The sequence below is a fragment of the Seriola aureovittata genome, chromosome 9 (assembly GCF_021018895.1).
Source record: "Seriola aureovittata isolate HTS-2021-v1 ecotype China chromosome 9, ASM2101889v1, whole genome shotgun sequence".
Lineage (NCBI taxonomy): Eukaryota > Metazoa > Chordata > Actinopteri > Carangiformes > Carangidae > Seriola > Seriola aureovittata.
Window position 1 is genome coordinate 27138193 of NC_079372.1, and position 288358 is coordinate 27426550.

A 288358-nucleotide genomic window follows, 5' to 3' on the forward strand; every position below is an offset into this window, starting at 1 on the left:
CTTGACTAAAAAGAACATATAAAGTTGGGAATGATTGCATGTTGAAGAGTGTATTAACTGTTTCAGTCATACCACTACAGCTGACACAGCAATGACCTCCATGACATGCATGATGAGTGACTGCGGTGTCGAAGCATAAATGTTGCCATGTCTCCCTGCGCAACAACAATCTCCTTCTTAGCGACCTTTGCACTTGTTATGACATGCTCTCCGAGTGCTGCTACGCTCTTGCCTTGTGTGTACGTTGTGAACTCTGGCCCTGGCAAACATTAAAGGCCAAGCCCAGTGTGCTGCTATCATATGTCCATGTGTAAGAGGAAAAGAGAAGGCTCAGAGGGGATGGGGGCAGGGGTGGGTTGAGAATACTTTGGCATAGGGGTTTAGTTTCTTAAAAAAGAGCATCAGTTCTGTTGCCACTGGCCACATAATCCTGTGTGTCGATTGTGTCGATGGTATTGAGCTGCTCTGCTAGTTGCTTCATCGGAGTGTAGCACAGAATGGAGGTTCCCCAGCTGGAACATATGAGGCTTCGCAGGTGTGACAGCGCAGGTGAGATCACTGATGAACTGCTTTTGCAGAGGGCACGCCAAACAACACATTGAAGACTCCTTGCAGCAAGGTTTCTACTAACACATGAGACATGCAATCACACTGACTGATAGAGTAAAAATAGACTGCATGTGTTGTCATATAAAGTCATGCTATATGCAGTAATGAAGTAAGTTCCATGTCTAGAGCAGCAATTGTGACATGTAGCTGATATAAATAAGAAATAAGAAATGGGAAGTTAAGAGAGTAGCTTGGTTTGCTTGTTATTTGATGGACTACTACTATACTGCTCAGTTACTTTGTTTACAGGTAAATGCTTTGCAGGACACACTTATAGATAGAGATGTCTTGTCTGAGAGACATGCTAGCTTTGTAGTAGAATATGCTGATGCGCTATTTCATACTTCCTGAAAAACTCCTCTAACACTGGTGTGTGTGTGTGTGTGTGGGGCGGGGGTGGGAGGGGGGCGGGTGGGTGTGTGTGTGTGTAGTAGAGGGGAATTAAACGGGGAAGTAGTAAAAGGAACGACACCTCCCATACGAACTGTAATCCTGCATGCGTGTTGTTTGGGGGAGAACGTGCTGAACTCCTGCCATGGCAAATGTTCAACAGAATAGCTTGTTCATTCTCTTAATGGTTGAGCTTATCACAAAACAGGAAGAACTGCCCATCATAGGTTATCAGTGCCCTGGTAATCACTGCCCAGGAAAAACTGCTTGTTAGACTTTGAACATAGGCCAAAGCTTGGTAAATGATGTTGCCTGTTTAAAGTTAATGGAATCAGTGACATAAAGGTTTGAATACTGGGAGTTGATCATTTGATACAAACTGCCCTGCAGCATTGTGTCATGAGTCACCCTTTTTTTAGGGTCAAGTTTTAATTAAAACAGATTTTTTTTCCCCCACTTTTTATTTCTTATACACAAAAAGTTCGTCTGTTTTTTAGTATTTTGTTGCTGACAAGTGATAATTATATAAATATAATTGTGTGTTCTCTTTCTGTCATTAGAGTTTTATGAGACAATTAATACAACTTAACGTTATTATCTTTGAGCAAACAACACACAGACAAAGGTATATAAAACATGGTACAACCAACCCAATCCAACAGTAAAATACATCATCACAGCCCCAATAGTTGTATCTGACTGTATGTTGCAACCTATTCTTGCCACCTATTGAGAAGCCAAACCAAGTATAGAAAGAGATGACAGACTCTAGCATCATGAGTTTATCACGCACCACTAGAGTTAAAGGGGGAAGTACAGTGGTTACATTCGGTTTTCAAAAGTCAGTCAATCAAATGTGAAGCTACAACCAGCTGCTGGTAAGATTGACTTAGTAAAAAAAAAAAAAAAAAAGAAAACAAAGTGACCTTTAGAGGTTCTGGTATTGTTCCCTTTGGACAGAGTCAGGCCGACTGTTTCCCACTGTTTCCAGTCTTTGTGCACATTTCCCAAAATGTCAACCTATTCCTTAAACAACAGTTCTGAGGTACTTGTTTTTTGTTTGTTTTTTTATTTAACATTTCCATTTTATTCTACTTCATAATTCTACTCAGGATGTCAGATGATAGTACTTAGTATATTTTTTTTATATTTTTATATTTTTGTATGACAAGTTTTTGAATATCATGTATTTTCATAAACTACCCAACAGTATGTTACATAGTTAAAATGATCTTTGCCCTATGGCTCTTCCTCAACCAACTACATTTAAATGCTGTTTATATCAGTGATAATGAGACAATATATACACTGACTTTTGATGCTCAAGAGCATTTGCTGTTAATGCTGCATAAAATTTTGAATTCAGTAATTTTATTTGTAATCATTTGTAAAATTATCTTTGCAGTATAGCGACTTAGTAAAGGATCCCAATACTTGTTTCATACCTCAGCATATTCTGCAGTAACAACACATTGATACATATATGATGTTAATTTCAGTGTTTGACGGTAACAAAGAAAATGTACTCAAGTACTGTGTGTAAGTACAACTTTATGGTACTTTAGCTTTCCTGTAGTATTTCAATTTTCTGCTACTCCACTACAATTCAAATGTTGTACTTTTTACTGCATTGACAGTTTGAGTTAGTTACTTTTCAGATCCAGATTTCCACTTTCCAGTGCCAACTTCTCCATCCATAGAGAAAAAATTTGCACTGGTGCTGAACACACAAGAAGCCTCTCTGCTAATGACCTGCTTTAATGAATGGCAGCAATACCAGAGAGGTGAGTTAGTTGTTTAGCTGAATTTATGGAAACCCAGATTCTAACTGCACACATTTCGACATGGTGTTTTTATAGTCTGGGCAAATGAAAGGTGCAGTGAACAGTAACTGTAAATTCCCTGGAGTAGGACTAAAGTTAAGGTTTAAGCTGCCCTCTAGTGGTAAGAAATAAGAATAACCGTTCAACACCTAATTGGTAAACAGCTTGTGCAGAACCGACTGTGCTCATCTGAATTCATGAGAGGTTCCCACAGCTGTTACACTTGTCTCACATGACTCTGTTGCTCTTCCTCTGACTGAGAAACCAGCTGTGTCACCACAGCAGATGAACGGTGCGGTGGATTTGGATGCTTCCCTGCTGTCTGACATCACCACACAGATTTTGGCAGCAGCTGCCCTTAGGCCTTTTTACATCATGAAACAGACGGAGAGGCAGGCAAGCAGCGTGGCCTCAGGTCCTCCCCCTCCTGCCTACCAAGTACTTCTCCTTAGCAACAGTCAGCTGACCTGCAGTAGGTAGTGTTCAGTGAAGCATACACATGCACACAGATCGCAGAGCTGTGCGCCTTTGTCATCCACTCCTCCGCCTGCCACACAGGCCTCATGGCTCTCACCATTAATGCGTCAGCAGAGCAGAAAAAACTCACACAGACTCCTTTGCTCAAGATCTGGGTGCCATGGATGGGCTGCAACTTGAACCGCAGGAGGGGATGTAAGTGCAGGGACACCCTGTCTCAGATTAAAATACATCACCTGTTCTGTCTTGCCGCTGCTGTACTTTAACTCAGTTGTGGTTTCAGCAGATGAAGGTAGTGTTTGCAGCAGGTGTGTTTTTGTTTTGTGGTGACCGTGCTGGGCCTTCAGCTCGGACCCATCTCCTCCTGTTGCTTCAGGACTGAGCTCAGGGGATGCAGGTAGGCAGGCAGTGGTCTGAGAGACACAGAGGAGTCAGCCATGGGACGACAGCCAAGCTGGACCAAATCAGGTCTGGGTTGGCCCTCTGTTCAGTGTCTGACGTGGTCCTTTGAGCATTTTGCTGACGCAGCATATTCCATTCATAATCGAACAGCCTGGAGGCCAACACTCCCCCTGTCCCTGCATAGACACATACGGGTCATCCGGGTACTTTTTGTCCAGCTTACTGGCAAGCAATCCTGCAGTCTGCTTTATAAATTACTGGCATTTTTCTGAGCCTAGACACAGACAAGCATGCAACAACTGGGTCATGACTGGGTAAGAAACACACAATGGGCTTGAGATTCTGAACTGTGTGTGGAAATTTATGAGCCGGGGACATTCAGTGGCTCCTCATCTCTCTAGTCAGATCAAGATTCAGGGTTTTCTCACTTGTGAGCAGTGACACAGTCTGAACCAAGGCCTTTGATTTATCCAGTAAGACTGATAGTGTTGTAATGGGAACATTGTTGTGCATAGCTGAGCTGATTTATAACAATCTGTAGGGAAGACTGACATTTTGACAGACCTGGAATTTAGGAGTGTTCTGTTCTCCTGATTGTCAGACATATTGTTCAGTGCACTGTGCTGCTCTGGTTGTTTCTATGTGACTACTTGAGGAGGAGGAGCATCTGGTTTTCTTCTCACTTCTTTAAGGGTGTATTTTGTAATTTGTAATTTCTGCAACTTCTTTCTGTGTCAGTTTGTTTGATTTTGTTTGTGGTCGGTTGGACAGTTTTCTGTGTCAAGGCACGCTGCCAAACGACAGAGGCAGGCAGATAAGCCGAGTGACTCGCTGCACAGACATTTGAGCTGCACCTCGGCGCTCTTATTCTCTCTCTTAATGAAGATTACCTTGGCAGCGACACACACCTGACACAACACATGTCCTGCAGCGCGGAGCCTCAGGGAGTTGTCTGTGACTCTGGGTTGTGTTTGATCATTTGAACATGAGGCTGATGACGACGTATCACATGTGCACTAACACTAACAACCTAAATTCCAACATCTACATTATTCAGTAACTTTTGCTTTATGTCACTGTGTCTGTTTTCATCTCAGCCTCGGTGCCTCAGTTCTGTAACTCTCCTACGATGATTGTGATGGTGGGTCTGCCAGCCAGAGGGAAGACGTACATCTCCAAGAAGCTCACTCGCTACCTGAACTGGATTGGAGTTCCTACAAAAAGCAAGTTTTCAAAGTGAATTGTGATTTTATAAGTGAATCAAAGGGACAGTTAATTGAATATGTGTCTATTTTCACCTCTGTTTTTCAATCCCACCAGTGTTTAATGTGGGCCAGTACCGAAGGGAGGCTGTCAAGATCTATAAGAACTTTGAGTTCTTCAAACCTGATAATGAGGAGGCCATGAGAATCCGCAAGTAAGCACAACACAGATGAGTCATTGTGGAGCCTTTTTCATGTCACATTCATGATGTGTAACGTCTCTTTCAGGGCCTGTGCATCAGCCGCTCTCAAAGACGTCACTACCTACTTCACAAAGGAGCAGGGACAAGTAGCCGTGAGTAAGAGGACAACTGAAACTGTCCCTCTATTCATAATAGAAACACACCGATTCATTTTGTGTGTGTCTGTGTGTGTTGTATTTATTCCTTTGATCAGTCAGGTCTGACTGAGACACTCCACTGATTTTACACAAAGACAGTTGGGCTTTTAAAAGAACTAGTATAAAATCGTCTGCAACTCTCGGGGTGTTTTTTTAAGTCTGAAAAAAACATGATGTTGACGTCAGTTATCTGAGTTTGGGCTTGGAGGCTACAGATTTCTAATTGAAAGCCTGTGTTACAAATTGGCGTGGGGAGTTTTAAAGACGTGGGCATTTATCAGGCAGATCTGATGAAAGACACTATAGAGTTGCATTATGGGAATTGTAGGGTCCAGGGTTTGACCCAATCTGGGGATTTAAGGCCAGAATATCTCAGCCTCCGAGGGACAGATTTTAATAATCTTTTTCCCCCTAACTATATTAAATCGTTGGAATACCTCTTCAGGGGTGATTTAGATAGGAGCATTTTTCCAACTCTGTTTCTGAGGAATAGAGTGTATATTGCCACGTAAGTGCAACTTTGTGTTGTTAAAGATGTAAAAGGAACTTATATTAGGAAATAAACATGAGGAGGTGCATCAGTAGCTTACCTGCTTAGATGCGTATCACTGAGGCTGCTCCTTTCCCGTCTTTCTCCGCTGACTGTCAAATAAATGTCTCAGAAGTTGGGAACAATAGTTAGAAAGTGAAGAAAAAAATATGAATTATGGCTGAGAAGAATTTTGTTCTGTGTTCATTAACTATCCAGGTATTTGATGCTACCAACACCACCAGGGAGAGGAGGACAGTTATTATGGCTTTTGCAAAGGAGAAAGGCTACAAGGTAAGTACAGGTGTGGAAATGTTTAAAGGAAAAACTCTGGGAAATACGCTTGTTCACTTTCTTACCAAGAGGTAGATGAGAAGATTGATACTGCTCCAATGACTGTCCATATGAAGCTACAGCCAGCAGTCAGTAGCTTAGCTTAGCAAACACACTGGAAGCAATTTGAAACAGCTTAACTGGCTCTGTCCAAAGTTTAGAAAATCCACCTCTAAACCTCACTAGCTAACATTGTTTAATCCATACAAAAACCAAAGTGTAAAAACAACAGTTTATGCTTTTATGGGGGGGTCATGTGGCGGACCATGTCTTATCTGGAAGCAGTGATCTGGTTCTTGTTGTTTTGAAACCTCAAAGTGACATCAAAACAGAGGGGGGTTAGAAGTTTTCAGTCTTTATGCTAAGCTAAGCTAACTGCAGCTGGGAGACACACAAAGATATGAGACTGTCATGATGTGCCCTCTGAGCGTCTCTTTATCTTTGACTTGTATTTACTATTTACTGTATTATTTTGAATTTACTATTCTTGTTGTGCCTGTCTTCCTGGGTTGTGCCTTCGTGTCTTGGGTTATTTTTTTCCGCCCATGTGATTGCTTGCCCCGCCCTAATTAGTTTCACCTATGTTCTAGTGTCTTCACCTCACAAGAGTATTTAAGTCTCTGAATTCCCTTCTCTCGTTGTCAGTTTGTCTTTGTTCGTCCGCCTGCCCATGAGCCAGTTTTTATTCACTTATTAAAGGACCTTCACTGCGTCTCCTGCCTTTTCTGTGCATCTGCATTTGGGTCTTCCTTTGCTAATCGTGACATAACCAAATCGTCAGATACTGCTTTAATGGATGACATTAAACAAACACATGGTTAAAAGAAAGAATATATTTCACAGTCATTTAATACATTTTTGAACTATTTCTAATGCAGGTGTTCTTTGTGGAATCAATCTGCGATGACCCAGAGATCGTTGCAGAGAATATCAAGGTGAGATGCACCTTCATATCATCTGACAGGGATGTGCTTTTTTAATGTAAATCTTTAGAAAGGGTGGGATGTGGTGTCCTCGGATAAATTCCATAACTTTCCTTCCCAGCAAGTCAAGTTTGGGAGTCCAGATTATGTGGATCATGACATCAATGAAGCCATGGAAGACTTTGTCCAGCGCATCGAGTGTTACAAGGCCAGTTACATGCCTATAGATGATGAAAGAGACAGGTAGTGACCTACAATGTTTTTCCATCATTTGATATTAAAGGGGGCAGTGGGTGATACAAAATAGCATTTCCCCCCTTCATTTCTGACAAATGCATTTTTAAAGTCAGTTTTCCTAAATACTGTGACTTTGGACAGGAAGCTCTCCTACATCAAGATCTTTGACGTGGGGAGTAGATACCTGGTCAACCGGGTCCAAGACCACATTCAGAGCAGGATAGTATACTACCTCATGAACATCCACGTCACACCAAGATCAATCTATCTGAGCCGCCACGGAGAGAGTGAACTCAACCTTTTAGGTCGCATCGGTGGAGATTCAGGCCTCTCCCCTAGAGGACAGAAGGTGAGCAAGCTGAACCAAGACAAGAGCTAGAGTTCAATGGGTTCAAACCTGCTATGCAAATTGTAAGCATAAAAAAAGACATAAGAAATAAACAGGGAACCTATGTGACTAAATTTTAAAATTCACCCTCATTCTCTCCAGTATGCTAATGCCTTGGCAGCCTTCATCAAGGGTCAGAATATTAAAGACCTGAAGGTGTGGACCAGCCACATGAAGAGGACCATCCAGACGGCAGAGGCTCTGGGAGTCCAGTATGAACAGTGGAAGGCTCTCAATGAGATAGATGCTGTGAGTTTCTTAAAACATAATTCAATCCCTCAGACAAAACAGCATAAAGGCTAGTTTTATGATTTCATATAGTGCATTCAGGGTTGAATGTATTCCAGGTTGTGTATTACGGATTGTGTATTTACACTCCAAATGATGTGATGATGCAATGTGGCTTTTACTCACTAAGGGTGTATGTGAGGAGCTTTCCTATGAGGAGATTCAGGAGAATTTCCCAGAGGAGTTTGCACTGAGAGACCAGGACAAGTATCGTTATCGTTACCCCAAGGGTGAGGTAAGCAGTACTCTGAATATACTGTGACACTATTTTTTTTCTTTAACAAGGAACAGTGTGAGGTCACTATGTTTCACTCACTTTTTAATGAGGAAGTGAACTCCTCTTCACTTTCTGATCGATCAGGGAAATCCCTGCATTCTGATGTGTAAACCCACCACATGGTTTACCGTGTGAATTAGTGATTACTTATTGCCTACAAATTGCTCTGGCAAGTCTCAGTCAGGTTGTTTATCCTGTGCCACAGTTTAATCAAACCAAACCAAACAGGTTAGGTGTGTCAGCAAGTTTAAAGATCACAAATTCACAAATAAGCATAGTTCCTTTAAGGACCTTTGTCATCCTGCGAGACACAAAGTCAGGTAAGGACAGTTGATAGCGTTTGCCCTTACCAAATGGGCTGAGAAGGTAAGATAAAATAGGTATTGTTGTATAAATAATGAACTCTTCTTTTCCAGTCCTATGAGGACCTCGTCCATCGTCTAGAGCCAGTCATCATGGAGCTGGAACGACAGGAAAATATTCTGGTCGTCTGCCATCAAGCTATAATGCGCTGCCTGCTTGCCTACTTCTTAGACAAACCTGCAGGTACACAGAATCTGACTCAACCTCTGCATAGACTGGCTTCTTTTCTACTTATAATACCTCGACACAGTGTGTGACGTTGTTAACCTTCTTATTTTCCTCCCTCTGAAGATGCATTGCCTTATCTAAGATGCCCCCTTCACACGGTGCTAAAACTCACTCCAATAGCCTACGGTAGGTTGTGGGTTCTTGAGTGTATGACTTCTCCAATCACTGTAAATCTTTCCCTGACAGCCTGGATTTTTCCTCCAATTGTAGGGTGTAAGATTGAGTCATTTTTCCTCAATATTGAAGCAGTCAACACTCACAGAGAGAGGCCAGAGGTAAGTTTCCACAAGCTCACATTTTTCATAATAGATACTTAGATTTGCCAACTATTGGTCTGCGGTACATTTCATATGTGTGATGGCAGGCAGTAATGTTTCATAATTTGTATGTATTGATGAAATGAATATGTACAGTTGAAGAAAGAAGTTTACATACACTTAAGTTTAAGTAATTAAAACTCATTTTTTAACCACTCCTCAAATTTCATGTTAGCAAACTATAGTTTTGGCAAGTCAGTAAGGGCATCTATTTTGTGCAAGACATAAGTAATTTTTCCAACACTTGTTTCAAGGCTGATTGTTTCGCTTTTAATTCACCATATAATGATTCCAGTGGGTCAGAAGTTTACATACACTGAGTTGACAGTGCCTTTAAACAGCTTGGAAAATTCCAGCAAATAATGTCACAATTTCCAAGTCACCACAATAATCTTTACAAACAATAGTACGAAAGTGTGAACATGCTTACAATGGCAAATATATTAGCTAAAGTTCAGCTAAAGCTAACTTAAAAGTTGATGCTGTGTAAGTGTCATCAGTGATTAGGTTTGCTGACTTTTTAGCACTTATGCTACTCATACGCTTCATTTTAGCATGTCACTAAAGGAGTAATGCCATATTATCCTGTAACTGCTACTTATGGCCCCAGTGCTCCCTGTTGAGCAAAAGTTACATAGTCTTGCCTTAAATGGCCTTTCAGTGTTTGTGTTACTGTCATTGCAGAATGTCGACATCAACAGAAACCCGGACGAAGCTCTGCAGACTGTTCCTGACCACATATAAATTATGTTTTGTGAGAAAAGGACTGATTAGCTTCACTAAAAAAAACAGAGATACAGTCCAGTTAGAGGTTGATTGTGTGACAGCAGAAATCAGGGGTACCTCAAAGCAGAAGGAAGACGGGACGATAGAAATGGGATTCAACCCTGCAGTGACTGAAAGGGACATCATAATCTATAACTGGTACTGGAGATTCTGTTTTCAACATGTCTGTGAAATGTTTCTGTCTTATCTGACTAGAATTTGCTTTTCTCAGTATTTTCAAAGTGTCACATTGTTTACAAATGAGGTTGGGAGAAGTAGTGCACTGTGTACTGAGACTGAGAGAAAAACAAGTAAAAAGATGTAGGGAGTTTGACATTATAACTTTGGACTTAATGCACATATAACTGTTTTACAGATAACATCATTTGTTGTTGACAATCTAATTATTTGGGTGGGGATCAGCACCATGGACAGCACCCAGACAAACAAAACCGTTTTGTTGAAGATTTGGACTGTATTGTTTGTAATGTAGAAAAGACGCCGAAATTCAGGAGGTGTGAATGACAAAATGTAAATAAACTGTGTAAAGAAGGAGTCACTGTTTTCTGTTATTGCTCAGAAAATAGACCCACATTACAAGTCCTGTTTGTGTTGGTTTGGCAGCTCAGTTGTTTCTTCACTCTCCCACAGTGAAGCTAAGATAAATTTAACAAATGATTCCGCAACAGACCAACGTACTGTTCCTCTCAGTCAATAATGGGCCTTTGTGAAGGAGAATATTCAAGGGAAACTCGCACTCGGGAACAATTTCTGGAATATAACTCAGACTGGAGAATTTCTCAGAGCACTCCTACAGAGTTCAGAGAAGGAGGAGGTGTTTTGGTAGCGGGGTGCTTTTTCTCAAATAGTCGAGCAGGGGTTAATAATCCCTCATTTCTCGTGGACCTCGGTGGCAGCAGTCCGCGAAATTTCCAGTATGCATGAACACAAGCTGGGAGCTGCTTTCTCTCCCTCAGCGGGACTGACGCAACTTTCTCACTGAACTTTTTTTTTGTCATCTTTGGCGGCGGATGTTTACTTCTTATCACGACATCTTTCTTTGTTATTATTGCCGCAGTGGAGCAGTTTAAACTAACCCGAGGTGAGGGAGGGGAAAGACTGCCCCTTGGAAAAAACATAAGGTGTAAAATGTGAAGTGTGTGCACAGCGTCCTGCTGTAAACGAGCTGCTACAGACCCGCTGATAAACCTGAGACCACTGAGCAATTCAACTTCATCTTGGAGCCTTATATCTGAATCACTATGGACATGATGAACTTAAAAATTCACTGCTTTCTAGTTTTCTTCACTTTCTATGTGCAAGAGGGATTGTCAGGGGATTATGAAGCTCGTCTTGGAGCAAATATTCTTTTACAGGTGAGGATTTCTTTTTATTTTGTGAGTCAAAACTCAAACACACCCCTTTAGGTAAGAGAACAGAGTGGGTCTTAATGTTATTCTCGATTTAGTCTTAAGAAATGACCAGTGCATTTGCCTCTTCTTTATTGATGAAATCATTTACATGCTCAAGTTATTAATTCTCCAGTTTCAATTGTTTGTTTTCTACTTTTATTCAATTAATTTATCTCGTCCAGTAAACTCCTCTCCATCAAATATTTGTTTTATGTCTCCATGACCCCATCTAAATGTCATGTTCTTTCAATTTAACACATTTAAATGACCCCTAGATGATATGTGGGTCAGATGAATTATCATTATTTAAAAAGAAAAAAACTTTTAACATTTTTTTTTTCAATAAACAGGGTCATTTAACAGAGAGGTTGTGTGAGGAAGTGGATTGATTCAAAGCTGACCAACAAGTCCCTGTTTCCTAAAGTGAGCTTCTGCAGCTCTAATACAAACCAGTGCAAATGGCTCACACAGGCAGAACTTTCCACATACTCCTGTTTTTAATGTAAATGATATGATTTGTATGTCCCATATAAAGGGTTTCCACTCTTAAAGTTATTTGTTTATGTTAAATTCCCAGCAATGACTAGGATATGTGGTAATGTATTGACACAGCAGTGACTTGTGTGCAAAATTAACATTTGAGACCAAACCATGCACCTTCACTGGCCCTGTGTACAGTGAAAGCATTTATTTCCAGTTCCACTTCCCCTCCATTCATGAATGGCTTTGATTCAGACTACTTTGACACAAAATCTTGACCCAACCCTCACGTAGTCAGATTGTGGGGATTACTTCAAAAAGGAGGCATTTTGACCAAATCGTGGTATTTTTAAGCACCTTATCATTACAATGTGACATTGGCCTCTCTTATTAAACATTTTACATTTTGATTGACTTGTTTTCTTGTTTCTTTTCCAGAGAATAAAACGTCTAAGCAAACCAACGAAACCAGTGGTAAGTTTGTGCAGTTTGTATATTAGTGCTTTACATAAAATGCTAAATATTCATCAGCTTTAAATTACAGCCCCAAAATTACTGTGTATTTATTTGGTGTTTAAAGGTTATCAGTAAAATAATTATATATATATATACGTGTATATACGCAACAAGAAGATGAATGGTTATAGGGAATAAGTGGGTAACAACTTAGTGTTCAAAATAGAAATAAATTACACCCTTAAACTTTTTTGAATCACTGAGTACCTATTTAATAATTACAGGGTACAGTAGTGAACAATACAAGAACAATGGGATAATAGTTTTGATATTGAAATGAAATGATTTACATCACATCGATTAAAAAATATGTAAGATATTTACAGAAATTACTTTGGAAATTGCAATGTATTATTATTTTTTTTTTGATGGTGTTTCTTACAATTATTTTAATGTTTTAAATTTATTTTTTATATTATTGTTGCTGTGGAACAAAACAGGCTTGGCTTGGGAAGAAGAACGTTCCTCTATGGCTATAATTATGAAATAGATTATATTTTTATAAGTTATGTTTATGATTTTAAAACGCTGATTAAATACTGGGCTCTAAAATAAAGTGTTCCATTGTCCACCCACTTTTAACTGTAATTATAGTGTATCTTATTATAGGCATGAAGGAGCTATTCGTAAGTTTTGCCATAGCTACATAGTTAGCGTTAGCAATAACAGCTGTTTACTTACCAGTCTAGTTTACCTTATAAACTTTATTCCTTTACTCACTGAGAGCTGTGTCCAGAGGTGGAAAGCAACAGCATGTTAACTCTGGTCTCCATCAGGTTTTCTTCTTCTGATGTTAGCTTGCTAACCAGCTAGCCCTGGCCTGACTTGTCTCGTCACTTCCCAATAGCAACTCCCTGTAACCTTCGATCTGCCCTGAAGACGTAGAGCTGCTCAGAGGGCGTATAATACCCTCTCGTATTATAAAGACAATGATAGCCAAAGCTCTTCTCAGGTGACAATCACCACCACCTGCTCCCAGCAAGAAACCACATTCAGCAGCAGAGAAAACTTACATATAGTTCCTTTAAACTAAGATTAAATGCCACATGTAGTTTGACTCCTTCTCTTAAAGTAGCTGTAGTCAAAGGAAAGATAGGATATGTGCACTGGTCCCTGTTTTTACCTTAATAATTCAATAATTATGTGACATGTACAGCTAATTGAAAAATTAGGTAATTAGGTCCCCCTAATAGTACATTATTACCCCCTTGCCTCCTGTGCTTCTTCACTTCTACCTGTTGGTATCACTATTATTTCCTTGCTACTCCATATTTACACATTTTCTTGCCGGCTATAATCTAAAGCATTACTCTTCTTATCAAATCTGTGAATGGGTTAGTCATCATATAAATATGGAATCACTAGCTACACATACAAAAATAACAGAACTAAAGCTGTGTACTTTGGTCCTGGTCTTGCCCTCCGTTATACACAGTGAACTACAAAACAAACTTCACAAACAGGGAAGGAGCCACCATCACCTCTCAGGGAATCATCAGTAGCTCCACTGTGGTTTCCCCTCAGTTTGCTTCTGTGTCAACTGTGAAGCGGCTCCTTTAGAACATACAGTAATTCAGTCTGTATAGCACAAACCACAGCTTTCCTAAATACCAGCATGCTGGAGGGCTGATGTGGCTCTCTTCCTCCTGCCTGTCGCCTCATCCTGCAGTCATGTGGCAAGCACTGACCAGATTGGTCTCAGCAGGCGCCAGCAGTACCCGAGTAAACAAGAGGAGGGCAGAGACACCATGCAGGGAATTGTTGTGTGTTGTTTCACTGACTCATCAGAGCAACGCAGGACAGACTGAGATGGGGGGGAAAAGCAAAACAGTTACGTGTGAGGTTTATTTTTCCTATGTGGGTTTAAGTAAACATCCATGACTATCAGTTATGTGTCACAGCAGTATATATATTTGGCATGAACCCACAATTGTAATCTGTGGAGATGACTCCACACTTTTCTGGATCCAAATAAGTTTAATTCAGATGCCTATGGGATGAAGAATTTCCCATGAATCCTCAACGTAACTGCTTTCTCCTCCAACCTAAAGTGATTTAATCATGTATTTGTTGTGTTACCAGCTGAAGGTGACAGACTACCATGTGAGGTGCTCAGTGGTGTCCCGCTATGCTGTTACAACAGTCCAGAGTTCAGTATGGAACCAGCTCCCCGTCATCAAGGAAGCTGCCTTTGAGGTGGACCTGCCCTCCTCTGCTTTCATCTCCAACTTCACCATGTAAGTCCGTCCTACATTGTCTTTCACCATTTCTGACTGTTACCTACAGTATTTACACATCACATACTTTCTCCATTTATTTATCAGGGTCTTTGTGTATATTCCTTCCATTTTCTGTACTTCCTATCTCTCCAACATCACTGTAAAAGTCAGGAAACGTAACCAATCATCTCTCTCACTTGTGTTTGGATGAAGTTGATGACTTTTGACAGTTCAAGTACCCACACCTACTGTGCACTGAAGTTGGCAGGGAAGTATTATATCTCTCCTGCAGAAATAATATTTCCCTGCTATAAGCTGAGAAGCTGAAATAAGGAAAAGTAATATTCTTGTTGATGGTCAGAATCCAGAAATAAAACTTCAGAGGAATTATGTAAGGAACTAGAATTCCGGTCCGGAGTAAGATGCATAATTTGATTACTAAGAGGGTTGGAAACCGCTCTCCTTTAAAAATGCTAAATATAAACAAAACAAATAAGTCAACATTGCAGGCCAAACAGCGAGCCTGGAGCTGGATTTGGGAGCGGAAGCAGGTCAGGAGGAGGGGGAACCTGAGGGCAGATGAATGCCAGGCTTTGTAAATGCGAGTCAGAAATTTAATAGAGAAAATAACAGGAGTTTGCCCAGTCCCCCTTTTTCTCCCCCACACAGTTTACTAAGGCACCGTGCCAGTTTAGATATGTTACATACACACACGCCTACATCTACTGTACGTGCAAGGATATGGATGCAGACTTAGATTTTTAAAGTACGTGTGAGCCTGAAGCTTTTTACAACCATAATCTGTCACATCTCACACACACACTCACACATACATATTTTCACCCATACGGCTGTCTGCACATCACCAAATACCCAGAGGGGAAAAAAAGCTGTGGCAAGTTCTTTGGCATATCTGTGTTTGAAACTAAGAACTCTGTGTTCTGTGTGTAGGTCACTGATGTACAGCCTTCCTTTACCCCCTCAGCCAGCCACACATATAAATACAAGCGCCTCCATTTTCCACTCTGCTCTCTCATGCCATTCTGCTCTGTCTCAAACAAGAGCTGGCTTCAAGTCTGTGGGTTTATTTTAGTTAGCCCTTGATGTTTTTTCTCTTTGGATATATTTGTTCAAAGGACCTGACCTTAATTTAGCACCTTGTCAAATGACATCAGTGGTCACCAAAGCCTGGGACGTGCACTATGTGAACTGGGTCCCATTTTGAGCATTGGTTTTGGTTGGGATTTTGGTGGGTGCAGCACGGAGCGGCACTCCCTTGGAGCATCGCTGGCATGCAAGCACTTGCTTCATTAACGCTGTTTTTAGAGGGAAATTACTCTTTTCCACTCAACCTGTTTATGACCCCCTCGTCCCCCTTCACGTGGTATGAACTCCGTCTGTAAACAAGCATGATGCGTGTTTGTGAAGAGGCTTTGTGATAGCTGTGGAAATACAAGGAGCAAAAATAAAGTCATCATGCTTAACAACTCAATGCAGGCCAGGCGTGTTTCTGACTGAAATATAATCTGGCCACTGTGAGTCACACAGAGAGCTATGTCTTTCCTGTATCCCATCAGCACCTCTAATGGCAAGGTGTATGTGGCCCAGGTGAAGGAAAGAGCTGCTGCCAGGAAAATATACGACGCTGCTAAGAAGCAAGGAAAAACAGCTGGACTTGTCGCAACCAAGTCAGTCACATGCAAAACTTTTTTTTTTTTCTAACCTTTAGTTTCATTTTAGTTATGTTTCATTTGAAACGTTATACTCTATGTTTTTCTTCCCTTTTACACGCCAATGTTCCAGAGAGAGGGAGATTGAGAAGTTTCGTGTGGCAGTGAGCGTACCATCAGGAGCTCGGATGTCCTTCTCTCTGACCTACGAAGAGCTGTTACCGCGGAGACTCGGCCGCTACGAGCTCAGTTTGGGTCTGAGGCCTGGCCAGGCCGTGCAGAACATGACATTGGACGTAGGTATAACAGAGCGGACGGGCCTCAGTTTCATCAAAGTCCTTCCTCTCAAGACAACGCGACTGCTCTCTAACACTGCAAAAGGTAAAATCTAACAATACAAGACGGTTTATTAGAATAAAGAGCTTTCAAAATAGAAAATCAACCTTGAATTCTGTTACAATATTGTGAAGTGTAGCTGTACAACCAGGTACCCACCATTCAGAGCTTTAAGATTAGAAGCTCTCAGGAAGACTCAGGAATCACTTCCTGACTGAATAAATGGCAATGTGATGAGTTTTACATGAGATACGGCTGTCATGTCTGTTGGGTAAATACATAGCTACAGCCAGGGGTGAGTTAACTTAACTGACAATAAAGACAGGAAGCAGCCTGGGTCTATCCAAAGGTACAAAGTCTTGAAGTCGCTTTGAGGATGCCAGACAATCCATGAAGACTATAAGACTATAAGACCAGAAGTCAGTCCAAGAAATTGTCTGGCATGTAGCTGCCCTTGTTGTTTTTACGCTTTGGATTTTGCCTGGGTTGCTAATTATTGAGCTTTAAGGTGCTGGAAGGCAGATTTAGTTACCAGGCTAGCTGTTTCCCACTGTTTCAGACTCAAAGCTAAGTTAAGCTAACTGGCTGCTGGCTATGACATACAGACACGAAAGAGGTATCAATCTCCTCATCATCCAACTCCTCTTGGCGATAAGGCAAATAAGCTTATTTCCCAAACTATTCCTTTAATGGAAATGTTTCAGAACCATTTGTTTAATTGCTACTGCATTGATTGATTTGACTCATGTATTAACCAACTTGTACTGCAGGTGATGCAGACCCCCCTCCCTCCACTCATGTTGAGCAGAGTGCTGGCTGTGCTCGAGTTCGCTACAGTCCCACTGTGCAGCAGCAGAGCAGCGTCTCCTCCAAGGGTCTTGATGCAGACTTCATCATTCAGTATGATGTGAACCTCAGAGACCTTATCGGTGATGTCCAGGTCAGCAGCGTTTTTCATTTCTGGCTTTTGAAATACATGAGTGTGCATGTTTTATACAGATACAGAATTGTGCTTTTGGTTTGCCTTTTACCACCCTCTCTCGTCTCTACTCTTGCTCTCTCTCAGGTGTATGATGGCTACTTTGTGCATTACTTTGCACCTAGGGGGCTTCCTGTGGTTCCTAAGGATGTTATATTTGTCATTGATGTCAGCGGCTCAATGATAGGCACCAAGATAAAACAGGTAAAGTGGACAAGCACACTTTTACAAAACCTTGTGCACCCCCCCACCCCTAAAGATAATGTGGGTTCTCTGTCATTAATTGTAATCATTTCTGTCAGTAGACCAAACAGGCCATGAGCACCATTCTCGGGGACCTTAGAGAAGGCGACCACTTCAACATCATCACCTTCTCAGACAAGGTTCACACTTGGAAGAAAGGCCGAACGGTGCGGGCGACTCGGCAGAATGTACGAGACGCCAAAGACTTTGTGAAGAGGATAATTGCAGAAGGATGTGAGTCGAAATGTGATACTGTCTGAGCTGTGGCACTGTAGTGAGCTGATCATTAACTTCCTTATTCTGCGGTTGCTCTCCACCTTCAACACTCATTGTCCCCATTGTTCCACTCTTGTCTTAGGGACCAATATCAATGCAGCTCTGCTTTCAGCTGCCCAGCTCGTCAACCCTCCGACCCCGGGCTCTTCCAAACACCTCTCATCTCGTCGTGTCCCCCTGGTAATTTTCCTTACTGATGGGGAAGCCACCATCGGGGTAACAGCTGGTGACACCATCCTCAGTAATGCCAAGAAGGCCTTAGGCTCCGCCTCTCTATTTGGTCTTGCCTTTGGCGATGATGCGGACTTCCTCCTCCTGAAACGCCTGGCTCTGGATAACCGAGGCGTAGCCCGGATGGTGTACGAGGATGCGGATGCGGCCTTGCAGCTGAAGGGCTTCTATGATGAAGTAGCCAGCCCTCTGCTATCAGACATCCAGCTGTCATACCTGGATGATCAGGCATTTGACATAACCCGCTCCCTGTTTCCGAACTACTTCCAAGGCTCGGAGTTGGTTGTGGCTGGGAGGATTAAAGCAGGGGTCAAAGATTTAAAGGTGTCAATGTCTGCCACTGATTCAAAGCAACGTGTCAAGATGGAGAATGATGTGATGCTTTCCCATGCAAAGGGGAATGATACTGCAGATTCATTAGACTGTTCGGGTGGTTTAGAAGGTATCTCCAGCTTTGTGCATCGTCTCTGGGCGTATTTCACCATCAAAGAGCTGCTACTGGCCAAACTGAACGCTACTGACCCCGCAACTCAGAGGTTACTGGCAGAAAAGGCCACAAATCTCTCCCTCAAATACAACTTTGTAACACCAGTGACTTCTTTAGTTGTAGTTAAGCCAGAAACAGATGAAGCAGCTCAGACTCCAACCACTGCAAAACCCACCACAGCAGCCACTATAACCACAACAACAACAACTACTGCTACCACCAAAATACCAGCTGCTAGTGCTGCAAAGAAGCCCAGCACACCTTCCAACCCTAGGCCTAACAAAACAAAACCAGACCCTCCTCAGCCGCCTCCAAATACACCACAAACTAAAAAAGGCTCATCATCAACTTCCATGGGAAAAACAGTGGTTTCACCATCCAAGAAAACTACAACTACAACCACAAGTCCCAGCTCCATCAAAACTGCTCCAGCACCATTATCTGGTAAAAAGCCCACTCCTTCCCATAATGATTCCAAACCTGCCTCTCCTCCTCCTGCTGGAAAGATATCCACATCTGTGCTCAATGCTCTAAAAACAGCACCACCACCTGCACCTGGAAAAGTCTCCACACCCCAGGCCGGTGCCATGAAAACAACCACTCCCTCGATGCTAACATTCACTACAACGCCTCCCCTCAGCTCAGTCAGAACTGACCCTGCGCCCCTGCCCGGCAGACACCTTACCCCACAGCCCAGCACAGTGAGGACAGCTCACCCTCCTGTCAAAGTGACTGAGGCAGACAACAGCAGCACATCTGCTCCAGATGTTCCTCAGTCTGGAATCACCACCGCTCTGCCTCAAGAGCTGTCGTCTCCACTCACTTCCCCTACCCCGGCACCAGCACCGGCTGCGGAAGTCAACAACACAAATGCAGGTGTTGACACAGACCTCAGCATTGCTACCCTGGTGTCAGCCACCTTCGCTCCTATGCCTGGTGTAACAGATGGGCCACGACTGTGGGAGGCAGCAGGGCTTCTGGGTATGTTCTGTTTCTAATTTGCAATCATAGCCTTTCTGTGCCCTGAGGAGTGACAAACTTAATATTATGCATGCAGACTTTGTTTATTTATCCCTAACTGAATGTTTTTTTCTCTCTCCACTAGATGTCTCTACTTCCATTCAGATTCAGAGGAAAGGTAAAACTTGACTTCCTCCCTACATTAACAAATCAATTTTAAATTGCATTATATCTGGTATGCATTTAAATGCAGTGAAGGAAGAGGGACTCAGATCCTTTACTAGTAAAAGTAGGTAAAAAATACAATTACAATTAAAAGTCCTTTAATTTAAAATCTTGTGGAAGTGAAAAGAAATAATTAAACAGCAAAATCTGCTTAAAGAGGTCATGCTGAAGCATCAATGCATAACATTGTACTGTTGTAGCTGGTTGAGGTGTGGCTATGTTTCAGGTATTTTACTGTATACACAGTTAGCTTAGTCGTGCGGTTCCCAACCTAGGGTCAGCGCTCCTCAAAAGGGTTTCATGATAAATCTGAGGGATCATGAGATGATTACTGCAGTATGACCGAAGAAACACCTGAATTCTGCCACACAAATTTGTATTCTTGTTTTTGATCACCTAAATAATGTTTACCTCTTTGTGCCTCAAATAGTTATTGCTCATCATTTATCTTATAAAATGTACAGTCTTAATCTGAACAGTAACTAATATCTATAGCTGTCAAATTAATGAAGCAAACTGAAATAATGGAATGGAAATACCAGTACCTCAGAACTGTACTTAAAAGAGCTATTTTTTAAGTTTTGCTATCGCTACATAGCTAATGTTAGCATTAACAGCTGTTTCCTTACTTAAAGAAACATTGTGAGTTCAGCATCAAACTTCATTCCTTTATTCACCAACAGCATTTCCAGAGGTGGAAATCAACTCCAATATTAACTCGGCCCCGGCCGGTCTTGTCATCTTCCGATAGCGACTCACTGTAGCCTCCAATCTGCCCTGAAGACGTAGCGCTGCTCAGTGGGAGAATTATCACTTCTTATATTATGAGGACAATGATGGCTGAAGTTCTTGTCAAGTGACAATCACCACCAACTGCTTCCAGCAAGAAACCACGTTTGATAGCAGAGAAAACTTACAAATAGCCCCTTTAAGTGCAGTATTGAGTTAATGTATTGTACGTCTGTTTAAATGTAATAAATACTCTGACAGCAATTTAATTATGTCATAGCAGATAATCAATTAAATTACAGCATTGGACCCAACTAGTCAGTAATATATTGTTTTATTTCTTTTCTGTTAAATAGATATTGACCTTGTGAAAGGTGAGTATAACCATTGACACTTCATATCCTGTTGTTGCCCCTAAGATTAAAATTCCTTGTTGAGAATCAAAATGTATCCTAAACTCCATTTCCCAGATTACGACGCTACTTATGACTACGACTACGATCTCAGCTATGATGCCTGTAAGTTTTAAATGTTTATCAGAAGCAGCTCTGTACTCTAGCTGCTTTTCAAGCCTGAAAATAAAAAAAATAAAAAAATAAAAACTCACAACATATTTCTGATATATTTTCAGGGGATGATACTGCAGACACCGGATCATTTGGTAAGTATTTAGTGGCTGCTGATTAGAGTTGCCTTATGTCCTATGTCTAAAATAATATGTGATTTATTGTAGAAACCACACAACACTTGCAATACATGAGTAGTCCTGTCATTGGTTTCAGTGCTTGGGAGTGAGGAGGACTGTCCTTTAGTTGAATGTCTTGTGCTTTTAGAGCCTCCATCTAGACTGAGCACCGTGAGGGTCTTCTCCTCTTCAGGTCAAGAGCTTACGCTTTCTTTATCTGTTTTTAATTACACCCTAAAAGTCATTTCTTATTTTTTGGGCATTTACATATTAATGCTCAGTGTTGTCTGTTGTAGTTGATGGAGATCCACATTTTGTGGTCCAGCTGCCAAAGCTGCATCAGAACCTGTGTTTCACAGTAGACGGCAGGGCTAAAGATGTTCTCAGACTGTTAGAGGACCCAGACAGAGGTATGCATTGTAACAATATGTCGTAATAATATACATATTTTGGGTGCCCGCATTACTTTTTGGGTGCATTATCAATTGTATACATGGGTTTCCTTCCTCCTCAAGGGATCATTGTGGATGGCCAACTGATAGGAGCTCCCTCCAAGCATGGCGTTGAAGACCGCCCCCGAACCTACTTCAATCGCCTCACCATCTCCACAGCCACTGGTGGCTCTGGTGGCATCATGATCACAATCTCATTGGACACTGTAGTAGTGGAAGGGGAAGGGCGTGATACCCTTCCCATCAATCAGCAGGGATTGGTGATGAGGCAAGGTGTGACGGTTATTGTGGACAACCATCGGAGCTGCTGGATTGAACTGGCCAAGGATGTGCGGTTCCTGGTCCTGTTCCACCACTATAAACAACCCAGTTACCTACAAATGGCTCACCTGGGTTTCTACATCACAGATGGACGGGGGCTGTCTGCCTCAACCCAAGGCCTGCTGGGTATGTACACCACTGAGGGAAGAAGTATTCAGATCCTTTACTTTAGTAAAAGTTCCAATACAACAATGTAAAAATACTCCATTACAAGTAAAAGTCCTGGATGCAAAATACTACTTAAAAAATGTAAAAATACATAAGCATTATCAGCTAAATATACTTATAGAAGAAGATTTTTATGTAAATAAGTATCTTTTAAGTCACTATCTATGGCCGAATGAGGTAAGACAAAGGTGATTGGGCCTATGAGTCACTGATTAAATTATATAGAAGTTCTTGCATTTTACAGTTTTATAAACTGAGTGTCTGGTATGAATCACCGACAAAATCACCCAGCAGTTCTGCCAGAACTGTGCCAGAAGGTGATGTTCTGGCTTGCAGGTTCAAAAACAAACCTGCAATTACCGTATGTGGCCATAGGTGTCGCCAAAGTTAATGAAACACAGATCTTCGAGATTGCTTCTTGTAAAGTATCAAAAGTAATTCTGTAAGAGCTAAATGATCATTTAGATCATAAAATATTAAAGCAGAAATTACAGGTTAGTCCAAAACAAAAGAATATAAACTCGAGGCAAATTCTTTTCTTTTGCACCCCATAAATCAGCTCCACCTCAACCAACTAAAACCCTACTTACACACTGTTGCAGAAATGTCAAGAATCTAATATAATAATATACAGTATTAGAATCATTTAAGTAAAAAATACTTGTTATATACAAGTATTTTTACTTTTAATTCTTGAAACACATTTTGCTGATGTACTTTTACTTGTGTATGATTTTATATGCTGGACTCTTACTTGTAATTGAGTATTTTCACATTTGTATTTTTAGCTTATCACTACAAGTCAAACAGGTTGGGGTACACTGGACTTCATTTTTACCATTGCATTGTATTTTCTAAGTTTAGTATGTTTATTTTAAATAAAATCTCTGAAAAGTAACTGTCAAATAAAAGTAGATTAGTAGAAAGTACAGCATTTCCCTAGAAATACTATAAAGTGCCATAAATTGAAACACAAGTAAAGTACAAGTACGTTAAATTTATACTTAAGTAAATATTCTTAATTATGTTCCACCATTTATCTGCTTACAGGCCAGTTTCAACACACTGACATGAGTGTGACGGTGGTGAAGGATCATGTGGGTGGAGGCGCTCACCGAGCCAGCAAAGAGGGAGTTTTAGCCAGGGGGATCCTGAGGTGGGGATCAGACCACATGCCAGTCACCCTGCAAGATAAGACGCTGAAAGACTCGGTGCGGAAACGCCACATGGGCAAGTGTTGGGTGGTGCCTAAGGCAGAGATACAGAGACTTCTGGGTCATCCCTATGACAGCTACGTGGTGGATCGTGTGTAATTCTAGCTGAGTCAGCTCCACATTGGTGCCTCCCTGCAGGTCACAGCAATTATGACGGTGTGGTTACTGGACAAAGGACGAAAAAGAACTGGGACTCCACGAGGCTAAAATGACATGTTGCCACAGTCTCTGAATGAGGCTGTCAGATATCCTGTAAGGCGCAGTGAAACACAGGTGTGGTTGCTGAAGAGGAAAAGAGGGGGTGACAGGTTAGACTGCAGTGAAGAAAAAACAAGCTGCAAATGAAGGAATAATGGGGACGTATAGTTCAACAAGTATAATGAAGGACTGAATGATTCTTTTGTGCCTTTTCCTGATTTTGAATTGGAATCAAGCTCTGTGTTCTGACAGAGACACAATGTTCTGCTGGTCGCATGGCAACCACATCATGTCCATTTGTGCTGCAGCAGTTTTGCGCTCGCTCCGAAATGTCATGCACCACCAACTCAACTTCAAAGATATCTATTCAGATTATTCTTATATCTCATCATTGGATGATTATTAGGCGAAGCCAGAATCTTCTACTTCAGAATAATGTGTAATTATTAAAATTCTATCATTCTGTAAGTTGTATTTTTAGCACAAGTGTATATAAAATACTATTGTATGTATGTATAGACAATCTCACTCACGCAAAAGAACCACAGAACAAAATCAGGGTCTTTTCCAGGTTTGCCATGTGCTTTTTATTTTTCTATCATTTCATTCATAGTTTAATTCGTTTTATTTGTTACACAAGACATTAGGCATTGTTCACATACTAGTGATCAAACAAGGACAGTAAGTTTTCTACTACTCAGCCTGAACTATTTCTTTTGTCAATTTCAAGGGATGTTGTCAATAGTGGTTTTTCAAAGGCCAAACTGGATGGAAAGTAAAACAGTACGACCACACATTAGGCTTTTGTTTTCAATAAATTAAAAAAAAAAGAGAGAGGACAGTATTTGATGCTGAGGAAAGGTCAGGGGAAGGGAGGGCTTCAAATATATCTATGTTCAAGGAGTAAACAGTGTTCCAGTTTTAATCCAATAACATGTTTCCAGGATGAAGACCACACACAATTCTGAACGACGCACGGTTGTGAAACTGTTGTGAGTACACAGCTGTTTAGATTTTGATTTCAGCTCCATGTCAGACTGTTATCCTTCCATCAAAACCTGTTTCTTAGGAATGCTCAATAATCATATTAAATCATGATACCACACTGGAATGATTAAGGTAATTAAGGTAAACATAACACATGAACACAGCAAATAACAAACGAAAAACAGGTAAATTTCGGTGTGCATCACTTTTAAAATCCATTTCGTCGTCGGATCATAAACTAACAGCGTAGTATATGCGTCTGACATAAAAACCTTTTTCAATACATCAGTGAAATTCAAATAAATAGAGCATAACAATAAGACACGTCAACACCCCAAACGAGTTGTTAAGGGACTGGTCCTGGTGGGTAAAGTGAAATGCTTTTTTAAAGGAAATGATCAGAGCGTCTCATCTATTTGTTTATTGATGTGTAACAAGCTGAGCCACAGATCAGTGCGTGCACTGTGTAGAGATATATGAGGAGCTGCCTCCACTCAGGTGTAGAAAACAATATCCCCCTCCATAGTATTCAGACAGATCTGCACAGCAACAAGCGCGACCAAACTGAACTTTTAACATTGCCAGCAAGTTTTGCCAATAACAGCGACACCATTTTTGGCACAAGACTGACCTGCCACTAACTGTTAGTTAAAACAAAGCAGTCAAATTTTTTTGAAAGGGCCCAAACATTTGAATCAGACCCCAAAATTAAGGCTGCAACCAAATAAAAGCATCTTGGTTCATTCTCGTGGGGCGGCACTTGTAACTGTGGCTTCATACTTTTGCTACAAAGTCTTTTAAAAGGATGGGAGATTCCAGCTTTTCCCTCTATTTTAACAACTACAGTTCTTCATAAGATTGAGTTTTTCAAGGGGAATTACTTATCTCAATGACACACACACACACAAGGGTTGAAACAACCAAGACACAATCCGGTGCTTTCACTATGAGCTGAAATTTCAGTCTTCGCCTTCTTTTCACTCAAAGGTGAAACTCCGCAAACGTCAGATCAACAACATTCTCCGCATACATTCTTTTTCCCCCAACCATGGTGCACTTCCTCGCAATCTCAGCCGTGTATCATTTACCACAATCAGCTTTGTTTTCATCACTCGTTTCAAATCAGAATACTTTACCCAGAACCAGACAAATCCCCTCCATTCCTCTATAGCTCCCGACATTCCCTTTTTTTATGTTCAGCTTGAAGACCACAGTTTCAACCTCAGCGCTGTAAACTTCATAACTTCAGCCAGTGAAATGTGCACCAAATATATAGAAATAAAACTCTTCAATAATTTAAAATGTTAGAAACTATTGAAATTCAAAACTGACATCACAAAACAGAGAAAAACAAAGCAACAGTTGTTTTTTTTTTTGAGGGGGTGACAATTAATAGCCACTGGTTAGCTTGCCTGCTAGCACAGGGAAACACAACAGCATTGCAAAGTGAGCACTATCAGTTGACAGAACAGCCCATTTATAAGTAACTTTTCATCACATTTTTTTTTCTTTGCCCGATCAACAGATTTTGCCAAAAGGAGCGGCGTCTATTGAATTAACACAGGTAAAAGACCAAGTAAGAGAAAAGTGAAAGCAGGGTTGACAGGAGCGATGCGTGGAATGGTCCAGCCTTCATACCGCAGTGTCATTTGAGTCTATGTACAATACTACTGTGTGTAAAAGATGCATGCATGTCAACTGGAGGTGACCCTCCCAGAGGATTCTACACTAAGCCGTTACAGGGTCTCTCATGTCAGAGCTCGCGGTCTGCACCTCTCAATGCCATCAAAACTTCCCATCCACGCCAACCTCTGATATGAGGAGAGAGACATTACAGAAAGAATGAAATGCTTTGAAAATCGCCAACAACAAGTAATAAATTCACCTCTAAAGATAATAGTTAAGACATGATTATACTGTAAAGTCTACAATGGAATGAAAGACCATATCAACCCTGCTTTTCAGTGACAGAGATAGGGAGTGTGAGTATTGGAACAGCGTGTATGTGTGTGTGTGTGTGTTTGTGAGCATTTATGTGTTTGAACGCGTGTCAAAGAGAGAGGGAGTAAGGAAAAGGAGGCAAACGGCTCAGGGCGGGCAGAGCCCAGAAACAATACCCCCCTTCTTCTTCTTCTACGCCACGCTCTTGCATGTTTTAATTTGACCCCCAACCCCATTTGTTTTATTTTTTAAAGCACTGCTCAGGCAGCCCCCCCACACACCCCCCGGCCCCTCTGCCGCAGGCTCTGCCGCCTGTTTTGCCCCGTTTTCGCCCCGTCTCCTTTCCCAGCCCCGCCCTCTCTCTCGGGAAACCCCACACTACCCGCTCACTGCTCATCCTCCCCAAACACATCGTTCTGTTTGCGTTTCATGTTCTCAAAGTCAAAGTCGCTCCCGGTCATACGTTTGTAGATGTCCTTGATGTCGTTGCAAGTGGTCTCAAAGTGAGTGGTGGCATCGTAGGACCTTGAGGCGAAGACCTGGGGAGGATAAAGTAATAAGACTGAGAATCTACAGCTCAGCTAGTGGCTCTGTGTGACTGTATTTAGTAACAGCGAGGCTTTAAGCTAACTGTTAACATCAGCAAGCTAATATGCCCACAGTGGCAATGCAAACATGCTGATGTTTAGCAGGTTTAGATGGCAATCTACCTAATAGCTGTTGAGACATTTCAGATATTTCATAGAACGACACCACTAAAATATTGGCCATGAGAATCATTTTGTTTTTTCTCAGGAAATAGGTTTTTATCTTGCAATTTTGTTGGCGAAAACAGTCTTACCTGACTCTCAGTACCATCGTCTGTGGGCTCATAAAGGTCACTAATAGCCACAAACCTGGAAAAAAAGAACTCCCTTAAATATATACAGTTATGAATCACAAGAATTCTTAAATATTTTTATATCATGTCAATCTGCTTGTTTGTTAAAAACGAGTTGCATGAAATTTTGAATGAAAGAAATCAGTAGAAGTAATAGTGCGACTGACTTTTGGTCAATGGGCTCCAGCAGCTCCAGGGCCGGTTCGATCTCAGCCTCGGGCTCGCTGGTTTCCACTGTGGTGCTGACTATGGCAATGTACTTCCCCTGGGCCGCCACATTGTGAGCATAGGAGATCATGCACACGTAGATGTCTGGAGAATTGAGAAAAGGGTTAAAAGGAGGAGAAAGGTTCAGCAGAGGAGAGTTTTTCGGCCATTTGGGGGCAGAAGAAATAAACTCTAAACACACCAGTGACATATTATGAAGCTGTTATGGTGAACTTATTAGCAAACACCTGCCTAGATACAGTACAACTCCAGGATATATCATTAATTTGGAGTCATTTTATATTAAGACACTGCAGGTCCAGCTGCAAGCTGCATCTGGAAACGCTGAGCCATGAGAATGAACCAAAACAGTGAAGTTACAGATCAGAAAATCAACTCAATGAGCTGAAAGACACTAAACTGTTTTGTCGAGCTGAGGAGCACTGCAGAGCTGGAGGATAATTCTCTGTGTGTTAGAGCGACCTGTTTCACATACAAGTAGTCATATGATGTTGTTATTAATATATGATAACTGATAACAGCAGTTTTAAGAGTTAAAAATAATGCTTGTATGTAACCATTCGACATGGAATCAAATTTTTTAGTGCTTAAGGAGAATCAGCTCATTTGGACATGGACACTAAAACTGACTTGTTTCTCTGAAAGGGTGAAAGACTGAAATATGCATGATGTCATGTGTCTCCATAAGTGAGCTCCATAGCTCCAGGGCTTAAAATCAAATCAATTACATTTGTAAACTGTGTCATTGCTCCAATTTCTAAGAACTTCACTCTGTGACACTGCGTCTAAACATTTAGAGTATTCGCTGAAAAGTGACAATGACCCTCACCTGAGTTGCGGTTAACCTGATTCTGAGGAATGATGATCTGGCAGGAGTTGGCGTCATTAGTGTTTTTGATGGGGTGGCTGAGGATGCAGATAACGCGGATCACCTGACCTGCCTTACGAACACGGTCCGGGATGTAGCTGGGGTCACAGATGAGCTGCTTACAACGAGCCACCTGCAGCACGAAGGAGACAGCGACATGCATGCAACATCTTACAGGGCTCATGTTCTTATCTCCTCTGAGCGAATGTATCAGGGTGAATAAACTCACTGTGCATCCACTCTAGTGCTTGTTATTATTAAATTGTTAAATTTGCATAATAATTAAGAACAACTCTGCTGTACCTCGCCCTCAGACTTCACTCCGATCACATGTCCACCCTCCATCACTATCTCATCCACTGGTTTGTTCAGCATGTAGGTTCCTCCATAGATTGCACTCAACCTATAGTGAATAAAAGTGAATAAGACTTGTTAAATCATGGAGTGATATTGTACTTCTGTATTTAATATTAAAGACAAATCTATACATAATGATCAATAACTATTAAAATACCTGGCAAATCCCTGCGGCAGCTCCCCCAGTCCATACAGGGGGTAGAGGTAGGGGCTCTTCCCGTACCGTGCCAGTGATTCACTGTACAGTTTGATACGATTGACGGTGTCCAAACAGGGAACATCAAGGTAGCTGACAGAGAAGAAAAACAAGAGGAAGTTGATCCTGACCTACATAAATGTTTGTTTAAAAAAATCCTACTCATTGTGTGTGTGTGTGTGTGTGTGTGTGTGTGTGTGTGTGTGTGAGTGGCTTATTTAAAAAATGAAGTGTATCAGAAATGAGGTGGTCAGTTACTAATTCAAGCTTTGTTACATCTTCATTAGAGCATCTATGGCCCAATAAAGAAGTGTTGAAATTATAAAGGCACCTGTTAAATTAAGGTATTAAGGATTGTTAACAGGTTGTGAAGAGGTTTGTTGTTCTTACTCATCTGTCCTGTAGAGGGCCAGGGCGTGGCCGGTGAAGTCAATGACATCCTGGCCGAGGTCAAACTTCTTGTAAACATCCCTCATCGTTGTGGTTTTGGGGTCCACGCCCTCGAAGGTCTTGGGGTCATTCTCATCGAAATTGGCCACAAAGACTAAGAACTTGCGAAACCTTCGCTTCTCGAACATGCCCATCAGATCTGGAATTATCACAAAAGGCCTTAATGTTGATGATTTAATTGTGATTTAAACACTCTTCTCTTTGTATCATACAAATTGTGACGATACATATTCAAGCGACTTACTTGAAGCTAGCGCCTCAGTCTCGGTTGACGGCACCTTGTAGATCTTTCCTCCTTTGTAGACAAAGCTTCCCTCCACCACTTTAAAGTCAAGGTACCGTGTCACTTCTGTGTATAGCAGCATCTTCACAAGCTGACCTGCAACCACACACAGACATATGTTACATTTTAGCATCTACATGTAGTCTGATTAGTTAATTCCTTATTTCTGTATTAAATTTCTTATCTCAGTAACAAATGATGAGAGCTTGATGGTTATATATTCCCTCTATACAGACTCAGTGATGGGGGACTGACCATTGGCCATGAGAAACTTGGGGATGAGGTCGACGTTCCAGTCTCTTCCTCTACCCATTGACTCAGGCGGGCTATCTGGGAGACTGAAGCGCTTGTACAGCTGTGGAAGAGAAGAAGAAAGAGAGACATGAGCAACATCCTGTGCAACAGAAATCTATGAAGCTCACAGAATCTGAGACATTACGGAGGATAAATGGAGACAGTAAAACAGCAGCTGATGACACTGGAAGCAAAATGAGATGTACTGAGGGACATGAAAATATATTGATTGGTTTTATAGATCCCAGGAGCCCTTTACCTCCTCCAGGGGGGTGATGGAAGAGCTCTCGCCACCATAGTAGGGGTTCCTGTCCATGTGCAGAACCTTTTTCCCATTCACAGACATGATCCCAGACAGAATGCATTCCTGCATAAAACAAGATTTAATACCCAGCATTATCTTCTGTAAAGTAGCATCAATTTGAAAATGAAAAGACACCAAATAAAAATCACTTGAAAAGGAGGTCCCTCGGGACTCACTCAATACAATGCAATACAATCCAAGATCACAACGAACTGCATCCTCCAAAATGATCATAAAGTTGAATCAACACCTCTCTAAAACAGGTGCAACAAAATTGAACATTATAACCTTCATGAAGAGGGGATTTGTTGCAGGACTGTGGTGTTAGACTGCATTAGTTTTATCTAGGTGTTCCTAACAAACTGGTAAATGAGTGTAAATGCAAGTTGAGAGGGTTTGACAGACGGCTGCAGGGGAGGACAGGAGGCACGCTGTGCGCATGCGCGACTGGATTGTTTCACCCATGTATCCACTGAACTAATAATAAAAAAAGAATGATAAAAAAATAATAATAATTGCTAGTATTCTTAATAATGATGTCCGAATGACATTGTTACATCATAAATAAGTTATTGTGACATCGAGGTGACAAAAGGATATTTGATACCTTTCAAAAAAACTACCAAAATGTCGACTTTTACGCACGTGAAACCCTCGATTATTATTGCACAAAATGTGTCAGACATGTTTGTGATAGGTGGGTGTGATAAGTGAAGGGAACTGCGGCGAGAGTGGCAGCAGTGAAAGGCTCAGTCATTAAATAAACCCGTGCTCAGGCCTGCGCCAACCTCAGGATGGAGGCCTGTCTATGCAACGGGGACCATGACACACTGTGGGGTTACGCCTAAGAGATGCTACAGGGTGTAACACAACACTGAAGCCGGCCGGGAGAATGAAAAAAATATATAACTCCCGGAGCTTTGTTTCCTCCCTGTGATGCACAAGCAGGTCGAGTGCTTCATTTAAAGATTTTTTTTTTTTTTCTGAAGCGCATCTCTTATCAGGATTTTCTAATGTCACAAGCACACAGGGATGCGGGAGGCTTTCACTCCTGGGCTAAGGAAGAGAGGACAGCGGGCCCGTAGTCTGGATAAAGTCATCTTGTGGAAAGCTCCCACAATCAATCTGCTCTGTTTTCTGTGCGGAACAAATGAAGCTTTACCACTTACTGTGAGTCCGGTGCCCAGAACGATCACATCATATTCCTCATCCATGTTGTATCACCGCCTCTCCCGTCTCGCCCTCTTTTTGCCTTGAGAAATGAAGGGTATTGAAGGAAAGAATGCCAGTGAGTCCACCAACCGGGAAACTGGCTCTCTGTCTCTGCCCGACTGCTTTCAAACGGCTCGTTCAAAGTTAGATATTATTTATTAATCATTAGGCATTAATGACCAATGCAATATACTGTCCACACTGTCACCGGCGAGGACGACCAAAGATGGCCCTGATCGTGGAGCACTCTAGAACAATGTCACTGCGCGTCGGGAAATAGTGCGCATCCTCCTTCTCTCTTCCCATGTTGCCACACAATGGACTCAAACCGAAAAGCTGTGTGTAATAGGAAGCCCGGCTCTGAGCTGGCTTTATCGAGCGATTGTGCACATGTTCAGTTTCGGTTTAGAGTTTGGCTTGGTGTTTTACAATTTTTTTTTCTTTTTTAATACATTTTGTATAAGTCTGTGTGTTCTCTATTTTCTTTTCTGTCCTTCCTTTCCAGTTGTAGGCGCAGCGTTGCGTGGATGATGCAGGCAGCGGTATCCCTCCGCCACCACAGCTGTGTGGATGGGAGTAGCTTTCACTGACTGAACGCACGCAGACCTTTTCAATACAAAAAATGTTAAAAGTTTACTTTACTTTTTTTTGCGTATTTGTTTCCATTTCACTGTGTTTATTAATGTCATACATGGGTGGTGGGTTATAATGGTGCAAATAGTGAAATTAGTCAAATTTTAAATGTGTCAGCACCATGGACAGTTGCCAGGTGTACCTGTCATTGATTCACATTCACAAGAGCAGAGTTCAGCTGCATTATACACACTACATGTCTGTTAACGGCACAGTCAGTATTATGAAAGCCACTGTTATTGGTATGACTGTCTGAAAAGCATCATTGATAAAGGGGTTTATAAGGATGTAATTCATGGATTTATTAATGGTAATGATACATCATTTACTAATGCCTTATAGATATCTTATAATCCAGCAATAAGAACAACTTTTGGGTTGTCAGACTGTGGAAAATCCTCCTCCAGTATGACACTTTGTCTGTATTTTTAGCTCTTTTATTCATTAGGGAGACCTCACCAATGGGCTGTTTGACTACTTCTGGAAAGGTGCTGCAGAACATATGGGCCAAAATCCATTTATAAACTGCTTATTAACACTTAGAGTTGCAAATGTAATGGGTTGTAGAACCTTTTATTAACTGCAAACCTGATCATCTATCAGAAAGTGAAAGCCTATGTGTGTATGGTTTACCAACATTTATGGCTGTATTATTATTGAACAAAAACACACAGCAATGCTATTGCGTTTTTGTGTTTTGCCAACAATTATTTTCATTATCAATACATCTGACAATATTTTCTTTAATAAAATGCAAAGATGTTGACTTTAGAGCTGCAGTAATAGTTGATCTGCCAAAAAAATAATTGGCAACTATTTTGATAATTAAATAATTGTTTTGGTCATTTCTTAAGCAGTAAGGCTATTTGCTGGTTAATTTGCTTTTCTGAGTCATAAACAATTGTAAACTGAATAGTTTTGGGTTTGGCCTGTTGATTGGACAAAACATTTGAATATGTCACCTCTAGGACATCAGGCACTGGGTAATTGACCCTGACATATTTCAGTTTTTAGACATTGCATATACAAAATGATAAATCAAGAAAAATCAAATGATTAATCGATAATGAAAACAATCACTGGTTGCAGCCCTAGTTCAGTTTACTTTCATAGAAAACTGGGAAAATAGCAACAACAACAAAAAAGGGCACTTTTCCTTTAAAAAAGACTTTGATCAGTTATCAAAAATATTGCCAATTAATTTTATTACAATCAACTAATCAATTAATCAAATGGAAGAGTATTGGTTGGTTTCTGGGAGACTATGGAAATAATGCAACTGCACAGTTGGAGTCAACAGGGGCCCAGTTATAAAATCTCTGCCCAGAGGTCAGTTAGGAGGCCATGAGTATAAGTGCTTTAGATTTGTACTTTCAAGCACAAATACTTGAGTAAATTTACTGTGTTTACATTCCAGCAGTGGTGATTGATTGATTGATTGACTGTGTCCAGGCTGGGAGAAGTTTAAACCATTGCTAAGTTTGAGCAGAACAAGGTGTACAAGGATGCAGCCTGTCGTGGTGCAGGGTTACATTAGTTGTGGGCAGGGCGAGCTGAATGGAAGCAGCAGGAAGTGCCGTCTTTTCTTTAGCACGACCGCACATGACCGTCAGCTGGTTTGTGTCACGTGACCACAGATTTGCGGAAAACGAAAAATGGCAGGATCGAGGTGCTCGAGAAAAGTGCGACTAACGGCTTTTATTGCCATTTTCTTCGCATTTTTCGCCACAGGGAGCTCCACCGCTCAAGTGCCACTTCTGATGTGGTCCAGTGACGGGTAATTTTTTATATCTCCCTTCTTTATTTGTCAAGTAAGACTCACTCATAATTAGCACTGCCCGGCTGCTAATGCTAACCATTGTAGCTAACTCGGTCTGTACTTCTGTACTGTTTAATGTTTTTTTTTTTGTGTCATAAAAACAGCCGATATCATGTATATCTTAAATTACTCAAAGCTTAAGTTCAATTATTAACATGTTCAGCCTCAGACCGAAGCGTAAATGATCACATTGTCAAACTTAGTTCAGAAGTGCAACTTATGCTCTGCCATTTCTCTTCCACATTTACCACGTAGGTGGTAAATTTGGCTTTTACGGTGGTACTGAGGGGCAGACTGACATTAGGCAGAGACAACATGGCGCTCTAAAAAGGGGAAATGTAGGAAATGTATAATATACTACTGTGTGTGGTGGTTTGGGGTCACAGGGAGGACACAGACATCAGAACTAATCCAGGGTTTCGTAGTGCCAAAATATCGTCATGTATTATAAGGAAATATCTGATATGTTGAAGCCATACAACAGTTTCCAGTGTGGTTACACTAGAGGTACAACGTGCACAGTGATGGTTAGAAAAACCTGTGGTAGGATTTTGTTGAAAGTAGTGTTTGTTTGGTGCAACATATGTTATATCATCATCCAAACACATTCACTCCCATTTAGAGCAGACATCAGAAAGACAGCAGCCTGCTCATGTAAAGGGAAAATGTTAAAACCCAACTGTCACAGATTTGCTGTATGGAGACATTTGTCTTTACTGAACAATTAGCTGTTACTCTAAATCAGGTCACAGGACATTTTAACTTTAGCTGTACCCCTTGTCCACACTGATGGGAAAACTGGTTTCAAACATTACACTGCGTACAAGTAGAATGAGCTCTGAAAAAAGAAAAGAAAAACTGCATAATTGTGTATGTATGTCTGTATATAATGTATGTATGTGACTTATCTGTGTGTGTCCACTGTAAGACTTTTGAATGTATGTGTCTGTCTATGTATAAACTTTATATGTTTATCTTTTTGTACACAGGTCTCTCTTGAAAAAGAGATCCCGATCTCAATGAGACCACCTGTATTAATAACAAATTTAATAATAAATGTGACTTCAATATGAATAGAAGGTGCATACTAACAGTTAAAACACTTCTGTCTGCATGACATGGGCTCTGATGGATATCATTCAGTTTTCTGTAGCGAATGTTTGACTTCTTGGGTTACCGTAACTAAGTCTGATGACAAATGAAATATAAAAACAGTTTCAGTATTCTCTGGTATATTGATTCCTTAGATGTTTCACTGTCTTGACTTAAAACAGTGATAAATAGTAATGATATTTAGGTGGCAGTGATGTGCTGGTTGATGAATTATTTGCTGGTGATTGTACTAAATGTTTTTAGATCTACAATTGTGTTATAGAAATATTTTAAGGCAACTGAGAAAAATGTGTAAAAGACATCACAATTTGTCCTTATCTTCCCTGTATGTTCAGCTTACCACCACTGGCCTTGCCTGCAGCTGGTCACATCATATCCAATGACCAGTTGACTGCCTACCTCACCACTGCCTTAGGCTCGGGCCCCCACACTGTGCTGCTGTTTCTCCAGGACAAGGTCAGCCCCCGAGACATGAAAACTATATTCCTCCTCTGTAGTAAAAACAGTTGCAGTATGTCACTAGACAGATTGGAGCTAACGGTGAAAGGTTTTGAGGAGACTTCAGCCTTATGAAAGATTCTCTCAGATTTTCATCTATTAGAGCGCGTGTCCTTGGATATATAAGTTGTGTAAAACAGGGCAGTAATGAGTCATTTGTAGCTGCACTGCAGTCCCACGAGACACTGTGTAACAGTCTTTTCATTCTGCTTTGACAATGATGTTTGGCCTTACTTCCCATATCGCAGTTCCTCTATTACACATTCATCACTCCAGTTTGCTCTCTGTGTTTTATGTTCCTGCTCCTGACACATTAATATACTGGATTTATGTTTAAGTGTATGCAATTTTCACAGTCTCTGCTGATATAGGGGGACTGTCATATGTTGTTGTCTTTATCTGTGTTCAGTTAAGCAAAGATGACTTCACAGTCTTTGGTGGAGTGTTTGGAAACAAACAGGATAGTGCCTTTCAAAACCTTGAGGTAGGTTTTTACAACTTATACATTAGTCCTAAATGAAGATGATTTTTCCAGACTCATAAGACGGATAATTATTTCCACTCACTTCTTTTCAGGCTGCAGTTCAGACTTCTTCGTCATCAGTCACACTTCCAGCCTTAGAGTGGTCGGGCTCCTCTGCCATCCTGGCTCTGCTGCAGGAGAAGCTTGGTGTCTCTCCTCTGCTTGTAGACGCAGACACTCTGTCACATCTGAGCATCAACACATCTGTCAGCAATCTGTTGCTCATCAATCTTCCTTATTGTACTGGGTGAGGCTTTTGTTCTCTGCTGTATATCAATGAATGGAAGTATTGTTTTCTTTTTTAACAAAGCATGAGGAAAATTAACATTTTTTATCATTTAATAGCCTGCACAAGTCTTGCAAAGAAGTCCTGCATAACAATGGTAAGTGTTAACTGTGATGGAATTTCATAGTGTCAAATTATAAGCACCAATTTTTGACACATACATTGTGTAACACAAGTGTATTTTGCTTTCAACAGATGAGATAATTGGGGAAGTTCTTGGAATCATGAAAGCAAAAAATGTCCCATACACTGCGATATACACAGGACTCCAGCCATCTCGAGTAAGATATTCTCACTACCACACGAAAACAGTTGGCCCATCATGTACCAGAATTATAGTATAAGCAAGGTATATTTTTGTAATTGTAATGTAATGGTTTTCCAGGTAATTTCAGAGACGTCTGTGTCTGACCAGTCTGTGGGCCGCTCCTTGCTCCAAGCAATTGGGCCTGATGTCAGACCCATCATGTTTAATGTATCCGGTAGTCCTTGCATTATGCTCTGGGCTCAGAATCTCAACATCAGCCTCTCAAGCTCTTCAGCGTGGATCGACCTCGCTACAGAAACACCTTCCTTGACAGGATCCATGTGTAACAGCAGTAACTCAGTGTAAGACGGCCTTTCATTATTTCATAAAAACAATACCCAGCACGAGAGCATTTCTTCTGTGATTATTGACAAGAGAACTTCAATTTAGAGTTATTTATTATAAGAAGTAATTTTAAATGTATTCCTCTCTTTTTAGGCTTGTCCTCAATTATTCATCGGGCTATATACTAAGGTAAGGCAATAAATTATCACCAGTCAGTTAAAATCCTACACACAGGAGTGTCATTTATTGAACAAATAAGCCAGAACGACCATAAGCATTTAGTACAATTCTCACAACGGATACTAATTCTATACAATGACGTGCTGTTGTTAAGATACTCGGCGTTATTTTGTTGATCCCCCAGTTTTGCCATGAGTCAGCGGTTCTATCCCGTGTCTGCACGGAACTGGTTCACCCTGGACTCTGTGCAGCTGCAGTTCAACGGTCTAACTGCATCTTTCATTGGGAGGCGCGGCATCTACGCCCCTGCAGAGTATTCCTTCCACTGCCAGTCGGTTAACAGCTTCCAAGATGCTCTGCTAGTGCCAAACAACACCAACCAAAACACAACTCAGTGGAGGCTCAAATTTAATGACTTCCAGGTACAACAATTATGCTGCGTTTTTTGTTCTGCAACTAAACAATCCCACAGCAATACCTCAAGTACTGTTTTGTAGAGTCTTGTTTTAAATAATTAGGTATCATTTTTGGCTTTCTGTTGTTAATTGAATGTTTCACACATTTTCTGTTTTTTGCAATACAGATTCAGGGCTTCGGTTTGGCAAACGGGACAAATTTCTCCTATGCCAATGACTGTGCAGGGTTCTTCACCCCAGGGATTTGGATGGGGCTGCTGACCTCACTGCTCATGCTGTTAATTTTTGTGTACGGTCTGCACATGATCATGCAGCTAAACACCATGGATCGATTTGATGACCCCAAAGGTCCATCGATTTCAGTGCCTCAGTCGGAGTGAAGCATTCTTCACACACACACACTCCTCAGTCTTTCAGTGCCTCCTGGTAGATGGGCCTTGGAGGGTCCCTCTTTGCCATATAGCTTTTGTATGTTTGGGCCTTTTTCTTTGAAAATATTCGTCAGACAGATTGCCTTTTCTTCTGAAATTCTCACCTATAGTTTTCCTCCCTGAATCCTTCCAAAGCTGTATTTGGGATACTATTATCATGAAAGGCGCATTCCATTTCATCTCCCCACATTTGCAAGTGCCAAAATGGATGCACCTTTATCTTCATACAAGTTGATTTTGAGTGCCTGTGCTAAAAGGTGTTTTTTGTGCCACTATTGGCCAGACACAGTTGATATTTTCCCAAAAATAATTTGCACTCTTACCAGAGAATGCCTTCTGTGCCAACATGAATGTCATTACTGGATGCTGTCAGACCTTTACAGACCTCAATTCCTACTTTTTTTTATGTTTCCAACTCAACTGTAATTTAAAGACTACTGGTAATGAAAGAAGTGCCTGTATATAAAATGCGATTGTTTGTGATGTGTGTGAAATTTCTGAAATGTTTGCTGTTTTTAATTTGCCTTACAGAAGTATGCTAATGCTTCCTCTTGGGCTTAGTTCTGTTTTCACTAATGGTTAAATCACAGATGTACACCACTGCAAAGCTTTGTTTTCTCGACGGATAATTTATTTAATTTGCTTCAGGTTAATTAACAAATTTACTTACAGTGCATCAGTTCTGCTTTTGTCAAACTTATTGATGTGCAATTGCCATGACATGTGCAGTACATTGCCTTTAATTGCAAATAAAGATATAAATTAATTGTGAATTTGATTAGTTTTACAGGTGATATTTTATTATTTTCATTATTGAATAATCTGTTATTTAATTGAATAATCAATTTGTTGATAAAATGTCAAAACAAAGGGGGAAAAAACAAAAAACTAAACTAAACTAAAGCAGCCAGCAGCTACTCAAATTGTGTGCTTATGCAAACTGTCCCAAAGATATTCAGTTACAGGATGGGGTGAATGTTTGGCATTTTCATTGAAAAATTAATGACTGAAAGATCTAATTATTGTCAATATGGTTGATGTTTATTGTCTTTCAACATATCAATTGTTTCATCATTATATAACTTTATTTTACTTTTTATTTTATCTTATTTCAAAACACAAATATGGGTAGCTGACGTAACCAAGGAAGTGCCAATTAATTTGCATAATTTATGCACCAACTCCGTTGCCTTAGTTACAAGTCGAAACACGAACACTGTTATGGCCGGTCGAAACGACGTTAACCGTGTGCTAGCGTAACATCTCTTCCGTTTAGTTACCGTTACGTATTCGCCGCTAGTTGTTTTTCCAAAATGTCAACAGCTCCTGTTCAGAGAGTATTTTTTGGCAGCTCTCAGGAGAGGAAACTCTTCCCCTTCCATTATGCACCAGACCGGCTGGGAAACCAAATGTCACGACAGGAAACGCCGAATGTCGGTCCTGGCTGCTATGACAACCATGAGGTTAGTGTCTCAGTGTCAACGCTGATCTGGAGATTTTGCAGAATGATTTGTTTTTGTCACATTTGTGAGACTGAAGTCAATGTAGTTCAAAACGCCATTTTACCGGTCATTTGCTTTATGATGTTAGGTTTTCATTATATGAAAAAAAAAAGACTAATTCTTTCCGTTTTCCTCACAGTTCGGCACCATAGTTTATGACTTACAGACGACACCACAGAGTAAGAAAGGATATGGTCTCTCTGCGAGGACTGCAGCACGCTTTCCACCTTGTAGCAAGGTACATTTAACAAATTTTGTTTAAAGGGGTACACTGATTTTACACATGAAGTTCAACTTTGAGAGCATTTTCAAAGTTTCAAAATATAGCTCTGATGATGTCATTGGACTGGATCCAGTGTTTTTGAAAGTCAACCATACTTGGGATCATAGTTTGTTTTAATAGTCCCCCAACGTCATGCGAGTTCAATACAAAGTTGCTGAAATACCACTTTAACATGTCAGGTGTAATCTAAAAATATCTTTATAATCTCTATCACCAGACAGTGACCCCTTCACCACAGCAGTACCAGCAGGATCAAAGCCAGTCCAGAATCTCCCCTCCTGGAAAAACACCTTTCAACTCAGCTACACAGAGGTTCAAAATGACATCACGCACCGCTGAGGAAAGTCCAGGGTAAGACACATCAACACAGGCACATCGTAACAGTGCTATACTGAGCTGACAGATGCTATTTTGTGATGCAGCCCTGGGACCTACACCCATGATGCAGTAACAAACAGGAAAGTGAGCTGGCCGATGTGCTTTGGGAGCCCAGACTGGACCAGACTACCTCAGCTGGAGAAGAAGTCACTCAGGGTGAAGGTGGGTGTAGCAAGCTCCATTCTGTGAAGATGGCCAAATGCCCTTTGTTTTGACTCCCAAATGTAAAACTGAAAACTGAAAGGCAGCCAGTTCAAAGATGCAAACCCATATCCCCTTTCAAGCTAAAACAAAGGATACAAAACTTGAAAGGGATGTTTTTTGTCCAGTCAATGCTGAGAAAACCACAGTTAAAACCCTTGAATGGAGGCTGGTTCCATGACTTGATCAGAAGGTTAATGTTGGTAGCAACATAAGTATATTATGAAATATGGTTATTTGCTTTGTTGCACAGAGGTAGATGAGAAGATAGACACTGCTGTCATATCTGTCTGTTTAATATGAAGCTACAGCCAGCAGCCAGTTAGGTGAGCTTAGCATTAAGACTGGAAGCAGGGGGAATCAGCTGGTCTGTCAATTTAAAGGTAAAAAATTCACCTACCAGCACCTCTAAAACATTCTAATTAATACTTTATATGTTGTTTGTTTTATCCATATAAAAACCAAAGAGTAAAAATGACAACTTCTTGTTTTACAGAGGATTGTGTGCAGTGTAGAAGAAAATAAGTGTCTGTCTTTCTAGCTCTATGTTGTGGCCAACTAATTTACATTGATCATGGGAAACTGTTTGATTTACTCCAGGAAGATGGCCTTTGAGAAACTTTCTTTAACTTAGATGTAAATTCAATCTATTGGACGTGTCCCAGTACAGACAGATATATCACAATTGCAGAGGTGTTGAAGAGATTAGCCAAATGGGGGCACTGGCAGATTCCTATTCATCCTTGTTGTCACTCAGACCTCTTGATTAACCCAGCTCACAACCTGCAGACTTTGCTGTGATCGTCTGGCTCCACTGTGCAATGAATAAAACTAATCTGAACCAGCAACTGAATTTGGACCTGAGAGAATATTATTCTTCAACAGCGCGACATATCTTAGCCGGGAGAAGTGACTTCCTGGAGTCATTGTGAGGTTGCCAGACAACCAGCGGAGATTCCTGGAAGTCACTGTGCTCAGCCAAGAAACAGTCCACATGTATAACATCCCAAATATTGTTTGTACAGATTAAACAAACAAGATATAATCTGTTAATTAAAAAGCTTTGGCAGTGCTCAAGCCAACGTAAATCCAGGGTAAAAACAGGCAAGAGCTGTGGTCACCACAGTGACACAGTGCAATACATTAAAGCATGACCATCAAGGTGAATCAACAACTCTGTTTCAAAAAATTAACATTACAACCTTCATGAAGAGAGGATTTGTTACAGGACTACAGCATTAGACAGCAACACTTTTAGTGCTAGATGTTCTTAATAAACTGTCTGAAACAACATGCTGCTTTTGTTGGGCAGTTTTGGCCTCAATGGCCATTAGATTGTTGAACAGAGCCAGGCTTATTGTATCCCTAGATATAAGATAAGAGTGGTATTGATCACTCGTCTAATGCTGGGCAAGAAATGGGAATGATTGAATGGTTCTAATAGGATTTCAATTTGGTGGGATAAATTCACCATGTGTGTTGTTACATTATCTAATTTTCTAATCATTATCTTATCATCATTAATATTATCTAATGCATTTGTTTTTTTCTTCTTCAGCTAAACAGTGAAAAGGAGTTCCTCAAGCAAAGGAGCAGAGTGGCCTACCTGAGTTTGTACTATTAACTCTCTGATGGATGAAAAACCGTCATGAAACGGACACAGGAATGTGTCCGTTTCACTTTCCTAAACTTACTGTCAACAAAACAGTGACAAACAGTTTATATGCCAGACACGTTGTATATCTCAGAGTTTAAAAAAGAAACTTATTTTTCTTTATTCACAAAATGACTGGATTCTTGTTTTTGTATATTACACTATGATGTTGCTTACAAAATCATATCACACAAAATTTAAACAAAGTGAGGGCCTCCTGAAAATAATGACTTTCAACACAAAAAAAGGCAATAGAAGTCAGTCAGCCTGCCAAAGTCAACAGCAGTACTGGTCCCAGCGTTGAGGAAAAGCAGCCGCTGATCCCGGCTAACACAGCAGGCTTCAACACCGGGCCGCTCCTCTCTGGGGGGAAATCACTGACTGGACTGCTGAAAGCACCAACCACTGGCCAAATGTGAGTCTATTGGTTCAGGTAGGCCCTGACTCATTTCTTCCTCCTCACTTTGGGTTTCTTGACAGGCCTGAGGTACGGGTTGTCGATCACATTGTCCTCACTGGCCTTTGTAGAGGGAACAACGCCACTGGGAGGGAGCATGGAGTTCTCTTTGTCAGCTCCTGGATCATCCTGAATGAGGGAAACAGAAAGTGTCGTTACAGTGCACTCTTCCCTACCCACGAATCACCTTTAAAGCAATATTTCAACATTTAGGTAAATATGCTTATTCGATTGATACCACTCTCTGTGTGATAAATATGGAGCTAGAGCCAGCAGATGACTAGCTTAGGTTAGCATAGCATGGCATAAAGACTGGAAGCATGTGGACAGCTAGCCTGGCACTGCCCAAAGTTAAAAAATGTGCATACCAACACATGGAGGTCACTGCTCCCTACTAAGAATTAGTTAAAGAATGTAACTCCATAGTTTGTTGTTTTTAAATTTTACATGTTTTTGTACGAATTAAACAAATGACATATAACATTACTCCTCATGTAGGTGCTGGTAGCCTTAATGTTTGTTTTTTTCCCACCTTGGAAAAAGACAGGCTACTTGTTTCCCTGTTTCCAGTCTTTATGCTAAGCTAAGCTAACTATCCCCTGGCTCTAGTTCCATAGTTAAACAGATAATAGTGTGGCATCAATCTTTTTGTTTAACTCTGTAAGTGAATCAGCGTTATTGCCAAAAATGTGAAACTACTCAAATTCAACTGAGTCTCAATGAACACAAACAAGTAACTTATAACATAGAAATAAGTGACCTTGTGCTTGTAAAAGTACATTATTTGAAAAAGCAAATTGTATTGAAACTCAGATTTACTTACTAGTACCAAGTAACAAACCTACCCCTTCAATATCATGAAGGCCCACAAAAGCACTAATTAGATAGGATTTGGTTGGAAAATCCCATGTAAAACACACAAAAGCCCTATTATGAGCATCTACAGCAGGGCCCAGTGCCAGGAATTTGGATACCAGTATTTCCCAGGAACTCACCAAACACTGCTGCTGATTCCTGGGAAAACTATCCATGCAAACCAGGGATTTTTAGCACGAGTGCATTTGTATGTTTATGCACATTTTTGTGCTCCTGTACTGAAGACTGACAAAAATTCCTTCTCCAAACCTCAGTGGCACTATTATGCAACTGGTGTACCTTAATAAAACTGGGTGAGCCTTTCAGCTGGAGCAATTTCTGCTAATCTGATTTAAGAGAAATTTTTGTTTTGCTTAAAAATATTACCACATAATCTAATATGTATGAAAAAATTACATTGTAAAGTGTGAATAACTGGCATTTTATGGTTATTTATATCCAGTTCTGTGTATGAAATTAAATTTATGGTTAGAAACCACAGGATATATTCCTGACAAGTAATAATTTTGGAATGAAAGGAAACCCAGGAACTCATGGGGACATTCTGATGGAACGGAAACTCTGAATAGATCAGATAATGGGCAAGTTCCAGCCACAAGAACTTACAGTGATGATGTTTCCTGTTGTGTTCTCGCTGTCTGTCTGGTCGTCCTGCTCAGAGGAATCCGTCTCCTCCAGAGTTTGCAGTTCCAGCTCAGATGGTAGGAGGGCACTGAGATATGGGATTGTGCTCGGCCGTGCTGCGATCACTGATTACATAGTCAACAGCGTTAGAACTCATGTTAAAAACAACATGCTTGAAGTAGCATAACAGAAATGCAAACATTAAGGATTACAGCCAGTCTTTGACATACAGGCCACCTTGGTAAGAATTACTCACATGGGAAGGCAGTGATGTCGTCTTTGAAGAGGCTCTGAGTTTCTCCGGTCTTGGCCATGAAGCGTGTGAGTGCTCGCTCCACGTCTCTCCTTTGAGTTGCTGCCTTCTCTCTCACCACTTGGTAGTCTGAAACAGGCTCTCTGAATGTCTGCACAAAGAAAAAACACGCAGAAAAAGCTAGTAATTGAACCGTCAAACTTGCAATTAGTGGACGAGCCACTGTAACTCCTGAGCCACAGCCGTCCCACAATAAGGAATACTGAGAGAAGTTCAGACTCACTGGTGTTTTGATATAGGTGTGAGGGTCAGGGAACTCTGGGAAGTGGCTCGGAATGTGAGACGGATGTGTGCGTTTCTGACCGGCTGACAGAGCTTTGGGAGTCACGGGTGGGTTTGTCACTGGAGCTGAAAATCATAAAATCCAAACTTTTGTCACATTTGAAATCAATAAAGAAAAGAGCAGTTCATCACAATATGTATAAGTTAATTTTGCTGTTACATTTGCTCATCAACTTTCAGTAACAACTGTGGAGGGTAGAGCGCGTACTTACGGGCAGTTATAACCATTCTCTGTGATCTTTTTGCATACACAGGCAGTGTGTCAACATTGAAACCTGCAGTGACACAAACGGATTTAATTAAGTCATTGGTATGACGCTGTGTTAGCAATGTATAATTCATCTGTGTCCTCCAAGACTTACCCATTTCGATGAGTGTGACCACTGTATCTGACAGGGTTGGAATGCTCCTGGCTGTGTGTTCACAATAAGATTTAGCGCATCGACCTATTTCAGTAATATCTGGAAAAAAAAAGGGAACAAACACTGTGTTTTGTCTCTTCTTATGAACACTAAACACTTTGCTGATATATCCAATGGATGGGTCATAATGGATGATATTTAAATGCTGTTTGCAATCATCAGACATCACTGAAATAACATGTGGTACTACACAATGTTGATACCAGGTTATAATTGCAGCTGTAGGCAAAGTTTATGCATGTTGTACAGCAACTCAATAGGAGAAAAGATGTGCGACGTATGTATGAGGGCTTCATTTTAGGATTCATACATACAGCTCTGCATCATCTCAGTGAGCGTTTCCACTGCTGCCTTCTCTGCACTCTCGAAGCCACACTCCGTCAGTAAGGCACTGACAACAACCTGCAAGGTGCGACGTCTGGCCAGGTGGTAGTTCTCTGCAGGGCTAGAAGCTGCTTTACCACCACTCCCACGCTGAATAAACATGTGATATGACAGGGACAGTGCATGAGAAGATACATCAGAAAAGTCACATGGAAATTGGCTCATCACAGCATGAAACTTTGAGTACAATCTATCTATGTTGGTCTATTCTGTACACAGGATGTCTATTGCAAGCCGGACTCTCCTGAGGTTCTTTCCCTCTCCATATTTTTCCTGTTACATGTGTTTGTTTTTTTTGTTTTCCTCATCTGAATCAAGTGTCCAAGGATTGAGGGTGTTGTATGCTGTACATATTTTAAGGTCAATGATGATCAGATCAGGGGATTGTGAGGGCCATTGCAAAAGGTTGTGTTTCTCTAAGTGGTCCCTGGTGCATTAAGAGATCTGCTTTGGATAAGTGTCCTGTTGTATCCAGCCTCTTCAAAGTTTCACTTTCTTGACTGACTGCAGGGCGTTTGCGTCTAGAATTTTCAAATATCCAAGTACTGACTTTGTGCATATATCAGATTTCTGTTCAATTTTGTTATATTTTTTCGGTTCATGAAATAGCAAGTAATAGTGCCTTAACATGAAAGCTCTTTTAAAATGTCTGCATGTTGCAATTGTTACTTCACAACAAATGTGTGATTACTCACACTTTTTGCGTACAACTGCGTCTGACAGGACTGAATTACAGGTTTGCAGCACATGTGCACATAAAGTGTAATTTTAAGAATAGCACATAGATGGAAATGAGCCCACACTTGCACATTGACAGAACCGACTGTAACATCCGCGCGTACACGTAAACCTTTATTCATTAGCATTCAAAGACAAATTAGCCACATAAACTGTGGCGTAGCTGACCTTATAGTCTGTAACGAATTACAGCACACTGATACTGGATTCGACAGTAGTTATTTTAACTCATTAATCCATGCTAAAAACATTTCAGCACAGATGGGTCTGACTGCTAGCTAAACACGGGTACACTCTGCTCTTGACGGTGATTATAAAAGCCTGTCTTACCCCTCCTGCGTTCAGTGAACCTCCCGATGCCACCGCAGGATCCGCCATCCTTAATTATCTGGGCTCTGCTCGTTGGATTAAATTGATTTGTAGTTACAACAACTTTATTTCTCCGACGACCATTTAGCCGCCGTTAGTAAACACGGTGCGACTGTATGACGTCGTTTCCGTTCCAAGGCCGGAAGTTGAAATTACTGCACTGTCTTTACTGTTGCCCTCTAGTGTTTGCATGTAAAGTTACACTCGCTGAATTTTCAACGCGTCATTCTACGTTTCTCGCCACATAAAGACTTGGGAAATGCTGGAGCTGAAATACAGCATACACACAGCAATAGCAATAAATGAATATTGCACAGATCTTGAATGTGCAAATGCCCCCCCTCTCATTCGTAACGTGTATGGAAAAGAATGTAACTTAAGCATAAAGTGGTCACACAAGTTAAAATTAATCAGATGTGCTAGAGGTTAAATGTAGTTTAAATGGCTACTAAAACGTTATCTTCATGTCAACATCATCCTTCATGGTGTGGAATGCAGAATTCCTTTGAAATTGCAACAGTTTATCGATTGATTACACAATTAACAGAACTGCCACCAATATTGATAATCAGATTAAGTCATTTTTGAAACATTAGTTCCATGACAATGATACTGACAATGATCATCTGTGAGAATATTTTTCTAAAAGTTTTCCTCAGTTTTATATCACTGTAAACTGAATATTTTGGGTTTGGGACTGTTGGTCAGACAAAACAGGTAATTCAAGGTTTCACCATGGAAGTACTGTGATAGACATTTTCATTTTTTTCTATCATCTTATAGGCTAAATAATCAAGAACATAATCATGAGATGAATCAGTAAAGAAAGTTATTGTTAGTTGCGACCCTAATTCTCTTAAATTTAAATACATCTTTTTGAGAGATCTTCTAATATGAACAACTTACTAAAATCATGACCTGAATCAGTTGCTAGCTGAAAAATAGGTTTATTCAGTTGCAAAATGAGTTCTCAACTCATACATTCCATTTTTTTCAACACATTCATCACATCACATCCGCAAGTATCTGCTGCCCAGCAGCCAGACTTTACTGTACCCTGCAGTTTTCAGTGTATTCACACTTCTCATTTTGTGCCACTTAACAGGGTAGAAATTGCATGTTTCACCAAATCTGAAATAAAAGAATGAGTACAAATGGACCAGTTTAACATGGTGATTTAATTTACCACCATTGCCATCAACATTGTAACTGCAGTGTCCATTTACATCGGGAGAGGAGATATTTCTTTAAGAAGCATATAAGCGGTTGGCTGAGCTTCTCTGCCCAGCGGTCACCAGATGTTTAGCCTTGGCCTCGATCACTACCGTCTCAACCACATCTATGACTTCAGGGCAAATCACGGTTGTGTGTGACTTCAGCACCTGCTTCCTTTTCTTCCTCTTCTCCATGCTCAGCTCTACCAGTGTGTCCTCCACAGGCTCCTGCTCCACAAAAGGAAGGAGAATCGTTTCCACCAGTCCGCCAATCATTCCGAGCATTGCCAGAGTAGAGCCAAGCATGTAGATCTTCACCATGCCCCGGTTTGGCCTCTGGTTCAGCATTTCCTTAGCGAATGGGATGATCTCGCCAATAGTTTCCATATTTGTGTTATTTGCTTAGTCTGTTGATGGAAAAACAGAAATTGCACACAAATGTTTTGTTAGACAGAATTGCCCAAGAACTGTTGTTTTACTTTAAAAGAAAGTGGTATGGATTAACTGAAATCAGTCTCTACACTCTACTACAAAATACTGATAGTGATAGACAGATACTCACTTCGTTGCACACCCCAAATTCTGACTTTTTCTCAGTGTTCGGCCCAGTCAAGCATTTGCAGGCAGAGAGACAAGAGGCAGCTCCTGCAATTTAAACATGAGTGGAGTCAGGTTAACTCCCACAGTGGCGACAAAATGCATATTCATGAGGCCACTTGTACTGGAATTGCTTTTTGGACATGAGAACTTGTTTGGGTGAAAGGGCATGGGTTTCCAGGACAAGAAGTGAAGCAAATATTCAATGTAGGTGAAACTGTGCATGTGTCATCTCTTGAGTTAGATATATCTGTCTAAGAACTCCAAACATGTAGTGATCCTAAGTGTGGAATAAAGATAAACTGGAGACCATTTTGCGATGACATCATACGAGCTGCAACACCAATCAACATGTTAACATTCTGACCCATGAGTACTACTCAGTAGTAATTAATACATCATTCTATGAGTACTGAGTACCCATTGGTACCACAACTGTTTTCTAACTTGACCTTCATTTTGATCTCAAATACAAAATCTGTCCACAGACATATAAACACCTGCCAAAGAACTCGAAACCACCTATGTGATAGTTCCTGCCAAGATCACATTTTGCCACGACGCACTCACAAGGTGAAAACACTAGCAGCCATGCTGTCACAGCTGGTAATAAATCATATAAGCATTCAAACTCTGCATGCACGTTTCTGAACATTGAACAACATGAGTGGTTGGTTTGTGTTGCGTTGCTTGTTACCATACACATTGATCCTCATCAGGAGAGCTTGAATAGTGTCCAATCACAGTATGTGAAACTCTGGAAAGCCAATCCTATTTATTGGTTGACAGACACTGTTTGACAACTGTATGGTTACACATGGAATACCCCTTATTGAACGCCGAAAGATAAGGTTCATTAGAAGATAAGGTTCAAGAGAATCCCCCTAATCATGCAGTCCTGAGCTGCTCTGGCTCATGTACACTGTCTGACAATGGAGCTGACAATGAAGCAGCGAGAGATTGCAGGGGTTAATGTGTGTGTGTGTGTGTGTGTGTGTGTGTGTGTGTGTCTTCATCTGGAACTATCTGCCCTTTGACCTCATTCTGTCGCTGCAGGAGAGGAGTGAGTCAAGTCAGGCAAGTGAGTTGTGCAATGCGTCTGATCTTTGACACAGAGAGACATGTGTCATAAGCGCTCAATGAAAATGACAACTGGCCAATGCCAAGACATTTGCATGCTGGTTTAACGTGTGCACACTCAATTATAAATTCTTTGCACCATAGCATAATTACATAATTTAGTTTGATTGTTAGTCATGCTAGTGGCTTTAGGGATGGTGCTGTCGGTTGGATCACCACTTCTGAGAAACCACTGAATGGACTACAGTTTTTACAGACATTCATGGTCCTCAGAGGATGAAACCTACTGACTGTGTTGATGCCCTGACTTTTTCTCAAGCATCACCAGCAGGTCAAGGTTTTTACTTATTATTAAAATATCTCAACAGCTACTGACGGATATGGCGCACAATTTTGAACAGACATTCATGGTCTCCAGAGGATAAAATCCACTGACTGTGGTGATCTCATGACTTTTTCTCTAACACCACCAGAAGCTCAAAGGTTTCACTTATTATTAAAATATCAACAGCTACTGGATGGATATGGCACAAAATTTAGACATTCATTGTTCCCAGATAATGAATAATCCTTTAGGGCCACCATGAGACTGACATTTTGCTTTTTATTGATATATCTAAAAAATTATTACATGTAATCTGTTATGAAATTTGGTACACACATTCATGGTCCCCTCAGGAAGAATTGCAGTAACTTCGGTGATCTCCTTACTTTTCACTGAGGTCAGAATTTTCATTTATACAGTATTTTGGTTTATGACCAAATCACTGCAAAACCAACAACATTTGTCTCAGCTGAACTTTGCGTTTTGCCTGTTAAGCCCAAAGATGCTGGGGGGTATGTCTCGCCTACACAGACATACCCAAAATTGATTAAGAATAGCTCCACAACTATCAGGTCCATATGCAAAAGCTTGGTCATTATGGATAGGTAAGACCTCAGATAATTTATTCTGTGTCAGTAACATTGCCATCTTTACTTTAGCTGGATTAATTGTAATAAACCAAAGGAAAAATTTATTTTTTTTTTCCTCGCCTAGAACTTGTTTTAAATTAGACAGTGGACAACACAATGATAACAATGATCCCATGCTCTGAGATCACAGTCACTGATTCCAATAAGCAACTCATGACTACAACTGGACCAATATAGGTAGAAATACCACGGAGCACACAAATTCTACAAAGGTTTTAGTAGGGATTAGGCCAGGTGGACTCTCCATTTGGAGACTTGGATAGCCAAAGAGGTTTTTTACCTGTTGAAAGGAAATCTGGCTACAACATACTAATGATGTCCACTACAAGAGGCTATATGCTCACAATGCAACCCTTGGCCATTTCATTTACCCTGTGCATCAAAATTTTATAATTTTGTCTCCACTTTGCCTCTGAATCTCTTCCAGAGCATCTAAATTGCTATATTATGTTGATAGTACTTCGTAGATGTTGTTTTCTTGCACTTATGCACAGGTGTAGTATTGCAATGTGTTTTAAAATGGCAGTACCACCAAACATGCTAGATCACAACAAAAGACTGTGTATGAAATTCAGGTTTGGGGCTCAGTCTCTGCTATCCAGGCCCCCATCTCGGCCAATTTGACTGGAAAATCGTATGGATAGACTCAGAATGACCACAGAAGGGTGAGGAAACAATATCTGTTGCTTTTGATTAAAACTGCGTTGGGATTTGATGCAATATTTAATCATAAACCCAAAATTTGACATTTGGACTGTATAATGAAAATTTTGGCCTCCTGTTTGCTTTGGAGCTGACATTCTCGCTATCAGTGGAAAGAGTATCTTCTCCAGTTTCATACGACACCCAGCATGGTGGGATTGAGCGAGTGGATTACATGTACTATCACATTTCATTTCGACTGTTTAATTGATAGGGGTCTTATTTTGATACAGAAATATTGAAATTATTGCCAAACAAATATTCTTTGGACTAAATACACTTGGACTGTTGTTTTGGTAGTGTTAAAGCCTCGTCTTTTAGAAGCATTAAAAAAAGAGACCACCACTACCTATCAACTTTTTACAGGCAATTATGTATTGCACTGTTCTGCGGGACCCGGTACCGGGTCCATCGGGCTTAAGAGGCTTTTAGGGATAGTTAGCAAATGTTAGCATGCTATCACACTGAACTAACCAGGTGAACATGGTAAACATTATACCTGCTAAGCATGCAAGAATGGTCACTGTCAGCATGTTAGTATATTAGTAGTAAATTTAGCTCAGCCTCACAGAACCGATAGCATGGCTGTAGACTTAATAAGTGTTTGTTTTACCAATGGACAGCCAACTCATATAACAAAATATCCATGGTTGCAAAATATGCAAAAAAAAAGCAAGCTTTCAAAATACAGGGAGAATCAAAAAACTGAAAAATACTCTCCCACATCACTTATGGTGCAATTACTTTTGGTGGTTGTTGATCAACATTTGAACTTTTGTTCTGAAATGTGGCTAAATTCAAGAACAACCTTTCCCCCCGTAGATCAATTTTGGACCACAGACACCACAGAAGCGTTCCTCCTAATATCACTAATTACTCTGTCAATAACATTCCACTGTGAGCAACTCTGTTTAGATTCTGGGCATATATGTTTGTCACTACTGGGAAGAAGTTGAGACTGTTTGGAGACCTTTGCCCCAAATTTCTGGGTTCTCTTGCTTGAATGGACAGTCTGTCTCTGTACTAGACTTCACCAAGTTGACCATGTTGTGTTTTAGGGGGAGTTGCGGAGGGTTTATGATGTGAAAACTCTTTTAACAGGAGCTCAGGGGAGAAAAGGGGTAAGTATAACACAGGGTTTTTAATTACGATTACAGAATAAGAAGTGTAAAAATCAAAAGGAATGACACACATGATAATTTTTCTGTCATTTCTTACATTTCTTTCTTATAGTCATTTATTTTTTTAAACTTATCCTGTTGTTTTCATCTTAGCAGAGACTGTTGATCCAAGGCTTACAGTAAAATGCAGAACACTTAATATGATCCTAAAACATAACGCCATTGTGGCAACATAAAGTTCAAAACTTTAGGAAGGATTTGCAGCTTCTGATCCTGATTCATATGTTTTGATAAAAGCTGAAACTTTCAGTTTGAACTTGGTTGCTGGGAAGTGTTTTTTACTCTGTCTGAAACCTGCTGCTTTAAATACACTGCTCTTGGTAATCCTGGCTGTGTTTGAAGACCTGATGTGTCACTTAATCTGCTGAAGAAGAAAAGCCTGGTAATTGGTTTTAGAGCAAGGGCCTAAATTTGCATATGGATGGCATGCCCTTACCAATATTTTGAGAGGAAAGCATTGTCCCTGCCATTAGTAGGTATGTTAGCATTTGATTGACTGAAAGGATGGGGGCTATCTGAAGGCTCACTTAGTAAGAGAATATCATAGTGGTACCTAACGTCACCAGAAAAATGTCAACTGATAATATTCAATCATATTAGCTAGCTTTAACTAGCAAGCTAACCCTGGCTTCTGGGTTGGGGGTTGCATGGTGGTGCAGTGGCTAGGACTGCTGCATCACAGTGAGAAGGTTCTGGGTTTGAACTGCGGGCCTTTGACCTTTCTGTGTTGCATGTTGCATGTTCTCCCTGTGCCTGCGTGGGTTCTCTCGGAGTACTGTGCAAATGATGTGAAAATGTCCAAAGACATGCACATTAGGTTTATTACTTTAGGTTTATTACGCTAATGCCTAACTATACTATGAATATTTATGCCATAGTATACGATGATGTTTTTATGCCTTACTATACTATGACTTTTTGTTCCATATACTATGACATTCTCATGCCTTACTACACTATGACGTTTTTATGTCATAACATACTATGACTTTTTTATGCTTTACTAAACATAACATTTTATGCTTTATTAGACTATGACTTTTTTATGCCTGACTATATTATGACATTTTTATGCCTTAGTATAGGTGTACTTTTTATTCCTTAATACACTATAAAGTTTTTATGGCTTGCTACACTATGACGTTTTTGTGCCTTACTACACTATGACTTTTTTACACCATACTATACTATGACGTTTTTATGAATTACTATATTATGACTTTTTTATGCCTTACTATACTATGATATATTTTATGCCAAACTATACTATGACGTTTTTCGACATTTTTATGCCATACTTTACTATGATGTTTTTTGACCATTTTATGCCTTACTATACTATGCAGTTTTTATCATTTTTATGCCTTATTAAACCATGCCATTTTTTTGTCATTTATCTGCCTTACTATACTATGACATTTTTATGCCATACTATACTATGACTTTTTGACATTTTTATGACGTACTATACCATGCCGTTTTTTTTTTGTCATTTTTATGCCTTACTATAGTATGAGTTTTTATAACATTTTGATGCCATACTATAGTATGACATTTTTTCACATTTTATGCCTTCTCATACTATGACGTTTGTTTTTTTTTTTTTACATTCTTATCCCTTACTATGATGTATTTTCACATTTTTATGCCTTACCATACTATGCAGTTTTTTTGGGCATTTTTATGTCTTACTATACTATGAATTTTTTGGTCATTTTTATGACATACTATACCATAAAATTTTCGTGCCATACTATACTATGATGTTTTTTGATGATTTTATGCCTTACTATACAATGCTTTTTTTTAATCATTTTGATGTTATATTATACTGTGCAGTTTTTTTCTGTCCTTACCATACTATGACCTTTTTATGACCTTTTATGCCTTAATATAAAATGTTGTTTTTTTGACGTTTTATGCCTTACCATACTATGCCGCTTTTTGTCATTTTTATGCATTACTATGACATTTTTATGCCATTGAATACTGTTACCTTTTTTAACTGTTTATTCCATACTATACCATGATATTTTTGATGTACTTATGCCATACTATACTATGACAAATTTTATGACATTTATGACTATGACATTATTTTGATGTTCTTATACCTCAAACTAACTTCACTCCTTCAAGAGGTGGAGCAGTGCTTAGAGTTGTTGCCTTACAATCATAAGGTCATGAGTTTGAATCCCATCTCTGGGACCATTGTGTGTGGACTTTGCATGTTCTCGCTGTGCTTGCTGTTACTATGTTGTTTATTTCACTTTTAAGGCCTTGTTATAGTATGACATCTTTATACCTTAATATAGTATGACGTTTTTTTTATGTTTTTATGCCTTATTATACTCTGTTGCTTTTTCATTTTTTTTGCCATACTATATTATGTTGTGTTTTCACTTTTTATTCCATACTATACTGTGGGTTTTTTTTTTTCACTTTTAAGGCTAGCTATACTATGAAGTTTTTATACATTACTATAGTATGAGGTTTTTTGATGTTTTTATGCCTTACTACACCATATATTTTAACTTTTTTTGCAAAACCACTGCATTTCGATTTTTTGCTTATTTTGCCATACTGTTCTACATCGTTTTTTTTCACTTTTAAGGCCTTACTATACTTTGCCGTTTTTTTTATGTTATAAGGCCTTAATATATTATGACGTCTTTATACCTTACTACTTACTATACTATGACGTTTTTAATGTTTTTATGCCTTATTATACTATGTTGTTTTTTCACTTTTTTTACCATACTATACTATGTCCCTTTTTTCAGTTTTTAGGCCTTACTATATAACGACGTCTTTATACCTCATGCTGGATTTAGATGTTTTTCTGCCTTATTGTAATATGTTGTTTTTTCACTTTTTTGCCATGCTATACTCTGTTGTTTTCATTTCACTCTTAAGGCCTACATTTACTATGAAGTCTTTATACATTACTATACTATGAGGTTTTTTTTGATGTTTTCATTCCTTATTATACTATGCCTTGTTGTTGAAATGTGCTATATAAATAAATTTGCTTTGCCTTGCCTTACCTATGTTGTTCTTTCACGTTTTTCACCATACTATACTATACTATGTTGTTTTTTGTGCACTTTATAGGCCTAACTATACTATGACATGTTTATTCTTTATTATACTATGACATTTTGTGATGTTTTTCTGCCTTATTACTCTATGTCGTTTTTTCATTTTTTTGCCATACTATACTATGTTGTTTTTTTCACTTTATAGGACTAACTATGCTATGACATGTTTATCCCTCATTATACTATGACGTTTTTTGATGTTTTTCTGCCTCATTACTCTATGTCATTTTTTTACTTTTTTGCCATACTATACTATGTCGTTTTTTCATTTTTTTTGTCATACTATACTATGTCGTTTTTTCATTTTTTTGTCATACTATACTATGTTGTTTTTTTCACTTTTAAGGCTTTGCTATACTATGATGGCTTCATAAACTAATATAGTATGACGTTTTTTGATGTTTTTCTGGCTTTTGTTTTTTTTCTGGTTTTTCTGGCTTATTACTATGTCATTTTTTGACTTTTTTGCCATACTATACTATGTGATTTTTTTTTTTTGCCATACTATACTATGTTGTTTTTTTCACTTTATAGGACTAACTATGCTATGACATGTTTATCCCTCATTATACTATGACGTTTTTTGATGTTTTTCTGCCTCATTACTCTATGTCATTTTTTGACTTTTTTGCCATACTATACTATGTCGTTTTTTCATTTTTTTGCCAAACTATACTATGTAATTTTTTCATTTTTTTGTCAAACTATACTATGTTGTTTTTTTTCACTTAATAGGCCTTGCTATACTATGACGTTTTTTGATGTTTTTCTGCCTGATTACTCTATGTTATTTTTTGACTCTTTTGCCATACTATACTATGTTGTTTTTTTCGACTTTTTTGCCATACTAAACTATGTCGTTTTTTCACTTTATAGGCCTTGCTATACTATGACATGTTTATCCCTTATTATACTATGACGTTTTTTGATGTTTTTCTGCCTCATTACTCTATGTAATTTTTTGACTTTTTTGCCAGACTATACTATGTCGTTTTTTTCATTTTTTTTGCCATACTATACTATGTTGTTTTTTTCACTTTTAAGGCCTTGCTATACTATGACGTCTTCGTAACCTAATGTAGTATGACGTTTTCTGATGTTTTCCTGCCTTATTACTCTATGTTATTTTTTTACTTTTTTGCCATACTATACTATTTTGTTTTTTTTTCGTTTTTTGCCATACTATACTATATTGTATTTTTCACTTTATAGGCCTTGCTATACTATGACATGTTCATTCTTTATTATACTATGATGTTTTGCGATGTTTTTCTGCCTCATTACTCTATGTAGTTTTTTTTTTTTTTTTTGCCATACTATACTATGTCTTTGTTTGATTTTTTTGCCATGCTATACTATGTTGTTTTTTTCACTTTATGGGACTAAATGTAGTATGACAGGTTTATACCTTATTATTCTATGACTTTTTTAAAATGTTTTTTTGGCTTATTACTCTATGTCATTTTTGGACTTTTTTGCCATACTATACTATGTTGTTTTTTTCACTTCTAAAGCCTTGCTATACTATGACATGTTCATTCTTTATTATACTCGACGTTTTGTGACGTTTTTCTGCCTTATTACTCTGTTATTTTTTGACTCTTTTGCAATACTATACTATTTTGTTTTTTTCAACTTTTTTTCCATACTATACTATGTTGTTTTTTTCACTTTATGTGACTAACTATACTATGACATGTTTATACCTTATTATTCTATGACCTTTTTTGATGTTTTTATGCCTTATTACTGTTATTTTTTTACTTTTTTGCCATACTATACTATGTCATTTTTAAATTTTTTTCCCCATGCTATACTATATTATTTTTTTCACTTAATAGTCCTTGCTATACTATGACGTTTTTTGATGTTTTTCTGCCATATTACTCTATGTCGATTTTTCATTATTTTGCCATACTATACTATGTTGTTTTTTTCACTTTATATGACTAATTTTACGATGACATGTTTATCCCATATTATACTATGACGTTTTTTTATGTTTTTCTGCCTTATTACTCTATGTTATTTTTTTGACTTTTATGCCATACTATACTATGTCGTTTTTTCATTTTTGTGCCATACTATACTATATTGTTTTTTTCACTTCATAGGCCTTGCTATACTATGACATGTTCATTCTTCATTATACTATGACGTTTTTAGATGATTTTCTGCCTCATTATTCTTTGTCATTTTTAAAAAAAGATTTCCACACTATACTATGTCGTTTTTTCACTTTTTTGCCATACTATACTATGTAATTTTTCACTTTTATAGCCTTACTATGCAATATTGTCTTTGCACCTTATTGTATTATGATGTTTTTAAATGTTTTCATTCCTTATTATACTATGCCTTGTTGTTGAAATGTGATATATAAATAAATTTTCTTTGCCTTGCCTTGCCTGTGTTGTTCTTTCACCTTTTTCACCACACTATACTATACTATATTGCTTTTTTCACTTAATAAGCCTTTCTATACTATGACATATTCATTCTTTATTATACTATGACGTTTTTTGATGTTTTTCTGCCTTATTACTCTATGTTATTTTTTGACTTTTTTGCCATACTATACTATGTCGTTTATTTCATATTTGTGCCATACTATACTCTATTGTTTTTTTCACTTCATAGGCCTTGCTATACTATGACTTGTTCATTCTTTATTATACTATGGCGTTTTTTGATGTTTTTATGCCTTATTATACTATGTCGTTTTTTCATCTTTTTGCCAAACTATACTATGTCGTTTTTTTTTTCACTTTTAATGCCTTGCTATACTATCACATCTTCACACCTTATTATACTATGATGTGTCTTGATGTTTTTCTGCCTTATTACTCTGTCATTTTTTGACTTTTTTGCCATAATATACTATGTCATTTTTTTCAATTTTAAGGCCTTGCTATACTATGACGTCTTTATAACTTATCATACGATGACTTTGTCTAATGTTTTCATGCCTTATTATACAATGCCTCGTTTTTGAAAGATTGTATACAAATAAACTTGCCTTGCCTATGTTGTTCTCTAACTTTTTTTGCCATACCATACATTGTTGTTTTTTTCGCTTTTACTGCCTTACTATACTATGACGCCTTTATACCTTATTATGCTATGACGTTTTTTGATGTTTTTCTGCCTCATTATTCTTTGTCATTTTTAAAAAAAAAATTCCACACTATACTATTTCGTTTTTTCACTTTTTTGCCATACTATACTATGTAATTTTTCACTTTTAAAGCCTTACTATGCAATATTGTCTTTGCACCTTATTGTATTATGATGTTTTTAGATGTTTTCATTCCTGATTATACTATGCCTTGTTGTTGAAATGTGATATATAAATAAATTTTCTTTGCCTTACCTTGCCTGTGTTGTTCTTTCACCTTTTTCACAACACTATACCATACTACATATTTTTTTTCACTTTTAAAGCCTTGCTATACTATGACATGTTCATTCTTTATTAAACTATGACGTTTTGTGATGTTTTTCTGCCTGATTACTCTATGTTAATTTTTGATTTTTTTTGCCATACTATACTATGTCGTTTTTTCATTTTTTTGCCATACTATACTATGTTGTTTTTTTCACTTTTAAGGCCTTGCTATACTATGACGTCTTCATAACCTAATATAATATGACGTTTTTTGATGTTTTTCTGCCTTATTACTCTATGTCATTTTTGACTTTTTTGCCATACTATACTATGTCGTTTTTTCATTTTTTTTCCATACTATACTATGTTGTTTTTTTCACTTTATATGACTAATTATACTATGACATGTTTATCCCTTATTATACTATGATGTTTTTTGATGTTTTTCTGACTTATTACTCTATGTTATTTTTTGACTTTTTTGCCATACTATACTATGTTGTTTTTTTCACTTTATATGACTAATTATACTATGACATGTTTATCCCTTATTATACTATGACGTTTTTTGATGTTTTTCTGACTTATTACTCTATGTTATTTTTTGACTTTTTTGCCATGTCGTTTTTTCATTTTTTTGCCAAACTATACCATGTTGTTTTTTTCACTTTTAAAGCCTTGCTATACAATGACATGTTCATTCTTTATTATGGTATGACGTTTTGTGACGTTTTTCTGCCTTATTACTCTATGTTATTTTTTGACTTTTTTGCCATACAATACTATGTCGATTTTTCATTTTTTTTGCTATACTTTAGTATATTGCTTTTTTCACTTAATAGGCTTTGCTGTACTATGACATGTTTATCCCTTATTATACTATGACTTTTTTTTATGTTTTTCTGCCTCATTACTCTATGTAATTTTTTGACTTTTTTTGCCATACTATACTATGTCGATTTTTCGTTTTTTTTGCCATACTATACTATGTTGTTTTTTTCACTTTATAGGACTAACTATACAATGACATGTTTATACCTTATTATACTATGACGTTTTTTGATGTTTTTATGCCTTATTACACTTTGTCATTTTTTGACTTTTTTGCCATACTATACTATGTCGATTTTTCATTTCTTTGCTATACTTTACTATATTCCTTTTTTCACTTAATAAGCCTTGCTATACTATGACATTTTCATTCTTTATTATACTATGACGTTTTGTGATGTTTTTCTGCGTTATTACTCTATGTCGTTTTTTTGACTTTTTTGCCATACTATACTATGTTGTTTTTTTCACTTTATATGACTAATTATACTATGACCTGTTTATCCCTTATTATACTATGACGTTTTTTGACGTTTTTCTGCCTTATTACACTTTGTCATTTTTTGACTTTTTTGCCATACTATACTATGTCGATTTTTCATTTTTTTGCTATACTTTACTATATTCCTTTTTTCACTTAATAAGCCTTGCTATACTATGACATTTTCATTCTTTATTATACTATGACGTTTTGTGATGTTTTTCTGCGTTATTACTCTATGTCGTTTTTTTGACTTATTTGCCATACTATACTATGTTGTTTTTTTCACTTTATATGACTAATTATACTATGACATGTTTATCCCTTATTATACTATGACGTTTTTTGATGTTTTTCTGACTTATTATTCTATGTTATTTTTTGACTTTTTTGCCATACTATACTATGTCGATTTTTCATTTTATTGCCATACTATACTATGTTGTTTTTTTCACTTTATAGGACTAACTATACAATGACATGTTTATACCTTATTATACTATGACGTTTTATGATGTTTTTATGCCTTATTACACTTTGTCATTTTTTGACTTTTTTGCCATACTATACTATGTCGATTTTTCATTTCTTTGCTATACTTTACTATATTCCTTTTTTCACTTAATAAGCCTTGCTATACTATGACATTTTCATTCTTTATTATACTATGACGTTTTGTGATGTTTTTCTGCGTTATTACTCTATGTCGTTTTTTTGACTTTTTTGCCATACTATACTATGTTGTTTTTTTCACTTTATATGACTAATTATACTATGACCTGTTTATCCCTTATTATACTATGACGTTTTTTGACGTTTTTCTGCCTTATTACTCTATGTAATTTTTTTACTTTTTTGCCATACTATACTATGTTGATTTTTCATTTTTTTGCTATACTTTACAATATTGCTTTTTTCACTTAATAAGCCTTGCGATACTGACATTTTCATTCTTTATTATACTATGACGTTTTGTGATGTTTTTCTGCGTTATTACTCTATGTCGTTTTTTTGACTTTTTTGCCATACTATACTATGTCGATTTTTCATTTTATTGCCATGCTATACTATGTTGTTTTTTTTCACTTTATAGGACTAACTATACAATGACATGTTTATACCTTATTATACTATGACGTTTTATGATGTTTTTATGCCTTATTACACTTTGTCATTTTTTGACTTTTTTGCCATACTATACTATGTCGATTTTTCATTTTTTTGCTATACTTTACTATATTCCTTTTTTCACTTAATAAGCCTTGCTATACTATGACATTTTCATTCTTTATTATACTATGACGTTTTGTGATGTTTTTCTGCGTTATTACTCTATGTCGTTTTTTTGACTTATTTGCCATACTATACTATGTTGTTTTTTTCACTTTATATGACTAATTATACTATGACCTGTTTATCCCTTATTATACTATGACATTTTTTGACGTTTTTCTGCCTTATTACTCTATGTAATTTTTTTACTTTTTTGCCATACTATACTATGTCGATTTTTCATTTTTTTGCTATACTTTACTATATTGCTTTTTTCACTTAATAGGCCTTGCTATACTATGACATTTTCATTCTTTATTATACTATGACGTTTTGTTATGTTTTTCTGCATTATTACTCTATGTCGTTTTTTTGACTTTTTTGCCATACTATACTATGTCCATTTTTCATTTTATTGCCATGCTATACTATGTTGTTTTTTTCACTTTATAGGACTAACTATACAATGACATGTTTATACCTTATTATACTATGACGTTTTATGATGTTTTTATGCCTTATTACACTTTGTCATTTTTTGACTTTTTTGCCATACTATACTATGTCGATTTTTCATTTTTTTGCTATACTTTACTATATTCCTTTTTTCACTTAATAGGCCTTGCTATACTATGACATTTTCATTCTTTATTATACTATGACGTTTTGTGATGTTTTTCTGCGTTATTACTCTATGTCGTTTTTTTGACTTTTTTGCCATACTATACTATGTCCATTTTTCATTTTATTGCCATGCTATACTATGTTGTTTTTTTCACTTTATATGACTAATTATACTATGACATGTTTATCCCTTATTATACTATGACGTTTTTTGATGTTTTTCTGCCTTATTACTCTATGTTATTTTTTGACTTTTTTGCCATACTGTACTATGTCATTTTTTCATTTTTGTGCCATACTATACTATGTTGTTTTTTTCACTTTATATGACTAATTATACTATGACATGTTCATCCCTTATTATACTATAACGTTTTTTGATGTTTTTCTGACTTATTACTCTGTTATTTTTTGACTTTTTTGCCATACTGTACTATGTCGTTTTTTTGACTTTTTTGCCATACTATACTATGTTGTTTTTTTCACTTTATATGACTAATTATACTATGACCTGTTTATCCCTTATTAGACTATGACGTTTTTAGACGTTTTTCTGCCTTATTACTCTATGTAATTTTTTTACTTTTTTGCCATACTATACTATGTCGATTTTTCATTTTTTTGCTATACTTTACTATATTCCTTTTTTCACTTAATAGGCCTTGCTATACTATGACATTTTCATTCTTTATTATACTATGACGTTTTGTGATGTTTTTCTGCGTTATTACTCTATGTCGTTTTTTTGACTTTTTTGCCATACTATACTATGTCCATTTTTCATTTTATTGCCATGCTATACTATGTTGTTTTTTTCACTTTATAGGACTAACTATACAATGACATGTTTATACCTTATTATACTATGACGTTTTATGATGTTTTTATGCCTTATTACACTTTGTCATTTTTTGACTTTTTTGCCATACTATACTATGTCGATTTTTCATTTTTTTGCTATACTTTACTATATTCCTTTTTTCACTTAATAAGCCTTGCTATACTATGACATTTTCATTCTTTATTATACTATGACGTTTTGTGATGTTTTTCTGCGTTATTACTCTATGTCGTTTTTTTGACTTTTTTGCCATACTATACTATGTTGTTTTTTTCACTTTATATGACTAATTATACTATGACATGTTTATCCCTTATTATACTATGACGTTTTTTGATGTTTTTCTGACTTATTACTCTATGTTATTTTTTGACTTTTTTGCCATACTATACTATGTCGATTTTTCATTTTATTGCCATACTATACTATGTTGTTTTTTTCACTTTATAGGACTAACTATACAATGACATGTTTATACCTTATTGTATTATGACGTTTTTTTGATGTTTTTATGCCTTATTACACTTTGTCATTTTTTGACTTTTTTGCCATACTATACTATGTCGATTTTTCATTTTTTTGCTATACTTTACTATATTGCTTTTTTCACTTAATAAGCCTTTCTATACTATGACATTTTCATTCTCTATTATACTATGACATTTTGTGATGTTTTTCTGCGTTATTACTCTATGTCGTTTTTTTGACTTTTTTGCCAAACTATACTATGTTGTTTTTTAAACTTTTAAAGCCTTGCTATACTATGACATGTTCATTCTTTATTATACTATGACGTTTTTTGATGTTTTTCTGCCTTATTACTCTATGTTATTTTTTGACTTTTTTGCCATACTATATTATGTCGTTTATTTCATATTTGTGCCATACTATACTATATTGTTTTTTTCACTTCATAGGCCTTGCCATACTATGACTTGTTCATTCTTTATTATACTATGACGTTTTGTGACGTTTTTCTGCCTTATTACTCTATGTAATTTTTTTACTTTTTTGCCATACTATACTATGTCGTTTTTTTTTACTTTTTTGCCATACTATACTATGTCGATTTTTCATTTTATTGCCATACTATACTATGTTGTTTTTTTCACTTTATATGACTAACTATACTATGACATGTCTATCCCGTATTATACTATGACGTTTTGTGATGTTTTTCTTCCTGACTACGCTATGTTATTTTCTGACTCTTTTCGCCATACTATACTATGTCGATTTTTCATTTTTTTACCAAACTATACCATGTTGTTTTTTTCACTTTTAAAGCTTTGCTATACTATGACATGTTCATTCTTTATTATGGTATGACGTTTTGTGACGTTTTTCTGCCTTATTACTCTAATTTATTCTTTGACTCTTTTCGCCATACTATACTATGTCGTTTTTTTGACTTTTTTGCCATACTATACTATGTCGTTTATTTCATATTTGTGCCATACTATACTATATTGTTTTTTTCACTTCATAGGCCTTGCCATACTATGACTTGTTCATTCTTTATTATACTATGGCGTTTTTTGATGTTTTTATGCCTTATTATACTATGTCGTTTTTTTTTACTTTTTTGCCATACTATACTATGTCGATTTTTCATTTTATTGCCATACTATACTATGTTGTTTTTTTCACTTTATATGACTAACTATACTATGACATGTCTATCCCGTATTATACTATGACGTTTTGTGATTTTTTTCTTCCTGACTACGCTTTGTTATTTTCTGACTCTTTTCGCCATACTATACTATGTCGTTTTTTCATTTTTTTGCCAAACTATACAATGTTGTTTTTTTCACTTTTAAAGCTTTGCTATACTATGACATGTTCATTCTTTATTATGGTATGACGTTTTGTGACGTTTTTCTGCCTTATTACTCTATGTTATTCTTTGACTCTTTTCGCCATACTATACTATGTCGTTTTTTTGACTTTTTTGCCATACTATACTATGTCGTTTATTTCATATTTGTGCCATACTATACTATATTGTTTTTTTCACTTCATAGGCCTTGCTATACTATGACATGTTTATACCTTATTATACTATGACGTTTTTTTGATGTTTTTCTGCCTCATTACTCTGTCATTTTTTGACTTTTTTGCCATACTATACTATGTCGATTTTTCGTTTTTTGCCATACTGTACAATGTTCTTTTTTTCACTTTATAGCACTGACTATACTATGACATGTTTATAGCTTATTATTCCATGACTTTTTTTGATGTTTTTCTTCCTTATTCTTTTATGTCAATTTTTTGACTTTTTTGCCATACTATACTATGTTGTTTTTTTCACTTTATAGGCCTTGTTATACTATGACATGTTTATACCTTATTATACTATGACGTTTTTTGATGTTTTTCTGCCTCATTACTCTGTTATTTTTTTTACTTTTTTGCCATACTATACTTTGTCGATTTTTCATTTTTTGCTATACTTTACTATATTGTTTTTTTCACTTTATAGGGCTTGCTATACTATGACATGTTCATTCTTTATTATACTATGATGTTTTGTGATGTTTTTTTGCCTTATTACTATGTCGATATTTCATTTTTTTGCCATCCTATACTATGTTGTTTTTTTCACCTAATAGGCCTTGCTATGCTATGACGTCTTCACACCTTAATATAGTATCATCTTTTTTGATGTTTTTCTGCCTTATTTCTCTTTGTCATTTTTTGACTTTTTTGCCATACTATACTGTCGATTTTTCATTTTATTGCCATACTATACTATGTTGTTTTTTTCACTTTATATGACTAATTATACTATGACATGTTTATCCCTTATTATACTATGACGTTTTTTGATGTTTTTCTGACTTATTTCTCTTTGTCATTTTTTGACTTTTTTGCCATACTATACTGTCGATTTTTCATTTTATTGCCATACTTTACTATATTGTTTTTTTCACTTTATATGACTAATTATACTATGACATGTTTATCCCTTATTATACTATGACGTTTTTTGATGTTTTTCTGACTTATTACTCTATGTTATTTTTTGACTTTTTTGCCATACTATACTATGTTGTTTTTTCATTTTTGTGCCATACTTTACTATATTGTTTTTTTCACTTAATAGGCCTTGATATAATATGACGTCTTCATACCTTAATATATATTTTTTGCCATACTATACTTTGTCTTTCTCACTTTTAAGGCCTTGCTATACTATGATGTCTTCATACCCTTTCACATCATCATACCTTGACGTCTTGATGTTTTTATGCCTTATTATAGTATGCTGTTTTTCCAAATCTCTGAAGCATTGTTTATGAAATGTGTCATTTTCAACATGTTTCCCAAACCCATATTCTGATTTATTTTTTTATTTAAATATTACTGCCTTGTGTTCATTAAACCTCTGTGTATCAATTAGATATTGTAAATGGGTGCTATTTTTCCAGGAAAAGTGCAACAGAGTCAAGACAAATAATAATAATAATAATAAAATGACATCAAAACACCACACGCAAATTCTGCACAGGCTTTATTTATGAGCATACAGGAATCAATATCTGTTGGACGCATCAATACAAAGCCACAGAGAGCAGTAGACACAAGAAGCACACTGTCCCGAATGAAACACTTACAGTAAGTGAAGAAACATCTATTACAATGCCATTTTATATCATAGTAGGCTGATGGCATGTGAGAGCTACGAGTTGGCAAGTTAGGGATATATATACTTGTGGCATTTACACTGTTAATGATTTGTCAATTTCAACATATATTATGTTTTTTTTTTGTTTATTTAAAAAAAAGGAAGCAAATACTTTAGAAAAATAAAACAGAACACAACTTTACAAGAATAAATTTTACCAGTATGGCTTATATGAAGCAGTAAGCATGCAGATTTTCTATGTATTCTACTGTGCTTACAAATGCAGGTTGGCTATAGGATGGTGCTTTGCACATGATGAAATACAATAATTTTTCTTATTGCATTGTGAATATTTTGTTTAATAACATGTAACCACGGTTCTATAAATCTGGACACTAATTGCTCCTGATGAATCAAACATCTTCATCACATGGGAGGTCAGGGACTGCGTCACCATGTACAGTATGGAGCCCAGTCAGCCCATCATACCCTTTTCTCTCTGTGAGACATCCCTCTGAATACTGTTTGAAATATCCTCTTTAACTGAAGTCTACCCTGTGTGTTTGAATCAAAGTGAGTCTTGTGCATCTGAATATGTGAGTATGTGTGTGTACGTGTGTGTACTGTTGTGTGTTTCTATGTGGTTGTCGGGAAGCTTCATATAGGCACTCTTTCCAAAATAAAATGTCCCACAGCCTGTGTGGACCTCACAGACCTATTCAGGTCTATCAGAGGATCATCAGCCACTTCTCTTTCTTGGTACTCGGGGGAGCTGCTGACACAAAACAGCTGCATGCCGAGTCACTGACCTGCAGGGGTTGGAAACACACTCAGAGTGAGACATAAAGTAATGAGCTGAAAATTGAGTAATGTATGAACAACGAGATCTAGATGTTTTCTTTAGTTGTCCCTTAATTGTGTCCAGTCTAAACTAAACTAAAACACAAAAGGTCTTTTTTTAATGGAAGACATGTTGACATGTCACAGTAGGAAAAGCACAGATGTAAATAATAAAACGAATGCAGGCTAAATTCTATTTAAAAGCTCCAGTTTTAGGGTCCTGATATTGTGCATGCTGGTTCACTGTCACACTGTCATAGCTTACTGTGACACTGAGCAGTGAAGAGTCAAAATGTCTGTTATGAAGAAGGCCTTTCATAGAGCAGAGCGAGGGAGCAACACAAACACTGCTAAGAGGAGGTCTGATCAGTTGAATTAAGTGAAACAACTGTGTGTGTTGACCATAGGTCTGTAGTCGTATTAATATATTTAAAAGACTAAGATGCAAAACCACCAACCACAAGTCAGAGTAGGTGCAGAGACTGAAGCAGGTCTATATAATGGAACAAATGACTGCAATTGCACAACTGAAAATGGACGCTTTTATACAACGTTGGACATGTGTTACACAACACCCTGGTGTTTAACTAAGTCAGATGGGTTTGTTTTAACAAAATTGTGTTGTCATAATGGAGTGTTACTGAAAATGCATTGTTATATTCCTCTTTAACTGTTATGCTGCAATGCCTGTCTTTGTCTGTTGCTCTACTTATTTATTTATTAATACTTCCTTTAATTATTATTTTTATTTTTTTATTTAATTTTTTAGGGTATGTGGTTTGTTTGTATTGTTCTGTAAAATAACAAACATTTTTATCATATATATATATATAAAATTGCAAATATTTAATTAGGATATGTGGTAACACTTTATTACATGTTCATATTAACTAGGGGGACTTAAAGTAGAGTGATACCATCCAAAAACACTTGTTTAATAAAGGTGTAATTCAAATACAATTATGCTATACTGTATTTGATTATAATATGTATGCAAATGCTTTACTTGAACCTACCAAGTAAAATGCTTTTTTCCATGTAAACTTCATGCAGCCTTCACATGACTGAGCAAACTCCAGTCTGCGTAGTCTTGCCATTACAGTTCTTACCGTACCTGCAAGCAAAACAGACACGTTCAGTCCTCAGTCAGTGCTGCTGTTTTCACCAAGTCAGAACTCATCATACATCAGGTGAAGCTGATACTCACCCATTAAGGTTGGCGGGCTCTGAGTGGTACACATGCTTGCCCTGCTCAGCTATAGTCGGTGCGTGGTGTGCCCCGCACTGGCTCTGACTTGCTTTCAGTGGGTGATAATGGCTCTTCAACTCAGTGTGGCTTGTGGGCAGTGACATGTGATTTGTCCCTTGCACGTTCCCTTCGACCTCCGCCACCTTGGGGTCAAGCTTGCCTGGATCGAGATGTTTGCGGTTTTTTATTGGGGAGGACAAGTCGATCACCTTGATGTCTGGGATGCTGGACCGTCTCAGGACCAGCTCTGAGTGAGCCAACTGCAGCTTCTTCATGTGGTTGATGGCCACAGCGGCATTGATAGCTTGCTGTAAAGTGAACAGGGATAAGAGGTTGGAAGAGACATTGACAATATTTTCTACATTAAATGTGCGCTTCAACAGCTTCATGTTTTTGACTAATTTTTACCGCTGAACACTCAAGTGCACCCTGGTTGCCCTGACAGTAATAGCACTACATCGACACTCAGTGGCCTTGATTACAGAGCACTATCTTATTAAACTGTCCTTAATCAGGAAGGATTTAGGAAAGCACCTGTTTAATCTAGTATAAACAGCAGGTCCTTAATGAGCTTACCACTTAAAAGCCAAGAAATCAATGATGACTGACCTTCCACTTGGACTTGGCAAAGTTCTTTTGGATCTGAACACTGACAGAATAATAGATGTCCTGGCTCCGGGCCGTCTTTCCAATAATCCTGGTGAAGAGATGACGGAACAGAATGCTTCAATTTATTTTGAGGTACAATTAATCCCATATCCATCTGTGTGACCGGACACTGTGTGGATAAACGCCTATCTCCTGTACTTCACATGTATCTTGAATGTCACCAGGAGTCTATAGTCTCAAAATACTATAATAAATCTAAGACTCATGAGCTACATGCTGAAAAGCAATACTCACTAACTATTCAAAGTTTTGAATTTATATAACTTTAAAGAGATGAAAGAATCTTGAATTTCTACATGTAATTTTAACTATGGTACAGAAGCCTAAATGGACATTTTTACTGCAAAAACAGATCAAGCACGATCAAGAAATGTGACTTTATTGCAGGAAATCCTCATATCATAAAACTAGTTTAAAGCTAAAAGGACGAGACAATTGGATACTTTGAGAGTTTAGTTTAGTGCACTGGTTCCCAACCTTTTCCAACTCAGTGATGTGAACCCATGTGAACATCTCAAAAATGTTGGCAGCCGACATCTGACCCCATAACTGACAGCACTTTGTATTCTAAAGATAACACTCGAACATTCAGGATTGACTGAAAGCAGGGGAAGCTCAATTTTATTTTTTGTTTGATGAGGAGGAAGAAAAAAGACAAAATTCAATATTTTTAATGTTTTTAAAGATCATTTCGTTTTAAAATAATTAAAAACCTTATTTATATTTATACTTTTTTATAATTACATCTTTTCACCAAAATTGTTCTGTTTTGTTGGCCCACTTGCAATTCCTGGCCCACAGGTTGGGAACCACTGGTTTAGTGCATTACAATGTGATACAAGGCTGATGAGTGCCACTCACCAGGGATGTCTGAGCGCTTGGTCAGTGCTGTAGCGCATGCTGGGATTCTTCTGCATCATGTTACGGATGAAATCTTTAGCTGCAGATAGAAAGGTGACAGACATTAGGGCAAAGAGAGCTCTCTGTATTGAGGAATGAAGCAGCTGCAGCAGGTTATTCAACATGTCTGGGCTATTATTCTGTGTCTTTTACCAGATTCAGATATGTCATCCCAGAAGGGCGAGTCAAACTCATACTGCGCCTTCATGATCTTGGAGAAGAGTCGTGTCTCACTTTCTTCATAAAAAGGGGGATATCCACAGAGTCTGCAGTGACAAAATTTATCAATGTTGGAAAAAACCATCTCTAAAGAAATATTCCACATTTCCACAATATGGTGCATGTCTATTTATTATGCCTGCAGGCAAACAGTATGAACATTTTGCATGTCTAGTAGGTGCTCAGTAGGTGGTGCTATGGCTCAGTCACTGCAGGATTATTCTGTATGTAGGTAACTGTGTCATGCTAAACACAGACACAACCAGCAGTGGCTTTTAATCTGAAAATCCTGCCACTTAAGAAAATCTTGGAGGAGATTTACAATCTTCGCAGCGGAAGTTTTAGATAAACTTCTTCTGTCTAGTTTCTACTGATGTGTGCAGTCATTCACCATGGTTTATACTTACAAGATGTAGGTGATAACTCCAATAGACCAGCAGTCCACTGCCTTGCTGTAGGGCTTCTGAGCCAAAACTTCAGGAGCTGAAAGAGGGAAAAACAAGTAGGCCAATGAGTACTCTAATTAAAGAAAGTACATATTGTCTGTACTGTCTCACCTGTGTGTCTTATATTCCTCTGACCTATTTTGAACACCCCCACTAAGTGTCCATACACAATTCATTAGACACACATCCATACCTACGTATCCTGGAGTGCCACAGGCTGTCGACATGATGCCGTTGTCCACCATCTTTGAAAGGCCAAAGTCACTGATCATGATCTTGGAGTTTTCGTCCTGGCTGTAGTACAGGATGTTCTCCGGCTGCACAGGGACAAACAGACAGGAGAGCGGTTCACACACTGATGTCGTCACTGAAGAAGAGTTACTTCCCCTGCGGTGAAATAAATTCTTTAATATTTCACTTTATATAAAAGCATCGGTGCTGTAAATGGAGCTGTGCCTGCCATTAGAAGTATAAGTTTGGACACTCTTATCTGCTTTCTTGCCAAGATGTAGATTAGAAGATTGTTACCATGATTGATACCAAAAATGAAGCTACAGCCGGCAGATGGTAAGCTTAGCTTTGAATTAAGACTGGAACCAAGATGAAACAGCTGGCCTGGCTTTGACCAAAGGGAACAAAATCCAGAAAATTACTGCCAAGAAATAATCTGGCACATAACCCGCTGTTAAATTGAAAATGTATCATTTTTACAACTTGGTAAACCAACAAGAAATGTGTTAAATAGTGAGCTTTAGAAATGCTAATAGGTGAGTTTTGTTGCCTTTGGTAAAAGCCAGATTAGCTGTTTCCAGTCGTTATGTTACAATAAGATAACTGTCTGCTGGCTGTAGCATCCTGAATGAACATATATAATCTTTAAACATTAAAAGTAGTGTTAACTCTGAAGAATGGTCATGTATACAGTGTTTCAATGTAAGTGCTTAAATAGCCTCTGTGATCCTGCAAAGGAGAAGCAGGTATAGATTGATGGATGAAGTTGTAATAGATGGTTTCTGGGAGGTCAGGGGTCTCCTTAAATTAGTATCAAATTTTGCCATATTATTCTTACTTAGCACCAAGTGAAGCATACAATACAAAATAAATAATGTGATTAAATGTAATGTTATGAGTGTCTCTATTGAGAAAAAAAAATCGTAATATTTAATAAAAGATTCAGTAATTTGGCAAATCTCAAAAACGTACTTGGTGTCGGGTTCATACCTTGAGATCTCGATGCACTATGCCGCTCTCATGCAGATAGCTGACGGCCTGCAGCACCTGCTGGATCACCCTGCTGGCATCCTTCTCTGAGTAAACCCCCCGGTCCAGAATACGGTCAAAGAGTTCACCGCCTGCAACACTGGTGAGAACAAATCACTACCATTACAATCTGAAATCTTAAATTAGCTAACCTGATCATTAAGTAATAAGATAATAACTGGAAAACTCACAGCTGCATGACAAGGTAGTAATGGGTCCGACTCTCGTAGAAATCCTCCATCCCCACAACATTGTCGTGTTTGATTCTGTGAGAGAAAATAACAGAATTCACATATCTTCAACAGTAACCGCAGCTAAAAGAGAGCAGATCAATGGGATTACTCCCCACTCTGACTACTGAGAGAATATGAAATGAAAGTTGAAGTCACGTATTGAATCACCTTCTCAACACGGCTATCTCATTCTCCAGATTGAGGTCCCTCTTCTGCTTCTTCTTCACACACTTCATGGCAAACATCTTTCCCGTTTTCTTCTCCTTCACCATGTAGACCTCTGAGAACGCCCCCCTGTTCATCAACACACAAACACACAGCACTCATGAGTTATTGGTGATGCCGTGGTTAACTGCTTTGAAACAGCACAGGAAGATATTGCAGATCTCACAGAAAGAAGAAATTAGTTTTACCTTTGAGATTATTAAAATAGGTTGTTAAACTACAGGGACCTTAACAATAAAGAGTATTGGCCTCTTGATGGGTCTACTTTCCATTAGTCTCAGGTAATCAGGAGTAGCTTTCTCTTACTTCCATTTCTCAGTAATATAGTAGGTCAAATGTGATTCTTACTGTTTTTCAGCATTTATTTGCAGGACTTTAGTTTCAAACGTATGTGAAGTCATTATTTAGAATATAATAGAAGGTAATAGTCATTACCTAATTGCATCACACTGGGTATCGGGTATTTAATAAACACACAGCAGAAATAGCAATATCAGGGGGTTCAATTAAGATCTACCAAAGATCTCTGTGGCTTAACTATTCACATGTCAGAGGCTCATTATTCTCCGTGCTGTTCCATGTCCATGCTTTCTTCAGCGCTGTCTGGGAATAGTTGTTCTACCGGGTGGATTAGGCCCTTTATCCCTGACGCAATGGAAACAGCAGCGGGTCCAGGGCCTTATGTGCACAGGTCAGAAACTGAGCATGTGCGGCAGGGATCCTTGGGAACAACAAGCTCTTACATACAGTACAGTACAGTACAGGTCAGTACAGGTCAGTACAGGTCAGTACAGGTCAGTACAGGTCAGTACAGGTCAGGTCACAGACAGGTGTCAGAGGCTGTGGGAACACCCTTCCCTGCCTTCTGTCTGTGAAGTGATGACACTGACCCTGAAGGATGAAGGAATGCGCACTAATGAAGATCAGCGCACACAGCTGCAGGAGTATGAGAGCAACTTTAATCCTGTTTATTTAAAAGCAACATGGGAAATAAAAGCTTTTATTTCCCATGTTGCATATTGGATTTGCTAGTAAGTGTACTGTGTCACATTTAGATGGCGTTGTTGCAACTGCCTGACACACACACTCATACACACTATATAATGCTCAGGGAGGCAGACAGCATCATCACAGTGCTTCACATCCCATTGCTCGACTGATTTGTCCCTGGTTAACAAAGCTCATTTTCTTCCTAGCATCTCCTTGAAGCTTATTGTGACTCTTAAGGGAAATCATCAATCAAGGCCTGAGCATGAAAGCCAGACAGCATCCTTTCAAAAAAGAAAGAAAAAAAAGAAGGGCAATCAGAAATCACTGACGCACTGAGCTGAGTACATTTGCAAGTTTAAAATCCAAAGACGTTGGAAATCTCTTCGTATTTCATGAGACATTCTGGGGCTCAATCTTGCGCCTGAAGAGACCGCGTCCTGATTGCTAAGAAACCACAAGGATGTTGTTTACGCTATGTGTGATGAGGCCCAATGGGAAAGGCTGTATTCAGTGTTCTACGCAGTCTCCTGTCCCCTTTGGATTCTCTTTCTTTTATCGGTGTCAGAAGACAGGAAGACAAAAAAAAACAAAAAAAAACACTTAACAATACATCTGAGAAAGGGCAGAACAGCTGTCTGTTTGTCCTCTGTGTTGACATACTCACAGACAATAAAGCAAAATCAGAGGCTCAGACTGAAGCAGAAAGCATTCAACATCCTGTTTGTGTCTCATCGTGTTATCTTCAGATTGTTTGGGGAACTCAATATAATTGCTTCAGACTAATTGCACCACATATTAGATCATATTAGATCGCACTGCCTCCTTCACCCAGTCCAATCACAGCTGACAAAAACCTCTCGGCCCTCAGCAGCACGGAGCCGGTCTGCTTTTTTCCAACAACACACTGATGTCATTCCGGCAGCGCTCGCTTCCTTGCACCTTTATTTACTGTTGTTCTCCAGCCACTCACTAATTACTCGACAGCGCCTGGAGACCTGCTGATCATTGATGCTGACTTCACAAAAAAAAAAAAATAGGCCAGAACAAGGGACTGTAAACAGAGTGTGTGCACCAGTATACAGTGATGTATACAGTAACATGAACCATCGGCTGGAGTTGCAGGTGAACTTAAAACAGTGCAGACCAACTGGTATCCAATTAGTTTCCTTGCTTTTAGGGCTGCAACTAAAAGTTAATTTCATTATTGATTAATGAATTAGTTACTTTCTTGATTCACTCATAATTGTTGTTAGAAAATAGTGAAAAATGCCCATCGTAGTTTCCTAAAGCCAAAAGGTGGTGACCAAATATCTTGTCTGATAACAATCAAAAATCCAAGGACAATCTGTTTATTATCACATAAAGAGAAGCAACAAATACTTCAGCTGGGAAGGTGGCAGCAGAACATTTAGCTAAAAATGACCTTAATTATGAAAAAATAGGTGCTGATTATTTTCCTGTCAATCAACTAATAGAAGAATTGTCTAATTTTCTCAGCTCTTGCTTTCTAAACAGATTTTTTACATTTTCTTCTCTTTTTTGTGAGGAGAAATATCACAACATAAAGGTCCCATATGTTACACTTTTCCTTGTTTTATTTTATGTTTTGATATCCGTAAGAAAATTAATTTGTTACCAAAATACAGGCTGTGTGCATTTCTCTGAGCAACCTAGACTTGATTTATAATCAAAAAGACATGGAAATCTCATTTTATACAATATCGGACAATGTAAGATAAAAAAAAGTAATAATTTAAAGTGTAAATGTTTTTGTGAATGAACTGCTGGGCTGACTTCACAGCCAGGCGCCATCAGGAAAGTCAGACTAACCCTCTAACAGCCTGAGCATCTTGTTGTCTAAGACTGCAGTAAAGTAGGCTTCCTCGTGTTAATCCAATCAAACCAGTAATCTGTTCTGTAACTCTAACAGCAGGTTGAGAGTCTATAAACAGGCCATGTCCGTAGCATTTCTGGATAAAATAAGTTTTACTGCAGCTCCTCTCAATATCACTCAAGCAAAACATCCAGATATTCACAAGGGTTCTAAGAAAAACAGGAAGAAATTGTGCAGTGGACTCAAAAACTGAACAGGAAATTAAAACCAGCCAGCTCAATAAATATTAAGATTTCTTGAATAAATCAATACTTTTAATGTAAATAGATGCTGCTGTCTCACACTGAGATAAAATGTACTCACGATCCCAACTCTTCCATGATGTCAAACACCTCCTGGATATTTTCTGTGTCCTTCTTCCACACGTAGTCAGCCTCCTGACGACCCATGTCTGCAGATGCTTCTACGGGGATTTCTTTCAGAAGCAAGGAGAAAGAAAAGGCATAAGAACAGATGTCACTAAACAGAGAAGTTCCACAGTCCTCCTGTTTCCTTAGAGGGTTCGAAACTTCTGCGTGCAGTTGCATCAAGGCGGCAATAATCCTCTCCACTTAATGTCCAGACACCTCCATCATCATAAAGACAAAGTCCTGTGGGATTATTGAAGAGTCATGAGAAAGCAGGTGTGAAGGTTGGTTTGTCTGCTGCGCTGCTCAGACTGTCTGCAGGAGGACGCAGCCGATGACACAGACATGAGCCTTTGTCTGGCAGACAAAAGGTTAGCGCACTAATCCATGCTCTTAACGAGCACACAGGAAGGTGTGGAGCAGTGCCAGTCCCGGCCCACACCGGGGCCAGATGACACTGTATGACTCTGCTGAATAAGGCTGAGCAATAATCTGTCAGAGATGTCAAACAAGAGGAAGACTAAGAGGAACCTGTTGCCTTGATTTTTTTCTGCATTGGTTAGACGATGTGTTTTTGAAAATGCTCTCAAATAAAATTAATAATAAACTACTGAAATACTTCCCGCACAACTCTTATGATCACATCATGATACTCTGCTCTTATGTTAAGCAAAATAGCTGTCTCTGCTAAAATAATGAAAATCTATGAGGATAAGAAAGTTGGAGAGAATTACTTATCCAATAAAACTTAAGGTACTGAGGAGGATTAGGAGCACTTTAAATGAACAGGTTACCCAGTTTGCTTTCCTGCCCTCTTTTCTCTTATATAAGGGATTAGTTAACTCTTCATCTGGAGACCTGACCTTGTCACGGGTATCAACACTGGAGAAGACCCTCAAACAAATATCTTTTGATGCAGCTACCACAAAAAGGTACTTGTTGATCCTACAGCACAAGTATATAGAAATCTATGAATAACAGATAAGGAAAACAAAACATGTTGTCCAGTCCTTGCATATTCACATTGACTCAAACATTACAGTGCAATGAATCTTACTGCAAGATATGACATTTATATATTAATGCATCTCTGAACTCATTTCCAGGGACCACGCTGATTGAAACAGTGTCTGTTCACAGAGAGATGAGCTCTGAGGACCTGATGTCTCTCGCATACAGAAAAGGGTCTCAGACCTTTTACTTCCCTGTTGTTCACTCTGCAGTGTTTCTTTCTTACACAGAGGCTTTAAGGTCAGAACATGGGAGGAGAGGATCAGCTGTAGCCTACCTGACACGGACTCTCATGCAGACACACTGAATGATGGAGAAATTGAAAATGTGTCCAAAACCAAAAAAAAAAAAAACACGCAAAACTAGTTTGCACAGTCAAAACCTGCAGCAGTGATCCACATTTGAAAATACATCTTTTAAAAATAATTTCTTAACAGAGCAGATCACACTATCATCCTTTACCTGCAGGTTTACAGTCGGGCTACACGTTTTCACACTGACGCTAAACCACCTGTAAAAGGATAAGACAGAAACAAAGAGACGTGCTGCTCTGCCCCTTTCCTCTACTCTCATACAACATGCGGGACCAAGTTGGCTGCGGCACCAGCGGAAAGATCACTCTGCGGCAAAAAGGCGAGCGATCAGACATTCAGATCAAGCTCCAGCCACACCGCTCTCACAGAATCAGATACAAGCAGGTTTAGATTCAGAAAATGACTCATGATGCCGGAACTCAACACACTCACATTACTGGCAGAATACAAATGAGGAAACACTGACGCTCTGCTCTGCCTGATTCTTGGCTACAACACGAAGTCCCCAGGCTGCAGCTCTACTAATTAAAAACAATGTAGTTTGAGTCGCTCAGATCCAAGTGTTTCACCTGATGAAGAAGCACATTGACTGAGACTCACCTCGAGACTGTGCGCTGCAGGAGCTCTGCTCTGACTCTTCTGCCAATAGCTCGCCGCGGTCTGGACAGATTACTTCGTCTGGGACCTCGCAAATACCTGTTGGCAAATCGGAGATTACATCCATGGAGAGAGGCGAGGGGAGGGGCTGACGGTGTCACAGGTGCTCATTGAGACTTAAGGCGCAGGCTTCAGATCAGGGTGCTGCTGCTGCTGCTGCTGCTGCTGCTGCTGCATCATTCATCTCTCCACACCGCTGCTGTTTTTACACAGAAAAACGGCGCGTCTGACGCAGAGAGGAGCAGCTTTACCCAAAACAGCGCGATTCATTCACAACAGCCCACTCCATGTGCGTGTGCACGCACAGGTACGCGCACGCGCACACACCAGTCTGGGCAGGTCTTCTCAGCACTGATAGAAGTGAACTACCATTTTGAAATGCATGGTCAGAATAACATCAGTGAATATCGCCATGACAACAGGGAATCACTTTCTAATAGGGCTGATAAACAATAAAGCGTTTCTTGGTTGTAACTAATGGATTCATTAATTGTTGTTACAGACAACTCTTATAAAAAGTATTCATTTTACTTTTATTGTTTTATATTTAATGTGGCGTCTTTGAAACTGATCAACAGAAACAGAACATTTAGTGCCAAAGTAAAAAGAGACCTAATTAATTATTAACGGTCCCATATAGTATAAAGGTATATTTCCATGTCTTTTTTGATTATAGATCAGGTCTAGGTTCTATATTAGTAAAGTGAAAGTGTCAATAGAGAAATGCACACAGCCTGTATTCAGAAACTGAGCCTTAAAATGAGCCGTCAGGACTTCTGTAACTTTGTGATGTGACTGCTCTCAGCCTAGCCCCAAGACCAGCCCACCAGTGTTTGCCTGAAATCTGCTATATTTTTATTTGATCACTCAGAAAACAGTCAGCTGATTAGAAGAGAGGCTCATTGTGTCTCTTCTGATTGGCTCACCGACCTGTTGTTACTAGAGCTCTAGAGAGAAGCCTGAGAGAGGAGATGTAAAACTACGTTAAAACCACAAATAAATCTTCTTATGGTCATCAGCACATCAAATAAAACATAGAAAAATATTTAATATAAAATACAAAATACTTGGCAGCACATTTACCTCCTCACTATAGTACATGTGCTTTTGGCAGCAATTACAGCCTTGACCAAGGTCTAATTATATGATTTCTGAAACCCAAGGGAGAGAATAGTTTGCAGCAAGGTCTAAAAAAGACATGGACACTTCCAAGAATGACTGAATACTTACTAGTGATGTTATCACTGTACTAGTCAAGTTATTAATGCAATGCATTAATAGGGTTTTTATTTATTTATATATATTTTTTTTTTTCCATCAAACCTGCAGTTGAAAGGTCAAATGGCCCAGTGGAGTGGTTTACCCATTACATCCCATTACATCCTATAAACCATTAGTAAAGGTGCCATAAGATAAAGTGGTGCCTACAACAAACAGGAAATGTGTTTGGAAACTTGTGTTCACATCACTTCAGTAGAAACGTTGTATCTGGGTTACACACTGTGACTGCAGCATTAGGCTCTGAGCATGCTGCAGCATGCACTGTGGTCTTCAGAGGCAACCTTTAACAGGCTTATGTATTAATCTGCAACAGGTGTTTATTTCACCTGCCACATGCGGAGCCACACAGTACACAGAAACAAAGGACAGGTCACGTTTATAGCGCTGTCGGCCGTCTCTGTTCGTTTATTTACTGCAAACAAACCAATTCTGCTTGTGCCATGCAAAATAAATTATCCATAAATATTTCAAATCAAAAGGCACGACTCAGCTAGAGCGATGCAGGTAGGTGTTGAAGGTCAGCAAAAACTTGTTTTAATGATTTCTATCTATCACAGGCTGCAGTGATGAACCAGCGTGACTCCGTCTGCCTGGATGAGGTTCATGGCTTTAAAAGCAGCCTACCTGAGTTTTAGGGCATGTGCTGCAAACAGAGAGTGAAAATATCAATAGCTGGACCGGCTCATCATGTTGTCATGGATACTGGTTCAAAAGGTTGTCATGGTCATCTTCCATTTCAGGTGGGGGGTTTTTTTTTCCAGGAGAAGAATGAGCTGAAGTCTTTTCCAATCAGGAGAGGAGGCCTCAGGCCGCAGGAGACAACAGCTCCTGTAATGAGTGTCAGCTTTGATGACGGATGTTAAACTGCAGGAAAGCCGCACAGTCACTGGGTCTGAGTAAGTACCAGCTGCTGTTAGAGTGTTTGAGCAGTTTTAAATACCAGGAAATATTTGTTCAAAAGATAGTACATGACTTAATCTGTCATAATCTGTACTATCATGCTAATTATTAAAACATATACACAGTTCTATATTTTTGCATAAAATAATCTATCAGTAAATTGTCTGTAATTTTATACTGGGATATAAATGATTATTGTGGTATTGGAAAATTTCAAAAAAATAAATTGGGGAACATCTAATGGATAAAATAAGATATAATATATATATATATGTGTCTTCCACTTAAAACACAATAAAAATAGGGTTTAAAAATCAGACCATTCCATGAAGTAGTTCTGCTGAGTGATTCACAACAGTGCTCACAATGGCCTCACACACACACTGATATAATATTACAGGAAGAGATACCACAGTATAATCAGTAGTGAGAAGTTAAAGAGTATATTTGCTTCTCAATATTCAGGTACTTCGCTAGTTTGTACTTCTACTCCTATATTGTACTTTTTACTCCACTATCTGACAGCTGGAGCTCTTACTTTGCATTTTAACATTTTACTTATGAAACACAAAATTATTTTCTAAAATATGCTGCATTGTTGTGTAAAAATATCAAGCTATTTTAGTCAGTAATTAAGTCCTTTTCTTTTTTTTTCAAAAGCAGTGAAAACTAAATCTGACAGAACTGTAAGAATATTCCAATATTGTATTCACAGCAAATTTACTTGTTAACATCTTTTAGTCTTTTGTTCAGAAACCTGTTATTTCTTGTTTCAAGATATAAAAACTAATATCCAAAACATGTTTAAGCAAGTTGATTTGATTTCAAAGTTAGGATTTTAAGACTTAAATTAAAATAGAAATGTCTGTATACGATGACAGAATAAACTGCACAACAGTATTTAAAGCAGTTAAAATAAGCTCCACCAACTATAACAATTAAATGTAACTTACACATTAAAGCATCAATAATAGTCTCACAGCAGAATAAAAAAGAGCCATTTTACATAATTAATACTTTTACTTTTGATACTTTAAGTAGGTTTTTCTGTTGCTTTTGCTGAAATAAATTTCAGAATGAAGGACTTTTACTTTTATAAGGGAATTGATCATTTTACTGAAGGATCAGAGAACTTCTTCCACCGCTGTACACGACAGAATTGCACCACACACTCATGTGAACCTTACATCATCTACAAGCTTAGAAGAGAAACAACAGGATCAGTTTGAACTTTCTGACCTTTATAAGTGGGATTATCCTGGACGGCAGCTTCAGTTATGTCATTAAAGTGATGTAAAAACAAAGTTGTCCATTCTCCACAGAGGACAACAATTAACACCGCCTCAGGCTGTTAAGATCTTTGGCGAGTTAATTAATGGTCAATAGGATTACACTAAAGGGATCAAGTAAACGTTCAATACTTTATATAACCTGAGTCAAAGAAGAACATTTATACTCATCACACCTTCAGATCTTCAACAAACAATTCAGTGACGTTAATCACGATTCAGATCCATCAAACAAATATCTATTTTGGCCTATAAAGTGTTATATAAGGTGATTTAATTGTTACAAAAAGTGTCCACTGCTCACATAACCTGAGATTAAATGTAAGTCGGTGAATGAAACTACTGACTCATGTGAGACATTACAACACCATAAACATATAACAAAAAAAGTTATATAAAGTAATTAACCACTATTCAAGTGTGTTAAAAGTCTCTTAGAATAAACATTATAAGTGTGTGGGCTGTAATCATCTACTGTAATTATTCACCTTTATGCTCCATTTCAGAACATCCAGAAATAGTGGTGCTCATCCTCCACATGGGCTTCCTCCGAACGGTCAGAAGGGCTGATAAATGCTTACAGCTAGTCAACAAACATGCTTTTCTGAGGTTAAAACGATTACCTCTGTTCAGTTTGGCTCCTCTTAATGGTGCCCACTCTTTGAGCTTTTTGTGTTTTGCATTTGAAGGGTTACTTTCCAAAATAGCCCTCTCAAAAAAAGTTATTCACTGAAGTATATCATCCAATATCTGAACATTTTGAGGATTTAATCTGTAAAAGGCTTTAATACATAATACATTTCTTCTCAATCTGTACATATGTACTTCTTCTTTTTGGATGTTCTTTGTCAGACTTATTCTTCTAAATGAATTATCCTGTCTGATTCAAAAGAATGGACGTCTTCAGCCTAACTGAAGAGCTGACAGGTGAATGAGAGGCTGACGTGGCTGTGTGAGCATGAGTAGCATCTGACCTCAGCTTTCTTTTTGAAATGTTGATTTTTAAAATTGCCAGATTTAGTTTTTCCGTTTTATTTATTTACCAACACCCTTAGAAGAGAAAAAAGATCAAATCTGGACCCAACAAACCTGCATTCAAATCATTTAATTTTGCAGGATTTAAGATGCAAGTGCATTTACTTAACGAATATACTTTAGTTCTACTTTACTAGTATAGTTTAGAGGTACTTGTACTTTATTTGAGTATTTCTATTTTTTGCTTTTTTCTATTTTGTATATGCATGTCAGAGGGAACTATTGTAGTTTTTTAATGCAGATTAAGATTTTAAATATAAAACATATAATCTAATTAAAGAAGATAAAAGATGTGTTTTTATAGAACAAACAACCCTCTAGTACGTAGAGTTGTTTACATTAGCTCCATCTCGACCAGCTACAATATTAAAAATTCTGCTTATACATTAATACAGAGGTTATCGAAGTGGGAGGTGGTCCTCACCAGGGGGGCTCCAAGGGGAGGCTCAGTGAATGGAAGGGAAAAAATATTACAAGTTAGTATGTTAGTTATGAAAAAGAAAAGAGATCAAGTAAATTAGACTAAATGTTAAAGAGATAGTTCAGAGATACAGAGGCTTTGGGGAATTTTACATTTTTTCCCACTTTCCCAGAGTCAGAAACTAATAAAAACCTTAGGACAGCCCTTTTTTTTTTTTAATGTATTTGGTTTTGTCTCAAGTTATGTCAAACAGCAGTAGTTGGCCACCTCAGCTCAATTGTTGAGTGTCTGTGGGATCAAATAACAATCACGATCCCACAGGCATCCAGGAATTGAGCAAAACAAAGCACGTAAACTACCGTGGGGTGAGGTTTGTCTGAGGGGAGGTCCACAGTCTCAGACTTTGAAAACAACTGCATTAGTACATCAATAATAATAATGATCCAATATTAATGAATTCATATAGTGCTGTTATCCAAAGTACTTTACAATTTGCCCCCCCCCCCCCCGAAGGAGATATTAGTAAGTTTTCTCTTACCACCGAATGTGGTTTCCTTTTTTCCACCTCTGTACCTCTTAGACTGGTGAGTAAACAGCTGTTAATGCTCTGTTATATTTTGCTAACATTACTTCTCTACTTTTACATAAAGTAAAATTATGAATGAATGTTACTTGTAGTGGGATATTATTATATTGTGGTTTTGCTACTCTGTTTCTCCCACCTTTTATGAGCTCAGGAGTTTCTCCAGTGTTCATGTCTTATTGTTTACGGGCAATCTAGAGGGACAACTGTGCACCCTAGATGTTGGAAGTTAGAACAGCAGGGGCAGTCAAACCCTTTATACAACTATAGTCTACTGTACTGCATGACCAAGTTTATGGCTACACAGACACTCACTAAACATACAAAACACTTAGCAATAACAGGCACCTCTGAGGAGTTCATTGTATTATCAGAAACATCAAAACTAAAACACCAAAGTGCATGATCTTTATTTGATATACTGTGAAGTTCTGCCCAGGTGGCACAAAATGGCAGCAGAACAATGAATATATAAGGCTCCTTTTCTCTAACAACATACTGGTCTTTGTCTTGATTTTGGCTAATCTGCCAGCACATGAATAGGAACACCTGCGAATGATAAATGATAGCGGTTTATAAATAGATGAACCTAGTTAGGTCTCTTTTTCCATTCACCCCCAGAATCCCACATGTTCATATATTACACCAGCACTTAAAAAGCAGCCGACTGTTGAAGGCCATCAGTGAAAAGCCTAACTCTGATCCTAGAGGACTGAACTAGCAACCCCTGAGATTAACTATCCAACGTGCTGTCAGGAGAGGACGTGGTGAACAGCAGGAAGTGCTACAAAATTCATCGACATTCAAAACGGAAAACTGGATAAGAAACAAAAGTAATGAATACTTGAATTTTACTGTATATAATAATACTAATATTTTAACTACCTCTTATTTTTTTTAACCTTCATCATATTTCTATTCAGTATATAAATACCAAACATAGAATTATGATATGTAATATTATGTCTTTGTGTACAATAGTACCTATTCATGATGACAAGTAAAATCATGAACATCAAACCTAGATCTATCTGTAAGGCTCCAAAGCCACGACTGCATTTTCCCACTGCTGTAATTTAATGCTGCTTTGCACTCAAGTCACATGTCATGACCAAACCAGGCCAAGTCCAAGAGTGGGTAACGATTACCCGCTGTGTGGTGGTTGTTCAATAGTGCAACTGACACTACAGATCCTTTTTTCGTGTGGGGTTTGTTGCTGTGACTCCACTTTCACAGCAGGCAGGGCTTAGTCAGAGAGTTGTTGGACACTTCAACTCAAAGTCTCAGATCTCAAGGTTTATGTCTCCCTCTAGGGGCTGGTTTTGCAAGTGATATTCATTCAACCTCCAGCCCGTAAGCCTGAACTCTTAATCCTAATCGCTGAGGGACCGCTCGTGGTGGGTCACCCTCCACAACGATGCCGTATCATCTTTGGCTTTGCAAAAGTTTCAGGTTCCAAGTCTGAAAGCAGCAAATCTCACACACAGTAGATGTGCGAGCATCTACCGTGCAGTACATACAGGTTCATGCTGAGCGTGTGTGTGTGTGTGTGTGTGTGTGTGTGTGTGTGTGTGTGTGTGTGTGTGTGTGTGTGTGTGTGTGTGTGTGTGTGTGTGAGTGTAAGCTTTATGCCCAGTGAACCTGAGCTCCTGCCTTCGAGTGCCGTTTGGCCTCCTTAATGGAGAAGGCCTCTTGCTCCTCGCTGATCTCCTTCAGCCTCTTCTCCTCCAGAAATGACACCAGAGAATCCCTCATGTCCACCACCTCGATCATCTGGTGCAGGACTCGCTCCTCTTCTGCCTGCTGCTCTGCTGTCTTGTCTGCCAGACAAACACATGTGCACACTTTAAAGCAGATATAATCAATATATTTACAAAAACAACGTATCCATGACAATGTGAGAGGGGTCGCTCCTGAATCTGAATCTGAATCTGCAGCTGCTCACAGTTTTAGAAAGTTTCAGCTCATTGTTTATCTGTCCTGCAACTTCACTGATTTGGTTAACTCTCACTGCTTTCATTCATTTTCAGCCACAGCAAACAGCAGCTGCTTTCAGCTAAACAGCTCTAAAAAAACCCACTGTACACGACCTGCTCAGACAGTTATTGACCTGCTGGAGCATTTAGCGGCTGAAGAGCCACATGTTTCCCTCAGGAATTGGTAGAGACCAAAAAACAGAGCTAAAAGACACTCTAAATTAATGCTGATGTTACTCCATAACAGCTGGAATTGTAGATAAGTAACTATTTTCTAATAAGTTTGTCATACCATCTTAAAAAGATGATGATAAAGTATTCTGTTGTGTTCACAACTTGTTTTCTGCTACCCCCAAGTGGCCAAAATAATTAGTTACTGCAGGTTTGAATTAAAAATGAAATTAAGCCTGACTATAAGATGACCCAGCCTTTTCTAACACCTGGAAGATACAAAGCAATTTAAGATTAGTCCTGATGGGAACGTTTCCCAGAGATACTTGTTTTTACTTGTCAGGAACTTATTTCCTCCAAAGCAGCAAAACCCCTTGAAAGAAGCCATCAGAAGACTCAGGAGGTGAAACAGGGCCTCCTACACATTTTAAAGGATGGATTAACAAGCCTCTTTTAAACACAATACTCATATGCACATACGTACACTGAAAACACTGGTGGTCACTTTAATCGCTCCTCCTGGCCATAAAGAAATCACAAAGTGTGCAGAAATATATGTCAACATCTTTTGAAAATACCCATTTTTTTCGACTGCTAAGTCTCCAATTAGCTTTACAATGGGGTTTTGAGGATTGAGGCGTTTATGTGGACACATGATCATGTGAGTATTGTTTTAAGACAGACCTGAGAAAATGTGAACCTGTCCTTTAAGGGATGACCAACGCTAAATGACAAGAAATTCACTTGCCTTGCAACATTTACACAAACAACAAACATCCCATAATGCAACACTCTCTCTAGGAGCCAGTTCAAAAAGAATATCTGATGTTGAGAATGAACAATTGTCTAGTCTTTGAATATAATACACCCCCCTTTGAATCTAATTTCCATAAACAGATACTGTTTCATATTCATGGAAATACAGTGTGTTTTTAAAATGCACTGATTATATTCAGTTGGGCTGCTAGCTTGAGCTGCATCAAAATCAATAGGCCAGTTCAAGTCAACAACAACGTCAACAACAAATGTTTCCATGTGTGCACACCATTCAGCTCCATGTATTTCCTGAGCTCCAACTCCAACATGCTCTGCTTGTCTTCCAGTTCCAGCTGTCGAGACCTAAGAGAAAAAACAAACATCAGCTGAGCCATGTCAACATTGCATCTTGCTTTAGCTGCAGGTCACTACGAGGCCATATGACAAATAGAGCCTGACTGTAAGGAAGACGACTGGTTGGTACCATGGTGGGAACAAGCAGCGCAGTGTTTCGATGTGGAAGTCTGATGTTATGGACATTCTGACTACTGTGTATGTTCTCCTATCCATAAAAGCTGTGTTGTATTCCCAGTGTGACTACATGGGATTTTACTATGTATCTTTGAATTTACAAGCGAGCCAATGTAAGGTGCACACTTACGCCACCATGAGGTCAGACTCCTCAGAGACCAGTGCGTTCTTCTCGTGCACGAGTTGGATCCAATGCTCGATCATGTCAGGAGAACCGCTACTGTCTGGAAGAGGAAGAATTCAGTGTTGGGGTGTCTGTGAGTGATGTTATATTTGTATGTAAATATTTAAAAAGAGAAAGAGGAAGAGAGGCTTGTATGGAAATTCTGTATCAGTGTATGGGAACAGGATATTGTTGTATGTGCTGCATGTGACATAACATCCAGTGTCTGCAGAGAAACTGGGTGCCCTTAGGCTGATATGTATATATTAGTGATTGCTGGAAGCTGTTCAAATTCAGCTAACTTACAAGATTCAGAGTTTACCATTTTAACCACATTAAACCACATACATGTACTGTATTTTTTAGTTAAAGTATTTCTAGTACTCTCCCTCTAAAATCAGCAGCAGGTGATTTGGACCCTTGTACATTGTTCTCTTGATTTTCTATTAGCCAGGAGAGAGAGGACCTCATTTACTACCAACTACAGTAGTTAGCAATAGTCTTCTGGCAGTAGGACATCCATTAACATGGGGTACAAAATCTGTGTGAAAATCAGTTTAAGCTGATCTGCTCTTAAAAACATGAGGGTATTTTTTAATTAAAAATAAAATAAAATGAAAACAAGGAGCTTTTATTATGTCGGGAATTAGAAAATGTGGGTCTGTTGTTAATATTATTTATATGGATATATAAACTTACCATCTTCTCCTCGCAGACTTTGCTCCAGAACTACACCTTTCACTTCCAGCTCCTTGAAGGTCACCTCGATCTCCTCCAGTCTCCTCTGGATTGACTTTAACCCACAAAAACAAGGAGTTAGAAAGGCACTCGAGCAAACACACACTTAAATTATAATCTGTGAAATTTATATGAAATCAAACCCCATTTGGATACTATTTATGGTCTGTATTTGTTCTGCAGTATCAGTTGAATGTATTTACATTCAATAATTACCTCTCTATATAGTACTTAACAGTGTATTAGCGCTGGATTCTGCCATTCCCACACAGAATTAAAATTGCCTTCACACACAAGAGGTTAACAGAAAATGATGCAGCATGTAATCCAGCGTTACTGTTTGTGAATTTATCATCATTGATATCAGCCTCACAATTCACTCTCTTTACACCATATCAAACCGAACTTTTCCTGCTGCTGCTTCACATTAAAATCATCACATGAAATCAGGCCATGGTTGTTCCATGATGGGAAAAGGCTGATTATTGATCAACTCGAGTTTGTTTGTTTGTTTGTGCTGTGAACTGATTCACCAGCTTCTCTCCTGTTGTATTTCTGACAAACTAGCTGCTCAAGGAGAGTTTGCTGCGCCCTGAGTGCTGGGGCTTGAAGTATTAGACCAAAGTTGTTGTTACCATGGTAACATCAGGTGTCTTCAAGTCAACGCGGAGAGAAATCATAAGGATTATAACTTTCAAAATATGCAAAAATTCTAAAAATAGAAGAAGCCGGGACATTTAACCTCAATGTTCACAAATCTAAGAGCTATTGAGTGAAGCTGAAGAAGCCACTGACCAAAAAACATGACACTGTAATTCTGTGAGAGAGACACTGACCTGTGCGTTGCGCAATCGCTGTAGTTCGCTCATCTTGGCTCGTCGTTCCAGCGTCCTCATCTTCATCAGCTCCAGCTTCTCAGCCTCCACAGGGTCTGATGGCACAGTCTGAAACTACAGTTGATGCATCATCAGTGGGAGTGCAATGCAGGTAAATATGTAGCTGCTCTTCATCATGTAAAATGAAAACATCAGATCCATTCCTCTCCTTACTTTCTCATCATATAAGTCAATATCATCTCGTTCAAACATCTCATCGTCATCGTCGTCGTCGTCGTCGTCATCATCATCGTCGTCTCCATCAGCTCCCTCTTCTGAGGTGCTGTGAACATGTCTGAATGTTGTTTCTGTACATAAAAAAAATAGGTTGTAATAAGCATCACAATGAACCCAGACTGACTCAGAAACACCACAGCAAACATTTTCTTCCCTGGAAGTTTTTTTTTTTTTTCCTCGAGATCAAAGAGAAGACGAGTCCTTACCCACTCTCCCTGGATGATTAATGAGGACACTGAGCCGGGTGTCTCTGCTGATCCTCGGGGAAGAGAGATTCCAGGGGGAAAACTTGGATCGTACTCTGGTCTGTCCGCTTGGCATTTCTTTCCTCCTGAAGCAGCGTCGATTCCTCTTCTCCCTGATGTGACTAGCAGTGCTGCCGCTCCAGTAGCCTTCCTCTTCTTGCCCATCCAGGCCCTCTGGTTTGGGAGGGCTCGGACCTCCTGCTGTTGCTGAGGAAGACGAGCAGGATGAGGACCCACCGGGAGTCTCAGAGTCCGAGTCGGCGCTGAAACTCTGAAGATTCACCAGCTGGCTTTTCTCCTCGTCAGTCAGCTGGAGCTTCCGCAGCGACTGCTTAGGACGGGAGTCTGGAGCCACTTTAGAGATCTCGTTCGGAGCGGTCGGAGATGAGTGATCTTCTAGAGTCGAGGGGTTAAAAAGGTGGACCATGCGAGGTTTTGCTATTGGAGGGGAGGGCTGAGGGCTGGGTGTAGTCTGCCGAGAGAGGCGTGGCTTGGGGACAGGGTAGGGAATTATGGATGGAAGCTCCTGTAACTCCCCCTCAGCGGGAGCTGCTACATCCGTCTTAGATGGAGGATCTGAGGAAGTTTCTGGTTCTTGGGACTCTTCTGTGGATTCAAGTATGCGCTGGTCCTGTCCATCGGGGGAGTGTGACTTTGTGTGCGAAGAGGGAACACAGTCCAAAGTGTGCTCATACTCCTCGTCCGATGGAGACAGTGTAAAATCATCACTGGAAACCCCATTCTCTTCTTTGTGAATTTCTTTACTATCCTGAATACAGAAAAAGCATTGAAAAAATATTTAAAAAACGAAAAGAAAAAAAATAGATCACTGTTTAATATGAACTCATCCACAGCTTGCATATGTTTTTAAACAAACACTCTCGTTAGTGGTGTCTAACTGCTGCCATCGTGCCGGCTGCTGACATCGGACCAGGCACCAGAAGGATGATGCATCATGCAACAGAAGATTGTGTAACACAAGGAACACAAGGACTCAACATGGAGTCTGGAGCAGGAAGCAACAGAATGCTTTAGATCTGTTCTGTTCAGTGACCCACCTTACAAGATGTCTCAGCCCCGTTTCCCAGCTCCAGCTCTTCAGAGTGCAGCTCACAGTAAAATCTCCCTGAGGGGACGTCACAGATGAAAACAATAAAAAGGGGTTGAAATTTCAGAAAGTAGTGAGTGTCGATGATAAGAAGAAGGAGAAGAAGAAGGAGAAGAAGAAGAAGAAGCAGAAGAAGAAGAAGAAGAAGAAGCAGAAGAAGAAAAAAACCCTGCTGTTTTCTTAAATGATTAATCTCCTCTTGGTCTAAATGGGAACTCCTTTAAAAAGGGTCCCGGTGCAAATTATTAACTGCACAAATAAATAAATAAACACTGGTGCTTCATGTATTGCAGTATATCTTATCCTGGCTTTGAAAGAGCACCTTATCCCACAGGTGTGATAGCTGTTGAAATCAGAAATACAGGTGCTTCTGAGTACGGCTAGATTAGCAAAGGATATATTATATGAAAGTGCTCACCTGTGGTCTGGTCAAAGGTGTATCCCACCAGTCTGAGCGTGATGCCGCACTGGTGGCAGGTGAAGCAGCTCCGATGGAAGAACTTGCCCTCAGCACTGATGCGCTCCAACACGTAGACCCTCTGACCGCAAAAGTAGCACTCCTCACTGTTTGTCATTGACCCACCAGCACCAGGTTCAGGTTCAGGTTCAGGCTCAGGCTCAGGTTCAGGCTCTTGAGCAGAATCAGGTCTAAGACTGACCTCAGGGGACACAGAAGGCGGCGGCATCTAAGGGAAAAGGTCACAAGGCAGAATTATAGTCAGTAAAACAACAACAAAATTAAATGAGCAGAATTAGTAGAAAACACAACTCACACTGTCCTCATCTCCCATCCTCGTCTCTCTTACTCTTGCTTGTTTCTCTGCTGCCAACTTTTCCTGCAAAAAAAATCATGAAAACTATTAACTATCATGTGACCTGATTATGTTTATTATGTGGAGAACAGTCACAAACAAACCTGATTAGACCGTTTTAACGTCTAGCTAGAAGCCCGTCTAACATTTTGACCCGAAAGAGAGAAATAACAGACGAAAAAGACACGCGAGTCACCGACAGCACAAGAATCACAGACTGAAGGCCCAGACATGAGCTCCAGCCAACATGCCAGTGTGTTTGAAAATATCTTTATCAAACATTTCTCGGTGCTGTGTAAACAGTGAACTCTAGTCACAGTGGGCGTACCTTGCGCCTTTGCAGAGAGTTGTGCTTCAGCTTGTTCAGGAAGAAGACAGCTGACTGTGTCTGGGAGAGAGTCAGAGGCTTGGACGACGGCAGGAAGCCTGCAGGGTCTGCAGCCAATAGAAAAATGTCACACACACCAAATTCAGTTTATCTTAACATGACACTGGACAGAAAACCTAAAGACATCTGAACGTTGGCCTGCTTGCAGCTTTCTACACAGCTGCTTAAAATATTCTAATTGCAACTTTTTTAATATCTCCTAGGTATATTTACATTCAATACTCAGTCAGACATATGAATAATCCCTCTTACTTGTATATTCTGTAGTGTCACAGCAGCAGAAGCTGAATTTAACCTGTCAATCCACATAAAAACTCTTCAGATCCTTCTCTGACTACCACTCCCACTCTTTCATCATTCAGATAAGGTTAGCGGAGAGTGACAGCTCCCTCCTGCTGCCTGCACATCAGTCAGCGGATCCCCAAGCTGAGCAGCAGCACAGCATCACAGACACGGAGAGCGTATAGATCACACCCACTACAGCTCATTCAGTGCCTCCTGGGCTCACATCTACGCTGCACAAACTCCTCATGCCACAAAGACAGTAAAAATACCTCTGCCGCAAACAGCCACGAGAAAATCCTCCTTCGGAGCAGGAATAGTAGATCCTCTTCAAGAGACTAGAGCTAGTCCCATCAGACCCTGATAAGCCTGCTCCACACCGTGTCTGTTAGCTCCGCCTGCTGCTGCTGCTGCTGCTGCTGCTGCTGGGCTGGTTTAGTGCAGGAGAGCAGTTCGACCAGTAGAGGCTGGCTCTGAACAACAGCACTAGCCACTTAAGCCCAATGAATTCTGGGTAACATGCTCTTAAAGAGACAGCAGTGATTTGATCACCTCTCAACACCAAATACATTTCAGTGGGAGGACACCTGACCCTTTTAAGGTGATGCTAATGCTTTGCAGTGTCTAAGCAACCGAGTTATGTAAGTTTGATGCTGCTGTCTGTAATAGAAATATATCAGAACATAAATAGCTTTAAAGTGACATAATTAATGAAACCATTAACTGTGGAGTGCTGTAAAGTGCTTTTTTGGCTTTTCAATTTTGCTTTTGTACTTTTTTAACCCAAACAAATAACACAGGCCCAAATTTTACCTTTTGTCGGCACAGCAAAGGCTTTCTGGACCTGGGTGAGGTAGGAAACCATGGACAACTTGTCTATCTGACCACTGTTGGCCAAGTCACTGGCAGACATGACGGGTGGGATGCCCAGCTCCTTCTCCAAGATGCTGAAGGCCAGTTGGTTGTTGTGAACAGCGCTGGACTCATCCAGGGAGGACATGTCACTGAGGAGGAATTAGAAAGGAGGGATTGTTCTACAGCAGGGGTTTTCACAGTCTGAGACTGTGGGACTCCCCTCAGACAAACCTTGAAAAAGGCCCCCTAACCCCACCTTAGTTTACTTACTTTGTTTCACTCAATTCCTGGATGCCAGTGGGATCTTGATTATGTTATTTGATCCCATAAACACGCAATAATTCAGCCAAGATAGCCTAAAACTGCTGTTTGACTAACTTGACTAAACCAAATATATAAAAAAGGTCTGCCCTAAAGATTTTATTAATATCTGACTCTGGGAAAAACAGTAAAATTCCCTAAAACTACTGTATCATTTTAACCAAACCACAAACCTATAGGCTAATTAACACAATCTCCTTCTGATAACTAATGCAATAACCTCTGTTCTACAGTATTAATTAGAGAGGTGATCATTATATTAGCTTTTGGTTACTGTTTGCTTCACTAGGTTTTAACTAGATTTTACTAGGCAAAATGAGTAAAATGCAAATATGTGATGCATATTTCTTTCCAAGAACTGGGTCAAATTAACAGCACTACATAATTATTCAGCATCCTGTCTCATTAGTGTATGTTGTCAGTTGAATACCAAGCTACCGTCAACGCAGCCACTCACATGAGCTTAGGCCTGAAGTGGTGGATCAGGGCGCACAGAGCCAGCCCGGACCTCCAGGACTGGGTGAAATCTTTTACATTCACATTCGTATAATCTGCGGTGTGGTTCTGGCACCATTTCAACAGCTCTTCAAATCCACCAATCGAATCTGAGAGGGCAAACACAGTTTATCAGACAATTCTCTACAACCTTTTTGTGGTTTCACACTCACAAAAACTTCCATCTGTGATATGTAAATATTTATATTGTTTTTAGTGTTGGCCACAAAGTGCTTTATACTTTACTGAACACAGCAGAATCTAAAGTGAAAGAATAACCCCAGTAACCACCACACAGACCCGACGGCCTGCACAGTGAAGACCAGCTGACCTTGACGCATGTGAGACCACTTGTCCCTCTGTTTCTTGCTCGATGGGCGGGATTTATCAACATCATACAGGTGCTGCACCTAATTAAGTGACAGGTAGATTAGTCAATACATCACAGACTAAACAAATTAACCCTTTCAATAACTGTTATACTGTGTGTGGAAATCACTGTCAAGGCCCAGAACTGATCAATATAGGTTGTTTTTTTTCTTTGCTGTAAAAAATATTTATTTCCTTACAACAGAGGCCAGTCAACTCGAGTGTTATCTCCGTCCCTGAACGACCTTTGTGATGATTAAAAAGACTCTGATTTAAATTCTCTGTTGAGTAAATAAAGGATAACAGTCCTGACCTGGTTGCTATGGATGGATGAGAGGTTGACCCTCTGATACCGTGTTTTGGGGTCGATGCTGTAACCAGCGTAGTTTTTGCTGGTGTTTTCTGGTGTGGTCTGAGACAGGAGCTGGTACACACTTTCTCTGTACATTTGTGAAGAAATGAGAGCAGAGTGTTTCAGAGGAAAAACCAGAGCCAAGTTGTTCCACACATTGAAACACAGAGGTGCACTGAAACGTAAAACAATACTGAAAAGGAAACTGACACCGATAAGGAAAGTGATGTTACTCGGTGAGTTTTGAGATTACTCAACAAGTCATCTTTTTGACTTCAGATTATATGAATATTATGATTGAAAATAACAAGATAGGCTCCCAACATTGTACTCTGTACAGTTGTCAGGTTTCCCATAATAAGTTTATCTGATCAAATTCTTGAAACTTTTCAGTAAAGTCTTGTTTAGTAAATATCAAAAGCTCAGAATCATCATGTTTTTATGGGTAAAAAATAAAAAAATTTTCCAAACACCAGAAGAACCATTGTTTTATTCTTTTTTTCAAAGATTATTATTTAACATTTCTGCTTTATTTTATAGCAACAGTAGAGATAGACAGGAAGGTCAGGGGAGAGAGGGAATGACATGCAGCCAAGGGCCCAAGCTGGACTCAAACCCAGGCCGCTGCAGTAAGGACTCAGCATTGGTACATGGTACGCACTCTACCAGGTGAGATACTGGGGCGCCCCATAGTTTTATTCTTGTCACATAAAGGAATCATGTTGAAATAATTAACATCTATGCAATCAAAACAACTATTTATGATATTAATTATCTCAGGGTGGGAGGTGTTGCCGATGAGGAGATCCGCAGGCATACTGATCTGTTTTGGCAGTTTATTTTAATACTTTATTTTGTGCTTTCAAGGCAAACCATAAACAATTCTAAATGTCTAAATCCTTATTTTAGTTTAACTAAAAACAAATATTGTACTAGCGATAGAACCTGTGGTTTATACTGTCAGTCCAGGCAGGTGGGAAGAGAAATAAAGCAGTTAAAGAAAGATGAAAAAGCTCCATCTTGAAACCTGGTTTGTTTCTCATGATATTGCTTGTAATGAAAACATGAAATTTGCTTGTCAGTATCGTGTACTGCTTAGTAAGTGTATGAAGCCTGCTCACCTCTCAGCCACGACCTTGAGATGTGGGACCCCCATGCCCCAGCTTCTAACCATCCACGCTGTGTCAAAAGCAGCTAGAAACCCGCGGGCTATGCCTGTTCCCAGAGGCCAGAACGGCTGCAGAGAACGGAGCATAAGAACTCATTGTAGCACATTAAGATAATCTCGCAATTAAATGGAGCAGACACATTTCATACAACGAGTGATTATCACACTAGGATGCACCTCATTTATTAATACTTACAGGACTGAAAAAGAAACAGCTGCCTGGCTCTCCCCACAAACTCTACGCTTATCCAGTTTCTAAACAGCATTATCTTTACGTCAACAGAGCAAAAGGTCTGTGAGCTGCTCTTTGATGTGGAGCTTTGAGCTGAATGCTAATAATATTTCCAATGTTTTCCATGTTCCCCGTCTTAGTTTAGTGTGTTAGCATGCCAGCATTTGCTAATTAGCACTAAACAAAGCTCAACTGAGGCCGATGGGAATGTTATTAGCTGTGCAGATGTTTATTCATCAAGTATTGAACAAATTAATATTTAGACCGAATGATGTTGCAAGTAATTATGGTTCCTCTTGAGGGGAACATGAATGTCTATACCTGACCAAATGTCCTGACAATTTATTAGAAAAGTTGTCAAGAGATTTCACTGAAAATCACAAACGTCAACGCCATGGTTTCAGAAAAGAAAACAAAGTCGGGGGATCATCAAATTCATAGGATACTTTATCTGGGAACCATGAATCCACAACAGTTTGTGCCATTTATCTTGTAGATGCTGGAATATTTCACTGGATACATGAAATAACCAGCTAGCTGGTTGTGCTACATGAAAACTCAGGGAATCATTAGAAGTCAAGGTTTTAGATTAATTTTCTCTGGGGACAATGAATATCTGGACTAAACTTAATGGCAATCCATCCAGTAAATGTTGAGCTATTTCAGTCTGGACCAAGCAACGTTGCCATCCCTGGAGCCACAGCGTTAGCTTGGCTTTATGTGAACTAGATGAAAAGCATTGTTCCCTACCTCCACCAGGCAATCTCCAACAAGAGCCATCAACAATTTCTTCCCCCTCCTCTCCCTGACAAGCGAGGCGTTCTCAGCACGGTGCATGCAGGTGAAGTCGAACATGGCCGCGTCTGGCCGGCCAGGTTGGTTCTCAACAAACTGGAGGTCAGGCAGTTTTCCGCCTGTGGAGAAGTAGGCAGCATCATGGGCGAAGCTGTACAAAGCCTCATAGTCTACATTTGCTGGAGCCAGTAGCTTCTCTGCATCACTGTAGTCCTGTAGAGACACAAGGAGAAGGTTCGTCTGATGAGTCATGGCACCTTTTCTGATGCTGAGTGACATGTCATATACTCATATACTGCTGCATTAGCTATTTCGCCAGGCTGCAGAAGAAAAGCAGATGACTGACAGTTTATCTCGTCACACTGGAGCACCTGCATGGCCGTCTCATCCATCCAGTTTGTTTCTTTTCCTTTACTGGCTGGGAACGTAGCCAGTGCCAATAAGAATCAAACTTTTCCGCTGTAATGGATGTGTTGCTCTCACCTGTTTAATGACCCCCTTCTTCAGCAAGCTCTTCTTCTTGGCAGTCATGACAAAGTAGTGGGTGGCGTCCTTATAGTAGACAATGTTCTCCAAATCAATACCTGGAATAGAAAAAGGGAAAGAGAGCTTGGTGGGCATACATACAGAGAGTGAGAGAGACCAGTGTAGGAGAGTGGGAGAATCAGGAAAGCTGACAGTAAGTGTGATATTTTCCTATATTATCAGCTTGTTTGCTTTTATGTTTCTACTGGTTTTAGGATGGGGAAGTAGATGAGGTCTTGGACAATGGGAGGTGAGTGAAATATGATCATGAGAATGAGTGTGAACAGGGATGTAAAGGTGGCTCTTAATAGTAAGGTTTGTTCAAAACAAAGGTGCAGTAGATGTAGAGTCCATCAGAGAGGAAGGGCGGATCATCAGTTAATGCTGTCACAGGAAATGAACTAAGGATTGGAAAACAAATTAACAGCAAGGTTGCGTTTTTTTCACGTTTCACGTTGCACCCAATCTGACAGTGTGAAAGTTCATTTTAAAGCCTTGAGGGTTGTGTTCACCAAGAAAAAAAAAAAAAAACAGAATTAAAAATGTTACGATTCATGGTGACTTTACTTCATAATACATTTTCTCACTTCAAGCTCATCTGAAGCAACTGATTTCCTCTTGCTTCATGTTTTAAACAGTATACTGAAATACAGAAAAACAGCTGCATCACTGCAAACCAACATGTCCTCCTACATTCAGATGAACGTGACTGTAGATTCCTACCGGTCTCAGTGAGCAGATCTTGGAAGAACTTCTGGTTGTAGATGCGTGCGACACCGCTGATCTCTGCTACTTGGGCCTCGGCAGCCGTGTTTCTGTTGATGAAGTTGGCTGTGATGCCGATGGCAAGCTTGCCTCTCAGCTCCTTGTGCTTAAAACCTGAGAGTTTTAGAAAGAAGCAAAAGAGGAAACTGGGCTGAACAAGGCGCACACATTGAATAAGACTGCTACAGGAAGTTTGTGCTTCTGTGACTGTCATGTGTAAGCCAGGCCTTGCAAAATGTGTAACTACAGCTGAATGTGCCACCTATTGCAACAGTGGGAGCAGAAGCTACTGAAGCACGCATGTGTGTGTTTGTCTCACCATCAGGGACAAACCTGCCTCCTCCAGCAGAGATGAAGACATCAAACTGGAAGGTTGAAGCAGGATGAGACCCGGGCTGCAGCTTGGCCATCCAACCTGCCAGAAACGTATCAAACTTTTATGTGCAGCTGATTTCATAACAACTTTTACTGCTTTACATACTTCTGGTTCGTACAAACAACATATGATGATGAGCAGATCTAGTATGGAGAGGGATGTAAATGTAAGTACCGTTGTCTCCTGAGGGCTCGATCAGGCCCTGGAACTCCACTCCAGTGTGAACCTCTACCCCGAGGAGAAGAGACACTTTCAATAAAACCAGCTGCAGCTGACGAATGCCTGCAAACACACATGTATATTTCATTGGAAATGTGTGTGAGAAAACCAAGATCCCAGACATGCAGTCAGTTGTGCAAACAGGGAGGGCTGCTACTATTTTTTTCATAGTTTATTAATCTGTCGTTTATTTTTTGAGTAATCTAATTACAGCTGAGGCTTTAAAACTTTATCCACAGAGGTCTCCTCCTCTCCAAAACATGTCAAGCCAATGATTAAAGCCAGTAAAACACTGAATAAAGTAGTTTCACATTAAAAAAACTGTGTTTCTCTGACAACTTTGATGCCTCTGGCAGACAACCACAACACTAAGGCTTGCGCATAGGGGACATGACGCCATTGACAGGAAACCAAATGAAAAAGATATTACCTTGATTTAAATCACTTATTTCTCTGGGTTTGAAATTTGCTGTGTGTTGTAAATATTTATGAAATGTTAATATACTGCTTATAAATGCTAAATAGGGAGACCTATATTAAAGAGTTACCCAAAATGGCAGAAAATAGAGGGACAAAACCATCACAATTTCCCAGAGCCCAGTGTGATGTCTTCAGTTTGCTTGTTTTGTCAACAACAACAGTCCAAACCAGAATAGAAGTATAAAGAGAAAGTGTTACATTTGAGAAAATATTGTGCTTGATAATAAACTATTAATCAATTAAAAATGTTGTTGATTCTGCTCATGTCCAAAGTTCAGTAATGTTTGGAGGGACGATGTTTGATGCCAGATGATAGAGGTGTTTCCCATGATATTCTCGCAGTAGTCCTTGTGTAATTGCAAAAGGCCTTGAGGGAAGGGTTAAAGTTTATGTGTTACAAACCACACCAGGGCCCACGAGGTGAATCACAATGAGGTGGTTGAAACCTTAGTCTCCGTCATACAACATATCACATATGTTGTAAGGCTCCAAAAGACCAAATTCATAAAGGAGGGTGGGGTCCTGTAACGGCCCTGTTAATGCAATAAGGTTATTCAATCCTTTTCATATTTTCTCAAACTATTTGACATGTCATATATCTCTCACTCTCTAATAACTGACCCCCACACCTCGCCCAGATCAGACACTTACATGCTGACATTAGAATAAAACATAAGTTGCAGAGAAGTTGTGTTTTCTGCTGATCTACTGGTGGATTTAATCAACTAATAATTTCACTGATGGGAGCTGTGAAAAACACCAGAGCTGGCTGACGTAAAGGACACCATCATTAGTCACTCACTGATGTGATCCAGAGAGCCTGTACAGAATTTGCCATAGAACTTCTTGGCTCCGAGCCCACGAAGGTCGCAGATGGTGTAGGGCCACAGGTGGAGGACGTTGTTCCTGGTAAAAGCCTCTCTCTTCTCCAACACCACCACCTGAGCTCCCAGCAGGGACAGCTCGATGGCCGTTCTCAGCCCACATGGTCCAGCACCCAACACAAGACACTGAGAGAGAGAGAGAGAGGAGGAGGAAATTAGAAATACAGCCAGCGTGGATGATACGATGCCAATCAAAGAATGAAGACATCTACTACATGTTTTCACAGTATATCCTCCTGTAGGGCAAATTAGTGTGACGTTAAAATTGAGCCATGTGTTGATTTAGACTTCAAAAAAGTCCTCAAGGTCAAATCTTTGTCTGACAATAAAACAGGTACTGAGGTATCCTTTAAAAATGCTGGAAATGAACATGAATCTGATCAGCAGCGAATCCCCCAAAAAATCCTCATCAAAAAATAAAAATGCATTATGAACAGACAAAAATGGATCCATAGACCTTTCACAATTAAAGCTCATGTTTTAATGAGATTGTCTCGATTGAAACTGCAACAAAAATTTTTTAGACTTTTAAAGTTGATGTTTAGAGTTGTTGGCGGCTGCTATTTGTACCAATACTTATTATATTTATATCGGATCAACTTTCCAAATAATTCAGATGTATTCAGTTTTATTGTTTTCCACTGTTCCTGTTTAGAAGTAGCTGAACATTGTGGCACATTGTCATTGTAAAAAAAAATTTAAAAAAATGCAAATAAATTCACATAAATGAAAACTTCTCTGTTGATGAAGGTCATGTGATATGATTGGAACTTCCAGCTACTAAAAGGAACTTGTTCTGAGTTTAATGTACCTGTGATCAACTGTCTCACTGACTTAACTTAATCAAAGGCTAATTCTCTGTATGTCTAACTATCATGGCAATAACAAGAATTATGTCAAATATTTTAAAACTAAAAAGGCAGCAATAAACAGTCCAAACTTACTGTCCACATCCTTTGAAAATACATAAAAAGCAGAGAATCACTGGTTGCCAGTACCTTGTTTTTCGTGCAGGCTTTTCCTTGCTGGTAATCTGCGTGAGACGCTCTTTTGTCCAGCTTTGTCCACAGCGCTTTGGCCTTCCAGTAGTTCAGTCTCTCCTTTAACTTGATGTAAAAGGTTCTGAAATCTTCAGGGTTGATGTCTAGTTGCATGCAGAGCTCAGCAAAGTGGTGCTTCACCTCCTTACAGCTCTGGGCATGGACAAAGAGGTCGAACGTAGCATGTGAAGGACTGACAGGGTCCTGGCTCGCCATAGTGGAGGATGACGGGGGAACTCCTGTCCTGTGGTCGCTGGGTTTGATAGGTAACTGTGAAAGAGGAGGTTATATCATGGTATTAGCACTTCCTATCTGGAAACGACTGGGCTGTGGGGATAGGTTTACTGTAAATGATCAAAGGGTTACAAAGTCGTTGTTGCTCTTGTCGTTTTCATTTATAGCCACGGTCCAGTCTTCTACCTACTGTGCTGTTGTCATGCTTTCTAATTATAGTCCAGATGTTTAAATACTGAAGACTATTTTTGTCAACTGGTTAGCTGAGTCATTACTAACTTCCTCACAGTTGTTTCTGTAGCTTTCCATATCTTGTGTTTTTTACGACTGCTTCACAGTGAACAATCCGCCCACAGCTGATGTGTCATTCTCACACACGGCCTCAGGATGTGTGCATGTCATTAGTCTCAGTAGTTTTTCAATACGTTTGAACTGAAATAACTGTTGTGTATCACCTCAAAGGAACATAAAAAAATGCATACTACCTAGGGCTGATTGAAATGAATATCCAATATTACTAAAATATCATACAATATTCATAAGAGTCGTAATATGGCAAATATAAGCAGAGAGACATTGGTCTACACAACATGATGCCTGTCAAAATTCACCGTGGTCCCAGGTGAAGGCTTCAAATGTTGTGCTTTGTCCAAAGATTCTCACATTTGAGAACCTGGATCCAACTACAAAGTGATACTAAAACAGCTGCAGCTGACTTCATTTCCTGGCATATGCACTAATCACCACAGCTCTAAACACAAGTGCAGGATAAAGTCTTCATTAACTAATTTTGTTAGTTTTTAAGCAGAATTTGCCTGAAATGACAAAGTTAGAACTTGGGCTGCAACAAATGATTATTTTTATTATTGATTAATCTGCTGATTATTTTCTGAGTTCATCATTTAGGCTAAAACCTGTTATAATTTCACAAAGCCAAGATGATGTATTCATAGCTTTATCATACCAAGATGGAAAAAGGGAATTGATTTGGGATTTTTGGAAAAAAAAAAAAGACTAAATAGATTCATCAACTCACGCACATATGCGTGAGTTTTCTCCAGGTCCTCCAGCTTCCTCTCACAGTCCAAAGACATACAGGTTTAGGTTAACTGGTGACTCTCAATTTTCCCCTAGGTTTGTCTCTGTATGTCAGCCTTGTGATAGACTGGCGCCCTGTCCTGGGTGTACCCCACTCTTGCCCAATGTCATTTTCTGTCAATCAGATAATCAATTAATCAACAAATTGTTGCAGCCCTAGTTAGAGCAAGAAATATTTGTAAAACAACAGTGAAAGCTGATGAACACCTATCTTTTACGTCAATTGTATTAGCATTCAATGTGAGCTCACAACTCAAAATCTATTTGTATCATTTACTTTAGGTGGTTAATTTCAAAAACTACAGGCACCACAGGTAAGACGCTAATCATTTAAGTCAATATCATGTTCAAACAATAAAAGCACCTTCTTAAAGCACTGTTCACACAATATACACATTTACCACATAACACTTAGCACCGTGAAATGCACAAACTTGCACACACAGTAAAGTTTCACAGTTCACCGAGTGTGAAGGAGATGTAGCTGACATTTCCTGTAGCAAATACTCATGCATCACTTCCTGACATTAACCTCAAAGTGATTCTTCCCCCCTGCTACCGATTCTGCAGCTTTAACCCTCCACCTGAGACGCAAAGTCTATAATTACAGTCACAGACCACTGCAACATGTGTGCATGACTCAGCTTGTGTGTGTCTGTGTGTGTGTGTGTGTGTGTGTGTGTCTCTGTGTGTGTGTGTGTGAACCTGATGGTTAATGTTATTAAGACTGATATCCCTCCTTCATTTTTTACCACTGACTGTCTATCTATATATTCACTGAAAAAGAACATCATGGTGACAAAGCCTTTGGAAACAACATGACAAAAAACTAAAAACCTTCCCTCTCTGCCTGTGTGCATTGCTGCTTTCCACCCTGTTGTATATGTTGTATACCCAATACGAGACCCAAATGATTCTTACTTAACACAATGGCTTCAACATGAAATCTACAGCTCAGATGAACATAAACCAGGATAATTATATATAAAATGATTTAAGTCCCACTTTTGTCCCAAATAAGCCTCCTGACATGCTGAGTTACCTTTGGTTTGAAATGATTAATCAAACTTGCATCAAGGTAAAAGTCCACAGGCTGTAAATGGAGCCATGGTGCCCATGAAAAAAAAAAAAATAATAAAAAAAATAGGCCTGTGAAGACAAGACAGCTTGTCAAAACTAAAAATAACTCAGACGATCGTCTTGACACTTTTATCTAATTCTCAAGGAGGTTGCTGTATTTTTACTCTGCTGTATTTATACTCTGTGCTATTTTTTATGTGCTAACCAGCTTGAAAGATGTAGCATTACAAAAGAAAAACACAGAAGCACAAACTTGTTTCCCATGGTTTGTGACACTTTTAGATATATTTGAAGATAGTCATGCTGAATTAAGGGCCATCTGTGGCAAAGGTAAACACACAAACACATACAAACAGTGAGCGAGTCATGATCATCTGATCATCTGACTTGTGTTAAGCAATTCTAAGGAAGATGCGAGTTTAAGCAGGAATGCATTGGACAGGATGGGACAGAAACAAGCAGGATTTAAAGGTGAATTGACCTGATTTTCCTCAGAGCTGGTGGATTGGATTGGATTGACCCACCTTATTACATGTGTAAGCTCTGCGGAGTGTGCCTGGCAACGCTGTGTGTATCAGGATGTTGGATCAAACACTGATCTCCAGCCTGGCAGGTTTTGGACCGAGACAGAGAGAGAGAGAGAGAGGAGAAAATGAGGGGAAGAGAAAGAGAGGCGAGGGGGGAAAAAAAGAAATACATGTCATTTCCTGAACTTATCTGCCCTAACAGGCATCCATGGTTTGTACTGAGGCATTAAACCAGAGCCTCAGAGCTCACAATGATAGGAAGCTGATGCATGAAGAGGAAGGTGTGGTACTGAGTGAGCTGCAGTGCCAAAGTAGGCTGTGCTAGCATCCAGATTTAAAACACACAAATGCTACAGGAGAGAAAACACAGAGCCGCAGAACACAAACAAATGAATTCACTCATTCATGTCTTTTACATTGGAAGTGAACTATATAGAAAAACACACACACTCAATGTTACCAGAGAGCAGCAACACATCTTTAGGCTACACAAACTTTAAGACACACAAAATAACAAGAGTGTCGCTGCACAGTAAAAAACAAAAAAACAAAAGACACGACACACAAAAATCTTTCCTTACAAGTCAAATATGAGCGAACTTACCGGCTTTGAACTAATGTTGGGAGCTGGTATCTGGGAAACTGTATCCCGGGTTTCGTTTCCATGTGTGTCTCTTTCTTCTCCTTTGTTTACAGGTAAAGCGCTAGCTCACCTGTGCCCTGCGCGCACACAGCAAGAGTAGTAGAGAGCCTCTTCCGGGACTTTCTCTAACGTTACAGACAGAGCGAGAACACCGCACGTGACCAGGGGGTAGGTGGCTGTGTTATGTGGTGGTAGCTCTCTGAGGGCATCATGGGTGTGGCACAATCACAAATACATACTAATGAGCATATTGCTTCTCCAAATATACTGATATTTACAATACTTCTACTACTACTACTACTAATAATAATAATAATCACAACAATAATATTAATCATGATCATCATCAGCATCATAAGACTAACGGTGGAAAGTGACTTAGTACATTTACTCACCTTTACTCATTCACAGTAGTATTATCAACAAAATGAACTTAGAGTATCAAAGTAAAAGTATTCATTCAGCGGTAAAATGTCCCCTGTGACTGACATATTGTTATATATTACACTATTAGCTTGTTAATACTAATGCATCAATGCATTTTACTGTTGTAGTTTGGTTGAGGAGGAGCTAGTTTAACCACTAGCCTACTACTCTTTATAGTAGTCCAGTGGTTTCCCACAGAGGGGTAAGCAGTCATAAAATAAATCTAAGTGGTCATGAGATTATTAGTCAGTTTGAAAAGAAAAGAAACAAAAATGTATCTATTGATTTATTTATTTATTTTGACTATTCTCTAATCTATGCGTTTTCAGGTGAAATATTGGATCGTTTTATCACAGTTATTCAACTGGAACCATTGAGAGGTTTAGAAAGGAAATGTCTCTTTGGTAGAACTGCAACAACTCAAAGACATCTGATATGTGACCCAGGGCGTCGACCAGACACTGTTTTTTGGGGAGAAGTGACTCTGTTTATTTAATCTTTAACAACTCACTGTATTTTCTTCTTAAACGTGGTGGAATAGAAATATAAAGCAGGAGAAAATGAACATACTCAGTAAAGTACAAGTGCTTCACAATTACATCATAATGTCACCTGGGGACTCTATGACTGGCATTTCTTTTCTGACACTTTGTAGACTGAATGATGAATTGATTATGATTACTTCAAAAGATCATTTGCTGCCTGAATAATGATTGTGAAATCAACTTCCTATAACTGTAACCTAACTGTTACCAACCTCCAACAAACTCAGGATATGGGAGGAGTGAGCTGAGTCAAAAGTCCTGTCGGCACCAGTCACAGACACAGAGCTGAGGAACATTTACTTTATTTAACCATCTTTTACAGCTGGTGTCTCTGCAACCTCAAACAGAGCTCGTGTCTGACTGCTGAAACACGTTGTCATATAATGAATTGGTATGTTATTTTGAGCTGTTTAAGAGGAGTGGGCATCTCCACAAGTCCCCCCCCCCCCAAAAAAAAAATACAGTGTAAACAGTTTTGAGGTAACTGCACTTTACTTATGTTCTTCTGCATCTTTATACTTCTACTAGTAAATATTGTACTCTTTACTCCACTAAACTTATTTGACAGCTGTAGCTACTGGTTACTCTGCAGATTAAGATTTTACACACAGAACCTGATATCAGTTGAAAAAAATTAAATATAAGTAAGTAAAGTAAAGTTAATTTGTACAGCACATTTCACAGATATAGTTTCAGACACAGGCGACAAAAAAAGGCCAATAAAAAGCATTAAAATAAAATGCAGCAAGTATACATGAGTGACTTTCTGCTCAAATTTTCTTTCATTCTCTATACATTATAGTTCCTTCATGGTTTTGGTTGAGTTGCCTTTTTATTTTAAGATTATTGTTGATTTTGGTCCTAACATCATTGAAACTGCAGCTGAATGTGGGAAAAATCTGCTAAAAACTCTCACACTCAATGAGATTTTTTTTTCAACTGGTGTAGCAATAATGAAAGTAAAAAAGTGTGTCTAGCACTTGTATTGACCTTTGATCACAGTTTTAATGATTCACCTGAACAGCAAACACAGTGAACTCAGCTCAGTGAGTGTTTCCTGATCACCTTTCATTCAGGAAATAAACAAGACAAGAAAGAAGCTGGCAATATACAAATTTTATTCAAACAAACTTTCATATTGTAACAGTATTCAGTAGGATTTAACAGAGCTTTTTAATCTGAAAATCCCCATTGAATACAGTAGAAAAGAGTATATATAGTAAAATATCTGCATAGCCAGAAAGGAGACCCACAGAACCCCACAGGAAATGTCCTTGGCTTGTAAGCGAGGCTGCGTGCAGACAATATGACCCTTTATGTGCACTTTTTCCATACTTGCTCCTTGACATTCTCTGACACCGGTGACGATGCCAAACAACCTGACCGCCCCCTATGCAGATCAACGTGGCGTGATCCACGTCCACGGGACACGGTCGACACTATACACATATCAAGCTGCTTCCACGTCTGGCAGTCACATGATCTACTGAAGATTATTGAATCGTAATCACAAGTGCTTTTTTTTTTAAATCTAAGTTGGAGAGGCTGATCGCAATGTTGAATGATCATGGAAGTACAGAGGATGGCAGCGCGCGCACACACACACACACACACACACACACACACACGCACGCACACACACATGCAGACATACGCACACAGACAGTATGCTGGTTCAGGTGTACCCAGAAAAAAACAGACAAGAATGACACTTGATTACCTGCTCATTTCCCAGCCTCTGAAGCAGCACCAACAAGTTCTGAAGATTATCACGATGTAAACATCTGAGGTTTTGATTGCATTATGGGAAAGAGTGATGCTGGTATTTGATCAGTATCCAGCAGTTTCTTCAAACAGGTGAGTCAGGGAATATGGAGCCAGCTCACCAGTTCTTGTCAGTCATATTGAAAATGTACATCCGAGATAAGGTTTCACAGAAATACATGCACAAAAAAAAAACATACTTGTAATGTAAAAGTGTTTCTATAATATATATATTCATTTAATATCATTACTGTCAGATGTTATTTAACCCATAAAAAGTACCATAAACATTAAAGTTTGATGCTGACAGAAAAATAAACAATTGGGTTATTTTAAAAGGAATAAATTATAAAGGTGGTATATACATAAAAAATTAGGATATTTACATTTAAGTTTCAAGATGCCAATTTATTTGCTATACATGCTGTTTATGGGAAAGCTCCTAGTCTGCCCCCTACAGGCTGGAGGACGGCGTCACCACAACAGAAACAAGATCTCCAGTGTAAGATTGTGCTCACAGATGCACCAATTATTGGGGAAGTACTGAGGCTGATTAAAAAATAGATTCATATTAATGTGGAGGCATGAAAAAAATTCACCTGATTTTAATTTCAATCCTTAAAAAAAAACAAAATCGACACCTTGAAACCGCGATGGTGAGCCTGTCGGTTCTGTACACAGGTGCACGGGATCTGAAAACAGTGGATTATCCTTTGAGGAGAACAGCATATCCTCCACTTACATCTCAGAATTCATTGTAAGAAAAGTTCAGAGTAGTAAAATACACTTTTTAAGTAGAGTACAAAAAGAGATTTTTCATTGGCACAAAAATCCTTGCAGCAGAACTTGAGTTCACCTCCGTCGTGAGACGACTGTTGGTGATCAGTAGCATTTCGTTTGTAAGAAAAGTCACAATGAGAAAATAGAGAGACAAACTCTGCCTCGCCTCTTCTTTGCGTCGAGCTGTATGATGCTGTGTGAGACTACTACACACACACACAAACACACACACACGAACGCACACGAACACACACACACACACACACACACTGATGGGAATCAAGGGTGTTAGCCTCATTCAGAATCTCACAGCAGTCGACAAACTTGTTGCGGGGGGGGGGGGGGGGTGTAAAAATGTTCACCAGAACATTTTCCAGTTGATCCAGGTCTAATGGTCTAATAACAAAAAAATTCATGATTCGCAATATCCTGGAAATTTAATGTACATCCCCCAACAGTTGCTTCTCATGTGACAAAATGGAAGACAAAGTCTGAGCATGTGTTTTGAATTGGATCCCACAGAAAGTGTAGTAAAATAGAAATCCTGTAGTGGCGCTTTCAGCAGGACAGTACTTGTATCCAAAGTTACTAGTCTTTTAGTCTTTTAGTCTGGTGTCATTGAAGCTGGGAAACTACAAGATCAGTCAGTCAGTCATGAATTAATACAGGAGGAGCGTCTGGGGGATGTACTGTATATTATAAGGGCACCTTACAAACACAAAGAAGGTAGAAAAACCTGCTTGGCTGTATAGGCCGTTGATTTGATTGACAAAAAAAAGCATTGTATAACAAGTAATAGTCTCTTCCTCTGAAAATAGTCCCTCTCTGACTGGCTGACACAGTGGGGAGTGTGACAATGACTTTGGAAAGAGGCAGGAACTGAATGTCGCTGATTGTTTTGATGTCCCGCTGACGATCCCTGACGTCAGAGAGTTACTGATTGTACCCAGATTGCTGTCGGCTTTCTACTGTATACACACACACACACTGGTCCATGCACTCTAAAAGCAGATGCACATGCTCAGTTTTTGCGCATGCGTAACACATGCACATATCCACGTTCGGCCCAGTTACAGGTTCTCTCCTGGCTGGTACTGAGGCTCGGTGGAGGTGAAGTAATCCTCCAGGAAGCCCTGCAGGTACTCGAAGGTGGGCCTCTCCTCTGGCTCTTTCCTCCAGCAGGTCAGCATCAGCTCGTGCAGGGATTCGGGGCACTCTGCTGGGCACGGCATCCGGTAACCACGCTCCACCTGGTCCAACACCTCCCGGTTCACCATGCCTGGGAGGGCAAAACAAAGATAGGATGATCTCAATTTGAAACTTCTACCCGACTCTGATGATAAAAGCACTGCATGTTCTCAATCGAAAATAAACAGACTAATTCCGTGCACTGTCACAAGGCCTGAAATAAAAAATAAAACAATCCTTACCTGGATAGGGCACCCTGCCTTTGGTGGCCAGCTCAGTGAGCAGGATCCCAAACGACCAGACGTCAGATTTAATGGTGAAGCGGCCGTACAGAGCAGCCTCAGGAGCTGTCCACTTGATGGGAAACTTGGCCCCTGCAAGAGGACGGGTTTATCAGCAGGTTAAAATTAGATCACTGTAGCACAGAGTGAGACAATATCTCACATCTACTGCATAAATCATAATGCTTCCTGAGGTGTAACCCCAAATAACCACAGACGCTACATCAGTAAAATCTGGTGTGATTAAGACCAACATATTTGCTTCTTTTACACAAAATTATATATTTTTTCCAAGCTTTTTCATTTTTTTCCTGGTTTCCTTCCACCAGCAAAGTTACAGAGTTGCATGGTTGGATAATGGCAAGAAGTGTTTTGACCTTTTGAATATAAAATGTCATCACTTCCTCATTTTATCCTGTTAGACATTTCTGTTACCTTGTGTCATAATTAGCATATGAATTTAAGAGTTATGGACAAAAACGTGTCTTGTGAGGTCACAGTGACCTTTGACCTTTGACCACCAAATTTCTAATCACTTCATCTTCGAGTCCAAATGAATTTTTGTGCCAAATCTGAAGAAATTCCCTCAAGGTGTTACTGAGATATCGCGTTCAGGAGAATGGGATGGATGGACGGACAAATGGAGACGGAGAAACGATGTAAATAAAGCAGATGCTATAAGCTAACCTGCGACCCCTTCCTGTGCTCTTACCTTGCCTGGCAGTATACTCATTATCCTCAATGAGGCGAGCCAGACCAAAATCAGCCACTTTGCAAACCAGGTTATCTCCCACCAGGATGTTAGCAGCTCTGAGGTCTCTGTGAACGTAGTTCATCCTCTCCACATACGCCATCCCCGAAGCAATCTGGGAAAGAGGCAATGTTCTGTGATTGTCAACACTACAAGAAGACACTCCATATATACAGTATTTCTGAATGGATTAAAGTGATACAGTGGCAAACTATTATAATGTTTTTGCTGACCTGTGAGGCCATATCCACCAGCTGGGGGAGGCGGAGCATCTTACCCATGTCACCTTTCAGGAAATCCAGTAGGCTACCTGTTAGCAGCGACACACACAGCAGGTTAATATGACACTGTTGGAGCAGTTATGTTTTATTTAGTGGTAGTTTCCTGATGTGCAACCTCAATGTGAATTTGATTAAAGATTTTTGTTGTGTTGTTTTGATTAAATATAACTACATTTTTAAAGATAACACTAGAATCAGTCCACGCTGACCTTGCCCCATATACTCAGTGACGATGTAGATGGGCTCCTCAGACACCACCGCGTACAGCTGAACCAGCTTCTCGTGTCTCAGTTTCTTCATGACCTGAGCTTCCTGGAGGAACGCCTCAGGGGACATGGTGCCGGGCTTCAGGGTCTTGATCGCCACACGTGTTGTACCGTTCCATGTTCCTGATAAATATATCAGCATCGATTGTTACAACTCAATCAATTCATTAACTTCCAGCGTAGAGAATTAATAACATGCCTAACAAAGGAGCATTGGCTTCCCTTTAAAATTCTTAAAAACTGAATTTATTGATCACATATCACAACAGATACGTGCTGTAATTGATGGGTTCTAAATGTGAACATACTGTAAATCTGCATTGCTACTGTGTTTGTGAAGAATTAAAACAATTGCTGAAAAATCTGGCCTACTGACCAGGACCATGACGTATGTGTGATGCATTGTGATGAGGAAACAGAAAGTACAGAAAGACAGCCTGCAGAAGTCTATTTTTTTTTTTTAGTTGTAGAGTATTGGAGGTTCAAGAAATCGATCAAAACACAGCTTACCCATCCAGACCTCTCCGAAGCAGCCCTGTCCGAGCTTGAGGTCAAGACGGAGGGACTCTCTGGGGATCTCCCAAGCATCCTTAGCTAGTCCCTGTGTCTGAGGCTTCAGCACAGGACAAATTTCTGTTAGACTGTGACACAGCCCATCAGCATGCTCTGGGGAGGGGGGGGGGGGTACAAGTGAAGACAGGGAATGTGGTTAGAAAACAGGATAATCTGTATCTGACTAAATAAAGAAATATGAGAAATAGAAGCACCGCATGTGTGGTGAACTCACTGCGATAGTGATTGACGAGCTGCTGCAGGGCGCTGAACTGTGTGCGCGATGTGATGTAGAAGCCTCCGCTGTCCAGCTTCCTGATCTTGTAGTGCTTCACATTCAGCCCTTTGGTGTTATCATAGTCCAATACAGACAGACAGAAGGCACCTGGAGAGATGAACAGCAGAACAACATGATAAGGCATGATGTCAAGAAATGTCTGATTCACATTGCCTGGATGAAATTATATTATGTTTTTAATTTGACGTAAAATCACAAAAAAAAATAGGAGCAAATTGAATCCTGATAAAACCGTTGGATAAAAAGAGAGAATAATGTTGATTTTTGGGGACATTTTGCTTCTTCCGCCACCAGAGGGCAGTGTTGCTCAAGTGAAAAACCAGTGTGACTCACAGGGCAGCCCCAGGCGATGCCTCTCCCTTCTCTTGATGTTTGAACTGGGTGTTATGGCCTGTGGTTGTACAGTCCTCAGCCTCAGCTCCACGTTGACCTAATTCTGTCTGCCTCACCCACCCAGTACCTCTTCCCCTGCTCCTGCTCACCCATCTCCTTGATATCCGTCCCCCCTTACCCACCTCGTCCCTTTTCTCATGCTATGCAGAGTTTATATACATATCCCAGAATAGGAATCCAGTAATGTACATATGTACGCACATCACACACACAAGCACACAGAGCTGGAGAATCCCATAAGATCTGTGTTTGCTGCAGCAGCAGATGCCTATCAGAACTATCTCCAGACTGAGTCCCGCAGGCGTCACATCCAACCTTTTTCCATCTGCCTGATTCGTCTCTCTTCTGTACCCACACTGCCACACCAGCGACACGGTGCGTTAGGGCGAACAGAGAGCGGCAGGGTGTCCTGTCTTACTGCTAGAAAGAGTTTGCTTTATTCTCCTCGTGCATTTTTATTAAGACCTGTCACAGAATTCAAACTGCGCTTCATGGTGAGTTCAGTAAAAAGAACACGAAGAAGCCCACGAAAACACTACTATATATGAAAAATCACTTCTTTATACTAAATAATTACGTCTACTTCCTTAGGTCCTGAGGGTTTTCACCTTTACGAGCTCACTTTCTCATTCTCTGTTACAAAGAAAAATTCTACAATTTTAAGAATCACCTGGGTTTTTGTTAGAAAATGCCAAAATTGATAACCTCTTTAAAAATAGTTGCTCTGTTTTTTGTCTTTTGATAAGGGTGCAATACTGAGGTTTAGCATTATATTAAAATTATACTTTTTAAAAATCTGAATTAGAATCAGAACAAGTTATTTCTCTTAGCTTGAGGAATATTAGCGACCACACTTTAAGTGCCTTAAAGTAAGGAAAGGAAACAGGAATAATACTGTCTCTGAGCCAACTTTTGATATTCTACAATTCTCAAAACTCACTGCTATGAAGAAATTTTCTTCCAAACCAAGCAGCATCTTCTAGGGCTGAAAATTGAAGCCAACACATAACTGCAGTTCCTCAAATGCCCACTTGAGGATGAATCCCCATAGACTTCCATGTTAAAATGTACAACTTTAGCTAATGGCTAAATGGTATGTGGCGGCGGAGCAGCCCACTCTAGCTCGAGCTTTAAAACCGTCATATGTCGTCATAGCAACGATGTCCATCTTTATTTACAGTCTATGGTCGGAACTCTTCTGAGGTTTGAGAGGCAGAGTTAATGATGAGTTTGCTTCTCTGTATAAGGGTCCACACACTTACCTTTGGTGGTCTCACTCTCTCTCACCAGGAAAGTCCCTCTCCTGTTCTCTAAACTTAGCAGCAGCCTCTCAGAGTCACGGCGTGAGATTTTGCCAAAGTACCACCTGGTGATGTTGAGAGTAACAAACAACAACATGAGACACACAGCAGGTTGGTGAAGGGGAGAAGAAGATATATGTGGGTGGAAGAGAAGGAATAATGAAGCGAGGGTGAGTTTTTGCTTTTCAGTTTCAGAAAGTAATATTCTGTCTTTGCATGATGCCAATTCAGATGCATAGCAAATGAATGCCTACAGTACGACAGCTGCTTACCTGGACTCTATAGTCAGTCTGAGATGACTGGTGGAGCAGGAGGCAAAGGTGAGAAATGGAGGTGTTACAAAAAGTTAGTTTGTGAGTTCAATCGTAGAAGAAAGCAGGTTAGCATGTTAAGATTAGCAGTGCATGCCCTCCAGGAATAGAAAGCAGTAAATGTTATACAGGAATAATTATGCATTTTGGGAAATACTCTACCTAGACTTAGATGAGAAGACTGATGCTGCTCTGATTCAGTAAATATGATGCTACAGAAAAGTAGTTAGCTTATCTTAGCATAAAGACTGGAAACAGAGGGAAACAGCTTGCCTGGCTCTGTCCCAAGGAATCTGCCCACCAGCAGGAGGTTTATGTGCAGGACTATTTCTCAGCCGGGTGCAGTGACTTCCAGGAGTCTTGTTGTCACTGTGAGCTTGCCAGACATCCAGTTGAGACTCTAGGAAGTTACTGTGGCCGGCCAAAAAATAGTCTGGCACATAATGTCCGTAAAAACCACAAATTGTCATTTTTATACTTCAGGTTTTGTATTGATTAAACATCCATCCATCACCTATACCGCTTATCCTTTGAGGGCTGTGGCTGGAATGGAGCCAATCCCAGCTGACATTGGGAGAGAGGCGGGGGACATCCTGGACAGGTTGCCAGTCCATGACAGGGCTGACAAAGAGCCATTCACACTCACATTCACACCTTTGGGCAATTTACAGTTTCTAATTAGCTGAACTGAGGTTTGAAGCCAGAATCTTCTTGCTGTGAGGCGACAGCGCTAATCACTGCTCCACCGTGCCATCCAATGATTAAACAAATGAGCTATAACGTGTTATTCATTGAGCTTTAAAGGTGCTAGTAGGTGGATTTTGTTATATTTGGACAGAGCCAGGCTAATTGTTTCACCCTGTTTCAAGTCTTTATCCTAAGCTAACTGACTGCTGGCTATAGCTCCATATTTGCCAAGAATGGTGTTGATTTTCTCATCTAACTCTAATAAGTATATTTCCCAAAAATGTTAAACTATTCCTTTAAGAGCTCATTTTCAAATTCACATAGAGACAAGAAGCTAGAGAAAATCTTAAGAACCCAACATTTGAGTGTTAATTCTTCTGTGCACTTGGTGAAAAACAGATAAAAGAAACAGAGCAAGAAAAAAAAAATGGAGGGATTTACTCTTCTGCCTGGATGGAGTCAGATGGAGCCACATAATTGCTGGGGATATAACCGCTCTCTCCAGTGGTCAGGGAGCGCGCCAGCCACCAGTCCCCTTCTCTGCAACGATGAAACGGTAACACACAGCTTCACCGAGGCTCATCACACATCCAGAACACAAATAAAACACTCCTCATGACTTTTAGGGCTGGTGTTTATCAAGTGTCTCAGAGCATAGACAGAGTCATACAGACCTAACATCCACTTTGTGTTTTTGAGTGAAACTACCATAATAATTCAAATCAAGCAGTTCCTACAATAACTCACGGAGAAGCTTGATAAATATAAGCCCAAATGTCTCTACTGTTGTGAAAAAAAATAATTGGAAGTTACATAATTATATACATACATGCATTCATGTGGGTATGACAACAGGGAGGGATGGTGCTCGTATCCTAAACATTACCAGGGAGTGAGCTGCAGTAGCTTTGCAGCACTAGATTCACTTAGAAATTTAAAGGCCCCATATTGTATTGTAAGTGAGATTTCCATGTCTTTTTTGATTAAAACACAGGTCTATGTTCTATATTAATACTGTGAAAGTATCAAAGCTATCAGTCCACAGACTTCTGTGACTCTGTGATGTCACAACAAAACAGTCACCACCCTCAGCCATACCCCAAGCCCAGCCCACCTGGACTCACCATCCAAGCTCGCGGGAATTGGTTTCTCTGAGTGTTTACCTGAAATCTGCTATATCTTTTCACGAACACTCAGAAACCAGTCAGCCAATCAGAAGAGAGGCTTTGAGCCTGAACCGACCTGTTGTTACTAGAGCTCCAGAGAGAAGCCTGAGAGAGGAGATGTAAAACTATACTGAGATGGTTTTGGTTCTTAAAACCACAAATATATCTTCTTATGGATCAGCACTTCAATTAAAACATTGGAAAAATGTAACATATGGGACCTTTAAAGTAAACTCATGATTTGTGTACATGAATTGCCTCAAGCTGGCCTGCATTGATTATAGTGCTGCAAGGCTTTGCACTAACTCCCCCTACTGTACTAAGGGATCATGGGGCATGAGCAAGAGTTATGTGGTTTGTGCATTTTCTAGCGAAGTGGTATTATAGTGCAAAAGTATACGCTTTAGGTGATACAAACACACAGGCAGACAAACGGCACGGTTCAAATACAATTCCAGAGAAGCTTCAACAAACCTGCAGTTCACCTTCCTCCTGTAAAAAATACGATGGTTTGTGACGGAGAGATGGAAAAAAAGAGAGATGAAAGGGAAAGCAGTGAAAAAGAAGGAGGTTAAAGGAATACAGAGAGCATGTTATGAACAGTGGCAGAATAGCAGAGTACACAGAACCGACTCATAAAACGACCAATACAGTGCATATGATAAAGCTATGAATCTAAAATATTTAAACCATTACATAATGATGGGGGAACAAGAATGAGGTAAAAAGGGGTTTAAGAGAAAAACTTGCAGGGGACAAAATATTATTATCATAACAAAAGCCTATCAGATAACTGTGCATGGTTATAGTATTACATTTAACTGCACCAATCAGAACTGTGATAACCAGTTAACTAATCTTAGAGTTGGTTCATGGATTCTGGGTGCACTTGACCCAATAATGAAACAGGTCTTTGGCTTAAGGGGCCAGATGCAGCGATAATCCACTATTGTCCTCAGCTGCCTGCCTTCTAGGTCAGTAGTTTGTAACTAGGCAAGAGCACTGGGGGTGCAGCACTGTAGTATATGGTTCACTGCACCTCTATTGATTCATAGAGTAAGCACCCTGTTTTGGAAACAAGCATGTCTCCCGCTTAAACAGGTTAGATTTGTATTGAGTAACTAGGTCTCGCAATCTCAGGAGTTACATGTGGCAGTAAACACGGCCATGACCTTACTGAGGTGGACTGAGCAAGGAGACCTAATCAGTCTCAGTGAAGCTTTTGGTGAATGAAGCAAAGTTTGTGCAGAAACCTGTCAGCTGACACAAAAATAAAGCTTTGCTGAGGCGTTCCTTTGGTAATCGGAGGTTTCAGAGAGATGGGGTCACATTTGGAGGAGCAGAGCAGCCAGTCAGACAACTGAGCAGCAACTCAGCCGGTCTGCAGATGTGTCTATATGCAGTTACTCTTCATCGAGAGTAAAAAAAAAAAAAAGTGACTATTCTTGAGCGTATTCATGTTTAGAAATAACAGAGGAGACAGAGAGTATTCAAAAAAAGGGATGTGCGATTCTTTTCTGAGTTTTCCTTACGTGTTGTTGACTATCTGAAGACGTTCGCCTTTCCTGAAAGACAGATCTGAGGCTGTTCGAGACTCGTAGTCATACAAAGCCACGAAGGTCGTCACACCTCCTGGTAGAACAAGAAAGTTTGTCTTTTATCAAAGAGCTGCGTACTGCACATGCAGGGCAAACAGTTAAAACAGAGACTGAGTCACTGAGCTGAGGTTCTCACCTGCTAGTGTGATTCTGTTAGGAGAGGTGACGCTGTTATTGTCCACGCCTCCAAACAGGGCCAGCTCTGCGTTATTGGCCATAGACTGATTGCCACTGAGACCTCCATCCATAGTAGGGCTGCGGTTGGGTGTTAAGGACTGTTGATTGGAGTTGAGGTGGTGGCCGCCGGCCCCTCCTCCAGAGCTGAGGTTGCCATCGAGGCTGCGGGTTCGCTGGCTTGATTCCTTGGGCTTACTCTTGGATCCCCCCATGGCCAAGGCCTGTGCATGCACAGACAGAGAAAGAAGTCTATGAGACTGCAGATGAAGAAAAAACTTAATTAAAATTCCATTTCAATGCGAGATAAATTACATCATCATTTTGCATCAAGTAGACTTATGTCATTTCCGTAGAAAACATTCTCTGGAAACATTCCTCCAACTGCCACAAGGCCAGATGCAGAAACCAGAGACGGACTGCAGACCGTGGCTCTAAAGCCACAGAGACACACTGCTATGTAGACCACAAGAAGCAAAAGTCCCCACGGACAGTGGAGCAGCTGCCACTCTTCGGTTTCAACACAGACATGAGATCCACTTCACCACACTGCCACCAGCAGAGCACACACACACACACACACATCCACACACATATCCACGCCCACACCCAAACACACACACACAGCCGACATGTGGCACATGCCTGCATGCACATGTGTCTGACGCAGATGCACAGACAGATAAATGCTCCGGCATTTTGTGGTGTCATAGTCGTTCTTTTGGTTTTATTCACACTGATCATTTACAGATGAGTTCGTTTATTTATTCAGCAGAGCTCCCACCGAACCCCATTCACATCCATCTCATTTAAGTCATTACGTGGGAGCGAAACACTGCTGGCCTATTTATGTTTGTAGTAGTGCTGAAAAAAATAACTTAATCAAGTACAATTTTAGATGATCTATTATTTTTTTATTTCAGTTATCAAAGGGAAATGCCAAACATTCAATGGTTCTAGCTTCCAGTGTGAACTCTTAGGGTTGAAATCTGTGGGTTTTAGATTGCTGGTTGGACAATATAGTCAAACTGGAGATGACTGTGATGAATTTAAACATTTTATAGACTAAACAAATAATCTATCTCTGGCCATTTGGGGGCAGCAGAACAAGATGTAAACACAATATTAAAAGTTGTTGCGCTGAATGTGTTAGCATTTGCCTATTTACAGATTCAGCAGACACAGAACAACATTATTATTTATTTGGAGACATGTGTCTTTTTTTTGTCTCCACCAACTCCTGAGGGAAACATCTGGCTCTTTAGCAGCAAAATGCATGTTTACCAGCTTGTTGCTAACTCTGCCATTTGGTGCTGGGGAGGTAGTGAACATTAGTTTTATCAGAGCTTGTTTGCTGAAAACAGCTCCCTGCTGCGTCTGGAAAAACAAGGCTGGAGAGAGATGTGAGAATGAACCAAAACATTGAAGCTGATGCCAGAAAAATCAAAACAAAGCACCGAAAGATGTTAAAACGCTCCATGGAGCTGAGGAGAACTGCAGATTAACTGATAATGAATCATTAGCTGCAACTCTTTATTGCAGCTACTGATCCATAATTAACTGTAGATAGCTTGAACATGGCTTTTATTTTTTCATGCTGCTCAATGTAAAGCAGTGTCAGTGAAGTGGTTACAGACAGACTAAAAGGGAATCAGTTATAACAGTGTTCAACATCAGTGAGTTTTCAGTAATTGGCAATATTTAAGATACTGAGCCAAGACCTGATGAGAACAGGCCAAGGTCAAGAGGGCAGGTTTGGACTTTTTTTTTGTCTCTTTGTGCCTCTTCATTTCTGAAGCTTCCCCGCCCACTCAGGCTCATGAAGTAGCTCTAATCATAGCTTAGTGCAGCAAATTCATTATACTAAGCCAAGGATAATTTAGGGACTCAAGCCTGTGCTATCATGGGTAGATATAGCCGCAGGGAGTCCGCTAGGAAATGCTAATTTACAGAAAACATTAAGGTGGGGTGGCTCGGGAGATAAGCAGATAAGGGTCACAGTGGATGCGGGTGAGTGTCAGGCTATACCCGGCCCCTCTGCCGAGATCCCCTGTCTGACTGTTGCTATTTTGGAGGCCATGCATCTGTTGGACCTTGACACCGGAGTGAGCCCGGTCTCATTCACAAGCAAAGAGTCTAATCCTAAACAAGAGACAAGCTACGACGCACAGGCTAGCAGGCAGTCAGCGCAGTGCAGTGACATATGGTGGAAAATGTGTGGCACAAAGAAGAGCACAGTTCGCTAACCACACAAGGGAAATTAGTGAGGCTGTCACTGGTTCTTGTCGGTCATTTTGGATGCTTGCTCAGTCCCCACCTCGCCCAGCACTTTTCAACAGAATGACAATGAGCAGAATGAGCAAAAGCAACACAGGAGACTAGATTTTTACTGGTGTCAGTTTAGGTGAATGCTGTTGATGTACAGTGTGTGCACGTGCACATGTGAGCTCATCCATAGGAGCCGTGATGCAGCTCAGAGATAAATATTATAACAGACACAGACAGGCAGCAAGGAAATGAGATGAGGAGAGGAGCAAGGGAGGGGAGGGGAGCATAACATTGGGGTTCATTTTTGGTTGGCATCATGAATGGGCGAGCTGGGGGAGGAGGGGCGAGGAAGTGAAGAGGGGTCAATGGGGCCGGACAGTCGATATCTCCCCCCCTCAGGGCATGTCTGCATAAAGGGGGTCGCATCCCAGTAAGTGTAACAGCGCAGGCGGGCAGGTTGACACACACAGACACAAGAGAGCAGACACAAAGATGACGGCTGGCTCAGGGAGCTGCTCTTTGTGTGTTTTGTGTTCTCCCCGAGCAGACTGACTGGTTGCATGGTTAACAAGCTATTTGAGGCAGAGCGCAGCACAGACGCTACCGCTTTCATCTCCAGTCGTCGGTGGGGTAAAAGCTATCCCCCAAATCCACACAGATGATGCTTTTACTCAAGAGATGTCGCCTCAGTGAGATAACTTAAATAACTCATTATGCAGACATACCATTCCTCAATAATCTTGCCTTAAACTGAATATGCATGTAGGACAGTGGCTGTGCATGTGACACAGCATCTGATGTGGTCAACAAAGGAAAGAAAACCCATTTTACCCTCATACACATTTTAATGTTGAATAGAAATTGGTTCCTTTGCCTGATTGTGTCCCAATTCTCAGATTCAGTTTTGCACCCAGCCAAATACACTAAAAACTCCCAAAAAGGGAAGACTTGAACCCAGTAAACATGAAGCCAGGGCATTAAGAGAGTCTCTGGTCTTTCTTCACACTCAGTTTCCAACAAAGCCATCTTTTGTCAGCTCACAGCAGGCGGCACAATCAAGACACAAAATTGGCCTGTGGCTTGCAGGCTGCCAGATATCCTTGCGTGTTCTAGCTCTAACAGCCAGTAGGAAATATGGAAATGAAGGAAGTCATGAAGCCAAACAATGTCATGTTTTGCAGGAGAGTAAGTGGAATCATGTCTGTGTGTGTGTGTGTGTGTGTGTGTGTGTATCATCTGCAGTAACTAATGATAATGAGGGGCTAATAGCACTGAGGTACTGTAACAAGCACCTACTGTCTGGAGAGGCAGAGCTGCATGAAAATCCCTCTGGCGAGGTGGGGGTGTGGCTGGGTAGGTGGATGGGGGATTTGTTTAATTATGCATAAGATCTGGCAATGAATTCCAAATCCTTTAAGTCTCCTGGGCTTTTGGTATATGGGAATAGTCTTTTAATATTGCCCCCCCCCCCCCCCCCTTCTCTTCACAGGATGCTGCATATCCCTGATTTGGTTTTTCATTTCATGTGAAAAGAAAACAATTACAATCTCTGAATAGTATCCTCTTATTGAAATAATAGAAAGGAGATGGTGGCATTCACAGATGGAGTCTGTCAGGGCAGAATCATGACACTGGTCCATTTCCTCCCAAAAAACACAGGCTTTGCAATGAACTCTACTGTGCTCTGGCTCATTTAAAAAAAATCTTTTCATCTTTTGGGAAGGATCAAACAGTCATGAACATCAAAATTGAAAAAGCTTCAGATGTTCTGTATGCAGTCTTAATGAGAGATTTCCCAGTACGAAGCTGAAGCAAACTCAAAGTAATACTGAGGGAGACGGTGAAACTCTGCTATGTGAATAGGCAAGTTAGGACTTGTATTCTGTGATGACAGCTACAGTAGACCCCTCACTTCTACCTCACAGTGCCTGTTGCTATAGGACTGTGGCCTAATACATAGATTTGGCATGTCTTTAACGCCTCAGGCAACAGATTAAAGGTCACAATTCATCTTATGCTATAATGCTATCATTACAACAATGAAACTGTTGCATTAACGTTTTATATTTGTGTCACACTGTAGGAATAACCAATGTTGCTCTCTATTGACCTTTTATGATTGATCACTGGGGGAAAGCAACATGGGATTAAATAGAGTGTTTTGCATTTGTTCTTGGACGTCACCTGAGTAAGATTAAGTACCTACAGAAGACTGTGTAGCCATGAGTTTAAAAGGAAAAAAAAGATGTTTATTTAATCGTGACCATAGTATTATAAGGATACACTTTACACACTTTTTTTTTTTTTAATCATTAATGAGTTACTGACACGACATTTACACTCACTCTAGTTTGCCCTATAATTTCCTTTATCATCATGTCATTGCTCAGTACCTGAGGTTATTGAGGCAACAAAGCTAAAATGCAGCAGTACATTTGCAGTGACAGTATATTTGGTCAAGACTAAGTTATGACAATAATCTGACTTGTGCTTTACAATTTAAAAAATATTATGGCGTAAAAATATTAGCTACATTTGTAAGACCTAGAAAAAAGAGGTTAACCAAACTGCAGTGACTGCACCCTGGCTAGTTAAGGTTAGCAAGTGACACAGCCTGAGCTAAAGCTAATATACAAACCTTTTGCTTGTAATTGAAAAATCTGTTTTAGTGTTCCAACATCTTAGTGAATTGGGTTTGTCATATGACATAAACTCTAATCAGTATTCAGGGAAAGTGGCAACATAAACTACTTTCTAAAAAAGGTAACTAGCCTAGCTTAGCAGAGAAGCAGCAACTGCCTTCACTGCAGCATCTGACTAGTGGAATTCACATGGTTGAGGCAAAACTACCTAATATTTGAACATGAATTAAACTAGCTCAGACAAGAAAACCAACTGAAATCTGCATTTGTAGATATTACATTTGCCTTTACATTATCCAAACAGACAGTGCCTTTTTAGGTTTTATTAGCCTGTTAATCTGCTAGCTGCTGAACATTTTAGCGACCGGATGCTAACTCTACCATGCTAATAAGCCTTATTTTTAAATAAGAAATAAATAAATTGACTTAATAAGTCACACACCTAAATGACAGCGACTTGGACAGTGAGAGGGACACCCTGAGCTTGGCCAGGTAAAAGGTAACGGTCAAGGAGCAAAGAAACTAGATGATGTGATTCTGAATTTGCCGGACATGTCTTGCACTGTATAACAGAGACAGATTAACAGTTAGTCCTTTGCACACCCTCTTTCCCTCTAGCTGAGTGAACAACAGGTGCCAGACTGTAGGGAGATAACATTCCCTTTTTATTGCATTTGCATAAGCAGACATCAAACGTTTAAAATGTTATGTGTGTGTGTGTGTGTGTGTGTGTGTGTGTCTGGTGTGTGTTGTGTACGTGTGATGTAGAACGTGAGTGGATAAATGGACAGGCTGTACTCGTAGTCAAAATCAGAATAGTGCAAACATACTCACACTTGACCGATTACAACCTCATTCCAAAAGGGTTTTACATACAACAGCAACTGATTTAGCACAGGGGATAGGAAGTATGTGTGTGTGTGTGTGTGTGTGTGTGTGTGTGTGTGTGTGTGTGTGTCTACAGGGAATGCTTGCACGTGTCTTTGCCTGAGTGAGCGAGTGCATGTGATCCTAATGTCAGGCTGGTGGATGTATTCCTTCATCTTAATGCTCTCTATGTAATTACTATGGGGAGGGGAAAGTGGGGAGGCTTTGGCTCCTGCGTCAACAGCCACCAGTCGCAGCATAATCCAGTCCTGCTTGTTCTGTCCAGATTATCAACATCTATTCCCTAATCGTATTCGCCAAACTCTGTGATGACATTCCATCTGGGGCCTGCAAACAACACGGGTGCTGCAATGACAAGACAGGATAGACCGGTCAAACCACAACTACTGCTGCTGTTGCTACTCCTCCGAGCACTTCTCTTATCGTGTCTCAACAAATCCAACTGCTGTGGGAAAACAGCAAAAAAAAAAAATCACCTAGAACAGTTTACGAGCGTCACACAGTTTGATTGAGTTACTTAATACACACCATGTACCACAGCAGGTGGGCCGGTTCCTGGCTCTGAGCAAACATTGGTGTAGTTGAATGTCATTTTGTTTCTCTTCTCCTTCAACAAACATGAATAGAGGAAATAGGTGCTCGGATGCGTTTGCACACCATTACCTCTCCCGCGCAACTGACCAGTATTCATCCACACTTCCTATTTTGTTACCTATTAGGTCGATCATTACAAAGAGCTAAGATGAAGTGACACAGCAGAGAGCAATGTCATAAAGCTGGTGGCATTTCACCTACTTTGCATTTGACTGAATCAAACTGTGAACCTGAACGCTCCTCTGTGTTTGGAGGTCTGAAGGTAAACACACGCCCCCGATGGCAGGACTTCGCTGAGTCCTGGATAAAGCGTGTGTACCGATCCCCCTCCCGCGCTCCTGCCACGGACAGACACAGGGATGGGGAGGTGGTGAAGTCAATATTTACCGCTCCACACACACACACATGGCCCGGCCGTTACCATGGAGGCGATTCCAAGCATTCCACAAACCAACAAACTCCACAGATAGTTGCACACACATTTTCTGGGCCAAAACACTCAGAGAACACTGCATGCCTATCCGATGAAGAAACTGATGAAGAAAAGGCAAGATTAGTAGAGACTCCGTCTCTCTGAACTGTGTCTGTCACTTCCTGAAAACATTTGGGAGAAACAGAAATGGGGGAGGGTAGGGAGGGATGACACAGAGAAAGAGAGAGAAGGTGAGATCACCTGAAAAAACTCTTTCCATTATGATGTTTTTGGTTCTACCACAGGAAGATTCCCATAAAAACATCATGTTTACCCATTTCCTCAGCCTCTCAGGAGCCTGCAGTGCTTTGGCTTCTATAATAGGATCAGGGGCTATGAGCCCTTATCCCTTTCACTGCGTGCTTGCGTCTGTGTGTGCATTTCTCACCACTGGTATTTTTGCTAAAAAAGCGACCTACAGTGTGTTCACGTCACCTTTTGTTTGCCAAACGCTACAGCCAACCCAACTTTAAAATCATATGACATCTCTGGGCTCACAGAGCCGAGCAGCTGGCCGCTCCATCTTAAACCCCGTGCTTACAGAGGAATTTTTTTGTCCACTTCCAAACAACAAACACTGCTGGCACCAACTGCAGGTTCATGGATTTTCTGTTATCCCCTGCTCCTAATCTGAGTATGACATACATCAAATTATTTTGGGATTGAGGCTCAGTAAGAAAATATCTGGGCCATTTTAGATGAGGTGATCTGTGGGCCTGTCTGTTAAAGGGATAGTTCAACATTTAGAGAAATTCATTTATAAGTTTTCTTGTCAAGATTTAGATGAGAAGATTGACACCACTCTTATATCAGTCTGTTCAATATAAGGCTACATCCAGCAGCCGATTAGCTTAGTTTAGTCCAAAGGCAAGAAAATCCACCTACCAGCACCTCTAAAGCTTAGAGGGGAGCTGCAAACTATATATAACCTGTTAAATTAGTGAGTTTTAGAGGTGCTGGTAGGCAGGTTCTGTTACTTTGGACAGAGCCGGGATAGCTATTTTCCTATTTCCAATCTTTATGCTAAGCTAATTGCTAACCAGCTGCCGGTTGTAGACTTGTATTTAAGGGAAATATATGATATTTGTATCTATAACCGCGTTTCCACCGCAGGAACTTTCCCCAGGAACCAGGAACCTTTTGAGGAACTAAGCGCATTTCGACCTCAGGAACCAGGGTCTAAATATAGTTCTGGGGTGATTGATCGACCCCCTAAAAAGTCCCTTGTCGGGGGGGTAGTACTTTCCAAAGATTCAGGAACCTTGGGGTGTGGTCTGCAGTGCTGAACATTTCTGACTGGTCGAGTACTCACTGCATTTTATTTCACCCGCCATCTTTAAAACTCCGCAGCGAGCGAGCAGCGAGTGAGCAAACACATTTTCCACACCGCGAAACAAGTCCGGGAGAAGGTTTAAAAAAAAAACTGAAACAGGACTACATGAAAATAAAGGACAACAACATCCGGAGTGGCTAGGGTTACCACCCGTCATGTATAATACAGGATCGTCCCAGATTTGAAAATAAAATGCTGCATCCTGTATTGAATGAATACAGGGCACAATTTATCCCGTATTTTCGTTCATGTTATATCCTCAAAGTGCTGTGAATAATGTAATGTCAAGTAATAATCTTACATAATCTCCCCGGGACTTTAGGCCACAGACAACAATGTGCCACAGGAACCTTTTAGTTCAGGAAAAAAAGTACCTAAAACTAAAAGGTACTTTTTTGGTCAAAACCCGGCTCATCTTCTGGAAAAAGTTTACATCTCAAATTGTCAAGCCATTCCTCTGAGATCAGGAAGAGGTGCGAGACATTTTCCGCCTCATTTTAATTCATCTCCAACAGCCTAATCTCCTGCTTCTTTCCATCTTCTGTCTTCTCCTTCCTCTCATCTGGGACCAGCTCCAGCTACTCCATCCCTTACAATATGCCAAAGCCCACAAGGCAACACTCGAGCTCAACACTTTCCCAGTTCCACAGGCAGCACTGTGATTAAACCTGGAGAAGAGGCCACGTCACTGTGGGACACACCTAAACATGTAATACAAAAATCCACCTTCCACACTGACACACAGAGATTGTCTGGAGCTCAGACCTGTCAAGTCACATGACATCCGTCATACAGAGTAAGAGACTGTACCTGAGAGTGTGAGAGTGTGTGAGGTGACTTCACTCACACTGGGGATGTCTGTGTCCTACAATCATTTCTGACGAAACATCATCAAAGTTCAGCCGTAACATGTCCTGCTTTGAAACCCTTACTGCTGCGATCCTTGGTCACTGTGCTATCTTTAACTGTAGCTAACTGTAAAAATAAATAAATAAAAATAACAGTGGGTACTCACTTGCACCTAATTCAACTGAAACCTTTGACTAACCTCCCTAGACTGGGTGTGACGGGGACGGCTTAGACGAGACAGTGATACGACATTACTGTAATTTCCTCTGGTTAGCAGAGGAAACAGCAGAAACAGAAACAGCAAATAAATTCCACAACATTAAGCAAACCATTGCGCAATTAAACATTTCACAGTTTCATGTTTATAAGGAGGAGAGAGAGCATAATGTCAAACGGCACATTAACCGATTGTGAGCGAGTGAACCTCATGTCAAAACACATGCACTGTTTTATGGCCCGAGGTCTCCCAGCTGTTCCCCTGTCACTATATGCTGGATACAGACCAACAGGAGCAGTAGCGGCAGCGGCTATCTCTCCTCCTAAAAACTATGAGCTTTGAGGCATCTGTGGCATGCAACAGAGCTGTGGCTGCGGTGAATGGACCCTCAGGTATTCACAGTATTGTGTTGATAGTGTGAGAAGCGTATTGTTCCTCTCTGGTGTATTAAATACCAAGAACAGGCGGAACGGTTCACTACTGTACTGATGAAATCTGCTCCACTGTTCTTGACTTACATCCAGGTTTATGTTGCTTCTGGGCTTCGCTACAACATCGTCCTCACATCCTTTTCTCTCTGCACCTCTGCTCTGCTGCTCTCATCTAAATATGGTCATTATGTGAACTGAGACTGATGAGCTGTGGTCATGTGTTCAAACGAGAAATGGAGACGAGGGAGAGGGAGCGAGATGGAGGAAGTGAGGAGAAGAAAAAAGATAATCCTCATGGGCTTTGCGCCCCCCCCCCCCCCCCCCCAAGTCTTACTCCCTCACACTCAGTCTACCACCCCTCTCTCTTGTGCTCTCTTCCCCATTCTTTCTCCAATCCTTTCAGGAGATTTCCAGAGGGAAATGGTGGAAATAAAGGATTTCAATTCCTCTGATGTGTCAGCCGCTGTCACGTGAGGAGGAAGAACATTATTTTTCTGCTTTCCAAATATTAGTAAACTGGCAGTCAACTCAAAGAGGTGGGGAGACATTCCTGCTGAGAGAGATATCTGACACATGAAAACACAGGGATCCAAAAGTCTTTGACTGGTAATGCTATGACAAATATATTAGAGATGCAGTTTCACAAAGCCCTTCAGAAAGGACGTGTAATATCACACAGGCCTATGTTTTAATGTTTCAGAGTAGCTATATCTCGCCCACAGTTATGGCAAACCCTTAAATTCACCTCCTCTCATCACATTTCAAAGAGGAAGCATTTGATCTGCCGGAGTCTACAGAGACTCCCATGTGCCTCATGCTTTAGTAAAGCAGGGCTTTCACTGTTTAACTTCTCATCAGCACAGCCAGGCAGTAAGAGAAATCTGTGCAGCGCTGAAATCCAAGGCCTGACCCAGAGGGAATATAAACATATATATGATGTACAGAGCAGCAGCAAATTAAATAAAACACTGGATCATAGTATATTACACTGCCAATCAAAAATTTTAGAACACCTCCACTGTAAAACACTTGCTGAGTTTGATACTTGCTATATAAATAAATATGTGCCATTCAAATAATTTTTTACTAAAATTTAAGTAAGACCAAAAACTGAAAAAAAAACAATTCTTGAAACAAGTAATGATGCAGAAAACTTACAGTTTTTCTGCAGCAGTGGGAGTAAATGAAGCCTTTAAGTAATTCCTACAGGTGTCCCAGGTGGTACTTACAAACAAACCCTCTGTTCTGTAGGCGGTGTATGAACAGACAGGGTTACTACACCCTCTGAAGTATTAATTCTACATTAACATTGCTCTGCAGGAAGTACAACTGTATATTGCCGTCAAACTGACAAGAAAAAGGCAGTTAACAAAGGACAACAGGTTAGTCAGGGGTTCATCCCATACAGGAAGACAATGACCTAAAACATTAGAGGAAGAGAACAAGATGGTGGTTTCACATGATGGAAGAGCAGCACAGTCTCCCGACTTAAACCCCATGGAGCTGGTTTGGGATGATGTGGACACAAGGCAAAGCAAACTACAAGTGAACACGCGTGAACTTCTGCAACAGTGTTGGGGCGAACTTTCTGAACGATATTTGATTTCCATTACAGAAAAGACGTAAGGATTTTTTTTCAGCTGCTGACTCAAAAAAGTGATTAAATTTTTGCCTTAATTTCAGAGTATACTGAGATATCAAACTGTGTAAGTTTCAATAACAACTGTAAAAAATTGAGTGTTTTTCACCAGAAGTGTAAGACACTAAGCATAACCATGTAAACGTGTTCTAATATGAGAAAGTGGGCCAGGTGTGTATTTGTGTGTGTGTGCCGTGGCATTCCCGGGTCTGTTGCAGCAGTGCGACTGAGCCCAGTCATGGCTGAGGAATGCAGGACAAGGCAAGTTTCAACCTCTCTCCCGCTCACACAGCCCTAAGCAGGAATGTACAGGGAGCAGGTAGAGACACCGTCCGCCCAGGATGTTCAGATGCGCGGGCTGCCCCCGAGCGACGCATGCAACCCACCCCAACGCATTCCCTTTACCATCTGTCAGGGAAAGGGGAACGCAGCGTCAAGCAGCCAAGTTTCGCAGAATGTTAGAACAAGAATGCAAGTCAAGGTCGCAACACACACTCTGGCCGCTCATCCCGCCATGAAAACGCTGTGGACCTCATTGTGTTTATTGTCAACACAAAATAAATCGCACGCTGAGAGCGCCATATGCTGTGACGGATCCTCAGCTGATTCTAGTACTTTTCTGTGTCTCCAAGATCTCTACTATCATTTAAAAATATGTATCCGTACACAACGACAGAGGTTGTCTTCACTGACGAAACAGAATATTTAAGGGTGAAGAAAAAGAAAGTGTCTGCCAATGATACACAGCATTTTAAGAGCAGGGGAACAGCACGGTCTCTGTGCTTATGTGCAGATGCATAAATAAAGCCTGCTGTTTCCACATTTCTATAGCTGCTTTGGGTGAATTCAAACTGAAAACAAGACACAAAGATCCCAGTATTGGGGCCCTGCTTCCTTGGAGATAGACAAATAAGAGCAACAGAGAAGCAGAAACACCCACCAGGGTTTGCCATTAAAATTTTAAAATGTGCCCATGTCACGCTTCATCATCAAAACATAACTGCTCCCTGCCACGACATTTCCATAACAGATTGGAGGGCAAGGTCCCCAACACTGGAGTGATTTCCTCCATCTCTTTTAAACCACCCCTTTGTTCAGCAGGGCCTGATTTCAATATTCAAATGCAGCTCAGTGGGGCGGTGAGGCAGCGAAGGAGACGCTGGCTGCGAGGCAATCAGCGGAGAGCTGCCGGTTCGGTCGCAGCTTTCATGAGAAACAGAAGGGGGTGGGTTCACCAAACTGAGGAAGGTGACCCCCGCTCTGTATCTTATCCGCACTCACATCAGGACGGACGGGGATGACACCAGGGGGAAAAAAACTTCCTACAACCTCCGTCACACACATCGGCAGGTCACTGGCACAATAAGTCCTCGAACCTGAACAACCGTATAGCTCGTTGTTTTTTTCCAACTCTCTGATAAGACCCATAGGAGTGTCTCCTGAAATAGCACCCCTACGGCGACAGGCGTGCCGGACCTCGGTTATCATGGTTACAATAAAAAACACGTGGACTGTATTGAGAGCGGAGTACCTACCTTCGTCGCCATGGTTACTATAATAACAGTCATGGCTTGGTTAGGTTTAGGCACAAAAAGTACTAGGAAAAGATCGTGATTTGGGTTAAAATAAGTACTTCCTCAACACTAGATGTTGCCATGGTTACAAAAATAAAAACGTGGTTAACTTAAACTGCTTCTTTTTCCCATGGGAATCGCACACTGCTCTCCTGTCATATCCCTGTTTTGTTGAACCATCCATCCACTACAACTTCCTCCTGATGCGGACTTTGTCGCTCTTTACACTACGCCACCGTCACCTTCTCCCTTTGCTCCTGTCATAATTACTACGGCCGCTAGATGTTGCCTAACAACCAAACGTAACTATGGCTCATAACCTGCTGCACAAACGACCTATGGGCTCGTTTTTTGTTTTTTTTTTTTTTACAGGAAGACACCCTCTACTGGCAACTTAACACGAATATTCATAAAGTGACATTATCAGTTTAGAGATCAGTAAGTTCACCCCGCCGGGGCTGCTGCAAAGACGGGCGATAGCATATTAAACAATAAAGGAATAATAAACACAGTTGCTCACTGTCCAACAGTCCAGCTAAAAATACAACTACGTTTAAAGTCAGCGAAGAACCGTTGCTACAAAACAGGCTGCGAGCTGAAAAGCCAAATTTGAAAGTGAGAAATCACAGTACTTGGCAAAAGTAATGAGTGAATCATTGTTTAGTTATTGTTTAGCAACCTCCCACAGTCAGTATATCAGACGGTAAAAACATTACTTTTGGCACCTTTAATATCGATGCAAAGACCATGAGTCTCAGCTACTTGGATGTACGACTGCAACAATGATCATTCCCATTATGAATTGATCTACCAATTCATTTACCGATTAATCATATTTTTTCAGATTAATTTTAGGTTGATCGAAAAACTGTTTGTGTATCGACACAACTGTGGTAAGTACAATAATAATTAGACCCAGGCACATTTCTGTCCATTCACTCTTCATTCCGATTCTGCTTCAACGTGTGACTCAGTGGAAAAGAACTGAAATCATATTGTGTTCCCACATCTCTTCATGCAGATTCTTCTTTTCTTAGGAAATTCCACACAAGCATATTTGTGTTATCAGGTTTTGGTAAGATTATAAGATCTGCCTGGTCCAGAGGTTGAGTCTGACGGGGTTGATCATCTCTGCGAGCGCACGATCTGCATAAAAACTCCCATGTGGACGTCTACAGCAGCGATTTTCAGAGGATGGATGGAGAGCCTCACGTTTTAAGAGCTGGGAGAGCAGCATGTGCTCTTCCCAGCATCTCATCATCCTGACCGGGCTCGCACAGCTGCGCCCACACAAAGCCACACATAGAGGCATCTTTCTAAATGCCAAAGACGCTTTTCCTGTCACAAGAAATGTGCACGGAGCGATGGGAATGAGGGTGTGAGAGTGATCGCTTTTCCACAGAGGCAACAGTGGGTGGATTGAGTGGAGATGCATGGCCTGTGTCACCCTGGCCCATTCCCAGAGCAGAGGGACAGGAAGTGGCCAGGGATCCTGGGAGGATACAAGCCCTCCTCTGTTTGTCTGTATCACACTATCAGATACTTCATTCAAATGGCCGGCAAGCACAGGCCCTTCTGACATAGAGCTTGGAGAGATATGTCAGAGCGCTTCAGTTCTGCATCCTTATCATTCAACTGCCTCTACGTGGGTGCAATGGACAGCTTTGTGGCTTCATGTTTGAACAGCGTGAACTTCCACTTCTGTCCCGTGGTCACTATTTCAGGTAGTAACACAATACAGCGTGGGCTTTCAAAGTAGCACTTTTCCACGGGAGTGAAACACACAACCTTCAGGTTAATGGCGAACACTGAAAAGGAGACGACAATGACCGACACAAAACTAGGCCACTCTCACACATAAAGACTAAAACAGAGAGAGCTAGACTGATAAAAAAAAAAAGCCTGACAGGATGCTGGAGACATGAGACAGGGAGAAAGAGCGAGAGAGAACAGGTGGCACTGGCATTCCCATGCTCTACCGTATGCCCTTGAACGTCGCTGGGCACTAATTAGCACCGAATCTGGGCCAGAGCAACAGAAGTTTAGTATCTGCCACATGAAAAATTCAAAGGCGTTTGTCAGCGGGACGCCATCACAAATCTCATGCCCCCCTTTCGTTTGTACAATCCCTCTCTCTTTCTCCCCCTTCGGAGTCTATCGCACATCTCATTTGCTAACTGAAGAGGGGTTGACGCTGGCATCAGACAAATGTTTTGTTTGTTAAGTACTCCGAAGCCAAAGGGGAATCATGTGTTATTTCAACAAAGAAGTGGCACACTACTACTACAACTACAACAACTACGACTATTAGAGCCCTGACTCACTTACTGACATCCTCCATTGTGCACAATTTGACATCCCTTCTTCTAATTGTTTTTTCTTGTCTTTTTTTTTATTTTTTTTTTTTACTGCTGTTCTTATAAGCTTGCTCCTCTTTATAATATCACCAGCAATTACAATATGTCCTCCGCGCTCAATGCCAATTAATCCTCATCTGACCTAAAGGAAAGTGGGACACTCGTTAGATCAAACGATGGACTCAGCAAAGCGCCGGCTACAGTGGAGTCTGTTTAATGCAGCTGCTCGGTTCACTTCAGTGCAGCTAAGCACAGAGGCAAATGTACACGTCACTATTAAAATGCTCGATTGGCACACTTTACAGACCACCCCTAAATGCTTCTTTTCCATCTCTTCTGAGTAGGCGCACAAAAGCAATTTTTTTTTTTTTTTTTTTTTTGAAGAAAGTGGAAGCGACTTGTCTTGAAGCCGCTGATTCTCCGGAGCCGGATAGCTGCGGAAACAAGCAGTTCATTGATGCCAAGCCCAGTGTATCACCCTGACAGACAGAACACTCCAGTGTGAGGTGTGTGTGTGTGTGTGTGTGTGTGTGTGTGTGCACGGGGGTGGGGGGCAGGGGGGGTGACGACGACAAAGGAGCCAGTCCAAAGACACGTTGCCAATTAGCAGGAATTTCAGCCTCAAGAGCTGCACTTTCCACCAATCTCATTGGAGCTGACATAAACATCTACAGCTCTCACTAGAAGGCATTCATGGGATTCCAAGGAGCATTAGGTTCCCTCTGTGGAGCCTGAAATCTGGCAGTTGGGAGGGCAGCACAATGAACCATCTCGTACCACTTTGAGAAACACTCCTCACTCACTGGTTGGCTGCGTCGCCTGGTGTAGAATGAATGCTAATAGGCTGGTGAAACTGGCAACATTTGTCCTTTGGCTTTACAGTAGGTGAAAGCATAATTCCCCACCCCCCCGAGATGATGCGTGAATTGAGCATGAGAGCGTGTATGGTAAGGACGAGCAGAAATGGGCATCACGCCTGCCCTGGGGTGTTTATACGCAACCGGGCTTCATCCCCAGCATCAGCTTGCGTGTAACTGGCCCAATATTAAATTTAAGGATATTGAATCCATGGGATAATGTGTTTTTGCCTGTTTGCCACCAAACATCCTAATTCCTTCAGGAAAACAGGCAAAATCTGTGGAGGATTAGTCTAATGCACGACTGATAATCAAATGTAATAGCAATTTTATTTTCATTAAAAAACTCTCTCTCTCTCTCTCTCTCTCTCTGAAATGTGTTTCTGGAGAAATGCTTCAGATTTCACAAAGGATTACTGAGACAGAAAAAAACAACTTGTGGGTTTATACACAATATTTAGGTTTTAGGCCGATCAGAAAACTGCAACAGCACACACTGCAAATAGTGGTACAGCTGGTTTAAATGTGTGTGTGTGTGTGTGTGTGTGTGTGTGTGTGTGTGTGTGTGTGTGTGTAAGAAGAGTTTTATCTCTACTATCATCATAGGAAAAGTGTCACACAGTGCTGATCCTGAATCAGGAGACTCAGGTCTGATACCAGCCATGATGTTAAGACACAAACAATATGGATAGAGATGGACTGAGTGTGTATGTTCAAGGACGTGGCTCGCCTCAATAAATTACAGACTATACACTTACTTTGAGGTCTATGCATACCTAGTCCTTTCTATTATTAGTTTCCACCACATTAGAGTCAATATTTGGGCCTTTTAGTCATGTTGAGTGGGAGAGACTAATCCTTAACATATGACAGCCGTGTCTTTAAAGTGTGTGGGATCCTGGGCAGGAAACTGTGGCATTCAGGGTAGTAGACCCACATACAGTATAAACCTTATTCTTCTCCACTGATCTCCTCATTTACACACACACAGCAAAACTGTAAAAGTGCAGCAGGTAGCCAATAAAACAAACTCATGACTGCAGAGCCGCTCCAGCTGCCAAGTTTCAGTTTGTCTGGTGAGGGCTTCCTCCCAGGGAGCCATTTCTCTTCACATCGAGGATGTGCACAGTGAGAAGTGCTGTGTGATTAAGCTCTACGTGTTCCCAGAAGGATTGCAGACAAGGGACAATGTAGTACAGTGTGTAATGACTTGTAGTTTGTGTTCTTAGAAAACCTCAGACGAGTCACTGTAACTGTCACTGTTGCAACCAGTGATTTAAGTGAATTAAAAAGTACAGGGTGACCTCCACTGACAGAAGCATGTATATTAGCAGCGAGAAGTTCAGTGTAAATGTAGGTCAAACGGATGTATATGTGATACGTGTATGTGATCAAAGCACCCGTCACCAAAAAAACAAAGTAATTCATTCATCTTTAATGAAGCCCTGTCTGTCTGTCTGTCTGTCTGTCTGTCTGTCTGTCTGTCTGTCTGTCAGCAGCCTGCTCAAGTAGCTCGCACTACAATAACAAGTTGAGGCGACTCACCCTGACGCGCAGGTTACCGGAGATTTGGCGTCGTCTCTTCTCTTCAGATCAGACAGGGCGGATTTCGCGTCAAACCATCAATCAGCTGATCACAGAGACAGAAAGCTCACAGATCCTAAAAAAATCGGGGCTTTTAGAGACAAGTCGGTGCCAAGACGAGCGGCAGAGAAGCGATGAGGGATCCCATTCATCTGGAGGGGCGGCCCGGTGAGGTCATGACGGGTAAAGCCTCCGAAGCTAAGAAGACATTTTTTATCTTTCATTTACATACAGACTAAAGCAGCTACATTAAAGGAGACGGGTCCCAGTACCTGGCTGTCCTGTTACCCAGAGTACTGCGGGTTTCCGTGTGGCAGTGGCCGACAGGCAGCTACTGTGCAGGGGACAGCAAATCACGACCAAAACACTGGGATATGATAGAGGCGAGGAGGGGGCGGAGCCTCCGGCCCACTGTCAAACTCTGATTGGTGGGATTGTTTCATGCATAATTTACTTGTGATTTAGTTGAATGGCGTTTCGCGGAAGCCCCTCCCCTCCCCGAGAGCGCAGTTTCAAACGTGGCTCAGTGTGGAGTTATTTATAAGGCAGGTTATGATTCTGTTTATACACATCTACATTTTTTTTATTAATCACTAAAGGGTTGTCAGTTTTAATCTGAAAGCAAATGGTGATTCTTTGATTCGTGTATTAAATTCAGAGTCACATGAGAGCTTTCTACTGCAGCCACTATGTGGAGAAATGAAGATGAATTGAACACCTAAAATCAAAAGATACATTACTGCTTCCTAATATTCTTGTACGTGAGCGCGAGACAGTACAAAATAAACATTTTTTTTTCTATCATTTAGTGGTAAAAAAAAAAAAAAAAATCAAAGATCATGTATGATAAGCTCCCCTGTGTTCCCTTTTCTTTTTTTCTGACGCAATACTGCCACCTACTGTTCAGATGAGATAGCACATGAAACTCCAAGCAGCACCCAGGGGTGGAAGAGGTTCTCACATCCTTTACTTTAAGTGCCAGAATGTTAAACAGTGATCCAGGTAAAATTCCCGCAAGTAAAAAATAGGCCGTTATTACAAAAATATAGTAAAAGTATCAGAAGTTATTTTACATTAAAGTATAAAATACTGGAAAGAAACATGAACAGAGTAAATACCAATATAATTGATAATAAAATGCTTAATTTTATGTTCACATTGTACAAATTAAGCAGCATCCAGATGTTTGGAAGCAGCAGAACAGCAGTAAGTGCACTTATGTCCCTCTGCTCGTATAAACACTGCAGGGTGATGCTGTGTGGTGTTGTGTGTTGTTTATTGCTGTATTATTTTCTTTCTGGTGGTGTGGTATGACGCCATATATGCTGTCTGTCCCTGGTATTGTTCAATTGTGCTGACACTGCAAACCATTTTCCCTCTGGGATAATAAAGTGAAAAGTTAAAATCAGAAGCGACAATGAAACAATGATTTGCACAACAGACAGATTTCAGTTTAAATCCACTTTAAAGAGAGAAATAAATTATAAACAGCTATGCACAGCAACTGCAGTAATTACAAGCACAATAATGCAAAATGTCCAAAAGTATTTAAAAACTGCATATGGAACCACCTCAAAGAGTTGAAGAAGGACAATTAACGCGTCATAATTAATATGTGGATGCTGGCGGTGCCAGAGAGGGGGGAGTTTTAAGAGCTTTCGCAGTTATTTAGAAAATACTCAGTGGACTAAGGGTCACATTTTAGCTTAGAAAGAAATTCCATTTAACCGTTGGGACTTAACAAAAGCAGAGTGCGTCTTCCATCAAGAGACGCTGCTTAACTCCCAGGAGATACACAACATCAACAAATCCATGACAACATCTAATCAGAGGTGAGAAACAGCACTATGTTGTTGGATCATGAGGACGCCGTGTTTGTGCTCCAGAGTTATTTCTCGTGTCAGTTCATATATTTCACATCTGAATTACAATGTATCCCAATATATGACTATTATAACATAGAGCATTGTTTTAATGAGGTTATTATGAGTATTATAGTTATGATTAGTATGAGAATTATAGTTCTAATTTTGTAAATATGACATATATATTTGATATTTTGTGACCATGAAAAGAAGAAAATTCATTTTTATTTTATAAAAAAAAAATGTATGTTATTTCTCATCATCCTCTTTTTCTCCTCTGTGGATTCTTCATGTCAAATCAAAAGAACACTGCTACACAGCAAGGCTGCATTTCTGGGAAGAAAAATAAATCCCTTTTCTCTCCTGTAACTTGTTTTATGTACAGTAGGGTCCAAAAGTCTGAAAAGTGGTCTCAGACTTTTGCACCCTACTGACTCTTCACAGATTCTTTCCTTGTCAGCTTTTTTCTCCCTCTCCTCGTCACATTTTCCTTCTCTTTTGTACCCTCACTCTTCTTCTCTTTCTGTCCTCCCCCCAGTCTTTACTGTCCACTCCTGTCCAACAGCCTCAGTCGTCCATGTCTCTGGTGTCAGATGACCCTATGGGGAAGAGCATGTCGCTCTCTAAGGAGAGGTTGCTGCCCAGGCCGGCCATGCGGCTGCGCAGCAGGAAGTGTGTCCTCCTCTGCAGCAGCCTCTGCTGCTCCTGCTTCAGCTCCACGTAGGAGCGAGAGAAGGTGTGGAAGATGGAGGTGACGGGGAAGGCCATGAGAAGGATCCCGCTCAGGATGCTGCTGAGAGCCACCACCTGCCCCGGGATGCTCCTCGGCACCATGTCCCCATAGCCCACTGTCGTCATGGTGATGACAGCCCACCAGTAAGTAGCAGGGATGCTGGTGAACTCCTGGGTGGTGGCCATTTCGTTCTCAATCAAATACAGCAAGGGGGAATACAGTGCGATGGCCACGCACAGGAACAGGAGGAGCAGTCCAAACTCTCGTGTGCAGCGGCGTGCAGTCAAGCCCAGAGTCTGCAGGCCCAGCGAATGGCGAGCTAGTCGCATCACGTAGAGGATGCGCAGGGCTCTCAGGACGCGCAGCACCAAGCCCACTTTGTCCAAGTAGCTGCTGCCAGAGCCCGGCCGCTTCTCCCCTTTGGAGGTGCTGTCTACCAGCAGGGTGATGTAGTAGGGCAAGATGGCCACCACATCGATCAGGTTCAGGGGCTGTCTGAGGAAGGTCAGCTTGCTGCGATCCTGAATGAAGCGCAGGGTGAACTCCAGGGAGAACCAGGCCACGCACACCGTCTCCACAATGAAGATGTTGTAGCACATCTGGGAGCACGTACCCTTGTGAAGAAAGAGACAGAACATCTGTAAGTGCTCGTTTTGATCACTAGAGGGAGCCAGTGCAACGTGAAATCCAGGACTTTGCTGCAGAATAAACACTTCAACTTGCAGAATATTCATATGTCCTCATAAGGACAGGAAAAACAAATGTTTGCCCAGAGATCATATTTGAACCCAAATTGTGGACAGACATAAAAGTGAGTGACATATAAGAAATATCAATTATGATAAAAATCAACTGTTAATTCAAAGCCTATAAAATTACCTTGCTGTTCTTCTTGTCATATATTTTAAGATCTTTTGGAGGAGAGTTTTTTTTTTGCTTTTCTTTTCTTTTCTTTCAGTAATGATGCTGATTCAGTGCACACTGAGGAGGTTCAAAACATTTCAAAGCCCATCATATATGGCACAGCCTTTGAATAAAGCCCATACCAGGGAAAAGTATCATTATGAAACACTCCCACAGAAGAGGAAACAGTACAAGCACCTGAAAAAACTCCAGTGAACCTGTGCTCAGCCAGAGACGGGAACACTTACACACTTTTAATGCAACACTTTGTTGTCTGGCTGCAAGAAAGATTTGAGGTGGAGGAGCTGCTGAGAATGAGAATATTGACACTTTTAATGAAACAGCTTAATTCAGTCGGAGTGTGAATGCAAAGAGAGTGTGTCAGGTCAAATATAATACTGTGACTTCCTCAGATCAAGCAGTTATTTAATTTCTTTTTTTTTCCTTTTTCAATACCCTTTCCCTCCCAGAACACAGATTGTGTTTGATCTAGCACTGTAAAGGAGAACATGTTCAACTCATTAATGTACTGAAGAAGCCACACAACTAAATGAGACATACATTAGTTAGAGTAAGAACTGGACTGAAACTTTAGTCAGCAGCATGAAATGTGGTTTGCAGTTACTTTGAACTAAAAACTGTTTTTGGTTTCCCTATCCACCCACTACCACACATACAGTATCTGTACTTGATTACCTGAAGCTCCAGTAAATGTAGATAATGTGAAAACCACTACAACAATGTTTCTAAAGTCTACTCAAATATGGAAAGTAAAGTGGTTGCACTTACTCTCCATTTCCACCAAAGGGGAATTTTTTCATCTAAATGAATAAATTCATTAAAAACCTGTTTGCATTTTACTCCGCAAGAAAACCATGTGTGTGGCTGAAATATTCCATTTTCCTTTGATTTGACTTAAGAGGCCAGGGTGCTAATTATGGTTGTGATTGAAGTCAGACATAATAATGAAAGCATTTCACGAAAGCAGACTGAGACTTCAAATATTTTTTTCTAATCCGGCAAAACAACTGGTTAATACTGTGGCTCTCTCAGCAGTCTCCTTCTAACAGACATGACGGTTGAGACGTGCCATTATTAGATTTTTAATCACTGCTTTCCCAAATAACATGTCAATTCACCTCATTTTTGCTTTTGAATACAGTTCAATTCAAATCTGCTGTGAAACACAGACAAACACAGTCTTGCCACCATGTGAGGTTCAAATGCTCATTGTTGGAGTCTCTTTATGTGGGATGACTGTAGAAAAAAAGACCAATTCCCCACAGACAATGTTGTGTTGTGTCATGTCTTCATTTTAAAGGTCCCATAGTGTATAAAGTGAGATTTCAATTTTTTTAATTTTTTTTATTATAAAGCAGGTCTAGGTTCTAAATTAATACTGTGAAAGTATCAAAGCACTGAACCACAGAGAAACGCACACAGCCTGTATTCAGAAACTGAGCCTTAAAACCAGCCGTCAGGACTTCTGGAACTTGTGATCTCACAACAAAGCAGTCAGCGCCCTTAGCCATGCCCAAAGCCCAGCCCAACATGGACCCACCACCCAACCTTGCAGGATTTGGTCTCCTGACCAAAGATCTGCTATATTTTATTTATTAGATCACTCAGAGCCTCTCTTCTGATTGGCTCACCGACCTGTTGTTGCTACAGCTCCAGAGAGAAGCCTGAAAAAGGAGATGTAAAACTACATTAAGATGGATTTTGGTTCTTAAAATCACAAATATATCTTCTTGTGGATCAACACTTCAAATAAAACACAGGAAAAGTATAAAATATGGGACCTTTAAATTTTCCTCACTGACATGAACACATTTATATGCTTCATTGCATCGTGGCAACATGTTTTTGTAGGCAGCGACTTTTTCACCTCTCTCTGATATGTTAAATGTCATTATACTCACCGCCTCCTCCTCCTCCCTCATGGCAGGCATGGTGCTGATGGATAGGTTGATGGCAGTGATGGTGACAAACAACACTGACAAACAAGCAAAGATCTTCCCTGGGAGGCCGGAGTGAGGCCTCTCCACCATGTCTCTTAGCTTGCTCATGCATCGGCTGACTCTGGACTCGTCCTCATGCTCCCTGTCGCCGCTGTCTGTATCCAACAGATCCTCCATGAGTTCCTCCTCCTCCTCTGCCCTTTCCATTGCTTCAAACTCCTCCACGCGCTGCAGCAGACGCCGGCGACAGCACCACTCCAGGTTCTCCTCGGGGACCCCCCAGTAGAGCAGCTCCTCCCTGAAGGAGAGGGCGCACATCTCCCTGAGCGACCGCAGCTTACCTGCCCGCAGGAAGGTCAGGATGGTCCGGAAGGCACAGGGGCTGCGGTCGAAGAAGAACTCATTGTGTGTAACATCATAGTCATCACAGATACGCATGATCTCATCAAAGCTGCTGCAGAGGTGCAGCTGGCCCAGACGAGACAGGGGGAAGTCTTCTAAGGTGGTCCAAGGCAGCTGGTAACGCAGGCCGCCCACATTGATGATGGCGTGGAGTTTGCGGGCGCTGGAGAGTGAGGAGTCGTCATGGATGGCACCGAGCTCAGGAGCACGCTGCGCCCTCTTGTAGAAAGCCCCCTTTCGAGCCTCCTCCTCTTGTATGGGAGGTGGGTTGAGGGAGGTGTCAGAGGCACAGCTCAGGGCACTGTAGTCATAGTCGGAGCCATCACCCGCCAACAGGGTCATCTTTACTGGTCCGCTCACATTCCTGTGCTCAATCTCGCACCAGCACACTGTCACCTTCAGAGAGAAAATACAGAATGAACAGATCAGTCTTTTTTATATAATATTTTCCAAAGTTAACTCTTTAAAAGGAAGTTAATGGTTTTGATTGATTGAACAAGTGGAGTAATGCTGAAACCGCTTCTTTAACAATGTGCCACTTTGCTTAGACATAAGCAACATAGAGCAGTTACCCAGGAGTGGGTAATACCACAATGCAGCCTTATTGCAGCAGGAGGCACTTAGAGATTATTTGCATTTTAATTCTAATGGCCCCTTGTCATTATGAGAAAGCCTAGCCCTATGTAAACAACCCACCCACTGAGGAAATGTAATGAAAGCATGAGAGCTGCTGGAAATATTCCACCACAAAGACAGTTTCTGATATTGTTACAGCACAGATACTCAAATAAGCTAGATATTAATATGAGAACTAAAGTAATGTGAAAACTAACATCAAAGTCTTCATTAAAAGTGTTACACTGGCTCATGCTTTCTTAAGCCTTGAAAATAAAGTGGTTTGGGACTTGATATGAATAATTTTGTATTGTAAATGATGACGACTGATTGGGTGGATGATTCAGTCCAATCCAATCGCGGTTATCAAACTTGCTGGTTATCTGGCTCTGAATAACTAACGAACACAAAGACAAACTGTCTTCATTTATTTTTCCTTGTATTATTAGAATAAGACTTTTATGTCAATGTTTTTATAGAGTTTTCCATGTTACTATTTACTATATAGCCAATTACTTTGGTTTGCATTAAGCCAAACTAAATTATAGCAGGACATGCAAAATCATCATAAATGACAGTTTTTATCTGACTTGAATACTTTTGAAATAAAATGTCTTTTTGACCTTTGACCTTATGGCCTTTCTTGCATGTATGAGTGATGGGTTTACTTAATGCCTGCAGGTTAATGGGTCAATGCTAGTCCAACACTTTGATTAAGAGTGAATGACATATACCTTAACAAGAATATGTGTTGCTATGAAATGCGTAATTTGCTGATACCGGCTGGAACATCCATCTTCGTTCTATCTCTGTCTGTCGATATAAAAGCAAGTAGATAGCTGACCATCAGTGCCAAATGTTACCATTCACCTGTTACTGCACAATTCCTACATTGTGTGAATAATGTCCCAAGGTACACATGGGAAACCATTAAGTTCAAGCTGCATTAATCAGTTGTTGGCCACTGTTGGGGCAGAAAGACTCATAAATCTGATATATATCCTTTGTATTAGCTCTTGATGTAGTTAGTTATTCATGTTGTTTACTTTTACAAACTACAGCCCAAGATAGTTCTTTAAAATGTCAAACTATTCCTTTATTCTTGACAAACCTCACAAGGAGGACCACCGGCTGACAGAGGAGATAACGCTGCTAAGTGTAAACAAGAAGGTTGTAAATATTGAAAAAGAGAGAACATGCTTCTTGTGATTGAGAAAGCAGATCAGTATTATCTGTCCAACAATTCCCATGACAGCACCAAGAGAAAATTAAATTAAGCTTCTTTAAGCTTCTTCGTTGCAATGTAAAAACAGCATGTCTGTGTCGTTATCGTAGCAGTATGAATATGTCATTTATGCATCATTAAACATGGCGACTGATCTACATACATCGGGCAGTGAGGGATAGCAGTTTCACTCCCCACAGTGTGCATGAACATCTGTTATCCACAGCAGCCTGGGAATTATAAATAATGGCCTGATGTTACACTGGCTGTTGTTAGATAATTCACTGATGTAATTGTTTTGTGCTATATTTAAATATAGAGAAATATGTGTTTTTTTATTTCACTCAACTGTTAGATTGGCTTTAAAATGCAATAATTTCGGTTATGTGTTGGTTGAGGTGTGCGCACTGACTTGCAGTCACACTGTTAGAGCAAACACACACTGACACTACTGTTTGTTCTCAACATCTTTTTCAAGCAAAAACTACATGGATGGATCAGTAGAAGGTGAGAAAGAAGAACATCAATAAATAAGAAAGGAAAGAGAAAATGTTTACTGTATGTCACCAGTGCAGTGAGGACCTCGTGGCCCGTGTCCAAACTAATTTAATCAATTACAGTAATTTAGGGGGCGGCAGGTTAGGCAGTCAGGAATTAAAATGTCAGTGCCTGGATTCGCTGCACCACCAATTCTGGGTGAGGAAGGAGGCCTCGGCTTCTAAAACGGGGATGTGAATGTGTCAGTGAATGGTTATTAGGCACCTGCACTGTCAGCCTCTGTGAGACACTGATTACAGTCAGCACCATCCTCCACCCATGAAATTAGAGCAAACCCACCCTGAGCTCTGCTCTCTAACACTCTGCCTGGTTGTGTTAACCTATACACTACTTCCTGATGGTGTTTCAATTTAGGCATTATTGGATAATTGACATGTGGACTAGCCTTGGAGGTATCACTTGTGATATGATCAGTTTGATCACTAAAGGAAAAAGGGGGGAAAAAAGGCATCCAGAAAAATAATTTTCCATGCTTTTAGTGCAAACACTGTCTATCAAATCAACAATTGTGCCATTTAACAGAACCACAACACAAGAATGAAAATCATTTCTCAAAACAGTGTCAAATTCCACCTTTTTGCTGCTACGAATCCGTAAATTCTCACATTCTCCCTCTCCCATGCGGCGGAGGTTATCGATACGCCTACAATGCCTCACCAGTGTGGATGTGTACAGGCCTACACCACTCTCCTACTAGATTAAATCACACTTAACCCCTTGAGGCTGTTTGATTTCTCACTTTGCCTTTAAACCGATTGTGCTTTTGCCTTTCCACAGTCACTGGAGTGTTTTTTTAAACTCTTGTTTTTTGGGGTTTTTTTTTTTTCTTTCTTTCTCTTTTCTGCTCTGTTGTGCCTCTGATGCCTCCTCTGGGGGACGGAGTCTATCTCGGAAGGAGAGATGAAACACTGCAAAGACAGCGAAGGCTGTTCTCCCCACCAGATCGGCTGAGGTCTGGCCTCTCTCTGTGCCAGCGTTATCACAGCTAAGCCACAGGGCATGTTCTCCAGATTGCCTGGTGAGTCACTGGGTTGTGAGTCTCTGTTGCCTGACTGCATTGTGCACGCATTTCCCACTGTGCCCTCTTCAAGAGTCTTTGGAGAGCTTCAATACCACCAGTATTGATTGAGATGATTTTAATGAGCATAATAATGATAACAATCACTGCACGGTCACAACAGAGCAATTTATTCTAAAGAGGTCTGAGTCCTTTTAGAAGTTGAGAAATTACTCAATGTAATAATTCTTTTTATCAGTCTGCAGAGGAATGTCTGCAGATTTCTCACCCATATGAACGGCTCTGATTAGTGGAAATCTACTATTTAACATCTATAGGAGTAGCAACGTATCCTACAAAGAGACATGAATAGTTTGTTTATTAATGATTACTATTTATAGCTGCATTGAAGTGCTGAAAACATGGACAGATTTGTTTCCAATCTGTCACGGAATCAAAGACTTGCAATTCAAGTTGACTCAGTCTGTCAAACACAAACACATGGTAATGTAATGAGTGATCAGTATTTCTGATGGTGATTTGAACCTCTGAGACTTTAAATTAAGGTCAAACATATCGAGGGTTATACCTGCGGTCACCGGTCTTATTTTCTTGCACGTATCCTAGCTATATGTATATTGCCATAACAATATTGTATCTTTATAAATAATGCTGTTGATCAAGACATTTATGTCTGCTAGCTGTCATCCTGTTGTCTGTCTCTCAGGCTTAATAACCAGTCAGACCATATGATCTCCCTTTGTTCTCCCCCAACAACCAGTTCTCTTCCTATTCCCTTAACAGCTCACTCTCCTCTCTAATGGACTATAAGAGCCCGGTGTTTCCAGAAATGGACTTGAAGCCACAAGCGGTGCCAAGACCAACTCTCTCTCTCTCTCTCTCTCCCTCTCTCTCTCTCTCTCCCTCTGAAATCTGGTTAAATACTGAAACAGTCAGGCATGCCAGGAGCAGTTCTCCCCCAGAAGACCTTTCCTTACAGTAATTCCAGCAGGAATAGTTGTAAACAAAGCTGTTTCTTTTTTGTTAGAAGTGGGCGGTATTAATGCATACAGAAAACCCTGGAAGAAGCCGTACCTCCAGGGCAATAACTGTCTCCCTCAAACTCTTGTCTGTGGTTCACCACGATGCACTGGACTCTGTTTCTGAGGTACAGAGAAGTATGCTGTGGAATAATATGCCTCTATAATGAGCTATGTTGGAACTAATGGCTGTTTATTTCGTATCCTGTTAACCATTAGATTTCAGCTGGAATGCAAACCTCACATGCTTCAAAACATTCAACAGAAATACTGCAACTATCTGACACACAAATTGTTTATTCTTGATTAAAGGCCCCGTATTGTATAAAGGTAGATTCCCATGTCCTTTTTGATTATAAAGCAGGTCTGGGTTCTATATTGATGCAAGTACCAAAGCCTCAGTCCACAGAGAAATGCACACAGCCTGTATTCAGAAACTGAACCTTAAAATGAGTCATATGGACTTCTGTAACTTTGTGATGTCACACACTCAACACACTCATCCATTGCCCAAGCCTAGCCCACTTGCGCCCACTTTCCAACTTGCGGGAATTGGTCTCTCTGAAATCTGCTATATTTTTATTTGATCACTCAGAAAACAGTCAGCCAATGAGAGGAGAGACTTAGAGTCTCTCCTCTCATTGGCTGACCGACCTGTTGTTACTAGAGCTCCAGAGAGCAGCCTGAGAGAGGAGATGTAAAACTACACTGAGATGGTTTTTGGTACTTAAAACCACAAATAAATCTTATGGATCAAACACTGGAAAAGTGTCAAATATAGGACCTTTAAAATAACTTGGTAGTGTAGATTTTCACCACATGATTATTGTGGCCAAAAGAGTTCATGATAACAATACTATTGCAATATTTATAGAAAATGTCACTTTGTTTTTTTGTGTGTTTTTTCTCATTTTTGGCAAATAAATTATACACAAATATGTAAGGAGGTAGAGAGATAAAAAAAAAAGCACAGTTACATGATATTATTATATGTCTATTATTAACATGATAGCAATCGTTATCATCAGCATATCACTGTTACCTCACAATCATATTTTAAATGCTAAAAAGATTGTAACCTGTTGAAATGCCATTTAATTTTATTTTTTCATCTCTCCCTTTGAGTAAAATGTCTCCCTAACAAAGAGCAAATGACAAGCATCACACCTCTGTCATTTTCCGTCTACAGTTTACTTTCCAGCTCGTCCCCTGTCTGTCCTCCTCCTCTTAAAGCACTCTATCCCCCAGACAGGGTCTGAGCCGGCCCACCAAATCCCCACATTTCTGCATCGCCGCTCCACATTATGCCTCAGCACTCCTCATCCTCTGAGCCCCAAAAAACTGTGACGTACAATATTTACTAAGCCCACAATGCATCTCACCATCACCTCAACGTTCCACCTATACAAACACATTCAGCATTTAGGCAGTTTGTTTTTTTGTCATTTTCTTTTCTTCCTAAGTATTTTTCTACCTCGAGTGGATGATTGTACGCTCTCACCGTCTATGAGTGCTCAACTAACTGGATTATGTAAAGATTGCATAACATTAAGTTCTCCGCTTTGTCTGTGTGCATTAACCAATACTCACTTTTCATCTTTGATGCCCTTTTCCTGCTGAGCTGCAGTCATTTGACCACCTTACCGCTCTGGGCGATGTAAACAATGTCTTTTTCACAGGCAGATGATAAAAGTGCCAGTGCAGGCAGATACGACCTCATACTGCTGAAGACTTGACTGTCTGTCACTCCAGATGAGGAGTGTTTCAAAGGAGCTCAGGTCCCGGTGGGATGAGGTGACAGAACGTACAGACACTGACCGATCAAAGATAAGAGAATAGGGGGGGAAAAAACTCCACTCTTAAGACGGTTACACAGTGAGTGAAAAAGTACTTTAGCTGATGAGATGGAATAAATGGAGCAGACAAACAGCCACACAGGGCTTCCTTTTTGGCAAGGTTGATGGATGTGATGAGAGGTTGCACGAAGAAGTAGGAAATAAGATACATGGCCTGATGGTCAGTACAATGTCTGGTGTTGAGTGCAGAAAATGACAGCTTTCCTGTCAGAGAATATAACAGGCTGCGGCTTCCAAACAAGGTGCAAGTGACAGTGGGAATTTGGTGTATTCTTAAATGTATTTTTGCACAGCGTGGTTTGGTAATAGCTCAGTTTAGACAGGATATGAAGTAAGCAAGAGCTGCAATTTCGTTCAAACATGGACTAAATTCACAGCCTCCAAAGTCTTTCCAACAAGCTGTGACAGCAGAAAGAGAAAAAAAAAGAACTTTATCCTCCCTACACTTTCAAAGCACATCTATCACTCGATTTTTGTTGAGCCTGAGCCCTGACTGAAGATCTCTCTCAGGAATAGTGTCGCTGATGGGACTGTGACTCTTCGATCTGCTTTAATGACACTTCAGGATATCTTTCTGAGATACCTTACACATTAAGACACCTGGGAATAGCAGATTATAATTACTTTGTGGGCCCTTCTTTGTGGAGGAGAATCAGACAGCCGCTATTAGCTATTAGAACAGGAAAAAAGTCATTAGTTCATCTCATTATGGTCACAATTACCTGGAGGAGGGAGAGAGGATGATCTATTACATATCATATATCACTGATCCAAAGTCGCAGAGAGGCATTTGCATTGTGGACTCATAATCACATTATGGCCCATAATCTAACATCATCTTCAAAGTGGGACCATGTGCTGTATCGATAATGAATCTCTCATGGATTCCCTGAAACACAACATCAGCCATGAGTCACTGTTTGAGGGCTCTCAGATTCAAAAGTTTCTCTTACCTCAGTTTTCGTTTTAAAATTAGATTTTGAAAAGCAGCTGCAAACATTTCTAAGTACTGTGTAGATCTCTGCCTGTAGAGCATGACAGAGAAACCGTCTCCCTCTCCAGCACTGAACCTGGTCTCTGATGAGATATCAGTAAATGTTGACAGATCATAACACACCGTAATGTAGCTGCAGCCTTGTTACCATGGTGTACATGCAGTGTATCCATTATGCAAATCACTGTCATCTGTTAAAGACATATTGTAGCTTGGCTAATAATAAAAAATAATATAAAGTAATGGTTACTTTTAATCAAAAGCAACGTTTAATGACCTTTCAAGTTGGTTTTGAATAATGTTGCGCTGCATACTTACACAGATCTGATTATTTTTACAACATCATAGGCTGAGATCTACAGTAACACTAAGTAAACACATTATCAAACAATGCTCTTGATATCAACCCTGATATCAACCCAGCTGCAAATAAAGTCAGAGTCAGTGCTGTCATTTCCAACAAATGCATCCTGCGCTGCATGTGACAAACTCTCAAAGTGCGACTTACAACTAATAAAGTGTGTCTGCTCACTGTGCAAGAAACTTCACGTTTGAATGCATGATTATTGTAAAAGAAAAAAAAATCAAAATACTCACTGCACCTCCTGAATCACTTCCCTGGCAACTGTTAGTTGGCTGAAGGCGCAGAGAAGAACGCACATGAAGGGAAATATGAAAATGCTCCTGCTGCTGCCTCGTTTAACTCTGCTCCATCTATGCACGGGCGCAAGGCTTCTGGAGTACGAGGAGGTTATTTGATGATCATGAGCAACAGGCTGCCTCCCCTCCCCTCCCCTCCCTCCCTTGTTCCCTCCTTCCCTTCCCTTTGCCCTCCTCTCTCCCTCCCTCTCTCAACTCCTTCCTCCCCCCACCCTGTTCCTCCAGCACTGACATCAGAGGTGGGATGTGCCATTATACCAAAAGCTTTTGAGAGAAATCCATGGCAACCACCGTGTAGAAAGCCGTGCTTCCCTTCCTCCTTTAAATGGGAATAATCTCCATCTTTTGATTGTAGAGTCACAAAAAGGTTTATATTTGTCCGGTGGGTTACCCTGCTGAGGGGGAGGGAGGAGAGGAGGGGAGGGCCACTGTAGGTTGGCTCAGACTCACCAGGGTGTCCAATTTTAGACAAGTGGTGGGAAATGCTACCATGAGGTATGATGATGAGGAGGAAGGATTGGCTCATACAGAGGATGTTTATAAGCACCCAAATGCTGCTGTTCTCCTTCTTTCCTTATGCTTTTAATAATCATTCGCTCCTGATTATATAATCTTTCATTACAGTATACCACCACAAGATATTCCGTGTTTGCATTCGGAAAAGGAGGAGGTCATAAGTGACCGATAAAAAGGAAAAAAAAAACTAATTTAATATGGGTGCGTAACAAAATATGTGTTTCAGTATGCATTGCACGTCTGCATTTTGTCCACTGAGCATCACCTCAAAACTGTGTTTCCTGTGTTAGGGTCTGTTATCCTTTTATTGATCTATACCTGTGTTGAACTGAATGTAAACTGCAGAAGTAAACACTCAAGTCGATCTCAAGTGTATTATTTTCATTTCAGTGTCATAAGACGTAATGTGCATCATTTCTTTGGTGCAGGTCCAATTTTCTTCTGTAGTCGACTGTGTACCAAATTTTTTTTATTATTTTATGGCTGTTGACTGAGCACTGAGTATGCGTTTTCAAAAATAGATATATTAGGGAAAAAATAAAGCATACGATTCCTGAGAGCTATTATGTCTTCAGAGCGAAGCTGTTTTCTAGTTGGGTGACTAACAGCAGCAGAGGATAATGATACAAGGATAAGAATACCACTATCTAAATCACCATAATAACCCTGCTCAGGGGTTTAAATTCTCAAATGCTGATTCTATATTGACGGATGTGAGAGATGTGGTCTCTGTTAAATCAAACAAAGTTAAAGTATTATCATCTGCACGAACTGTTGCATCCTCCAGACTGCATGTCGATTTTGTTTTGACTGAGCTTAGACAGCACACAGCGCAGAGCCAGGCCGACATGATAAACCAGAGTACTGTATGATTTATGGCCATCCAAGAAGAGCTGAATCGAGGCCAGCTGGACTCTGGTTGTAGATACTTGAAGACGTTTCACTTCTCAGCCAAAAGGTTTCTTCAGTTCTGATTGACTGATGCGAGACACTATGCTAATGTCAGCATGCAAACATGCTCACAATGCTAATGTTAAATATAATGTTAATCATCTTAGTTTAATCCACAGCCCGACCCCCCCCCCTCGACTTCAACAAAATGCAATACTCAAAATAATATATATTTATAACCAACACAATAGTGAAAAAAAAAAACCCCACTCTATTTTCAAGTAAAGAGATGCTAAACAGTCAGACCAACTAAAGCCACCTAATGAGTGAACCAAGCATCTCTGTTGGTGCTAAATGAGTAAAGGGGATGATCCTCCACTGCTTTCCCCCCTAAAAATGTTAACTACACCTTTTGGGGAAAATAATTAAAGATACATAACCCTTCCCCTTTTCCTGCATCTGCCACGAATCATTTTCATTCAGTCCTTAGTAGCACAAGAAAAAAGTCTTCAAATTCAGCAAGATTCATCCTCCGGGGGCCGGGAATGTTTGTATAAACTTTCATTCCGTCCAATAGTTGTTGAGATATTCTTCTGCAGTCTGGACCAATCCAAACAGAACAACACAGCCATCAACAGAGCCGTGCTGCTTAGTAAGGCAAGAAATATGTGCTCGCTTTCACATTGCAGCCTCAGAACTTTGCATTTTTACTTTCATATTAAGGATGGCCTGTTCTTGTTTATGGCTAAATCTTATAAGCTAATTTTGACTTGACTTGAGTGGGCCAGTTTATGGGTGTTATGTGAGCTTCAGTTATACTGCATTGCACAAACAATGCAAATCCTAACTATTAATCACAGTACAGTGGGATTCACACATGCTGTGTCTCCTGATTCAAATCAGGGAGAATCAGTGTAAGATGTGGAATAGAAATACACTGAAAAGCTAAAAAAAAAAAGAGTGAAGTCAGCACCAGCAGTGATTGTACCTACACCCGCTGATTGTTGATTGCTAATTATATAGTTTTAACCTTTTTGTTTCAGAGTATTGACGCAGACTCTAACGTCTCTCTCCAACTCTAACACTCCTCCCCTTTCTCCATCAGTTTTTCTTTAGTGATGATTTGCTGTCTTTCCACGGCTCCTCACTGTTTAAAAAGGCCAAATGTTCAGCCTTACGTGAAGGTTCTTTGCTCCCCCGGTGCTTAACAATCAAATGCCAATTTCAAAGGCACCTTTTATCTCTAAAACTCCACAGATTATAAAAAAAGAAGGCTTGTGAAAAACGTCAGCCAGTGGGAAAACTTCCCTCCTTACACTTCTCAAGGTTACAAATGAAAGATTCAGATGCGGCTCAGTGTTTATTATTGATCATGCTAATGGAGAACAAACTGTAATCTCTTCCATGAAACATTTTCCTTTATCTGTACTAGCTAATACAATAAACATTCCAGCTGCTAATCCATTTCTTTTTGGCTTCACTGATTTGTATGTGTGGTGGAACGCAAGGCTTGATTATCATTGATTATTGTTTTTGTATAAGCTCCACTGTTAGTTTCTTTAGTCTATTAAATAAAGGAATACGTTGTCATCATGAGGAAACACTTATTCACTTTCTTGCAGAGAGTTAAATGAGAAGATTAATAACCTCTGTCATGCCTTTGTTGTAAAGTCAGTGAAGCTGCAGCCAGCAGCTGGTTAGCTTAGCTTAGCACGAAGAACAGAAACAGCTGTAAATAGCTAGCTTGGCTCGGTCCAAAGGTGCCAAAATCTGACTTTCAGCCAAGAAATAGAACAAAAACAAAAAAAAGCTTTTTACTACAACCTGTTGTTTCTATACTGTACAGACAAAGATACAGAGATATGATGTTCTGGTAGGTAGATTTTCTCACCTTTGGCTGTGTGCTAAATTAATCTAACAGTCTGCAAGAATGTGATGCAGTTCCTCATGTCATTTTATGGAGGTTTGGATACTGTTGGTATCCAAGCCCGTCGCTTGTGCAGCAGTTTATTATGACCCATAGCTGTGTTATGGCGACATCTAGTGCTTGCAGTAATTATGGCAAGAACAAAGGGGAAAGTGCGGTGGCGTGGTATATAGAGCGACAAAGGGGTGAACGGATGGGTCAACAAAACACAGGAGTATGACACAGGAGAGCGGTGTTTGATTCTCATGTGGAAGTAGCAGTTTATGTTGTTTTCTATTATCCATGACTGTTCGCCAAAGGGAACTACGTTGTTATTATTGTAACCATGACAACAAAAATAGTCTAATATTGAGGAAGTACTTATTTTAACCCAAATCACAATCTTTTTCTAAACCTAACCAAGTAGCTGTAGCGCCTAAACATAACCTAGCCATGACCGTTATTATAGTAACCAAGGCAACAAAGGTAGGTAGGTCTGGTACCCTGCTGCCTATTTCAAGAGACAGTCCTATAGGTCATCAGAAGGTTGAAGAAAACGACCTGCATGGTTGTTCCGGTTGGAGGACTTGTGGTTTAAATCTGCATATGAACTTTGAAGATCCACTCTAATGGCCTTTTGTTGACATTGGTGAGAACCTATGGCAGCCAGTGTTCTCCTGTATCTCCACTTTAGTTCATTGCACATTTCCTGGCAGTGGTGCATTAACAGCACTGGATATTGTACTACTGTTCATCCAGAGTCAGCTTCACTTTCCGTTTGTGTCCCTCTGATATCTAATTGCACAACCCACAGCCAATGAAAATGAGACTTGGGCAAAAACAGCGACTGAGCTGAAAAGCACTCGGAAGTAAATCTCGACTATAATTATTTTTGCAAAGTGCATACACTGCTCAGTGATATGAACTCAGTGGCTTGTGTTGAGACAACCCCAACAGACTACAACTTCTTTGGATTTTTTCACTGAGAGGTCTCAGGGGTTTAGGCCAATAAGGTAGGACAAAGCTGTGCTACCAGAGTCACTATTTCACTTAACGTTCGTTGATCTGGAAGACAAGATCACTCTCTCCTGTTTGAAGACACTGACTTGAAACCACAATAACAAAAGTAGCTGATAATCATTTGAATACTGTACATGCACTGACATTTTAACATTTAACCGTGATAGGCTTAGCTCTCATTAGATGCCTGTGAGTAACAAGAGTCATCCAGCCAGTGTTTAGCTCCAGTGTTTCAACCACAGATCGAAAATGAGGTAAATACTTTGTGGGAGGCATTCTCTGAACAAAAATGGACATGTGCTGTATTTCTATGCAAACAGACAAACAAGCTCTCTCACATAATAGCATGAGTTGAACAGCTGTTATTCCCTGCCATTGTCATCATAGTAACTGAAATGGCTTTGTTTGTTATTAGCAGATCCTGGTTTTGTTCATAGTTGATGCTGGTAATACAGCAGTCCTGATGACATTAATTAGAAAAAATCACCTACAGCAGGAGAAAGACAAAAGCCCTGAAGCTAATGAGAATCACACTCATTACCTGCTTGTTTTTTAGCAGAGTTTTGACTAAGTGGAAACATATTCTGGGAGTTGCTGCTCGCGGTCCTCAAAATGACATTTAGCGTGCCCTCTCCAGGCTCTGATGAATTAAGAAACGGAACGAGTGTGGGAGGAGTAAATGAGATTGATCATCTAATTTTCTCATAAGCTGACCTGTTGTGGCAGGAAAAGTATGTTACTCTGCCAGGAGCTTGACAGAGGTCGATACGACAGCAACGAGGTAATGTGCAGCCTGCAGCGATGATTACATGAGACCAGAATCACAGTGGCTTTGCTATGTTAAAAGACCAGTTCAAATCCTTACTTAGGTAATATTGGCAATATAACAATGCAAAAATACTCCATTTCATTTCATGCAGTTACTTTCAAAACCCACTACAGCAAAATATACATAAACTATAAAAAGCAAAAGTAGTCCAAATGGCCTCTGTGATTGACATATGATGGGTCTATAATGTGATTAGATTGTTTATACTGATGCAGGATTTCCAACTTAACAATTTTTTTGTGAACCACAAAGGACCCACTGGTTTAATCTTTTAACAGTTTTTTTTATTTCACAAGCTTATTACATGTATTTGGATGAAAATATTAATCTGTAACTTGTAACTCAAACTGTAAGAAAACTGCAGTGGAGTGGATTTAGTTACTGTCTACCACTGATGATGCAACCAACGATGATTTTCACAATCTGTCAAACTCCAAACCTAAATGAGGTTCAGGTGCCAAAGAGGCACAGCTGTGTCTGTGTGTCTGAGATCAGTTATAATCTCATCTTCGCCTCGCAGGCGAACAATTGAGTGGATTTGGCACTGCAAGAGTCAATATTGTAACTTCTCTGAGTGTGAGCAGATGACAAAGATAACCTTGGTGTGTGCTGGAATCAAACATGAGGAGAGTGAGTATACAGTAGAGAGAGACCTGCTATCACAGAGCAGAAGAGTAAGAACACAATGTATGACAGTGTGGAAACACGTGGGAGGTGTCTGTGACCTAAGCCTATTTCTGACAACTGCTAGCTATTAACAGTCACACATGCTATTCACATGTTGATTATAAGGTATGTGTTTATACGAGGCCCCATGCAATCAGTGCCAAACACTATTGTGAATTTTTGAAAGAAAATATGAAAGATGCATTGAATTACAAATGAAAGCTTCCTGATATTAAATGTTGAGAAAATTTGCATTATTTCTGTGGTGAAACATTATAGCAAGCAGGAATGACGTCGACCCAATTTTTCCTACCCACCTTTGGTATCATGAAATGTTTAGTCGTCCACCTGGATGCTCTAAAAATTGCATCTTCCAGAAGTAGCCCTGGGATCTCTTTCAAAACCCTTTTTGGCCTGTAATAGGGGTCCATCTGCTGCGTGAACCAGTTTGGGTAGTTTCTAAAATATGAGCTCATTGCTCCTCTTGAAATAATGTGTTATTAAGCAGCATTACAAAGACTCTAGTGAACGCACAATGGGCTCAAAAGGCTTAAAAGCAGCCGGATCACACCGGCTGAAGAGGTTGATGGTAGAACTACCAGTATTCATCTGATTCAAGTGCAGGCTTTTAAATTAGCTTGATCAGTAGTAAAGCTGTGTGTTATACTAGAAAGCACAAAAACATGGCTCCCCTCCCTCCCACTCCACACATACATACTTGCACATTCACACACACCTTTGCAGACACAGCCGTCAGGGCCACAGCTGTCATTTACACATAGGATTTAAAATATCTAAAGTAAAATCCCAGTTATCAGAGTGGAAAATTGTTCCGTTTTATCCAGTTATTTCACAGTCCAAATTCAACATTTATCATAACTTGGACAGAGCGAGTTTTTTTAAATGTAAAAGATGTGTAGAGCGAACCCGGGGAAGCAATGAACACTGTCATCTGAGAGGAAAGTGAGTGCAGTCACATTGCAGAGTGAAAGCAGGAGTCTGCTGTATTCTCTATAGTCAAAAATCACTCCCACCATACAGCTTTCCATTGAGTCATTCAACAGCTAAAGCTTTACATCATTTCAGGGTAGCACACGCAGATATCATTAAAAGACACGGTAGTGAAACTATATTTTACATGTATATTTATATATATATGTGTGTGTGTGTGTGTGTGTGTGTGTTGTGGAAAGTTTCTGTTCCTTTCATTAACATATTTCAATCGTCTCTCCTAGAATTAACATTTCTATGCAACTAAACTGCAACAGCAAATACATTTTATATTAAACGTAATCGATGCCTAATGAGGATGCTCATACAATTGCATATTTACCCCATTCTTCCCCCAATTTTACACCCCACAAACACATCAATCACACTAAAAAGATGAAAAAATACTCTTGCTATGTGTCCTGATTTTTAAATATAAACTGCACACATGACTCATGTTCATGCGAATCAAGAAACAAATCCAAATCAAAAGTGAATTTGCTTTCACTTTAGAGAGAAGAATTTACGACACAGTATCACATTGTCCACTAATTAAAAGCGTCCATCTGCCCTTCCTACTCTGCAGAGGTAAAAGTTGTGTGTAATTTAGCTGCCATATTGTACATGATGCGCTACAATCACTGCTGCGCAGTAAAGGTCTTGGTCTTTTTTTTTTCTTTTTTTTTGTGGGTGTCTCTGCAACGCCAAATAAGAGGACAGCAAAGTACAACCTGCTCGTGCTGCAGATGACAGCTTGATTGTGTTCTTCCCCATCACCTGCCACCCTCAGGCACATATTGTTCTGTGTCACGTAGGTGCAGTAAATACCGTATATGATGGGTGATTTTAATCAAAGTCGAGTTTAAGCTCAAACTTTCAAACGTTCACATTGTTTAAGTTGGCCAAGTCTGTATTAAATCTGCATCATATATTACAGCTCTCCAACTGCCATTACATAGAGAGAAAATTACAGGTTGTGAATAAGAGAGAACAAGTGCTGTGCTTGTACACAGTGGAAATTGTCAAAAGTATTGCAAATAAAATTTCCCCGTTAAAGTTAATTGATAATGAGGATTACATATTTAATCCAACCCACCACATTAATTTATGCAGTTTTTCTATACTAATTTTCAATATTTAAACTTAATTATGCCGTTTTGTTTCCATCATGTAACTAGCAACATGACGGATGGTAGCAGCTAATACCAGGTCAGGTCATATGATGTGATGTTTCAGCCTGGGATTAGTTTTTTGATATTTTAAAATGTATGTACTTCATGTAGCATCTAAATATTATTCTGTTTTGTGCCTTGGTCAGAGTGGATCTGACCTTCAGTTAATGTTATTCTTCTATTGTCATAACAGACACCTATTATTGACCATTTCTAGAATGTGGTTTGTTAGATCTGCTGGAAAAGGTGTTTACAGTCGTTGCACTAAAATGGCGTTAGCATGAATCTGCGAATTCAGGGGTTAGACTGTATTAGGACTCAAACTTTGGTCTGGCTAAAACGCAAACGTACCACACATCCATCCACCATCTTCACCTCCATTTTGCAACTTTTCAAATCACAACATAGATATCACACGTTCCTGCTTTAACATTGAATATTGGCTTTGGATGTGAACTGTGAGGTGCTGAATTGTAAAATCTGCACCGAATTCTTGGGGATCCTTGGTTGGAGTAATAGTGAGAGGTATCAGGTTAAAATAGCTCTGCTGGATACCTGCATCAATATGACTGGACAGCAGTAGTCAGCTAGTAGCCACACAACCAATTATAGTGAAAAATGAATGAAACAGCTGATAACAATCAGCTGATACACACCTGACAGTGCTCTGCCTGAAGTAACACTATGTTTCATTTGTTTACAAGCACATGGAACAGATAATATTTTGTCCTGACTGTCCTCCCAAGAAAAACAACAGCACTAGTCATGTCAGCAAAAGCATGTATTTATCTTCAACTAAGCCTTGTAGTAGTTCTGACTCTTGTCTGTCGGAAAGTAATGGAGCCACAAAGTCCACAGAAAGAGGAGGCTGGAGTGATGGATGGGTCATCATAGCACGGGTACCAACAGTCAACTTTGTGTTTTTTTTTAAACTTAATTGTTCTTTGCTTAGTAGTTATTACTGTAACCATGATGACGAAGGTTCTTTAACCTTAACGAAATGCTTATTTCAATCCAAACCACAATGCCTCCCTAACCTCAACCAAGTAGTTATTTTTACCCAAACCATGATCTTTCCCGAACCAAGATGTGTTTTTGTCGTTACCTAATGAAAACTTAACCATGAATGTGTAAGATCAGAAAACTCCTGATTGCGTCAGATCAAAAAACGCTTGTATGTCATTCTGGGAAGCAGTTGCAAATTTGGAGACGTGTGATGCCGATCCCCATAGTGGATTATAAATTCAGATTAAAAAAATATTTCCGATCAGTAAGGTTTTAACACTGTCTCCTTCCTATAGTAATGTAGAAGTAAATCCAGTGTATGAAACAAAGCTTTTCAGATTATTAAATGACTCTTTAAAAAAACAGCATATTCATCCACTGCAGCACAAACAAAAAAACAAAGAAGTGCATCTGCAGAACTTGCTAAAGCAAAACATTCAGCAAGAACAACAGAACAAAATAATGTGTTGGGTAATAATTAGCACTTCATGTATTTAATGAACAGAGAGTATAATTATACGACAATCCCATTCTGTGTGTTTCGTGCTCCTCACTACCAGAAGAATAACATGCAATTTAAATACATTGTCCAGCAAAACCCTTTGGCCGACACTACAGCATGAGAATATGTCTACGTGCACCAAGCTGGAGAGCTACAGTGGTTGATAACAGAAGGCAATTATATCACTGCCTCACAAGTAAAAAAAACACAGCTGGTATGGTAATATCATAACCTCAGTATCTGGAGTCCCAGTATCACACGTTCATATGTCAGAGGTTCATATGATTTGATACCAAAAATAGCATACGGTCTTAGTCAAGACGATGCTGCTGCAGCTGAATAATGATTTCTGTGTTCACCGCTGTGTTATTAGTTGTGTTGTTGCCATGGATTAAAATGTGTCCTTTCCCTCCGGCTTCCTCTCCAGAGACTGTATGTTCAGTTTGACCTGCATGACTTCATCCTTAATTCCCCTAGCAGTCTAATCTTAGCACTTACATTGCTGTTAAAGCACACAATACCATTAGTGGGCTGTTAGGCAGACTGAGATCTCAGACCTGCATCTACTGTATATGCCAATATTGCTCATATTGTTCATCTGACATGTTGGTTGCATTGTGAGGAAATGCTGAGGGCTCAGTCAGAGATAATGATGATAATCTGCAAGTTATGGTTGTTGAGTTGTTAGAAAAACTGTGACATATTGTAATCCTTCTTTCTACACAAACTAAGCCCTCAGCTCACAGCACTTCAAATAGAAAATACCAAAACTCTGAGAAAATTTGAAATGAATTAAACTAGGAAGACAACCTTGAAATATTATGAGGGAACCTTCAATTCAACTGAAAATGCAACTGAGATACAAAGGATTTAGGCATAAAGATGCAATCACATTTTCTCTGGTCCTGCAAGCCGCCATTCGAGACAGTTTTTTATGTAGACATTAGCTGTGTCCCAATTCAGGGGCCACATACTTCAGAGGCACGATCTATGTAGCTGTCATAGGCCGAACCGAAATGGGACTGTCTGGCCTATGGAGGATTTTCGATTTGAGTCACCAGCTGTGTCTGACCTTACCATTGCGTTGTAAATAGCCGCTACTGTCGCCTAGCAACCTTGACAACATGTAACTTTTTTCCACAAAAACTTGAGGTTTTAATGCCCATGGCTTTTTAACATTTGAACCATTAGCTGAGCTGAAACCTAATACTAACATTTTAAAGTGTAATCCTCAGGATCTCTGTTGGTGTTTTTTTGCTGCCATGTTATTTTCATTATCGACATGCAACGAATCTTGGGCCTCAAAGGATCCACCTACAGGAGCCTTTGAAACGCCGTCATGCCGTTGTGGGCAATCGGCCCAGGTGGAGCTCATAACATTAACAAAGTGCACACAGAACACAGAACTGATAGAACTAATGGGATAATTAAAGACAACCTCTGAAAAAAAATCAAGTTTTTAACCTTGTTAACATGTTTATATGTTTGTTTTTCATACAATATAAGACATATCACGAGTGAAATAGGCAGTCAACACCATGACTGCGGATTTCCACCTTTCCACCAACTGACAGTGAAGCAAAGACAGTGTCATAAAAACAAATTTGCATCGCATTAGCACTACCACTAACACTGTGTCAGCCACTTCTACAAACCAAGAAGCCAACAAACTAGATGAACAAATAATCGATGCCAACAACGCTTACAGTTCAGATGTGTCTGCTAGTCGCCAATTTTGGTCACAGCAGTATCCTCATCTGAGTTTGGGTCTGACTGAGGTTTCCTCTAATGCTAATCATCTTGATACACACAGTACCATGTACCAATTTTTTTTTTCTCTACTTTTTATGTACAAGTTACTTCAAGCTTCAACTACTTCAAGCAGATTTTGGGATATTATTGTCAGAATAAGGTCCTTTTCCATGTCGCCCTTGCAACTGTGGTATCTTGAGGTGCTGATGTGAAGAAGTAATCACCGCTGACACGTCTTTACTTGCAATCAAAAAGAAGTTTATTTATAAGAAAGAAACAGTGTCCAAAATGCCGAATCCTGGAGCATCTCTGCTGATGTGAGATCTCTCTCTTACCGTCGCACAAACTCCTCTATTTATCTGTCTCGTCCCACCTTTGGGATGTGCCCTTCTTTTAATAGAAGGGCCTTCATCCAAACGGTCGACCATATCTGGTTAACGACCTCTGGTCTCTGGCCTTTTGACCTTTTAGGCCAGAAAAAACCCCAACATCCCGAATCTCTTATATCGTAGGAGACAGAAAACCGAGGGGTAAGCAGGTTTGCCCCCTAATGCACATTCCTTAAACTTAACTTATAATGAGTGGTTCAAAGTAACCTTTGACAAAGCTTTAGTTGACACCCTTCCTTAACTTATTAATAAAACTTACATAAAAGAAGAACATACTACAATTTAGACCGTTTAAACAGGAGGGAAATGAAGTGGATAATACACTACACAACTTTCTGCTCTCATGGGACGATTCAGCTGCCGCAGGTGTATGTGATTTGGCTAATTACACTTCTCCTCACACTGGCCCACAGTTTCCTTCTATAGTCAAATGCTGGTCTGCATCAGTTTGTGTTAGTGGTTGATATTGTTACTTCACAATAAGAGTTCTTGATGTGATTTCTCATTGTGGCCACTATTGCTATATTTTGATGTAGCCCTCACCTGACACTTATTCGATTGGGAATTCTTATGTTCTTCAAAATGTATGGAAGCAACGTATTGAAGCGCAAGTGAACACACTCCAATTTCAACCGGCTTAAGGAGCAATTTGAAATTTCGACAAACTTCGACAAAAAAATATTTTGCAAAATTGTTCCAGATACTCGCATTCGGATTGTGGCACCTGTCGTATCATGATCTAAGAGAGGCAGACTGCTGGGAATCCGTTGTCACATTTAATTGAAAAACCCAGCTTTATTTGCATAACAATCAATGGAAACACAGAGCATTCATAATTGTGTTTCGTCATCTTTTCTTAAAAATAGCTTCTTTTTTCGGCAAAGCTGCGATGGAAACCCGGCTTCTGGTTTTCCTGTGTGACTTCTTTCCTGCTTTTCTCTTCACTGTGTCTCCTCCATGTTTTTGCTGCTGCAGTTTTGTTGTGTATTTGTAAATTCTAAGAGACAAGGTTAAGTGCTGATAAGTGACTAATATTCTCTAGAATCTAAACATGTTCAGCTTAGTTTGACCATTTTTGGACTAAGAGGTTTGGTGAGCTATGTCTCTAGATCATTCAGGTCATCTAATCTTGGTTGCCTGCTATTCCTTTTTTATACTTTATTACTATGATGTAAATTGTAAATGTAAATTTTATCTTAAGATGTTAAAGCTGTGTTTAGCCTGTTTTCATCAACTGTTCCTCAGGAAAAAAGACTTTCTTGTGAAAAAACTGATTTACGCAGGAAAGTGAGAAATCCAACTGTGCGGCCGGATTTTGCGGCTCTCATCCTGCTGACACCGAGCAGCTGATGACCTTTGGCTTCGCAGAGAGCAGCAGGACTCATCCCTGTGGAAATGCAGTCATCTGATCGCTGGGGGAGTTGTGAAAATAAGAAACATAAAGCATGCGTCCTGTCGAAAACGGCAAGATAGGTCACCCTGGTGCAGAGGTCAGTGACCAGGATGAGAGAGTTAGTGTTTTCATCAAAATATCTGACCTTTGAAAGATCCAGTTGTTGAAAGACAAATCCAGCAAAATGCAGCATGAAATGCACTTGACATTCTTCGTCTCTGGTCAGTCGAGAGCAACATAATGAAACTCTGTAGTGTCTGAGGAAAGGTGGTTTCAGAATGATATGGATTGATAGTGAATTATGAGACTTTATTTCGATGTAATTATGGAAATTTTACTCTTCATTTGCATGATCCATGCAGGGTCACCTCAATTTTTACTGGAATTAAAGTGGCGGCTCCCAGGACTCAGAGCCCATGCTGACCTTCATCCTAACCACCTAATCACAGAGCATTTTACACCCAGGATGCAAAGTGGATGTAATTATCGAGCTGCTAGGATAGAAAACAGCTGTATCATGAATCCGGAACATCAGAGCTGGGTTAAAGGAACTTCATTTATTCAGGCTCTGGAGATTAATGTGCCTGTGTGAAGGGACGACTGTGAGCAGCAGCAGTCAGGTGCAGAGTGCAGCCCAATGTCAATCTACTTAATTCTTGTGAATTTCTTTTCAGTAATAAACTTTTCAATCCCGCGTATTAAGTCAACCCAGGAAGACCTGAAAGCAGTGAGAGTCCAAAGTTTTGTAATAATTTGAAAACAATGTGACAATGTGAAAGAGACTGTAGTAATGACCCTGCAGAGATCCATGAGCATGAATCCAGCTCCCTCGGCTTTACGGAGCTTTAGAGTGAGTTTTAGCTCATTGTTTAGCTGTCAGTTCCCGCAACTACTGGCCCCAGCAGATCCCTATCTACTGGAAATTATGCTTATATAATACCAGTTTTTTTCCCCCAGTTACATTATGGTACGTAACGTAATGGCTGGCTCAATTATGACCATAGCTCACATTATTTTGAGGTAATAGAGCACTACATTTATATACCCCACCTGGGTCGTTGGCAGGGGTGGATGGTGGGTGTACAAAGCGCATGACTATGACACCAGACAGAGAGTTTGTGGTTAGGTTCAGGCAACAAAAGCAAGGTTAAGGTTAGGGAAAGAATGTGGTTTTAGTTAAATGCAACTTGAAATGAATGATATCTGCTGGACGAGTAAATAGCCAACTGTTAGCCGACAAGTTCAACATATCAGCTTAAATTAGTTTTATTACAGGTTTAAAGTTCTCAGCTCAATGGGAATTCGAACATTGTACCATTCCCTGACGACTGACAACGTGTGTGTGATACAATCAAAAGCTCTAGGGCAGCATGAACATCTGGACCATTGAGTTACAACCATTTAGTCAACAGCTGTTTCCACCTCCAATTCACTTTTTTTGTGTTGCATGAGGAACATAGACCTCAGTTGATAATCTTCTATTTTAAATTTTTTGATGATGATGTCATGTAATTAAAGTAGAACATCTCTGAGTGCATGAGGCAGCTCCTCAGAGTCCGAAGACAAGCACAGGGAATTAGCTTCGCAAAAATATCCATTCCTATTTACAGAATTCTTGTCGCAGAAGAAAAGATAAAAATACCCTTTGTTTTAAGTTTAATTCAGTTTCTATGGATACCCACATTGTTGCTATGTGACGGAGTCGAAAGATGAGTTGGAGAGTGTATGTTGTAGGTTTATATATATTGACGACAAAGGGGAAACCATTGCTTTTTGACATGACAAGAATACGCTCATTCATTTTGTCACATTAGTGTTTTGAATGTACTGTTAAAATGCAGATTTCAGTATATGTCATTGCTGCCAAGTCTTTTCAGTAACTAGTTATAGACTAAACACAAATGTGTGTGCAAATATTTCACACCTCAGAACTGATTTTTAATTAGACCGAAGTTCCCTTTAGGCTGAACACTGAATATGACCTGTTTGTCAAAGGGCTGAGATTAGCTCAACACCTAATTAGTCTGGGTTCATTAATTCAGTAAAGCCGGTTCCTGCTTTCCTCTTTGTTTTCAGCATCGTTTGGAGCCTTTTTGTTTTCGTGATTAGGCTTCACAGAAATACACAGTGATTAAAGAAAAAAAAACTTGAATTACGTGTGAAGAAACACATAAATAAGCCAAAGTATTTTTTTTCTCCTCTTTCTTTCCTTCTGTTCTGCCTCTCTGTCTGTAAGTCTTCTTCAAGTGTGAGAAGTCACCGTCTGCTGTCAGTGTTAAGGACATGTCAGCTTATAACTCAGCAGGTCTGTTGATCATCATGTCTTTGATTATAGCTGTGCAAAATAACAGCTCCCCTCGCAGTGCAATCTGTGCAGGCCTTCCTCTATCTGCTCTGCTGTGTGCCATTTAATGGGGTCTTCAGTTTCTGTGTTGTCTCTCTGTGATAACGGTTATTATTAGCAATGTATCACTGGCATAACAAATTTCTTTCTTCAGGCTGGCTGGTTGGTAATTACAAAAAAAAAAAATCTTTATCAATGAACTGTGTATTTAAATTTCTGCTTTCTCTCTTGAGTTCGGTCTGTTTTCTGTGGATGTATGGGGGCTAGCAGCTGACGATAAATTATATTATTCTTATCACAATTTCTGTAACTTCCAAGCTCATAAAACCGTTCAAAATACCTCTGCATAATAATAAAATGCTAATAAACTCAAGGCCATGCTGCAGAAAACTCCCGGAGATACAAGGTTTTAACTCAACTGTGAACATATATCATTATTTTGTTCTTAAACTAGTCAAAATGCGAACTCTAAACTAACAAGGTGTTCAGTGTGTTTGCTTTGCTGCTTGTTATCTGACCCACTGAGATCTCTCATTAGAAGTAAACCACGAGCTGTTTGATTTCAGGGGCTCTGGCTGTCATTAAAAACGTGCCAGCTCCTCGTGCTCAAGGTCACTCACACCATTTGGACTGAGATTCGTGCTGCTAGACACGGTCTCTGCTGGATGTAAATGAGGTCTTGGATCCAGTGTGTAAGTGAGACGATGGAACAGGAGGCCTCTGGTGTCTGGTGCTCTCAACTCGGCAGATGGATTTTTTTTTTTTTTTTCAGTCTTTCCTCAAAGACAATATGCACATTCAGAAAAATCTAACACGAGCAGTTGGATTCATAATGAGAAAAGGTTTAGATATGACGGATACAAATCTGTTACACCAATAAATATTGAGGGTTTACCCCATTACACAATCATTAAAATCATAACTTCTCAATTCAATAGAGATCTTGGCGATGAATGGTTCAAATGTTCATTGTGTCTTTACTACTGGGCAAAATTCAATGTAAAGGAAATTCTCATCAAATGGAAATCCAGCCAGCACCAAAGGATATGCCTTATTTTTGTTTCTAGACTGTGCTTTTCAAAGTTTTTGCTGAAAACTGTTTCGTTACAGCCCCAACAAGTGGTCGTCATTCAGTTTGTTTTTGATGTATGAGACTTTTTCTTATCTGTCAAATTTGACTGCTTTAGGTTTTCCAGTTTCTCAGATTCAGTTCAGCCAATTATTTCTGGATGAATCCATTATTTGCTTTAAAATGTCAGAAAATATGTGACATCCTCCAGTATCTTGTTTCAAAACCTAAAGGCATTTATTTTTGCTTGAAGAGAAACAGAGAAAAGCAGCAACTCCTTGAAAGTGAGAAACTGGGATTCTGAAATGTTTTGCATTTTTGCCTGAAAAAACAGTTTCTGTTTTGCTTGATTAATAAATTAATCAGCTAATAGTTTCAGCAATAATTTGGTCATAAACCAGCAATAGAGTATTGGACAAATTGGAAATTTGACCTGCTGATGGGGCCAGATGAAAAGTTAAGGGATCACCAAAGTTGTTACAATTCATTCTGTGTGTGTGTGTGTGTGTGTGTGTGTGTGTGTGTGTGTGTGTGTGTGTGAAATGAGAAGAGGCTGGTAAATGGTTTTATTTCTGAGATGAAACCACTGATGCCACTTTCATTCTCCGCTGAGACACCCTTGCAGTTGAGTGCATATGAAATGTGAGAGGCCATCATCAGGACAGAGTGCCGTGTGATTTGACTTACTGGCAGCACTTCATAGTATGACACTGAAAACAGTCTCTCTGTGTCAACAATTAGAAGATAAAAATAAAAAATAAAATTGTGCACAAATGCCTTCACACCATTTACGTGCTACTGCTTCGATGATGTCCGGAAACAAATGGCACAGCTGTAAACAAATACAGATAATATACTGTCTACAGATAAGATACAATAGATTAACAGCTTTATGGGTCATAGCACCGATTTAATGACCTTTAACATAAGAGTGGTTAAAAGGAAAATCAGTGAATGGTTGTATGCTGTATGCAATAATTACAGCTGAAGTGTTTGTTAAATCTCCAGCTGACCTTGTGACGCTGTTCAGGGTGCAGATTTGTTAAAATCAACATATTCAGCGAACACATGATAAAGTCACAGGATCATGTAAGGAACCCTTTCAGGCACCCTGCACTTTTACAAACCAACTATTGATATACGGTGGAGAATATTTATTGGATTGATTTGTTGTTTTATAGATGAACTGCATGTGGTTACATCTGTTTACAGCTACACTGGCATTTGATATTTTTTAGCCACCAATGAAATTGACTTCAATGAAGAAATAAAGACAAGGCTACAGCCATCTAAGCCTCACCAAAGACTTGTTAGAGCAAAAGCTTCTGTGCTGCCTAAACTTAGTGTCTGAAGGATTAAAATGTAACAGGCCGCATTCACTTATTATACTACAGACAGCTGGAATAAACTTCCAGAAGATCTTACATGTGCCCCAACTCTGGCTACTTTTAAAAACAGGCTGAAGACTTCCATGTTCAGCTCTGCTTCAAATTGTTGCTAATGTTTGCTTTCTGAATCTTAAAGGTTCTGTGGACGACTGTCACTGTCACTGCCACTAGATGTTGCACTAGACCACCAGCATCTCAGACCAAAACAAATGCAAACAAACCCCCCCCCCCCCCCCCCCCCCAGTCACGTTCTCAGTCAGCAAGGTGTTACAAATCAGGGTGTGCTATATGACTGTATTAGATCATGAACAATTAAAATGTTTCCAGGATCTGCCTTTACAGAGAGATCGTTAGTATCGTGATACAGTGCACATTCTATCATTGCAGATCTATGGCGCATATAGCATCCACAATTTACTGCAGTCCACCACAGCTCACTGGTACTCCTAACCAGTGGTTTTATCAACTCCACAACAATGTTGTAGCTTCAGCATAACATGAAGTGCTGTCAACCAACCTTCCTCACTCACTTATAGGTCATTACAGTGTAGCTGCTTATTCTAGCTCTCTGATTAGTCACACAGTGTCCATCTACTTTATTCTTCCCCTCTCTCTTTCAACCTCATACAGCCTGCTGGCCCGCGCACGGACCCAAGATATGGTTCTGTTCTGTGTGAATTCTTAAACTTAATATAGACCTGCTATACCTCCTTAGATGGTTAGAGTCTAGGCACATAAATATGGTTTGTTAATATCTACCAGCATCTTGTACCAGCATGTGGGTGAGTGTGGTGACTTTCTACCTTACCTAACTGTAGAACTCCGATTCTCTCTCCATTCCGCCGTTATTTGTATTCCTTTAGTCCGTAAGGGTCCACAGACAAAAATCAAAAGGGTCTCTTATAAAAGTATTCCAGGTTATGAATACTGTCATGAGAAGTCCAGCGCAGGCGGCCGAACCGCTGTTCGTCCCTCACTTCTCCTCTCTCTCCGCCCGGCTCCATCTGTGACTGTGTTAGCGGGTCTTGTTTGTTAGCTTTCTCGCTACAAAATGGACGCCTCCCCGTAAAGATCAGATCAGGTTTCAAATCGGGAGGGTCGGGGGAAGACGGTGAGCGTAACTGAGCGAAAGATGTAATGACGTCTTTTCCGTCCGAAAAACCTTGTTTTTTTTTTACAGCTTTTCTTAATGACTCTAGCTTGTAGATGGACGTCTCCCCTGACCAATCAGAACCGATGTTTTTTTTGTTTGTTTTTTTGAAGGGGGTGGGGCATCAGAGCAGGCTGAGCTGTATGAAACAGACAAAGATCAGTTAGAGCATTTAAGCAGAGGTTTATTGGAACCAGTGACAAAAATTAACTATAAAGGCCTATTAATAAAATGATTACAAATTACAGTAAGAACATAGAACAAAGTAAAATGATGAGATAAGTGTGCAACATAAGTTATATCTTATTACATTACAAGAGTTAGTTTACATTTTATATTGCCCACCCTAATTACAAAGCCCAGTGAAAGCGGCGACTAAACACACAACAAGAAGCACAACTAAATAAAGTTACTCTGTGAGTATTAGAGTCAACAAATAACAATCCAACCACAACTGTTTGCCCATACTGGCATTACCGTGATATGCTCCACAGCAATGCTGTTAGCCAGCTAGCGATAGCAACATTCACAAATTCATAATATTGGTAGGTCAGGTAGGTAAGGTCAGAAAGAAATTCGGCCTTCGACCTATCCGCTGGGACTGTGTTGCACGAATGACACGAGCTGGTAAAACTTTCAAAATTTTATGGATGTTTTGACGGTCCACCAGCTGACTGGGAGTTGAGCCTGCAGTCCTCGTGGCCAGTTGCCTGTTCTCTGGTCTAATCTCTTTCTTTTTTACACAAAAATTGTTCCTTCAGTGGAGGAAATTCTGGAAGGTCAATCTCACCTGGGTGCTTATTTACAGAACCTTTACATGCACTGTGACTTTTCATGCATTTTATTGTTTTGTTTTTTTATTCTTTTATGTATTTCTAGTTATCAATCTTTATTTTCTATGGTCTTTTTTTTTTTTTTTTTTTTTTAAATCAGTTTTATTATATAATTACTTTGCCTCTGTCAGGCAGAGACTCAAAGCAGGACTCAGATGCAGAGATATTAGAAAACCAAAGGCTTTTATTGAATTCACTGGCGACCTCAGACAGAGTGACAAACCAATGGCTATGAAAGACTAGACTCTGAATCTAAGGAACAAAAAACACTCCAGGAGGAGGAAAAAGGTTCTACTCAAAATAAACAAACCGATAAACACAAAAAATAGTCTACTCACGCTACTAAGCGGAGGATCTAGAATAATTAAACAACTGAGCTACATAAAATGAAAATCACTCTTAACGAGGAAAAACAAAGATCTATGAACTTTAACTAGGGCAAAATTTACAAACAAAAAATGACTCTTCTCGAGATACATAAATCTTACTATGGATGTGGACATGGACAAACGGCTCGGGTGCAGGACGAGAACGAAGACACTCTGGCACAAGACAAGGGGAACACAGACTATTTAAACACATGGAGAGAAATAGTGGACAGGTGGAAACACTTAGGGCAATCAGACTGAGACACATGAGGAAGGGCAAGTGACCTGAAACGAGAGGAAAATTACTTTTCAAAATAAAACAGGAAATGACAGGACAAAACAAACCCAGGACAAGACAACCTCACCACGGTGTGACAGCCTCTAAATGAGCTGTAAAAATAAACTTGTCTTGCTCTTTTACTGTCATATTTAACAGAAACACATCATAGAACAATGCAACAATGCAATGCAACTATAGAATTAGAATTAGATAGAATCAGAATCTGCTTTATTGGCCACGTAAGTGGACTCATACAAGGAATTTGTCTCCAGTTTAACATCGCTGCTTGGTACATAATGTACATATAAATATCTATACAGTTAAAACCAATGCTATGACACCCTGTGTTTTAAGCAAGCGGTGAGGCTGACGTCACACACACTGTAAGGCACAGTGTTCACAAGCTATACCATGCCTGCACCCACGCATACGCCCACCTTTGACTGAAAGCAACAAGTTCATACTCACTAGTGATTTCTGAAAGTCACTGTGGGAAACACAGGAAATTACAATACAAAGTGAAGCAGCGATATGAGGCATGTTTAGGGGAACTCAGTACTGCAACAGAAAAACAAAATAACTCCGGGAAGGTGAATTTATGATAACTGAACCTGATCGTTTTATTGTCACTGTAGTAAAACCTCACACTGTGGTACTCTAACATCTGCCAGTGCAGCAGCTTTACAAATTACAGTCTTCACCTGTACCGTACAAACAGATGAGGTCTTATCTATTTGCTTTAAAATGGTTCTTATTATATAGATGCAGAGATTTTCTATGAATATCCTACCAATTAACCCCCTTGTCAGGAGTGGATTGCAGTGAGAAGGAAAGCATTATGTAAACGCAGGAACTCTGACACCGGCACCGGTGGAGGGAACTATAGAAATGAACTATGGAACAGTGTATTGCTTGTGTTGTTGGTGGTGGGCGGCAGCTGTATTTACCACTGGAGCCTGTTGTTTCCTCTGATTTAATGAGCATCAAGGCCACTTCAGAGCTGATGTCACCATTCACCTCGGAGGAAGAGTGGGATTTTACCGACCGGTGATAATAGATAATAATAAACCATTTCAACAGTTTGGACTGTGTGTTTGGCTCTGCACACTTTGGTTTTGTCACTGTGAGATGTAAAAAGAAAGGTTTGCATGCACTTACACTGCATAAGGACATTTTATCATTAAACAGTGAAATAATTATACTATAGTACTGGGGCTGCTACTGTGACAGGGTGTGAGTTGATTTGGTGATGAAGCTAGTTGTATGACGCCCCAAATACGTGTCTGGATCATCTCATTGGTTTGATTGGGCCTCGGCAAATCATTATATTGTATCTCTCGTTAGTCTTAAGTGATGTCCACAGTAGTCATCTACAGACTAAACAGTCTGTCAATCTTCCTGTGTTTGTTACCTGTAGGGGGGAGCACAAAACTTGAGCCATTATTTATTCTGTTTTTATTATTCTTAAAAGAAAGAGCCAAGTAATGTTTATTAAACTGAGACACTACATGTTTCTTTAAATCTATTATTCATGTAAATGTTCTCCTTTTAGTTTACAAGAATTTATTTTATATTCCTCTTTCCCCAATTTTACACCTTTGTGTCTGGTCTCACATGTATAAATCTTTCTCCTTGTTTTTCTTTGTCAGTTATCGCAGCGCTCACTGATCAGGCCCGGAGACCAGAAGGAGACGCATCAGTTTGATGTGCTGACTGTAACGTGTTTTCACATTCAAGTTGGTTATCTCTTACGGACGTTGAAATTTGGGGAGATAAATTTGTATAGGCCTCAGAGGGTTTTTACAGTCAGTTCAACATATGATTGACACTCCTGTAACTGCCAGTTCGTGCAAAGACTCATTGGCTTTATGTCATGAGATTACTCATCACATGCACCATGAAGTTTGTACAGTAAGATTAGCTAACTCTCTACAGATGCACATTTTGAATTCAGAACTGATAAAGAGCCTTTGCAATGTCTGTCAGATCTATTTTTGCATGTCTGCTCCTTTCTATAATTTTCCTGCTTCTTCCTGCTCCTCTGAATTCAGGCTTTTCTATTTTACTTCTTCACGTCGCACTTGATGGTTCTGCTTTTACCAGCCTGATTATGTGCTGACTTATAGAACCAGCTTATTTAATGGAAGTCGTCAAGTGTCTTTAAGAAAACTAAATAAAGCTGCAGCTGTTTAGTCAAAGAGTCTTTTGTTAGCCGCTGATATGTGCTTCATTAGATTCAATTCAGTGTCAAAAAAATACACTGTGTTGTAAGTATTCCCATTACGCTACAGAGGGGGCACTTGTGTTTTATAACGTACCTCAGTAACCGTCTCTTGATTCCAGTTGAGGGCTGTTGAACAGGTCTTTGTGCCTCTGGTTTACATTCACAGGTTCTTGTCTCCCTCTGCAGGACGCCAGCAGAGCTCACCACTCACTGCGAGTTTCCTCTCGCTGCACTAGTTGTCACTGTAACACAGGGTATGAACATGCAGTAGTGTAACTGCACACAGTGAGTCTCTGTCTGGCTTTTCATCTTTTCATATAGAGAGATGATTTCTTTCACTGTGTTTTTTTATATGAAAAACAACTTTTGAAGTTTTCTGCTCCACATATGAATTCAAAGCTGGTTGTAGCCTATATTTCTTTAAATGAGAGAGACAGTAACATCATTCATCTCTAAGACTGACACATTTAATCACTGCTTTCATGCGGATGATGTTTTCATGCAAATTTTATCCATCTGTGCAGCAGGATTTAGACACCTGAAGCCCAGGAAACTGACTCACGTCTCTGAGAAAATGATGCTGAGTTTTCAGAAGTGTCTGCAAACGCACAATGTCATCTTTATTCCACACAAACAGCCCGTTATACAGTTGCTCTGCAGCCGACCCTGTCACTTTTTCTTCTTTTAACATAATATCAGGATACTTGATTGATGGAATGAAAGGCTGGTACATAAAGAAAATCCAGTGCTCATTCATATGTTGGGGATTTAATTCATCAGTAAAGCAATGCTAATGTGGTGACTTAAGCTCGATGCCCTTTGTGTCAGGATGAGTCATCAGTCAATTTTTTTGTTTTTGAGAAAACACAAAAGTGAGCTGAATGAAATGCCAAGCTCATCATGTATTTCATTCTTGTTGGGTTTCACACAGTGAATCTGAACGCGGTCCTAACTCATTACACCACCGCCTGCTAAAGGCCGCATGAGTCATCGTGGCATATCTGTATGAGTGGGCTGGAGACGGCTCATGCAGAGGAGCCCACGTGCTGCTTTTTTCACCCATGGTGATGTCATAACTAGAGACTTCCTGAACACAAGGTTCATTCACAGAGGCCTTCCCGACTCGCGGACCAAGCACCAAACAAGCCGTCGCCAAGGCAACTGTAGCCTCCGGGCATGTGAGTCCCCTTTCTTGTTGTTATTTGTTATTTGAGGGAGCATTCGAGTTTGAAACTGTGTGAGCACTGTCCACGGTCACGTGCGGCTGTGTAAACAGTGCAATATTACCAGGTTCAACTTTTAAGTTCTGAATATTTTTATGCTGCATAAAGTAAAAACAAACATGTTTGGTCTCCCAGGGGTGTCTCTTTTCCTGGCTCAGGACAGGAGGGGAGCATTTGATGAGTCACTGTCTGCAGTGAGTCTACTAATTTTCAATTTTCCTCTCATAATAGGAACCAGAGAGAGAGAAGAGACACCTCTGAGCTGTGTCTGCTCTACACACTGACAGTACACAGTACACTTAATGTTACAGTGGGTTATAACAGGGTTGATGCATTAAAAACAAGGACAATCTTGATGGTTATGGTTATTATTTATTTCTACTTTTAAGGATACAAAAATAGCATGAAACAGAGACTTTTTAGGAGGCACAAAGACTCAAAATGGAACAAATACAAGACAACTATCAACACAGAAAAATAAAATAAGACAGTATTAATAACCCTTTCATTACCAAAGATTTCTTTAAGGATTGTAAAATAACAATAACAAACGCATAAACAAAAATATAACCTATTAAAAGGGATATTCTAATGAGTTTTAGGTAATGTATCATAATTCCCTTCAGACAGTTTTACATTGTAATAAAACAGATGAACGATATAATGATAACTAAATCATTGTGTAAATTATAAACAGATAAAAGATATAACAGACAACAACTCGTTTGTATTTTAGTCTACTCAAACTTCATCGGAACACAATCACACTTATCTACTATTTACAGAAAAGGGGAATTTCATATAGATTACATTCAAGAAATGTCAAATGCACTTGTGCTGTACTGGCTCAATGAAAAATATCATTAATAGATCAATATTAGCTTTACTAATATTGCTCAATATAATCTTATTATCAAATAGGTCCCTATAAAATATGAAGCATTGAGATTCAGTCTTATATTTTACTTCCATTATGTGTTTTTAACCACTTTTACATCACTTGCAACATTTGTTTTTCTTTACAATCATATAAATGGCACTTGGCACTTTTCAGGTACTCCAATTCACTCAGTGAAATATTACCATATTACAAATATATGTATTTTAACAACTGCCTTTTCTTCATCAAAGCCAGCTGTGTTAGCACATCAGTAATCCATACTGTGTCTCCACTGCTGTGCTTTCAGTATGACGGCAGGTACAGGAAATAAAACGTAGGCTCTTTACATCGGCAAGCACGAAGCTTCTGCATAGGCAGGCACTTAGCTTTGAGTATACTGATTGTCATTACGGGTATACACAAAACACGCAGTACACAAAACAATACACACAGTATAAGCTTTGGATATTTTGTGTTAAGACTGTGGAAACAGCCACAGATGTTATTACAATCAACAAATAAAATAGAGAAAATTTTTGATTAAAAAAAAAAAAAAAAAAGCTAGAAAACCACCTTTAGTTCAGAGTGTACAAAACCTCTCACTTCAGCTTTCATGAGCTGTTTTTAAATGATGTTCAATGCAAGATTGAAAACTAAAATCAACTCAAGCACAGAAATCATTTAAAGGAAAGGCAGACCCACGCTATCACCGCTGCATCACAGGCTCCTGTGAAGCCACTTTGGCAATATATATTTTACGAATATAAAAATGGTACATTATTCACATGACTCAATATTATATAAAATGTAATAACATTAACCTCCTGTTGTTGAAAACAGTGCATATTAGGAGGCGTCACAATAGTTCATTTGTATATGGTTATAAGGCAGTGCGCGTTTCACGATTAGAAAAACTGCACTTAAAATGAGATGATCAGCATGTGAGCACACAACGTTATACACAGACAACATACACACTTTGTGCAAGAAGAATTAAAGACGACAAACTTTTGGCCACTTATGTCGTATATGTTGTATTTAGGGTGAATTTTTGGTGTGATGTCAACCTGAAATTTTCAGAAATTTCATTATTTACATGTCAGAGGATGACAGATGTGATTTTATTGCTGCTGCTATTCTCAGGATTTTTATTTGCCCTGATTTTATCTTTTTTTAATTCCTTTGTAAAACAGTGGAACCTGAAGAGAAGATGAACAAAATAAGGCACATTGGCCTGATGCATTGGTTGCAGACGTAACAGGTCGAATGAATTCTTCTGTTTGGTGCGTGTTTCTTGCAGGAAAACATCCAAAGCAAACACAACTGTTCAGAGCTGATATTTCTATTTCTACGGGTAAAGGAAACGAGGAAGTGCATCATCTCAATGGAAGGTTGAAGACTGTCGGTGTTTGTGTGTGTGTGTGTGTGTGTGTGTGTGTGTGTGTGGAGGAGGGGTGTGTGTGTGTGTGTGTGTGTGTGTTGTCATTTCCTGCTCGAGTCCGTCCTCTATGTCTGCCCTCTGGCCTGAACGCCTGTCAGATCCTTTCTTATGATCTCATTCACTGTAAAGCAAAGAAAGAGAGGGGTTGTTAGACAATGACAATAAAATCTCAAATTCCAAAAATTTTATTTTCCTTAAACACTGTTGACAGAAATGAATTATGGTCCGACTGACATTTCTGTGCAGGGCATTGGTGGAAGGCTGATAAATGCTGCATTTATACTGAGTCACCACTAGAGGTAGAGATATGCAAGAGCCTATAAGATGATTACTTCCTGTTACTCAGATCACTACAAGTTTGTGCACAGACATTCAACTGAGGAGGAAGGGTGTTGAAATGGAAACTTTCACAGTGTCATGTTTCTAAAAATAGACGCACAGTGAGCGGAGGGGTGGGTGGCAATGAAACCTTTAAAAATAAAATAAAAGTTTGGATTTGTGGCTTGAATAACTGATGTTTCTTACACCTGCTAACATACTACAACTACAGGGTTTGGTGCATGTGGAGCTTTGTTGTGTACGTGCTGATAAAATAACGACTGACACCCGAGCGGTTAAGTGTGGAGGAAGTGCAGCTAGCGACCATTACACCAGCTCACACACACTCAAACATTCGACTGTCAACAGGTTGCTCTGCATCAAGCAGGAAGGAATGCCAGCTATGTGTAATATGTCATCTCTCCAGATATGCCACGCCGTCTGTGTTTAGCTCTGGTGTTTATCTGGGAGCGCAGGCCTGGAAGCCTCCTGTGTGTCTGACTGTGTACACTGGCACTTGGAGGCATTATAGGATGGTGCCACTGCTCTCACTGTGCCCTGGGGGAACTCATTAGGGCCGATGAGTAATATGAGGATTTCAAAGTGGGCCAAAAAAGCTTTTGCCTGCAAACCATGCCATTCAAGAGGAATATCATGTCTGTGATTTTGCAACCATGGCGATGGGCAAAACTCTGGGATTGGGCTATTTACTTTAAGTAAAAAAATGTATATGTTAGAATTTGATTGTTAGCATTAACAAAATAACATTAACAGCAACACAAAAGGTTGGATGAATGAATGAAAGATATTAAGATGATTCGGTACACAATACTACATGTTGCTACCTTGCAGCGCCTTATTTTAGAGGTAGAGGGACTTTCTTCAGCCGGCTTGTGCACCCTCTATTTAAAGCCTTGATTTACATAGCTGCGAGCCCAAGGGTGCAACTATTAAAACACACGTAAAGTGAAATCAGATGCCACCTCACCCACACGACAGAATCTGTTAGCAGATAACAGGCTGTGAAAGGCAGAACACACAATTAGCTTTATAAAAAAAAAAACTGTTTCAAGGTAATGGCATATTCTTATATAAGACCAACAGTCAAGAGCTGTAAATAAAATCAAAAAACTGTCTGGACTGGGAGAGAAACTGTTATTCTTTAACATAAATTATTAAGTAGCAGAGTGTTTTGATTAAGCAATGAGACAGAAATGCTCGACCATCCAACAAACTGATCTTTGTGTGCCTCTGTGTCTCTGCTGCTGCCTCCATCTGATCACTTGCAGATGTGAAAGAGCAACGGCCCGTTACAGCGGCTCAACACTGAGCACACTTTATGGCCAGAGCAGCATCTGAGAGTCGCAGGACTGAAGGGAGCAAGCCAAACTGGGCGCTCTGCTGTCGTCACAACATCAGTGTCCATGTTTATTTTAGTCTGTAGTGGAATTCCCTCTGACACCTAATGCCTTAAAGAAACTTTCATCTCCCCAGCGGTGCCACAGGATTTTTTCCTGAGCATAAAACGAGCTTAGAGAAGCAGCGGGAGCGCCGCAGCGGGGCAATATACAGTGGGGCTTTACTCAGTCTAATGAAGGGTTGGCACGGACTGGCTATTTGAGGCTGGCTGAGGGAACACTCGGGCTAGTCTCTTCAATAGGTGAGTGTCTGGCTCCTGAGTTCTGCACCAATGAGCTGCACTGTTTACCAACCGACGGTGGGAGGAGAGAGAGAGAGAGCAAGAGAGAGAGAGAGAGAGAGACACCTCATACAGTAGCTGACTCAGTCGCTGCACGCTGCCTGCTGCGAGCTGGAATGTGTGTGTTGTTTGTGTGTCCGCGAGTATTTGCATGTGCATACAGTGTGTGTGTGTGTGTGTGTGTGTGTGTGTGTTTGCGTGTGCAGAGTGGGTGCACGGTACGTTCATCGGTTGCGTTTGACTGGATTGATTCGAGTGAGGCTGGTGTGGGACTGTAATGACAGCATGAAGCTGAAAACCACAGAGAGAAAGTGGAGTGACTGGACTGACAGCTAACCACCGAGCTAACCACAGATCCGGTGTGTCAGTGCTCACATTAACAAGCCTGCCTTGAAATAATACTCACACACACTCATATGTACAATGAAATAGTTACTTGTTGCTGTTATTGTTCCCTCTCTTTATACTGGATATAATAGATTAAATGTAGCGTAAATCAAATTCCTTTCTGTGCAAAAATGTATTCCAAAGTTCAGCCACAGTTAGTATGTATATTTTAATATGGGATAACTGGGTAGTGGTATTGATATACAGCCCTTTCAGTACAAGTCCCTCTTTGTGTTACTGGCCCCTACACCTGATCAGCGAGGGAAGCACCTGTCTAAGGAATCACAAAGAGAAAATGTTGCAATGGCAAAAGTAACTTTGGGAGATACTCACTTAATTTGACAAACTGCTGAAGTCTCATATTAGCTTCAGATGAACTTAGTGATGCTACGCTTGGCTCTGTGGATAACAATGTCAGTCTGGTGGTCCAGCACTTTGGTCCAGACTGAAATATCTCAACACCTGCCGTTGAATTTTGTTCCACATTCATGGTCCACAGAGGATTAATCACACTGACTGGTGACCCTGACTTTTCCTCTAGCGGTTGGGATTTTGAGGGAAACGTCATGCCAATAATATATTGGGTTGTTGTAAAATTTAGTACACGTGAATGAATGAACTGTAGTAACTTTGACAATTGCATGACTTTTCATTTAGCGCCATAAACAGGTCACAGGGTCAATTTGTGTCATTGACCAAATACCTGTGTGTAAGTGTTAGCATGCTAACCACTAAAGTCAGATTTAGTGGGCAAACATTGTACCAACTTATCATCAGTATGTTAGCAGTGTCATTGTGAACATGTTAGCATGCTGATGAATAGCATTCAGCTCAAAGCACCACTGTGCATAGCCTCACCAATCACTACTGGGCTACAGACTCTTTCTACAGAAAGACTGTGGATCGTCACTCCCTTGTCTTACAGTATAGTTGCATTTGGAAGACTCACATTGAGTAGAGAAAGAAGCATTACAACAACCAAAAACCTTACATTGTGCACCTTACATTGAGTATCTGAGTATTGTTTTAAGATAAGATCTCCACACATGAACAAACTCTCCGAAAATACCTTGTGCGCAGTAAATTAAACAATATTACGTGTCTTCAAGCAGCTGTTATGCACTCATCACTGCGGCTGTAAGTCCAAGCTGTGGAAATGGGATGGAAGTGAGCTGAGACTAATGCGTGCCCACCAGGCTGTTGCTATGTGCTTTATCTCTCCTGCCCTGATCTCTACCTGCTGGAACAATTTCACCTGCTCCACTGCCTCTGGGCTTTATTCCACACCCACTAAATCTGTCACTCTCAGCCTTTGTAGGCTTCGCCAGTGGCTCGTTTTTTGGTTTTCACAAACTATGTGGCACGCGGTGAGCTATTCCAGACATTCTTGACCTCTGCGGTCGAAAGGTAAGGCAGGTTTCTACAGGTATCTTTTTATTTTTATTTCAATAGGATAAAAGAATGTAAATATCATTCAACAAACTGGGTCTTGTTTGAGCAGCAACAGGAGGCATAGCAACTTGTGTGAGCGCTGAAGATACAAATCTTGCGTGTGGGAGTGATTATGAGCCAGGTTTGGATACAAAATGAAAGAGACTTTCTTTTTAACACTTGTCACTAAAGGTTGACACAATTCAGGCACCTCGGAGATGTGACAGTTATCGACCACAACACTGTGATGATACCAGGATGTGGCATCACCCCTTTTTCCAAAAGTGACTACAGACTGAAGCACATGTCTCGATGAGTAATGTTGACAATCTCACTTTGGTGAAAATGTGTTTGATGGTCCTAACTTAAATGATTGTTTGTGGTCAGAATCTCCCTTCATCACCCTTGCAGTTGAACACCAGAGGGATTTTTTGACCTTATTTATCTTCTCACCTTAGTTTGAAAAAAAAAAAAAAAAAGTTTTGAATATTGGGAAGTCCCCTGATTGTTTTCTTCATTAAAAGGTGATGACTAGACCCTGCAATGATGCCGGTGGTGGATTATCACCTGTAGGAGTGATAAGAGGGGGAATGCAATCCAACTGCAACTGTAAACGCATCATTAATAAGGTTTTTGCTTTATATAATAGTTATAAAATAATAAAAAATTTCCTGAACCAATTAAATCCAAGTAACCCTAACCCTTTTTATAAGATTTTCAGGGAGAAGGTAATGTGCGATTTGAATTAAAAAAAAAAAAATGGACTGAACAAAGATGCAGCGGCACCTTGGGGAGACTGACTGGCCGTCAACGCCTTTTGATGATGGGAGGATCAAACTGGAGGCTCACTGTGACTGTTCCTCAAACTGCTTGTTAATTCACAAACTCACAGCCCTGTTGCTGTTTACTGCGGAGGGAAACCCTGCAAGCTCCATCCAAAAAACACAAATTCCTTCGCTGGCCTTTTTTTCTTCGTTTCATTTTTTCCATTGACACACACAGACACACACACACACACACACACACACAGACACACAGCGTCTTTCCTTTTCCTGCAAACCAACCTCCACCCTCCTGCTATCTTACAGGGATCAGGCTGGATTTCTGGAGGAGAGCAGCTGCAAATAGGAATTTCTTGTGCCAGATTGGCAGAATCCCGTGGTCGGAAAAAAGCTAATCCTCTGGTGGGTTCCCCAACAGAATCAAGGGGCGTAAGGCCAAGGAGAAGCCCCGGCCAACTACAACAAACAAAGAGGCTTTCCCCAGCTCTCCCAGGCAGCCCGTTCCACTGTTTGACAATGGTTGCCATGGAAGTTGTTTTTCACTTCATAACAGTGTCAACATGTCGAGGCGGTCAGGAGAGTGACACTTTTTTCTCCCTCCCTCGCTGTCTTTAAAGCGAGAGAGAGAAAAAAGCTCATTTCCTGATGTGCAGCGGTGCCAGACAAAACCCCTGCGTCCAGCAGAATGGACAACCTCAAACTGCCTTTAAACATCACCTGACTGACACGGGCTGAAGAAAAGAAAAATATTGCATCACTTTCTCTTCTATTATAAAACATAATATAATTTGTAGAGCCTAAGAAGAGGTTCAACCTCTTGCCTGTTGCTGGATGTGACCTGACATTAATTCTGTCAGAGGGTAATGAGGCTGACAAGCATAAGTATAAACATATGACTCATAATCCCTGTTATTTCCACCTTTGGCATGGATTGTTTTAACAGTGTGAGCTTGTTCTGTTGACTTTGTTCAGAGGGATACTGTAGCACGTAGATTGGACCAGGATATGCGAAGGAGATGGCGCAGATATTGTAAATATCCTTGAATTGTTCTTAGGAAATGTATCTCTGCTCCCATGTCTTATCATCCATCTCTTTCCCAAAAGAGAATTGCACATATCCATCACTTTGTCCGTCTGTTTATTTTCACCTCATTACACTTAGCTGATAAAGACACACGCTGTGAATGACACAACAAGCAATCCCACTCACACAGAATATAAAAGCAATAACTTACACTCACCATCATCTAGGTAGGCCTGGTCCAGGTTCTCCTCTTTAACTGTCACCCTCCTCTGTCCATCCCCTGGAGCCTCTGCCTGCCCTGTGCCGGGGGCAGCCCGGCTTTTCTGCTGCCCCTTCTGCGTGTAGGGCTGCTGCTGGATCACGGTGGGATAGTGCTGAGGGTGTGTCACCGCCGCCTGAGCCTGGGGGGATGTGGGTGAGTGGGAGGTGGCGGCCTGAGGGGAGTAGCCATCGCAGTAGATGATCTGCTGGGTGTCAGGCTGAGGAGCAGCGAGAGGCTGGGGGTCTCCTGCCCGGAGTAGGTGGTGGTTGGTGGGGGAGAACTGGATGATAGAAGGGTGCTGGCCTGCGCTGATAGGACCTACAGACTGAGCCGGGGAGCCTGTGTGGACCAGGACCGACCGGTGGGGTTCAGCCATCATCCCTCCAGTCTGCTGATAAAGGCTTGGGCTGCCGCTCAGACTCTTCCCCCCACGAGAGTAGACGATGGCCGGGCTCTGCTGCTGGAAACGTGCGTCCTGGCTGGGAAGGCTGGAGCTGAGACGCTGGCAGGAGGCCATGCTGCCAGAGACCAGGCCGTTGTCTGGGTGGAGGACGTTGCGTGGGTTATGGTAGTAGGAGTGTGGGGATAAGCCTAAGATCTGAGGCATTGCAAAGCCCATGTGGTCTGCTTCATATTCATCTAAAGGCTCTGTCTTGATGGATGGAGCTGTGAGAAAACAAAAGATCAAATAAATGTATTAGAGGGAGTTGTGTGCAAATCGTTTCATCTGTGTACTCATAATAACAGTCTTATCAAAATCTTCAAAAAAATCATTTTACTTTGAAATCTCAGTGTGAGACGTCAGCATACCACAAAGAGGTTGACTAGCATTCTTACATGCCAGTGGTGTGTAGGTGAAATGTTGAGGCTGGCTGCGCTTCCTCTTGCCGTTGATGACGTAGAAGTTCACTTTGACAGAATGACAGACGGACGTGTTTCTGTAGGACGGCACCTCCACAAACAGCATACTCTGCAAGACAGAACCGTGTGATGAACTGAAACTGATCTGTTTGTTTGAACTGAGCAACTAATTCATGACAACTGACATGTTCTGTGTGAATTTTTGCATTAAACGGCTTCTGATGTAAAATTATACGTACAGGCTGGCTCTTGTCTTTGTCCACTGTTGCTTCCATTTCCCAAATTTGTTGCCCATCTAGAAAGAAGCAAAGAGAGAGAAAGTGAAAACCGCAGTCAAACAATGTGGTAATTAGGATTAAAGTAAGTAAGGTTGATTGTTTCAAGATGCACCAGACAGTGGTAAAATTCTGCAAATCTCTAGACTCTCTAAAAATGTTGAATACTGTCCTTTGGAGAAATGACCTTATTCTGTTATAAACAGAAGATGCACAGACAACGTCTGTCTGGCTACATTTATTTTAAAAATCATGTGGAAAGAAAAAGGCTCTATGTGCATGTAGATTATATCATTTTTAAGTCACAGCTAAAGTTAGCAATGACCAGTAGGTTCACCCGCAGACAGTCTGTGGAAGAACCACCTGTCTACTCCTGAATGCAGCTCTGACTGAATGTTAATGTAGGAAGCAGAAACACAACATTGGCAGGGATGTGCTGAGAACTGCGAGCATCTGGACTTTTCTGCAGCGATGACGGTCCATGTCATGTTACATCACACTTCATCAGATTACATTTAAGCTGTCATTTGGGTGAAAAGGTTAAAAACTAAATGTGGAACGTAAACTCCATGTGGCCCGAACACATGATATGACATGTGCTGCAGCGAGTTTGTTACTGTAGGTGGGAAACCCTCTCTCAAATTGCAAATGAAAAACACATGGCTTAAATGAGTCAGCAGGAGGAAGGGGGATTCCATACATCTTGCCAACTTTTGTTTTAAACTGTATTTTCATGATCAACTCTCTCCACTTCTCTTACAGAATGTGATGATTACTGCTTTCTTGGCGTTTGTATTTGTTTGCGTCTCTACTCTAAGGGATACCCCGACTTGTTCTCCCATTGGAGATAACTGTGTGTGGAGGTGGAAACGGGGGAGAGAGAAGGAGCTGGAGAGAGAGAGAGAGAGAGAGGAGCCTGAGCAGGCTCGACTTGGCCGTGGAAGCTTTCCTTCCCTCCGTACAACCCTCCTTGTCCAAGCACAAGAGCCAGGGGAGCTCCAGCCAGAGGCAGCTGTCTCTCATTCTGAGGGATTTCACAGCTGCACTAGTCCAGAACTTTGTGTCATACAGAAACTCTCCAAAACAATGGCAATCCCTCTTCGTAAGGTTTCTTTTTCCGTCTCTGTCTTACTATCCATTACTGCTGTGTGTCGTAACACAGCGGCAGGGAACCCCGGATAAAAAAAAAAGTAGCCTGGGGTCCAAGTTTTAGTTAGGGTAGCCTGTGAAGTGCTCGCATCTAAAAAGGCCAAGCTCTCTGCTCTCAGACAGCAGTGGAGTCAGTGAGTCACAATATCACAGTAAAAAAAGTCGATCTATAAAAAAAGTCTTTTTACATAACCCTCTCCCCATCCCCAACACTCTCATCCCAAATAACCTTACATGATTTACAGCAGGTGATGAACACAAAACTATATGAAATACTCGCTTCATAGACACACAATACTACTCACTCCCTTTAAAAACGTCCCATATTGTATAAAGTGAGATGTCAATGTCTTTTTCTATTATAAAGCAGGTCTAGGTTCTATGTTAATACTGTGAAAGTATCAAAGCACTCAGTCCACAAAAAAATGCACACAGCCTGTACTCAGAAAATGAGCCTTGAAACGAGTCGTCAGGACTTCTATGACTTTGTGATGTCACAACAAAGCAGTCACCGCTCTCAGCCATGCTCCAAGCCCCGCCCACCCGGACCCACCGTTGATTCTTGCAGGATTTGGTTTCTCTGAGTTTTTACCTGAAATTTGCTATAATTTTATTCAACCACTCAGAAAACAGTCAGCCAATCAGAAGAGAGACTCAGAGCCTCCTTTCTTCTGATTGGCTCACTGACCTGTTGTTGCTAGAGCTCGAGATAGAGGAGATGTAAAACTACATTGAGATGGTTTTTGGTTCTTAAAAACCACAAATATATTTTCTTATTAATATATCAACACTTCAAATAAAAATTTTAAATATGGGACATTAAAATTAGTTTTTTAACAGCTAAGCAGCTTATGTAACCAAAAAGAATGAAACATCCCTGTGTCAAGGTCAATGAGTGACTGACTCTTGTGAACTCAGGCACCTGAAATTATACCAATCATACTTAAATAATTCCATTTCGACCTATACATTTTTGCAAAAGATTAGAACAGAAGATTATTATTTCCATTACTCTACTAACATTATATAATAGGAGGTTTAAAAAAAAAAAAAGTATTTCATTTCCATGAAGGGACATAAAAGTAAGTCCTTCAGTCCCTTCCAGATCCACACAAGTGCCAACAAATGTGCATGAAACAACATTTCATGTGACACACAGAACCATTAATCACACAACAAAAGGCCCATCTGAGCAGTGATAAGACATCATGGAAGTCAGTGAGGAAGAAAAGGGCAAAAGGAAGTCAGGCAGCGGTGTTATCATGTGGATCATGCAAATGAACTCAGGCGGCTCCATCTATACAATGAAGGTGCTAAAATATGAACGCTACAAACTTGTTACACAGACATGGCTGCTTATGAGTCATCGGTTATCACTAATGTTGTGGTGACACTGTGTAGTGTAACAGCAGCGCCAACAGATACACAGAGATTTATAGGTTTAGTCATAGGTTTGCTTTCCTGGCATTGTGTGTCTTCTTAGGTGACCTAAATGCTGGGGCAGGTGTGTGTGTGTACGTGTGTGTGTGTGTGTGTGTTGAAAGCGCTCACCCTGGGTTTTCTCCATAAAAATGACCTTGGAATCGGAGCTGAAGTTCTGCCCAGTCAGGATCATCTGCTGGCCGCCCAGGACTGAGCAGCTGTCCATGTCCTGCTTCTCCACCATGGGAAGTTCATGTGCTGAACGCTGGGCTGTGGGGACACACAGAGGGGCAGTATGTTACATTTACAGACAATTATATTGAGACAATCAAAAAAATAAAATAATAAAAAACAAAAATCTTGTTTCTCAAAAACAATAAGAGTTTTGACCTGTTAATTGGACAAAACAAGACATCTGAAGAGTCACCTTTGACTCCATAAAGTTGCATGTTGCCAGTTTTTTGACATTTCATAATCAATTATCAAAATAATCGTATATTTCAGCTGTCAACAGTTTGCAGTCTGCAACAACAGTCTAACTCTACAGTGGGAAAACATGTAACACTTCATACGAAAGCTCTGTATTGGTTTTCTGCACAACACTTATTACCAAGAACCGACACTGCTTCACAATAAAAGGTGATACTGAGTCATTCAACAATCAAAACCCTCGCTTTCAGTTTTAATAAGCAGTAACATAAATCTGTCGAATCACAACGCGGGAGAGGTCATGAGAGACAGCCTGAAATTTTAGTTGTGTACAGGAAGGGGACAAACGAAGAGAGCCACCAGACATACAGTCTGATGCAATCTGATGAAACAGCCTTGAAATAAATAATATCTACCAACTGCATGTAAAGCTTTAAATGTTAAATCTTTGTCAAAGTTCAGTCATTACAAGTTATTGCTGTGCAGCTAAACAATGTACAATCTCACAGGACTTTATTTTGAAATCTAGCAGAGATCCACACCAAATATGTCAGGATGGATTTTGCATAAAATGATGCACAAGGCATTAAAATATTTCCATATGATGGAAAAGGAGCACTGCACAGGGTTTGCATGTTTCACTTAGTGTAAACATCATATAGCTTCAATGAAGCTGGAACAATTTGATATAGCACACAGTGTATATGTGACGCTAGACAGTGGAGAATAAGAAGCTACTTGAGGGGAAATAATAAGAGGAAAGTTAATGTTAAAGGGTTAATGTCACTGATGTTATTACATCAGCTACCACCTCCGTAGAGACACTGGACACTAACAGTCCTACACTGTGTTAAGTGCTGCTTCCTCATCTTGTAGCGTATTATCACCTGTTCGCTCTGCTGAAACTCCACACTCACTGAGGCTTCGACAAACAACGCTCTGACCTTTGAACGGGTTTGCTGGATAAAACAAAGAGGATGACACCAGCAAGGGGAACCACGTCTCCTCAAACGCACCATCACCAACACCGGCCTGCTTATCAACTGGCCTGACAGATGCACCGTAGGTGTCATTGTGAGCAACTTTACGCTTGATTGGTTTTCACTGACAGCAACTGTTTTTAAAGTTTATCTAACAGCAGACGGGCAGCGACTGCTGTTTCTGCCTTTTTCTGTGACGGGGAAACAGATGGGAGGCAGCGATTATAAAATGATATTATATTCTGCGTCACAAATTTTTACAATGACAGGAGCATATTGCATGCAGACCATGTCACATTAACATTAACATGTTAGGTCTTGGCTATGGTGCTGGTCAAAGCCAGATAAAGGGACCTTCTTGTTTGAGTTTTGATTACACCAGGTGCTTTAATAACACTGTGTACACATGCACTGATGTACCCAAACACTGAATTTACTACTGCACACACGTACACAGGTACACAGACACTGAAACATGCGGCGCCCACCTACTGGATGGAAGCCCTGGTTGCATAAAGACATCTTTGTGCGCAGGACTCTGGACTATCAGCCAAGCTCCAAGCTCATTTGAATATGGGTCCCTTTTTTTATGATGTTTATTTTGTATAAAGTTTTGTTAACTGATGAAAACATCAGCAGTTTGAAGCACACTTGGGGAATTCATAAAGTCTGCACTGTATCAGAATTTAAAACCATTTCATAGGTCCCATATTGTATAAAGGTCGATTTCCATGTCTTTTTTGATTATAAAGCAGGTCTTGGTTCTGTATTAATACTGTGGAAGTATCAAAGCCCTCAGTCCACAGAGAAATGCACGCAGCCTGTATTCAGGAACTGAGCCTTAAAACGACCCATCAGGACTAAGTCATCACCCTCAGCCATGCCCCAAGTCCCACCCACCTGGACCAACCGTCCAGCTTTGCAGGATTTGGTTTCTCTGAGTATTTACATAAAATCTGCTATATTTTTATTAGACCTGTTGTTGCTAGAGCTCCAGAGAGAAACCTGAGGGAGGAGATGTAAAACTACATTGAGTAGGTTTTTGGTATTTAAAACCACAAATTCTTCTTCTTATGGATATCAACATTTCAAATAAAACACAGGAAAAGTGTTAAATATGGGACCTTTAAAAGAAGTTAAAATAGCTCAAGAGCGTATCATGAATCCTTTGTGTAGTTTTCTTACAGCATTCAATGGGGTGCGAGGCCACTTGGAGAGAGACGTGCTGCCCTCCAGGCTGAGGTATGTGCACACGAAACACGAGACGAACTCGGGTGTTTTTCCGGCCGACGTCTGTCTCGCCCTTCCTCAGCTCGATGTCGGCATTCCTGAGCTTCAGGATCCCAGCGCAGTCAATTCTAGGATAAGGAATAAATATGTAAGCAACAATGGCAAATTGTACATTTTTTTAAAAGAAGAGTTATGCTATTCTCACATTGCTTTCATGTTGTTCTTTGGCTCCAGGGGGATCTCAAGGACTTTGGTGCCATTGATAATCTTCTCAAAGCTGGTGGTCGTAACCGTCTTGCCAGTGATGCGGTGGACTTGATAAAAGGCATGGGGCTTGAGGATGCGCTCGTCTGCCGTACCGATGAAGATCTGCAGGCCGAGTGGCTCCTTGCCTCTGTAGCCGTGCAGCTGCAGACACACAAAGTCACAAGAAACTTGACACTTGACTCTTTTTTTTTTGTTTGTTTTTTTGCTTCACTTAAAGCTCCTGCTGTCAGGCGACTTTGTATGAAGGAAATGTCTGAGTCACTTTAAACTGCTTGTGTTTCTCCATAGCCTCTTTCCAGATGTTGTTTCCCCCTGAGGTGGCTAATCAGTGTCAGACCCACGTGTAAAAGCATGAGTCTTCCATCTACAGCCTTGAACAGAAGCCAGCAGAGAGCTCACATCCCTTACAGCCTTGTACCAGCTCTTTCATAACTGGATGAAGAATTTAGCAGGGATCCTCTCTTTCACTCAGGGAACTGAAAATGACATAAACAGCCCAGACTGACGACTTTTTAATGTCCTGGCACAAGAATTAGAAATTGTACAGAGGTGAAAATGTGAAACTGGAGATAGATAGCGAACGAGAGAAAGAGAGAGAGATGCTACTTTTAACCTGAGAGTGCCTCCTCCTGAGGAAACCTGCAAAAACCACAAAGCATCAACTTGCATCTAAATGCTGTTTTTGTTCAAACAGTTTATCGCATAACCTTTATCACTGAATAATGGTTTCAGATTGATGGCACAAACGCTACAGGTATCATTTTCAAGTATCTGACTACAGAGGATGCCACTGCAGTGTGCCTGATTGCATTAGAAATACAGTTCATTTAAAATAGGAGCATGGAGAGACTGTTCCTTTTAACTGTGGTCAGAAACTGAACTTGTGTCCATCAGTCATTCGTATGAAATGATGATCTAAGTGGATGTAACTGTCAGACTTTTCAGCAGAAACTATGGCAACATGAATGAGCACGCTGGGTCCATTTCCAGGTAGCTGACACACACAGAGTGCAACAGAGGAAGCTGACTGCAAACACTCAACAGGCCATGTGAGCAGTCGGGCCGGTTGTCATGGCAGTGGCAGGAGCAGTGAGTCATGACAGAGAGCAGCGTAGGAAAAGTAAAGTGGAGGGTACAAGGCTCAGAGAGAGAAAGAGAGAGAAAGAAGAGTGTAGAGGAGAGGAGGGAGGGAAAAAAACATAGAGAGCAAAGGAGGAGAAGAGGAAAGGAGAGACGAGGTGAAGGAGTGCAGCCGTGGCTAGCCAGGCCTGACCATCTGATTGGCCGGGCAAACCAGGCAGAACTGACCTCAGGGTGAGGCCTGTGGGGATGGGCAGAAAATGGAAAAGGAGCGAGAGGAGCTTTACTTCCAACGTATACCCACTATCACCAACAAAAACAGCTTCGAAGTGTTGCCATGGTGACACAAAGAAAGGGAAGTTGAACCTATTCTTGGACAATACAGCCAGACTGTAATTGTGTCAGAGTTAATTTCAACATGCTGTGTTTGAATTCAATGTTGTGACTGTGAGAGAAATTATATCAGCAAACTTTTTCTTCCCTATCTACAATTATCTTAACCGCAGGCTCCGTGGCATTAATTTCTACATGTGTCTAGAGAGGCTGAGTGTTTCAGCGCTGCAAGTCAGCTTCCTAATATGACTCCCACACAGTCAACAAACCCAGTGTGTAAGAGGAAGTGAGGGACAACACGAACACAGATCTGTTTGTGTGGTCAGGGCACACAGCAGCAGACTATTTTAAGCTGGAAGGCAGAAAGCATTTTCAAAAAAAATAAAAAATCAGAGCGCATGTGTTGCTCACTGACTTGAGTTCAGTTCTGAGGCTTCTGATGAGGCCACAGGGTGGTTACAGTATGCCATATGTATGTCTGGGGTTAGGTGGCTCTTTATGATTTGTTTCAAAAAATGAGAAAAGGGAAAGGTGCTAGAGTAGCCAGAGTAACTCATCTAGAGTGATTTTCATACGACTGGCCCGGGGCAATAACTCCACCACTACTGAGTGCATAATGAGTAGGAAATACCATTACACGCAAGCCCTCCCCATCAGGGCTGCCTGAGGCTCCCAAACTAGAAAGATAATTCAGTGGACAACTTGACAACATGCCTTCATGTGGTCACTCAGCGCTTTCACCTGCTTGACTAAATGAATTATTTTGTACCGATTTAACTGATAAAAAGTACTTTCTTCATTGTATCTTGTTTTGGGCGTACCTGTACAACAGGGTGTCCTCCTGTGGGGGCTTTGACTGCACCCCTGCTTCCCTCTGTCTCATAGTGTGCTCTGTGGTGCGGCTTGGGCTGCATGTCAATGTGGAGTTCATACTGGTCTGTGCGACTGGGGATCGGCCATTCCAGCGGGGGGAGAGAAGCCACAGGGATGCTACAGAAACATGAAGGATACAGAAAAGGATAAAAAAAATCATAAAAATCATTAGTATTATGAGTAAAATGTCCAGAGGATTTTGAGTGCATGTTTAAACCAAAACAATAGGCTCTGGTTTCCTGGCCATTTTACCTGCAGATGCTGGAAACCAGCGGCTTGGACCAGATTTGGGGGATGACAAAGAAAGGCTCTGCAGCAGGTTTGTTTTTTATGTCCTGTTCGCAGGACACCAAGTAGTTCCCTTCTGCATGGTTCTCTGGGTACAGAGTGTAAACCTGGTTGGATGTCTTGACTATTTTAGTGGGCACGAGGCCTGGCTGACCGGTGCCAAAACCATTCATGGCATCAGCAAGGCTGCTGTGTGTATAGTGGGCACCTATGTTGTGATCTTCATGGCCGCTGTGGGGGGAGGGACTGCGGGAACGGTGTCCAGGGACTAGGCCTGGATTCCTGTACATGTCGTAGGTGCGTTTGCCCTGTGGGGAGGTGGAGCGGGAGCCAGGTCTGGGGGAGGGTGAGCGGTGTCCCAGGCCGTCTTCACCTAGGCTGGTGCGAGGAGAGGTGCCCGGGGAGGTGCGCGGGGAGCCAGTGTGGATATTCTGTAATCGGGGACAGAGATCTCCGGGGTTCTGGCCACTGCTGGGGGACACGCAAGGAGACGCCCAGGGGGAGTAGCTCTCCGAGTGCCAGCTGGTGGAGGAGTTGCTGCTGGCGGGACTCAGGCACTGGGGCTCACGGTAGGGAAGGTTGTCATGGCCGGGCACAGTGAGGGTGGGTCTGGGACTAATGTTCAGGTGGTGGTTCTGCAGGGAGTCCCGACCATGGTTGTAGTGCTCACGGGAGGGAGTGATTTCAATCCGCGGGCTCAGAGCCAGACCTGGAGGTCGGGTACTGTCCAGGTAGTTTCTGGCCTCCTGGTTGTCATATCCTGAGAGAACCTCAGTGTTGTGTTCACTGTAGGACGGGCTGCAGGACTTGATGCCGTATGGGGAGGCTTCCTCCAGAGGGAAAGCCTGCTCAGACTCAGGGCTGATGACTTTGTGAGATGCAAGGTTGGGGTCATCTGCAGAGGAGTAAAGAGTAAAATTCATCACAATACACATATGTGTAAAACATCTATGGTCACAGTCACAGATATTTCCCATAATTCCAACTTTAACAGCAATTTTATGTGCGCAGGCATTTTATTTTATTTTTTTAATCAGCTGGAAAAAGCTTCTTCATGTTGACATATTCTCACGTGGCTATTAGATGTCAGAATCCACATCCAAAAACCTGTCAAACTTACTTCCTCTTTTTCTTTTTCATTTTCATTAATAAGAATAAAGCTCGCAGGTTATAGAGTAACTTTTAGACAACAAATAACCAAGAGAGGGAGCGGAGTCAGCTCAGGCTGCCAGAAAGCCTCGGACAAACCTTGATCTCCCGCAGCGAAGTCGCTGCAAGGTGGCTCATATTCAAACAAGTACTCAAACTCCAAATCCTCATCAGGGTAGTTGACTCGACTGAGCTCTTCCTCCAAGTCTTTCTCGTCGTAAAAAGAGGTCATCTGTCTAAATTTCTCCTGACGGTCTCCTCTGGGTTCAGGCGAATCGGCAAGAGACGCGGCTGAGGTGCTGCGGCGCTGATGTGGGTTTGGGGAACCTGTTCAAGTGTCAAATGATGCATCGGTGAGCTGCAGGAGGTGAAGCGCATAAGTTTCCTGTTTGAGCTCGCCGCATTTATTTTCAGATGAAGGCGGGTCTATCTTCACACCGAACGCAGAGTTTTCGATTCACCTCTCGAGTCTGATCGCGCCTCCCCTGTTCGTTGATGCGTCGATGAAGGAGAAAAAAAAAAAAAAGGTAAAAGTGAAGCTCGGGGGTGAAGAATTAACTACCCCATTCAAACAGATGGCTGTGAGTCTTTTGACAGACTGTGCAGCCTGGTGCTGCCCCCGGGTGTTTGACATGTTGCACTGACACAGCAGGGTGCTGACTGGGCTCTTCACCTGATTTACATCTGTCCATTAGTACAGGGTTATGTGCACATACATGGGTGGATCGATGGATCATGGATGGATGGATCACGGACGGATGGAAGCGGACTGAAACAGTTACTTGCTACATGGCCACGTCACACACAGTCTCTCCTCCCTCTGTCTTGGATTGGACTTCCTGTTGTTTTACAGTCGGTGAGAACGCACAGGTTCTGCCGAGGGAACCCCCAGATTTACGCACAGCGCAGCACACGTACTAACAGGGCGTTCCTTCCAGTTGTAGCCTAATACCCACTGGACCAACAGCCTATATGCTCTGTCAGCAAAAAAAAAGCCAGATGTGCATCATGAAGCCCGCAGCCAGCTTAATATTTTTCTGCTCTTCTTTTGGCGACGTGATATGCAAATCCTACTTCAATTCTAACACTGATAATGGGTTAATTGGGGAATCTAGCCCGAATGAACCAGAACCAATCACAATCATTAGTGCCATATACACAAGCTATACATCCGAGAACGTACTCGAGCAGCATGTGACAACCATTGCAACATATCATTTGTACCATATTTTACTCTTTGCACTAATTGAAGACAAATCAGTGACAATTTTAAGTTCTAATACACCGATATAGTCAGGTGGGCTCACGTGACTTGAAAACACAAAAAATGTAAATTTAAAGCTTGACAGATTTTCATATCTTATGTGTTACCCTTAGCCTATTTTTTTGGTTAATCCAAAATGACTTTTTTCAGTTTTCAGCGATAAAATAAAAGTTTGACCATTTCATTTTCATCACTATTATATTACTTTGATGCGTCCAATAGGCTCAAGATTCTCCCCCGTTATCTCTGTGATTCCCTTTAGTGCCCAGACGCGCTCTTCCACTACAGCGTGCCAGAACATCAACATCCCAACACCAGCTATCACTGACACGTTAGACACATGACACTAAATCATTTCAGTCCTAAACACTTCCAGACCAACACTGCTCTATCAATTGAAAATCAAATGGGTTGATTACCAGATAATCACAACACTTCAGCAGTACCTTGATCCATCGACCTCATGGTGTGGTACTGTGCCAGCCTCCAAGTATCTCTAAACATCTGGAGAAAAAAAGTGAAAAATAAATAAAAATAAAAAAAACAGATGAAAAATCACTCTCCTCTAACGACCATAGCAGGGGAAGCGCTCTTCGGTTATTAAAGTTGAAAAGAGTCGAAACAGGGAAGAAAGAAAAACTCTGTAGACGTTCAAAAAGTTCAAGCTGCGACACAGCAGCTGCGCGCAAACTCCCTTTCTGTTCAAAAACATGCAGCCGCATCAGCTACAGCAGTGGTTCTGGTATGAAGTCCCCCTTCCTAGAGCTCTATAAGGATTACTTGAGTATCTAGAGCGGCTTCCTTCCCCGCTCTGGGTGTTTATAATGGTCCAATGCTGTAAAATAACGGGATTCCCTCAGTGTTTCCTCCTGTTTGTGCGCCTTTGCCATGGAAACCTGGAGCCGGTCCATGTCGGAGACTCAGGGCTTTCCTGCAAAGCCCCACACTCAGGAATCCATGACGTCTCCAGCTCCTGCGCCAAGGCATTTCTGCGGCTTCTCTCAGACAGTAGCACACAAGAACTTCATTGTAGGGATGAAGAAATTACTGTAGGACACCGAGAGAGAGAGAGAGAGAGAAAAAATCAAAAAATACTTCTGAAGTTTGATTACAGGATACACTGCATAAAATTTGCTTAACACAGTTTTACCAGACTTTCTAATTTGTAAATATAACAAACCAGACAGCTGTAAAAAAAAAAAAAAAAAAAAAGAAAGAAAAGAAGAGAGAGAAAAAGAAAAGTTGATTTAGAGTACATTTAAAGGGTCATGGCTCGTTTTGAACATGGAATATAGAGAATTCCATTGTCCCCATTTAGGGAAGAAGCTGCCATTCATTTCCATGTCCTAATGGAAATGTGCAGCATCTTCTAACACTTGACTGGGGGAAAAAAAGGCTGAACAAGACCAGTACATAGACTGACCCCAGAAGTCACATGTACAAATTCTCCATTGCAATAAAAGTTACATAAGGTAGCATCCAAAGGGGAAAAAATAATATTTATAGGCTAGTTTGGATTCATTAAGGCTTCTTAAGTGAGTGTATAGTTTCCTGTCAGACACAGAAAGACTCACCTTTTCATCACATGAAACTTCATTAGCTGCTTGTGTTATGGAGTCAAGGTGTGTGTCAACACATCAACACATACTAAGACATTTAAACTTCTTTGAATAAATCTCTGTGATGAGGATTTTTTTTTTTTTTTTTAGTAAACTTTAAATCCCACCACTTCCCCAGTGTTGGCAAACAAATCCTATATAGATGTCTGAGTCATGTTTCAGTTTATGTGCTGTCAAGTATATTAATAGTGAGTTCATGATAAATTTGGAAGGGAGGCAAAAAAAAAAAAAAAAAAGCCCAGCTGTCCCTCATCTGTTGAGGTTCCCCATTTAATTTCTGAACTGATAATGAATAAAACAAGTGGGAGTTTGAAGGTCTAACAGCATAAATCATTATGGTGACATAAACAGATAGTATAAGAGCTTAAACAGCAACTGTCTTTGTGCTTCATCTGGGCAGAAAATCAAACGTTTATAGACCTCGGCCTCCGGGACAGTAACCTGCCACCGTTTTACAATAAACCGAGGCGTCTTCAGGTGGTCAGAAAACACATGGATAAAGTTAATTATCCTCAGTACATTTGCTTAAGTCAAGAAACAGGTTGTTGAAACTGTTTCAAGAGAAGCTGTGTTTAACATTAACAAGTTCACATACTGCTCAGAAGAGGAAACTGTAGAATAAGCCACCCAGAGGAGCCAAGTTAAACTATACATTGCTGTTTCAATGCCATGAATTGCTGCCTGTGCTGGTGCTTTGAGCTTAGTAGTTTCCAAAATACATACATTTTAAAAATATTTGGATTTAGCCAAGGCATGAATCCTTTTAAACTGATCCTACTGAGAACCAACATTTCCATTATGTGAATAATATTGGTCAAGTTTATAAGAATAGTTTTCCATTGCACACACATATACACATTTTATACATTTAATTGCTGAGAGTTGGATACCACTCATATTTTTCTGCTAAATGTGAAGCTACAGCGAGGAAACCTGCTAGCTTAGATTAGCATGATGACGCAACGGGAAACAGCTAGCCCATCTCTACTACTAGCATCTCTAAACATCATAAATTAATACTTTATATCCTAATTAACCAATTGTATATTGTTCGTTGTTAATTATTGAGTTTTAGAGTTGCTATTTTTGCAAATCCTTTGACAGAGCAAGGGTAGCTTTTCCCCCCGTTTCCAGTGTTTGTGCTAAGCTAAGCTAAGCTAACCGCCGACTGGCTGTAGCTAACATACAGATACGAGAGGGGCATCAAACTTCTAAGCTAACTCTGAGCAAGTGAGTAAATGACCATGTTTCCCAATTTGTCTTATATACACACCCTTATATCACATGTGCACTTCATACTCAACATATGGCAGAATACGCACCACTCAGTGAACATCAGGAGTAAAAGATCTAAGCTATATTTCATGTGTTATGATGTCTACATGGCCTCGGTGACTGATCCTGTGCTTACATCAGTCATGTCAGACCCAAGGCCACTCATAGGAAAATGTGTGTACAGAGAGAGAGGGGGGGGGGTGTAATCAGTGGCTCTGTTTTGGATCGAGACATGGATTAGTCTAAGCGAGGGTGTCTGTGCTAGACTGCTGGGTGAACAAGTTGACTGCGATGACTCTGTGAACCGCAGTGGACCGAGCCGACGCTTTGGGGGTGACCGTCCAAGCAGCCTTGTCTACCAGATGTAAATTCCTCCACTGTTATGGAACACTTATGCAACTCAGATCATGAATGAGTAAATGAATACTGCACACGCTTAAGAAAGGAAAACTGCCTCTGTCCAGACGGCCGAGTTTGCGCTTCCGTTTTTGTTTTTTTTTCTCAGAGAACCTTCTTTTTCCAAGTTCATGCAGTATTTTCCATCACTGTAAAACAGCTCATTGAGGTAGAGTTGTCTGGGTTAGAGCATTGCCCTGTTTCAGTTTTCCAAGTGTAACATATGTGATTGAGCTTTTAAATCCAAGCAGTGGAACTTTGATATGGAAATGGTTCATGGTATCGTGTCTCATGGAAATCTTTCCAAGGAAATTCAGAGGGCAAAGGGAAGCATGGACCTTTGCCTGCATGTGGGCCTCTTGATCTGCTCTCTTATACGCCAGGTACATTGTGCTTTTCTCCTTTGCATTAACTCTGATTACACTTTATACCTCTTGATGATGTTTGGAGTAAACCATCCATTGTCTGCTTTCAATACCCGTTATTCCATTCAGGATTGCGGTGATTGCAGTGACCTGTCCCAGTATGCACTGCAGGGTACACCTGGACAGGTCTCTCACTCAAACCATTATTTAAAGATAAAGGAATATAACTAAGCTAAAGCAATGTAACTTCAGTCAGGGTTATCGATGTAACATCATCTTCTTGCATGAAGTTCTACATTTTGAAAAATATGTTTATTCACTTTCTTGTCAAGAGTTAGATGAGAAGATTGATACTGCTCACATGAACAGCTAGCAGCTAACTTAGCTTAGTAAAGAGACTGGTTATAAGTGGACACAGCTAGCCTGGGTCTGTCTGAAGGTAACACAATCATACTGTAAAAGTAGACGAAACATTTAAAAAAATCAATTTAACTGGCATTTTAGAGTTACTCTTGGCCCTGTGATAGTCTGGCAACCTGTCCAGGGTTTACCCCACCCCTCACCAAATATCAGCTGGGATCGGCTCTGGGATTTTTATCCATGACAGAGCCAGGCTAGCTGTTTTCCTATTTCCAGTCTTTGTGCTAAGCTAAGTCAGCTGGCTGCTGGGTGTACAGTAGCTTCATATCCAGTGCGCAGACATAAGAATGGTATCAATCTACACATCTAACTCTTGGCATAAAATTTAGTGTGCATTTCCCAATAAGTCTAATTTTTCTCCCAAAAAAAGGTCAATTAAAAGGTTAAATATTCTAAAAAAGCTCATCTACTGCCATGAATGTGTAAATGTTTTATTTTAAAATATGGACACACGATGTCTCCTAATTCACTCAAGTCCTCTCTCAGTGTTAGTGCACTGAAGGTTTCAAGTTTCCACATCACACTAAGTTTGTTGTTGGACCATGATTGTCTTCCAGAATTTGTAAGTTATGCTCAAATTCATAAACTTTCCCTTCTCAGCTGATGAATGTTAAAACAGCCCCATGGTGTCAAACAGTGACGGCCAAACATCAAAGTTAAGTAACAATAATCAAAACCTATTTTTCAATGGAGAGGGACTTTTCCTTTATAGCACAAGTGGATAGACTTTTTTTTTTTAAAGCTGTTTAAGAGGACTGGAGGAGATAGTTCAAGAATTTGTGGACTGCCTTTTAATGCTGTAGCAGCCTAATAAAATTAGGTCATGTTTCATAATTAACAATCAACGTTAAACAAGCAGCGCTGTAGCTGCTGGGACGGCTGCTGACAGGATCTCAGTTTGGGCAGTGTTGGCATGTCATTGTGCAATAAGGAATCTTATTTCCTTCCTGCCACAACTTGAGATCCCTGGAAAACATTCTGCTTCTTTTTCCGAATCGTGCGAATGAAGTAATACGTTCCATCAACATGGAAACTACATACATCCACCGCGCTGGACTGAACCGCCTCCTTATGTAACAGGATTCTGATCGATACTCGAATGTTTGTAGAAAGAATTCAAGTGTCTTAAGTCCAGTGGAAAAGTGGTGGACTAGCTCATGGATTTTTCCCTTCTCAGCACAGCAGTATGAAATCCCCAGAAACTATATCACCCCCCCCTCCACCCCCCCTTGTCAACACTATTTTCTGTCTTATCCAGGTTTCCAATTCTATCCTACAGTATTTCATAACTTTTAACATCTCTTTGTATCTATTCTAAGCACAATACGAATGGATAATATTTGGTTGTCAAAACAAAGAGAAACAGCTTATTCTGCATTTCAGCTCATCTCTCCCATTACAACTTCATTCATAACAGCAACTTACTGCATTTCAGCCCCAACAATCACAATTAATCACTCTCTGCGCTAGTGTAAAAAGATGTATTTACTCCATTCAGTCTTAAAGTGATTTGGGTGGTTTTGGTCACTTGTTGTTGGAGGCATCAACTGCTGTCATTAGAGAACACAGAGGGAGGCAGGCGAACACATCTGCACACGCCTGTCTTCAACATTCGTGGGTGCTAAGACAAATCAAAGCTTTCCAGGCCCACAGAGCTATATATAGTGCCAGAGGAGGGTGTGTGTGTTCATGCTTTGCAATGTTTCTGTGAGGGGCCTGTCATTGCCAAAATCCAGTGTTTACACAGAGCAATAACAGTTTGTAGTAAACAGTTCATCTGCACTGGCTTGTTCATTATTTGGTGTCAATCCAAATCGTCCATCGAGGGTTTCTATTATTTCAAAACAACTCGCTGCATCTAAGCAGACAAGCTTAATGTGGCATATAATCCTGGGAGCGTTATGCAAATTGGAGTTGTTGCGATTGAGTTCATTAGGACGTTAACCAATCGGATGTGACAGAGAAGCACAGCTGACCTCAGACCTAAACTGTGAAGCAGGGGTTCAGTGTTCTCTCCAGGAAACTGGCGAAGGCCCAGCGGCCTGGTTGATGCGGTCCCCTTGGCCCTAAAAGCTGGATACGGATCCCACATGGTTCCATGCTATCATCTGTATGAACTGCTCCAGTCAGGACCCTGTAACAGTTTGTGGTGTATTCTGTTGTATATTCATGGTAGTCTCTCTCTCTCTCTCTCTCTCTAACTCTCTCTCTCGCACTGTTCCATTGGGATCAGCGTGTAAGATGTTTCCGAGCTGGAAACAAATTCCTGTCTTGAAGTGCCAAAGATAAAATGCGCCGTGATAATTAGCCTGGATTTGTTATGTAACAGCTGTAAGCTACTTCTTTTTAAAGGCTGAAAATCCAAACCTTGTAAAAATGCAAAGTAAATTTCAAAATTTACTCTGACTCTGATTGGATTGTGGATTTGGCAGCGAACCAGCCGGAGGCTCCGGAGCTTCAAGAGAGGAGGAAAGACCACAAATGTTAAGGTTAGCAGGCAGCCCTGTTGACTCTGGAGTGGAATTTCAGTTTTCATGGGACTGATTAAGTTAAATGGTTTCTTTTAATGGTATAACTTACGCATTTGGGCAATGGAATAAGAGGAAAATAAGTTGGACATACACTGTAGTTTTAATTTGAACATGCAGTACTGAGGTGCTTGACTGCATGTTATAAAAAGGAAAAGATTTTATGGCAGAGGATCTAATCCAACTAAAACCATCACTGGGCTGAAACATCATGTAAGCTTCAATGCTTTTACAACCTGTAACCTACATGGATAATTAACATTCCTTCTAAAAACTCAAACTCAAACCAAGTGTGGACATTAAGTTTAAAGAAAAAAATGAAGAGATGTGGTAGCAGTTTTAATGAAAAGTAATTCAAAGAAGAGGTTATTCATTTCCAATGATTTCATATATAATTTTGTGTTACATTACTTTGCTTTTTGATTCCTCATTAGGCTTAGTGTCAAAGTTTAAGACTGTGGTAACCTGGAACATATAGGATGTGAAAACACAAGTGTCTCCAGGCATCAGGGACTCCCTCCTCTGGTGAGAGAGTGCCAAACATCCAGCCCCCTCAGTCGGCCTGTGTCCTGTGTAGCTCGCACTTCATCAGAGACTGAAGTGGAACTCCACCAGAACAACCATGATTGTTTCTGCACACAAACTGTGGATGTTAGTCCAAACTCAGTTTCCAAGCATGTGGAACGCCCTGGAGAAATAGAGTATAAGAGTTTATTTCATTCAAAAATATGTTTGTTTTTTTTTTTCTTTTTTACTTTTATTTATTCTCATCATAGACCGTCTACGGCTGCATGACAGTGTAAGGTTGGTTTTAATCATCGTGACGTAGTTTGAGGCCGCTAAAGTCACGTTATGCCACATTGAGCTAAATTGGTTCCACTTTTATAATTCACGAAAAGGTCATTAAGCCATAGTTAAGCTCCATTATTACATTCTGTGGCTGTTTCACCATTTGCACTTATAAAAAAAGACATCAGTCCTCCAGACCTTTGCAAAACCTCATAATACCTGTCATGTGGGTCTATTTTAAAAACTGTTCCTCTAAGTTTACCATTTTAAAAGGAGATGTCGTAATATCATATATTCTTATTGTCAGCAAGTCCTATAAAAAGACCGAAACCATAAAATGAGTATTGTAAGTACTCTATGTCTAATTTAAGCCTCATATGACTTATTCTTCTGTTCCAGAGCTCCAAAAACTATCAACATAAATGAGACACACAAATGTGTTCCACACATGTTCCTTCATTATGATCAACATCATCAAATGATATTTGTATTGACATATGTTGACAATGAGGAAAATCGACAATAATACCAGTCTCATCTTTTAAGCTCTATTGACAATGAAACCCCTTCAAATATCACATGTATGAAAAAAATTACACAAGAAAAGAAAACATGAGATTTATTAATCATCACAACATTGACATCAACACAATTCTCCCTTTTTGTTCAGCTCATTTGAGTGCAATCAACACCATAAATAAAACAGGTTAATAAATAAAAAAAGAGAGAAAAAAAACAGGTTATTTACAAGCAGCCAAATTATCTTAGCATCATTTAAGTTTTGCAGTTGCATCACAACAAAAAAATATAATGGTCATACAAAAAAACATTCTGTGCAAACAAGTTGCTGAATTCAGTGGGGCTTAAAAGTTTAGTTTTACACTAACAGAGAAATGATTAGTTATGGCACCCTGCATCTGTCTGACAGTAAGATTCATCCCAGAAATGTTTCATGATTCACATAACAATCTTTTTAACAACTAAAATAAGTGAAAATGTGGCCATGTAATTCTGTTAGTTGCTCATTATTTACAGTATCTCCATCATCACACGAGTCAGATGAAGGATGTGAGGAGTGAATTTACAGAAGTAACGTACCGTTTTCTTTTTCTGAATGCGCAGTAGTAATACTTATTGACAATATTCACATTGTACTTGACTGACTATTGGTGATTTGTTCTCTTTTTTCTTTCGCTGCTGAGCTGTGGAGGTTAGTAGCAGTGAGAAGTGAGGGGGCCCTACATTAGATGACATGAAATGAAATGGGGCAGCTGGACGCCGGTCACACGGGTATTTTCAGTTATGGCTTTAGGTCACTGTTACAGTGAGTCATCATGCAATGCTGAAGCGTGGCTGGAGCTGGCCTGCCTGAGCGGCCACATGAGAGGCTGCTCATTCCCCTGTGGACGCACAGCCTGTCGGGAGCCCCGGCGGAAGGTTTCGGCTGCAAATAACCGACGCTCCTTTGTGGCTGTTTTGACCGCGCTCCACAAACACTAACAACTCAGGGTCCACACAGAGAGACAAAGACAAATTTAACATCAGACATCACAGGTCACGCTAAAATAAACAACCGCACCACCTCCGCCGTGCCGTGGCTGTAGCATCGGGGTGACGCATAAACAAATACACAAACTTGCAGACGTGTGTTTTATGCAAAGTCTGGCCAGTAAACTTTTTTTCTTACCGTGTAATTCTCAAACTCCATTTGGAAATCACTGTTTAAGGAGAGTGTGAATCAAGTCCTGAGTGAGAATGCTACGTCAATTTCAGTGTCTAATAATAAAAACAGCTTTGCTTTTCAGATGGAACTAGAAATTATAGAAAATTATCTTTCAGCCCAAATGACACGTCTATGAATCTGAGTGAGAGACTTCCAACGTTTCCAGTTGCTTTTCCTGATGTGATTTTTGACATAAAACAAACTGGACCTGCATCATTTACTTAACTCATTTTGTGTCTTAATTGATTACATACCAGCAACAGCCACATTATTATATTAAATAAATTTAAAAAAGCAGCCATCAGTTAGTCTTTGCATTAGACACATGTAGCAAGTAACACTGCTTTTGAACTCAGACTCCCCTCCTCAGTAAACAACCTGTCCCTGACACAACTCTCTGTCTGTCTTTCACATTTCCAAGGAGAACGTTTCAGAACAAATTAAAGGAGATGAATCCATGTTTGATTCTCTGGTCTAAGCGTAGGCTCTGTTGGATGAATACAAGGGATGACTTTCTGTGCTCCCCACATAAACAAGGCTGCAGGCTCCTCTCGCTCTTTAAGAGGTCAGTTTGGAGTAGCTGGGCGGAGAGAAGCGTCTCCGCAGGTACTTGAGGATGTAAAGAGGCAGACAGCTCACTAGCGTGATGACGGTCACCTTCCACAGGAACGACACCGTGGTGATGAAATATACATCTGGCACAGGAAAAGAGGCAAAGGTCAGAAGGAGACTGTAGGATTGACTAAATGTTTGTGAGTTGGCATGGTATCAGTCCAGTGTGCTTTGAATGCAAGAAAAATTAACCTGTTACAGTTTCATACAAATTTCTTTACAAAATGTCAGATTAAGTGCAACAGAGAAGAAGAGTTGCAAGATGCAACAGAAGAATAGCCTTTAAAGTCTATTCCAGTCTGACTTCAAGACAGAGGAAAAGTGTCCAAAAAGGGTACGCTCCACCACACGCCAGTCATGATCCTCAGTGGTCGAGATTGTAGGCTGAAAGTGGAACTCCACACCCCACATAAAGCTGAAAATAAAGGCCTGCAAAGCTCTCGGTCAGAGTATTGTATATGTCACAAGTCTTAATATGGCACAACTAAAATTGGCTCGTTTTTTTTTTTTTTTAGTCAGCTAAAGTAAATAAATGCCCAATAGCCTGGCAACAAGGAGGCTGTAATGGAATAATACACCAACATTACTCTCCCCTCTGCTGTTAAACTTGTTTATGTTCCAGGTGTCTAATGGTGATGAGAATAATATTTTTGTGGGTAGTGTTTTCTACCGAACACCTTGTCTGTGATAAACACATGAGCCATAGCAGTCCACAGGAAACTAACAGCCCTGTTGGCATTTCCTCTTTGATACTACGGTATGCCTGAGTCTCATCCACACCAGGACTATTTGTCAATGCACTCACCTTTAGACTTCCTATTATCCAGCAGACCGCAGCTTATTGCACACCAGAGGCACTATATGAATGAACAGGTCCCCCTTACTGCTGAATGCTGACGTACTATTTCAAGGTCGCCCGAAGCACAACAACATCAATCAGGCTGCAGTGAAATCAGCGCAGACTGCGTTTGTTTTCTCGTCTCTATGAAATACAGCACCACAGGCTGCGAGTCACCTTTTGTGTGGGTGAAATATGAGTTTGTGCGTACGTGTGTTTGTGTTCACTCACCTATGAACTCATGCAGGAAGACGAGCGAGGCGACGTAACAGGCCAAGCTCAGGAGCTCGCCGACGATCATGAGCCAGTGCCACGTCTGAATGGTCAGCGCCACCATCAGCAGCTCAGTCAGGATGAGAGAGGTGAAGGAAATGGCGACGATATGGACGAACTCTGATTCGAAGAGAAGCAGGGCCCCGTACATGATGATGCTCCCTGTGGAGGAAAAAGAGGCCACAGCCTGAGAATGAGACCAATTTTGGTATGTATTAAGAGCAACATTTAGAGACGTAAGTCATAAGCCACACAGTGATTCAGCGTTACAGTCAAGCTTTAGTCTGAAAACAAAGTGACTATCCAGCAGGGTCAGAGCAACGGAGGTCTGAAAAAGTTACCAGAAGAGTCAAAACTACATGAAATACCAACCTGTATATTTTTATTTTAATTCCCAATCAGTTAATGAAATCAATTAAATCTTATTTTCCTTATTAGTATATGATAATGCATTCAGCATGTCCAAATCAGGGACGGGTCCAATGTGTGAGTGCGTGCATCAACAGTAGTTAACACAAACTACAGCTAGGTCAGCTAGCTTACACAAAAACACCAGCAGCTGAGCAGCAGCCATCACCAGCTGCAGCTAACACTCATCAGTTCATTTTTATCAAAGCTTATGTTGTTAGCTTTGTTTTGACGTTATGAACCTTTAGCTCTTGCTACAAGAGTTTATATAGTGACACTACTACAGCAGTACAGTGTATGGATAATTAACATTATCTGCACTTGCTGGTGTAGTTTTATCAATGTTAGCTGCAGCTAGCTGAACAGGATTGTGCTCAGTGTGTGTGTTTAGCTACCACTGTGTTCATGTAAACACACAATCCTCTCAACTGATCCGGACTGTATTCACCACTGATGTTGACCACACACCCTGAACCAATCTATCTCAATATCATGACAAATAATCAAATATGTGCAAAGCCCAAATATGAAAACTACTGAGCTGATTTTATGTTCAGGGAATGACCTCTGATGACCTCTCACAGCCTTTTGTCAGAACCAATTGTTTGGGGTTTAAAAATAAACATTTTTGATTTGCTTTGATAATGACAGATCTGTTAAAAATGTTTGAAACAATCTTATACCTGAAAGTGTTTCATCTATACAGAGCTATTGTTTGGAAAGCAGGCAACATTACTTGAAAACGTACGGTATCTTAAGATCAGCCATAAAATGGAACATCCATGTTCTGACAGAAACAGGTCAAACGTTCCTGGGAATAGCTTAGTATTCCCCTGCAGAGACTTTTCACTGTAAATGGCCCATGTTGGAAATGTACCTTTACTTGGGTTTTTGACCAACAAAGTCCTCACACATCAATAAACCGCTGTAGAAATGACAAGAAACTGTGTGGGCCGTGCGCTGCTGAAGAGAAGTGTGTCACAAAGAAGAGCAAGACACCTTTTATCTCTGTTTGTCAGGGAATGATTCGTCAGTGTGCTGAGATCAAACATCTGATCCTCATCTCTGTGTCTGATCTGAGGCATTGTTCATCTGCATTTGACCGACCGACCTCCAAAATAGCTGAGTGTGTGTATGGAAAGTGATGACTGTGATTCACAGTATGTTGACTTTACTCATTTCTATAATTTTTAGGTTATGGCTATCTCTCTCTCTCCAACAGTTGCAGTTACTGACTCTGATTATCAACTCTTCCTTACCTTGATAGATACTTATTAGGACCCATATTAGAAATGTCTTGAAAGACAGTGGTCGACCCTGTGGGGTAGAACAAGACATCATATTAATAATTTTTCATATTTTTGGCTCCACTGTAACATGTAGGAGGTGAACACTCATTATATACCTTCAAGAGATCTTTGTATAACTCTGGGTACAACATGGCAACCTCTGACTTCACATCCTTGTCCAACACCAGGGAGAAGACGGGGAACATGGTGTAGATAGTGGAGTAGCTGAAACAGACAAAAATCATGTGTCCTCAGTGTGAAGGGGTGGTGGGGTGGGGGCATGCTCCAGAGAAAATGGCACATGGACAAAAAAAGTTTCACACATTTCATTGTTAGATTCATTAGAGATGCATCATTGGAGTAGTCAATACTTTCACATTTTCCCCTTCTCGTGTTTCAACAGTGCCTTAACACAGAGGAAATGCCATGGAGTAAAGGCAGCCAAATGCTCCCTTGATAAGTCATCGCCTTTCTTACCCGATAATCAGAAATCCTTGGTAGAGAGGGACTGAAGCAAAGTAGAAAACGGAGGAGAAAACCGCCTGGGGACAGAGGAGAACCAAGAAAGTGATTTATTCTTCTTTTCATTTTAATAAAATAAAGTATCTATCTATCTATCTATCTATCTATCTATCTATCTATCTATCTATCTATCTATCTATCTATCTATCTATCTATCTATCTATCAAATACTCTGATGGCATTACAGATGATAATGGGAGGAATCAGGGGCATCACTTTTCAAATGCTACAGACAGAAATAAGTTCATTTAAATCAGAGTAATGGGAGGAAATGAAAGATATCATATTATAACATTAACCTGTCATGGTAACGCACAAATGAAAAGGTAACCCCACTCTGACTAATCAATTAGCTAAATCATCGCAATAACCTTCATTGCACAGCAGAGCTGCTGTTGGAGAACACTTCACTGACTCACTCTGGCATATGTCTTCAACATATGGATGATGCCAGCATTGAGCTGTCAGCTAGTCAGCCTTCCATCCAGGCGGCCCCCAAACCAGACAGGTCACAGCTGCGGCTGTGGTCGGTGTTAATGTGAGACATGTGGAGGAGGGCCTCCCTAAAATCTCAAAAGTCCATGATGCAGTGAGTCACGGGCCGTCCCTCCACGGCGGAGGCTGAGGTTGGACTGGGACATGGGAATTGAACTGGGGACAGTGTCCAGTGTGTGTGTGTGTGTGTGTGTGTGTGTGTGTGTGTGTGTGTGTGTGTGTGTAAGGGGGGGAGGGGTGGCTAAGAAGGACACCACAAGCCCTCTCCTCTGAGTCATTGCGCACCCCGCCCTTCCATGACCACCCCTGAAACTTCTCCCTGCCTTGCCCCAATCATGTCCTCCTCACATTGAGGTCTTAGGTGTTGTGGATAAACATAACTCATCTAACATATATTCTCTTTCAGTATTTCACAATCACTTTGGGTCAGACTTTAAATGTGGAAGACTCTTAACACAAAAAGCCAAACTGACTTGCTGAATTCTTACCTTTATAGACTAAACATTTAAGACGGACTAACATGCTCAGTCTTCAGTCTCCAGCCAAGTCATATTATTTTTTACTGGTGATTACTAAACATACAGATGACTGAATCAATACAACATGTGTTTGCAAGTATTTTTCCTTATTTGAACATTATTACTCAGGTGCACAGCAATGCAAACCAGCTTTGCTAATAACGTGCATGTCAAATGTACGGCAACAGAACAGGAGCAAAATTGTAATTTCTCTCCTTTGGAATTCTGTCAAAACATCACAATGTGATGAAAGTCAGTTACAGTAGAGTAAATTCTGGTTTAATGCTTTCCAGTATCACTGTAGCTTACTGTATTTTAGATGATAAAACTTACAAGTGACTGAAGCATCTGAGGTTTGATAAAAAACAAACCTTGAAATGCTTAATTGATGCAGTAAAGTCAAATCTGAATCATTGTTTTTCTGTAGCATTAAGTCAGTCTATAGACTTCACCGTCTACAGTATAATTACAGTAACAGAGTATATTAAATTAATTAAATCCATGATTTAAAAAGCCATTCTTACTTAAGATGTCAAATACTGACTTCTGCAGTGATTGTACTTTTTCTCTAATTTCTATTTGTATTATTTTGAGAAAAATGACCAGTGCAGACTTGGTTTTGATGAGAATCTGTTATTGTTTGACAGAAATATTTGCTATTTTAAAATGGAACAATATTTAAAATTTATGTATTAATATATCTGTTCTGCTGCTCTGATAAACACAGTATGTGATGTATTATATAATTTAACACAGATGTTTTCATTTTGTCTGCTATGTGGAACTTGGAGGCAAAAAAAAGGAGTGCAGAATTCTGTGGTCAGAGTTTTGCACACTGAAACTCACTGTTGTTTAAACTGAGCCAAAGCTGTTGTAAAAGAATTCAAAGTTCAATACGGCTGCTGAACACAAACCTAAATGGCACCATGTTTTAGTTGCACTTTACCTGCATGGTACTGATGCACAGGCTCCTGTGGATGACGAACTGGCTTAGGGCTGCAGACCTTTTGTAGCTGTTCCGACCGTGGACCATGAGGAGACGGCCCAAATGTTTGAACTGAGTCACAGAGAAGTCGGCGGCCAAGGAGGCCTGCTTTCCTTCCTGTCAAACACACAGCACAGAGGGCAATGAGGACACGCTACAACACGTCTTTGCTGACCTGAAAAGTAGGCCTTTGAGTGCTTACTGTAATATGAACGGTAACAGATATATAGCTCGGTTATTTGGAAACAAAAATGAGGCTAAAGGGACAAATACTCCCTAAAAACACTAGACTAGGAAGAATCAACAGTCTGTCGGACATGAGATCTGGAGATTTGAATAAATCCTGAGAAAACACATTCACTGAATATGCCATATTAATCTATAATAACAAGTAGAGCAGAAACTAATTACCCTCTTGATTATCACTTAATATGCTGGTTATTTTCTTAATTAATCTATTGGTCTGTAAAATATGAGAAAATAGTCATCTTCAAATAGCTTGTTTAGTCTGAGAAAACTCAAAAACCCCAAAATATCAAATTTACTGTCATAGAAGAAAAAGAAAAACAGCACATGTTCAGATTTGAGAAGAGAACCAGAGAATTTTCAGCATTTTTAGTAAAAAAAAATAAATAAATAAAAAATAATTCAATCATCAGTCAAAGAAGGGGCTCTCTCACTCTGAAAAAAAGAATAAATAGAAATCAATTAATAAATAAAAAAGAATATTCTGCAACATATGAATAGAAATAAATAATAAACAATATAAATAATAATATAAATAAACATACATTAATAAATTAAAAAAGAGAACAAGCTTTTTTTTTTTACTTTTGATTGTTTCCCTTGAAACCAGACCAGTACCCGGAGCATGGCTGCTTTTGACTACATATTCAATTATCAAAACTGTTGTGGATTTTTCTCTCATTTGGCCAATAACTGATTAACCAACTCATTGTTTCACCTCTAATAACCAGTCAAGTGCTATGTGTCCATGTTTGTTAGAGGGTAAAGTTATCTCTGGAGCTTTTAATCATGATGCCGTTATTTCTTTTATTTTCTATAATGCAATTGAATTTGAAACGACCCTCCGTACAGAAAACATGTTCTTCTCACAGTTGTGGTTCTCCTGTTTCCTCCCACATGCCAAATACTTGCAGCTTTTTAGGGTGAACTGGAAACTCTAAGTTGCTTGTAGCTGTGAAGGTGAGTGTGAACGTTTTTGTCTGTATGTCTGAGGCTGAACCTTGGATTTGTGACTAGTCCAGGGTGCAGCTCACCTTTTGCAGAGTGTATACTGGTATAAGCTCCAGCCACACTGCTGACTCCAGCTTTATCTTTAATGGACACATGTGAGAGGGGTATCAACTTCCTCAACTTTCTCATCAAAAAAGCAAATAAGCGAATTTTCCAAAATGTAGTAACATCACTGCAGACACGGGTCCATGTCAGAGCAAACCAGCCATCTTGACAGGAAACATACAGAGAGAGAGGTACAAGAGGCAGCAGGCTGATGAGAGACTCTTACTTTTACTTAAGCGCAAAAGCATCCTGTCATCCTTATTTCCTCTACTCAGACAATAGATCCTCATAAAGAGGAATCATCTGTGTGCATGTCCCGCTATGTGTCTCTGGATGTGAGAGAAATCTTGACAGGAAACGCAAAGAAAAAATCTGTGAGAGCAGCACGTCAATGTGAGGCGATGAGATGGAGCGAATCTTACTTTTCCCTCCACTCCCACGCCACAGTCAGCTTCCTGGATCATGCTGACATCGTTTCCTCCATCCCCTAAGAGAAAACAAAAGCCACGGAGGTGTCAGGATTCACATCAGTGACTCAACAATACAAACTGTTAAGAGAGTAATGTGTGTGCGTATTTCATGAGACACTCCCTTAATTCGGCCTGATTAAGAGATCAGAACTACAGCCAAGGAATTTGCCAGATAAAGGAGCTGAGTGATATACAGTAGCTGGAATTCATGAAGGACCTATTAATGAAAATATCTTTCAAATGTCACAATGAGATCACATATAAAATGTTCAGATTGATTGATGTTCAGTTCAGTGAGCTGTGTTCCACTGTTATACGTTACAAAACTCTTGATATGATGCTATCAGCACAATATGACTCTATTGAAGGGCAATAACAATGATATGAATCATCACTCAGCTCTAGGTGTCACCATCATCAAGTGACACGCTGCATAACAGCATTAATGCACATTTAACCATCAGCTGTGCTTGACTGTGGCACTTTATGGATGCTCATACTAAGAGTGCTCGTGATATGAAAAAGCTGTCGGGCTGTTTCTATTTTCTACTCACCTACAGCGCAAGTGAGCTTGCCTGTGCGCTCTTGCAGCAGCCGCACTATCTGTGCCTTCTGGGTGGGGGTACATCGGCAGCAAACCACAGCAGGGCACTGACACGCAAGCTCCATAAACTCATACTCATAGTATTTCAGACAAACCTGCAAAGAAACACCATCAAAAACAAATGGGTGAGCAACTCAGGCCACTACATATAACCGATCTCAGCTGTGGATCCTCAACACCTACAGTTTAACCCCTATTGCAGTATAGAAAATGAGTCTAACCACAGATACCACTTCCAGAGATGCTTCAGTGGCAGTGATATTATCATGCATCACACAGAAAACATGTCAGAGTTTCATAAGGAGAGATAAATCGGTGAGAGGAGGTTGAGACACACACACACACACACACACACACACACACACACACACACACAGGGAGTTTACCTCAAGCGAGTCCCCCGATATGACCAGAGCGCAGTCGTGTTTTCTTCTGAAAGCGTTGAGCTCCAGGTGGGCTTCCCCTCGTGTTGTCACCTATGACAATGATGACCACATTTATAAAAGAATGCACATGCATGAACATAGACACACAGACACAAAAAAAAAACACTCACATAGAAAAATTATCGAGGATGACAATCTGTCAGCCTTTGCATCCTGATTGTTATCAGACAAAACAACGGCAGCTTTTTCACTCCAGCTGCGGTGATGACAAACGTTAGAGCAACCGAATATCTGCCACACATCCCACTAACTAATGGTAGAATATTCTGATAACTGATTCATCATTTTAGTCATTTTCAATCAGTTTGTTTGCATTTTTCCTGGTCGACGAAAATGAGACGTCTGAAAATAGACATTTTAATTTCCTTGGACTGAGGACTGACATTTTTTGGGTGAAAATAATGAAAATTTAATTAATGTAATAACAATAGTGTCTGGCCGTTTACTGATTCATTTCACAAACTGGATCAGTGAAGGCTTACTGGCAGTAAATGGGAAATGTTGGCAAAATCACACATGAATTGATTTAACTGATGTTCATTACAATGGACTGTGGTCTACTGTTATTTATTACATCAGAAAAAAAGTGTAAAACGAAAAAATTTTTACCACAAACCGCATTAGTTTTCGATTCCAGTTTCCCTAAAACATTACTTCAAATAACATATCATAAAATGAATTCATGACATAATCACATCGTCAGGATTCTACTGAAAGTCAATAAGACTATAAAATCTAATTACTGCCCTTCTAGCTGAGGAATACACCCAAAAGTGAATCAAATTCTCTGCATCTGTAAAAAAATATTAGTGTTTATTACTATAACTCCTCCTGTTGGCACTTATAAGTGGAGGCTGCGTAAACATCATGAATGACAATATAATAATAACCAGATGTGTCAATGTAAAATATGCCTTCACATAGGAAGTTACAGTTGTTGACAAATGTATAAACAAACACAAGAAAATAACATTACATCTAAATGTTTATTTAGCGTAGTATGAGTGAGTGAAAAGAGAAGAGGTACTGAAATCTTAATTGGAAAGGGAAACCGGGAAGTGGGAAAATATCAAATCAAGTAAGTTTCCTCACAATTGTGTCAGTTTCAAATATAGATTAAAAAATTCTCCAAAAATGTGCAGCACTGACAGCGCATGGTGTTAATCTGTCAACAGGAGCTATGCTCCGGTATGAATATCCTTCAACCGCTGACTATTCATACGTCAATCCAGATCAGGCCATTGGTGGCCACAAGGAAACTAATCCAGATGTATGTGTTGCAGGCCCAGTCAGCACTCCCCCGTCCACTGGGACAGAGGTTTTCAAGCCGTGCCAACCATTGTTATTCTCTTCCAGTAACCGCAGTTGTACGCAAGTTGTAACCTTCCTATATGGCAGGCGCTCCTTCAGCTCTGGCATGGCTCCAGAGGGGAAGGCAGAAGGGGGACTATCAAAGCCTGAAACCTGCAAAACAAATTAGGAAGTGAGCCCTCTGCATGTTCCCTCTGGGAGTGGTTCAGCTGGTTTCTCCTCTCTGGCTGAGCGAAGGCCTGTTTGTTCTCTTTGACAGTGGCTTGGATGCTTTCACTGGTGGGCGGTGATTTATTCAGCTGTGGATGCTGGCTTGGGCTGCATGCGTAGTTGTGTGGGGCTGTTTGACCACTAGCAAATGGGCCTTGGTCGCACAGGAGGATGGATGCCCGTGGGTCGACAGAGTCAGGAAACTGTCAGTGCTGCGTTGAACTGGGATGAACCCTGTTGTACTAAAATCAACTATTCCCCACTTCATATGCAAACAAAAAGGAAGACGGGTCCTTGTCCTGCACTTACGGGTCTGAAGATGTGGATGTCCTGGTTGCGGGTGATCAGATGGGCGTTCTTAGCTGTGCATGTGGCTGTTTCAAGCTTGTCTCCTGTCAGCATCCAAACCTACACAGAAACCAGAGAATAACATGTAGTCAAGAGAATTTATGGGTTTACAAGATGCACTGAGCTTTGTAGAGAAATTCCACTGAAACATATCGATAAACCAAAGAAAAATGTGTGTTTCAATAATCTGCTAAATCAGTTAACAAAAGCTAAATTCCAGATATCAAAGACTCTAATCACCGACTTGATCAAGCAACCTGTGACTGTCTGTGGTCAAAATGTGAGGGCCTATCTTTATTATTGTAGTTGTGCTTCAAACTGGGTTCTGTCTCAGACTGATTCTTCATGGAGTCATTTGGATGCTGCTTATAGAAGCTTAGATCTTAAATTTTAAATAAGTCATAAAACCAGTGATTTCTTAAATGTACTGGTTTTGAGTTTTTGTTTTTGTTTTTTGCTTGAGTGCTTGAGTTTTGAGATATTCACCACACAGATTTCTACCTCCCCTCAGATTAATTAAAAATTACATTTTAAATAAATATTTTCACTAGTAACACGTCTTTCCGGGAACAATGCTCCTGATACTCTGAACACAGAGTCAAAAGTTTTCACTGGAACATAAGAGTTACAGGGACACTGTTGCTGGAACGATACTATTGATTTTTTATTTTATATCAAAAATAATAATTAATAATAAATCATTTCATCTTTTAAATGCTATGAGAAGATGAAATGTAATTCCATTCACCTCCAATGTATTGGGGTGGAGGGAGAAATCTCAGATATACATATCTCAGAACTTGAGCCAATACACCTGAACCAATCTGCACTTCTAGATACCACTAGAGCTAAGTGAGGAAAATTGTTTCTTTTGGGTGAACTAACCCTTTGAATAAAGAGGGAAGGGTAGTAGAAGGGAGTATTAGCCGAACTCTTACCACAGTGACTAATCGGTTTTCTGGTTCTCTTGCACAAAACCAAATCCTTGTTTCCATAAAAATGTGGTCAAATATTTTACATCGACCATACGAAGTGTGCCAACTAGCAACCACTTAAAAAAATCCCATGTAATTACTTCAAATGTATGGCAGTCTTGGTTTTTATACTTGAATGAGGTATCTATTTGAATGAGGCTTAATCATGTCGGTAGAGATGAAAAAACATACTTTTACTTGTTTTGTTTCTATGTTTTGTTTTCGTAATTTGTTGCTACTGTGAGCTATGTGGCCATGCCTCCTTCCACCTCAGACCTTGATGCCTGCATTGCGGAGGATCTCCAGGGTGGGCCTGACGTCTGTCTGGAGCTGGTCCTCCACCCCAGTCAGACACAGCAGCTCCATCTCCATCTCCAGACTCTCAATCACTGTGGCCACCTTCAGAGAACGGTCATGGACGCTGAGCTTGGCCTGGACATACCGTGCCTGAGGAGCAGGGGAGTGATCGGTGGGGAGAGATGAAATAAGCATAAATAAGGTAGAATCATTGCAGGACCAAAGATGAGAAACAGCCAGGAATAGGAGGAGAAATATCAGTATGACCCAAGACATGACAATCATAGGCAGAAATACTTAAAAAGCAGCAACACAATGTATACACAATGTGCATACATTAGCAGAATATTGCAACATACAAAGGGATTAAACTGTGTGCATTATGAATACAACATTCAACACACACTGAAACCTCCATATAAGATATTTAAGTTTCAGTGTAAAGTATAAACTTCAGTATTTTCCTGCAAGCAGCCCTGAAAGCAGCTGTGTTTTAAAAAGATAGATACACAGAATAGACATGATCAATGGGTTAACGCCCATCTTCAGTGCTCCAGCTCCATGGCAATTTGTGAGTGAGATAAAGCAAAAATAATCTGAGTGTGAGTCATACAGGAACACAAACTCTGTGTGTGACTCAGTTGGTGACTCACTGCTGCCCACCAGCTCTGCTCACACAATTATACACTTCAGCAATGGGCCTGGGGCTGAAAACGCAGGGGGAGACAGCCCTGCCCTGCTCAAACAATGAGTGGGGGCTTGGTGTGTGCGTGGGAAGGTGGGGTGTACAGGCTAGAGGAGGGGGGGGGGGGTCAGAGGTTAGCCCAATTACCCGAGAACACACTTTGACATTTGGAAATACAGGACATGTCTCCGTAGAATATCAGTCTGCATTTTTTTTGTTTGACAGTCAACAGACTTTGCGTGTAATTTGAGCATAATAGACGTGTAACACATGTTGGATATTTGTGTGGTTTACGAGCCAAAGAGAAAGACAGTGAACGTGTAACATTGCTAATGAAGCTCAGTCCCTCAGCACAACTTCAGATCACTGTAGATTGATCATGAGAGAGCACTTACCTCAAAATCTTGATACTGCTCCTCTGTCAGGGACTTCTTGGAGACCACAAGGACCCTCAGACCCTCCCTCGCCATGTTTCCGCACTAGAAAACAGAGACATAAACATTCGGATTCAGCAGGTCATAAAACATATTTGTCTGCGAGTTTTTTATAACAGGAATAAAATCACTGTCATTACATAATGTTTTGTGAAAAAGAGGGAAATCTACCTCCTCTTCCAGCCAGTCGTTATACTGGACAATGCCTGCCATAACCACATCTGCACCCTTCATGTAGAAAGTGATCTCTCCTGTTGATTCATCCTAGAAAACATGAGAGTATATAAACACCTGAAGATGAAATACACAAGCCTGCCTCACTCACAGTTCAGTTCCCACGTGAGCCAATGTGAACCTGCACTATTTTATGATTCTGTGTTGCCTAGAAATATGTAACTTATTTTGGTATTCACGAAGGGTTTCACAAAGTGTTTGAAAATGTTATCACGAGGAAGTCCAGCTTCAGAATCCCAGGCTTCCTGAGCTATAGCCCAGCCAACAAAAATAAAGTTAGTCATCAGACTTAGTCACAGGTCGTTATAAGGTTTTTCCTCAGAAAACGTGCTATAATATGAATGTTGTTTTTATATTGTGTTTTTTGTGAAAGCCAGTGTCAAGTAACAATCAGTTTCCTAGCAACAAGCACTCACTCACAGACGGTCATTTTTTAAAATCAATACATTTCCTTTGAAGAACATAATGAAGCAAAATGCACAACATCTTCCGCTGACAGAAAATATTAATTCATAACTGGCACTCACTCGCACTATGATGCCCATTCTCTTGCTCTCATAGGTGAAGGGGAATATCTGCAGGATGGTGAAGTTCAGAATTTGGCCAGTAGGGGTCCGCAGCTGCATGGAGGACTGGTCTCTTCCCACCAGAGTCAGTCCAACACTCTCAGTCCACTGCACCAGCGACACCTATCAACACCACATTGTAAAGACTGTAATGGGTGGTCGTTAAAATACACTACTGAATAGAGAGGAGAAAAAGATGCAATATTTATCAAGTATAATTATGTTATGTGTCTATTTATGTTTTTTTTAAAATAATAAAATATTTTCATCACACAGCAAGACAGAGAAGTGACCACTTCTTGAGGCTTTTTTTTATTATTCTCATGGTAAAGCCATTATGTCAATATGATGTTCCATTACTTGGATTACAAAGAAAAGAGCAGAGGACACTTTGGAGAGAGAAGCCTGTCAGAGAGCACAGTAACCATTTAGCTGTAATCAATAGCTCAAGCATTTTCAGCACTCAAGACTATTGATTGATAAACTAGGGACATGTCCATTGAACTGAAAATATTGTTTACGTTTGATTCTTTCTGAAGGACATAACAGATGACATCCATTAATACAATGGTAATGTGTGTGTGTGTGTGTGTGTGTGTGCGCGCGAATGTGTGTGTGTGTGTGGGTGTGTGTGTGTGTGGGGGGGGGGGGGGGGTTAAGAAAAAGAGAAAAAGAGGGGAGATGACATTGCCCAATAACTTCCAGACCAGAGTCCAGATCACATACCCAATTCATCATCCATCTTCTGACAGCACTAATAGCAGAGTGGCCAAATGGACACAGATGAGAGAAACCAACAAAGATCACCATGTTCAGACTCGATTTTAAAACCGCAGATTTTTGTGGTTCCCAAAATTACTTATTTTGGAAATAACATGACCACGTAGTCTGACAATGCCTGGCCAGGAGCACGTTAACGTCAGAAAAGCGCAGACTACCGTAATTTTGTCATCCAGGTTGGGAAATATGAAGATTGTGCTTAGTCACAGTCTAGAAATATTCACTGTGGAGGCATTCGTGGATCTGGTGTTCGCCACAGCGGCAGCACCACCTTGTAACGGCAGCATCTGGCTTTGCTGTCGATTTTCTAGCTGGACTGAGTAATGCTGCATCCAGCTGGTTTGACTCAGAACAACCACAAAGTTGACAAGTTTTTTTAAGAGTTGAAAAGCAAAGTGATTCAGATATCAGCTCTCCTCTGTGAATCACACAGAATATAAGTCATTCTATTGATTACACTTACATATGAATAAGATGATTTTGCTAAGTAAATAATCTTGTTTTCATTTGCATGTGGATATCTATTTATCTGCAGTGGTAAAAACCATGTATTCAACAGTCACTGACATTGTGTCTGTAGTGCTCACAGCCAAAACCAGATCTATGTTAAGACTTCCTGAGAGCTGTAGGAAGGCAAACTGAATCTGATTGTATCAAACTGATACAGTTCACCTTTCAGGGCTTAGCAGCTCAGACAAAACAGTTTCAATTGTTTTCCAATGTGACACTAAACAATATAACAGCTGCATTCTCTAAGAACAATACAAACCACAGTTCTTTAATCACAGCAGATATGCAGGGCTCTATTAAAGTATGCTATCAAGGAGAAAATTTAAAAGGGGATAAGTGCAATGGGCTGGGGAGCACATTAAGGAAATCCGTATTTACACAGCAGGAAATGGATCGAGTCGAATTCCGCAGCCCTCTTCCTGATGTTCAAAGAATTCATACTGATCAAGGACATAAATGTGAAACGCCATTTGGCTTTTTGAATGTTCCCCTTGAAGGAGGAAAGCAGTGAAGACACTCAAGATAAAGGCCTTTACTGACAAAAACCAAGAGCTCTCCATCTTGAGATCGGAAGTCTGTTCTCCTGTCAGCCCTTCCCTATTCGGCCATAAGTAGATGAAGTGTACATTTCCCAACAGGTCAGGTTATAAATATATCAACGTAAAAGTATTTGCCTGTGTGTGTGTTTGTTTACATACAGTATATCATATTGTAGCTGTTTATATAATAAATGTGGGGAAACATCCAAGTCTACGTTTCCACACAGACAGAAGAAAGAAAAAAAAGCAGAGAAATTATTTTTTGTTGCTTTAAAATATTACAAATTAAAAAAATTAGTGAGCCCTTTGTGACCCATATTTGCTATTTCCTTTTTTTGTTTTTTTTTTGTAAAGATGTTTGAGCTGCATTTCTTGTATGAAAGGTTTTACCAGAATATAAATAATTTATTCTTCTTCCTCTTATTATTATTATTATTATTATTAACAACACATTTTATGACCATTCAATTACCATGTGTTATGCTCTCTACCAACCGTATGATGACTTTCTCGAAGTCATAGTCTTCCTGCTGTCATATTTAGTAACACAGAGCACATTTTCTCAGTCCAATAAACAAACAAACAAATAATTAGATATTTGAAACATCTAGAACAAGAACGAATTCTTTGAAATTAGATGACAAATAATAAAATGTTAAAGGTGATAACAATGAATAATAAGCTCAATAAAAAAATCTTAAAATGATGTCTACTAATCCATCCAAAAAATACAGTTTTCATGTTTTTCAACTGGACACAAGCGGTCTCTACAAAATAAGTGCTTTTTTATATTTGTGCACTGGAAGCTTCAAGTTTCCACATCACATTTGCTTAAGTTGCATATTGGACCGTCTTAAACTCTGAGCACAGAAAAACTTAATGTCACACAAAAATCATTCTCCACAGTCCAAGTCAAACTAAGAAACATAAAGAAAAACATATTTTGATCTGGACAGGAACTTTAAATCATTGAGGGTCTTTATGAAACATATTAGGATTTAAAATGAGTTGTGTTTGAGTAGTATATCTTTTGAATTCAAGAACTCAAGATTATTAAGTAAGTAAAAAAAAAAAAAAAATACAATTTTCAGCACATGCCCTGTAGGTTTAGACAAGCAGAATTTATAAAGAAGCATGTAATCTTTTTTATTCTCTTAATAAATCATCATCAGTGTCAATAACAAAACTGAAGTACTGTGAAATGGTTGTGTGGTGGGCCATCATACCTCATCTGGGCTGGAAGCCTGGTAGACTCTGCACGTGTCTTCATAATGCTGCTCAGCCTCGGCCTGGTCGGTCACCCCATTGGACTCATATACGGGTGTCACGTTGTGCACCAGGGCGATGGCCTTCACAGCCTCATGAACTCTACTACTGATGGTCTTGCGGACCTTAGTGGCTGCCGGAGCCCTGGAGGCTGGAAGGTCGTGGGTGGGCTGAAGAAAATTACAGAAGGTACTGTGATCAAACAGAAGGGCATAGAGGAACCTGAACAGAGTCATAACACTCTCCTCTAATTGTAGTCTTTCATTGTGGTCAAAGTTTTTGTAAGCTGTTGTAGCGAAGAGAACTTATAATCTGGAATGTCCAAAAAGAAAGAAGCTGTATGAGTGAGTGAAAATCTCAAAGAAGCTGTGTGAACACTTGAACTCCTATATACAACAATACACAAAGGTAATTGGAGAAGAGAGACTACTAACTGGACATGTGTAGGTTTAAGTCAGAGAAACTAGTTGCTTAACCAACCCAGCTTCAATCATTGCTGTGATAACTATAACCAGATGTGTAAAGAAAATATGAACAATTTGCTTTTGCATTGTGGCCTTGCTATTTTTAGACAGCTGTGCGTTCCAGGGGTTAATGGTGGCGTCATTAAAGAAGTCCGGTCAGTGCTTCGCTTGTGGGCTAATCCTGTTTCCTGCTTCACTAACCTCTGGTGTCAAGGGGGACAAAGAGTGTCATCTGAGGTCAGGAAGCATTCAACCAAACAATAATCACAAACTGATATGTTTCTTAAAACAATGTTCACGGCTGTTTGTTTTACCCTTTCCCAAGCTGTTGGAATTTTGATCTTTTCTTTTCTGTTTGTTTTCTAATTGTTCATTTCTTCTCTTTGACAGACACAGAACGCTTTTTTTTTTTTCTTCTTTTTTTTTTTTACCTGTGTGTAGGCGCTGAACACATGGCTTTGTACTTCATCCATTGAGTCCATCCCATACGCCACAGTTCCAAGATGGAGCCGTCGGAACACCATTTCATTTTGGGTAAGAGTCCCTGGTAAAGATTACATTATAGGCATTTAAACTCTGAAGTTCCTCTACAATAATAGACTTGAAACACTTGTTAATAAGTCCTACAGTTTTGCATAATATTTTACAGCACAAAATATGAAATGTGTGTTTTAGATTTGGTTGTTAAGTATCATTTTGGAAACTAACACTTCTAGCGTCAGTATATATAAAAGCATTTCAACACTGTTCACACTGGCTGGGTTTTACAGTCATTAATCAGTTACTTAAAACAGAGTTTGCATGTCACATGTTGTAATTGTAAATAAATGGTAAGAGAGCCAGAAGCTTTCCGTTTGACACTACACACAACCTCTGTATCCTCACACTCACTTTAAAAGCATTTTCCGCTAGTATATCAGAAAAGACCTCAGGGGCCTCTCATGTACATTAGCCTGACCTGCAGACCCCCCCACCCACCTCAGTCTTATCACACTCTGGATGGGGAAACGGCTGATCATTTTATTGGGCATGAGGGCTGTAAATCTGACGTGCAACACCTCGCGCCTAAGGAAGTGCACTGGTGGAGGTGTTGTGCTCTGAAGGTGTGTATGGATGAGACACTCTAGGCTTTTTTTTATGATTTAAGGGTCCAATAAGTAGCAGGTCGCTGGGAGCAGAAAAACCCCACCACAGAGCAAAACCCCCCAGGGAAGGAAACGACTTAAGTCTGTCCAACTGGATACTTCCTTGGCAAATCCTCAGCACTATAACCTCTCATTTTAGCACTACACACTATTTTGGCCACACAACAAAGGCTACCTTAAAACTATGCTGCTGTTCTAACCTGTTTTGTCAGTCAGCAGGTAGGAGATGCGTCCAAGCTGCTCAGGTATGGTGCTAGCCCTCACCACCGTCCCGGGGATCTTGGAGTCTTTCTTAATCATCCAACTGAAAACCATCTTTCCCATATCCAGATTGACACGCAAACTGCATCCAAAAATAAATAAATAAATGAGTGCTCTTTATCTCCTTACACATGAATAAAATACAACACTGCAGATGACTTTGAAACTTTACCTAATGGGCACAATGTGAGAGAAGAGCAGCAGGAAGCGAAAGATCTGGAGGTACCAGCGCCCGGCAAAGTGCTGGAGGGCCACCATGACCAGTGACACCACCACCAGTGCCCCAAACAGGATCTTAGTCAAACAGTTCACTTCCAAGTCAAACAAACCCACCTATCAGGTGCAACAGAGACAAGCATTATGCAAATGAAACAGAAATGGACTGTATATGTACAATATTTAAATCTAAGTAAAAAATAAATTAATTAATTAAATGTTAAATAAATTACACAATTAACCTATTATGGATACATTTTATATATCTGTGAAAATCTGCCAAATAAATACATCTTTGTGCAAACTAAATGACCTAATATGTTAAGACTCTGGTTCACACTACTGTACCTTGTGCCTTGGGTTGGAGGTGTTCATGACACTGCGCAGCTCCTTGCCTGTGTAAATCACAACCCCCACCACTGTGCCTGGAGAGAGGGAGAGAAAATCCGCCTCAGGCCAATATAATAAAGGAACAACATAAAACATAATATGTCAAGAAGATGTTTCCCAGACTTATAATCTTGGCATGTATAGACATTTTCAAATGAAGAATGTCATTTGGACTATAGGATGCAGATTTGCAATTGCTTAACAGATAACATGTGTTAGCATGAGTTAGTGGATTCTGTCTTATTCTGATTCTGATTATAGTTAGCTGAGGAACTATTTATAAATAAGCAAAAATGTCTGACTTCCTTCTGTTTGTTTAGTTAAGTCATCAGCTCAATAGTTGTAGAGGAAGCAACGCCTCATAGCAGCTCTGCACGGCTAAGAGCGAAGGCTGGTCCTCGTTACTTCCTGGGTATCCACCAGTGCGCCAGTCAGATATTTACCAGAGGCGACAACTGTGCTGGCCCACAGGGTGTTCTCAATGCTGAGACTTTCATTGACAGGGGGGTCTCCATCCTCCTGTAACAGTTGACACAATATGCAAATATAGAGGATGAAGAGCGAAGACAGAAACTGGTCAAATAAATGCTACCTTTGTTAAACAGAGGTTTTGTAAACAGAATGTAGTGTTCAAATTACACTAGAGCCATTTTCACACACAGACGTACTGACGTTTATTCGTTCAGACGTAAATATCTTGTTCGCTGATGTTTAATAATTCGAATCTTTATGGCTTTATCCAGACATGAGAGCACATTTACAGAATGAGCCTCAATGCCATGCAATATTTGACATCTGATGTACGAGAGGGAGATGAGAGAGAGAGAATGGTGGAGGAAAAAATTATGATTAGGAGGAAGAAGACTGTTTTCTGTTCTGTCACAGGCTGCATCACTAATGGATTTTTAAAGTCAGTTTGCTGCTGAAGCCTTGATTATTGATCAATGTGAGCATGCTGCATGCTGTAGAGGATCCAGCATGCACAAGCACACAGAACATTAAGTTGGGACTCTCGTTTTTATCCCTATTTGCTAAAGAAAATGTTATGAGCTCAGACCTAGCAGGATTGCTGTCATGACTTGAAAGTAAAATTAACTGGGGCACGTTCAGACATGTCATCAGATCAAAATGTGTGTAAGGCATATGGTTGAGAAGAACAGTAATGTTAAAGCACTCACCCTGGTAAAAGTTCCAATAAAGTTATGGATGTCAATGTTTGGCTCTTCTGCGTACACGTATGATCTGATTTGGAGAAGGTCCTGTGAGACATCAGAAACACAGTTTAGGACCAGTGACACTTTAATAATTATAAATGACAGAGAAGAAGAAAAGAACAAGCACAGCTTTGCCTAACTTACTCATTAAGCGTGAAAAGAACTGAACTGTCATATAACATTTTCCTGTACAGTTTGTGCAGCGGTGTTTGCTTGATGGTTTTGCATTTTACAGAACCTTTGCTCGAGGCTTAATTAGTGGACAAACTGAGACTTTCAAGAAATAAATATTCCTGGACTTGTTTGACAAATATGGCAGTTATTTTATTGTTACTATCTTGTGAACCCAGAGACTCATACTGTTTATGTTCAATAAAAAAACAACAAATATTCAGAATCAGAATCAATTATTTTTGGCACGTTTATTTAAAAATTTACTTGGTTGGCAACTAATGTTCTGTCAATGGACTTTTTGATTAATCAACTCATCCTTTAAGCCCAAAACTAATATATCAATTTGCCAAAAAGAGCCAATATTACCCTTTTATTAAATATCAAAAATCCTAAATGTCACCTCTGACCTTCTAACAGTACAGGCCTGAGGTGAGCCTTTGACCTTTTAATCATGACACTCCCTAATGACCAGGCCATCCTACACTCTGGTCTAAGAGGAGCAAGTCTTTCATTAGCAGTGAGTAGTTATTTTACCACGGTTAACATGTGCAATTTCTCCTGAAGTAATATTATTGCACAAAAATGTCATAAGCGCAGTGTCGCAACATCCAGTTTTCTCCTGCATCCTTTCTACCTCTCCATCTTTATTTCAAGACTCACGGCAGCAGTTGGCAGCCTCTGTGTGCAGGCCACTGGGAGGCGTAGTTTCCAGTCAGTCTCTCCGTCCAGCTGGTCAGTCCGCAGGAAGCAGGAGCCTGGAAAGGAGAGGGACAAGAGCTGCCACTGATGCCAGATGGAAACACACTTACCCCTAGAGGGCCACAGCAGGCTGTTAGTCAAACAAGAAACCTCAGAATCTTTATTCTGGATAATGGAAGTGAATGTATACATTTACATTTCAATATATACTGAAGGCTACTGTTTCTGGTTCATGATTTTATTTATTCTAATACACATTCATTTCCCAGGTCCCCAGTTTACCTGAAAAGAGGCTATGAAACAATTTTAGCCTGGAGTCACTAATGAGTAGGAACATCTGAGAATGAGACTGAGCTGTTTATTACTTTTGGGATCAAGCTAAGGTAGAAGTGGAGGTATTCACCCAAGCCCATCCCCCCGCCCCGTTGGCCTGCATGCGTCATCCTGCCCTCACTCCCAATCCTGGCCTAGGCTCTTCATAATTGACCTAATGGCCTCCACATGGAAGAGAGATAACCGAGCACTATTTCCAGTAAAACAAAGCTGTTGTTTTTCTTCCCCCAACAGGAAGACGCAACAAAAACATGCATCTAGCTTCTCTTACACAGTCACATTTGGTCTTCTGAAGGCTGAAAATAAAAACATCTCCCTGTGATGAGATTTTTGAGGTGCTTATTTTGAATTAACTTGTGTGTATTTTGTATATTTGCAAATAAACAATGCAACGCAATCCACCAAGTTGTTGTTATCTCTAACAAATCTTGTCGTAATCCATATTTGATTATTCAGATGAGGCAGCCTCCTCTCGTGTCTCCTGTTTTCTTTTTGCATTTGATTTTTGTGTGCCTCGATTTTCCTTTTCATTATCTTCTCATTTGAAAGACAAAATTAGTCATAGACGAAGATTAAGAGAGAACAATGTTGTGTCTGCAGTACCCATCTCACCAGTACATGAAGGAGCAATTCTCCACCACAAAGCGCTTTGAGTGATAGTTTAGTACTGGACCCAATTACAATTTAGACATTGTAGGACTTCCTGTCCTGGCTCAGGGCTAATCCCTGCACCTCAGCGCCTTTTTAAACAAGTCATTTCCCCAGTCAGCCAGGCCAGGCAGCCAGTCTGTAGTGGAGATCTGGATGAATGACCAGCAGATGTTTACCATTTCTTTCAGAGGTCCTTAAAAAGATCATGTCAGCAGGAACACGCTGGTTCTACAAAGAAAGGCAGAAAGAAAAACATGACTTCAACAGCAGTTCCTGATCCTGCACTTTTTCCTACTCCCTCCTCTGCTCTTTAACTGTAGAAAAGTTAAGACTTTTTTTTTTTTTTTTTTGCTTTTCATGTGCCACATTACCAGCAGCCAGTCAGTCAAAATAATAAGCCCCTGCAGCACAAATCATCCTGTCGTGGCCTGAACGGGACCCTGACCAGGTTTTACACTCTGCCTGACCTGGTCCCTTCACTGCACTAGACAAAGTCCCAGAGCTGTGCATGGATTATTGCTAAGTGGTCGATAGTAATAAAGATGTATTATGGCTTTTTAGATGCAGGTTAATTAAAAAGAAAATTCCAAAGCTTTTCTTTTGTCAGCTACTGGTTTCACTTCTGCTTAAGTGTCTCTCTGAATTGTCACCCACATAACTCTGAGTCACTCAGTCATATTAGTGAAATGTGTAGAACAACATGTGTGACCTTTCCTTCAGCTGCGTTGAAATGAGTGATTCAGAGAGAAGCCCTGAGTTGGAAACTGAAGACAGGACTCGCTTCTCATGTTTCATGTACAAAGACCTCAGAGAGTCCACTCAGAGCAACACAACAGATTCCCCTGCAAACTCAAACTAACTTAAACAACAACAAACTATAAATGTGACTTCAAAATGAAAAAAAAAAATTATATCAATAAATAGTACTTAATTGAATTTGTGTCTAAGATCTAATTAAAGGCATTTTAGGCTCATGTCTGCTGTGTGTGCATTGAGTTTGACAGGTTGAAGCTCAGCATTGATCACAAGATTACAAAATCTTTACTAACTCCTTTCACCTCAGTCACCACCGGAGCACAGAAGATTAACAGCCCCCTCATTACTCGCTCTCATATAAATGGTAACTTGACAGTCTTAAAAACGCAAAACTATTCACAGATGTGGATCAATCTTCAACAAACCTTCTCCACGATTATCAGATCTCCCACTTGAATGCCACTGCTTTTAACCTTCACTGTGCCTGAAAAACACAACAAAGTTTAAAGTTAATGAAGTGTTAAGTAAGTTTGTACATGTGGATTAAATATGGTTAAAATCATGCGGACCATCCATTTAAACATAGACGTTTACAACATTGGAGCTGATTCTCAGATCTACACACATTCTCCTATAAATACATTTCAAAACATGTTTTGTTTTCTTAAATCAAATATAACTATGAACATCTTCTCTTGGTGAACTTTTGTTGCGCATGCCTCAACAATCACCCCAGTGAATTTAGGAAAGTCATTTTCTGTGCAGATCTGAAAGAATGCTGGGGGAGTTGAGCCTTTTCTCTCATTCCAGTTGGAATGAACGGGCAAAATTGTTTGGAAGAGATCACTGACCCCTGACCTTTGCCGTGACCTCTGGGCTTTGCATATGTAAGACATTAAAGCACATTAATATTGCTATGCATTAGGGTTCATGGGGCTCTGCTCTACTAGTGCAATAAAGTTTGACACATTTCTTTACAAAAGAAAGATTGACAAATAAAAACACATAGAACATCGCAGCGTTCAGCTTTCATAAATAAATGAATCTAAAAAAGATGAAGAGATGAGAGGCTTTGACTTCTTCACCATACAGTTTCTGTAAACCTTAAGATATGCACAGGGGCCGCTATCATGGAGGCAACCAGCCCTTGTGTTTATGGGTAAAACAAGCTGCCACATCAAAGGGACAAAGTGATGGAAACCACAAGAGGTCTCCTGCTTTTTATTGCTGGTAGCACTTTATACCAAGGCCTCTTATGTACACTTTTACATCTCTGCTTTGAATTACCTACCATTTCCCCTAGCCCCAATAAGTTTTAATAGGACCAACCTCCTACAGTTAATAGACGCTGATGCTGAGAAATAAGCAACGTGGTTCAGATATCAACACAGGCAAAACATAACCAGTGCTGTCCATATTTACAAGCCTCACCTCGAGTTGAAAGCTTGCTGTATATCTGAGAGTTCACTTCTTTGTCTCGAAGGTAGCATCTTATTTCTTCCACTGCCTCTCTCATGATGGTGATAATCAAAACAAGACCCTGGAGAGTGACAAGTCATCCATTAAAAACTCTTTTTCTCCAACATACAAAACACTGAAAAAACTGTTTTGTGTGAAATACCTCAATTTCAATTTGCACTGAGCATAATATTAGTATGGAAATTGCAATTGATAAACCATGATAATTAACAGTTGTGGGGGGGGTGGGAGGTGGGGTGGGGGGTGTCACATACCAAAGGCACCCAGTAGGTGTAGAGGGCACCTAAGCGTAGCTCCTTGACAAATTGAGAGCAGGCCAGAAGCAAAAAGTACAAGTTGAAGAAGTACTTGAACTGATTGAACAGCACCTGTGAACAGAAAACAAACAAGTTTAGAGTGAAATATCTGCTGTGTGGCTAGTTATTATGCATATGACTCTATCTGACATTTACTGTTACACATTATTTATTAAAGCGAGGACTGATTACTGATTATTTAATAGAATATGTATTTGACATCATTGGTCTCCATGTGACTTCTTACAACACTGTTTTCGTGACCTGTGGGTGCAGAGTCGTGTAATCTTCTATAGAAATGACTTCAGGCATAAATAAAACATTTGTTTCAACACGATCTCAACATTTCGTACGTGACCAAGTGGCCCAGCAAACATACAGCGGAAACAAACAGTATGCGAACCCTCTGGAATGACCTGTTTTCTGCATTGGTCATGCAACTGGTCATAAAATGTCATCGGATTTTCATCTAAGTCACAAGTCCAGACAATCTGAATGTTCTTAAGATGATATCAAACTTAAATTAAAATTTAAATCTCCCATGTCTTTACTGAACACACCTATTAAACATTCACAGTGTTAGTGGAAAAAGAAAGCAAACTCTTGGATTTAATAAGTGTTTGAGCCTCAAACAAGAGCTTCTGGTAACTGCTGATGAGACTTGCACAATGTTTAGGAGGAATTTTGAAACTATTCTTCCTAATAGAGCTGCTGTACCCAGCTTCTACTGAGCTTCAGCAGGTGGAGCCCCCCTGACATTATCCTGTGAGACACCTTGATAAAATGAATTCCCTCGATGATGTCCAGCTGTCCAGGCTCAGAGGCAGCAAAGCCCCAAATTATGATGCTCCCTCTACTGTGCTTCACCTTTGGGATGATGGTTTCATGTTTGTATGCTGTGCTCTCTTTACACCGTACATATCGCTACATGTTCTTCCCAAATAGTCCAACCATAGTTTCATCAGTCCACAAAACATTTTCCCAGTAGCATTTTTTTTTTTAGCAGAGGAGCTGCTTCTTCCGTGGTGTCCATGGTAGGACACCATGCTCCATTATCTGTGTATGGTAGACTCAGAGATGAGATGATGACAGAGATTTTAACCAGCTCCAATAATTCCTTTATAGCGTTAAGCTGTTACTCTGAAGTTCTTTGTTACCTCAAATCATTCTGCTTTGTGCTTTTGGAGTCATCTTAGCTGGACGCCCACTTCTAGGGAGAGTAGCCACAGAACTAAACCATCTCCATTTATAGATATAGCTTGTCTGACTGTGGACTGATGGATATCAAACCTCTTTCAGATAACTTTATGACCCTTTTAGCTTTATGCAAGTCAACAATTCTTGATCCTAAGTCTTCTGAGATGTTTTTGATATTGATAACTCCTGACTCCAGTTAGCTTGTGTTAAAGCCATTAGCCAAGGTGTTCGAATACTGTTTCCAGCTACACTGTGAATGTTTGAATGGTGTTTTCAATATGGATAACATCCTCTATCACAGGATATATAATTTTATATCCTAATAGAGCTATATATCATAATTAGAGCTGAAGCAATTAGTCTGATGGCAGAACATTACATTTCAGCTTTACTAGTTCAATAATCCATTAATTATTAAGCATAAAAGTCAAAAATTCACTGGTTTTTGCCGTTTTCTAGAATTTTATGAACCAAACGGTTAAACAATAAACTGAAAAAATAATCAGCAAAATAATCTTTAGTGGCAGTCGTAGTCATAATACATTAAATCAGTAAACAGTATATGAATGAAATGAATCAGTAAGTGAATAAAATCCACTGAATTAAAAACTGGACATATTAAAAAAAACTTCTTCTGTGATGGATGCAAATCATACTATTGCCCAAAACAGTCATTTACCTAATTGTCTACACTGGCCTTATACACCCGGACATATGAAAAGGGATAACTACTACCATATGTAATACCACAAATTCAGAGAATTCTCTGGTATATATCAACATATCACTCACTCGCACTATAAATATTTAAATTAAAAAACTAAATTTCAACCAGGTTTAGCCGATAAGTCTTTTCACTATGGAGCAATATGCAAACACACACAGTTAAATTAAATTTAACACACATTCTACAACTTTGCTCAATTTCATTACCACCAGTGTGCAAGATTACAACCAAGGGAAAGCTTGTGTCTTCACATAGTTACTGTATGTAATTTCCAAAACTGCTGCCAAGAGTGAAGCAGCACAGGAGAAAAACCATGCACAGGAACATACAATATGTCCTAGTCAGAAGACCTTCTTGACAAGAACCAAATTAAATAATAAGCAACATAATTTGCAATGCAAAAAGGCTTTGCTCTTGTCTTTTGCTTTCCAAACAAATCTGAGCTACTTTCAATGTCCGCCTTCATATACAAAAATAAAGATCTTAAGACAACTGAATGTCTGGAAAACAAATGCATATGTAAATCCGTCCAGGAGAATGAACAAAGTCAAAAACACACAGCTTAGAAACTGCCGTCCACGTAAGAAATCTCCAACCAATGTCACATCTGTCACTTCTGTACTCATCTAAGGAACTGAATGTGAAAATGAAGATCTGGTGCTTTGAGATTGTGTAACTGTTTGTCCAAATGTGGGTGAAACTATCTATCATGTTTCTCTTAACACTATATAAAGATCTTTATTTGAACATGAGACATTTCATTATTTAAAAAAAGACGACTAATCTTCTTATGATGGTGCCATTTGGACTAAAGAAAGTACAAACCAAGCCTCGTTAGGCCTGTACATTCCTTTGACAGTGTAAACTGTATCTGTCAGAAAATGCCCTCTGGCATTAGTCATATCAGGAAAAATTTCACCAGTGTCTGTGTGTCTAGGCATCCGGGGGTATGCAAATATGTAGTCAGACTATAAACTAACAATACTATGGTATTCTCTAAAATTCTTTAAATGAAACTGAAGAGATGTAAGACACATACGTAATACTCACATTTTAGGTACAGATCTGAACTAGTGAAACAATTAGTCGATCAATCGATTGACAGAAAGTAGAACAACGATTTTGATAATTGAGTCATTTCTTGGGTCACTTTTCAAACAGAAATGCAGAGCACCTGCTGGTACCAGTTTCTTTTATGTGAGTATTTTCTTTCTTTCTTTCTTTCTTTCTTTCTTTCTTTCTTTCTTTCTTTTATTTTAAACAAAACATCTTTGAGTTCTGAACGGCTGTCTGGACAAAATGGTTTATAGACACCTTTTTGAGCTCAAGGAAGCTCTAATGAGCATTTTTCTGACCATTTAATGACTAAAAGATTATTTGATTGATTAAGAAAACAAAAGTCAGATAAGTCAACAATTGAAATAATGATTAGTTGAAGCCGTAATCTGATCCTCTGATCAATAATGATTAAAAAACGAGTGCCCTGACCAACCGCATTATAAGTAACAATGAGGAGTTATATCTCTGAACATGCGCCCTACAAGATGACAGTCACCCAGGGACAGGCTCAAAAAGGTGGGTGGTGGTTTTTGGGGATTAAGAAGGAGGGAAAGCAAAGGAATGACCTTTGGCTGACACTAACCGCGGGCAGGAAGGTGAAGAAGTTGTACTTCTGGTTGTTAATGACATTCCTGGGGTACCTCTGCTCCCTCTTTTCTGGGTGGCCAAGCCACACGGTGCGGGGACGGAAGTCGCCCATGCCACAGCATGTCGACCACGGGCAGCACCTGAGAGGAAAAGGCAGGGAAGGTTAAAGAAATTCATTGTAATCTGTAAATTAAAAAAAATTACGTGGATTAATTTAGGCTATTTCAATATAAAATACATTCTGTAGTTTGATTTATAACCCTGTGTTGTGTTGTGTGAAGCGGTTGGGACAGCTTTTCCATTTTTAATGAATTTCGTCTCACGTCTCTTTGTTAATGTGTTGCTTATTGTAGCTACAAAACTCACACATCAGACAAGGCTGAGCTAAAGGTCCATGATCATCGAGTCAAGAGAGATTATGCCTCACAAAATAAATTTTTAACTCTGTCTGGAAAAGGGTGGCCACTCCCTTCACTCCACCAAAACAAAACCTTCCATATCAATCAAACAAGAGCCCAGTGACTTCGCTGTTAACAACTCACTTTGTAGGTTATAAAACACTGACGTGAACAAAATGCAGGCGTGACAAATATACAGTCCCGATCGGCTACAGACAAAGTGATTTAATTCAGGAAAAGGGAGGTATAGACGCAATATTCGTATGAGAGATGACTCAGATTTCTAATGCCATAACAATATTCACTGTTCAAAGTCTGTCTGCCAGGTCTGACAACTATTTCTGCAGCAGTTAATTTTTAGAGTTTACTTTGTGATAACCCTGCAGTGCATTCATGGGACAGAAGACACACGTTTCCTATTCCCTTTTATATGCTAGACCTGGGGTTCCCGGATAGCTCATATTCAGGAAGAAACCAAACATATGGTTAAACCCAGCCTATATATGAGGAGATATTCTTATAACAAAGACAGGAATGAGCTCAGTCATTGTAAAACCACTCCTGGCCACTGCTATCATGAGTAAGCTAATCCTCATGTTGCTCTCTTTAGACCCTAAGAGTCTCTCAAAGACACAGCTAACCTATAGTGCATCCTACTGTACACTTGGGCTGCAACCAGTGACAGGAAGCTGAGCTGAACAGCACGGAGCAATCATTAATGATATTAACATCCATGCTTGACCTACTATGACAAGTAAAAATGTCTGCCACTGTTTCTGGTTATTCTGACAAATGGTTTCTCGGTTAATCAAATAATTGTGTCTTGAATATAAGCCCAACATAGTGAAGGATCACCGCACTAACCCTTGTATTATTTCCATCAAATATCAAAAAATTGTGAAAAATGGCCATTAAAATATGACCCGCCCTGAACTCTGAGATCATCTGGGGCAGGTCCGCTCACTGCTCCCAGTGTCAAAACTAAACATGAAGAAGCAGCATGTACCTTTTTATGCACCACGTATCTTGAACAAACTCCCATAAAGACTTTTCTGTCTACCACTACCTTGTATTAAATTAAATTTGGGACTATTCATTCACACACTGCTAATCCAGCTAACTACAAAAAACATGCATTGAGCAGCTGTGTGTAGCCACAGGCCCATATTTTTGCATTGTAACAGCTAATTTTCAGCTGTTTGCCTACTGTGTTTATTACAGGAGGTGACATCACCATGAAAGCCTGATCAGTCTATTGGCTTCATTTCAGCACTGTCTCTATCCTGTCCGCGCATCTCCATCATCGTTTATGAGCCCCCCCCCCCCCCTTTTATTGTGCTTGTCAAAATAACACTGCAAAGTATAATTTAGCCTGTATATGCATTTAGGATGCAGGACTTCTTTAGAGTCAGGGCCTACATTTCTTCCTGGTTCCTGGAGACTGAGACTCCGGTCCACCGAGCAAATATTGACATGGGCGTGAAATGCACTTGTTCCAACTGCACCCCGGAACAAGGATGTCTCCTGCAGCTCAAGCTAGCTGTTTTAAACCTACAATGAATGGCCATATCATTTTTATTAGCATGTATATATCTGCTAGCTGTTGTTAGTTAGCTAACCCCGCTAACTGCTATTTTCTCCCGTTAAAATCCGCCACCGCTTTGCTAGTTTTTTGAGACAACGTCGACGCGCTCCTGTAAACAATTTAACGGCTACACTGACATTAGCGAAACACGCTAACAAATGGCTTCGTGTTTTCATATTCCCTGTACTGTACAACGCCCTTACCCATTTCTGTGTTTACTGTCGTGTCTTTTCGGCCGTCTCACGGGTTGTAGAGGGATATTGTCGGTCATTCCTGCAGCCCCCTGGTAGCCGGTAGAAGCTGTGGGCAGCCGGACGGGCTGTAGCGGTTCTGGGCGGAGGCTTCCCAGCTGTCACTCAAACAGGACGGTTCAACAGTCAGCAGGTTAGCGCTGCTGGGATAAAGAGCCTGCAGCACCACGACAAAACAAACCTCACCTACATCCCACTACACTCTGACCCATATATACAATGGTGTGATATTTTTGACTGAATCACTCCTAATTATCATATTGCTTGGGGGGACAATTATCAGCAGGAAGTTATATTTCTCATCAGTTTGTCTCTCTAGTGTCTCTACATGAAATTAACACCAGATTATGGTAGTTGTAGTTTAAATAGGGATAATAATAATAATAATAATAATAATAATAATTCTATGACAAATGCCACCAGGAGCAACAGGAAGCATGTGCTTTTCAAAAAAATACATGCCATCCTATACAATGCGGTTTTGCTAAAGTACTACACTTAAGTACAATTTGAGGTATTTGTACTTCGCTTGACTTTCTAATTTATGCTGCTTTATACTTCCACATTCAAAGGGAGTATGATTCTTTTACTTTTATGCCACTACATTTATTTATTTGATTTTCAAGAATATGATGTATAGATTAAATGTTTTGAGCTATTGTGGTGGATTGGACCTGTCCTTGTGCTTAAAATAGGTTGGAATTTGAGGTCACCATAGTCCATATACTGGCAGAGATTATATATATACTAAACTATATATTTAGTATATACAGTCTATATATATACACACACACACAGACACACACACATACACATATATATATATATATATATATATATATATCAGTCAATCAATCAACCATTACATGCCACACATGAATGGTATGAATCAGAAGGAATCAGAAGGTATGAATGAGCAAAGGTAGAAAACCAGTTCCATCAAAACCAAATACATTAAAGTTCTGGTTAAATTTTAACACATAAATGATAATAATCCACTAATGTGATATATTAAACACTCTCAAAAAGAGCTAAACAAATAAAACAATAAACACAGAACAGGCAACACCAAAAATCACATTTAAAAACAGACTTATATCAGCACAAACACATAATATACAATATATCGTCAGGCCTAACAACCTAAATAAGTTACAAGACATGAAAAGTTATGTAAAAAAGGAAATGCTAGATGCTATTCCATAGATACAAACTGATATCATTATTATATAGAAAACTTGGCTATCTCTCTATGGGTAATTAAAAAAAACAAATATATCAAATTCATGTATATTAAACACACAGAACTTCACTGTATGACACATCATTTGATCCTCACTCACAGAAGACAGTTAAGAGGATTTTGCTAGTAGTCTGTACTGTACTGTATGTATACCTTGTATACTGTGTGTATTACTCAAGTAAGATTATGAATGGTGGACTGTAGCAGAGTATTTATACCTAACGGTATTTCTACTTTTATTTCAGTAAAGGATCTGAGTACATGTTGCACCTCTGCTTCTGAGTGACCAAGATGTAGCATCTGATACAGCAGTTGTGTTTTGATAGAGATGTTATGTCCTTTTACGGCTGTAGTTTATGGTATTGTATTTTACTGTATGCATTGCAATTTAATTTTTAAATTTTTAGTGCTCTGTAAATGTTAAGTGAAATGGACAAACTACTAGAAACACCTTTCATACAATGCAGTCAAGTGGTCTGGGCAAAAGGCTACTTACAAGTGTTTGAACATAACAGAGGACCAGCATAGGTTCAGTATAATACTAGGTATAGTCGTATAGTATTATGGTTGTTTTGGACCTGACCTCTTCTTGTTGGGTAATATTTGGAAAAACTTAACAGATTACATAAGCTTCTAAAAACAGGTGTGAGATTTTCCAGTAAAGGAAATGGAAAGAGGAGAGATGGGTGAATATACACCAATGTAGCAAAAATGCACTATTTGCATAATGGGAAATGCCCACAATAATTAAATTTGCATGCCACAGCTTTGACCTAAGTCTGTAATATAGCAGCCTGTGTTGTTATCACGATTTGAGTGGTCACGACTATGAAAATGAGTATCCACTTTTTCTTTTTTCTATCCTTTGTCATGCTTTATGCATAAAACCTTGAGGTTTGCTTTATTCATATTACTTGTCTTTGTATGTTTCGATCTTTTATTTTTTGGAACATCTGTGTGTTATGTTGTCCATGACTGAATCAAATTAAATAGTCTGATACAACACCACCACCACCACAAAATATTGCATTTAAATGTACCATTGAATCGAGTCAACACACAAAAAACTCATGTTATCTCATGAAAAACTAATTGGTGGGATTGACTGCTGAGCTGGTGCACTACAGTGCAGGTGTTTCTGTATTTCTGCTCACTGACTGTATGCCCACTGCCAGTTTTACTGCCTTGCAATGACAATGATGTGTGACAAATGAGTATTATATCATGTCAAACGTGGAAAGGAAAAGGCCACTGTATAATTTATTTAAAATGGACTGTTGACACGCATGGCTGGAGAGCAAGCTTCAGTTGTGGATGCAAATATTTTCTCGTTGAGAATGCAAAATGGGAAGGGGATTAATGGCTATTGGTGGGTCATGAGAGTAGAAAGAAAATGAATGCTTGTCTTGAGTCATCTCTAGGTGTAAACTGTAATTAGGGATTTTGTGTACATTGAAAGCAGTCTGTGCTCGCAGAGAAATTAGCATAAGGGTATGACACATTTGAGTAGTCACTGGAGTAATGACAAGAGAAATATTGAAAAAGTCACCCTGATTTTATTTTTCAAAATCAGAAAACATTTAGGAGAAGGAAACATTTGAAAAAAAAAACAAAAAAAACATTTACATTGTAAACAGGCCAAATTGGCTCAACATTACTTGAATTGTAGAGACAACTTGAAAGCAGTTTTGACATGGTTTGCTAAAGAAAGGCACAACTTGGCAAATGCATATCGATAAGGAATGTACAGCAGGGGCCTACAAAGTACTCTGACCGTTCTGAGTTGTGTAAAGTGTCCAGTGATACATTCAGTACTGTTCAACTCAGCAGGTTGAGAGTGAAAAATCTTATCGCATGCTCACGAATGTATCGGAAAATATACAGAGCATTGCATTGAGAGTAGGGGGCACAGAGAACAACTAAAAATCTAAACAACGAGGTAGAACTTACCCCCTAAACTCAAGCATTTTGTGTATTATAAATAAATTAATGATGCTACAAGCTGGTAAGTCTGACAGTTACTCTAAATGGATATTTTAAACAAAATCTGACAGGAAGGAAAAGTTGACAAAATTGTTGATTTGCCCTTTCCCCATTTAGCCATCACAATAAAAGCAGTGAAACTGAAATGCAACTATAAAAAGTAGAGCTACCTAAAACTGAAATAAAGTGCAGGCATGAGAACATTACTGATATAATAGCATTCAGAGCTCAGCCAACTAAATTTGACTCTGCAGATTTACAAGTGGAATATGTAGGTTGAGAATTTGACATTTGTAAACTGAAAATATGAAATACATGCCATGCTACACTGTACAACACACTAATTTAACCAGTCTAACAGAGCCTCCATGACGACCAAATGGTGCAGTGAAAGACAACAGCAACACTAAAGTTCAGATTAGGCACTTGGCAAAAGGTTTGAATCATTAACTATTGTATCTTAGCGCCAATGCAACAAAGATGCAACACCTATTTTATAATCTGCATTTTCCAAAACTGATGACTCAACTGTTGTGACTTGCTTTAAGAGACAAGACACAGGAATAATCTGCCAGTCTGATCAAAAGCCCCCTCAAAATGAGACATGATAATGGCATTTACCACAACAAAAAATGAACAATGTCATAAAAACTATGGCACACAATAGGAGGGAAAGTAGTCATTATAGACACATATGGTTAACTACGCCATTTTTTCTGAACACTGAGACATCGTGTCATGCCCTAAAACGTTTCCTATTAAAGTCAAAATCCTTCAGTATCAAGGAGACAGTCTGAATTAAAGCAATTTCAAGTAAGTTATACATTCAAACTTCTGGATAGACAGCAAAACAAAAAAAAGTCACAGGAAAAAAATACCCGCATATATATTTATATAAAATAAAATACAACTACAGTAGTTATATCAAGTTCAACTAAAAATAACACTTGATCAGGAGGAGAGACAGTCGCAATGAAGTTACTGGAAAAATTCAACCAATCTAAGCAGAATTCTACAAGGTTTTCTCTGGAAATTGATTGTACCTCATTCAAAAAAGGACACATTCAAAAACTCAGTTCAGGTGATAAACTGGCAGATGTCCAAAAAGCCTAGTTAACTGCAATTTTACCCTCCTCCATGAAATGTGGGAACTGTGATTTTGGCACACTGTCAGAGCTTTTATTCTCAATTTCAGCCACCGTGGCAGGCAAGCCAGAGTGGGATCCATCCATCTTCATGAGGCCTCCGGTAGATCCAATAAGAGGCCCACCGGCAGGGCTACCAGGGAGTGGGATGCCACCACCCTGGATGACAGAAATTTCATTGGTCTTCATTGTCAGGCCACCACTGAAGGCAGCAGCGTACTGGTTCCACAGAGATGGGTCAAAGTTCATTGGTGGAGCACCCAATTCTTTGGGCCCCTGCATGATTTCTGGCAACATCTTAGCCTCTGCGCTCATTGCCATCAGTGCCATGGGATTATCCAGAGAGAGACGCTGACCACGCCGTGACGAGTTGTTCCACATGTGAGTGCCGATGTGCACCTGAAAAACAAGACGCCCAGTCAATTACAATCCCATCAAAACACTAGCTCCATTATTCCAAAGTACAGACTTTATAAACTGAAACAGCCTATACAACACTTCGAGGCACAGTGGTTTCTTACCTTTAAATTTCCCTTGGTGGTGAAAGCCCTGCCACAGATGTTGCAGGCAAAAGGCTTCTCCCCCGTGTGAGTGCGCTCGTGGATCTGCAAAGCACTAGCAGATGAGAAGTTCTTCCCACAGACATTACACATGTGCTGTTTGGTTGATCGTCGAGGTGCGGTGGAGATGGAAGAGGGCACGGTTGTTCCCTGAGGCATGTGGGAGCCGAACAAACCATGGGGGCCCAAAGGATTCTCTGGAGGAATCTTCATCTCCAAACTGGCCAGACATGATGGTATCCTCATGAAAGACATGTTACTAGGAACTGTTGATACAAAGAGTGGAGAATTAGATCCATGCATTCAACATGACGCTGTTTAAAGTACATTTCTAAAACTAATAAAACTCACCATAGTCTCCATTTGTGAATGGCATGCCAGGTTCTTCTTTAATGGCTTTGGGGGTGAAGCTGCTTGAAGCTGTAAGGTCAAGGGCTCCACTTGACTCAGTGCCATCTTGAGTGCCACCCTCAGACTCTGGTTTTGACCCACTACTGGCAAATTCATCAACAGCAGACTCAGGAGACTTGCTGCTACTCAGGTTGTTATTTACAGGGGAGGATGAATGAAAAGACATGGCTGAGTCAGAAATGGCGGGACTACGGCCATTGTGATATTCCTGATCTCTAGGAGCTGATGGGGATTCTTTGGCTGTTCCCTCGCTCTCCGAAGCAGTGCTACTCTGTCGTTTCAGTGCAAGAGCAGAGGTGAGGTTCTTCAAAACATCCAGGCTGGAAAAGGCAACGGGGGCAGAATGCTTCTTTGGTTGTCCCTCAGAGGCAGGAGGGAGGGAATCTAAGGTCTCGTTTGGCTTCTGTGAGTTAAGCTCTGGTTCATGATCCTCCATGCTTGTTTCAAAACCATTAGTATCCATGGGCTTCTCCTCTGGTAGAGATGGCTCCATTGCTTCTGCTGCTTCAAACTGGTTTTCCGGCATTGGGGTGTTGGGGATCTGCCCGCCCATGTGCATGCGAATGTGCTGCTGCAGAACCACAGCGTTAGTGAACTTCTTCTGGCAAATAGGGCATGAGTGCTGCATCTTAAGAGGGGTGTTAGCCCTGTGCACTCCATAATGAGCCTTGAGGTTACCCTTAGTGGAGAATGCACGGCCACAGATTTTGCATTTGTAGGGCCTCTCGCCGGTGTGTGTACGGTAATGCATCTTGAGCGAGCTCTGGCAACTGAGCACCCTATGACAGATTACACACTCATTGGGGTCATTGGTCCTTTTTTCCAGGCCATCCACCATTTGCTGAAGTTTTGCCGTTCCAGAGCTTTGTTCTGCTGGGAGGGCATTCCCATTCATATGATGCAGTGGTCCAAGCAGTTCTTTAGCGTCCTTCTGATTTGGATCCAGTCCTGTCTCTTGACCAAACATATTAGAGGAAACAGACGGAGAGCCATCGCTTGTTGTTGGGGAGGGTCTCTGGGAAAAGGAGTCCCCTCCAAAGCTGTCAAATGTCGCCTTGAAGCCTGGTATGGATGATGGGTGGAACCCAGCAGTAGGATGGCCCAGCATAGGCTTGATTTCAGTCATGTTTGACTCGTCCATGGGCACAGACATGCCAAACGGAATGCCACTGCTGGTGGGAATGTTGTCAAGGTGCTCTGGCACAGGATGAGGGTTCATGCCAATGTTCGGATACTTGTCTTTATGCCGCTGGAAATGCACTTTGAGGTTTCCTTTGGTTGTGAATCGGTTTCCGCAAATGTTACACTTGAAGGGCCTCTCCCCGGTGTGAGAACGCAAGTGAATCTGGAGCGCACTGTCATTGCCGAAGGTCTTTCCGCAGTACTTACACTTGTGCTTGTATAGTGAGTCACCATTCTTTGATTCTGGTGGAAGGTTCAGCATTTTCGTCTTCACCTTTTTGGAGGACTCAATCCCTGCTTGGATCCCATTGAAGGTGCTCGGGAATCCCAAGACACCTGGAGATTGGGGCAGTAGTGCTGGTAAACGACTGGCCAGATCTGGAATGCCCTTCAAAATGTCTGTTTTAGAGTTTACTGAACCCAGTCCTCCAGGTAGAGAGGCAGGGATGCCAGTGGGCAGAGGTAGTTTACCTTGCTTCATTGTCTCCATAGAAAGACTCTGGCTGCCGGTCCTTTTTCCTATCAGAGCTGCTGCAGCAGAGAGCTGTTGAGACAGATGTGCACCAAGGGCTTTCAGAGGGTCCATTGCTGCCCCTACTGATGACTGGAGACTCTGTGGAGTCATCATAGCTACTTGGATTCGAATCTGTTCTGTGAGCTGTATTTGCTGTAGCTGCTGTTGCTGGAGGCACACTAACTGTTCCAAGATCATCGGGATGGCCTGCAGGGCATCCTCTGACGAGGTCAGAGATGTATTACTTGAAGAATGTTGGGAGACAGCAACTTTAGTATCTGCCATGGTTTCAAGAGTGACATTTGAATTGTGCATTTTGGGTGAGTTGTGGAAAGTCATCTCAGGGCTTGCAGACATCTCTGCGTGATCTTGTTGTCCTGAATCCTCTGCATTCATGCTCGAGTCTTCTTCTGTTCTTTCCAGGTGGTCTGTGTTGACATTTGATAGGGAATGACTACTGGACTGGCTATCATCATGGTCACTGGTAGGGCCTTCAGGAGAACCTTGTGAATATTCCTCAGGCATTTCATTGCCATCTCCGTCTTTCATGATGACCACTTGCTGACTTTTAGTGCAATTTTTCTCATGCTCAAGAAATTCTGCTTCATCAAAGAATTCAGCACAACACTTGTTGCAGACCCTGGTCTCATCCATTCTGAACCTCTTCATTTTGTTTCCAGTCTCCTCAGCCTGATCATCTCGAAGAATCCCTGAAACAACAAGATAACAGGATTTAAAATCAATGCTCTTCTACAGTTAGGGTGATATTTGGGCAATTAAAATGAATGATTAATTAAATATAGATTAATAATTCAAATTTAGCAATTCAAAAGTAAACTTAGTAATATACAGACTTGCAAGTTTGGAAAACAGCATTACTGCTAATGTGTCAAGATAAGTAAAATTGTGGTAATGGATAAAAATAAGACCACATTACAATATCTTGAAATCCAATATACCAGTCTTGCAATATAGTTAAACTTTGAGTTTTATGTTAAACATTTATTGCTAATGTGAAAAGATGTTGATTTGATTCTGTGGAAACTTTTGAGACTTGAGTTTTTTTGGATCACACAGTCTCTCTTGTAATATATCCCTCTTAATGTGTCCACTCCCTCTGGGTCACTGCACTGGGCTGCAACAGACTTTGAAATTGCCTATTGTCCACAGGGCCAGCAGAGGGCAATCATCTACTTTTGACATTACCCTCAACAATGTCCAGAAAGACAAAGAGCCACTGGGCATTAAATTACTGCATTTCTGAAATAAGCCACTCCAGCACTTGCTAAAAATCAGATCCATTTCCAGCACCACATGTGGGGCAATACTTGTGACATATCTCAAACTAAAATCCAGTAAGTATTGGATATCTAAAAACTTCTACACTGAATTTGATGTCCCAGTTTGCACAAAAAAAATGAATAAAAGACTAAGTTTACAATACAAACCTCGTCTTAAAAAGAAAATAGGGAAGGGGTAATCTAATGTTGATTAACCTTCAAGTATTTTCACAGCCTGTGAAAGCCTGATAAGTGCTCCAAGTGTGCATTTTAATTTGTCTGCTAACCAAGAGGCCATTTCACAACTGGGTGTATTGTTAAATGCTAATTCCTCAGAGAAGGGGGGAGACCACCTGTTTGCATTTGCCCAAGGAAACTGTTGGACTTGTTAATTGCTCACCAGGAGGCATTGAAGCATTGTCACGAAAAAAAGTTGCAAACTGCATCACATTTTGATCCATGAGGAAACATTAAGCATGGCTCAGCCACCCACATTTGCGCACTGTAGCCTAAAATGCAGCTGCTCTTATCTTGATAAAATTAACTTCGACAGGCACAGCACACACAAGGTGCAACTGAGGAATAAATCACAATGTACTTCAAATAAAATCCCAACTCGTCGATTATTAAGTAAATAGAGGGCGGCAACACTCTAGTTTACCACTTGACGGCGCATGACCTGTATCCGATCACCTTTAGTGGGGTACATGACACGAGGTCAGACTAAAAATTAAATTCACAGACGCTTGTGTGATACACGAAAAGTTATCTTTCATTACATAATCATGTTCTAAGAGGCAGATACACCAAAATGTCCCGCGGCTCTCTAAACAACGGGTTATCCAAAGTTTCCTAATTATAAGGTGAGGTCTATCCACTACAGGGCTGGAACTTGCATATGGCAACACCAAAACGCACCCCCACCCAGTCTCCACAAAAAGGCCACTGCTCCATCCCCCACCTCTCCACATATGTACGAAAGGAAACAGTCATGCATTAAACTGGGGGATTTATTGCCTTTAGGTCAGCTTACTCCAGAGTCACATTTCATACAGTTTTTTTGGGCACCTTTTGTTTAAAAAAGCTGCAACTTTGGCGCACACTCGCAAATAAATGCCACCACAATATATATATATATATATATTATATATATATATATATATATATACACGCACACGCTGATACATTAGATACAGCAAAAGTATAAGCACAAGTACAAATCAAAATTACAACTGTAAAAATACCAAATCGAAATTCAATCAAAAGATCAAGTAGTATGTACTAATATTTAACACCAAGTGATGTTTCGTGATAAACGAGGCCAGTTAATAATATTACAGTCAAATAAAGATACACATGAAAGGTACCCTGGTCAGCCTATGGAGCCATTCTTTGCCACACAACTTCCTAAGTAAGCCCCCAATGTATCCAAAAGACAACAGGTAGAAAAACAAGTTTCAAAGAATGGTAAAAAGTTCAAAAGGGTTTCACCGACTTTCAACCTTAATCATGAAATAACTACACGAAACCCCCACGACTGGTCGATTCGGGATGAAATTGGTCTAAATTTGTTCGACATCAAAATTGTTTAAAAAGTTACAAATAAAGGATGCGGACTCGGTCTCTAGTAAAAGTTAAAGCTTACAGTGTTGCATTTTAAAGCGACCCCGGCGAGGCACCTGTATTGTGTTTAAAATAATTCAGTGACTATGTCGCTTGCCAGCTCCTGTAGCTAAAGTTTAACTGGTCAATGCAGAGGGACAGCAACAGGTCAAAGTGAGAGAGGAACAATGTAAAAAGTCAGCCCCCCAACTTTTTACATAAAATGTCGAGAGTTACAAACATGGCATGGCGGGGCCACACGTTAAGTTTTTTCTTTTTTCTTTTTTGGGTAACTGACTCCCCCATACCGTGTGTGTGTGTGTGTGTGTGTAAACTTACCATTTTCAAGCGAACCGGGCTCGTCGGAGTTGATGTGCTGCGGTTTGGCTTGCTTGCGCCTCGACATGGTGCAACCATCAGGAGCAAAGAGTTACAAACAATTTTCCTCTCCTTCTTCAACAAATTCTTCTGCTTGGAAAATTAGCCCCTCAAGTAGGCTAGAAATGCGCATGTCAACGTAATTATTATTATCAATAATGCATTGCGATTTATCACGGTCCTCTGACAGCTGATTGGCTCCAGTCCAAGTGCTCACACATTATTCAAATGTGCTCCCTATTGATGAGCGGAGCGGAGTGCCAGGAGGGGGCGGGAGGAGCCATGCTAGTGGATGGACTGCAGGATGGAGGCAGGGTTAATAACACCCAACGCATCGCTCTTTTCCTTGTTCATGAAAAAAAGAAAAAAAAAAAATTGTCACCGACAGACACAAGCCAGAAAAAGACCAGTGAAACATGTTTGATAGATAAGTTGATAGACTACTCACCTGTGGCGTCTTTAACTTTAGTTTAAATGATAACCTGAAGTACTTTACTTTATTTTGGGCTATTTCCTATTTGGTCCCTATCAAATTTATTCACATATAAGGATGTTTTGATCTTGTATGTTTTTGCTGGGACTCATGGAAATGAATTATATTTTATATCTTCATCCTCCTGCAGCAACACCTTCATGTATTTAGCATGTTCCTGTAAACATATGTGGTGCATCTGTGCAAAAGGAAGGTCAGTTTATGGTAATCTAATCATACCACACACATATATGGTATCACTATAATATTTCTTGAGGCATTTATTTGTTGAGGTGTTGTGATACTGATAAATATCGTGGGATCGCGGTTTATTAGTGTCAGGGGTATAAATGTTTGGAAAATCTAAATTCTTCCAAATACAGTCAAAAGTTAATGCAGTTTTGTGTATGAAATGTACAGTAATGTATGTTACACACACACTTGTATTCACTCTGTTTGTGATACAACATACATCTCTTTTTTTTGTTCATGGTTATTGTGCCTGGAAGCTGCAGTTTCCCACTTTTACATTTACAGCTGTGCCCAATTATTATGCTCAAAAATGAATCCTTTAGTATAATAGATAGAAATCAGTGAGCTACTGTGAATGTTCAGGCTAATGCATACAATAATACGCTGGTACACTGGTAGTTTGCAGCCTGCAATAAGTTTCAACTGTGGCTTAGAATTTAGCATTAATTCTTCCAGATGGTACTAAGAGATCAGTTTGCCGTGGTTCAGTTTTTCCTATAAGACAGTCTGCTGAGACCTAATGTCCAAAAATATATTGTTATGTGAGAAAATATGACAAATGTCACACCAATCATTAACTGTTTTGGTGCTGGTGCAGCACTAATGGGAAACTAAAATGTTTGCATTGGCATGAAGAAGGTACTGGAATGAAAATGTTATTTCTGATTCTCATTTATATTCACCTTGTGGGCAAAGTTTGTGTATCAAAAACCTTCCAGGAAGTACACGTTTAATCGCTGAAGAGAATTTACCTGTATAAGAGCAGCACACAGTGATCACCTCCTGCATGTTTATAGTGAACTCTATAATCAAAAGAGTGATTTAGACAGGAGCAATTGAACATCTGAATGGATTACCAGATAATCAATAACCCAAGATTAAATCTTCTGATGACGCAAAAATCACACACAAACTGATATGTAGCTTATTCTTTTAAAAGCTGTGAGGTTAAAGATCCTGACATGTTCAATGAGAGTCTCAATCTATGTCACTGTGGCTCAACTCTAACCTGTTTTAAAATCTAAGCATAAAATATGGAGTATATTTGTAGTTATGCAGGACATTTAACATGCCTCACTTGTAACAGATTACATTATGCAGACATGATTTACCAAGGGTATATCACACCGAGGGGTCAGAGGTTTATTCCATTTTCAAACTGAATATCTTCAAGTTCTTTTTGTTGGTCAGAGAAAAAAAGAAAATGAACATTTGCTCCACATCTCAATTTTTTAAAGACAATACATTCATGTGTAAGTAATTCATACATTAGCTGTGAACAGTTATTAGTTGCTAAGTTAATTTTATAGCTACCATTTAAAAGCGCCATAGAATATACTGAAATAAACTGTATGCAATTGCCTTACATTATACATGATATTGACCTTTTTATGGATCTATTTCAGTGTAAAATGCCTCAGCATGTGTTATATAATCCCACAGCTGATAAGTGCGAGACAAAAGACAAGCCAATATATTCAGATAAACAAATGCCCTTTAAAGGCTTGGCTGAAGGTGAAAAAGAGGGGAGTTCTGTCTAGACGGTTTATTGCCCCAATAAGAAACTATGCTTGAATACGCTGTTTCTTCCACGTTCAATCTAAACAAGTCAAACTGTGTGCAGTCATAAAACTGCAGTTGTGGGAACCAGAGGGGTATCAGCTGTATGACCTCTCTATGTTGAAAATATATAAATAATAACATATACAGTAAAGCTGAAATAAAATAAAAACAGCAGTGGAAAAAATTGATAAATTGACCTTGGCACAAACAATCTTTGAAGAAAATTATTATATGAAAGAACAGAAATCCATCTCGCTCCTCCTTACTAGTTCTGTAAAAAACGCAGAAGGGTCCTTGGCTTTGCTCTACCTTTTGTTAAAGTGATTCATTGTGATCGTTTTATGCTGGTCAATGTCAGTTATGTCATTTTTGAAGACAAAAAAAAAAGTAAGAACAGCTGCTGAAGTGGCATGTTGCTGCGAGCACAGAAGGCAAACATAACGCTGTGTCCATGACCGGACCATGTATCTGACAATAGTGGATCTACATTGGTCACACATGAAAGAACTCATAAATGGCCAACAGGGCAGTTTGAAAATGGCCTCCAGTTATTATTCACTAAGTATTTTATTATTTCTTTTTTTTTTTTTTGAACTTTTGACCTTTTACTCATTCCTTTCTTGCAGTTAACACAAGAAAATGCTGTGAGATGGAGAGACATTGAGTTTCGCAGATGTGTCATTTGCCGAGCTTTACGATGACCTTGCAGTGGACAAACAATAACAGCTCCAACACTTGCTGAGGAATAGTGAATTGAACATGTGTTTTTTAGGACTCAGTAAAAGATGAAAGGCTTAAACCAGCTTGGGAAGAGGAGCTATTTCACATCGGTGTGATAATCAGCACTGTTGTTATGAAAAGTGTCTGTTTTACCTGCCTTATGTTTGTATGAGAACACAGAATAAGTAGATCTGCTGCTAAATTATAAGCAAAACTAAAATATCTTAAGGGCCCCCTCCTCTCAGAAATGTGTTGTGCTTATTGTTCCCTCATTTAGATGTTTGACCTTCGCTCTGCAAAATTCTGTATTTCTAATTTGTTTTTAAATCTAAAGTTATTTTTAATTTCTTTAAGATGGATTAACATGATTTTGTGACATCACATTGCAATATGCAATTTACAAAAGTGTGATATGGAAACCTTAAACCTGCACTGAAAATTGACTTTTCAGTAAGGAAAAAGAAATACAACATATGTGCATACAGTATCTGTCAGTGAGAGAGAAGCTAGCTTATTGCATTTTTGTGGATAAACCAACCATCAAACAGCAGAGACAAACTATTATTCCAACCAGAGTATTTTTTATATGTCCTCAAACATTTCTTAATTATCAATCCTTGTGAATCCTAAGCTCCTCGCAAGTGTGAGATTGCAAATAATTAACTGCCCACTGGAGAGACACAATGAAATGCAGCATTTTTCTATGTAAAGACCTGAAGACACAGCTGGCCGGTTCATTCGTCACCATCTCAGATGTGTTCTCTTCACCACAAATAGTCTTTTAATGGTTGACCAGTTCCTTGCTCATTGACATCAGGATTTCTTCTGAGTGTATTTCCTAGATCATGTTTTATTATTTTATCCTCTGTTGGTTTTCTTCAGGTGGCCCTTAAAACATTTCCTTCCTTGCAGTCATAAATAACATCATTAAACTCACACAAAGGACAAAGGGAAAAGTTTTGTTTTTCATGCAACACTTGATTCCCATGGAAAGGGTAAGTAATGCTGAGGACAGGCGAGCACAAATGAAAACAGTCCGGATGACCTTTTGTTGTTACTTGGAATACCTAGGTCCTGTATTATTGTTTTTTTATCCATTCATATTAGTCATATCACAACATAAGCTTTGCTTGTGGGCAATCAATGCACTTTTTTTCTCTATGAGAGCACTGTTAAGACCATTCAGTAATTTTCCCCGCCACCCTTTGTTGTCAGCGATCGCACAATCATTTAAACATGGCATTATCTAGCAAATACAAGTATGGAGGTTCATGGCAATTACTATAGTGTCAGACTGTTTTCATTATTGATCAGCAAACACCCTTTTCAAATGTCCTCCTTTTCACGAACACATGTATTTAGTCTTTTGTTTGGTAACATCAGCCTAGAAAAGAGACTGAGGGCATTGAGGTGAAAGGTATTGGATGTTTGTCTGCTGTACCAATATTGTTTTTCTACCCATTGAATGTTGTTGTTTTGAAAAGGATTACACATATGAGTCATACTGCATGCCACATATACACACTGGTCAACTGGCCACATAGAAAAAGATACACAGTGTGTGTATATATATAGATATATATATCTATATATATACTTATATTCGATTTTCTGTAGTGAATTCAAATTTTAAAGCCCCCCTCCATGCAAAAATGTCTTTGCTTCTTGTTACTATACTTGAATGTTTGACCTTCACTGGGCACAATGATATAGGTGCAGGCTGTTTTCACATTCATCTACTGAAGCGGGAAAGTTTCTCTGTGCTCACCTTATTTAAGACACGATCGTATGAGCATGATTTTGTGACATCACAACATAGTAAAGTATAAACAGCACACATTCGCTGTGACTGGACTTTTCAGTGCAACAAAACATGTTTGTATATCTATAGATTGTGGGTTTTTTCCAATGAGGAAGACGCAGCAGATGTAATTTTAAAGATTAAAACTGTAACTTTTTGTAGTAAAACTGTATCAAACACATTTTTTTAGATTCTCTTAAAATACGTCTTAAGGGGAACCTTTAACTGTAAAAATGTGGCGGCTACAAAACACAATATCAAATTCAACAGAACCATTTTCATGTTAAGAGTTTAATTGGAAATGGTTGTAACACCTGGGTGAAACAGGAAGTATAAATGGCTCTGTCTTTAAACTAGATCTGTGTCTTCAGAGATAACACGATGACTGGTTATTTGTCTCACACCGTTGACTGAAAAGGTTTGGGGGTGGGGATGGGGCAGAAGGAAATTACATGCCATTGCATTCCACAAACAACTTCTGCTCTGGTCATGAATTCTTTGAATTTAATTTCGGATAATAATTCTTGTCAAGTTTATTGTAACTGCTGATTATTTGCCAAACTTTTTTCTGAGATTTTCTTACAGATGGTGAGATGAAAAAAAGAAAGCCACCGTGTTTTTCTTTTTTTTAGGTCTTGGTTTATAGTGATGGAAACAGTCTAATATCCTACTCTGCCCTGAGTGTGTGATCTTTGTGAGCGAGTGTGTCTCTGGTGCAGGAGCAGGCGGGTGAGGGGGAGAGATCAGTGGCCCACACATGGCTGTAATTTAATGGAGAATTGCCCAGTGGTTCCTGTGCAGAGGTAAACACAGCAATAGTCAGGCTTTTGTTATTGCATGACTATGACAACTGCCTCCATCAATAAACAATAGAGTGTTGGGGTGTTGTGTGTGAGGGGAGGGGAGGGGGACAAGGACTCAGTGTATGAAGAAAATCCCACTGTGTGCACTTCTCACTCTCCCCTCTAATCAGTATGATGAGTGTGTGCAGTAACAAGCCTGAACATTAAGGAGAAAATAAAGCACAACAACTGATGTATTGGTCTTTAAGAGGTGGACACCCCGACAACTATTTCACACATTTCTGTACGTTTATCAAAAGGAATTGCAGTTTTTGGGGACAGAGAGGTCAAACTTGAAGAATTTGAGACACAATAAACAAAGAGATAGGGAGATCTTAGCAGTCACCATCAAGCTGTGAGTCAACAGGGGGGCCAATCCTTCAAATCTGAGATTCAATCTGGGCCAGGGTCATAAACATTTACAGGGTGGGAAGTGCTGAGCAGAGGGGCTGCAGGATATCAGTCCTCTCTCACTTCTAATTAGCTTATGAGAATGCGACACAAATACAATAGCACACTGCCAGCTCCTGTGTGGGTGATTTCCATGTGTTAATTTCAATAAAAATGATAGTAACAAATAAAAATGATAGATTTAAGTCAAAATGCATCAAAATGAAACACTGAATTTGAATGTTTTCTCCTTTTGGGAGATAAGACGTCAGAAATCAAGAATTTAAAACTTCAAATGGACGTATTTTCATGTAAATTATATGTCTTGGACAATTTCTGAATCAAACAAGTCAGCTCTGTGAATCCATGAACTGCTTTTGCTTTCAAACCAAATGTAACCGAAGGTTGGTTCATGGTACAGCAGGACACATGTTATGCTCATTCACAATGATGGATTAAGTTTTGTGGAAAGTGCACCCAGATGGCAAAGTGACCGGAGCAAAACGTACAATGCTGATGAAACATTAATGACTGTAACACACCCATGTTACCATGATCTCACGCTGACACACCCATCAGTATATATACACACACACACACACACACACACACACACACACACACACACACACACACACAGACTCATCTTCTGCATTTGCAACCAAGCAGAAAGTGTCGCTGTTATTTTGATTGATCATATTCAGGTCAAATTTATATACATACCAAGAATGTGTATGAATGAACAGCAGAAAAATTGTTTGAATTTTTGAATCTTTGTTAATTCTGATTAAACTTTTAACCCTTTTGTCACTGACAAAAGAGGCAACAGACACCACAGACAGGTCACGAATAGAATAATACAGTGAAATAATTTAATTGCATTTTAAAAATGGTCAGTTTAGCATAAGCAAAAGCCTCTTAGAGGTTGCCCTTGGGTGTTGAAGGAGAAAAAACTTCCCTGAACACAAAAGAAACACGCAACATAAAGCACTTGACAGTGAATGTGGTCGTTCTTCAGGGGGCTCGGAGACTATAAAGACACCTGGTGGGTTTTCAGGCTCTTCAATGTAAGGTTTACAGCAGCCATTGACAAAGACAGCTGCGGACCTCAGAGGTATTGACTGCCTTCTGTGACTGCTGAAAGAAACTCTTAATCCCCACGGCCTCTGCCTACTGTATTCAACAGCACTCACTCACAGCCACTTAAAATCTGTTCCCATTTCCTATAAGATGAGTTAAATATCATGCAGGTTGTGTTACTCTGTGCTCTTGAAAATATTGTGGTTGCATTTGTTTGTTGGTCTCACGATGTTTAATATGAAATAAGGTGAAGATTTGTTTTGTTTTTTTTAAGATTAAAAAACCATTAAAAAGACGTGTGTGTTATGGCTCCTTCTTGTCAATTAAGTTGAAAGAATCAGAGCTCATGCTACCATGAGTGCTGTGCAGGAGCATGGATAAGAGTGTATTATGGTTGTTATAGTAACCACAGAAATGGTTTCTCTGCCAAACAATGGTCAGATGGGCCTTGGGGAGGCCCAGTGGCAACCCCCCTCCAACACCCACATCTGCTGCCCCCGCACTCAGACTTATAGGATGTTCTGCCGATTATTTTCTGTCCTGCTTCCCCCTTTCAAAACTGACAGGCTGAGAGAATGAGAATGAAATTAGGAATTTTGCCAACATCTGTCCAGGAACTGTTGATGTGGTAAGCTCCGGTAGCACAGCCCTGATAGGAAGTAAGAGAGAGAGAGAGAGAGAGACAGAGAGACATGAGGGCCGGTTGAATAACTTCAACCTGCCCTCAGTGGGGTCGAAAAGTGTGTGACAAAAGTTCTTATGTGCTGTGCAGGGTTTGTCATGCCAAACAATTCCAGAGGAAGAGCCAGAAACATCCAGCTGGATAGGCTGCGGATAATAACTGGGCATAACAACCAGGAAGTTATGCAGAGCTACAATATGCATGCTTCTAGGACTTTCTTGTGCATTATATATTTTTTTAGTTTGCAGCATATGTAGGTTTTTTGTGCTTTTTAAGTGGTGAAACATGGTGGGAAATAAATGCAACAGGTGGATAAACAGAGGCAGATTCAACAAAACATAGAAATATTAAGACAATTAAAACATAAGTAACAAAATGACAACAAAGAGCAGGGCTTATGTGTGAGCTATGAGGATAAAATGTTTTGGTATAATGGTATGGTGGTTTTTTTTTGTGTCTATCTGGTTGTCAGAAATACCATAATAACTGGATGTTGTTGCTAACTGTTCTGATTATATGAACAGAAAGTCACTGAAATAAAGAATTGAAGCAACATCAATCTCCTCTCAGGATCAGGAAACACTGAGCAAAAACATGGTGTGACAATATATGTGTGTGAGAGGGAAGGAAGGTTTACTTTATGGGAGGCACAACTGTAAATCACAAGCAAGACAAAAAAGGAGAAAAACCCTATAGAGCCTTTGTCCTTTGGTTCCTCCCGGACAGCAGCCACGGTAGAATTGGATTGAAGCCACCTGCCTCTCTGCAAAGCCACCGTGCACTGAGTGAAGCAGAGAGCTGCTTTCCTACATGATGGAAGAACACATTCATATATAAGACGTTAAAAACTTGTTATTTTTTGAGAGTGTTTTCTCCCAACCTGACAAAAAACAATCAATCAAAATCTCAAAATTTGTTGATAATTTGAGAAAAATATTAAGTAGCTAAAGTTTAAATTTATTGAGGTCAAGTTAATTTTATTTGTAAAACCAAAAGATGACCCCCTCCAACTTTAGGCTCTTGATTCAAAAGGAAAAGGACCTTCAAACATGCAATAGATGTAAAGAGCAAGTCTTTATTATGAAGTGTCCAAACTTGTATGACTTGTTTGAATCCCTGTGCTGTTTGGCAAGTCTTCCGCTGATCAATAACGTCTCTCCTCCTGTCAGGTATGTATCCTCTTAGTGTTGCACTCACAGTCACACACAGAGAGAAACAAAAGTTAGCCCTGGGTTTTCTTATTACACAGTGACCACTGATGCATTTACAAGCAAGAAAAAAAAAAAGAAAGGAGGGGGCAAGAAAGACTTCTGTCCGAGGAGGGTATCCAAACCCCCACATCCATATTGATTAAACAAATTTGCCACAAATCATTTTACAAATGCCCAGTGGGGGGCTATAGAGTTTGGTGGAAATACCCCATTCATGCTCTGTCCTCCCCCGCAGGGCTGAAGCCTCGACTCTTGGCTCGTTTAAGCGTGCTGACAGCCTCTGATCCTCCGGCCATCTGCAGGGTGGGCTGGCCAGCGTTCAGGGGTCTTTGTGTTCTAAACTTTGGGAGATTTAACAGTGAAACTGGGGGGGAAAAAAAAAAAAAAAAACATCTTAAGGTGAAGGATCCCCCTCATAACTCTGGTTCTAGCTCATTTGCAAGACACACACATCAAACTGTGAAGTGAAAATGGCATGGAGCAGAGTACTCATAAAGGGAACCACAATGATAAACATCTCTATGATAAACATGTTCTTCAGAAGTCCGAGGATCTTCAGTGGAAATTGTCACGGTAACAATATGAGTTGGGCAAACTAGTGACTTTCCCGTGGCAGATGCCTGTTGTGCTCTCTCAGTGACTCACAAATTTTCGGGTAAGCACCAGCTCCGCCTCCCTCACCAAGCTTCTCTTTGTGAATGAAAATGGGTGGAGACAGCGATCTGGAGTGTATGTACATGTGAGTCAGTGAGTATTTTTTTGAAAGCTGGGCTTCTGTGTGTGTGTGTGTGTGTGTGTGTGTGTGTGTGTGTGTGTGTGTGTGTGTGTATAGATACATGTGCACATGTGCTGAAGCCGCTGCCCTGCAGGGGAGGGTAAACAGGCGGTTTGTACAGTTGTACACACCACAACATGAATTTACATGAAAGTTTAAGTTTTAATGAATGATGAATAAACTTGTATAGTTTTGCAGAGATTACAGCTAAAACTAGTTTTTAAATCTGGATTGTGGTTATTGTTTCAGTTTATTTTCCAGATTTGATCTTATTTAGGTTCTTTATCTGTAATATCTACTGACTATTGATGGGCATCATCTTCTATTTTCCAGGTTGAGGTAAACTGCAGCAGCCTCCTATGTGACTGTTTTGGCTCTGTGTGTAAAGGGTGGGGGTGGGGATGGGGGGGGTGGGGATGGGGGGGTCCCTCCCCTTCATATAACCTCAAACACATGGTCAGCTCCTATTATTTTAACTGCTTCCAGTGACTTCAGATCTCGCTCGACCTCTGAGTGCAATCAAGGGAAGGAATGGCCACATTAAAAACAACCAGGCCAATGACAGCTTATGTTACCCCACTTATGAAGGGTTAGATTCTGCTCTTAAAGCTAAATGACTGATCGGTGTCTCTGCTTTGCATCAGGTAATCATTTTGGACGGTTAGTAATATCAAAACATAGTCAATTTTGATATTGACATTAAAATAAAATGTCACTTTAGCACTGAATTCTTAGATTCTATTGAATCTATTACATATACAGTATTTACATGATGGATCTGGTGCATCAGTGACTTTTAGCCTCCTGTGTAACCTCCTGCAGCTCATGTGGAATACATCTCTGCAAATGATCAGGCTCCTGTTCATACAGAAGTAAAAAAAAAATGATGAGTGGGCTCAGAGGGAGAAGCTGAGTTGGTTTCTGAGGAAGACAACTAACAGGTAATGCCTACAACAGCTGTGTGGGTATTCTTCTACTTCCTGCCGAGTAGGGTTTTCACCAGTGTGGCCTCTACAGCTTTGTTATCATTAGATCATTTGGAAATTCTTAAAAGTCAGATTCATGCAAATGCACAAGCACAAACTTGCACCAGTTCGTATTCACATCAAACATCTACTGGGATCTCGAAGCTGGTCATGTATTGCTCTTTGCTTATAAACCCAGCCCTAAATGCTTTACCCAGAAACCTAATCCAACAAAACAGCCCATCGCTCATAAAGACGCCACATGAGTGATGCGAGCAGAGCAAGTTATAGTAACCCTGGGACACACAACTCTTCCCCTTTCCCCAAACACACAAATTCCACTGATTTGCACTCATCTGTGATCTCCGGCCACTGTCACATCAGTTTCAGGGCAGCATTTATTAAAATCTTTTCAAACACACAAAAAAAAGAAAAGAAAAAAGAGGAGCAACAACCTTATTCAACAGCAGGCCGTTCATCCATTCTGTTGTCTGATTGCTGCCATTGACAAGCAGCTGATTATGAGCCGCAAAGACATAAAATCAATATCTTTCTTTTCATGTTTGCTGCTGCTGCCAGGGTTGGCCTGGGATGGAGGACTGAGTCAATAGTGAGCTGCTGATAATGGAAATACACAAAGAAAAAAATGATTTGAGCATAGCTAATCCAAACCCTTGTGAACAATATCTTGCAATTATGCGACACTGTTCAACTCTATGGTTGTGATCATGAGTACAGTTGTGGTGTTTGAGATAAATGTGAAAAAGCTAAAATGGAAAATTATGGAGGTCAGTAGGTTGAATGAAACAGCTCCCATTCCTGGAAAATTTAGAAGAAGCTGATACTATTCATAAAAAGAGCTAATTTATTTTGGATAATATTTATAAATGACTGTTCTTCAGATGTAATGATGAGCAGGGGCGGCACTCTGTGTATCCAAGTCTTTCTCGACTCACCTATAGTCGGAAGTCCCAGAGGCTTCGTCCTCCACACAATGAGATAAATATACTACTCCGTTCTTGCCTGCAGATTTTTCTCATAAAAAACCCTTTGATAGTTTAGCCATCTGGCCGGAGCCTAAAAAAGTCCTCATAAAAGAGGCCCAAATAAGGTCAGGGGTCACTCCCTCCCTAGGTCAGGGGCCCTGGAAGGTTGTTATAGTGGACTTTACTAAAGTTGTCAGCTCAGATCCCCTTGACAAATTAAAGCACATTCTTCTCTTTTTAACAAGTATTCCATTACAGTCAGACTTCTCACAGGGAAATGTTGTTCATACTTAGTTTCTTTGTGGGGAGAGAAGAGAAGTATAGCCTGCTCAGATATGGAATATCATCACATCACATCACATCACATCACCCTGGTGGTGTGGGATGGGAAATTAATTCATTATAAGTCAAAAATAAACCTGTATAAACCAGTGAAAATATATAGAGAATGCGTAGTTATTCATTCATATTATGACTCGTCTCTTTTCATCAGAAAACCATTATGTGGAAGAATAAACAGCCTTTACTCAACACATTGTACATTAAAGGTGCAATGACAGGCCATCATTAACCCTGACCTGTCTGTGTCTCCGTCCGAACGTCCGGAGGATGAAAGGCTCGAGTTGGACTTATCACACAGACGCATTGAGCTGGCTGCTGTCTGTGTAGAATCTGCCTGCTAACATGACACAGACTCTGTGAAGTTTGGTACGAGACACAGACTACAGACACTTTGATCTAATGTCTTTTTTCAAATGCTAAAATTAAGGGGTTAAGGAGTTTAGGAGTAGTTTGACATTTTAGGAAATACACCTTATTTGCTTTCTTGCTGAGAGTTAGATGAGAAGATTGCTACCACACTCATATATGTGTGGTTATATGAAGCGACAGCACGTTATCTTAGCTTAGCTTAGCTTAGCACAAAGACTGGCATTAACACTTTAAGCTTAAATTGCAGGGGCTGGCAGTTGAACAAACAATATCTAACATGTTAACTAATGAGGCTACGTCCACACTACCTCCGTCCAGACGACTGTTTTAGCTCCGTATCAGAAAACGATCTCTGTCCATACTAACACAACTGAAAACGCATACGTACATATTGTCTTCCCTGCAGTTGATGAGTTGCAGAAAATACAACAAAAATGTCAAACTGTTGCTTTAACATAAACATTTGATGGAACATAAAAAAAAGCACAGGTGCTTATATGAGGGAAAAACAAAATCTGGTTGCTTATTCTCTCCAGTAACATCACAGATGACGTAGGAGAACAGGATTTGAGCAATGCTACATCTGTCTTTATACCTTTTGACTTTCACACACATGAGAATGTGTTTGGTTCCACCCCACATGCTTTCAAAAACCCATCTAAAACAGTCAAACAAACGCTGGGCATATGACAGCCCCTATGTGACTGTGGGAAGGACTGCACAAAGGCAAGTGTTTCCCACCACACAGCTGCTGGCCTGGAAATTTGTCTTGCGCTCATTGTCTTAACTCTTTTTTTTTTAAAAAAAAGGAGCGCTAAAGCTCTCACTCCATGCTCCAGTCGCTTCCTAAGAAAGGTGCTGTTGGATGATACATGGACAGAAGTGTCCAGTTTCAGGGGAAATGGTGAGAGAATCGGTCGGGGACGATGAGCTCCATTAAACACCGCTGAGGAAGTGGACCTCGCAATGCCTGTCTGGAGCAATCAATACTGCACAAGCTACAGGTGGATGAGCAGTGAGACCACACAACAATAAAATCACATTCACTTTTTCATAATAAAGTGTGGGAGTGTTTAATATATATAAATTTGTAGTATAATTTCCTCTTAAAGGCGGTTATGTAGTGTAAGAAAAGGATTTTAAATGATCTCGAACTATGATTTTGAGCAAATAGAAGATCAGCAAAAAGAAGTTGTATTGACATTCAAACATTCAAGTTAAGTCAAGTCAGATTTTAGTTACTATTTACTACAGCTTTACTTCCAAATATTTTTCTGCTTGTTTCACTGTTGCAGTTTCTTTTTAGACTGTACATCTGTATATATTTTTAGGTAATTGTAAGATATTATCAATTGTTTTATGTTTGTTTTGTTTTGTGTTTGCTATTGCTGCTAACCCTTTCTTAGACAGTACATCACCATCAATGTATTTAATATAGTATTTTACTCTTCTTTCATATCTGTAGTGTATGGGGTTTTATCATACTGAAAACTGACTATTTTAATTACACTGTACATGTAAAAGCCCACAAAGGATAAGAATTGAAAGTTGATATATGGTTGTTAGATTGCAGCAATATATAAAGAATGTGCTGCACCATGGAGACCAGGAGAGAGGACAGACAAAGCCAAGTACTCATCATCGTTCACATATCTAACAATGTTTGAAAATACATCCAAAGTGTCTTGATCAGTATCCAACATGCCTTCTTCTCTTCCATGTTCAATGAACTGATGATAAAAGGTGGTGATGGTGGGGGTGGGGGTGGGGGGGGGCACTTCAAATTCCACCCAGACAAGAATGCAACGTCTCCAGTTTCTTATAATCAGCATAACTATGAGGAGCGAAAACAAACAAACACTTTTTTTTTTTCTTTTCTAGAGCTTTTGCCTGAGGGATGATGTATGAGGAAGGGCTTCATCACAGCACACTGTTATTAATCTTTGTTAATTGTAGGCTTCTCCATTCACATGTCCCCACAGCTGTATTTTTTTCATTATCATTACGCCTGTGTTTAATTATAGAGCCAGGAAACTTGTCCTGACCCATAAGATTAGATAATCAAATCTCAAAAGGGCAGTTTTGTGTTTTTTAATAATATACATTTCACAGCTGTTTATCTACACAAATACCTACTGAATATGCAACGATAATCTGAGATTTTAGTGTTTTTGAGTTTAGTGTTAATTTGCAGATTATGAATGTATTTTACTTTGAAGTGTCAGCTCCAGCGTACAACATACACTTATATAGTGAGCACATCATAAACAGTAGCTGAATTTGTCATTTGCATTATATTTACTGCTCGACATTTAGTGTAATTATTACTGCACTGTATTTATTTGTAGTTACTGGTAACTTTGCACATTAAGATTTTACACACAAAACATATGATCATTTTATAAAACATGATGCAACTACAACATTAGAATTCTTGCCCATTAATGGATCATTAATGGTATGCATAGTAATATATCTTATAATGTAATCAATTATTTCTGTAGCGTGACAATGATACTTTTGATTAAGTAAACATCTGAATATTGTTTTTTTATTGCTCGCAGCACTTTCTGCCTTTGTGAGCACCTGTTTGGCTGTTTCTGACGCACACCTCAGGTTAGTTGGAGGATGAGACGTGCCTTCAGTGCCCATAACACAGCTCGCATTCCACGTGTTGAACAGTGATGGTATCCTCTTTTGAAAAGGAATGCATCATGGTGGAATAATTGCCCTTACTCCTCTCTGGCCACTTAGTTAAAAGGGATTCAGATGGTTTGGGATCTCTCTCTCTCTCTCTCTCTCTCTCCACCACCCCTCCTCCCAAGGGGCAGGGGGAGGAGGACAACATGAGGGGGATGGGTGTGTTTGACTTAGGAGAGCTGAATTTGGAAGGGGGTGAGAGCATTTACATAAAAGGCCAAAGGAAGTTTTTTCTGCCTCCATTTTTCATCCAGGGAGAGTTTCTGTGTCACCTTTTAAAAAACCATTGCTCTGAATTACAGTTGTCCCTCCTTCCTTGAATGCTAATATTTTAACTGGCATTCCACAGAGATTCCTTGAATTAAAAGTGACCTCCACAACAGACATGGATATTGGATTATAGAGGCGTTGTAGAAGTCACATGATACTTTGGATCACGTCGACGACTTGGTTTCTTGTCACCTCTTGTTGGCAGGCCTGGCTGGCTGGCTGGCTGGCTGGCTGGCTGGCTGGCTGCTGGGAGGTCCAAGTGGTCCATGCTGCAAGTGTGGTGGTGGTGGTGGGACAGGCTTATCTACAACATGCATATACGCACACACACACACACACACACACACACACACCCACCCACACACACACACCCACACACACACACTGCATTTTTTTAGTGAATCATGGACCAGCAAGCTTAACAGGTTTAAGAGTTTTCTCAGCAGGTTTCTCCTGGCAGGAGATATTTATACTATTCATAATAGTTATACTTTTAGATTCCTCGCTGGTTGTTCAACTACACTGCTACTGCTGTTTTGTCTTGATTTAGGGAAATCAGTTCATTAAAGCTCAGAATAATTTGATTCTTATGACATAAACTTTTATTCGAACATATTACGTCAGAACTTTATGGATCCACTTTAGGGATCCCTTAAAAAATGATTCATAAACCTTCTGATTTTTCGCAGACTGAGCTGAGGTCCGAAATTATTTGATTGTCATTCACTGATATTCAAAAGAGTCTCGATGAGTCACTTTTATCAGTTTTATCACTGATCGTCTGTTTCAAACACGTGTCTGTCATCTCTGTGGTATCATGCTCCTGTGATTTTTGTCAGTCCCACTGAGTCAGTCTTCTGTTTGCAACCCCAGCCCCCACCGTGGGGCTAATTAAAACAATTTCAAGGACAAAGGAGGGGAGCCTATTGTATCACACGACCAGCAGTGCAGCAGATATGGTGCCTGAGGGGCACAGTTGTCAAGGATTAGCGCCCCCTTCGCAGGCGCAGATGGATACATCAGCCTCCCACCGCCGGTGATGAGCGTCTGAGGGGGGGACAACTGCCTCATATGAACTTTGTAGTGGGGATGAAGAAGGAGGCAGAAGCATGAGAGCGGGATGACCGGGTCAGTTTCTGATTTACCTGTTGCTCTGCAGATTTCTGAAAGCAGACAAAACCAGTTGTTCAAGACACATGTAAAGCATATTTAGGTCAGGAATTATTCAATCATATTTGTGGTGAAATTAAATAAATATGAAATTAAAAATGTCATTTGTATGATTTTTTATAATCTGGTGACTAGTTCAACAGTCAGGTTTTTTTTCCCCACATTCCTGAGCTGTGCAGTATCCACCCCTTTCCTAAAACAGAGAGATCTGCTGGTGACAAAACCTCCAAACTGACTTCCTCTCCTTTCTTTCAACTCCAGTAATGGTCCAGTGAACTGGATTCTCTCTGTCCTGACTCACATCCTCCGTGCCATAATATTTATGCAGCCTATTCAAAAGTCGTCCCCATCAGATTGCCTAAAGTGAATCACACCACCGGCAGTGGCTCGTATCATCATATCCTGACTAATTGTCTGAATATTAGTCTGGGATAATTTGATATTAGCAACAATGGCTTACTGGAGAGTCACTGCAGTTGTAACTTTCCACTTATACACAAACTTGCCATTTATAGTGATATTTTTTCCTTCACTTTTTATGACCTGAGCTGCTCCACTGAGCTGAGCTACAGCGCATTAAAATATCACAAACTGAGGTGTTGACAGTGAACGTCTCATCTGTGCTTTTAAGACATTGCTGTTATCTCTGAGGCCAGGCCGTACTTATCTCACAGAAGGAACTGTATGTTAGTGGAAACAATAGGCTTGATTGAGTGCATTCCCTAAAAGGTGTTAGGTTACATGGGCCTGGTCTGTTTTATAGACGATATCTTTTCTGAGGGGACTTTGGCACATGATCTTTATCAGCCAGCTTTTTTTGAGAAATGATGCATCATTCATAAGCTAATTAATTATCTCACATGAGCCAGGAAATAGCCCAAGGCTGCATGTTGCATGTCAACACCAAACCAGAGGAATATTATGAAAGAGTTTGAGAGAATATATTTTATAATTGCTTTTTGAAAATCAGCAACTAATCATTTATCAATTTTAAGTATGAAAATGGCAACTATTTTTTTCCCATTTGAAGAAAATAAGTCTCATCCATAGGTGATTGTACATTCATACAAAACCTCACATACCCCCTACTTGATTTTTTTTTTTAAGCCACAATAATGCAATTAGCCTAACAAAGAAAATGGTAATCCATGAGCCAGTATGCATGCATGGGTGGGATGCATCTGTAATGACCCAGGAATGACTCTGAGAGAATGCTTCTGAGGAATTTTCACACCAATAAGCTCCAGGAGAGCCAGACTAAAACTTTGCAGCAACACACATTCATACAGTGCTAATCACTGTGTGGTGCAATTGAAAAAAAAAAAAAAAAAAAATTTACATTCAAAACATGCACTTATCAAACTTCCTGTTTCAGTTGCAGGTTACACTGGAAACTGACATTTATGAATGTGATTTAAAAAAAGAAAAGGCAAAACCCTCATGAAGCTGTGATAATTCATTCACACAGCCTGTATTTACAGATATCAGTCACAGTATGACACATTATCAGACCACCAGCAGTTTCATTGCTGGGGGTGGAATCACATATGCTAATAAAGCAGATGTCTGCAGTCCTCAACACATTCCAGGCAGCCTATAAAAACAAAGCGTCTTTCTTCCTCAAGGAGCAACAGCCCCATCTCTGACTGTCTCCAACAGTCACAAAGCTTCATATAAACATTTAGTGTTAGAACCTGATGATCTCAGCAACGCTCAGACCCTCCCTTGCCACTACCACTAAAACAACTGCAGCAATTCGATCCCTTCGGACCACAGCTCCCTTCATTTTTGGGAGCACTCTGTGTGTTTGGTCAAGGTGTGGGTCCTTGTCTGAAAACTTTCCATGACACTGGAAGTTTCGGGCCACGTCTCTGTGTCTCTGCCGTCCACTGTGCCCGACTCCCGCTGAATTCATCAGCCATTGTTTTCCCTGCACAGGCATTTATTATGTCACTGCAAACATAAGCTTTGTCCTCAGATGAAGGATCAGCCAGGGTTCGTGCCCTCAAGGGGTCAAACAAACAGCAAATATGGACGGGCTATGACTTAGATCCTGGGGTTGGGTGGACATCATGGTGGGACGGAGGCACATTTTCTTTTCTATTTTTATTACATGTAGCAACAAAAAAATAGAAGTGACCTCTCTTGCAATCACATTAGTTGTGATAATGCTGGTGCTTGAAAAAGCACAGCCTTCATCTTATCTTTTCTCTCTGCCCCCATCACCATCACCATCCCCTTTCTTCACACCATATCAAAATGAAAACAGGGACATTTCCTGAGTCTCTCACTACACTGAATCATCACCAGTAATGAAAAGGATAAACAGGCAAAAACATTTAAAGTATCTAAGCTCACCCTGCTCAACCTAAACCACAGCAGATATGAAAATAAAATTAAAAAACATCTTTGCTCAGGCGGTTTATCACTTGAAATTTGGAAACAAACATGATGAAAAGACTCTAAAGATTCCCGCAGAGACGCTGAATGTCAGCAGTGATCCACATTACTTACAGTGCTTTTCTAATTGCTTCATATCCAATCTAGAATATTTTTTCCACCCTGCATAAGAATGAATTTGGCAGCAGCAGCAGTATCACTGTGCATTAAAAGCTCTGAAAGGCAGGAAAGGTAAACACAGACCTAAGCACATACGCATGCATCTGCACGCACACACACACACACACACACACACACACACACACCACACACACACACACACACACACACACACACACACACACACACACACACACACAACAATGGCTTGTATGTGTAAAGATCAGATTCCCATCATGTTTGTTTTCTTAGGATAAGGCATGTGTGAACAAAGAAAATATGTTGCTGGCTCCTAGCCATCTGCTGAAACCAGTGACATTTCTAAAATTGGAAATAGGTTTGTTTGATTATGCCACAAGTTTAACTGGCACCATATTCCAACATTGAGATAACACACATGCATTCGTTTAAAAGTTTAATGTTTAAATGTTGAATCCCACCCATCGGTTACACCTTTTTTCGCCTTACAATTAAATAAAGCAACAAGTATGACATCAGTCTAAAGAGACATTTATCTCTATTGTTTTAATCAAATTCTCCAGTTCTTTGTAAGGGTAACTTAGATTATTGAATGCTTAAGAACAATCTAATCCCTCCATAATAACAGGCCGGCAATGCAAACAAATGCCCAACCACACAAAAAACTGACTGTCCTGCTCTACAAACTGTGAGAATGCGGACAGAGAAAACACAAAGCAACATGCTGACATGTGAGAATGATCAGAGGTTGTCACAAAACCGAGCATAAAAAACAAATCCTGTATCCGCGCGGAGCTTAAACCTGATGGCCCAAGACACTTGTTAGCCAGTTGTTCCCAGTAACCAACTTGCATCCCACAAAAAATATGGAATAAAAGAAAACAATTGAGTGATTGTTCCCCCTTCAATGCATGGCACCATGCGCACGGTCAAAACCATGCAAACGCTCATTTGTTTAGGGTTAGTGGCACAGAAACAGGGACAGGAAAACAATGGCTAAATGTCTTTGTTAGTGAATCACAAAAGCTGATAGCTGGTTATTTGCATTCACGAGATCACACTCAGCGCTCATTGCTAAACGGTGAAACCCACATCTTTATAAAGGACATTGTTATAAAAGCCAACTGGCTCTGTGTTGCAGAGCAGGAGATACTGTAGCATTCCTTTGTCCATTAAAGGACATTTACGGGCTTTCATGCTTTCACTCCAGCCATGACTACTGCCTCAAAATTACACTGATGTTTCTGCCCCCTGAGGACGGCTTTTACACTGCTGCTTTAAATCTTAAAGAAACAACAAGAGCTTGTCAGGGTAATGCTTCCTGACAACCCAAGACAGACAAAAAATTATAAAAACAACACAGTGAACGCTCAAATACCAAATGAATAAATAATAAATAATCAAAAAAGTGACAATGCTTTCAGAAAATGTGAAAATTGACGTGTCTAATATGTAGATTTGAGCTTTAAACTGTAAATCAAAACATAAAAACATGCTGGGCTAATATGAAACATACAACCACCCACAGAGGCACAACCAGAATTTGCCCTAAGGTGATGCGATTGATTCCACTCTTAGACACAATAGCCTAATAATGTCTTAACAAATAATCACATTGCATTCAGAAAAAGCAAATGAAGGTGTCTTTTTGTTGCTCGGCTGTAACAGGGGCTGATCAAATCATCTTGCTCTATCGTCTTGTATTTCTATCACCACAGACAAAAAGAAGCGAACAAAGACAAGATAAAAGCCTCCAGTGTACTGAGAAATCAAAACTCACTTAAGATGTCAATAGTGTCACAGCGGAAAAAAAAAAGATGCTTGCATTGGAAAACAAATCCATATCAATACTTTACCAATCAGTTAATTTCATTAAGGCATTCAATGCCATTTACTCTTGGGATTGCAAATTGTGTGCAAACAAAGCAAAGGTCAGAAACGTATTGTTGAGCCGAGTGACGGATTGCATCTGGAGGAGCGCAGTGGCTGTCTGAGGGATTTATAACCACCTCTGATGACAGAAATTGACCAGAATACTAAATTCACTTACAGCCCTTTGACATGTTCACACTATTTTAAAGTACCAGCTCTCTTTTACTCATGCTCATGTGTGATCCAGTTCTGCTTGTTGTCCCTCTTATCACCTGGCAGACTCTGGATCTCTTTATGTCCAGAAGGAATGCATCACAACTTACGATTTCTTTAAGCAGCTGTGAGTGGAAATTGCTTTTTTGGGGAGACGTTTATGACCCTATTCAAAGGCTCATCTCAAACACAGGAAGGAAGGAACTGAGAAGTGCCATACAGTATAAAGGGATCTCTTGCTCTCTTGCTACCTGTCTGAAAAAAAATGGAAACAGGAGCGAAACTTTAGATTTTATAATAGAATTGTTTCTATTTTTAATCAGAAACTAACATGTGCTTAAAATAAGGTGTGACCTATGCCATCATTTGTTTATCATTCAACATGTGCCAAAAAATGTAGTTTTGCATGATTGTAATGGTTCAAACTCTCCCCTCAAGTGAATCTCTAAAGATGTTGTAGCCCATAGAAAAAGCACTTAACCCAGCCATGATGTCACATATGGAACAAGAGAAGGAGGGGGGAAAAATGGGCTCTCTTCCTCAAGAGTGCTCAGGATTAGGGCCTGGAAGTTTGTTAGATAATAGATCAAAGAGATACACCAGAGAGCACTTCTTGCTTTTCCCACATAACGCTCATCTTCATACATAATGGAATTTCAGGAGCTTTTTAGCAATTCCACCTGAAGATCAGGCGACAGACTTCGTCTCCGAAATCACACAAAATGTTCAAAAGGGTCACCAGTGACATCACAGATCAAAGGTGTGATTATAATATAAATGTGAGCGCAAAAGCATAACCCACAGAAGAGGCAGAGCAAGGCGCTCATTATGAATGGAGGCATTTTTCACTAAAAAAATTTTTTTTTTTAATGTTCGAGAAGCTGTGAAATATTTGTTCGTTATTAGTTGTGAACAGCAGAACAAACAAAATCTCTACTGACTCGCTACTCAGTTAGATTTTCTTATTTTTGTCAGACTTGAGAGGAGATATTCCCATTTATCCTGAATTGGGGACTTTGATTGCTGAATTGTAGAAGACATTCATTATTAAGTTCAGTGGTGGAAGACGTTCAGATCAGTTACTTAAATAAAAATGCCAATACAATAATATAAAAATAATTAATTATAAGCAAAAGCCCAACATTAAAAAGGTTACTGAAGTAATTAAATCACATAATGAGTAAAATGCAGGGTGCTACAAGTATCAAGGGTAAAAGTACTTGTTCCACAGCAGAACAGCCCCTTGAGTGACTATTATATTATTTAAGTATTTAAGTATTGATGCATTAAGTAACATTTGATGTTGTAGTTTGGTGAAAAGGAGCTACACTTAATAACTTTGTATATTTTAATCTGTTACTGTTCATCATGTTATTTAAACTTTCATTATTCTCTTCCTTGCTGAGTTAGATGAGAGTCTGATACCAAAACATGACCTAAATATGAGGCTATAGCCAGCAGACAGCTAGCTTAGCTTAGAGCCTGGAAACATGCTGAAACAGCTAGCATGGTTTCTCCAGAAGTAACAAACTTTGCCTACTAGCACCTCTAATGCTCATTCTTAAAATGCTTTATTTCATTTGTTTAAAACTGAAGCTTAAAAACTTCAAGTTTCTATTTTACAGAGGTTAATATTGACTCTTTCTCTGCTAAAAAGTCAGATGCTCACTGTACCTTTGGACAGAACCAAGCTGTTTCCCTGTTTATGCATCTTTATGCTGACCTAAGCTAACTGACCGCTAGCTGTAGCTTCATATTTAACAGGGGCATTGATTTTTTCATCTAACTCTTGACAATAAAGCAAATATGTGCTTTTCTCAAAATGGCATACCATTCTTTTAACCTGTTAGTTGCTACTATTTAGTTGTCAAAGCTGGAGTGGGATAAAAGTACATTATTTTTCACACAAATGTAGTAAATTGGCATTAAATGGAAGCACTAAAGTAAAGTACAGGTATCTCTGATTCTTATACAAGTATAACACTTGCCACTCACAGGCATATAATGGATTTCACAGAAAAAAAGGCATCATTAATTAAAATTTGTATGAGGTAAAAGATGAATTATCCAACACATCACAGCATTTTAAGTGTATGACAAAAGGGGTATTGTCATTATATTTCTTTGCTTTTTGTTGTCAGTACCATTTCCTTTTCTGGCAGAAGACAGTTCACCTTTTGAAACACAAACCAACTCTGAGGGGAAACTTTAGTGCAGGCAAAGAGTCATTCATCAAACAACTTCATCTGAGTTTGTGGCCATGCTGAGACACAAAACGTAGCAGTCTGCATCAGGAGAGCCATTAGCGCTGAGGGACGACAGAGAAATCAATGGTCAACTGTTCTCAGGAGACTCCTATTCAGGTTCAGCCTTCACTCTCTGCAAATACTAAGTGCTGAAGTCTGAGTGTAAAACTGGCCAGAATAATAGATAGCTGCAAGCAAAACAGGCACTTTATTGAAAAATCTATTGGGAGAGCAACTTGGCTTTTAGAAAATAAGACCTTGATATGCGGGCTAATGTTTTCTACAATTGACATCTACTTTGTAGATTCAGAATGAGGACTTGAAAATATTCATCTCCAGAAAAAGCTACACATACAGGTCTGTAGAATCAATACTACAAGACTGCAAGAATATAGTTTCAGAGTAAACTTCACCCTTTACTCTCATCGCTCTGCTGCCACCTTCTGGACAAACAGGAGAAAAACATGGCACCAAGAAATTCAATGTCAGTTTGTGTCAATTTGTTTCAGATTTTATTCTTTTACACTTTAGAATTTCTTCTAAGATGTTTTGCTGAAAATAAACATTATTTTAGTTCGGATGCCTCCAAAAATTACACTTGAAAATAGAGTGTATGAAATTGCGTCCTAATGATTAACTTTCATATTCAAAAGTTATTCAGTGTTAAACATGAAGACATTCTGAACTGAACTAATGTGCTACAACAACAATTCATTATTCTGATATCTGAAAATTAGAACATCTACATCTCCAAAGGTAACAGTATTGTTACTTCAGTGGTTAATGATTAAAACTGCTAGCGACAAAAAATGTTATATGTTAATGGCCTGCACATACTAAAGCCTGGTTTATACTTCAGAGTTTAATTGACACCGTAGATACAGTATAGCTGCGTACACTACGCCGCATCCAGACATGCATCTCATGTTGCGGTGACGCAGACCGCAACAACTGTGATTGGTTCGCTTGGTAGCACTAATTCAGTCTCATCCTTGTCTCTCAGTGGTTGGACAAGGACAGAAAACTTACCTCCTTCTGCCTCTATCGGTTCACTGGTCGTACACACCATCTCCTCTGACGTCTTCTCTCTGTACTGCGTTGCGGTAATTTCAGTAAAAGTTGCTCGACATTCATTGGCTCAAACCCCAACAGTTTCATTTCATTTTCATTTCATTACTTGAAGTACATAAAACCCCGCCACCAACTAGCGTTTTGGCGGTATAATCGCAGAGCGCCAAGCCGTAGGCTCTGTCGATCCTACGCAGAAATATAAACCAGGCTTGAGAGTTCTTACCGGCAAAGAAATAGCTTATGATGCAGATATAGTCTTTTCATTTTTAGAAAAAACACACTGAACCCTCAACTCATTGTGGGATTCCTTCCAGTGTGTGTGAATCTGAGTAGAGTGTGTGAGGAGAGAGCTGCTCTATTGCACTCTGCTGTGGTTGAGTGGACATCAATGGAACGCCGTGGATGACCACATTCTGGCTGCCCAGGCCGATGTTTGGCACCAGTAATGCACTTTCCTCACAGGGTAAGGCACTCTCCTCAACCGTAACTGTCCCACCTGGTTTGGACAAGTCCTCCGATGGACCGCACACCATGTCGGGTGGCGTCGGTGCGGTCACCATGGTGGTGTTCCCTTCTGTCACCACTGTGACCTCTGTGCCACCTTCCTGGATCAAGGCGTTGAGGCCCTCCAGTTCAGAGCAGGTGGTGATGAAAGTCTGCGTGCCGCTGCTGGAGCCCTGAGCGGTTATGGCTGTCTGCAGTAGGGCCTGGTGGAGCGGGTTGTTGGTGTCTTCAGGGCTGAGCTGCGTCAAGAGGACCGTCTGGGAATCAAGGGTGGCCTCTGGAGTCTGAGATGCCCCGAGGGGTTGCATAGGTGCTAGCAGGTTGACCTGTTGGATCATGGAGTTTACTACCATGTCCTGGTTTTCTGGGCTTAGCAGGACCATGTTGGTCTTACTCTGACTATCCACACCAGCTGGGATTAAGGGGTTCTCCTGGCCCAGAGAGTGAGATACGATGATTTTGAGCTGTGCATTGCTGTAAGGAGCCATTGAGTCAGACGGGAGAGGAACTTCGAGCTGGGTGTTGCTCTGTGAGGTTGTAACAGGAACCAAATTGACTGCATCAGATGGGGCGGAGAGCTGGAGCTGCAACACATTCTGAGTGTCTCTGTGTTGCTTTTTGTGACTGCGCAGGGAGTCCTCCCTGACAAAAGAAGCATTGCATGAGTCGCAGCAGAAAGCTCGAGCTGCATCTAGTTTGGCCCGATACCGGGAGCTGACCGGCTTTGGAGAGTCACCTCCTCCACTTTTACCTCCACCTCTGCCTCCCTTCCCGCTGCTGCCTTTCTCTGGCTTATCTGAGTGGCACTTCTTTTTGTGAATGACAAGGTTGCTGCGCTGCTTGGAGGCAAAGTTGCAGAAGTCACATTTAAAGGGTCGCTCCTCTGAGTGGATCCTCTCGTGGACTTTGAGCGCCCCCTTGCTGGAGCAGGAGTAAGTGCACTTGGAACACTGGATGGGCTGAGTGGGCTGGTGTTCCCGCGAGTGCTGCCGCAGAGCAGTTTTGTTGGAACACTTGAAATCACAGTGCACGCAGTGGAAGGAGTTCTCAGTGCCGTGTTTGATCTGAATGTGAGATTTCAGGTTGCCTTTCATGGCACAGCGGTACTCACAAAAGTCACATTTGTAAGGCTTCTCACCAGAGTGAATCCGGATGTGCCTCTTCAGGTCTGAGTTGATTTTGAACTTTGCATCACACTGTTGGCACTGGAAAGGTGCATCTCCTTGTAAAAACAAAAAGAAAATCTATTGTGAAATAACACTAAAGTATTTTCAATGCAATCTAGAAAACAACTTTGACTCCCTACCGGTGTGGGAGCGGAGGTGCACGGTGAGCTGGCTGGAGTTGCGGCTGGCGTAAGGACAGATCTGGCATTTAAAGGGCCGTTCATCATAGTGGATACGCAGGTGCTTCTTCAAACTGCTGCTGTCCGCTGCTGCATAGGGACAGTGTTTACACTTGTGCGGCTTCTCGCCTGTGTGTAAGCGGCTGTGCATGTTGAGCTTGTCCCGCCGACTGAAGCGCTTGTGGCACAGCTCACATTCAAACGGCTTCTCACCTGGATGATGGATGGTTAAAAACAACTCGTGTCAATATCTAATCCTGAAGGGCGCTAGCAGCAGAGCATCACGTGTGCATGGCACTGACATACCGGTGTGGGTTTTGAGATGGCGCTCCATGTCTTTTTGGCCATACTGTGTTTTAAAAGTGCAACCTGTGGGATCAAGACACAATGTGTTTTTACAAGGTGTGTGAAGCTTGTGTACTTGTGGAAAGTTAATCTAACTTCGACTGGCAGGAAGTACAGTTCACCCTGCATGGCAGCGGAAAAGAAGGAAAGTGTTACAGTCATAAACAGCGAGAGGCACCAACCTGAGAAACAGCAGCTGTGTCTCTTTGAAGTCAGGGTAGGTTTTAATTTTTTGGAAGGTGTTTTCTGTGCTTTGGTCAGGATCTTTTTGACACCTCTCATAACACAGGTCTGGTAGGTTTCCTCGAAAACAAACTCAGTGCTGGAATCTGAGCAGGACAAAGGTACAACAGATACCCAGTGCATAAAACAGGCGGACTGTGAATCAAGTTTGCATGCAAATTATTAATGATAAAACCAGAGCCACAGTATTTTACCTGGGAGAGTGGCTGTTGCCGTGGTGGATGATGGGTCAGAAGTGGGTAGGGAACATCCATTTTGCTTGTGGGCGAGAAAGACCTCAAAATTATTGTACTGCTGCTTGCAGAAGCCACAGATATGGATATCTGGGCTCACCTCCACCACAACAGAGTGTCCTGCAGCGACTTAAGAGGGCAGAAGACACAAAACAAGAACCCATGATTTCAATAGGAAGTTGTATGATATACGTTTGTGATCTGACAATAAGATATCTGCAATATTACGTCCGAGATGTTAGAGATGTGGTACATTTAGAGATCTTGTTAATAGCTGTTTCACTTTACCTTCGGCGTTGTATGTTGACATTTTCGAGCTTGTTTTTGCTGGAGATCAGCTCATCTTCCTGCTCCTCAAAGGCTACACGACGTCCACCATGATGTTAAACTGCACCGGCTCGACTGTACATGCAGCCAGCACAGATACTACATGTTTCACACTCTGAAATCTACCGAGATGGTTATATCAATGGCAATGACAGTTTACTTCTCTGACAACACTGATACAGAGCGGGTTTACGACATCCTTCATGGGGTTTGCGGCAGCTGGATAAGCATGCGTTTATGTCCGGGTGACGTCATGCGTTGCTTTTAAGGTAGTGGGAAAAACCTAAATTAGCTTATGAGAGGAATTCTAGGATCAAGTTTTTATTTATTTAATGTATTTCTTATTTTGTCTAAGTTTGATATAAATGAATCAAAATATAAAAGCTGTCTGCTATATCACAGTTTCAAAAGATTTTTATGACATTATTTTCTTCCTTTTCTTTCACTAGGCCTATATTACCCCCCTTGGCATATTTATTTTTAACTTGCTGTGTAGACTTTTTGCAATAGCCAATTTAAAAAAGAAAAAGAAAGAATTATAGAAAAAAAAAAACCCAACAAACAAAGAAAATATTTTTAATGTAAGTATTATTGCCATTATTGTTATGTTTGGTGTTTGTTTCATTTTCTAAATTAAGTAGGCTATAGCAGTATATTCTGAGAGTCGATTAATTATAACACCAATTGCACGACTGAGGTTTTCCCATGTATATGCTACCTGCGTTACTCCAAATAACAAGTGTGGCATGACGTTTGGTATTTACGAGCCCCTGAAAGCAACATGACCACTGAACTAAAGAGTTGGATTCAGCGGCGGGACATTAAATGTTCACAAAATGTTGTTTAGTTCTTTTAAAAGAGTGGAAGACCTCCTCATAGAAAACTCTAACTCATAAACCTCAACATTTCCCTCGGTGAGAGAAAAAATTAAGCTAATTGTTATTCTTCTCTTGCTAATACATGGATGTATTTAGGCTAATGTCGTTTCCTGAAGGCCTAGCAAGGCCATTACTGCCACCTGTCGTATTGGAAGTCGCATAAAAAAAAGACCCACAATAACAAACTATGTGTTTGTTGGAGTCACTTAAAAATATATTCGGATTTAACCGAAGTTTGCCTCAGAGTCAAAATGGTGCAGCGTCAGCACATTTCAGAATATAGCCTTAGCACCAGCTGTGATAACTACAACGACTTGAAAGACTACTCCTCGTGTGAGAGGTAAGCTTTCTGATGTAGCAGTTGTTGTAGGACACTAAAATATACATGGTCTACCATCTTTCAAGTAAGGGCAATTTACTGGGTTGTTGGGGTGACTGAATGAGAATGCCTCTTTTTATGCCAGAGCAGTTGTGCTGGTGTGAATAAGCCATGAAAGTGACTGACATACAGCTCCATTTTCAGTGGCAGGTCCTTAACTGCCTGATTGCCACTGTGAAGCTCAGGAATTTCCTTACGCTGACTTTCCTGCATGGCAAAGGCACAGGACTGATTCCTTCCCTGCTGAAACAGCAAATCCTTGAGTCAGACATGAGGTGCGTGCACACACACATGATCACACATACAGAGATACACACACACACACACACACACACACACACACACACACACACAGAGTTGCAGGGCCTTTCATGGCCTGCCCACATGAATCTGACTAGTTGATTACCATCATCTTTGAACTTGATTTTGTCAGGATTGTCCACACAGATTCACATACTTGTATAGTAACTGTTTGTGTCGTATTAGAAAAAAGAAAGTACTGTTTTCTTTGGGCATTTTGGAAATTTGAAAGACATGAAAAGAGATAATTAAATAAATAATTAGATCTGACCGAAAGGCGTGCAAATCATATGCACATAAATCCCTCTACAAACTCAGTTAGAGTTAAATGTACATCAAAAGACCAGATTTACATGAGAAACACAAATGAGTCAGATATGTGGTAATTAAAGAAAGACTTATGTCACTCCCGCAGATGTGGAGAATGGGCCAGTGTGCTCTCTGCTTTGATCTAGACTTCATTTTCACAATCAAAAGAATTGTAAATTTGTTTTGTTGTTGTTTTTTTTTCTTTTTACTTTTCACACTTGCAGCTCAAGATTTTCCTCCCTCTTGTTATGGTTGAGCAGTGTGGTCACTTAATTATCTTCATTATTAGGCCTTATTCATGAGGCACTAACAGTAATGTGTGTTGTCACACCCAGTAAGGCAAGCAACAATTATATCCATCGATTATTTGGGCAGATTCATCTCTCAATCAATCAATCAATGAATCATTTGGTCTCCAAAATAACAGAAAATATTGAAAATTGTATGTATGTTCAAGGATAAGATCGCTGGCCTGAGGTCCATAGTCCAGCACCATCATCCCTAAAACAACCTAGGGCAGTGTGTGCAGAGCAAACCTAGGTACTGCAAGCATTTCAAGTCATTACCAACTGACTAACAGCTGTAAAAACATAAATACATATATAATACATAAACATAATTTCTGTGTTGTTACATCTCCGCTTTAAATTTAAACTAGGCTAAAATGAGCAAGACTGAATGAATAAAAACCCCTCTAGCATGTGTGACTAAATGAGATGTGGCATCCTCAGCAATGATCTAATTGAATTCCAAGGACCCTCAAGTCCATTGTCGAATGTTGGTCTGCTTGTTTCATTGACACTAAGTCCTATTATTATTATTATTATTATTGTTATTATTGTTTACAATCTTATAAAACAAAGGAACGCCATAAATCTTCACATTTAAAAAGCTGGAACCACTACATTTTTACTCGAAGAGTTACTTAAATAATGATTAATTGATTATCAAAAGTGTTGCCAATTAATTTTCTGTCAACTGACTAATCAGTTAGTTAATTGTTAAAGATCTAATTTACATTCATACCAATCTCACTCTGCATGCTAGGTGCTTCTTCACTAGGCGTCCCCGTATCTTTTTAAAACAATACACTCTTATTCAGTCGTTGTATTCAGAAACAAAGTCTTATTTGGACATCCAGCTGTGCCAGTTCTAATTTGTAGACGTGCCCCTTTCCCATTCATTGAGACGCCCGAGTATTCGGTGAGTGATGTAATGTCCCTCTTTTCCCCAATGAGACAAGGGCAACAATAGGGGGGAGTGCCTCTGTCACATTATTTTCCCCCACCGAGGCACGCCAGCTGCTTACAGTTGCTTAATGGCTACGAGCTGTCACAAGGCATCACAGCCCGCTGCCACACAGGAGCGGCAGATGCTTTAATTGCACAATGACTTGTAGGTTGTCAACAGCAATTATACCAGGCTTCCACCTGAGGGCACCCAAAGAACACCGTCTACCCACTTCACTGGCAAGACACAAGCCTCAGAAGCTGGCTGCTACACATAAACCTGATCCCTGAGTTTTGCTTCTGTCCAGACAAGAGCTGCAAAAGGATTCCAAGTCTCTTTTTAGCTTAATGGTTTGGCCATGTGCTGCAAAGATCTGGGCAGGATTGTCAGACAGCAGGCTCAGGACCCCAAAATCATATTTAGACATAAAATATTTATCCAGCTTTGTCACCTTAGGGCCCGCCGCTCACCGTGCTGCGGCAGGTCGTGGTGTGCAGAGTTTGAGTAATTTTGCTCATTATTAATTCATGTCATTTTTTTTCTTTGTGATTCAGGGGAGGCTCATTCGCCGCTGCCAGCCCTAAGATTATTATCATCATTAAGAGGAAACAAATAAAATGGTGAGTTCAAAGCTGTGCTGCAACATGCTCCAGCCAAACATTTGTTCAAGTATGTTGATGGTTTGTTATACAGTATATATATATATATATATATATATATATATATACACACAACTCTGAGAAAATACTGCGTAATGTGCTTAGATTTGTGGTCCATTCTATTTATAGGCACACCTAAAATTATAATCAAGCAGCTCAGAAACCAAACGCACACAGTGACCTTCTGTTTGTGTCATGTCAAATTGAATGGGTAAAAGATGTCCCAAGTCCCGTGTTTGTTTTGAGCCATAAGACAAATTATACACACATGTATGAATTCCTTTGGTCAACAGCTGCCATCGCAGCATCAGATAAAACGGAGCCAAAGTCTGGGAACCATCAGATGCCTCCAACACTCCCACTTTATCATATAAAAAGACAGTGTACATAAATGCACACCGTGCACACACACACACACACACACACACACACACACACAGACTTGCACACGCAAGCAAGTGCAGCAGTGCTACACATAAAAGGTGCACATGCTCACACGCAAATCAGCGCTATGCTCTTTGTATCTGCCAACTGATGCAGATGATAAGGCTGCAGATGAGTGCAGGCTAACCAGAGACTAGGGGGTACATGTGGCTTCACAGACAATAGCAGGCCTTAGGAGGAGAGTATTCAACCCTAAGCAACATGCTGGGATATAAATGAAGACATAATTGTAAAATTTTTTTATGTAGTATGAAATTTTATATGGTAAGAGTGAAGTTATTGTTGGTATAGAGGCTTGCATAAATGTTAACGTGGCCAGAGTGGCAGGTATATAAAATGTGAATGTTACTTAGAAGAAGGAAGAGGAAATATCTTCTCTCCCAATTAAAAACAAAGATTTTTTATCAAAACAGAAGTATTTTTTTAGTGGAGTCCTCTTCAAAAGCAAGGCACTGTGGGTGTCTTGTATTTTGCTGTAGTGTCAGCAGGGGGTGTCCAAAATCAGGCTAGGGAAGGAGACCCAGTGCTTGTTTGAAGCAGCTTACAAGGCAGTGCTCCAGTTTGTAGTAGCTGACATTTTGGAACCAGTGGGTCAGCAAAATGGAGAAGCCATGGAGATGTATCAAAACCAGTGAGACTTTTGACCGCGGGATAGTTGTGTGTAATTTATTGTGGCGCTTTGGTTTTTCTTCATAGCGAGTCCTAATTATCGTTGCCGGATACCGACCATTAACATTATTGCACAAGTAGGTTTCAGGTGTTGCTTTCTACTCCCAAGTAGAACAGAGCAGGAAACGAGGCCATGGACGGAGATGGCACACACGTGTGTGTGTGTGCATGCATGCATGATATGTCTGTGCACACATGTATTTTTCTTTTTTTTGTGTGTGAAGTTGTCAATGATGTCATGATGGAGGAGGGAAAATCTTGATAGTTAGACAGATAACAATGAGGCTGGCTTATTCATGCCCTGCACACACACCTACAGACACATGGACACACACACACGGCGGCATCATCATCGTCACAGAGGGAGCAAGGCTCATAATTGGACAGAGGTGTCTGTAGATAATGAAGCCAGACCTCACACCTGCCAAACCTTGGGGATTTCACTTGACTGGCCACTTAAATCTTCCTCACTCTTCGGGTCTGGAGGGCAAGAGAGTGAGTAAGGAACTAATGGAAAAAAAAGCACGCACTACAGGGAGGATCCCTGTCAGCGTGAGTGTAGCGTGGACCCCCCCATCCACCCACCCTACCCCAGCTAACTCAGCCCCCACAGCTCGTTCCATACAGCACCCACCTCACTTCACTTCACTGTAAATCCTCTGGTGTCAAGGATTTCAGACGGAAATGGGGAAATGCTGCACCAGCTATTTTGTTTCAAACTCTCAAAACACTCGCTTCTCCCAAGTTGTCTTTGGTGACAGCGTTGTGTGCGGGAAGCGTATTGTGCCAGCTTTTAGTGGGGTGTCATTCGAGGTGCTGAAAGGGAAATCAGATAGACGCTTCAACGGAGAAATACTTCTATATAGAAAGTTTACCTGACAGTCATCAGTGAAGGTGTGACACTGTATCAGTGGTAGCAAAAAGCTACACCAATTAGGGGCCGAGTTTACTCTGGCAAAACCTGAACAATTTATGAGAAACAAAATGGAATTTCACACCGTCTTTTTTTCAAGAGTTGATCCATAAATGAGGCTCGGAAATCATTGTCATTCTTGATACAATTATGGCTTAGACTTACACTATTCTATTCTATTCTATTCAGTTCTATTCTATTCTATTCTATTCTATTCTGTAAATACACAGACAGGAGTAAGCGACAGCTGGGGGGGGGGTATCACTCTTTGTTAGCTTGTCATGAAGTCAGCCGTGTCAGCTTTTACATACGAGTTTGTGTCTGCTTTCAAAAGGTTGTGGTGGTAAATGGTGAGAATCAATAACGTTGTTGTGCTAACAGACACAAATAGAGACTGGTAGCTTTGCTTGTGGGTTAGCTGTATCCAGATGGTCTGGGTATATCTGTCATATTTTATTCTTTTATTCTGCAGATATTGGATAAAAAGGATAAACACATGCTTGTCAAACTCTGCTGTCTTGTGGAAGTTGTTTTGTGCCTCCACTGCTACCCCGAAGTCGAGCCATGCATTAATGCGTTGAGTTTAAGGGCTGAAGCAAGGTTACCTGGAGAACCTCAGTCATATTTCTCTGTGCTGAGAAACAGCGATGCAGAGACAATGGTGATTCCTGATGGAGATTTACATGCACGTCTGTAAATGCTAGAGCAGCACACACAGTCACTTAGAGATGTTGTTAGATGTCAGTGAAACTGCATATGATGCATACAAGCTGGCAGATTTATAGCAGGATAATGACAGAACTGCACAAAATTCAATTGTGTGCAAAATCTGAACGAATTCTAAAATCACCCCCCTTTTGACTGGGGCGTTCATTCAGCATGAAAGGAGCCAGAAGCCCCAGCCCAGGGTAGTAATCTTGGATACTTTCAGTTTAATTTTCCAGTGTCCAGGCCAGGTGGGAAGGTAAATGAGCCCAGGTGGCTCGCCTGGCCCACGATACCCAGGAGGGAAACCTCGCAATCAACAGCAACAAGAAAAAAACTAGCATCCATGGTGATGGATGGTGTCACATGTCCGCCGAGTGTTTGTGCTCTAAGTGCTGTGCATATTGAGGTGATGGCTCACCTCATCCTCCACTCTCATAGATTATAGATAGACAAAAAGCTGTGTGAGCAGAGCCAGGTTTGGGAAATGTGCTGTAACCGTAGACCCCGGATCCTCATCATCGTCATCATCCCATCTTTTACCAGCTTGAGCTGCCACTCGAAGACACTTACAGTAGTTGGGCGACATTCGCTAATGTGGATCTTCTTTCCAAATTGCGACGATAAGCAACGCTGAAATGTGCCCTGAAATGAAATCACACGGAAACCGAAAGCTTATCAAGATGAAAGTGTGCAATAATACAAGAATTATCCATCACCATCCATCATGTATTTGTTTGCAGGAAACAGATTACATGGATCTTAATTGAAATATTATTTTACCTTCATTTGAATTATTTATGGGGTTGCTGACTAGATTCATACCTCAGAGAAAAACATGAACACATTATGTGATGCAAGAGTTTGTGTGTGTGCGCTTGTGTGTGCATGTGCGTGTGTGTGTGTGTGCGCGCGTGTGTGCGCTTGTGTGTGCATGTGTGTGTGTGTGTGTGTGTGCGTGTGTGTGTGTGTGCCTGTGTATTTGTGAGCATTTCTCATATATTATTCAAAGTGTAGAGTCAGAACGTGGTCCTAGGTAGCCATATGAGGGATATCAAAGGGCCTGTCTTTGATACAATTTACTTGAGATCCGCTGGCCAGAGCCGAGCTGTCCATTGGCCTACCATTGCTAATGAGATCGGGGGGTAAAATTGAGAGTGGTGGGCTGGCTGTCATCCGCTAGGTGATGGTTTTAAGACTAAGCAGTGATACTTCATTAATTAACCTTCACATTCTATGTAGATCTGCTCATCAAGATGCAGTTAATTAAAGAAAGGTCATTCCAAGGGCTGCTGGGAAGCGGCATTATTACAATGGAGGGATGGCACTGCTTTGAGCGAGATAACACAGGGGAAGGAGGGGGGAGGGGGGGGCGATCACCCCAGTCACCACTTAAATGGCAGACGACTCGCCAAAGCCAGTTTCTGAACTCCTGACTGTGGAACAGCTTAGTTCAAGAAAAAAAAAATGTTTTTCTTTTAGCTGTTTTTGTTTTTTTTTTTTTTTTTTATTTCTTACATTCCCTCTTTTTTTTTTTGTATTGAAAGATGCTGTTGAAAAGCTCTAATGGAGAAAGTCTCAGTAAAATATTCATTACACTCAATCGACAGCATCTATCTTTTAGCATCTCGGTATAGTTTTTCTCCCCTCTCTTTGCAGCCCTGTGTCTTCGCTGCCAATTTCTTGGGCGAATTCTACTCTCTCTGACCTTGCTCAGTGTACAGGAAAAAAAATGCCATGTTGAGTAAATAAAAGGCCTGGAACTCGGCGGGATATAAAATAGTTATGCGTCATCTGTAAGTGAAATCCATTTCTGTGTGGTAACTTATTCATTTTGATTTCTGCCTATCTATCTATATATTTATCTTTGTTACTCTCAGCTAATTCACTCTTAAAATATGTCATCTTGTTTTGGGAAGTGGATCAAGCAGATTCTGTGTTTGGTCATAAAAACACCAGTGGTTGTTTTTGTGCAGGTCTGCATTATGACATAAGGACAAACACAGTTAGAGACAGCTTAGTATGAAGTAATGTGTCTGTAGAATCGCCTCCCGGGCAATCACACAAGTGAGATCAGACTTAGTGATACAAATGGCTTTTTATAATGTTCTTGCCAAGCTTTATATTTTGATAATGGTAACTCCTCTCTCAGTGCTTGTCTTGTTTGGGAGCGTGGCATCAGTTTTTCAAAATGTTGCTGTACTGCAAAATTGTAGCGAGACATCAGCACCTCCCCTGTGTCCACTCAGTCCTCCTGTAGTCATCCCTGAGTGTCTTTTGGCATTGCTTCCAATGGCAGGTGTAGAGACAAACGAGAGGCCGTGCGCAGGCACACGCACGCGCATGCATTCAAGCGTGTGTGCGTATATATATGTGTGTGTATATATCCCTCCCACCCCGCTACGATACAGTAACTGCTGACCCTGGACACAGTGCCATTATGGCAGACGAGGCAGGGCTCCCCTGGCAGCGGCTGGGGCGGCTGGTTGCTAGGTGGAGAGACATTACCGCGGGCCTCTGCAATAATTTATCCTAAGAGCGCGGCGAGCCGTCATGTAGCCCCTGACAGAGAGCTGCAGTACTTTATCAGCCTGCCTGTAAATCAGCCATGTGTGGGTGCAGACGGCAACATTGTTTGATCTCTTTCAGACACTCTAATAATCTGCTCCCCTCTGATTGATACCTCCACACAACAAAGCACATTACACCAGCAAACCACAGCAGCCATCAGCGTGTGTGTGTGTGTATGTGCATGTGCTGATGTCTGTCCGCAAGAAGTGTGCGTGCCCGTGCGTGTGTGTGTCTTTCTGGTGGTCATCAGTATTGCCAGTGGCCTGGGGAGGGAGGGAGGGAGGGAGAGGGAGGGGATGAATGAGTCTTCTGCAGAAACACAGGGTCATTTGGAGTCTCTAAACCAATGACAGGCTAACGGGTTCACAAAACGATCACTGGATGAAGGGAGGGGCAGGGAGAGTGTGTGTGTGTGGGGGGGGGGGGGGGTGGGAGCACCACCAACCTCAACATAAGAAATCCAGCAAACAGATAAAGAGCTACTGAGGCAGTTATTCTTTTTCTTAAATGGCTGTGGTTTTGTAAATGTGAATTTTGTAAAGAGGCCTCTTAAATTTCCTTCCACATCATTGTCTCACTTCTGATGTAGATGCACGTAAATATCACATTTTATATCTATAAAAAAACATTTAATCCATAATTTTCTGCTCTTGAAGATTGCACAAAGAAAATTTGGTACAAAAATGGTTGTAAGAATTTATCCCCGTTTCATATTCCAGTATAGCCAATATTTTTTCAAATGAATGTGCAGTCCGCACTTTGACAGGTACAACAAATGTAACTACACAGCTGAATGCTCGTATCTTTTCTTTAAAACGCTGATATTTATTTATTTATTTTTATTCCATTCATGGCCTTCTATCAAATCAAAGCGAATTGCATCCTTTTCCAAATTGCCTCCCAACCCCTTTCGCTTGATATGGCTCATATACAAAGGAGAGCAATGTCCCATCCAACAATACCCATACCATTTGTGCCGCTCAGCTTCAGAATGTCATTGGTTTGAGTGTGACAGTAAAACATAACTCTACCTTTTTTTTTCAGTGGGGTTGCATTGGAACATGGCTTCCAATTATTCAGCTCCAAATTCAATAGCAATTTTCTGCTCAATGAAATAGTGGTTTCAATCTCTAGAGTAATGTCACTTTAGAGAGATTTTCAAAATGGCATGTCTGTGAGTGAATAGATGGACACGGGAGGATTCATTTTGCTTGAGGAAATGATACTTGTCTGCTGAAGCTTGTCATTTATTGATGAAGAGAACACCTCTTCAGATACTATAGAATCTACAGTATGGGTATAGATATAGTGTTTTTGCTGCCGTCGTTGACTCCTCATTAAATATGTCTAATTTTTTTTAGCTTTTAGTCAGAATTTCTAAGAAAATAAAAATGCCAACCAGATGCATAACCTTATGAATCTGTTTGGTCAGATGGAGCCTATTTTGCTTCAGTGCAGCATTAAAAGTAGCACTGAACAATAAAAAAAAAAAAAATGCAATTATAAGTGTGTTTGTGTGTAATGTATCAGTAGCCCATCCAGGGCCCCATAATGAATGCAATGCAACGTGCGATCACTGAGCCGTGCGTATGCCCCGCTCAATGCATCTCTGAAAATAAACAGAGCAATGGAAATGGTTCTCATTAGTGTTGTTTTCATATTAAGTCCCTCAGACAAGGTTGACAAACCCAGCTCCCTGTGCCAGGCTCCTCAGGGACCATCGCTTCAATACAGCTAGGGCAAACAACACCAGCCGATACCAACACCATTACCACCTCCTATAGTTACTTATCCTCCCCTCCCTCCCTCCCTGCGGTGTGCTCTGTCTACACAGACCAGGGGAAAACGCATTAAGATCTTCCAGCAGCATAGAGAAAGAGTCCTGCTTTCATTTATCACCATTGCTATTGGCCCTAAAAGGGACAAATGTCTGTTCTCCATCTCTGTGCTATTAGAATTGGAGAAATGTGTGCTGTGTGCGCGAGATGGAAGTTATTTCGTGCTCCAGAGACGATCCGCTGCGAGGCTGTTTAGCAGGGAGGGAACAGGTGTGCTGAGCTTCTGGCTTCCACCATGTGTTCCAGTTGTTTCATCTGCACCTGTTTCCCCCAGTCCTATATATGATGATCAAAACACTTTATTAACCATAAAGTGTTTCGTGTTTGTATGCCACACTATCTCTGCCTCCTAAGTGGTTCTTTTAACAGTCACATATCATCATGAAGTAATTAATTTCATACAGCAGAGGTTATTGTGTCAAACGTTGTGTATATTTACCAGAGAAATGTGTCCGAAGATAAAGTTTCATTTGCTGCTTTGCAAATTGATGAATAGGGATTTAAACTACAGTAAAACCAGCTCATGAAAGCAATGATTCATTTTTAATGAAAAAGCTGCCTTAAAATGTAAATCATAAAGCATAAAGTTAAAGAAATACATGTGAATTTTCAAATATTTTTTATTGTGAACCACAGAGTTTAAGCTACCTAACCTTTTAACCAAAGCTGAAATCTTTCAACACACTGTCAACCTTGAACTAAAACAACCATTCCCAAACACCTATTAAAAGGCTGTAACTAAAGATAATTCATTATTGATTAATCTGTCCATTATTTTTTCAGTTAATCAATTAAACTTGCTACAGATTGTCAGAAAATTGTGAAAAACACCCACCACACTTTCCCTCAGCCCAGACTGACGTCTTCAACATGAAGTAATTCAGTTTACTGTTGTATATTTTAAAGAAAAGCTGCAAACCTACACAGATTAGAAGCTGAAACTGGAGAATGTTTGGCTTTTTTGCTTGAAAAATGACAATTAATTGATTATCATAATACTTAATTTACCAATCCATCAATCGGCTAATTATTTTGGCTCTAATTGCTGATTTTCCTGTTGCGTTTTCTTCCCAAGTCACTGACCAGCTTCATATCATGAACACAACTCAATACTACTGATGGGAAATAAGAATGATATATTAATTTCAAAAGAAATGATAGGTTTCAGCTTTGTCTTAATAATCGCATTGTGTTAAAAATTGGGTTATTCCGTATCGTGGACGTTTTTGGCTTCCACAAGATCTTATCTGCAATTCAGTTTCTTGTTTGCTGCATTTGCTGTTTTCCTGAGGTTGTTTCCTGGGAGAAGTGACCTCTCAACAGCAGCCACAGTTGCGTATCTGAGCGAGGTAACAGTGATAGTCAGCATGGCGAAACTGACAAACAAAAAAATGCCCTGTACTGAAATCTAATATGGCTTTTTTTTTTTTTTTTCCCACAGCAGAGATTTTGACTTGTCATAGCAGGAAAAGCACAGGTGTTACTAATAACACGAACAATGGCTCTGTTCTGGTTCAGTGTCCCAGTAAGCCGTGACAGCGTGACAGTGAGCCAGCGATACACATGCAATACCGGGACCCTGAAACTGAAACAGCTAAATGGAATTCAGCCATCGATAATTTTATGATTTCCTCCTGTTACATGACAAAATATCTATAGTGAAAGAGGCCAAGGAAACAAATACTGTACAGGCCACATTTTGACTGACAGATGCCCGGGACGTGCAGAAAGAGAATCGCTTAAACCAACACTACTAGTTGTTGATGTTCACTCTTTACAATTTGTAGATGTGTGCGAGTCTCCGTGTGTCTTTGTGTGTCACAGTCTGGTCCTCTTCCTGACACAGGGGCCCACCTGAGTTGTGACTTGGCGGGGCACATCACACTGCTGCAGGCCACTGTAAATATCACCTTTCTTGCTATCTTCAAGACTTGCTTTTCCAGTAAATGGGGAGAACGTGTAATTCAATATACTGTGTCGGGCCATTTGCTTTTCAGAGGACATCAAGGTGACATGACTTAGTGGCCCCCGGAATGAACATAAAGATTAATAAGTAATGGCCATATAAAGATGATATTTGCACTCGGATATCCCCTTTGTTGTAGATTAATGCTTTTGATCACAGGGAAACTGGTAACACAAAACGAGCAGAAGGTATGACGTCCCAACACGACCTGGCACATTAGGCTCCTGGAGAGTTTTACATGCTTGATTCAGGCAAAACTTTGGAGCTGTTGATTTTTTGGTTTTTTTTTTTATTATAATCAGAAGTTTTGCTGGTCTTGCATGATATTTCTGACTGTGCACAATTCTGAATTACCCAAGTAGATCCTACGTTTCAGATATGACAGTGCCGGTGATGACTCCAACGAGCTTGCATGTTACAATTTATTGACAATAACGATAGTATTGAACTCCCACACTCTAAAATGAAATGGTATTTGGCCGTCCTCTTGTAATACTGTTGTTGGTCCCCCTGGCATTTTGTAATTTGTTGCAGTGTTTGTGTTCTCTTTCACACTTTAATATCACGGTATTGCTTCAATTTGAGCTGCAAGATAAAGTTCTATTTCATTTTGTGGGATTAACTTAGTGGGTAGCACATGTCTCAAGGTATTTGTTGTGTTTTGTTTTATCTATGAATTATTTAGAAGCTTCAAAAATAGAGAATGGGTTAGACGACTGTACGTCCTGTCTCTCTCGGCAATCTCGGTGAGATGTTTAATTTGGTCCTGCTAGCGTGGAATAGCACTCGCCACGACTGGGATTAGGTGGTTGGCTATGTAATTTCCCTGAAGGAGAAGCATGTTGAATTGAGGAATAATGATAAAGGAGGAACTGAACGTTTTGAAGGGAGGAAATATGAACTTGTGACTGCTACGTGTGCCCAAACTTGTCACGGATTTTAGCTCCAATATGAAATACTTTTGCAAATATACATAGGGTGTTATAAAATAAAAATAAAACCACACTATCCAGCTAGTTAGTCAGTAGATGGTGCTTTAAAGTTAAGCCTGCAGCAATGCTATAATCATCCTTTATCAGGTCATTTATCATCATTTACCGAACATGCTAAAGTTCACCAGGCCTATTAATGAAAGATTCCCTGTTTTTCTTTACACTCTGTAGCACTTTTTAAAAATGCTAATGGACTCCAACAAGCACCTGAGCAAGGATGAAAGTGCCCTAATTCCTGCTCAAAGGTCACTGAGATGAGTTATAGTGGTATAAGCACCTGAAAGCTATTCCCTTGTTAGATTTGACAAAGGGAGGCTGCCATTTCCCCCCTTTAAAAATAGTGTTGGGTAATAAATGATCATTTGTGGAATGTGGTCGCTACCAGCAGTGACTTTTTTTCCTCTGACATAACTTTACTGCCGGCTGATTTACATCCTGAAAGTTGTCCCCAAAATATTTAAAATGAGCGTTTTATTCATGACGCGCAGCAGACGGCAGTGACACACACAAGAGCTCTTGTTGTGCTTCTTAGGGGAAATGGCTAATTAGTTGGCCATGAAAAATGCAGACGTGCGTGTTTTACTATCATCCTCTGTTTGACTCAACAACACTGAAGTAACAGATTTGCAGTTATACTACGGCCAGAATCAGCACAATGTGGAATATCTGGACGTCCACGTCATCGAGGTACTGACACATGGCACGCTACTATCAATTATGAAACACACTGGTCTCTGGGTGAGCGTGCCTTCTGTGCAGTAGGTGCCGTGTGCACCTCAGCATATGTGATAGTCCTTCTCAGCAGCCCTTCACAGGTCCCTGAAAGGTGCTCCTGGTGTGGATGCGGGGCGGTAGAGCAGGGATCACAGTGACAGTTTCAGGTGGAGGAGTCTATTAATAGTTTACCTCTCAGCCAAAGCATTTCATCATTTTTGGTGTCTGAGGGCTTCCTGCTTCAAAAAAAGGGGGTGAAGTTATGCATCTCAATCTACCCCTTCATATTTCATGCTGTTGAGGATTATAAATAAAAGGACAGACTTTGACCTGGGCTATTAGTTACCCGAGATCCTGTGGGTGGATAGTGCTTTGTCTTCTGTCAGCTTGTGGTGTTTTTCCTTCAGAAAAGCAACAGGATTACAATCAAAGTGTTTGGGATACAATATGAGATATGATACCTGCTGCCGAGCAGAGAAAGGTAGGAAGATGGCAGGGGCCAAGGAACAACAAAAGGCAAGGCAAAACAAAACCAATCAGTCAAAATCAGCCAAAAGGGATCATCAGAATGGAACAAGGTGGGGAATTTGACAGTAAGTCAAGCTATGGGTCAGTCTAAAGTACCACTCTGGTGATTGCTGTTTTCCCCCTAGTGTGACTCTCTTGTTTTGACCACACAAACGGGCCGAACGTCTCCGGAGATGAGCCGCTCTGACAGAGTGATGAGGAAAATAGTAAGCTAGAAATCTCTCACTCTCTCACCTTCCCCGTGGTCCAATACATGGGCCCAGCATATGCCAAAGCAACCTGTCAGTGCTTCTTGTTGTTGGACGGACCTTTGATCTTGAACAAATAGAGAGAAGAGTCTCAGAGCGCCTGCCTCGGGGCGGGAGGAAATATGGGCATCGCAAAGGGTCAAAATCTGGAAGAAGGCAGTAAAATTAAAACCTTTATCGCCATCTTTATGGCTTCATTCCCTATGGCAATTACATTATCTATGGAAAATGACAGAGCTTTGTTCCCATTATCACTGAAATCTCCAGCAAGGAGTGTCTGATGTGCTGAAAATGAAAGTGATGTATGTCAGTCTGAATAAATCACAGTTGATGTGGACCTATTGTACTCTGTCAAGGTGGCTACTTTCAGGTGTTTCAAAAGCTGGTATTTGTCTATTCTTTGTAAATAAACCCAAGTGCTCAGACATTAAACTAATCAAAAATAAATAAATAAAAGTTTCTGCACGTCAGAGGGTTTCTATCAAATCTAGATTGACAGCCCTCACTTGAAATTAATGATTTTATTTTTCTGCGACCACTCAGTCGCTAACCACCCGAAACCTCACACATTGACTTTTCTCCACAGATTGCAACTCATCCATTTTTTAATTGCGTTCATTTTTACCTGGGTCCCACCGGACCCGCAGCAGCGGTGGTCGTTGTCATCCGTCTGCTCTGACAGGGAAGAGAGAGCAAGAGAGTGGCGCCACGCCACTTCCCACCCCGAGCTGATGTGTCAGGCTTATCACACAGCCGAGCGATCCTGAGGTGACATCCTCCACTGAATCGGTGACATTTCACGGACGGTGCAAATCTATCCATCTTTGTCAAGCATCCGCCTCGATTTTAGCATTCCCCGAGTTAGCATATTGATCACTGAGAAACGCATGAGTGAGGACTTCTTGTTTTCTGCTCCTTAAAATGGGCATGGTGAGTCCACTGGACTCCTCTGTCAAAGTCTACTGCTCTGGGCCTTAATCTGCCCTCTTCAAAGTTGCATAAAATATGGAGGGCTTTTGTCATTCAGGACCAAGAACTCACCAAAGACTTTCTTTGCCACTTTGTTGAAACTTTCCTCCAGAGAAGTTTTAAGAAACAAAGTTTATTTCTACAACATATTTCATTATATTAAACATTATGTCTAGTGTCTCAAGTCAGCTCTTACCTATTTTAAAGGTCCCATATTGTATAAAGGTTGATTTCCATGTCTTTTTTGGATGATAAAGCAGGCACTGGGTTCCTTATTAATACTGTGAAAGTATCAAAGTGCTCAGTCCACAGAGAAATGCACACAGCCTAAATTCAGAAACTGAGCCTTAAAATGAGTCGTCAGGACTTCATTAACTTTATGATGTCACAACAAATCAGTCACCACTCAGCCATGTCCAACGCCCAGCCCACCTGGACCCACCATCCAACCTTGCAGGATTTAGTTTCTGAGTGTTTACCTGAAATCTGCTATATTGTCATTCGATAACTCAGAAAACAGTCAGCCAATCAGAGGAGAGGTTCAGTGTCTCTCTTCTGATTGGCTCACAGACCTGTTGTTACTAGAGCTCCAGAGAGAAGCCTGAACAAATATATATTCTTATAGATATCAAAACTTCAAATAAAACACTGGAAAAGTGTAACATATGGGATTTTTAACTAAATAAGTGTATCTTGCATTTTTGGCTCATTTCTTGCTCCTCTGCTTTAATGCCTTCATTATGGAACAAGCAGTTTACTGGCGACCGTATCAAAGGATGGTTTGCTAATTTGTCAAAATGTTATATGTGTTTAGGCACATATGTGTTCAATAAACCAAGGAGCTATGCTTCCTTGAGTTGCTGAACAACAATGGAGCTTTGTTTGCACCAGTTAAATTGCTGTGACGCGTCACGTAAAAAAAAAAAAAATTAAAAAAATAACACAGAAGAAAGCACCCTGTGTATGATAGAGAAAGTCCTAACCACCTGGGTCCAGCAGTGTGTGTGTGTGTGTGTGTGTGTGTGTGTGTGTGTGTGTGTGTGTGTAAACTACAGTGGCTTCTGTTGTTTGTGTTAGGGCACGCAATGTAATAATTGATTAATAATGCAAAGCTTTAGGGAAAACTATAACCCCTAAAATGAGGGCGATGATTGTGCTTGCGCCGAAGCAAATCAACAGCGACAGAATAGCACCGGGGATTACAACATCTGCAGTATGTGGTGTCGAGGTTAACTTGTCCTGTGATTACAAAACGCATTTCCCGGGAGCAGGTGTTACATTGACACTGTCGCGATCATGTATGTGCAAATGCTGTTGCAAACTGAAGCGTGCGCACACACACACACACACACACACACACACACACACACACACACACACACACACACAGACTGAAGCACCCAATCACACAAAGAAGGTGAGAGAGCAGAGACGAAAAGAATGGCTTGCTTCCCCAACCATATGCTTTTGGCCTCTATGCCTGTGAGACCCGTGTGAAAACATGAATGAGCAGCCTGCAAATCGATAGGGACAAGAGATCTAGTGTCTAGCAAATCCAGTGCAGACTGACATGTTCTCCATGTAATCTCTCGCATTGTGCTGTGAGGGGAAAGATTATCCTTCTCTGACTGGCTGGTAAAAGGTTGCTTTGCTGTAGTTCATGTCTGTGTGAAGGGAGGGAGCATATGCCTCTCTGTAAACGATGCTGGCTCCCCCTCCTCCTCTGTCAGAGGCTGGATTATGTCCAACATTATCCACAGCCCCCCCTCCCTCACACACACACACACGCACACACACACGCACACACAGCCGACTCTCCAATAAAGGGCTTTCTCTCTCTCTCCCCTTCTCCTTTCAAAAAATCATCGGATTTATGACAGTGGATTTCGGAAAAGTTCTCCGCCAATTTTGATGCCTGCTAAGTACCCCGGCAGGATTAGAAGAGGCCCTCTTGATGTGTGCACTCCAGTGTGTTGAGCAGTGCATTGTGGTCAGGTTTATCAACTGAGGGGAAAAAAAAAAAAAGAGGCAGCGGTACATAGTGCATAATGATAAGGCTCGTTATACACATCAAGTGCTAAAAGCAGAGAGTGAGAAAGAGCATGTGTGTTTGTTTAGAATCAATAGAGAACACTATCACATTTAAT

General features: G+C 40.3%; 16 protein-coding genes and 1 long non-coding RNA gene across 29 annotated transcripts in view; 5 read left to right on the top strand and 12 right to left on the bottom strand.

The window, feature by feature from the left end:
- Window positions 1–390: 390 nt before the first annotated feature.
- LOC130174483 (6-phosphofructo-2-kinase/fructose-2,6-bisphosphatase 1-like) lies at window positions 391–10506 on the top strand. 2 transcript variants are annotated; one of them, XM_056384320.1, is made up of 14 exons: window positions 391–549; window positions 4799–4924; window positions 5022–5118; window positions 5192–5258; window positions 6052–6126; window positions 7044–7100; window positions 7210–7331; window positions 7467–7674; window positions 7816–7962; window positions 8132–8236; window positions 8695–8824; window positions 8933–8995; window positions 9080–9144; window positions 9871–10506. In XM_056384320.1, exons 1-14 carry the CDS (start codon window positions 498–500, stop codon window positions 9928–9930), a joined length of 1374 nt encoding a protein of 457 aa, XP_056240295.1. In that variant the 5' UTR covers window positions 391–497; the 3' UTR covers window positions 9931–10506. The 2 variants fall into 2 exon arrangements, with proteins under 2 accessions (XP_056240295.1, XP_056240294.1); XM_056384319.1 differs by lacking the exon at window positions 391–549 and adding an exon at window positions 3320–3494.
- A 121-nt stretch (window positions 10507–10627) lies between these two features.
- Window positions 10628–24215, top strand: itih6 (inter-alpha-trypsin inhibitor heavy chain family member 6). The gene is made up of 17 exons (XM_056384318.1): window positions 10628–11327; window positions 12282–12317; window positions 14442–14596; window positions 16156–16266; window positions 16382–16629; window positions 17355–17524; window positions 17651–17767; window positions 17869–18040; window positions 18165–19781; window positions 19906–19938; window positions 21071–21088; window positions 21185–21232; window positions 21346–21375; window positions 21548–21592; window positions 21696–21809; window positions 21915–22298; window positions 23391–24215. Exons 1-17 carry the CDS (start codon window positions 11214–11216, stop codon window positions 23651–23653), a joined length of 3675 nt encoding a protein of 1224 aa, XP_056240293.1. The 5' UTR covers window positions 10628–11213; the 3' UTR covers window positions 23654–24215.
- A 98-nt stretch (window positions 24216–24313) lies between these two features.
- gdi1 (GDP dissociation inhibitor 1) lies at window positions 24314–32005 on the bottom strand. Its single transcript, XM_056384321.1, has 11 exons — window positions 31710–32005; window positions 30496–30603; window positions 30198–30297; window positions 29904–30038; window positions 29600–29798; window positions 29171–29302; window positions 28960–29059; window positions 28618–28789; window positions 27728–27872; window positions 27522–27576; window positions 24314–27219 (listed from the first exon to the last, which is right to left on the bottom strand). Exons 1-11 carry the CDS (start codon window positions 31752–31754, stop codon window positions 27067–27069), a joined length of 1344 nt encoding a protein of 447 aa, XP_056240296.1. The 5' UTR covers window positions 31755–32005; the 3' UTR covers window positions 24314–27066.
- Window positions 32006–34001: 1996 nt separating this feature from the next.
- LOC130174793 (V-type proton ATPase subunit S1-like) lies at window positions 34002–39016 on the top strand. The gene is made up of 10 exons (XM_056384999.1): window positions 34002–34162; window positions 35653–35773; window positions 36225–36299; window positions 36392–36585; window positions 36684–36721; window positions 36820–36905; window positions 37010–37233; window positions 37370–37405; window positions 37581–37818; window positions 37980–39016. The coding sequence occupies exons 1-10, from the start codon at window positions 34041–34043 to the stop codon at window positions 38190–38192; spliced, it is 1347 nt and encodes a 448-aa protein (XP_056240974.1). The 5' UTR covers window positions 34002–34040; the 3' UTR covers window positions 38193–39016.
- Window positions 39017–39160: 144 nt separating this feature from the next.
- On the top strand, window positions 39161–42303 carry LOC130174795 (protein pitchfork-like). The gene is made up of 5 exons (XM_056385001.1): window positions 39161–39706; window positions 39885–39983; window positions 40246–40379; window positions 40451–40568; window positions 42166–42303. Exons 1-5 carry the CDS (start codon window positions 39557–39559, stop codon window positions 42229–42231), a joined length of 567 nt encoding a protein of 188 aa, XP_056240976.1. The 5' UTR covers window positions 39161–39556; the 3' UTR covers window positions 42232–42303.
- Window positions 42304–42357: 54 nt separating this feature from the next.
- taf8 (TAF8 RNA polymerase II, TATA box binding protein (TBP)-associated factor) lies at window positions 42358–47746 on the bottom strand. Its single transcript, XM_056385000.1, has 8 exons — window positions 46688–47746; window positions 45550–45709; window positions 45176–45274; window positions 45026–45088; window positions 44755–44879; window positions 44475–44622; window positions 44201–44343; window positions 42358–42847 (listed from the first exon to the last, which is right to left on the bottom strand). The coding sequence occupies exons 1-8, from the start codon at window positions 46733–46735 to the stop codon at window positions 42707–42709; spliced, it is 927 nt and encodes a 308-aa protein (XP_056240975.1). The 5' UTR covers window positions 46736–47746; the 3' UTR covers window positions 42358–42706.
- A 139-nt stretch (window positions 47747–47885) lies between these two features.
- Window positions 47886–48650, bottom strand: g0s2 (G0/G1 switch 2). The gene is made up of 2 exons (XM_056385002.1): window positions 48503–48650; window positions 47886–48347 (listed from the first exon to the last, which is right to left on the bottom strand). The coding sequence occupies exon 2, from the start codon at window positions 48325–48327 to the stop codon at window positions 47974–47976; it is 354 nt and encodes a 117-aa protein (XP_056240977.1). The 5' UTR covers window positions 48328–48347; window positions 48503–48650; the 3' UTR covers window positions 47886–47973.
- A 17866-nt stretch (window positions 48651–66516) lies between these two features.
- camk1gb (calcium/calmodulin-dependent protein kinase IGb) lies at window positions 66517–78311 on the bottom strand. 2 transcript variants are annotated; one of them, XM_056386022.1, is made up of 13 exons: window positions 77845–78311; window positions 75876–75987; window positions 72632–72757; window positions 72422–72496; window positions 72192–72330; window positions 71164–71287; window positions 70932–71007; window positions 70459–70571; window positions 70267–70345; window positions 69346–69433; window positions 68695–69044; window positions 68504–68601; window positions 66517–67456 (listed from the first exon to the last, which is right to left on the bottom strand). In XM_056386022.1, exons 1-12 carry the CDS (start codon window positions 77966–77968, stop codon window positions 68544–68546), a joined length of 1464 nt encoding a protein of 487 aa, XP_056241997.1. In that variant the 5' UTR covers window positions 77969–78311; the 3' UTR covers window positions 66517–67456; window positions 68504–68543. The 2 variants fall into 2 exon arrangements, with proteins under 2 accessions (XP_056241997.1, XP_056241998.1); XM_056386023.1 differs by lacking the exon at window positions 77845–78311 and adding an exon at window positions 77393–77516.
- A 5493-nt stretch (window positions 78312–83804) lies between these two features.
- mical1 (microtubule associated monooxygenase, calponin and LIM domain containing 1) lies at window positions 83805–104263 on the bottom strand. Of its 2 annotated transcripts, XM_056385558.1 has the most exons (25): window positions 104112–104263; window positions 103505–103586; window positions 100527–100838; window positions 99447–99654; window positions 98120–98227; window positions 97889–97984; window positions 97528–97683; window positions 96763–96863; window positions 96235–96492; window positions 95206–95321; window positions 94046–94172; window positions 93695–93773; window positions 93326–93473; window positions 92506–92696; window positions 91351–91457; window positions 90984–91046; window positions 90629–90896; window positions 90161–90228; window positions 89064–89871; window positions 88795–88928; window positions 88582–88695; window positions 87707–87800; window positions 86975–87068; window positions 86603–86676; window positions 83805–85230 (listed from the first exon to the last, which is right to left on the bottom strand). In XM_056385558.1, exons 3-25 carry the CDS (start codon window positions 100782–100784, stop codon window positions 85037–85039), a joined length of 3864 nt encoding a protein of 1287 aa, XP_056241533.1. In that variant the 5' UTR covers window positions 100785–100838; window positions 103505–103586; window positions 104112–104263; the 3' UTR covers window positions 83805–85036. The 2 variants fall into 2 exon arrangements, with proteins under 2 accessions (XP_056241533.1, XP_056241534.1); XM_056385559.1 differs by lacking the exon at window positions 103505–103586 and having other exon boundaries at window positions 104112–104258.
- Window positions 104264–106222: 1959 nt separating this feature from the next.
- On the bottom strand, window positions 106223–135027 carry src (v-src avian sarcoma (Schmidt-Ruppin A-2) viral oncogene homolog). 5 transcript variants are annotated; one of them, XM_056384499.1, is made up of 14 exons: window positions 134579–135027; window positions 116875–117136; window positions 116673–116772; window positions 115615–115632; window positions 114416–114514; window positions 113249–113275; window positions 112938–113041; window positions 111220–111369; window positions 110943–111098; window positions 110376–110555; window positions 110119–110195; window positions 109847–110000; window positions 109096–109227; window positions 106223–108944 (listed from the first exon to the last, which is right to left on the bottom strand). In XM_056384499.1, the coding sequence occupies exons 2-14, from the start codon at window positions 117125–117127 to the stop codon at window positions 108736–108738; spliced, it is 1659 nt and encodes a 552-aa protein (XP_056240474.1). In that variant the 5' UTR covers window positions 117128–117136; window positions 134579–135027; the 3' UTR covers window positions 106223–108735. The 5 variants fall into 5 exon arrangements, with proteins under 5 accessions (XP_056240474.1, XP_056240471.1, XP_056240472.1 ...); XM_056384496.1 differs by lacking the exon at window positions 134579–135027 and adding an exon at window positions 130545–131118; XM_056384497.1 differs by lacking the exons at window positions 115615–115632; window positions 134579–135027 and adding an exon at window positions 130545–131118.
- A 714-nt stretch (window positions 135028–135741) lies between these two features.
- kcng1 (potassium voltage-gated channel, subfamily G, member 1) lies at window positions 135742–148521 on the bottom strand. Of its 2 annotated transcripts, none has more exons than XM_056384501.1 (3): window positions 148369–148521; window positions 140041–140877; window positions 135742–137829 (listed from the first exon to the last, which is right to left on the bottom strand). In XM_056384501.1, the coding sequence occupies exons 1-3, from the start codon at window positions 148426–148428 to the stop codon at window positions 137050–137052; spliced, it is 1677 nt and encodes a 558-aa protein (XP_056240476.1). In that variant the 5' UTR covers window positions 148429–148521; the 3' UTR covers window positions 135742–137049. The 2 variants fall into 2 exon arrangements, with proteins under 2 accessions (XP_056240476.1, XP_056240477.1); XM_056384502.1 differs by having other exon boundaries at window positions 135743–137829; window positions 148364–148497.
- Window positions 148522–172688: 24167 nt separating this feature from the next.
- Window positions 172689–193176, bottom strand: nfatc2a (nuclear factor of activated T cells 2a). 5 transcript variants are annotated; one of them, XM_056385472.1, is made up of 10 exons: window positions 192607–193176; window positions 189712–190642; window positions 189408–189576; window positions 187112–187314; window positions 186862–187034; window positions 184397–184537; window positions 181661–181716; window positions 181371–181530; window positions 180510–181226; window positions 172689–174778 (listed from the first exon to the last, which is right to left on the bottom strand). In XM_056385472.1, the coding sequence occupies exons 1-10, from the start codon at window positions 192662–192664 to the stop codon at window positions 174723–174725; spliced, it is 2664 nt and encodes an 887-aa protein (XP_056241447.1). In that variant the 5' UTR covers window positions 192665–193176; the 3' UTR covers window positions 172689–174722. The 5 variants fall into 5 exon arrangements, with proteins under 5 accessions (XP_056241447.1, XP_056241444.1, XP_056241446.1 ...); XM_056385469.1 differs by lacking the exon at window positions 192607–193176 and adding an exon at window positions 190996–191663 and having other exon boundaries at window positions 181398–181530; XM_056385471.1 differs by lacking the exon at window positions 192607–193176 and adding an exon at window positions 190996–191662 and having other exon boundaries at window positions 180516–181226; window positions 181398–181530.
- A 6978-nt stretch (window positions 193177–200154) lies between these two features.
- On the bottom strand, window positions 200155–232206 carry LOC130174753 (probable phospholipid-transporting ATPase IIA). Its single transcript, XM_056384945.1, has 28 exons — window positions 232027–232206; window positions 229836–229980; window positions 226228–226341; window positions 225926–226034; window positions 224920–224978; window positions 223915–223966; window positions 222716–222810; window positions 221846–221926; window positions 221111–221186; window positions 220626–220702; window positions 220234–220394; window positions 220001–220143; window positions 219087–219199; window positions 218152–218361; window positions 215058–215219; window positions 214468–214560; window positions 214258–214341; window positions 213157–213327; window positions 211868–211966; window positions 209978–210067; window positions 209542–209686; window positions 208940–209004; window positions 207177–207332; window positions 205173–205237; window positions 204812–204920; window positions 204666–204723; window positions 202957–203160; window positions 200155–201970 (listed from the first exon to the last, which is right to left on the bottom strand). Exons 1-28 carry the CDS (start codon window positions 232092–232094, stop codon window positions 201834–201836), a joined length of 3141 nt encoding a protein of 1046 aa, XP_056240920.1. The 5' UTR covers window positions 232095–232206; the 3' UTR covers window positions 200155–201833.
- Window positions 232207–234861: 2655 nt separating this feature from the next.
- sall4 (spalt-like transcription factor 4) lies at window positions 234862–242648 on the bottom strand. Its single transcript, XM_056383991.1, has 4 exons — window positions 242334–242648; window positions 237357–239822; window positions 236967–237271; window positions 234862–236844 (listed from the first exon to the last, which is right to left on the bottom strand). Exons 1-4 carry the CDS (start codon window positions 242398–242400, stop codon window positions 236410–236412), a joined length of 3273 nt encoding a protein of 1090 aa, XP_056239966.1. The 5' UTR covers window positions 242401–242648; the 3' UTR covers window positions 234862–236409.
- Window positions 242649–251229: 8581 nt separating this feature from the next.
- Window positions 251230–254158, bottom strand: LOC130175548 (uncharacterized). The gene is made up of 2 exons (XR_008828749.1): window positions 254082–254158; window positions 251230–251749 (listed from the first exon to the last, which is right to left on the bottom strand). It is a non-coding gene; the product is annotated as an uncharacterized LOC130175548 (long non-coding RNA).
- A 12093-nt stretch (window positions 254159–266251) lies between these two features.
- zfp64 (zinc finger protein 64 homolog (mouse)) lies at window positions 266252–270097 on the bottom strand. The gene is made up of 6 exons (XM_056386099.1): window positions 269861–270097; window positions 269534–269701; window positions 269279–269425; window positions 269058–269120; window positions 268713–268964; window positions 266252–268628 (listed from the first exon to the last, which is right to left on the bottom strand). The coding sequence occupies exons 1-6, from the start codon at window positions 269880–269882 to the stop codon at window positions 267196–267198; spliced, it is 2085 nt and encodes a 694-aa protein (XP_056242074.1). The 5' UTR covers window positions 269883–270097; the 3' UTR covers window positions 266252–267195.
- Window positions 270098–270742: 645 nt separating this feature from the next.
- LOC130174394 (teashirt homolog 2) overlaps window positions 270743–288358 on the top strand; it is a 104144-nt gene continuing 86528 nt past the window's right edge. The window contains exons 1-3 of the mRNA XM_056384173.1: window positions 270743–271117; window positions 271301–271431; window positions 273550–273615. The gene's annotated coding sequence lies outside the window, so the exon portion shown is untranslated. The remainder of the gene's footprint in view (window positions 271118–271300; window positions 271432–273549; window positions 273616–288358) is intronic.

Coding starts and splice junctions, on each gene's coding strand:
- itih6 (XM_056384318.1), top strand. CDS start 11,214: ATGGACATGATGAACTTAAAAATTCACTGCTTTCTAGTTTTCTTCACT. Junction 16,267..16,381: donor GCTGGACTTGTCGCAACCAA/GTCAGTCACATG, acceptor CCAATGTTCCAG/AGAGAGGGAGATTGAGAAGT. Junction 18,041..18,164: donor GAGGATAATTGCAGAAGGAT/GTGAGTCGAAAT, acceptor CTCTTGTCTTAG/GGACCAATATCAATGCAGCT.
- LOC130174753 (XM_056384945.1), bottom strand. CDS start 232,094: ATGACCGACAATATCCCTCTACAACCCGTGAGACGGCCGAAAAGACAC. Junction 222,811..223,914: donor AAGGACCTCTGAAAGAAATG/GTAAACATCTGC, acceptor TCTCCTTTCCAG/GCTCCTGCTTCCTGCGGACT. Junction 209,005..209,541: donor CAAGCTCACTTGCGCTGTAG/GTGAGTAGAAAA, acceptor GTTTTCTCTTAG/GGGATGGAGGAAACGATGTC.
- LOC130174795 (XM_056385001.1), top strand. CDS start 39,557: ATGTCAACAGCTCCTGTTCAGAGAGTATTTTTTGGCAGCTCTCAGGAG. Junction 39,707..39,884: donor GCTGCTATGACAACCATGAG/GTTAGTGTCTCA, acceptor TTTTCCTCACAG/TTCGGCACCATAGTTTATGA. Junction 40,569..42,165: donor AGAAGTCACTCAGGGTGAAG/GTGGGTGTAGCA, acceptor TTTCTTCTTCAG/CTAAACAGTGAAAAGGAGTT.
- gdi1 (XM_056384321.1), bottom strand. CDS start 31,754: ATGGATGAGGAATATGATGTGATCGTTCTGGGCACCGGACTCACA. Junction 29,060..29,170: donor CTGCCGCAGGGATTTGCCAG/GTATTTTAATAG, acceptor TATTCACTATAG/GTTGAGTGCAATCTATGGAG. Junction 27,220..27,521: donor ACGATGGTACTGAGAGTCAG/GTAAGACTGTTT, acceptor TATCCTCCCCAG/GTCTTCGCCTCAAGGTCCTA.
- nfatc2a (XM_056385467.1), bottom strand. CDS start 191,128: ATGACCTCTTTTTACGACGAGAAAGACTTGGAGGAAGAGCTCAGTCGA. Junction 190,643..190,995: donor CTTCGCTGCGGGAGATCAAG/GTTTGTCCGAGG, acceptor ACTCCTCTGCAG/ATGACCCCAACCTTGCATCT. Junction 174,779..180,509: donor CTACCTAGATGATGGTGAGT/GTAAGTTATTGC, acceptor TTTGCTTTACAG/TGAATGAGATCATAAGAAAG.
- zfp64 (XM_056386099.1), bottom strand. CDS start 269,882: ATGTCAACATACAACGCCGAAG. Junction 269,121..269,278: donor ACACAGCTGCTGTTTCTCAG/GTTGGTGCCTCT, acceptor TTGATCCCACAG/GTTGCACTTTTAAAACACAG. Junction 268,965..269,057: donor CCATCTCAAAACCCACACCG/GTATGTCAGTGC, acceptor TCCATCATCCAG/GTGAGAAGCCGTTTGAATGT.
- taf8 (XM_056385000.1), bottom strand. CDS start 46,735: ATGGCGGATCCTGCGGTGGCATCGGGAGGTTCACTGAACGCAGGAGGG. Junction 44,880..45,025: donor GAGAATGGTTATAACTGCCC/GTAAGTACGCGC, acceptor TATGATTTTCAG/CTCCAGTGACAAACCCACCC. Junction 42,848..44,200: donor CAACAGGAAACATCATCACT/GTAAGTTCTTGT, acceptor TCCCTCATTCAG/GATGATCCAGGAGCTGACAA.
- g0s2 (XM_056385002.1), bottom strand. CDS start 48,327: ATGGAAACTATTGGCGAGATCATCCCATTCGCTAAGGAAATGCTGAAC.
- LOC130174483 (XM_056384319.1), top strand. CDS start 3,386: ATGGCTCTCACCATTAATGCGTCAGCAGAGCAGAAAAAACTCACACAG. Junction 7,101..7,209: donor TCGTTGCAGAGAATATCAAG/GTGAGATGCACC, acceptor TTTCCTTCCCAG/CAAGTCAAGTTTGGGAGTCC. Junction 9,145..9,870: donor CTCACAGAGAGAGGCCAGAG/GTAAGTTTCCAC, acceptor CTGTCATTGCAG/AATGTCGACATCAACAGAAA.
- LOC130174793 (XM_056384999.1), top strand. CDS start 34,041: ATGGCAGGATCGAGGTGCTCGAGAAAAGTGCGACTAACGGCTTTTATT. Junction 34,163..35,652: donor CTGATGTGGTCCAGTGACGG/GTAATTTTTTAT, acceptor CTGTATGTTCAG/CTTACCACCACTGGCCTTGC. Junction 36,722..36,819: donor AGAAGTCCTGCATAACAATG/GTAAGTGTTAAC, acceptor TGCTTTCAACAG/ATGAGATAATTGGGGAAGTT.
- camk1gb (XM_056386022.1), bottom strand. CDS start 77,968: ATGGATGTAATCTCCGATTTGCCAACAGGTATTTGCGAGGTCCCAGAC. Junction 71,008..71,163: donor TGGCACTCCAGGATACGTAG/GTATGGATGTGT, acceptor TCCCTCTTTCAG/CTCCTGAAGTTTTGGCTCAG. Junction 70,346..70,458: donor GGATGACATATCTGAATCTG/GTAAAAGACACA, acceptor TTCTATCTGCAG/CTAAAGATTTCATCCGTAAC.
- kcng1 (XM_056384501.1), bottom strand. CDS start 148,428: ATGTGCGTTCTTCTCTGCGCCTTCAGCCAACTAACAGTTGCCAGGGAA. Junction 140,878..148,368: donor CCAGGGAAGTGATTCAGGAG/GTGCAGTGAGTA, acceptor TTCTCTCTGAAG/GTGACAGTGTGCTGGTGCGA. Junction 137,830..140,040: donor TGAGGGAGGAGGAGGAGGCG/GTGAGTATAATG, acceptor TTTCTTCACAAG/GGTACGTGCTCCCAGATGTG.
- sall4 (XM_056383991.1), bottom strand. CDS start 242,400: ATGTCGAGGCGCAAGCAAGCCAAACCGCAGCACATCAACTCCGACGAG. Junction 237,272..237,356: donor ATTCACAAATGGAGACTATG/GTGAGTTTTATT, acceptor TTGTATCAACAG/TTCCTAGTAACATGTCTTTC. Junction 236,845..236,966: donor CCACCAAGGGAAATTTAAAG/GTAAGAAACCAC, acceptor CTTGTTTTTCAG/GTGCACATCGGCACTCACAT.
- mical1 (XM_056385558.1), bottom strand. CDS start 100,784: ATGGCGAGCCAGGACCCTGTCAGTCCTTCACATGCTACGTTCGACCTC. Junction 96,864..97,527: donor AGATCTGCTCACTGAGACCG/GTAGGAATCTAC, acceptor TTTCTATTCCAG/GTATTGATTTGGAGAACATT. Junction 91,047..91,350: donor ACTCTCTGCAAAGGCGCAAG/GTACGCCCACTG, acceptor TTTTTTTTGCAG/GAAAAGTTGGCAGCAGAGAA.
- src (XM_056384496.1), bottom strand. CDS start 130,568: ATGGTCTTTGCATCGATATTAAAG. Junction 110,196..110,375: donor CACTGAGTATATGGGGCAAG/GTCAGCGTGGAC, acceptor CGCTGCTAACAG/GTAGCCTACTGGATTTCCTG. Junction 110,001..110,118: donor TGGTGGATATGGCCTCACAG/GTCAGCAAAAAC, acceptor CCTCTTTCCCAG/ATTGCTTCGGGGATGGCGTA.